We start from the raw sequence: 268,611 nt of genomic DNA on the forward strand, positions 1-268,611 counted from the left end.
AAATCGTCTGCTTTTCACTCTCAAATCTAGTACCAAACTACAGTCAGCATCTCAGACACCAATGATATTGTGTTCAATGGGATTCTCGTAATCTAGGAAGGGTCCCAGTACTTCATTTGATATTTAAATGTTACTAGTCTTCCGCCAGTAGGTTGTTGCTTCTTGTATATCAGGCTCATTCTGAAAACTGGCACAAATGGCAAACTGATCCGTGCAGGAGAGTATAACTCGGATCCCTAACGCAATATCCTGTAGGCGTTGTGCTTGTACCTGGATATGGAGAAGGTTTAATCTGCCTTGGTCCTCCGTTTAGTGGACGCAAACTGATACGCTTCGTTACTAGCGCCAAGGCCGCGGAAGGTAGAGGTTTGTTTCGTACCTTGCTGTCGGATATCAGATGAAGGAGAGAGGGCGTTATTCCTTCTAATCACGACAGAGGCGTTAACAGAAAGTCTAAAAATAGAAGGAGCCCTTGCTCGGAATTCTGGGATCAGTTTTCCGTTCCTTGATTGTTTGTGTATGTACGTACGTACAATACATTATATTTATTGAATGGAAAATCACACAGAGCCGGAGAGTTGACACAAATGTGATGAGTTGCAGTTTCTTCCGGCTGTCATACCATATAGTACGAGATCCACTATTTTCAGCGTAAAACCCTACAGCAAACAGCTTAGGATCTCAATGTGTACGCAACCAGTGTACTTCAACGTCTCGCCGCTTCTTCTGATGCCCATCCGTGGACGACAGTTTCCCGTTACTGTTGTGGATGTGCACATAACAGACTGATGTCTATACACACTTCGAAATCTGCCTAACTCCGTTGGCTAGACTCTTCACCCAGCTGCAAGGCAGCTCGACTGTCAGAGATCGTGCTACTGCCAACTGGCAGTCTCAGTGACCTTTCCCTCTCTTTCAATTTCCGGTAGGTCCTTTTGTACTACTCGGATGATGCAGGATCTTCACCCTTCAACTGTGACGTGAAGATTCTAATGATTTCCTAAGGGGTGAGGAATTTCTTTCTCATCTCTCTTGTAAGTAGTTCTCCGTGACCTGTGTCCGGTGACAATGTGACTATTCGCTCGTCGTACCTGTTCGTTACATTTTAGCTACAACCTTCTTATTATCTGCCATGAGTAAATGGTACTGGCAGCTGGTGAATACTGTCTGAGCTACCGATCGATGGAAATTCGTAGGTGTAGATATTCTGCATGATAAATGTTAATACATGTCTTTTTATGACATCGATTTACCTATATACGAAGCCACTATACCTGCATGTGACAAAAACCACAAAACACATCTTCTTCCTTAGTCTTACTTTTGGCCTCTGCACATAATAATAATATTCAGAGCTATGCCTAACTTCTCTTGTGAGTCATTTGCCATTTTCACTCGAAACTGTCTGTCTCCACTCGACTCCATCAGCGTTCCGACATCGTTTTTAAGTTCTGCAGACACGATTTTGACTCTACTTGACCACTTCCCTCATTAAATTAATATACTTATGACAAACGCCAATATTTAAAACAAGAAATGTTATAACCATCCTGTCACACTCAGATCATTCACAATAAATATAAACAAAGTTTTGTTTATAAGTTAATAAGCAAGCATTTTTGTGCAAGTACGTTCGCGTTAAATGACAGAAAATTTTGTTGTATACTGTTTAAACAATTATTTGTTTCTACTTGATAGAAGTGTCTTTTGGCACTGTTACCAATAGTGGTAACAGCTAACATATGCGACTGAACACATCTTAAAATTATCAGGGTTTCTTAATATAATTTGAAATAGGTTACTGGCAGAATAGCAAAATATTCATTAAATAGCTACCCAAATATAAAATGGGAAGAGAGGTGCTAGGTCCTCATGCTGCATTTAGTTGCTGTGTTATTGTGGAGGATACGATTTTCTGACAAACATTTGCATAAAGAAACAGAGATAAACGGTAATAAATCTACATCCACGTCTACATGGATACTCTGCAAATCACATTTAAGTGCCTGGCAGAGGGTTCATCGAAACACCTTCACAATTCTCTATTATTCCAATCCTTTTACAGCGACCGAAAAGCACGAACCCCTGCATCTTTCTGTACGAGCTCTGATTTCCGTTATTTAATCGTGGTGATCGTTTCTCCCTATGTAGGCCGGGGTCAACAAAATATTTTCACATTAAGAGCAGCCCAAATCATGTATCATTTCAGTGACACTCTCTCCCATATTTCGTGATAATACAAAATATGCTGCCCTTCTTTTAACTTTTTCCATCTACTTCATAAATCCTATCTGGTAAGGACCCCACACCACGCAGCTTATTCTAAGAGAGGGCGGACAAGCGAAGCATAGGCAGTCTCCTTAGTAAATCTGTTACATTTTCTAAGTGTCCTGCCAATAGAGCACAGTCTTTGGTTAGCCTTCCCCACAACACCAGATCGTTTATATAAATTAGGAACAGCAAAGGACGTACAACACTACCTTGGGGAACGCCAGAAATCACTTCTGTTTTACTCGATAACTTTCCGCGAGTTACTACGAACTGTGACCTCTCTGACAGGAAATCACAAATCGAGTCACATAACTGAGACTTTCCATAAGCGCGCAATTTCACTACAAGCCGCTTGTGTGTTACAGTGTCAAAAGCCTTCCGTAAATCCAGAAGTACGGAATCAATCTGAATCCCTTGTCAATTGCACTCAACACTCATGCGAATAGAGAGTTGGTTGTGTTTCACAAGAACAGTGTTTTCTAAATCCATGTTACTGTGTGTCAATAGACCGTTTTCTATACATAAATAAATTAGATACAGATGAGTGGTTTTCAGGGATGACAGCTATCGTGCAATGCTATCATCTGAGATATCGTTTGCTGAAATCGCACGAAGCGTTTAAAAGGTGTTAATTCAGAGGTTCATTGTGAAAGTATTTAGCCACTGTAAAATATAAACGTCTGTAGTTTTTGAGATATTGAAAATAATCCTATTTCACTGGATATGGTTCACTTTTCTGAAAGTGTTGAAGTATTCAGATTTTCTGTGTTATGTAACTGGCGACTTATTTTAGAATTTCTAAAAGTTGTAAGTAGCCATATTTCAGATCGGCTGACACTCCGACACTTCTGGTGGATCATCTATTCTTCAGCTAAGCGAGTAGCCGTTGTTCGCATTCCCTGCATTGGGGTTGTCACATTTACGGCCACACTGACCGCCTCCATATCTGTGCAGGGCCGCACAAGTCGCTTTGCTGGACCGTCCGTTGCGCACCATGGGCTCAGGGGCTGCTGGCTAGTGGTCAGCTGCACAAACAAATTCACCTCACCAATTCCAAACTGCCGAATAACACGCCTACGCGTGCGGAACGTTACAAGAGATATACCAAACTTCTCTTATGAGCTGTTTAGCAATTTCACATAATGTCCATTCCTACAGAGTAGTTTGTATTTATCTAGATGCAAAAATAGTTTACGTTTCGACATTGATTATATCGTTATTGGTAACAATGAGATTTTGTTTGTGAGACTTATGTGTTTCCAAGAGTAATTGTACCGTTACACAGTGTGAATAAAAGTACTCGTAATAGGGTCAAACGTGAAAAAATTGTTCCCGACAAGAGAAGAAACATAAATAACTTCTCCTCTGTCTCTCTCTCCCTCCCTCCCCCCCCCCCCTCTCTTTCTCTCTCTCTCTCTCTTAGCTTTTATTCCGTCGTATAGCGTCCGCTGTTTTGTGGTTATTTGGAAAATTTGTTTAATTTTGACTATGTGGCCGGGTGCCTTACTTAATGGAGACAGTCGTCACTTAACTTAATGTAGGGGCATTGTGTACGCTATCTGTCTGTAAGTCAAGTAAGCTTTGTTGTATGTTATATTGTATTTTATCTTCTTGGTATTGCTTTTTCTGAGGCGTAGTTGGTTACCAGCCTAGCATTGGCCTGAACGAGTGTGGACAACCGCCGGAAAAACCGCACTCACGCTAGTTGGAGTACCAGATCACTGTGTGGGCCGATCCAGATGTGGCTCACCTTCTTGTCTCGTCACTCAACGTGCTGTGTATTAAGCTATACGAGTGTATTCAGAATGATCAACGGATCACAACGTAGATGCTCAGCCAGTACAGCATTAATGAGGCCCACTTTGCAATAGATGTTCAAAGGGAGGAAAGGGCGAATAGTGCAGTTAACATCCCGTCGGCGGCTGTTTCATTAGAGACAGAGCACAAGCTCCGACTAGGGACGGATGGTGATGGAATCACTGGCATTCGCCTTCATCTGTATAGGGAAACCACGGAGAACCTAAAGTCTCGATGGCCAGAAAGGGGCTTCAACCGTCATCCTCAAAATGTCCTAACCACTGCGCGGACGTCGCTCGGAACAGATGTTGGAAATGAGTTCCATGAGAAGAAATGCTATGTCCGCCACTCACATGGCGATTTTATTTGTTCGAAATTTCGTCCTGAGCCAGCACTAGGAAATCATTCGCCACACACGTAACTTTTCTGCTGTCAATCATATACAAATCAAGGCGACCAAAGTTCAGAGTTGAAACTGGCCGTTATACGACCATCGACTCTCACCCATCTTTTGGTGATGATTATTTTCAGATCTTGGCATGTTATCATTTGGAAGTGAGTTAAAATTTTTTAATTATCTTGATCGCATTAAAACATAAAATTACAATTTGCTGTTAATTGGTTTCGGTTGGTTGAGAACAATTTCTAGATCTATAAAAATAAACAGAACCCTATCTTTCAGTTAATGTGAATTCAACAATCTTTGAAAAAAATACATTCCTTAAAAAAATTAAAACATAAAATTTTGAAAAGCATACCAAGCTTACTAAAGACTCAGGGACTATGTATAATGATGACCGCAACACCATCGTTACTAAGTGTAGCTCAGAGCTACGGTAATAAACGAAACGTTCTCTTTCGATTAATGTGAAAGTGTTGGAGGCCTTAAAACGTTCATTATTTATAAAAGTATTAAAATATAAAAGTATTAACAATCAAGACAAAACGTACGATGGTTGCTAAGGAATCTGTACCTAAGTGCAGTGTTGACCATATCATGATACTTAGGTACAGATTCCTAAGTGGGTGTGCTACGTTTTTATTGTTTTTTACTATCTTGCTGTTGAATACTTCTTTAAAGAATGAATTTTTAAGGCTTTTTAAGTTTTCAAATTAACTGAAATCAATTTTTCCGTTTATTTCTAGGTTTCGATATGAACTTGGTAACGATGCTGTTATGGCCAACAGTGTTCTTAGGTACTCGTTCTTTACTAAGCTTGCTACGTTTTTGGCTCCAACATTTTTCTCATTGAAGAGATACTGTTTGTTTTGATATTCTTGATAAATTCATGCGCTCTACGAACCATTCACATTCATTTTTCTGTATACAACACATTATGTTCACCTCAGTGTCTTAGACAAGAATAATCAGTGAGCCTCAAAACAACTGTATTGCTATGCATCATACGGAAATCATACATGACGAAATGTAACTTAATCTATTCCTGGTCCTATTAGGAGAGGACTCTTTTAACTTTTCCTCTAATTTTTTATTCATCTGTCATAAGATTATTCCGGTTGGTCAGTCTACTCTGCTGCTAAGCGATGTCCCAAGTACCTTGTAAGGATGCTTGCAGTTGCAGTATGATGCTAGCAATGAGTAGCCTAATAACAGGCAATACACTGCTATATGCAGCGCTTCAGAAATTCTCTGCAGGCTTTTTTAAAGAAGATGAGCTGCTCTGCTGTGCCATTACGGGAGCCCACCAAGGATTATATTGCATAGTGTTATTAAGGGTCGCCGGCCGGTGTGGCCGAGCGCTCCTAGGAGGCGCGACAGTCTGGCACCGCGTGACCTCTATAGTCGCAGGTTCGAATCCTGCCTCGGGCATGGATGTGATGTCCTTAGGTTAGCTAGGTTTAAGTAGTTCTAAGTTCTAGGGGACTGATGACCTCAGAAGTTAAGTCCCATAGTGCTCAGAGCCATTTGAACCATTTATTAAGGGTCCACCAAGAGAGCTACGATGCTAACCAATTGTGTCAGTCACGGCAACATGTCTGCCTTCGACTCAGCTGGCTCCGACCACAGATATATCATACGACTAAACTACTTTGTGACCGTATTTAGGATGAAATTTTTACCCGCGATGCTGAAGATACAATACAATTTCTTGCCAATGAATCCAGTGTGTGTGTGTGTATGTGTGTGTGTGTGTGTATGAGTGTTGAGATTGCCATTTTATAAAGTCTATTTCAATCCGGATATTAGAATTGCTTGACTGTTGTTTACCGTCTACTAAAGTCACTAGAAGATCAAAACGAATTACAAAGTGATTTAGGCTAGACATCTGCGTGGTACGAAAAGTAACAAATGAGTCTGAGCAATGCAGACTATGAGGTCATACATAACCAGTAAAAATTCCATTGATATTCGGTTACGCGATAAATAGCATGTATTTAAAGGTTGTAATTTCAATTAAATACTTAGGGATCATAACAAAAACTGCGCTGGAATCATTCCACAGAAAATGTTGTGAGGAAGGCGAACCGAAGGCTATGTTCAATTGGCAGAACACTCAGAAGAAGCAAAAAATCTACTTAATAGTCTGTCTACACTACGCTTGACCGTCCTCTTTCGGGGTATTGCTGCGCTGTGTGGGATGCTTACCAGTTATGTTTGACAGAGAACTTCCGGAAAAGTCAAAAGAAGGCCACCTCCTTCTGTACGAGGGTCATTCAAAAGTAACACTCAGCTTTTTTACAGCCGTTTTCTTCGGTGCTTCAACTTTGGTGATGCTTCTGCTCGAGTTTCGAACAATTCCGATGGATGGAAGAGCGTTAGTGAACTATGGAAATGGCGTCTACGCTAGACACTCGTTACACGCAAAGAGCTGTAATTGAATTGTTGATTGCGGAATAGAAACCGAGGTGAACACCCATAAACTTTTGCGTGCAGTGCACGGTAATGACGCAGTTGACAGGAGTGCTGTTGGACGTGCTGCCCCTCACACGCACTGCTGCTGACATCGCGAGCCGCGCCGATGTCATCACACGAGCGGAGCGGCGCATCACCACTCCACGATGTTCTCTATACTTATCGCTTAGCATTGGAAGTACGCGCGCAATGATTGGGACTTGCATATTCAAAGGTGCGATCAAGATGGGTTCCGCGAATGCTCACAACAAAACACAAGATTCAAAGAAAAGCCATTTCGTGTGCACTTCTGGAGCCAGTGGACTATCCTCTCTGTCACAGATCGTTTCAGGTGATGAAAGCTGGGTGCATCATTCTGAGTCGGAAAGAAACAGGCGGTCACTGGAGTGGCATCAGCATCAGTTATAGCAGCCACAAAAAAAAGACATTCAAGGCATCTCCCTCTGCTGCCAAAGTCACGATGGCAGTCTTTTGCGATGGTGATCGTGTTATTCTCGTGGACGTGTTCCCAAAAGAGTCAACTGTCAATTGAGTGGCGTATGTGGAACTCTGAACAAAGTCAAGAACGGCGGCCGCGGCGGCCGAGCGGTTCTAGGCGCTTCAGTTCGGAACCGCGTGACTGCTACGGTCGCAGGTTCGAATCCTGCCTCGGACATGGATGTGTGTGATGTCATTAGATTAGTTAGGTTTAAGTAGTTCTCAGTCTAGGGGACTGATGGCCTCAGATATTAAGTCCCATAGTGCTCAGAGCCATTTGAACCATTTGGAAGTCAAGAATCGTTTCCTACATGTTTTATCTGGTAGGAATCCAAAAGAAATCTTTCTCAAACATCACAGTGCACTCCCACACACAAGTCTCAGGACCCAGGAACACATCGCCGAACTGGTCTGCACTTCATTGCGACATTCGCCCCGTAGCCCAGACCCAGCGCCGTCATACTTCCCTCTGCTTGGGCCACTTAAGGATTTACTATGTGGTACACGCTTTGAAAATGATGTGAAAGTAAATGAAATAGTGAAAATATAACTTCGATCACAGATCGAGAGCCGTTACCAGAAGGGACCACATGCTCTTACCGCCGCCCGGGATTAGCCGAGCGGTCCAGGGCGCTGCAGTCATGGACTGTGCGTCTGATCCCGGTGGAGGTTCGAGTCCTCCCTCGGGGCATGGATGTGTGTGTTTGTCCTCAGGATAATTTAGGTTGAAGTAGTGTGTAAGCTTAGGGACTGATGACCTTAGCAGTTAAGTCCCATAAGATTTCACACACATTTGAACAGGCTCTTACCCAAGGTTGGCGTAAGGCCGTAAAACGTGATAAAGACTATGTAGAAAAGTATTACATGTAAAATAAATAGTGACTGATATTTTCACCAAATTTAACTCTTAGGGATAAATGCGTTCATAGAAAAAAACTGTGGAGTAATATTTATTAAACGACCCCTTTATTGCAGAAAAACGTGGGAGATAATGTCTTTCAAGCTTACAGCCTAGATATTCATGTGGATTAAGATCTCTGCTCTGCGATGGAAACGTGCAAATGTAGAGAGTATGGCACTATAACCATAGTCAAACAATGCCCACTGTATGCTCAGGGTCCATCTCTTTTTAAAAGTAGTGATCTGTGCCAAACTCATCCTAGAAACACTTCGCTATCAGTACGTAGTAGTAAATGATGGCACATTTTTGCTGTGGGGACGACTAAATACTGAGCTGGATCCCACATACACTCACTCCACAGCAAAACACGAAGGTGGAGGAATCATGGAATGGGGCTGAATGGCGACACCTGGTGTTGGGAAACCTGCTTTTGCTGAAGATAACATGAACAGATGTCAGTATTTAAATATCCAAATCTGCAAAAAAATATTGCTAGTATAGTTTTAAGCACAGACTACTACCTTCGGCAAGATATTAACCTAAGCACAGAGCGGAAATTGTTTGTCTGTGGTTGTTGTACCACACTCCACAAGTTTTCTCGTTTCTGTCACTGAGCAGAGATCATAATCCACTTGAAAAAATGGTCAGAAAGCATGAAATACGAAGTAAGACTGTTCTGAAACAATGTCTGTACCACGAAGGACGAAATATTACCTCAGAGATTGACAAAACAGGCACAGTCCATGCCAAAAGGGGACAACGGAAGTGATAAATACAAGAGGAATGAGTAAAGTGGTAACAATATCATAATATTTATTTTCTTTACATGTATGAATACTTTTTCCCCATTGTGTGACGCCAGCTGGTACACAACATTTAATTACTTGCTACAGAAGGCTATTTTAGTTAATCTCTTCATATGTACAGGTTACGAAGGAGTCCCCATACTGTTAGTTTCCAAACATCATCTGTGATTGTGATCTTTAGTTCTGATAAACAAAGTTATTCTACATGAACAACAGTGAATATTTTTTTCCGTGACTGCAGATATACAATGACGGGAAAAAATCGTAGCAGAAAAAATAATTAATGCAGAGTAATAAAATTTCAGGAATACATATGTCTCGGTAACATATTTCATTGATTAACACAGCAAGGCCACAGGTTAATGTAACCGCAAACATTGCAAATGTCAAATGCTGGTACATTAATAACCGGTGTAACCGACAGAATGTTCAGTGGAAGCCTGAAAACGTGCATGAATTGTGTTTTACAGGTACCGAATGTCAGTTTGTGGGATGGAGGCCCATGCGTGTTGCACTTGGTCGGTCGAACAGAGACGTTTAATGCTGTTTGTGGTTGACGCTAGAGTTGTCGTCCAATGGTGTCCAACACGTGCTCCATTGGAGACAGATCTGATGATCGATATGGCCAAAGCAACATGTCGACAGCCTGTAAAGTACGTTCGGTTACCACAGCGGAATGTGGGCGAGCATTATCCTGTCGGAAAATACACCCTGGGATACTGTTCACGAATGGCAGCACAACAGGTCGGACCACCAGTTGACGTACGGATTTGCAGTAGGGTGCGTGCGATAACCACGCTGGTGCTCCTGCTGTCATACGATATCGCATCCCAGACCATAACGCCAGGTGTAGGTCCAGTGTGTCTATTACGCAGACAGGTTGGTTGCAGCCCCTCAACTGGCCTCTTCCTAACCAACGCACGGCCGTCACTGGCACCGAGGCAGAACCAGATTTCATCAGAAAACACAACAGACTTCCACCCCGTCCTCCAATGAGGTCTCACTCGACACCACTGGAGTAGCAAATGGCGGTAGTTTGGGATCAGTGGAATGCGCACTACGGGGCTTCTGGCTCGGAGTTCTCCTCGAAGTGACCGATTTGTGACAGTTGGTTGTGTCACTGTGGTGCCAACTGCTGATCAAATTGCTGCTGTACATGCAGCGCGATGTGACGGAGCCATACTCCGAACACAATGGTCTTCCCTCTCGGTGGTGCCCAATGGTCGTCCGGAGCCCGGTCTTCTTGTGAACGTACATTCCCGTGACCACAGCTGCCAGTAGTCCTGTACAATGGCTCCATTCCCGTCAAGTCTTTCTGCGGTATTCCAGAAGGAATATCGAGCTTCTCGTAGCCCTATTACACCCCCTCGTTCAAACTCATTGATGTGTTGATAATGGCGTCTTTGTCGACTTAAAGGTATTCTTGACTAACGTCAGTTGACCACGTCCAGTGTCAAAGTAACTATCGCTCACGACCGTTACAGTGGGTATTTAAAGGAAATGTGATTTGCGTACTCTTAGTGGTGCTACTAGCGCCACACTTCAGCTGGCCGGAGTGGCCCAGCGGTTCTAAGCGCTTCAGTCTGCAACCGAGCGACTGCTACGGTGGCAGGTTCAAATCCTGCCTCGGACATGGATGTGTGTGATGTCCTTAGGTTAGTTATGTTTAAGTAGTTGTAAGTTCTGACTGATGACCGCATATGTTAAGTCCCAAAGTGCTCAGAGCCAGTTGAACCATTTCTGAGCCACTCTTCTGCGACTGGCATGAAATTTAAGTCATGTTTCAGATGTAGAAACATGCCTATCAACTTTCGTTTATGTCGCACAGCTCCTCGTTGGTTGCTTTTTTTGCCTCAGTGTAGAACTCTAACTGACCATTGTCGCATCTACGCCCCAGTTGCAGTGAATGTCATAGTGCTGAAAGCACGTTACAAGTTCCATGCAAAGAAAGAGGAACTTAATTTATCGAGATATGTATCATCAACACAAAACTGTGTTATTTCTAAATCATGCTAACATTTACTGTCAATAATTAACCCTGCGGTCAGGTATTGTTTGCTCTACCTCGTAGCCGACATCGCTAACTCTATACTGTTCGAGTCTGGTAGTGGAATACATTCGGATCAAGTTTTGGATCGCAACATGTAAGGGGGTGAAAGTAGATAGAGTGGAGGGGGTATCGGAGAAGAGATGATGCGTCCACTTTATGATCACCAAACTTTGCACCAGCGTCCTGGGACAAGTCCCAAGGCTGTTCACAGAATCTCGTGCAGAGAAGAATTATGTCACTGTTGATGGTGATGCGCCCGCCAGTTGAGGGCGTTGTTTTTGGCAGCCGCCTCAGAGCTATTCCAGAGCTGTGAACGACGTGCCGGCCTCGGTTTTCATGTGCTCCCGTTCCATCAACAACACCGGCATGCCGCGACACACTGCACGCACTCATTATAGCCCCCTGTGGTAACATAAGCTGACCGGACAAAAAACTAGTCACCCCTAAAGAAATCATTACAAGAACACCTCCACAAAACACAGAGGCGCCATGCAAAATAACTCGAGCTCCAAGACCATCCGCCATAGTAATCTCGACATCGTCGACGGCCTTGTAGACAGTCAGACGAGAAAAAAATGGCTCTGAGCACTATGGGACTCCACTGCTGTGGTCATTAGTCCCCTAGAACTTAGAACTACTTAAACCTAACTAACCTAAGGACATCACACACATCCATGCCCGAGGCAGGATTCGAACCTGCGACCGTAGCAGTCGCACGGTTCCGGGCTGCGCGCCTAGAACCGCGAGACCACCGCGGCCGGCTCAGACGAGAAAGTCTTCCTATAATGCGGCATCTTCTGTGTGGGAGACGCAGTGCTGTTGCACGAGCGGCTGCACAAAGAGTGAAGCTTTCTTACCAAATATACCTTATGTAGGAAAAACTGTTGCCTACTTGCCCCTGGTTCTCGATGTACGCTTGCGCGTCAGAATTTGCGGACTTAGGCAGTAGAGCGCTATCCTGTACGCGCGCTGAGTTATTACTAGCAACAAGCCTACCCGCTGGTCAGCCTATCTTACCTTTCAGATTGGGGAGGTATATAACAGAGATTTGGGTAAAACCTATTTTACATCTACAATGCCATTGATAGTTACGACTCGTAATCATTGTAAAATAAATGAACAGGAAGGGGTATGTATATGGATTAAGGGTGATCTTGTAAAAAAAAATTGAAATTGTTGGTGATGTAACACGTTATTATAGAAATTAAATAAAATATTCTAATTTCTCATAAATATACTACACATTGATATTGCCAAAAGCCGAGAAGCAATTGTTTTTGGTCTTCTAGGTCTCAGGGGCGCTCTGGGATGCTCTCTGTATGAGCTGTCGACTGTTGTGCAGGTACGTCGCATCCACGTTAAACCACTTGTTGAGAAATTCACAGAGCAGTTTCTCAAAACTGCGGGCATACTGATGTCAGCATTTTACCCGCTGTTTCAACTTGTCGCACAGATTTTCTACGGGGTTAAAGTCAGCTGATCTCGCAGGCCAATCGAGATGTAAGACGATGAGGGAATGACCAAAAAACCAGTCACATATTCTTTCAGCACAATGAACTCTACGGATCTATTCTTTAAGAAGTGGGGTATCAATAACATACTTGGTTCAAATGGCTCTGAGCACTATGGGACTTAACAGCTGAGGTCATCAGTCCCCTAGAACTTAGAACTACTTAAACCTAACTAACCTAAAGACATCACACACATCCATGCCCGAGGCAGAATTCGAACCTGCGACCGTAATGGTCGCGCGGTTCTAGACTGAAGTTCCTAGAACCGCTCGGCCACCTCGGCCGGCTCAATGACATACTCATCATGCAAATGTTCACTCAACAGCTAATCAGAATGTTAAAATAAACATGCTGGTCCACGTTAGTGGTCACCTCATTGAGCAGGCCCAATTCCTTTTAAAAAAGCACCCCCAAAACATCACAGACCCACCTCCGACCTGAACCTGAACTTGCACACATTCAAGAGGAAATGTTTCATTTGGTCTTCGGTACACGCTCTGACGTGCGTCATTTGAATATAGGGGAAAAAGTGACCCGTCAGACTACATTACGTTCCGCCAGTCAGCTACTGCACACGTTCGATGATTTCTATCCCTCTGAAGATGCGAAGCTTAATGTGCCTGTGTGAGCAACGGTTTCTTGTGAGGCGACGAACGTCAAACGTTCACCGCATGCATTTCCCAACGCAAATTTCTCTCACTAACAGGATGAACTCTGATTCATTGCCTGCAGCAATTCCCGTCGGGTTTGGAAGCGATTTTGATTCACAAGCCGTTAAACGCGTTTCCGGTCCCTCTCACTCAGGATCTTTTTCTGACCACAATTCTGACGTCGTGTTTCGTGGTCACGTGTGTTACACTTCTGTCTGTAGACGTGTGAACAGCCCGCCGCGAAACACCAAAAAATCCAGCTACTTCATATACTGTATGGCCTTGGGTATGGCCAAATACGATTGCCACTCTGTCATGTCCTTACATTTACCCATGTTTACGTACAATGTCTGCTTGAAACATAAATGTTTCACTGATTGCTGCCTCCTTTTGCTCTTGTAGAGGCAGTGCCCACGCCGTACAGCACGTCACCACTGTTGCGCCCCTTCTAGGGCTTAACGATTCATCTGTAAGTGCGCGCTGGGGTGACTAACGTTTAGTATGGCGAGCTTGGATAAACTTTAGATACCGCAGTTACACTACGCAGAGGAAAGGTCGCAATGTGCATGATGTATGAAAATCTTTCTTCAGTGGCTACTGCAGCTACAATTTGGGAGCTTCCAGCCAATTATGCTGGACGGCTTTACGTGTGGTTGGACGCTCTCTGCCAGTGACCACTTACATGGTCTTACATACATCAAAAAAAGTTCTGCATCAGTCGGAACCTGTACAGAAAACTGGAATAGAGATCAACATAAACATCTTTTCCGCCCCTCTTATTGCTCATGAAAACCTCACATTGCATTTTGTACCGCCATACAGCGAGACCTTCAGAGGTGGTGGCCCAGATTGCTGAACACACCGGTACCTCTAATACCCAATAGCACATCCTCTTGCATTGATGCTTGCCTGTCTTCGTCGTGGCATACTATCCACAGGTTCATCAGGGCACTGTTGGTCCAGATTGTCCCACTCCACAACGGCGATTCGACATAGATCCCTCAGAGTGGTTGGTGGGTCATGTCGTCCATAAACAGCCCTTTTCAATCTATCTCAGGCACGTTCAATAGGGCTCATGTCAGGAGAACATGCCGACCACTCCAGTCGAGCGGTGTCGTTATCCTGAAGGAAGTCATTCACAAGATGTGCACGATGGGGGCGCGAACTGTCGTCCATGAAGACGAATGCCTCTCCAATATGCTGCCGATATGGTTGCACTATCGGTCGTAGGACGGCATTCACGTATCGTACAGACGTTACGGCGCCTTCCATGGCCACCAGAGGTGTACGTTGGCACCATATAATGCCACCCCAAAACAGCAGGGAACCTCCACCTGGCTGCAGACGCTGTACAGTGTGTCTAAGGCGTTCAGTTTGACAGGGGTTGTCTCCAAACACGTCTCCGACGATTGGCTGGTTGAAGGCATATGGGACACTCATCGGTGAAGAGAACATGAGCGGTCCATTCGGCGTGTAGCTGGGCCCATCTGTACCGCACTGCATGGTGTCCTGGTTGCAAAGATGGACCTCACCATGGACGCCGGGAGTGAAGTTGCGCGTCATGCAGCCTAGTGCACCCAGTTTGAGTTGTAACATGGCGTCATGTGGCTGCACGGAAAGCATTATTCAACATGGTCGCGTTGCTGTCAGGGTTCCTCTAAGCCATAATCTGTACGTAGCGGTCATCCACTGCAGTAGTAGTCCGAACAACATCGCTTTGGTTCACTCCGAGACGCCTAGACACTTCCCTTGTCGAGAGCCCTTCCTGGCACAAAGTAACAATGCGGACGTTATCCAACCGCGGTAATGACCGTCTAGGCATGGTTGAACTACAGACAACACGATCGGTTTACCTCCTTTCTTGTGGAATGAATGAAACTGATCGGCTGTCGGACCCCCTCCGTCTAAAAGACGCTGCTCATGCATGGTTGTTTACATCTTTGGACGGATTTAGTGACATCTCTGAACAGTCAGATACAATATTCGCAGTCAGTGTCTATCTTAGGAGTTCTGGGAACTGGGGAGATGCGAAATTTTTTTGATGTTTATAGTTTCGAGTGGCCTCACTTGGAGGATGTATTGCGCGACCAGGTGGATTGCGCCTCACCTCAACTTCTCGTTGTCAGTACAAATTGTAAGTAGGTTGTTTAGGTTTTCTTATTGGTAACGCCGCTTAGCGCTCGGTATGAAAAATCACTGGCTGTACTGTGCGCAGTGTGTGTTTAGTTTGCATTGTTGTCTGCCATTGTAGTGTTCGGCAGTGGTAGCTGGATGCTAAAAGCGCTTAGCGTTGCGCAGTTGGAGGTGAGCCGCCAGCAGTGGTGGACGTACGGAGAGAGATGGCGGAGTTTTGAAATTTGTAAGAATTGGTGTCATGAAGTGATGTATATATTATGACTACTAAGGTAAATACATTGTATGTTCTCTATTAAAATCTTTCATTTGCTAACTATACCTATCTGTAGTTAGTGCCTTTCGTAGTTTGAATCTTTTATTTAGCTGGCAGTAGTGGCGCTCGCTGTATTGCAGTAGCTTGAGTAACGAAGATTTTTGTGAGGTAAGTGATTTGTGAAACGTATAGGTTAATGTTAGTCAGGGCCATTCTTTCGTAGGGATTTTTGAAAGTCAGATTGCGTTGCGCTAAAAACTATTGTGTGTCAGTTTAAGCACAGTCGTGTAATAATTTTTCAAAGGGGACGTTTCAAAATGAATTGCACTAAATAAAAATGTCGTGTGACAAGGGCCTCCCGTCGGGTAGGCCGCTTGCCTGGTGCAAGTCTTTCGATTTGACGCTACTTCGGTGACTCGCACGTCCATGGGGATGAAATGATGATGATCAGAACAACACAACACCCAGTCCCCGAGCGGAGAAAATCTCCGACCCAGCCGGGAATCGAACCCGGGCCCTTAGGACTGACAGTCCGTCGCGCTGGCCACTTTTTTTTTTTTTTTTTTTTGTTCGTTGATGATCGTTGTGTTTGGTCGTGGCGAACGTCACATGACATTCGGTCAACTTCGTTTGTTGATCCTTCTACTCAGTTTTTTTTATTACAGAGGCAAAACAGCTCTCTGAGCGAACACGCTGAGCTACCGTGCCGGCCACCACTCAGCTACCGGGGGCGGACTGTATAACACTGATTTTGTATCAGATACGTTACATGAAGTATGATAAACTAAAACTACCAATCTTTCTGCGTGCTAAAAAAAAGAAAAAAATCTCCTGTGAAAGCTCAAAAACGTTATTTCTATCTCAGACGGTTCCTGAGGAAAAGACTGACTCAGTCTAAACTCAGCATACCTCCAGAAATAAATGTCGAAAGTTCATATCGTCAACTGTACTAAATTGTGTGGATTTCTGAGACACAATTTCATTTTATGCCACGTTAAAAAAAGGATAATTGTTGTTACAAATATAAATACATTTTAGTTTTCTCTTAAAATCATTAATAGGTGCTACCTAGAGTTACTCTGTCGCATGGAGATCACGGGATTCTTACACTAAAAAATCGGAAAACATCCCTGATTAGATACGCACCGCCGTCCTGCCCACGGACGCGTCAATCGGAGCCGGCCGACCGCCGCGTCGTCCATTAGCCAATAGTGGCATATGGAATCGGTATGGAGAGGAGGGTGTCAGCACAACATGCTCGTGGGATAGCAACCTGGCGCCGCTACTACTCGGTTGAGTAGTTCCTAAGTTGGCATCTCGAGGCTGAGTGTACCCCGCTCCAGTCCTACCACTAAGGAAAAGTCTCTAGCAGTACCAGGAATCGAACCCGGCCCCTCCGTATGGCAGTCAGTAACGCTTACCACTCAGCTACTGCGGTGGACAAAACGTCCCTGAAGAGCCTCGAATATTTTGTCGGTGGAGGTCGGGTTCACAGCTGCATGACAATGAAACACTTCATTTCGCGCAGAACCCTTCCATTAACAGCGTAACAGAAAAACTTTGTTTTGTATCGTGAGTTTAGAAATGCGGAATTCCACTAAATATCCCAACAGTGGACACACCTGAGGTCATTTGTCAAGAGCGGCATTCTTGTGTTATGGGCCGGCCGGAGTGACCAAGAAGTTCTAGGCGCTACAGTCTGGAACCGCGCGACCGCTACGGTCGCAGGTTTGAATCCTGCCTCGGACATGGATGTGTGTGATGTCCTTAGGTTAGTTAGGTTTAAGTAGTTCTAAGTTCTAGGGGACTGATGACCTCAGAAGCTAAGTCCCATTTGAACCATTTTTCTGTTGTGGGTCGAGGAAGATCGGGAGACAAAAATTGGCTTCGACTGATGGCGGTATACTGTAGTTACAGTGAGGTGGCAAAAGTCAAGAGATAGCGATATGCCCATATACAGATGGCGGTAGTATCGCGTACCCGGGGTATAAGAGGGCAGGCATTTGTAATCAGGTGACCCAAGTGGAAAGGTCTCCGACATGATTCTGGCAGCACGACGGGAGTTAAATGAATTTCAACGCGGAATGATAGTTGGAGCTAGACGCTTAGGACATTCCGTTTCGGAAATCGTTAGGGGATTCAATATTTCGACAACCACAGGGTCAAGAATGTGCCGGGAGTACAAAATTTCAGGCATTACCTCTCGCCGCGCACAACGCAGTGGCCGACGACCTTCAATTGACGACCGAAAGTAGCGACATTTACGTAGAGAGGTCAGCGCTAACAGACAGGCAACACTGTGCAACGTACGACGAACGTACCCATTACGTCAGTGCGGTGAAATCTAGCGTTAATAGGATATGGCAGCAGACGACCGACGCGAGTGCCTTTGCTAACAGCAGACATCGCCTGCAGCGCATCTCCTGGGCTCGTGCCCTTATCGGTTGGACACTAGACGACTGGAATACCTTGGCCGGGTAAGATGAGTCCCGATTTCATTTGTTACGAGGAGGTGGTAGGGTTCGATTGTAGCGCAGACACCCCCAAGTCATGAACCCAAGTTGTCAACAAGGCACTGCTGTGGGCAGTGTTTACATGGAATGGACTGGGTCCTCTGGTCCAACTGAAACGATCATCTACATCTACATCTACATGGTTACTCTGAAATTCAAACTTGCAGAGGGTTCATCGAACCATTTTCCTACTACTTCTGTACCGCTCCACTCTCGAATGGCGCGTGGGAAAAAGGAACACCTAAATCTTTCCGTTCGAGTTCTGATTTCTCTTATTTTATTATGATGATCATTTCTCCCTACGTAGGTATGTGTCAACAAAATATTTTCGCATTCAGAAGAGAAAGTTGCCGATTGAAATTTCGTAAACATATCTCGCCCCAAAGAAAACTGCCTTTCAAACAAAATGGTTCAAATGGCTCTGAGCACTATGGGACTTAACATCTGTGGTCATCAGTCCCCTAGAACTTAGAACTACTTAAACCTAACTAAGGACATCACACACATCCATGCCCGAGGCAGGATTCGAACCTGCGACCGTAGCAGTCGCACGGTTCCGGACTGCGCGCCTAGAACCGCTAGACCACCGCGGCCGGCAAACCACCTTTGTTTCAGTGACCGCTACCCCAACTCGTGTATCATATCAGTGACACTCTCACCCCTATTGCGCGATAACACGAAACGGGCTGCCCTTCTTTGCACTGTTTCGATGCGCGGTGTGGGATCCTTACCAGGTGGGATTGACGGAGGACATCGAAAGGGTGCAAAAAAGGGCAGCTCGTTTTGTATTATCACGTTATAGGGGAGAGAGTGTGGCAGATATGATACGCGAGTTGGGATGGAAGTCATTAAAGCAAAGACGTTTTTCGTCGCGGCGAGATCTATTTACGAAATTTCAGTCACGAAGTTTCTTTTCAGAATGCGAAAATATTTTGTTGAGCCCAACCTACATAGGTAGGAATGATCATCAAAATAAAATAAGAGAAATCAGAGCTCGAACAGAAAGGTTTAGGTGTTAGTTTTTTCCCGCACGCTGTTCGGGAGTGGAACGGTAGAGAGATAGTATGATTGTGGTTCGATGAACCCTCTGCCAAGTACTTAAATGTGAGTTGCAGAGTAGTTATGTAGATGTAGATGTAGATGGACAGTTCCAGCGAATAATTTGGCTATCCAGAATGTCCGACATGAATCCCATCGCACATTTATGGGACATAATTGAGAGGTCAGTTCGTGCACAAAATCCAACACCGGCAACGCTTTCGCCATTATGGACGACGATAGAGGCAGCATGGCTTAATATTTGTGAAGGGGACTTAGAAAGACTTGTTGAGTGCATGTCACGTCTCATTGCTGTACTAAGTCGGGCACAATGAGGTCCGACACGATATTAAAAGGTATCCTACGATTTTTGTCAAAGTGTAAGTTGTTTTGCTATTTTTCGTTTTTGGTTTTGGAGATTTGAAGGTTTAGCATTGAGCCTTGGACCTGTTTCAGAACTATCGGAGCCGGAGTCGGACGTGCAACGTCGATCCAAAGTTTGGATCTTTTCGTGTCGGAGCGGAGGCTCCGTTACATGGGTAGTGAAGAGACGGCTGCTGTGAGAGCCAAGAGTGGACCCCGGCCGAGCACTCCCGGCCCGCTGTTTCCCGGGCCAGATAATGGAGCCGGCGCGCTAATTTTACAGTCAACGGAAATAGCGGCAGCCGAGATCGCGGGCGGCGCCGCTGCCGGCTGACGTGCGAGGCGGAAGGGGGCGGCGGCAGAACAGCGGCGGGGTTACGCAACACGGCGCGTCTGCAGGCTCTCCAGTCGCCGTCCACCTGGGCGCCGCGCGGGGTGCCTGCACACAGGGGACAGGGGAGGCCCCTTGCCAAACACTTGCGGATCGCGACGCACCGCCCTCGACGGCCACGTCGACAGCTGCGCCTCACAGTGGACGGATAATGAATCACGTCCGCCGCCCGCGGAACCGTGTGGCAATTCCCTTGAGCGACAAGTGACACCGGAATTTACCGCAGTTACCAATTCTATCGGACAGAAGTGAGACACAGTCCTTTATTCTGTTAATCGCACATACAGAGCCGAGTTAGTGTGCCGCGCTTGGAACTAATTGTCTTCCGTAGCAGCGCACACGACTAACATGAGCGAGGTGAGTCTTGGCGACGGAAGTAGTTTAGAAGTGGTCGTTTGTGAACTATGTTTCGCTCACCGTTCCTCATCGCTACATGTCAATCCGATTCTAAAAACTGTCTTTAACGCTGATGCATTTTGTGATGGCTATGTTAACACGAAGAGTAAATAATATTATAGGATATCCCATTTACATACACCAGTAATATTTCGAAGAGGACCTCACAAAGCATAGCTGAGGATACTGGGCAGGTTATTGTCTATTGCCACCGCCAGATGTGTTCAACAAGTGGAACCAATTTCGACAGTGTGAAACTCATGTGAGCACGTAGTACGATCAGTGTTTCTTCAGAATTAACTTACGTTCTTTAAAAAAAAAAAGCCAGAAAAACGTCATTTCTCTTTATCGCACATCTCGCTAAATTATAAACAATCTGTTGTTAAACGTGATAGTTTTACACAGATGTTCCGCCTACATGTAATAAATAACACTCTGAATAACTAATCAACAATATGCTGCAATCTAGTCTTTTAGATACAAAAAGTGCATAAATCAAAATCTTACAGCTTCTAAACACTTGCGCGTACTTTTGATTTTCTTAGACGAAGACCTCAGACTCGATGAAAAAGTGTTTTTTTCCTTCTTCGTAAGGAAGTTGCCGCATTACGCCCATTTCGCCAAACGTGCCAACAAGTTGATCATGTAACCAGTAAAGAAAAAGCATTCTTTAACTGAGCGGTGCTGCTCTTAACGCCTTCGGTATCTTCGACCTTGAAAAGCAAAGGAATATTCATCTGAGGTATATCTATACACTTCTGAAGAATTTTATGAGCGTTTAAAGCGGTATTCAGAACCATTTGCGGAGTCAGTCTGCGATCTTAGGGTGTGTTGTATGTGGCATTCCTCTACATGTATTCCCTCATGCGCTTTGTGGTTAATAATGTGGACACTTTCAAAAGGAACTGCAACATTCACTCAGTGAATACTATACAGACATAAGATTTGATTGCGATAACACTTTCTTCATTACTGTTAAAAAACTGGTGCAAAATTATTCTCGTTTCTTTTTCTGGAGACTAAAGGATACGTTCGAAGAAGAGCAGATTTTGTTTAAAAAATTAAGTTGAATAGGCTGTTCACGAAAATGTAATACTAACATTCATATGCCATGTTCAATCTCTTGTTTCTCGCACAATTTTTATCAATTTTCTGTGATCTATGTATGAATGACTCGTACTATAGCGAAGCACGTGACAGAAGAAATTATTCCAAAGACCAGGAAAAAAACCTTAATTTTATTTAGCGTAGCTCTTCCGCAAAATTAACTCTCAAAACTACAACAGAAAACGAAAACAAATGAAAAAAACTACGATGCAGTTCCTTACAATGAATGTCCTTTCTCTAAACATTTTTTTAATACGAAATAACAGTGAAAATTAAATTTCTAGCTTATATTTCCGTTTGAAAGGTATATTGAGAAAACAACACTGATTCCTCGTAAACGTCTTTCCCAGACTGATGTTCCAGTTCTACTTCTCTTCTTAATTTTAAAATTTTGTTCTATAAGTTGATCAGTTGGATTAAACACGATTTCTGCACATTATTAGAAATATCAGAATCGAAAGTGAACCTAGTCGTTTTTGAGTCATGGTGCTCTGTTGAATCTCTGAGTCTGCTTAATGTTGTTTTGCAAAAAGCATCCAAGGTGAAACAGATTATGAGTCATAGTTTCTTGCAAGATTTCAGTGAGTGAAGATTTTTTTTCATTTTTGTTTATTTATTTATTTTTGACGCATGGAAGCATGGACAACAACAACCAAGAAAATTATATCCTGTCAAGTCTTGAATTCCAATAAGTTGGTATTTATTTAATTACATCGAATCTGTGCGGCACTCAGGTGTTTGGGCTGTTAGTTAAATTATCTTTTATTCCTGGCCTTATCCCATGTGTCGTCAAGGGGAAGACGTGTTAATCTGCAATGTATTAGGAAAGGGTTACCAGATGCCCTCCTTCCTGTCGATACCACACCCCTCCCTCGCCCCGCCATCACTCCCCCGCCATGGGACAGAAATCGTGCGCTCCTTGTGTATGCGACTAGTGTTATCCACATGAAAGTGTTAGAACTTTTTTTCGAAAATAGGTGTTCCTACTTTCATCGCGCTATACGAGATTGGAATAATAGAAAATTGTGAAGGTGGTTCGATGGACCCTCTCCAGGTACTTAAAAGTGATTTGCAGAGTATCCATGTAGATGTAGATAGAAATGTTTGCGAATGGTGTAACTGAGGAGGGATGTGGATGCCAAACAGCTATTCATCTACTCACATGTGGGAAACCGCCTAAAAACCACGTTCAGGTTGGCTTGCACACCAGCCCTTGTCGTTAATCCGCCGGGTGGATTCTATCCGAGACCGATGCGTCTGCCCGAATTCCAGAAGCGACATGGTAACGCACGCGGCTTTTAAAGCAGATAAAAAGCAACTGTAGTACCATGAGAACAAGTGTTATCTTATCAGTTACTGAATACATATGCAGGGAGCTTTCAAAAAATTCCGAATAACTGTTAAAGTGGGCAGAAAGGTGACCTGGATAATTAATTTGACAGTCTCATTGCATAACAATTACGAATCTTAGAATTTCAGATCACAAAACTTCTTTAGTACGTGTAATTTTCTTCAGCAAATACATATCACAGACTTTAATGTTGCTGTAAACATCAACTAAATTTCTGCTCTCTAGCCGCATGGGGTAGCCGCGCTGTCTAAGGCGCCTTGTTACGGTCCGTGCGATTGCCCCCGTCGGAATTTCGAGTCGGTGTGTGTGTTGTCCATAGCGTAAGTTAAAGTAGTGTGTAGGCTTAGGGATCGATGACCTCAGCAGTTTGGTCCCACAAGACCTTATCACAAATTTCCAAATTTTCTGCTCTCTAGGTCTGGTAGTTTTGAATAACGTCCACTGTGAACTTCTTGTTATGTTGCAAGAGGTATTTATGCGCAAGAAAGAGGATACTGGAGATGAAATATTACGTATCAGAGAGCTCATTAAAATGAATTGAAATGATGGTATGGCGCTACTGGCCGGGAGACCCCGCCTGGCGTATTTCGGCCACCTAGTGCAAGTCTTTTTACCTGTCGCCACTTCGGTGACTTGCTTGTCGATGATACCGAAATGACGATGAGGGTAACACAACAGCCAGTTCCTGAGAGAAGAATATCTCCAATCCGGGCGGGAGGGCTAGAGGCATCAACATTACCCACACCACCAAATGTGGACAAAGAGTCCACTGAATTCATACAAAGAATTTAAACATACAAACTTCCATAGGCCACAGACAAACAGAAATACTGGGAGCATGTAGGCGATGAGTCCTGACCGTGGATAACAATACAAGTGAATCCAAATAACAGTGTAACGATCCAAATTTACGTTTTTCGTTGTTTTCCAAAATCACTCCACGTGAATGCCAGGTGATTACATACAAGGCCACGGTTGAATTCTTGTCTAATCCACGCTTTTGCTACGTGGCTAATAACTTCATCGTCAACGGAACGGAAAAATTCACACTTTATGAACTTTTTTAACCAGTTATATCAAGGTTCTTGAGCCTACGACTGCCTCATGCGGTGGCTTCATAAAGGCATAAAGTTAACATCACCTAACGGAACGGCAATTCACCGTTGTAAGATTCATTGGTTCATACCAAAGGTAACGCAGAGTAGCCTTACGTCACTCCCAGAGGCGCTATTTCTCAGATGATCTCATTCTTTTTTATCGAATAACTGAGCAGAACGAAGACTCCCTAAAAGTTACGCAATGGATTCTTGTCCGAAATTTTCATAGCGAAAAGAAAAGTGAGAAATGAACAATTGGAGTATCAAATTGACCTGTGAGAAATGTAGTACTTCAATCAGTGTAATTAAGAAAATAATAGAAAATATATTGATATTTAATTATATCGTATTTTTTAAAAAGAATTGAAAAAATGTGAAGGGATCAAATGTTTATGGAAATGAGCTGTATAAAAGTAAGAAATAAAATAGGGTATAGAAACATTTTACTCGCCTTTGAATGATGCGCAAAACTATGTGCAGCAAATATCATCTAGCACTCTTTACAGTTTTGTGTTAAACATTGAACTTTATATTCTCGTCTCATTTGCTGTACATGATTTCGAGCACCATTGAAACTAGAGTCAAATGTTTCTGTAATAGGATTCATTTCTTCTTTGTAGGCAAATCATTTCATAAACTATTTGACCTTTTTCATTTTTTTTTAATTTTGCAAACTTGTGTTTCATCCAGTGGAAAGGAAAAAAGAATCACTTCTAGTAGCTCATTCCACATGCTAAGCCGCTGTGTAAACGCGTGAACTTGAAGAGTCCTCGTCGCCTAGAGATGTGTGACGATATCTGCTTCTCAAAACGATCGTTGTCTGCGTTGGAAACAGTTGTGAAACTTCTGTAATATCCCAATTCGCAAATTGAGACACACATTTATTTACTTGTGAGTTACGTTATTCGTGTAAATCACAACAGCGGCTTTGTTGCGTTGTTCGATGTCGTAATCACAAAAAAAAAAAAAAAAGGTTCAAATGGCTCTGAGCACTATGGGACTTAACAGCTGTGGTTATCAGTCCCCTAGAACTTAGAACTTCTTAAACCTAACCAACCTAAGGACATCACACACATCCATGCCCGAGGCAGGATTCGAACCTGCGACCGTAGCAGTCGCACGGTTCCGAACTGCGCGCCTAGAACCGCGAGACCACCGCGGCCGGCTCGTAATCACAGTCGCGACCCATCACCAAAATACGTTGACGTTAAAAGAGCAAAATTCAGTTGCTGCCATTATCAAAGAATAATGAATATGAACGAAATCGAAACTGACAATATATGTAAAATTAAATCAGGTGCTTTTTGACTGATTATATTGCAGCACATGCAGGACTTAAATTCTCATCCTCAGGAGAAAAAAGAAACATAGACAAGAACGTAGTAATTCACAAATTTTGGAAGATGCCCCTGCATTTATAAACATTTAAAGACAGAAATTAAATTCCTAATTTTTTCAATAAATTTGTGATCAGACCATTTGGTTTAATTTCTGTGTAATGTAGAAATATAGGCAAATTTCCATTCCCACGTAGTGCGTTGCTTAATATTTCACCTCTTCTGGACCTTTTCGCGCATATAGTACTTGAATCGCTGCGACCCAGCGTGATACGCCAGATGAGATAACAGAGCCATAGAAAGTACTCGTATTAAGCGAGAAGTCCATTCTCGATCTTTCTCTCTTTCTCTCTGTTTCTACGGCCAATTCCTTGCCTGCCATTGACTTACTTCAGTTAGTGTTTCAACTCTTCTACTTCAATTTCAACGAACACGAAAAGATTCCACGTGATAGAAGACACTAAAGGTTCGGACTCCTTCAGCTAGCGTGTTTGTATTATAACAGTGTATTTGAAGAGTAAGACACATTAGATGTGCGCAGGCAAGTGAGTGTATGTCTGTATCGAGATAGAATGAGAGTGAAGTGATGGGCTTTAATCGAAGATATTATATCAATTTTTAAGTGTTAAACAGCTAAATCACATTCCTCTTGGAAAGTCTTAATATCGACTCTGATAACCACGATATTGCGTACTTTCTCAACCTGGTTTGGTATTTACTTATTTATTTTTTGGCCAGATGCACTTCCTATTGCCATATGGTCATACTAATCAGGAAAGGGCTGTGGGGAATGTAAAAATCGTTCACGCCACGATTCATCTAAATAAACTTATGCAGAAAGTTTAGTGTGGCAGCGTGCTGCAGACTTGTCGAAAAATTCACTGGAAATCTTCGAGTTGTCGTAAGACACAAAATGCGTCGATTTTTCTTTAAGTTGTTTAAAGAGAGGTAGGTCCTCCAATTTGAAAAGAAGGATAAAAAAATTTGAAAGTGAAATTAAAAAGTCGAACATCTTGAACAAAATTACAGAAACGTAGGTAATCAGAAATCTTTATTCTATTCCGTAAACTTGGTGGTGGTGGTGGTTAGTGTTTAACGTCCCGTCGACAACGAGGTCATTAGAGACGGAGCGCAAGCTCGGGTTAGGGAAGAATTGGGAAGGAAATCGGCCGTGCCCTTTCAAAGGAACCATCCCGACATTTGCCTGAAACGATTTAGGGAAATCACGGAAAACCTAAATCAGGATGGCCGGAGACGGGATTGAACCGTCGTCCTCCCGAATGCGAGTCCAGTGTGCTAACCACTGCTCCACCTCGCTCGGTATTTCCGTAAACTTGGTTGTTCGATGAGACTTGTGAGAAATACACTGAACAGCCAAAGAAACTAGTACACCTGCCTAATATCGTGTAGGACCCCCGCGAGCACACAGAAGTTCCGTAACACGACTTGGCATGGACTCGACTAATGTCTGAAGTGGTGCTGGAGGGAACTAACACCGTGAATCCCGTAGGGCGGTCCGTAAATCCGTAAGAGTACGACGGGGTGGGGATCTCTTCTGAACAGTACTTTGCAAGGTATCGCACATACAGGTATGCTCAATAATGTTCATATCTGGGGAGTTTGGCGGCCATCGGAAGTGTTTAAACTCTGAAGAGAGTTCCTGGAGCCACTCTGTAGCAATTATGGACGTGCGCTGTGTCGCATTGTCGTGCTGGAATTGCCCCACTCTCTCGAAATGCCCAATAAACATGAATGGATGCCTGCGATCAGACAGGATGCTTAAGTACGTGTCATCTGTCAGAATCGTATGTAGACGTATCGGGGGTCCCATATCACTCCAACTGTACACACCCCACACCATTACAGAGCCTCTACCATCTTGAACCGTTCCCTGCTGACGTGCAGGGTCCACGGATTCATGAGGTTGTCTCCACACCCGTACACATCCATCCACTCGATACAATTTGAAACGAGACTCGTCCGACCAGGCTACATGTTTGCAGTCATCAACAGTCCAATGTCGGTGTTGACGGACCCAGGGGGAGCGTAAGGCTTTGTGTCGTGCAGTCATCAAGGATACATGAGTGGGCCTTCGGCTCCGAAAGCCCATATCGGTGATGGTTCGTTGAACGGTTCGCACGCTGACACTTGCTGATGGTCCAGCATTGAAATCTGTAGAAATCTGTGGAAGGATTGAACTTTTGTCACGTTGAACGATTCTCTTTAGCTTTCATCGGGCCCGTTCTTGCAGGATCTTTTTCCGGCCGCACGGTGTCGGATACCTGATGTTTCACTGGATTCCTGATTTTCACGGTACACTCGTGAAATGGTCGTACAGGAAAATCCCACTTCATGGCTACCTCGGAGATGATCTGTCCCATCGCTCGAGTGCCGACTATAACACCACGTTCAAACTCACTTAAATCTCGATAACCTGCCATTGTAGTAGCAGTAACCGATCTAAATTCGCCATACACTTGTCGTTTTACATGGCCGTTGTCGACCGCAACGCCGTATTCTGCCTATTTATATGTCTCTGTATTTGAATACGCATGCCTATACCATTTTCTTTGGCGCTTCAGTGCATATTGTTAATTTTTGTCTCCAGAGATTCCGCAAACATTATTTTAAAAAATAAATTTGAAGATGACAATTAACAAAGAAAAATCACCTAAAATACTCTTACTACTTAGTCCCCACATTACTTCAAGTGACTGCATTAACTACACTTACCACCGAAGATATGCTGACAAAAACTTTTGTCATAAGAAATAGATACTAATTTCCATGGCGCTACATCTATGTAGAGCAACATAATCGCAGTTGTGAAATTTTTTTTTATCATGAAACTTGGTCGGAATGAAATCCAATAAATATTTAAATAACGTAGCCGTTCCACTCGACGAGCAGTCACAGGCAGCACCTGTCACGAGTCACGTTGTAGGAATATCGTGCAACAACAACGCTGATATCCGGGAGAATACCTGACACCTCAAGATATCCAAAAAATATGAATTCCAATTTTCTGATCACAAGTATCCGATCACTCCAATATAACGTGGAATTGACCTCTAGATGTATGAGAGGCGCACCCACAACTAGAAAAGGAGGTGGGGAGTACTATATTGTCAGTATGAGGCAGTAAATAGCAGAGACGATCGGTAAGGGTAGTTCAGTGACTTACAACGTTGACTGGTGATTAGATGTCAACTTACAGTTCCATCATTGATGTTTCAGCCTTTCTAAAGGTACTCAAGTCAGCTGTTGGTGATGTGACTGTGAAAACGCAAAGGAACAACGGCAGCTAAACCAGGGCCAGACAGACCTCAAATACTGACGGATAGGGACTGTCGAGCATCGCGGATGGTGGTTGTCAATAAGAGCATGAAATCAACGGAAAGAATCACACGATAGTTCCAAAGTGCTACCAGTGAGTGGAATGATGACTCACGCTATACTCTACGACAATCTGATGGAAGAGTTTGAGTCCGGCGAATGCCTAGAGAACGTTACACTACTGGCCATTTAAATTGCTACACCACGAAGATGACGTGCTACAGACGCGAAATTTAACCGACCGGAAAAAGATTCTCTGATATGCAAATGATTAGCTTTTCAGAGCATTCACAGAAGGTTGGCGCCGGTGACGACACCTACAGCGTGCCGACAAGAGGAAAGTTTCCAACCGATTTCTCATACACAAACAGCAGTTGACCGGCGCTGCCTGGTGAAACGTTGTTGTGATTCCCTCGTGTAAGGAGGAGAAATGCGTACCATCATGTTTCCGACTTTGATAAAGGTTGGATTGTAGCCCATCGCTATTGCGGTTTATCATATCGCGAGATTGCTGCTCGCGTTGGTCGAGATCCAATGACTGTTAACAGAATATGGAATCGGTGGGTTCAGGATGGTAATACGGAACGCCGTGCTGGATCCCAACGGCGTCGTATCACTAGCAGTCGAGATGAAAGGCATCTTATCCGCTTGGCTGATCGTGCAGCCACGTCTCGATCCTTGAGTCAACAGATAGGGACGTTTGCAAGACAACAACCATCTGCACGAACAGTTCGACGACGTTAGCAGCAGCATGGACTATCAGCTCGGAGACCATGGCTGCAGTTACCCTTGACGCTCCATCACAGACAGGAGCGCCTGCGATGGTGTACTCAACGACGTACCTGGGTGCACAAATAGCGAAACGTCATTTTTTCAAATGAATCTAGGTTCTGTTTACAGCATCATGATGGTCGCATCCGTGTTTGGCGACATCGCAGTGAACGCACATTGGAAGCGTGTATTCGTGATCGCCATACTGGCGTGTCACCCGGCGTGATGGTATGGAGTGCCATTGGTTACACGTCTCGGTCACCTCTTGTTCGCATTGACGGCACTTTGAACATTGGACGTTACATTTCAGATGTGTTACGACCCGTGGCTCTACCCTTCAGTCGATCCCTGCGAAACCCTACATTTCAGCAGGACAATGCACGGCCGCATGTTGCAGGTCCTGTACGGGCATTTCTGGATACAGAAAATGTTCAAATGCTGCTCTGGCCAGCACATTCTCCAGATCTCTCACCAATTGAAAACGTCTGGTCAATGGTGGCCGAGCAACTGGCTCGTCACAATACGCCAGTCACTACTCTTGATGAACAGTGGTATCGTGTTGAAGCTGCATGGGCAGCTGCACCTGTAAACGCCATCGAAGCTCTTTTTGACTCAATGGCCAGGCGTATCATGGCCGTTATTACGGCCAGAGGTGGCTGTTCTGGGTACTGATTTCTCAGGATCTGTTATTGTTGTTGTCTTCAGTCCTGAGACTGGTTTGATGCAGCTCTCCATGCTACTCTATCCTGTGCAAGCCTCTTCATCTCCCAGCACCTACTGCAACTTACATCCTTCTGAATCTGCTTAGTGTATTCATCTCTTGGTCTCCCTCTACGAGTTTTACCCTCCACGCTCTGCCCTGCAATACTAAATTTGTGATCCCTTGATGCCTCAGAACATGTCCCACCAACCGATCCCTTCTTCTAGTCAAGTTGTGCCACAAACTTCTCTTCTCCCCAATCCTATTCAGTACCTCCTCATTAGTTACGTGATCTACCCATCTAATCTTCAGCATTCTTCTGTAGCACCACATTTCGAAAGCTTCTATTCTCTTCTTGTCCAAACTAGTTATCGTGCATGTTTCACTTCCATACATGGCTACACTCCATACAAATACTTTCAGAAACGACTTCCTGATACATAAATCTATATTCGATGTAAACAAATTTCTATTCTTCATAAACGCTTTTCATCAGTTATTTTGCTCCCCAAATTGCAAAACTCCTTTACTACTTTAAGTGTCTCATTTCCTGATCTAATTCCCTCAGCATCACCCGATTTAATTTGACTACATTCCATTATCCTCGTTTTGCTTTTGTTGATGTTCATCTTATATCCTCCTTTCAAGACACTGTCCATTCCGTTCAACTGCTTTTCCAAGTCCTTTGCTGTCTCTGACAGAATTACAATGTCATCGGCGAACCTCAAAGTTTTTACTTCGTCTCCATGAATTTTAATTCCTACTACGAATTTTTCTTTTGTTTCCTTTACTGCTTGCTCAATATACAAATTGAATAACATCGGGGAGAGGCTACAACCCTGTCTCACTCCTTTCCCAACCACTGCATCCCTTTCATGCCTCTCGAATCTTATGACTGCCATCTGGTTTCTGTACAAATTGTAAATAGAATTTCGCTCCCTGTATTTTACCCCTGCCACCTTCAGAATTTCAAAGAGAGTATTCCAGTCAACATTGTCAATAGCTTTCACCAAGTCTACAAATGCTAGAAACGTAGGTTTGCCCTTCCTTAATCTATCTTCTAAGATAAGTCGTAGGGTCAGTATTGCCTCACGTGTTCCAACATTTCTACGGAATTAAAACTGATCCTCCCCGAGGTCCGCATCTACCAGTTTTTCCATTCGTCTGTAAAGATTTCGCGTTAGTATTTTGCAGCTGTGACTTATTAAACTGATAGTTCGGTAATTTTCACATCTGTCAGCACCTGCTTTCTTTGGGATTGGAATTATTATATTCTTCTTGAAGTCTGAGGGTATTTCACCTGTCTCATACATCTCGCTCACCAGATGGTAGAGTTTTCTCAGGACTGGCTCTCTCAAGGCCGTCAGTAGTTCTAATGGAATGTTGTCTACTCCGGGGGCCTTGTTTCGACTCAGGTCTTTCAGTGCTCTGTCAAACTCTTCACGCAGTATCGTATCTCCCATTTCATCTTCATCTACATCCTCTTCCATTTCCTTAATATTGCAATCAAATACATCGCCCTTGTATAAACCTTCTATATACTCCTTCCACCTTTCTGCCTTCCCTTCTTTGCTTAGAACTGGGTTGCCATCTGAGCTCTTGATATTCATACACGTGGTTCTCTTCTCTCCAAAGGTCTCTTTAATTTTCCTGTAGGCAGTATCTATCTTACCCCTAGTGAGATAATCTTCTACACCCTTACATTTGTCCTCTAGCCATCCCTGCTTAGCCATTTTGCACTTCCTGTCAATCTCATTTTTGAGACGTTTGTATTCCTTTTTGCCTGCTTCATTTACTGCATTTTTATATTTTCTCCTTTCATCAATTAAATTCAATATTTCTTTTGTTACCCAAGGATTTCTAGCAGCCTTCGTCTTTTTACCTACTTTATCCTCTGCTGCCTTCAGTACTTCATCCCTCAGAGCTACCCATTCTTCTTCTACTGTGTTTCTTTCCCCAATTCCTGTCAATTATTCCCTTATGCTCTCCTTGAAACTCTGTACAACCTCTGGTTCTTTCAGCTTATCCAGATCCCATGTCCTTAAATTCCCACCTTTTTGCAGTTTCTTCACTTTTAACCTACAGGTCATAACCAATAGATTGTGGTCACAGTCCACATCTGCCCCTGGAAATGTCCTACAATTTAAAACCTGAATCCTAAATCTCTGTTTTACCATTATATAATCTGTCTGATACCTTTTAGTATCTCCAGGATTCTTCCATGTATACAACCTTCTTTTATGATTCTTGAACCAAGTGTTAGCTATGATTAAGTTATGCTCTGTGCAAAATTCTACGAGACGGCTTCCTCTTTCATTTCTTAGCCCCAATCCATAATCACCTACTATGTTTCCTTCTCTCCCTTTTCCTACTGACGAATTCCTGTCACCCATGACTATTAAATTTTCGTCACCTTTCACTATCTGAATAATTTCTTTTATCTCATCATACATTTCATCAATTTCTTCATCATCTGCAGAGCTAGTTGTCATATAAACTTGTCTTACTGTAGTAGGCATGGGCTTCGTATCTATCTTGGCCACAATAATGCGTTCACTATGCTGTTTGTAGTAGCTTACCCGCATTCGTATTTTCCTATTCATTATTAAACCTACTCCTGCATTACCCCTATTTGATTATGTATTTATAACCCTGTAGTCACCTGACCAGAAGTCTTGTTCCTCCTGCCACCGAACTTCACTAATTCCCCCTATATCTAACTTTAACCTATCCATTTCCCTTTTTAAATTTTCTAACCGACCTGTCCGATTAAGGGATCTGACATTCCACGCTCCGATCCGTAGAACGCCAGTTTTCTTTCTCCTGATAACGACGTCCTCCTGAGTAGTCCCCTCCGGGAGATCCGAATGGGGGACTATTTTACCTCCGGAATATTTTACCCAAGAGGACGCCATCATCATTTAATCATACAGTAAAGCTGCATGGCCTCGGGAAAAATTACGGCTGTAGTTTCCCCTTGCTTTCAGCCGTTCGCAGTACCAGCACAGCAAGGCCGTTTTGGTTAATGGTGCAAGGCCAGATCAGTCAATCATCCAGACTGTTGCTCCTGCAACTACTGAAAAAGCTTCTGCCCCTCTTCAGGAACCACATGTTTGTCTGGCCTCTCAACAGATACCCCTCCGTTGTGGTTGCACCTACGGTACGGCCATCTGTATCGCTGAGGCACGCAAGCCTCCCCACCAACGGCAAGGTCCATGAATCTATGCACCCAAATTGTTGAAAATGTAATCTCATGTCAGTTCTAGTATAACATATTTGTCCAATGAATACCCGTTTATCGTTGCATTTCTTCTTGGTGTAGCAATTTTAATGGCCAGTAGTATATGTGTAATACCTACAGCGAAGTAAGAAAGAGGTTGGGTTACAATGTAGAGCTGCTTTTCGTGGTTAGGTTGCTATTCCCGTTATTGAGTTTAAGAAAACGCTAAATGCGGCAGGACATGAACAAATTTTGGAGCAATGTGTACTGTGAACGGTGCGAAAGCAGTTCTAAGACAATGATTTTTTGTATCAGTATGACAGTGCACCTTGTCACAAAGCAGCATCTGTGAGACTATTGTGAAATGGACTGTCTGCCGGGAGTCCGAGCTGAACGCAATGGAACGCTTTTAGTTCGACTTCGCTAGTGACCACAGCGTCCAACATCAGTATCTTCTCTGGTCTTGGTTCTGGTGGAAGAATGGCCGACCATTCCTCCACACACTTTCAGACACCTCTTTGAAATTGTGCTCACCAGAGTTCAATCCACCATAAAGGCGAAGAGTGGACACAACCTATATTAATATCTGCCAGTAGGCGACCGTATACTTTTGATCAAGTAGTGCATGTCATCTGCAGAGCTTACGAATTGCCCAGTCTGTCGGCAAGAAATGGTTATGCATCCAAAATAATCATAGCTTCTCATTCATGCGAAATATCCACGTCTACATCTGCACTCTGTGAATCACCGTGTAGTGTGTGGCAGACGGCATTTTTTATTGTGCCATATGTTAGGATCCCTTCTCGTTCCATTCACGTATGGAGAGTGGGAAGAATGACCGCTTGTACGCCTCTGTGCGAACAGTACGAGATACTTACTTCTGCCCTGAAAAACAACTCCTGAAGTCTTCTGAGCATGTTTTCAGGAGGTGTGTGGAGTTTTCCTTTGTGTGGTCACCTATTAAGATTCATTAATATTTATGTTAAAGTCTCTGGCCAAAGGACAGTGACCATAGTTTCTCCATACTTTGCATGCACTCGATGTTTCTTCTTGTCCAGTCTCATGTGGGTTCCATACACTTGAACAGCGCTCTAGTATGCGTCATAGAAGTGTTTCGTATGCGGTCTCTTTTCTATACATCTGGAGTTCCCCAGTATACTATCAATGAATCGCAGCTTGCCATTTGCAATATCTACAACTCAGCCTACAAGATCGTTCCTCTTCATATGTCCACACTTTGATACACTCGAACACGCGCCTTACAATGCAAGTGTAACACAAAGTGAGAGGGAGCAAAATAAACTCTTCGAGCTGAGAGGGTATGTGATGTTGTATCAGTGATTACAATATCGAGTCAAACTTTATAACACGACGGTATGACCCCAGTTATAAGTATGGATGCATGCACTGATTCGGTTGAGAAGGGTATTATGAAGCCATTTTACTCTCTCCAGACGCAAACTGGCCCAGAACTGTAGCAACTGGTTCTCGATATTCTGGTCGCTGACACTGGGACGGAACTGACGTTCGAGCTGGTCCCTGGTTCCATCAGGCACAGATCTAGGATCCTGTCCTCTATACGGTCGCAGGCTCGAATCCTGCCTCGGGCATGGATGTGTGTGATGTCCTTAGGTTAGTTAGGTTTAAGTAGTTCTAAGTTCTAGGGGACTAATGACCACAGCAGTTGAGTCCCATAGTGCTCAGAGCCATTTGAACCATTTTTGTCCTCTATAGATAGATAGATAGATATTCAGCGATCACAGGCCCTGCCTCCATTCCTTACTGTTTTGTGACCGGTTCCACCAGACGTCTTCAATTCCCAAGACTGCTAGGTCCTCCGCCAGGTCGTCCATCCAGCGCTGCCTTGGTCGTCCAATGGGGTGTTTGGTTTTTGGTTTCCTGGGGTGTTTGGTTTTTGGTTTCCCCGCTAGTGCCATCTTCACCTGTCTTCCATCTGGCATACGGGCTACGTGGGCCACCCATTGTATTCATTTGCTCTTTATCTTCTGTAGAATAGTTGGTTGTCGCATCAGAAGGTAGATTTCCTCGTTTTTCCTCCTCCTCCATTCTCCATTATCTAAAACTAGTCCCCATATCTTCCTCATTACTCTATTTCAAATATTAATAGTTTTTACCTTTCTCGCTTAGTCATGTTCCATGTTTCTGAACCGTACATTACTGCTGGGCATACCAGTGTGTTGTAGATTTTCATCTTCGTGTTCACTGACATCGATTTAGAGCCAAGCGTCTCTCTGAGGGTATGCATGCATTTCGTTGCCACTGCTATTCCTTTCTTGTTGTTCTTTTTTATGTTGTTGTCCGTGCTAAACCACGATCCCAAGTATTTGAATTGGTCTATTCTCGTGAACCTCTTGTCATCTGTCTCAAGAAATTCTATCTGCTCTTGTCTTCTTCCTAATTGCATGAGCTCTGTTTCGTCTCTATTCACTTTGAGCCCTACCCCTATAGGACTACCTCAAAATCATGCAGACAGTTTATGGGGACACATGTCAAGTGTGGAGTATTGCCCTGAATGGCACCACGATATTGTCGCATGAGAGGCAATACATAAGGAAGCAGGAAGTCTGTGACGTATCGTTGTTTTGTCAGAGTTTTCTCAGGTACTACCATTCCGTGATATGAAGTGATACCCAATGGCTCCCCAAGTCATGACGCCGGGAGAACACTGATGTGCCTGTCCAAAACGTTGGAAGAGTGAGACCTTTTGGAAGACTTGGGACTCTTCCCAAGTCGCCGTCATACTTGCCGAAGGTTGTAACATTATGTGATTGCCTTATCATTTTAAATCATTCACTAATCGAGCAGTCGGTCGGCAACAGCTACAGTTGGCAAATAATGTTGCAAGAATGTAAAAGGTGAACGTCCTATGACGTAACGTATTTATTGTCGAAGCGCCGTCAGAGATGCAGTGAGTTATTGACTTTGAAAACCGCGGCGCGAAAAACGGACAGAAGAAGAACACTTTTACACGTTCTTTTGATGTACGAGATATTCTCGATGAACAGTTACTCACTCATTTTCTCTTGTCTCTTGTAACTTGTGTCGGACGCGCATGTCTTGCCGCCGTATTATTATTGTTAAAACTAATATTATTTTAGTGTAAAGTAAAAGTGGAATACTAAAAATTGCAATACTGCATAGCAGTAGATTTATTGTGTAACGTGAATGTGAAAACGTCAAAGGAATTATTTTCATTACGAGAAGATAAGTGCCAGTCAAAACGGCATCCATGTTAAATCCTTCACTGCAGTGTAAGTTCATCTATTAATTGTCATAAATTCAGAGTTAAATGGAACTGCTGTATGGACTATTTATTTAGTATAGAATCTATGTCTCACTCCTTCATGAAGTTATTTAATTTTCTTTGTGTTTCTGGCAAATAGAGAGTTCACAGTCACAAATTCTTTCGTCGAAATCGGACGGAAGTTGCATGCGCCGAAATAATTTCTCCGCGCCATATTCTACTGCTAAATACATGATAAACTACGGTCCCGTAGGAAATTCGCTGACCTCTCCAAAAATAATTATATTTTGAATAGGCATTTACTCTCCTCTGCAATGCAACTTCCGACTGATCAGACGATCCAACAAGAAACAGCCGCACACGGTCGGCGTTCGCAAATATATTTCCACAGCTGATTATAGCTATATGTTACATCACAAAAGTAAACATATTGTTATAATTAGCGACTACGAACGGGGACATTTATAACTGTATGTTTATGTATACACATTACGTAAACATATCGTTATAAGGTGATCATCCGGGTAGAGCAGAACAGTGGTTCACCACTGAACCCAGTACGAAGCCATTCATCAGCAGTTCATGCTTACCGGTACGGCATCACTACAAAAACAGTCTTTTGTGTTGTGGTGTTAATGCAACATAAACATGGGATTGTAATTCCGTAATTGGCTTCCGCTGGTCTCCGACAAATGGTGCGGAATGACACAGAATGTTGCAGAGATTCCATTACATGTTCTCGGATGTCAGTAGCAGATCTGAAGGGGTTACAATGCCCTTGCTGCACATTACATTCCTGCCAATGGTGTATACACGTTGACGCCGACATCCGACCAAGTCTTCTGGTTGCTTCACTTTTCTTTTGCTGGTTCCCACTGGTCCAAGGTTAAAAATTATTCATAATGGTAAAAGCGGAACTGCAACTAATTAGCCTAGAAAATCTGAAACTTTTACAGGACATAATTTCGTCAGATATAGTTGTATAATTTTTGAAAAGCCTAAAACTGCAATTAATGCTATCTGCTGAGTCATTAGTGTATAACATGAACAGCAAAGACGCTGTTCACTTCCCTCGGGTACATAAGAAGTTTACTCCAACATACAGCCTCTCTCCTTCTCAGAAATAGTTGAATCTCCGAACACTTATCGAGTTCCACTGCAGGCGTGTAAGCAATTTCAGATGTCTTTCCACTGTGTGAGTAAAGTTTCTTGGCGTCTTCTAAGGGCAGCTGACTATACTGCCGTAAGCACGTAGAATTCTCATCACCTAATGGAGTACAAAAGAGAATCCTGAACACTTTACAGCAAAGTGAGGAAATAATAAAGAAAAGAAGTTGGCATTTGTGTGATAATCTTTCCTCTTCCTTTCATCGAAATCGCCCGTAACCATCAGAATTAAATGGCTTACGGTCTTGCACTGCCGGCCGTGGTGGCCGAGCGGTTCTAGGCACTACAGTCTGGAACCGCGCGACCGCTACGGTCGCAGGTTCGAATCCTGCATAGGGCATGGATGTGTGTGATGTCCTTAGGTTAGTTAGGTTTAAGTAGTTCTAAGTTCTAGGGGACTGATGACCTTAGAAGCTAAGTCCCATAGTGCTCAGAGGCTTTTGAACCATTTTTGGTTTTGCACGAAAAACAATGTACCACAAACTGTCATCGTGGAAAAGGTTAGTCGGTGTGAGTTGACTACTATCTACTGAAAGATCCTGAAGAGCACGAGACGAATCAGTTGCTTTCATCGTTCATTGAATAACTATACGCTATTCACATTCATATGCTTTATCTCTGTTGGCCAAACGATATTGTATGTTTACAGACGTTTTGCGTCTTGATGAAAATAATTGCTCTTAGTATCTTACTCGTTCACTTCTCTTCACGCCAGAATGTGTTATCCCCAACTCGTGTTACATATTTGTGAATTGCCTACTCACACAGAAAAAAACCGGCGTAAAAGCATGTGATAATATGTTATCGCATATCTCTGAGAACAACCAATAAATAAATTGTTCTTGTTTTGAACACGGTATGCACTGAAATTTCCAACTTATTTGCTTTGTCACTAGTGTGAAATCCGCTGTAGCAAGATGTCTCGTATATTCGAATTATTGATAACTTAAATATTATACCTGAACTGGAGAATGGATCGAATAATACCGACGGGCAACGCTCTAATTTAAATGGTGCCGAACATTGGCTTCGCTTCGTTGCCGATATCTTTCTTTACCCTTATAAGTTGTAGCAGTTCGTGATTTGTTCACTGGTTTGTTATTTAATAACACTAATAAAAATTAGTGATTAATTGGCGTTAATTTACTCTAATATAGGAAAAATAGGTTGTGACTCATACTATACAGTTGAGCCAACCGTAAAATACTACACGTCTATTATTTATTTCTTTTCAAGTGGGCCCGCAGCACACCTGAGGTTGAAGAACGACAAATTTTTATTTTTTGGTAGAGTCGCATTATTTATTTATTTCCTTGTAGTAATACAAGTTACAGACGAGCTCATTTTGCCGTTATAAAGCTTACTGTGAAGATTTTATAATAGGTAAAATATTTCTTCAAAGGTGTCATCTTGCTTTCAGCCGTCAGAATGTTATTTTACTGCTACAATTTCGGCATTAAGCAATTTTCAAGCATTTACAAAACACAATACAACATAATAAAACAATTTGCAGAGGGGTTAACAGTAGGTACAACCAATGTTACAGTTAGTCGATATCCATACACCCTGCTTGCAAGACTTTTACATACAGATTTACGTTAAAGAGGGATAACGACATAATATGCACATCAAAGAATGGTGAAACTCGTGTAAGGTATTAATTTCAATAGACAATATCTGAAGTACAAAGTGATTGCCAAATTTGTTTGTGTTCTGATAAATTCGAAATGTAGTGTTGCAAAACATGTTAAAAATCATGTAGTGAACGACTCTGGATAAAATGTGAAATACATGACAAATTTAAACATAAGCAAGAGTTCAATAGAAAACTGTATCTGGGCTATATGAGATTAGGAAGAGAAATTAGTCCGCTATGGTTCGACTCCGTTTATAAATTAATTCACGAATACAAACATATATTAGTAATGAAGTGGGGACAAGACACGCTGGTAAGCTGGACAAATTAAGGTACCTGCAGGCAAGTAACACTTTTGGATCTGATCACGCTGAATGCAATTTCAAATTTTTAAAGCCAAGCTAATACCGCTTTACGTACAGCTGAAATCAGTGTTTTAGATAATGGGTTAAAGTACAATACACCAGCCATGAATGAGAGTGCTGTAAAAAACATTATTACTAAAAGAAAAGTAGCTCTAGATACGGGCCAGTTACCGGTCCGTGAAGAAATCAGAATTACTAATACAGTTGCTAGTACTATTGCAGAACAAATAAAACACAAGTAAGAGAGGGTTACTAATAAGACCCAAGACAATTTTACCGCATGTGAAGTTAACAATAAATAAAGCTATTGTCCAGAAAGGCGATATGGACGCTCGTGTACTTATTATAATGAGGATGACTATGTTATTAAGGTACATAATTTTATTGTTACTAATAAAGTGAAGAAACTGAATAGAGATCCTACCAACAGATTTAATGCTTTAATCAGGAAGACTTTCAATAGTGTAATTTTATCCAAACAAAGTGGAAAGTCAATGAATGTTTGGTCATGAACCGACGAACAACCACACTCCGTGCTCAACCTAAGGTCCATAATACTAGATATCCCATATACCCTGTAGCGAATTTTACTGGTAGTCATGCATACAGAACTAGTAAGAAACTTAATACACTGATAAAAAATGTCACAATTTTGAAATTAACTACACAGTTAAAAATGCCATTGATGTAGCTACCCAAATTAAAGACATAGAAAAAAAGCACTCCGTCTCCAGGCCACGAGCGGCCTACCGGTACCATCCGACCACCGTGTCATCCTCAGTGGAGGATGCGGACAGGAGGGGCGTGGGGTCAGCACACCACTCCCCCGGTCGTTATGATGGTATTTTTGACTGAATCCGCTACTATTCGGTCGAATAGCTCCTCAATTGGCATCACGAGTCTGATTGAACGTCGAAATATGGCAACAGGGCATGGCGGCCTGGATGGTCACTCATCCAAGTGCCGACCACGTCTGACAGCGCTTAACTTCGCTGATCTCACGCGAACCGGTGTATCCACTGCGACAAGGTCGTTGCCAAATTAAAGACATACCCATACCTACAAAATCTATCCCATTTGATATAGTAAATCTATTTAATGATGTTCCATTAATAGAAATCATTGACATTACAAAAACAGAACCTGCTCAAACACAAAAAAAATTAGAGTAGCTGGAACAGATAATTATTGAGTTGCTACAGTTTGAAACGTCCCCTTAGAAAAATTATACAAGACTGTGCTTAAACTGAACCACAATATTTTTTAGTGCAACGCAATCTGACTTTCAAAAATCCATACAAAAGAATGGCCTGACTAACATTAACCTATACCTTTCACAAATCACTTACCTCACAAAAATCTTCGTTACTCGAACTATTGGTACAGCGAGCGCCATTACTGCCAGCTAAATAAAAGATTCAAACTACTGAAGGCACTAACAACTGATAGGAATAGTTAGCAAATGAAAGATTTTGATAGAGAACAAACAATGTATTTACCTTAATAGTGTTCAAAGGTCATGATATATATAGCATTTCATGACATCCAGTCTTACAAATTACAAAACTCCGCCATTTCCCTCCCCACATCCACCACTGCTGGCGGCTCACCTCCAACTGCGCAATGCTACGCCCTGTTAACAGCCAACAGCCCAACACTACAATAGCGAATATTACAACAATGCCACCCAGCCACAGACTGCACACAGCACAGCTAGTGATTTTCATACAGTGCGCTACGTGGCGTTACCAATAAACCTAAACAGCCTACTTACATAGCCCCAGCCTACTTACATAGCCCCAGCCTACTTACATAGCCCCCATGTTCCTCACAAAAAATTGTACAAATTGTTTTGGGCAGTGGCCAATACAGATTTGAAAAGAAAAATTCATAATCATAATTACAATAACAAAGAAATCATATGCACACACTTATTGATACAATGTTGGTGAAAAGCTAAAATTTTCTCACAGTCCATAAAGACAGTCCTGATCATTCATCATAATAGTAATTACACTTTTTTTCACAAAGTCTCATTAGTAAAAGAAATTGCACACAGAAGTAGTGGATTTCCAAGCAGTCTTGAAGAAGTAGTGTTGTCCTTCCAACGGAAAGAAAGTGCTGACTCTTGACATGCAGACAGGTAATGGGCCTCAACAGAGCAAACGCACAGCAGAGTCAGTCGAAGTTTTGAAGAATATTGGTATATAGGTCATCCCAGAGCAGACCCACTGTAGTCCTGGTAGCGATTATGATATTGGTGGGCCACCAAAGGTGCAGACCCACTGCAGTCCTTGTAGAAATAATGGTATTGGTGGGCCATCGAAGGTGCAGACTCATTTCAGTCCTTGTAGAGACTGCCAGCAGCCATCTGTTGGGACTGTGCAGGTGCACAATCACCATCGAAGAGTCTTGTACTATATAGCAAGTCCATAAACCACCACTTGTGCACCCACAAAGTTTTTGGAATTGTCCTTAGAACCAGCAATGCTGTTAACCAGTCACTTGCTGAATTATCAACGCGCATGCAAACACTAACAGTCCCAACTTCTCACATATTGTGCATATACTGTGACCAACAGAAACGTGTGCACTGAAATGAATGCTTACAAGTTGCTCAATTTGCTGAACTGGTGTCAATTACAATTTTATAACATGAGAATACAATTAAAAAGATACAGAAAACATCATAAAAAACATTAGAATACAGGTAACATTTGTAGTAATACAGGCTTTACAAAAGAATAGAAATAAACATATACATCAGTGTTACAGGAATTATAACATAAGTAAATATATAAAAAACGAGAATAGTTTCCAAACATTAATTTCACATATGAGCATTGAAGCAGAACAGAATAAATAATGTCTAAACATCTCTACAAAGTAAATAACATACACTCCTGGAAATGGAAAAAAGAACACATTGACACCGGTGTGTCAGACCCACCATACTTGCTCCGGACACTGCGAGAGGGCTGGACAAGCAATGATCACACGCACGGCACAGCGGACACACTAGGAACCGCGGTGTTGGCCGTCGAATGGCGCTAGCTGCGCAGCATTTGTGCACCGCCGCCGACAGTGTCAGCCAGTTTGCCGTGGCATACGGAGCTCCATCGCAGTCTTTAACACTGGTAGCATGCCGCGACAGCGTGGACGTGAACCGTATGTGCAGTTGACGGACTTTGAGCGAGGGCGTATAGTGGGCATGCGGGAAGCCGGGTGGACGTACCGCCGAATTGCTCAACACGTGGGGCGTGAGGTCTTCACAGTACATCGATGTTGTCGCCAGTGGTCGGCGGAAGGTGCACGTGCCCGTCGACCTGGGACCGGACCGCAGCGACGCACGGATGCACGCCAAGACCGTAGGATCCTACACAGTGCCGTAGGGGACCGCACCGCCACTTCCCAGCAAATTAGGGACACTGTTGCTCCTGGGGTATCGGCGAGGACCATTCGCAACCGTCTCCATGAAGCTGGGCTACGGTCCCGCACACCGTTAGGCCGTCTTCCGCTCACGCCCCAACATCGTGCTGCCCGCATCCAGTAGTGTCGCGACAGGCGTGAATGGAGGGACGAATAGAGACGTGTCGTCTTCAGCGATGAGAGTCGCTTCTGCCTTGGTGCCAATGATGGTCGTATGCGTGTTTGGCGCCGTGCAGGTGAGCGCCACAATCAGGACTGCATACGACCGAGGCACACAGGGCCAACACCCGGCATGTTTGGGACTGGATGAAGCGTCGTCTCACGCGGTCTGCACGTCCAGCACGAACGCTGGTCCAACTGAGGCGCCAGGTGGAAATGGCATGGCAAGCCGTTCCACAGGACTACATCCAGCATCTCTACGATCGTCTCCATGGGAGAATAGCAGCCTGCATTGCTGCGAAAGGTGGATATACACTGTACTAGTGCCGACATTGCGCATGCTCTGTTGCCTGTGTCTATGTGCCTGTGGTTCTGTCAGTGTGATCATTTGATGTATCTGACTCCAGGAATATGCCAATAAAGTTTCTCCTTCCTGGGACAATGAATTCACGGTGTTCTTATTTCAATTTCCAGGAGTGTATTATTAGAAAAATTCTACAACATAACTCTTATTAGTTAAACACATAAGGACAGGAAAAACACAAATACACAAGGGTACACAAACACATAGGGGGATAACACAAAGCAAAGGACAGGGTTCGTTTTTAGTGTAACATTTGGTACTGCAGTATTTTGCAAACAAAACATTTTTTTTTGGAGATCTCCCTTCGTTCATTATTATTCCCAAAAACTCCTATCTATACCTGCTATCTGTACTATTTTCGTATAACTTCTCAATGCATTTCTTCCAATTCATCGCAACTCATTCTCTGATGTAGTCTACCCCCTCTTATGGTAACTTAAATTTACTGAGCTCAGATGCATAAACTAAGGGACGAGGCAATGCAGCAACACATAACATATTAACACAAACAGCAATGACAAAAAATGCAAATTGGCAAAGCAAGCAGCAGGATATCTAAATTAGCAAATGCAAATGCAATATTACAACTAATATAAGGCAATGTGGAGCAACAAGAAAAATAAATCAGTAGTAAAACTGGCTTAACAGAGCAATACAAAGTGAAATTTAGTTGCACTATGCCTGGCAAACAGCAGCAGTAAATGGAAAAACTTGTATCTAAACATGACAAAGCTCAAGCAGAAAAAATGTTACACTAAAGATGCCCATGTCTAATACCTATGTCACATCTTAACACTAGAGTGATGCATCACCTTGATTTATCTACCAAACAAGTTACCCAGTCATTGACAAAAATTATCTGTGCAATTTCTGTGAAGGGAAATGTCTTTTTGTGCTCCCTGGTTTTTTTGGAAGTAGACCATAAAATTATTATTTACTGGATCTGTAGGCATAAAATATCTATATTAGTACATCTATTAAATTTTATTTTAACCAATGTTCCAGTGCACCTAGAAACTAGATATTAAACGAAATGAGCAAGTATATACCAAGCAATGTGTGAAACGTCATTCACTAGGCAAATGGCGTCTCCAAAGGCAGTAAAAAATCTCTCAACTAGAAAGACAAAGAGCTGCACAGTGTAATCATATGTTTTCAAGTTTGGGCGTGTCGTATTTGCGATGCTTTCTACAAATAAATGTCAATAGCGAGGATAATGGCCTCTTTTTTTCTCCATCTGTGCCTCTGAAAGGCACACACTAATGGCTTTTTTCCAGGCGACTGCCGCACAGCTGGGTGCTTACAGTGACCTACTTACCTTATTACACATATACATATTCGTCGACTCTTCAATATTTCAGCATAGTAAATACGTAGCATCATCAAATTCCTCATAGAGCATCAGCTTATTGATCATATACTTCAACAGCATAACACACATTGTCATCGTAATAATAACAACATAAAAACTCAGCCAAATCTCAAAAACGTCGTAGCTTTCTACAATAATTTCAAAACCTAAAAAAATTCTCTGCTCATTTCAATAGTGTCATCTACCTCAATCGTACTTTAAAAATCGTGATCCCATACCAAATATATCATTCAAAGCTCTCATAGTATAACAATGGTTCCGAAAAAAATATGAACAGTTCACAAAGTACAGACAAAATACAGTTTCATAAGTATGAAGTTATCCAACTGTGTAATTGCGTAAACATGTGTCACTGACCTAGTAAAAAAAAATGTTTGTTTCTCTGTTAAATAATCAGATTGCTGTGTAATTCTGTGCTAGAGAAATATGGTGCCGATGTGTAAAGTTGTATAAGCAAATACCATGGTACACAAAGTAAGTGTGTACCCCCCTGAGGATTAATGTAATTATACCCTCAAGTGTTACAGATTACAGCAATGGAATGAAATGTATCACGGAAAACATTTGTATCTTTGTAATTCAAAAATCTTTAAAAATAAATGTTTTAAGTACAAAATTAATCACTCAAATACGTATACTGTAGCGCTAAACTGTGCCTCTTGTTAGCTTATGATATTTTTCACAAGCCAAGCCGGCGCACATGCCTACCCGCAGTGCGAGTCATTGTCTATTTCTTTGTTGGCGCGCGTCGTTATTAGGATTAGGAGACCTAACTTCTACAAATTCACCTTGTCGCGAGGGCCCCGCCCTCCTTGAATCCCGACAGTTCTGATGCAATTCAGGTCTGTCGTTACGATGATATCGTCTGTCGTCATGTCGGTAGATTCCATAGTTTCTTTCTTGTCGGTCACGTGGTGAAGAATTTCTCCCTGAATCGTAATTGCGAGCTGAACCGTTGCGTCTAAAGTTATTCTGTCTCCCTTGATAAGAATTACTTGGGTTCCCATATTGTCTGTTTCTCTGATTGTCTCTGTGATAGTCACTACTGCGGAGAGGTGATCTTTCCCTGTAATTATTACTACTCTGCCAACGGTTGTCATACGGGTGGTGTCTGTTTTGGTCACGATTTGTGTTGTGAGAATAGCCTTGTCTTGTCCAGTTATTATTTCTTTCATCGTGGAATTGTGACGGATGAGACCTGTAATTGTTGTGTCAATTTCCGCGATTGTCAGTGTCAATTTCCAATTCTTGTAACATTCCCAGAAAAGCTTCAATGTCGTCTTTGCAACGTCCTGCCAAAATAATATGTCGTAAATGTTCAGGTAATTTGATTAAGCAAATGTGGATGAGTTCTGAGTGGCTGTATGGGTTTGACAGGTTCTGATTCTTGTTCAACATGTCTTCAAAATATTTCACAAGACTGGAAAATTCAGATTGTTCGAAATGTTTCATCATTATGATGATATGTTTTACTCGGTCTTGTGTAGCTTGAGACCAATATGTTGAGAGGAAGGCATGATGAAATTCTCCTTCACTGTGACAATCGTGAATGACCGATCGCATTCTTTCAGCTGGTTCATTCTCTAAGTAGCCACACATAAATTCTAATATGTGCTCTAATGACCAGTTGGAAGGAAAACAATGAGAAAATTGATGAAGCCATGCTTGTGGATGAATGTCGTTGCCAGAATTCTTAAATGTTTTGAACTTACGTGTAGTAATGAACAGCTTATAGTCAAAGTCATCGTGTCGGCGAGTCGCGTGTCGGTCATTGTTACGTCGTGTCGGCGGTTCCATCTCAAAATTCGGTGCACCTTGCCAATTTCTTTCATAATTTTCGAAATGCCCTGTGTTATTATTTTGTGCCTTTTCCGTATTTCTAAGTCCCTCTTCCCGTGTTGGAGCGCGAGTGTCCTCTGAAATATGTAATTTTTGTGTTACTTGTGACAACTGATCTTGTACTTCCCAGATTTCTCTTTTGTGTTGCGTATTAATTTGATTTGATTCTTGTGTCATTCAGATCATCATCTACCTTTGCAGATAAGTTAGTGAACTGATCCGAAAGTTCGGCTACTTTCTCCGATAGTGTACTTATTTCCTCAGTGTGTTTTTCTGAACCAAGTTTCAGAGTGTCCATTTGTGTTGAAATCGTATCTACTGTGTCCTTTAAGTTTTCCTGAGTTTTTGCAAGTTGCGTAACCGAATCGGTAGATGCAACCGAGTCAAATTTAGCCCACAAGGTCTCATGATTTTCATGAACAATTGTTTGCAGTTCTTTTACGGCTGCTTCGTTATTCTTTAATGCATTTTCATGCCGCGAAAAAATAGGTTGAAAATGCTCACAGATTTCTGTTTTTACGTCATTACAGACTTTTTGACATTTCGATTCAATGTTATGCAACTCAGTAGTTAAATCTTCACGTGTTTGTTCAGGTGTGGTGTCTAACTTTTGAAGCTTTTGCTGTGTTTGTCTCTGATTTTGTTCCATTGTGTATAACTGTTGCTGTGTTTGTGTCTGGTGTTGTTCCATTGTGTCTAACTTCGAAGATTTTGTTCCATTGTGTCTAACTTTTGAAGCTTTTGTCCCATTTGTTGCATTAATTGCACTGGTGTCTGAAACATGTTCCTCAGTGATATTCGGCAATGCATTTGAACCGGCAATATTCGCATTTTGAAAAGCAGAAAATGTGTCTTGACTTATTTGAGAAAACGGCGAGGACGCAAAACCTGAATCTACAGTATTTGCAATATTGTGTTCTGTCATTTCGGATTCCTGAGGCAAACTGTTGGCGCCCGATCGATCGATAATGCTTCCCTGTTCACTAATTGTTTCACTGCCTACACCATTGATTGCAGCCCGCTCCATTTCCCTATGCACAATTACCAAATTACTACTTTGAACAATAGTTAATTCATTACATGGTGGCGCTAACACACTGCTTTCGTCTTCACTGTCATTTCTCAGTTTACATAGGAGCCTAGTATTACGTTTTTCACACGCCATTATTGTCACAATTTTCCACACGACAACACAGAAAAGCACAATTTGAAGAACAAAATAAGAAAACACGTTAACATAGCATTGAAAATAATATCTTGTTAATTGCAAGCGCAGCTGCGAAATACTTTATGCAAATCTACATGCACGCCACAACTGTTTTATTGTACAAGAATGAAAAACTACAACTACAAAGGAAATTTTCTCTACAATTATGCGCTAGCAATAAACAAAGGCTGCATTAATTGCACAAACTACAAGAAAAAATCAGAAGATTCCAGTGGGGTATCCTCGACTAAGGGTCGACATATGAAACGTCCCCTTAGAAAAATTATACATGAGTGTGCTTAAACTGAACCACAATATTTTTTTAGCGCAACTCAATCTGACTTTCAAAAATCCATACAAAAGAATGGCCCTGAGTAACATTAACCTATACCTTTCACAAATCACTTACCTCACAAAAATCTTCTTTACTTGAACTACTGCAATACAGCGAGCGCCACTACTGCCAGCTAAATAAAAGATTCAAACTACTGAAGACACTAACTACTGATAAGCATAGTTAGCAAATGAAATATTTTGATAGAGAACAAACAATGTATTTGCCTTAATAGTGTTCAAAGGTCATAATATCTATAGCAGTTCACGACATCCAGTCGTACAAATTTCAAAACTCCGTCATTTCTCTCCCCACATCCACTACTGCTGGCGGCTCACTTCCAACTGTGCAACGCTACGCGCTGTTAACAGCCAACAGCCCAACACAACAATAGCGAATATTACAACTATGCCGCCCAGCCACAAACTGCACACAGCACAGCCAGTGATTTTCATACAGTGCGCTACGTGGCGTTACCAATATAAAAACCTAAACAGCCTACTTACAAGTAGATCTTATCTTTCAACTATTTTAAAGATGAGTATGTACTGATGGTGTTGCTATGGGCAGCTGTGTTGCTAGAACACTGGCAGATGTTTCTATAAATCATACAGAGAACCAGTTCTTTGAAAAGTTTATTGGTATGTATAGTAAGATTTTAGAACAAAAAGTATTTAGAGGATGCTCTTGTTCTCTTCAATGGCACATTTGCTGAAATCGAAAGTATGCTTTCACAATTTAACAGTGTACGTCCAAATACTCTTTTACTGTGAAGTTAGAAAAATCAACAGTCAATTAATTTCTGAATTTGATGATAAAGAATTGCAATGTTCCCACAAATTCGGAATATTTCGGAAACCAATCTGCTCTGACAGCATAATCTACAACATTTGGTGCCACCCAGAAATACATAAGAAAGCCTTTTTTCACTGCTTGACCAACAGGATCATTAACCTCCGATTACTACAGTACGAAATTACCGAAGAGTTGTGTATAATAAAACATTTAGCACCAAACAATGGCTACAGTGCTGATGAGGTAGATAAAAGTATACTACTAAATTGCATTACAAAAGCAACAATATCGATAAAGCAATAACATTAACAAGAGAAACAGAACCAGAAAAAACGAAATGCACAGATTTACTTTATTATGCTGCCATATCATACACAATAGTTTCGTAAATGTAGTGTACGAATCAGGTACTGCATGAATAGCAAAGTAGGGACAATAATAATCAGCCACAGAACCCATGAAACAAAGCCATTTAAACAATCAGGGAGTCATAAAACAAAATGTGACGAATGTGAAAATTTCTGCGTGGGGCAAACAGGTTCCGCCAGATTCAGAGTGTGCACAAACATAAGCGAAAATTACGTTGTTCTCTCTGTCCAACATAAACATATATGTCGAAATCTTGTAAATATATTATATGACTATCATCAAACTACAAAATTGGTTGTACCTACTGTTGATCCCGCTGAAAGTTGTTATCATTACGTTGTATTATGTTTTGTAAATGCTAGAAAATCTCTTAGTGACGAAATTATCACGAAACAAAAATTTGACAGCAGGAAACAAGATGACAACTTTTAAAAACTATATAAGTTGAGGACCCTCATTACAAAAAAGTAAGGTATAATATTGTTCCTTACGTCTATGTTAGTCTATGTGTATGTATAACACATTATGCTTACGTCTTTGCTGATTGATGTGGTCCATGTTGCATCCTGAAGCATAAAGAATATCAGCTGTCTTTTTATTATGTTATGATCACGTTATTTGTGTATACTTTTATTTGTGCGATCCAGATAAAATTATTTTTGACAGCCTTTTCGACATTTGCGAAAACAGCTTTGCGACATGTTTACAATGGAACTTTTGTTTCGTGGAAAGCCAGTGATTAAGTTCAATTTTTCAGAGATAGTGTTTTGTGGCTTTTGCATAAATGATATTTGTTTTGTTGTTTTGTGTTTATCATCGTGTAACTTGTATCACTACAAATAAATAAATATTTAGTGCAAGCATGTACTAAAAAATAAAAATATTTCTTTCCATTTACGTTTTGTTGGTCACTCTCATGTGCCGGCACTATTTGCGACTGTAGAACAAATTTAGAGGAAGTATTTCCAATGACTATCATACGAACGTATTTCTATTAAATTTACCTATTTCGTTACTGTGACGACATGATCTGTAACTGGGAATTACTCGTCTCGTGTCCTGTCTTGGATCTCATAGTATCAGATTTCCGTTTCCTTCGAGCGACTCGTGGAGCAACAACTCTAATTGGTTCAATAGGATGTCAGTAAGGGTTAACAGCAGCCGGGAGTACTGAAGGCAGAAAACAAGTTTCTCTTTCGTCACGACAAGAAACTGTGAAGTTGACTGTGAGAAGACTCAGTCTGTGACCAACATAATTATCATCGCTCATTTCTGTCCCGTAAGTAGACGCTGAAATAAACCGCGTTTGGAGGAACGGTCGCATGTCTGTCTGACGCATGGTAAAGTGTCATTGAAATTTTGAACAACTTGAAATGGCCGATGTAAATGTAACTTTTATCTTTAAAAATTAATAACTTCAAAATGTCTCTAGTATCGATAACAAATAAAGCGTCCACTGACAGACACTGGTCACCGCTATCGAAAGACGTAAAGAAAGTACAGTTTGAATCATCAGTCGAAATATTGATTCCTATTATTAAAAACCTGATCCGAGTGAAAAGTAATTTGAAACACATTGAGAATAACATTAGTATGGAACAATATATCTTATTACCAATCTATAAATGTGTAACTCATCGTAAATATACATAGTTAATTGAGAATGTTGCTAATTTTAACTGATTAATCATAATGGTATGCATATACAAGGCATACTGAGACGACACGCAGATCAGAGACGACACGCAAGATTCACATGTGAGTCGCAATGAAGCTGAGAGATTGCCACGTATCAGAGGTACTAGCCTGTAAGCAAGAGTTGCGTGACATATTTAAATGTGTAGCTTCTGATAGTAATATGTACAATAAATGCATATCGTGAGTTGTGCAGCCGCATGGAGCGGCCGCGTGGTTTTAGGAGCCATGTCACGGATTGCGCGGCCCCTATCGCTGGATGTGCGAGTTCTCCCTCGGGCATGGGTGTGTGTGTGTGTGTCGTTCTTAGCATAAGTTAGTTTAAGTGGCGAGTAAGTCTGGGGACCTGTGACCTCAGCAGTTTGGTCGTTAAGAAATTCACACACATTTGATGTTCGAGTCCTCTCTCGGGCATGGGTTTGTGTGTTGTTCTTAGCATAAGTTAGTTTAAGTAGCGAGTAAGTCTAGGGACCTATGACCTCAGCAGTTTAGTCCTTTAGAAATTCACACACATTTGAACATTTTGAGCTGTGCAACAGCAAATTCTTGGGTGTTTAAGGGCTGTAGTCATATTGGCCAGGTTCAGTCCGTTTTACGCACTCGTAGAAGCAAGATCTGCAAGGATGTGCGACAAAGCAGTCGCTTATAAAAGTGTTAGAAGGTTTTCGTAAGGATCTCCAAAATTTCTTTGTGTACTCATGGACTTAGAAAAGCTTACTACAGTTGATTTAACGGATTCTAACTCTGAACTGGAGCGTGATGTTGAGGACAGTAAACTCTAGAAAATTATCGTATATTCCTAAAATTTCCAGTATTGAGACTAAAAGACCTTTGATGATTTTCATGGAACACCACCAGTGAATAGAATTAGAAATTATTTTCACAAAATACCGCACTTATAAGTCGAACACTGAACAGCAGTTAAAATAGAAAGCAAATAAAGTTGTCGTTGCACGCACAGCAGTAAGGCACATGCACAATACCCATTTCGTTTAGTGCGCTGCAGCCAAGATTTGTTGATGATATTTATTTTCCCCTAGCCATATTCTGCGTGTAATTCAATCAACTACCAGGTAATATATGAATAGAAATAGGACGATGCGACGGGTTGTGGCCGCCCTCCCGGAAACACGAACATCATAGCTGGCCATACACTTTTATTAAGCCCTTGCACCCAAAGATTGAATTATATGGTGCCATTTCGTCTATGAATGCTTATATCATCATTCTCCAGTAACGTAAAAAATGTTGTTGGTAATGCATCGATAGCAAATGAGTAAAGGCAAACCTCCAACCATAGTAACTGTGGATAAAATGAGTATTCCTGATTGTGACAGAAAAAGCAAGCCTTGAGAGACTTTACCCTTCCTTCTAAAAATAAATACTTTCTTGATTGCATAACGTATCGTCGTTTTACCTTATTGTCACCTCCTGCCTGTCCGCCCCTGGTAGCTGAGTGGTCAGCGCCACGAAATGTCATACCTAACGGCCTGGGTTCATTCCCGGTTGGGCCGGAGATTTTCTCCACTCAGGGACTGGGTGTTGCTCTGTCCTTATCATCATCATTTCATCTCCATCGACACGCAAGTCTCCGAAGTGGCGTCAATTCTAAAGACATGGACCAGGTCTACCCGACGAGAGGCCCTAGCCACACGGGATTTCCACTTCCATTACCTCCTGCCTAGCAGAAAGCCATATAAGCCTTTTAGCGTTGCAGATGTAACAAACGACTTTGATATTCGCTTTAACAGAGTGCAACAGCAATACCAGTAGTCACTTCGGCAAGAACAAAACACTCGTAAGTTCCAAAGACTCTGTGCTATGTGCCATATCATTAAATGTAATAAATTTAAATATAGTGCACATCTTTCGCAAAAACCATCATATTGTGGAATCTTTAACGGGCTCTAACTGTATCGTAGAGATGTACACATCTCATAGTACTGAAATTTTTTTATGAGTATAAAGTCGCAACTTTTAGCAACGCCTCCAGGAACCTGAAACTGCCTTCGTTCTCTGACAGATCAGTATCCGCTTGGTAGGAAATTACTGGTTACTATCATACATGGCAGCCACACGTGATAGCGTAGTCGGTACTCCGCTATCTGAATTCAATAACCGTGGCGTAACTAGGTTGGGGCAACTAGGACCCTCGATAACGAAAGGCACCCAGGTGCCCAAAATAAAGAAAATTTTAAAAATAAAAAGGTAAAAATATAAAAATCTATTATGTTCTTTATCTATATGAAAGATCAGTCTGAATCAGGAATCAAAAGTCAGTGAACTGAATGTAGAGCACGAAAAGGTCGAAATGTGTGCAAATGTTAGGGGCAGGATTACAGCGGGGCATACGTCGTGAGTGCAGTACACAATGGCGTGAAAAAGATAAACAAGTCACAATTTAATTTATGACAATATCCTGATATTTTCAGCTGTGTTAGACGCGATATCCGAATATAAAAGCGGTTGTTATTCTTATTGCAGCAGTTTATTCTCCTAGATCGCTCAAAAATACTGAGTGATTACTACCTTCAGTGAAATTAATCTCCATCTTCAGATCATTTGTGCAGAAAAAATTTGACAGTGTCAGTCCACTTCTTCGATTGATCATATTAGTGGGTCACAACTCAGGCAGACGATAATCCTTAATACCGTTTCTCGTCGTACAGTAAGAGAATAGCTGTGCGAAAGGCGCTCGATAGCTACAAATAAAATACATGAGACGCGTATAAAATGTTTTCATGCTGTGTCCTTGTTAACATCTGATAGGTCCCACTCTATAAATGTTTTGGAGAGGTCCAGTGATGTTACTCGTGGCGTCATGGTGTGGGGAGCCATTTGGTATGATTTCAGGTCACGGCTTATAACCCTACCACTACTAATGTAATTTAGTATACTTTTACCAAAACAACAGAACACCTCTTGTTGTCACGTATACTACACTACTGGCCATTAAAATTGCTACACCAAGAAGAAATGCAGATGATAAACGCGTATTCATTGGACAAGTGTATTATACTAGAACTGACATGTGATTACATTTTCACGCCTTTTGGGTGCATAGTTCCTGAGAAATCAGTACCCAGAACAACCACCTCTGGCCGTAGTAACGGCCTTTATACGCCTGGGCATTGAGTCAAAAAGAGCTTGGATGGCGTGTACAGGTACAGCTGCCCATTCACCTTCAACACGATACCACAGTTCATCAACAGTAGTGACTGGCATATTGTGACGAGCCAGTTGCTCGGCCACCATTGACCAGCCGTTTTCAATGGTGAGAGATCTGGAGAATGTACTGGCCAGGGCAGCATTCGAACATTTTCTGTATCCAGAAAGGCCCGTACAGGACCTGCAACATGCGGCCGTGCATTGTCCTGCTGAAATTCGCAGAGATCGAATGTAGGGTACAGCCACGGGTCGTAACACATCTGAAGTGTAACGCCCACTGTTCAAAGTGCCGTCAATGCGAACAAGAGGTGACCGAGACGTGTAACCAATGGCACCCCATACCATCACGCCGGGTGACACGCCAGTATGGCGATCACGAATACACGCTTCCAATGTGCGTTCACCGCGATGTCGCCAAACACGGATGCGACCATCATGATGCTGTAAATAGAACCTGGATTCATCCGAAAAAATGACGTTTCGCTATTTGTGCACCCAGGCGCTCCTGTCTGTGATGTAGCGTCAAGTGTAACTGCAGCCATGGTCTCCGAGCTGATAGTCCATGCTGCTGCTAACGTCGTCGAACTGTTCGTGCAGCAGGTGGTTGTGTTGCAAACGTCCCCATCTGTTGACTCAGGGATCTAGACGTGGCTGCACGATCAGCCAAGCGGATAAGATGTCTTTCATCTCGACTGCTAGTGATACGAGGCTGTTGGGATCCAGCACGGCGTTCCGTATTACCATCCTGAACCCACCGGCTCCATATTCTGCTAACAGTCATTGGATCTCGACCAACGCGAGCAGCAGCAATGTCGCAGTACGATAAATCGTAATCGCGATAGGTTACAATCCGACCTTTATCAAAGTCGGAAACGTGATGGTATGCATTTGTCCTCCTTACACGAGGCATCACAACAACGTTTCACCAGGCAACCCCGGTCAACTGCTGTTTGTGTATGAGAAATCGGTTGGAAACTTTCCTCTTGTCGGCACGCTGTAGGTGTCGCCACCGACGCCAACCTTGTGTGAATGCTCTGAAAAGCTAATTATTTGTATATCACAGCATCTTCTTCCTGTCGGTTAAATTTCGCGTCTGTAGCACGTCATCTTCGTGGTGTAGCAATTTTAATGGCCGGTAGTGTATATCCCAACAGAACAAATAGTAGCGTTACGGGAAAAGCCAAGTATAACCCTCTTAGTAAATTTCAGTTTACTTTGCAAATAAAGTACACTATGGAACGATGGCCCTGTTAACAGGAAAAGCTAATCAATAGCGTTACCCTTTTAACAGGATTTTACCGTGTGTTCTGTCTAATGGATTAGTAAATCAGACTATTCAATTCTTTTCCTAAGATTTTACCCAGCGGTTAAATAGAAACGCAGCAGGAATAATATTATACTGAAGCTAGGACAACGTAGCTCCAACTTGATTTAGTGGTTTAAAACATTTACTAATGTTCGCCAGCCTATCGAGGCGATGAAACAGTGGAGTATTTGGAAAAGCAGACGTATGAATTTTGCCTACTCTCTTCCTACTGTTTAATTTGGTCCTTCAAATTAAATATTACTCCACGTAAACAATATTGGTGCAGACACTGGAATTTCTTTTTGACTGCTATTCCCTTTTACATTACATTTTTAAAAGCAAAAAATCCCAGTAGGTAGCTTCAAGAAAGTTTAATAAAATTGGGCCAGGGGGGATATATAGTAAAGAATTTTCTATAATAAAATACTTAAATACTAAAATATTTAGATACTGAAGTACACACTTTTTCTACTGATCATTTCACTTCATGAAAACCTTTTTCTTACTGGAATTTACTTTCAAAAGCTATTATTCTTTGAACTGACTCTATATAGTCATTTACCAGATTGTAGTAACTTAGCTACACTCTGAATGAATTTAACTTAAGCAAACTTTTACTATAACACATTGCAGTTGTTAAGAAAACACAAAAACAATTTAAATGGTGCCTCTTTATATTAACTTGGCACTTCATAAGTCTGTAAAATATGATACTCGGATTCATCAAACACCAGGAAAGAACCCTATATAGATGTATGATTATGATGAAATAACAGGGTGAAGCACTTTCTTTAAGTTCAAGAACGTTTATTGAAACACAGTTTAAATTAATGTACAAAAGTATATTTACTATAAAAAGTCTTATCTGGTGGCTGTACGATTGGGTGTGGCGAAGAATTATGGTGGCTACACCATCCACAGTATGGCCTGCAAATCTGTCGCCGTATGCCCTCAATTTGTCTTCTTGGCATTGGTCAAATCGACATACAGTAGCCGTTTGCAATCTCCATCCGCGGCACTTTTTGCGAATTTTCAGGCAAAGCTTCTCCTGCTCCACATAGGTGTTGCCTCAATCACTACTGCCTACAGACTGTGTGGCTTTCTTCCCGACTTGCTCTAGGTAGCGCGCCAATTTGCCCTTGCCACCTTTTCCACTCCCCATAGCCACTTTCGTTTTATAAACAAAATCACTCTGGCTTTTACACAACATCTATTTCTTATATTGTTGCTAAGCGTGATCATTTCTTAAATTCTCATGTTTACATCAATATGAACAATATATACATACAAATATTTTTAAATACGAAAGGTCATCAGAAAATTGTTTAACGGAATAAACAATTTACATAGTATTTCACATACATTACTCACTTACAGTGCAAAGAACTTCAATCTCCAGTGGGAACTAAATCGCCTGTGTCTTTCTCGGGAGGGGACTCTCCCAGCATTTGCCTTATGTGAACTAGGGAATCCACGGACAATGAATCTGGCTGCCCGAACGGGGATGTGAATCTCCGTCCTTCCGAAATTTAATCAGTGTGTTCACCACTGATCACTTCGTACGCTTTGTGGTACGCCCATGACGTCACATCTAAGCATGTTTCAACTCCTTGCTCCCAATTTCTACAGATTCTGTCAGTCTCCTCTGTTGCAGCCATTTTGCTTTTCCCTAACTTATCAAATGATTAACTATTGAAGGTCTGTAACATTATTTCACAAGAAGTGTATAAATAAGTGTGTTAGCTATAGGTCTGAGACACAACATAATAACTTCGAATACTTTTGCGGAAGTTTTGTGTGACAATTTATCTGCTGTAATCAACGAACCAGGTATAATAACAGATTCAACTGTTGTGGTGTAACACGTCATTTTAAGGAATATGGTGGGTCAGATTCTCTGTCCTAAATGACGAAAGTTGATCGTGATATTTAATACTTTTTTTGTTCATAGTGAAGTTTTGGGTAGCATATTGTGTGAGAAATGGTTTGATATTACCTGCAGGCAATACGAGGAACATGGGAGCAGCATGACTGCAAGACGGGACTACGAGTTTAGCATGTCCACCTGCTGAGAGCTGATCTCCGCAATATGGAAGGGTGTTGCTGCAATGGAAGAGCGGCGCTCACAATAACAATAGTAACGTCGTAGAAGCAAGACTAAAATGAAATTTGGTCTGTCAAAATCTACTCACGTCGTACAGACTGATCAGAGAAGGCGTCGGTAACCAATGGAGTAATTGTAATACGATTTTGTTATACATGCCTGATAGTAGTTACCTGTCTATGTATGAAGAAGCTTTATATATTGGTATTAAAAGAAGAAATTGCTTTGGTCGGTTCGTAGATCTGAGTAGGATTACAGCTCTCTTTCTGCCTCTGGGACTGAAGACACTGCAAAGGAAAAGACGTCCCCTAAGAAGAACAAAAACACGGGTATTCGGAATTGATTTGCAGGTCCGAATCCTAATTAATTTACATCATAGGCGACATCAGAAACTATATCACATTCCTTTTAATGCTTTCTAAGTAGAAAGATACCGTTCACGGTGTAAAACGATTTATTTTTAAAACTAGCAACGCTAACACATACACTGTCTCGCGTAAAATTATGTATTTCTTATGAAATTATATCTAAATTTTCTGCTTTGTGCCTGAAAAATACGACTTTCCTTTATAATTTCCATGATTCGTTAACAAGTGCCTGTGAAATAGGGATGGTTTCATAGAATTATTAGACATAAATTGGTTGCAAATGATGCAGAGGGAAAGAGGTGGATCACACATATTTGATACGAATCCAAATTCAGTGTAAGTATCTGTGTTTCACATTTTTCGGGCTTTTCGACTTGCTTGTAGATGGTTCAACTTCAACACCATTTTCGCTGTGTACCGTGTTGGAACATGCATTATCGTTAAAGAGACAGATTACAGAGAGAGGCTGCGACACGTTATTCAGCGCTGCCACGCCGTACTAATACTTGCCTTGTTTCGGGAAATTAATCTGCAGTTGTTTTGAAAGTTAGACAGTTCATGTAGAGTTTTGTAAGGTACACAGCTGCTGAGTTTCTTTTCGGAATCGTGCCTGCCGAGTGCTCAGAATATAAATGTTCGTACACATCTAGAAAGAACATTGGAGATTGGTGTAAATATTCTTACGTATCGTGTTCCGTAACTATGCTGTGTTTTGTGTCCAGTCATCTATTTATTTACTTGTGTAATAAAGCTTGTTTCATCCAAGTTCTTCTAAGCATATATTCCGACAATTTTGCGACGATGGAGAGGTTAACAAAGATGTACATACGCCGTAACATTTCCGAAACGTTAGGGGCATAAAATCGTAATTTTCTTTCTGACTGAAAACGGTATGGTCAATTACATCCTTTTTGTATGATTCAGTTTTTGACAGTTGCAATAAGCGTTATTCCAATAACTGTATTTGTTGCTTTCTGAAAACTAAATGATTTCATGTGATTTCGTAGACTTTCCCGGCGTAATAACTGCTGATATTCTTCACGGGTTTGCAGCCGGATCATTTCGTCCTCCAGACACAATATTTCGGCGGACCAGCTGGCCGCCATCCTCAGGTGAGTTAATGCTGGTGCACTGCCTGGCCGGAACTGAGTTCCAGCCACAACGACGGAAACCTTTATACACCACAAACCGTTCACCGCGCGTGCGCGAGAAGATAGCGCCTCCTGGCGGTAAGAAGACACGCAGCGCGCCGGTGGAAAAAGACGGCGGAAACGATAAATCGCATCAGGAAGGATCCAAAGATCGAAAAGAAGAACGTTTTTGTTTAATGTCCGACAACATCGGATTCCATATTTTGCTTAGAGTGCACCAGCATTAACTCACCTGAGGATGGCGGCCAGCTGGTCCGCCGAAATATTGTGTCTGGAGGACGAAATGATCCGGCTGCAAACCCGTGAAGAATGTCAACTAAATGATTTCACATTAGGAAGTATGGATTACAGGCAAAAAGGCTTTTAATTCCCTGTGGACATAAAGTTATTTGCTTTAAATTATAGTTTCAAATTATAATAGGAGCCTTTTTTACTCAAAGTACAAATTACTCTGTGAATCAATCTTGGTATGATTCAGCATTGCCAACCTTACGATCTGGATCGTGTTATACATGTACTTTAATATAAGATTGTGCACTAACATACGGTCCACCCTTCGGATCTCACGTATACTGTAAAATCTTATGAAACGCTTACTGTTGTTAAGATTACAGCTTTCTTATTATTTTAATTTATATGGTTTGTTTAACTTTTGACAATTTATGTCACAAATACGATTTGAGCAGCCTACATGCCAGTCTGTCCAGCTGCGCGATTCCCCAGTCTCATTACGTTGGAGTTGCATAAGTCAGCTTAAGTGATTCCCTGAGATGAAGCCCTTGGGGAACTCGCAGTATTGACTGCTTTGCATCACCCGCAGTGCTCATCCATAAGCGAAAACGATTACTGTTAACTTGTTGGGTCCGGTGAGGACAGTGAGCGATTTGTAATGTGTTAAACAGTGCAATACTGTGTCCATGGACAGAGAAGACAGTGATAGTGGCCCTAGTACTCCCAAGAAATGTACAACGGCCGCGTTTAAATGTAAAATATAGAAAAGTCTGGGAAACTAATCCTGAATTTAAAGAATGGTTGTGCGATGATAAATCAAACTCTGAAAGGGCTAGATACAGAATCTGTAACATATTTTTTGTGTCTGGATGAGGATGTGTTAATAAATGTTCTAAAAGTGAAAATCATTTCAAAAAAGTTAAGGAGGTGTCATCTAAAAGCCAGTCGATTTTAAGTAGATTTATGAAATCATCTGCAATTGAAGCGTGTTTAAATAATCAGGCTCACGTTGCTGAAGTTAAATTGGCAGGATTCGTGGCAGAACACAATCTTCCATTCTCTGCTGTAGATCACCTGGATTGCTTTCGTGTTTCTAAAATAACCGACGCTAACGTAAATGTTCCCAGATCGTAAAGAACGTGATAGGAGAGAGCCATAAAAACTGACTTGCATAAAACTGAGACATAACAAAATTCAGTGTTCTTAATGTTGAGTCAACAGACGTGTGTGCCGTGGTTAGATGTTTTGATAAAGACACAAATGAAACTGAAAGTAAATTTTGAAATCTTTGTGGAATTTTTCAGCAGAGTGAATATAATAAGGCAAACGAAGGTGCAACAAGTGAAAACCTTTATTCTAATCTAATGCTCTCATTTTTTGAGTGTAATGTTTCTGAAAACAATATTAAAGGATTTGCTTCTGCTATTTGTAATTCTATGATGGAGTCAAGAAACTCTGTTGCTAGGTTAAATGAAAAATGTCCTGGACTAATTATTCTCAAATGTAAATGTGACTTGATTCACGTATGTGCCAGTAAATCATGTAAATGTCTTCCCAGGCGTTGTGAAGACATTCATAACCATTTAAAAGCAGTGCTAGGACAGGCAAACTGCACGAACTAGAAAAGTTTTTAGATATCAAAATTCATAAATTGTTGCATCCATGGCAGACGGTATGACAATTTTTTTTTTTAAGGCAGTTGTAGTGAAAATATTAGAACAGTGGAATGTTTTCTGTCTCCATATTGATTCTAAATACTTTGAGGAGAGGCTGGTTGCAGCAAAATAAATTCACAGATCCTTCAATGACAATTTTTTAAAAATTATGTTATTTATTTTTTACGTACATTTTACCACAATTCACAGATTTAAAAAAGTATTTCGAGAATGGTTGTTATTCTTGACTTACGTGAAAAGATGGTAGAATGATACAAGGAAATGTTGCTTTGCTACATGGATCGACAGTATGTTGTAACCAACAAATTGATTGACACTGGCACCAACAACATGTCAAAATTTCTTCGTGAGAGCCAAATTTATTTAGAAGTTGAAGTTCTAAAGGCAATTCAGATATCACAAATACAGAAAGAACGGGATGCGATGAATGACTTTTACCGCATATGTAGGGATTTCATGCTGACAGGATGTTCTGAAATGAAGAAGAGATATAACTTTGTTGGTGATTTGTTGTCCCTGCTTGCAGCTTTGACACCTACAAGGACTCTTTCAATCAAAGAAAGAGAAAAAATTTCCTCTCTTATACCTCTCATGTCAAAATTATTATGAGTAGTCTCTCTAGATGATAATAAACTTGTATAACAAATATATGAAACTTGGAGAAAATTTCAAATCATAAAAATAGACGAAAATATTAAGAAATGTTCAAAAGTGAAAGTATTCTGAAGGAACATACACAAAAACTTCGTTTGCCGGGAGAGAATTCCCAGCCCTACCAGAATTTGCGCTCTCATATTTGACCGTTCCACATTCAAATGCTGACTCCGATAGATTTTTAGTAATGTGAATTTTATAAAAGTCAAAAATAAGAATAGGCTCGTTATTTCCAAATTTAATGAATGTTTGGTTGTTAGCCAGTGTATGAGGCGCAGCAGCTCATGCAAAAATTTTGTTGCTACTGAAAATATGCTCGTTAGCATGAAGAAAACGCAGTTGTATTTGCTGCCATCCATTTCCAGTTCTTCTATTCCTGACCCTCCAGAGGAGGAAGATAATGATGATGATGATGATGACGCATTCCATTTTAAGCCTTCTTCCAAGATAAGCAAATAACGAAGTAATTTTTTATATAATTTTGTGAACCATATTTAACTTTTATAAATTATTTCCTAACGAAAATTTAAAACTCAGTAGCGTTAAAATGTGGAGAAGTTAACGTGAAATAATTGCTATTTTTGTGTGGTACCAGTATAAAACCCCGATTTCTTCCCAATGCACTGCAACAATCATAATAGCGCTCTAATTCAAATGTTCAAATGTGTATGAAGTCTTAAGGGACCAAACTGCTGAGGTCATCGGGCCCTAGACTTACACACTACTTAAACTAACTTATGCTAAGAACAACACACACACCCATGGTCGAAGGAGGACTCTAACCTCCGGCGGGAGGGGTCCCGCAGTCCGTGACATGGCGCCTCAAACCGCGCGGCCACTCCGCGCAACGCGCTCTAATTCCGTTAATCCAGAGGATAAGCAAGTAAGTGAGAGAAGCTTAGAAAAGGATTAAAATTGTGGTTGAAGTCGGTAAGTGCTTTCATTACGAAATACTGGATGATGACAGCATAGATAATTTGCGCTCCATTTTAAGCAGAAGTGCGTTTATGGGGCATCTCATTATTTCTGACGTCATATCTCCTTATCTGTTGGTGTTATTATGTAGCAGGTGAATTCAGTGATACTACGTATATGCAAAATGGGTTGCGAATGCCATTAGTAGTAAAAAAAATGATAAATTAAAACGTCACGCCTGATGTTGGCGTTTCACTACACGCCAATGTAAGCAGAAGTTATATAGCTTTTGATACGTCTAAGTGTCTACCACGTCATATCCCCCTGAACTATGTACCGTACAGTGATATAATTTTGCCGATACATTCAGTAAGTTATGTATGTACTGTCAGCAAAGTGTGTTAGGAATAGGATTACTAGTAAAAAAGTAAAAGATTAAAACGGCATGGCAGGTGCTGAAGTTTGACCACAAGAACAGCGACAGTGTAGTAAGCGATAAACTTTTTTCCTTCCACCATTTTGTGGGGGCTGTCAGCGAGAAAAAGTTTCGTAAAGGTTTGAAGCTATAGCGAAGTTTGTTGGAAGTCGCTAAGCGGTACCTGTCGGGTAGTGAATGAACGAAGTTGGAATATTTGAGTGTCATCAACTTCAAGACAAATACTTAGTTTCTAATTTTAATACTACCTTACCATATTAAACTTAATCCTCTTAATGAGTAGATGATGCTAGCATATTAAATTTTTAAATTCGATTAATAACCACGCGAAATATTGAAAATGAACTTTTTGTTTCCCCTTAACGACGTTAGATAGGCCATCTGCAACAAAAAATCCAGGATAGACATCCAAAAACGGATTTAATATTATATAATATAGTTATGTTACGACCCATTGACGAAATGTACGCTAATTGCGATGCAATGATGCGATCCACTAACGCTGAAATGTTGGCAACACTGGTATGGTTTTATATATGGTTAGTCGTTTTCCAAAGTTCGAATCTACAACGAGTAGCTACACATTTTAAATTATGACCGATAATCATGTGGATAAGGTATAATGTGCAAAGTGTAAATTGATCTGCAACTAAATCTTAGAAATCTTAATGTAGGAGGGTAGTCATGTGGCTGAAGTGCGTAATTGGACGACCTCCCCCATTCCACCCCCTGCACCTCCTCCCTGAAATTTTGGTTGTGGAGAGACTGACCTGTAGGAAAGCCCAATGTTTACGTTAACCCCTTATCTAACTGCACTTTTCCCTATTTAAAGCGCTTTTCATCATAAAAAGGAAGGTAAATTCAGAAAACGAGTATTAGATAAAGCGCAAGTCTCCAAGTGTTTCGGTACAGTTATGTACATATATCATAAATAAACTACGAAAAATGTAAGGTGTGTCTGTTACGTAAATTTGCAAAGTTTGGCTCTATATGTAAGCAGAGTAATCTTATTCATGAGAATGACTATAATTTCAATAAACTTACGATCAGCCAATAACTTCATTGCATATTCGACTGCTTGCATGGTTCCAATACCTGTTGTGTGGAGCAGTGGCTCCTTGCTCAGTGCAAAACAGTTTTTGCTTTGAATGTGAAATTCATGATACGACAATCGAAATTAACGTAATCTTGCTATACAACGTTCGTCTCTGAAATGACTGTTATTCTTTGAAATTTTTGTGTAAGAAGGAGTGTACTACAACAGACGAAAATGGATCCTAAACTATATTTTACAGACCATATCTTTTACTTGTACATGCTCGGTCTGTGACCATCTGGGATTACAGGATTTAACTGAAAGCTGCTAACAGTGTCAAGATACGGCGTATATAAAGAGTTAGTGTGGCATACACAGAGAAAATATTGTTAATAAACTCTAACAGATGCAAATTCCGCAATTTTCTTACACACTATCACGTACTACGCCCCTTTATTTTGACTTCCGAAAGCCTGGTGGAGGCTTGTTCGATTTGCTTCACTCTGGTCCGGGTGTTGCCTCTCTATGGCACTCTATTTCTTTGACTGTCGCTCTTTTCACTGGCGGTGATTCAACACTATCGCCACCATCACTTGCTTTACTGACTTTGCGTCTTTCTCTTATAACGAATTTATCTATCTTCCAACATAAGTTGAAACATATATCTAGTACCACAATAATAAAATGGAACTCAAAGGTGATAATTTAAAAATCAGTTCACAAATAAAAAGATTGTGATGTGATACACTGAATTAAAAAAAAAAAAATGAATCGGCGCATAGCAGTCACGAAAATACAGGGTGTAACAAAAATGTACGGCACAAACTGCAGCATACTTTCCTCTCAAGTAGAAGAAAAAATCATGCTATATGAACATGGGTCTAGAAATGCTTTGTTTCCATATTATAACTCATTTTCTCCAACTCATCAATCATGGGAAACACACACGAACATAATGCACCAGCATACAACATGCAGCTGATGTTGAATATGTTCAGTCTGATCTCTTTGAAGCGTCGCCTGTGAACAGCATCGTTGCACTAAAATCAGCGTTGACTCTTCCTTGAATAAACGATTCGCAGAAGAGTACGCGTGCGTGCTGCTGATAGTACCTGCTCCCATTGTAAATGGTACCGATACAGCTGGTCCTCGTGTAACACTCGCCAGTCAGTCATGTGGTCAACATTACGTGTTGCAGCTACACGTCTTGTACTAACACTAGGATCGTCGTCAACAGCATGAAGAAGAGCCGTTTCCACTGCGATGTCCTCCTTCTAGGCCTCACCCGGTCTCGAGTATCCGGCTTCAATGCCTGTTGTCCCCGAAGCCGACGATCAATGTCTTGAAACGTTGTCCTGTCTGGGCACTTTTGTCCAGGAAACCTCTCCCGGCGAAAACGTTGAGCGTGAGCGCCGTTGCCGTTAGCTAACCGATACATGAGGTGGGCATCTACCATTTCTGTATACTGGCTTCTTGTTAAATAAATAAATACAACAACAAACGCAGATGTTAAAATTTAAACATGCAATACTTAATGTAGAAAATAAATCATTCATTTTCTGTCCGCATTAATTTTTTAATACAATAGAAAGGGCACAGAAAAAATAAAAGAAAGTTACTACTTCTTCTAGATCCAGCTATCCGAATACATCCACACACTGTTATACTTATTTCACACCGACATAATCTTGTTTTCTGATTGTACCATACGAGGGGTGTTCGTAAAATAAGGTTCCCAATTTTTTTTTCACAGTGTAAAACATGTTTATTTCATGACTGCGTGCATTTTTGGAAATTTCAGAATTTAACCTATTTTTCTACATAGTCGCCACTGAGGTCAATACATTTTTGCATGCGGTATACGAGCTTCTGAATGCCCGAGTCAAACAAATCTGCCACCAAGCCGCGCAGATACCTGAGAACCTCTTCTTCCAGCTCTTCTCTGTCGCCGAAATGCGTTCCACCCACGTGTTTCCTCATGCCAGGGAAGAGAATACTTGGGGCTAAGTCCGTGCGATGAGCTCGTTGGTGGCTTTAGCGGTGTGCGGTCGAGAGTTATCCTCATGCAAACGCACCCTTGGACAGCGTACCTCTCCTCTTGTTTTGAATTGCACGGCTCAATTTTTGCAGTGTCTCGCAGTACCCGGCTGCGTTGATTGTTGTACCGGTGGGCAAGAACTCGCACAACAATACCCCTTCCTGTCCCAAAACACTGTTGCCATCACTTTTCGTTTGTTTGGATTCTCGGGATCTCGGCGACTCTGGGTGCTTTCATTGTTTGGACTGTTCTTTGCTTTCGGGCGTGCGGTAGTGCTCCCAAGTCTCGTCTCCAGTGACGCCATGAGTTCCGCGATATTGAAGAAGTTCTTGGGCCGCTCAACGCGTTGACGTTTGTGGTCTTCGGTGAACATTCTTGGCACCCACCTTGCGCAAACCTTAGCATACCCTAGATGCTCCGTCAAAATCTTGTCAATAGAGGTTTTGCTGACATCGGGCATCATTTCGGAGAGCTCACGAACCGTCACTCTTCGATCAGAGAGCACCACTGCCTCCACTATTTCGATTATTTCGTCAGAAACAAATGGCCGTCCGGAACGTTCCTCATCATGGACGTCAGTACGTCCGTTCTTGAACTCTCTGCGCCATTAGCGCGCGTGTTGTACGCTCATACACTTGTCTCCATAGACTTCGCATAGCTGGGAATGGATTTCTGCCGGCGCAATGTTTTTGGCAGACAGGAAGAGGATCACCAAGTGCAGCTCACACCTGGCGGGCGAAGCGAGGGAGAGATTAATCACGTATGGCCCCGCAGACAGCTCGCTGGGGAAGGGATTTGGAGTGGGGGAACCAAGAAACACTACAGAATCGCGGGATCCACCGTAACAGCGCTTTTCAGGACTGTAGCGCCGTGGGAACCTTATTTTACGGACAGCCCTCGTACTTAGTCATACAACATCAGTGTCTTTGCACGTAAATGTCCGTCGAGATGGCACTAGTGCAGCGTATTTACATGTTGCACATATCACAGACATGCGACGCATAGTTATGGCATCAGACGTCCTCAACTGCACAATCCCTCCCTTCTTCCCCTGTGCACACATGTCTGTCGAGAAGTACAATAGCTTCAGACAGCGACCAGCAACTGTCGTTACTCTGAGGAGCGTCTAATAAGTAATGGTAAACATTTTTATCTCGGCCAACTTCGTTTGAAAAATACAAAAGTTGTTGTGGGACATAGTGGAATATGTCCCCTTGAGTCCCTATAGTTTCATTTAGTTCCGACAGCTGGGTGGAGGGGTGCGGGGCGGGGTATGCTATAAATAACCTTCAAAATGGGTGTAGCAAAGAATGTGCGTTCCAAGCCCAGAGCTGTCACTGAGTTTCTTTTGGTGAAAAACCGTAGCATGGCAGATACTCATAGGCGCTTGCAGAATGTTTACGGAGACCTGGAAATACTATTCGAGGTGAACTCCGGATTACAATTAAGCATCTCGCTGCTCAGCTAGACATCTTTATTGATAGTGCCTACATACTCGCCCACCAGCTGAGGTACTCAAAGGTGTGTGCCCATTCGATTCATCGCCGCCCAACGGAAGACAATAAAGATCGACGAAGGACCATCTGTGAGGAACTGCTTGTGCGTTAAGAGGATGATCGTGACATTCTTTTTGTCAAACATCGTTATAGGCGATGAGAAATGTGTTCATCAGTTCGAACCGGAAACAAAACAGCAATCCGTGGAGTGGCACTATCTAATCCGATGAAAAAGTTCAAAGCTGCACCACCCGAAGCGTATTGTGCAATCCTCAAGAAATTGAAGAAACGACTTCAGCGAGTTCGTCGTCACAAAAATGCAAACAGACTTCTCCTCCATGATAACGTAAGGCCACACACAAGTCTGCGCACCCAACAGCAGCCCACAAAACATCATTGGACTGTTTTTCCTCGTCCCAGTCTGACTCTCTCACCTTCCGATTTCCATCTGTTTGGCCCAATGAGGAATGCACTCCGCGGGAAGTAGTGCGTGTATGATGGGGAGATTATTGATGCAGGAAGAGGTTGGCTGTGAAGTCTACCAGAACAGTGGTATCATCTGGGCACACAGGCCCTCGCGGTAAGGTGGCGTAAGGCCGTCGCACTGAACGGAGATTAGGTTGAAAGATAGGGTTTGTAGCCAAAAGAGTGGGGAGTAATATAGTGTATTGGAATCCTGAATAAAACCAACCTGCTTTCACAAAAAGATGTGTGGCACTACTTATTGAACTCCCCTCGTGTAAAAGGCCATCACTTTGTGTAAGTCTTCTCTCAAGTGTTGCGGCGGGTATGAATCTCATGGGTTCCAGTTCCACCTAAAACGTGATTAGGTTCACCATACAAGCAGAACGGGTCGAGATTACGCGTCTCACATATTCACACGCACAGGGAGAAATCTACTGAAAGCACCTATTTTTACCTGCCTAGCTGGAGACGAAATTATTCATATGTTCTGTTTTCCTTTTGTACACTTAGTTGGACATGGAAAATAGTCAACTGATTAACAAACACACACCCAATTAGAACAAAACTTTATTTAATAATGATAAAACACTTGATTCTACAGCTCTCCTGTCTACTCAGACAGAAATTAACAAGTGTGAGATTGTATATATAGCTCTTGGTTGTCACTAGAACACAAAGAAGCAGCCGAAAAAACTGAGCTACAAGAGAAAGCAAATCTCTGAATATCCTAAGTGCATCTACTACTAACTCTTTTCCATAGGAAACAACTCAACAATAGCTAACACTTGGTTCAAGAATCATAAAAGAAGGTTGTATACATGGAAGAATCCTGGAGATACTAAAAGGTATCAGATAGATTATATAATGGTAAGACAGAGATTTAGGAATCAGGTTTTAAATTGTAGGACATTTCCAGGGGCAGATGTGGACTCAGACCACAATCTATTGGTTATGACCTGTAGATTAAAACTGAAGAAACTGCAAAAAGGTGGGAATTTAAGGACATGGGATCTGGATAAGCTGAAAGATCCAGAGGTTGTACAGAGTTTCAAGGAGAGCATAAGGGAACAATTGACAGGAATGGGGGAAAGAAACACAGTAGAAGATGAATGGGTAGCTCTGAGGGATGAAGTAGTGAAGGCAGCAGAGGATAAAGTAGATAAAAAGACGAGGGCTGCTAGAAATCCTTGGGTAACAGAAGAAATATTGGATTTAGTTGATGAAAGGAGAAAATATAAAAATGAAGTAAATGAAGCAGGCAAAAAGGAATACAAACGTCTCAAAAATGAGATCCACAGGAAGTGCAAAATGGCTAAGCAGGGATGGCTAGAGGACAAATGTAAGGATGTAGAAGCTTATCTCACTAGGGGTAAGATAGATACTGCCTACAGGAAAATTAAAGAGACCTTTGGAGAGAAGAGAACCACGTGTATGAATATCAAGAGCTCAGATGGCAACCCAGTTCTTAGCAAAGAAGGGAAGGCAGAAAGGTGGAAGGAGTATATAGAGGGTTTATACAAGGGCGATGTACTTGAGGACAATATTATGGAAATGGAAGAGGATGTAGATGAAGACGAAATGGGAGATAATGATACTGCGTGAAGAGTATGATAGAGCACTGAAAGACCTGAGTCGAAACAAGGCCCCATGAGTAGACAACATTCCATTAGAACTATCAGTTTAATAAGTCACAGCTGCAAAATACTAACGCGAATTCTTTACAGACGAATGGAAAAACTGGTAGATGCGGACCTCGGGGAGGATCAGTTTGGATTCCGTTGAAATGTTGGAACACGTGAGGCAATACTGACCTTACGACTTATCTTAGAGGAAAGATTAAGGAAAGGCAAACCTACGTTTATAGCATCTGTAGACTTGGAGAAAGCTTTTGACAATGCTGACTGGAATACTCTCTTTCAAATTCTGAAGGTGGCAGGGGTAAAATACAGGGAGGGAAGGACTATTTACAATTTGTACAGAAACCAGATGGCAGTTATAAGAGCCTAGGGACATGAAAGGGAAGCAGCGGTTGGGAAGGGAGTGAGACAGGGTGTAGCCTCTCCCCGATGCTATTCAATCTGTATATTGAGCAATCAGTAAAGGAAACAAAAGAAAAACTCGGAGTAGGTATTAAAATTCATACAGAAGAAGTAAAAACTTTGAGGTTCGCCGATGACATTGTAATTCTGTCAGAGACAGCAAAGGACCTGGAAGAGCAGTTGAACGGAATGGACAGTGTCTTGAAAGGATGATATAAGATGAACATCAACAAAAGCAAAACGAGGATAATGGAACGTAGTCAAATTAAATCGGGTGATGCTGAGGGAATTAGATTAGGAAATGAGACACTTAAAGTAGTAAAGGAGTTTTGCTATTTAGGAAGTAAAATAACTGATGATGGTCGAAGTAGAGAGGATATAAAATGTAGACTGGCAATGGCAAGGAAAGCGTTTCTGAAGAAGACAAATTTGTTATCATCGAGTATAGATTTAAGTGTCAGGAAGTCGTTTCTGAAAGTATTTGTATGGAGTGTAGCCATGTATAGAAATGAAACATGGACAATAAATAGTTTGGACAAGACGAGAATAGAAGCTTTCGAAATGTGGTGCTACAGAAGAATGTTGAAGATTAGGTGGATAGATCACGTAACTAATGAGGAGGTATTGAATAGGATTGGGGAGAAGAGAAGTTTGTGGCAGAACTTGACTAGAAGAAGGGATCGGTTGGTAGGACATGTTTTGAGGCATCAAGGGATCACAAATTTAGCATTGGACGGCAGCGTGGAGGGTAAAAATCGTAGAGGGAGACCAAGAGATGAATACACTAAGCAGATTCGGAAGGATGTAGGTTGCAGTAGGTACTGGGAGATGAAGAAGCTTGCACAGGACAGAGTAGCATGGAGAGCTGCATCAGACCAGTGTCGGGACTGAAGACCACAACAACAACAACAACTCGACACTCAGTATACCCCAGCCTGACGTAAGCTCGGCAGAGCGAGGATTCGACGACTCCACCCACTGGAACCCCTTGCTTTTCCCATGCGGCCGTATTCGAAAACCACTACGCAGCAGCGGCGCTTCGCGACTTTGGGACGTGCGGCTTAAGCCTCGTCCGGATCGGCGCCGCCCACGACGCTACATTGCCATGCAACATCTTTGCGGTGGTGGACTGCTAGCGTGAAGCTGGTCTATGAACGTTGACACCACAGCATACATATGTATGAAGACACTTTTACGGTTAAGGACAGCAGCAGGGGAAAAAATATAATTAATTAGTCTCTCTTTCTCGAAAGTTTCCAGTCACTTTTACTGCGTTCACAGGGGTAGAGCTGTTTAATTTCAAGTTATGTATACAAAGAAGAAAAAAGAATCAGTGGGTGGTGGGAATAGAAAAAAGAAAGATGATGGGAAAAGTTACCCTTAAAAAAATGCACGCACACACACTTACACACACACACACACACACACACACACACACACAATGTCTGTTACGAATGGCTGAGCCTACTCGCCACATTCCATTCGCTCATCAGCTTTGGCTAAGTGATGTTGTGTCCCTGACACGACCTCGTCAGGGTCCGAGGACCCACTTGAGGCTCCACCACTGCCGGCTATGCCGTCTATATGACTCAACTCCAAACTACCGCCTTCCAGACTTCCATGTGGTTCAATGGTTCAAATGGCTCTGAGCACTATGGGACTTGACTTCTAAGGTCATCAGTCCCCTAGAACGCAGAACTACTTAAACCTAACTAACCTAAAGACATCACACACATCCATGCCCGAGGCAGGATTCGAATCTGCGACCGTAGCGGTCGCACGGTCCCAGACTGTAGCGCCTAGAACCGCTCGGCCACCCCGGCCGGCTTCCATGTGGTACCCACCAAATCTCTTCGCCTCCACTCCCAGAGAGACATATCTCAAACACCACCTTCATTCTTGGCTTAGTGCTGGCTTGCCATCTGGAGTTTTCATTTTCATATACAATTTACACACATCAAAAAAAGTTTTGCATCCACCTCGGTTCCGAGAGTTCCGGAACCTGTACAGAAAATTGGAATGGAGATCAATATAAACAGCATTTCCGCCCTTTTTATTTCTCATGAAAAACACACATTGCGCGTTGTGCCACCATACAGCGACACCTTCAGAGGTGGTGGTTCAGACTGCTGTACACATAGGTACCTCTAATATCCAGCAGCATGTACTCCTGCATTGATGCGTGTCTGTATTCGACGTGGCATACTATCTACAAGTTCATCAAGGTACTGTTGGTCCAGATTGTCCCACTCCTCAACAGCGATTCGGCGTGGATCCCTCACGGTCGTTGGTGGGTCACGCCGTCCATAAACAGCCCTTTTCAATCTATCTTAGGCATGTTCAATAGGGCTCATGTCAGGAGAACATGCTGGCCACTCCAGTCGAGCGGTGTCGTTATCCTGAAGGAAGTCATTCACAAGATGTTTACGATAGGGTGCGAATTGTCCTCCACGAAGACGAATGACTCGCCAATATGCTGCCGATATGGTTCTGCTATCTGTCGACGGATGGCATTCACGTACAGTACAGCCGTTACAGCGCCTTCCATAACCACCAACGGCGTACGTCGACCCCACATAATGCCAACCTCAAAACAGAAGGGAACCTCCACCTTGCTGCACTCGCTGGACAGTGTGTCTAAGGCGTTCAGCCTGACCGGTTTGCCTCCAAACACGTCTCCCACGATTGTCTGGTTGAAGGTATATGCGACACTCATCGGTGAAGAGAAAGTGGTACCAATCCTGAGCGGTCCATTCGGCATGTTATTGGGCCCATCTGTACCGGGCTGCGTGGTGTCGTGGTTGCAAAGATGGACCTCGCCATGGACGTTGGGAGGGAAGTGGCGCATCATGCAGCCTATTGCGCACAGTTTGAGTCGTAACGCGACGTCCTGTAGCTGCACGAAAAGCATTATTCAGCATGGTGGCGTTGCTGTCAGGGTTCCTCCGCGCCATAATCCGTAGGTAGCGGTCATCCACTGCACAGCAGCCCTTGGGCGGCCTGAGCGAGGCATGTCATCGATTGTTCCTCTCTCTCTGTATCTCCTCCATCTCCGAACAACATCGCTGTGGTTCACTCCGAGACGCCTGGACACTTCCCTTGTTGAGAGCCCTTCCTGGCACAATGTAACAATGCGGACCTGATCGAACCGCGGTATTGACCGTCTGGGCATGGTTGGACTACAGACAACACGAGCCGTGTACGTCCTTCCTGGTGATATGACTGGAACTGATGGGCTGTCGGACTCCCTCCATCTAATAGCTGCTGTTCATGCATGGTTGTTTACATCTTTTTGGGGCGGTTTCAGTGATGTCTCTGAACAGTCAAAGGGACTGTGTCTGTGACACAATATCCACAATCAACGTCTATCTTCAGGAGTTCTGGGAACCGGCGTGATGCAAAACTTTATGGATGTGTGTATCTTTTTCTGTTTTCTGCAAAGATTTCTTCAATTTTCCTGTACGACACATTTATAGGTACTATAGTTATACGTGCTTTTACAGCTTTTTCTTCTATCCTAGCTATTTCCGCTTTGCCATCATAAGCTTTGTCTCAGTTTCATTTTTAGACGTTCGTATTCCCTTTTCCACGATTCATGTCCCCTATGTTTGTAATTTCAACGTAAGTAATGATTGCTTTGGTTCTTACATGTTCTGAATTCTCGTTATGTTCCTCATTAACATTGGACTCGCATTCGGGAGGACGACGGTTCAAACCCGCGTCCTGCCATCCTGGTCTAGGTTTTCCGTGATTTCCCTAAATCGCTTCAGGCAAATGTCAGGAGGGTTCCTTTGAAAGGGCACGACCAACTTCCTTCCTTATCCTTCGCTAATCCGATGGGACCATTGACCTCGCTGTTTGCTCCGCTTCCCCAAATCAACCAGCCAACCAACCTCATTATATACCAGGAAACGTCATACTGGTATATTTCAGTTCAACGACAATTATGTGGAATACATGTTCATTCCTGATGCTCTGGCCGCTTCTCTGCAGCAGCACACAGGAAACAGGATTTATACTAACATCTTATGTTTATAAATTCACCATTCCGTTGCTGTCATGTCATTCACATTGACATCAAAAGGAAGCTCATCGGTATTAAGCGTTTCATTCCTTCCAACAACAGATCCAAGCAAGGCATGGTGTGTAGTTGCCTTTACGAACTAGCAAGTAATATGTAGCTTTGTTACGAATATAACCGTTTGACAGGTATGAGCGCCCACATCGACAGTGACAGAAATTTATACATTTTGCAAGGATCATATGGAGAAAACTATTACTGACAATGGGCCAAAGCTTTTAAAATATACGAAAAAGTTTCGGATACAGGAACAAGTGAAAGAGATTCAGCTCATATTCCAAACATTAAAGCTGTGCATGATAATGTTGTTGTTTTTGATGATGATGGCGATGATGCTGTGTTAAGCCTAAGAGAATTTCCTTCAACATCTGAAGGTTCTGAAGAGTTGCAGCTGCCCAATAATGAAAGGTGCGCCACACACACACTTCATTTGACAGCGTAGAGAATATGGATAAGGCCAGATCACAAAGTAATTCATACATAAAACTTTATGATGCGACCATGTCAAAAAATCAAGCATTTTGGAATCTGTGCTCAGTGTCTCCTAAAGCTTGTGAAACCTATTTAGAATCAACTAGAAAATCCTCATCATATCATGTCCAGCACGATGGAATTTGTACTACAATTCTATTTAAGATCCACTCACAGTCAAAGATTCTGCAAATGAAACTTTGATGAAACTGGGATCAGCAGTTTTAAAAGAAACTAAAATACAGTTCTGAATGAATACAGAAGCTGTTCAAAACCTACTAGTGACAGCATCAGTAGTTTAGAAGGGGATAAAGATACCTACTATGGATGTCTTTTGCCAAAACTAATTGAGAATGCAAAGAAGTCTAAGCAGCTTGCAAATGAACAGCCCTACGCACTATGGTGTGCTGATAAAAGGTCTTAATAGGCGTTTTTAGACATTCTATAAATTAGGGGAACCACAGGCAAAGGAAGCATAGTAACATCCGTAGCTTATACTTTTTTCAAAGTGAAATGGGTGGCCAAAGGTGTAAGGGAATAGCTTAATAAACAGTTTACTTCATAAGTGCGGAAGACGAAAGAAGAAGAAGCAGCAGAAGAAGAAGAAGATCGGAAGAACTTGCAACATTTTGATAAAAAAAGGAAAGGTTGAATCTTATTATATGTTTGTTGAGGATCCTGATTCTGCTGTAGTCAGTGATAGTACCCATACGGCAACAGTTATTAACAGTAGTTTAGAATCCTTGAACAGATATTCAAGTGTAGAAAAACTTTTCCTGAAACATAATACTTGTTTACCAAGTTCTGCTCCTGCTGAATAACTATTTTCCTTTGGTGGAATGATGATGTTGCCACATAGGGTCCGCAGCCCGTGGTCGTGCGGTAGCGTTCTCGCTTCCCACGCCCGGGTTCCCGGATTCGAATCCCGGCGGGGTCAGGAATTTTCTCTGCCTCGTGATTACTGGGTGTTGTGTGATGTTCTTAGGTTAGTTCGGTTTAAGTAGGTCTAAGTTCTAGGGGACTGATGACCATAGATGTTAAGTCCCATACTGCTCAGAGCCATTTTTTTGCCACATAGGTGGAACATAAAAGATGAAATATTTGGACAGTTATTGTTGTTAAAGTCAGCGAAATAAATGGCGTGTAAAATGTTTACCAACTTCAGGTACTTTATTTGAAAAAAGGTGCTTCGAAAATACGCATTTTGCATTTTTTATTTAAATAATTTTATTTAAAACCATTTTGTAGTTACATCCGAAGTAGAGCAAATAACCAAACATTTGCATTTTGAATTTAAACATTTTTAATAAATAACTTGCACATCTCCGCCTACCATTTAATAAAAGTCTATTACCTGCTTCTCCTACGATTCAGCAACTGTAATCATTCCATCGCAAAACTCCACAAATTGCTACACGCGTCAGGTTTTTAGTGATTAATCATTTTAACTATTGTTTCTACGTGGTCTACGTGGAGAACAACTGTCATAGAGGGCCGCTAGCTATCAAAAGCCTCTCCCATTCGGCATTAATATCCCTTTACATGTCGGAAGAATCGCTCGAGTCTGTGTGTGCCCACATTCATGGGCTGCAGCCCAAACTTTGGTGTGTCGTAACTTAGATACTCCCAGGTGCCACTAGATGGTGCCAGTGTATAGGAAAGTGATGCATAAATATACCAGCACGTGGGCGGAACCGTGTCGGGTGATTGTAAACACAAAAACTGGACGACAATCAAATGCTTCGCCTTTCTGTTTACGAGTTTAAATTTGTCTAGACAATAGCAGAGGGAGCCAAGAACAATGAAAGAGTGGACCTCAAGCAGTGCATAAACCACGCCGCTGTAATTGATGACTTTTGTTTATAAATTCACCCACTCGAAGATTCTCGTATTTTAATTTGCTTAACAGTGTTTAAAGTGGGTTGCTGATGATCGGCAAAGAGCAGTGTATTTCAAAATTACCATTTTTTTTCGCTTACAAGACAGGTGAACCTTAGTGCGTCCGACGCAAAAGCACGGGAGAACAAACACTTTGTAACCACTGACGAAGAAGCAATAGGTACGGCGAAGGAGGTGGAGGGGAGAGAGGAACAAGTAACTTTATTGCTGCACGAGTGTTTTCTTGATATTTTCTAGGAATATTATTGATCTATGTGCAAGGCATCCCGACAGATTTGGCTACGAGCTAATGATTCCTCGATAGTGAGTTTCATCCATGTTAAGCGTTCTCCCTTGTCTATAACGCGCATACTTCCGTGTTGATTATCTTCCTTGGAAAGGAGACGACCTTTCAACGACATGATACACCCAGCAGCATAGTTAGAAATGTCCTAGATTGTTGGAGGAAACGACTGAGGCTTTAATATTCGCAAATTCTCCAGTTCTTAACTGAATTGTTCATGAGCAGGATCACCTTCATTTTTGTGCGTATTCTCCATCATGTCAAGTCGCATCCATCAGTAGATGCTGGAATCATCACTTCAGATTGTTATGGAGACCTATCAGTATTATGCTTCTTGTGTAGTACAACTGTTGTATGTGCAGTACACGGCCGTTACTCTGAACACTTACAATAATCGTAACAGTGTGTCGTGGTAGAGTATATGTGACCTTGGTAAGGAAGCATTAGGTCGAGTTGGTTAGACGCCAAGTTCACTATATTCGTTCATCATCAGGCGTTTATTCCAATACTCGATGAGAGCCTGTTCAAGACCACCTATTATTCCCCCCACGCAAGGCCTTCCCTTCACGTATTACTTGTCAGCTACTTGCCATTTTTTATTAGGTCGCCATCCAGGTCGTTCCTTACGTCTTCTTTTTTAATGACACTTTGGTGTTCTCACTTTTAGAATGTTTTACGTCCATGCTTCACTATCATAAGCTAAAACTGAAAGTACGTCTTTTTGAATAGCTGCATTCATATAGTCGATTTACATCTTAATGCAGGACTCATTTACCAAATGAGTTTCAAGTTCTTTTTGTTCTCCTTTTTATATCTTTGAATGTTCAAACTCTCGTCGTTTTCAGTTCCTCTGAGTACACGTTCGTCGTCTCATTCAATAACATTATTGAGTTTCATTATCTGCTTCTAGATTCAGTATCCAATCTTCCTTCGTGATCTTCTACAGTGGAAATAAAGAAATTAATGTCATTTATAAATAAATATATTGTAACAGCCTTTCATAGACTAGTCACCAAGTATTTAAGTTCTAATAGTAATATTAGGAATATTAGTTTACACGTTATCTGGGTCCTAGGTTAGCGTCGACTGTATCATTACATGATATTTTAAAATACCTGAAAGCACGTGAAAATCATAGTGTAGGTAATGTAATCGTTAAACGAAAAGCACAACTTTTGTTAAAGCCCTCCGTTACCCATGGAGCTTGGCGTCGTGTAATGGCTTGCTTGGGTCTGCTCTCATGTCACCGATGTTGTTCGCTTCGAATATGCTGCAGATGTTTCGTTGGGACGCCTTTTTTTTAAACATCTTCCACACAGCCCCGATCCCATCTTACGCGATTTCTATATTTGTGGAGCCCTGAAGAAAGACATTTTTGGATGTCGATTTCCTTCGGACGAAGAACGGGATGGGCTGCAATGTCAAAGGGTGCTTGGCAATTATAGGACGTGCTTGGATCAAGGAACAGTCGGAATTATAGTTGTAAATTGTTGTAGTTGCGCTGGAAAAGTCCCTGAGCTTCAAGCGCTAATAGAAAGCACAGAAGCTGATATCGTTATAGGTACAGAAAGCTGGCTGAAGCCTGAAATAAGTTCTGCAGAAATTTTTACGAAGTCTCAGACGGTGTTCAGGAAAGATAGATTAGGCGGAATTGGTGGTGGAGTGTTTGTGTCTGTCAGTAGTGGTTTATCTTGTAGTGAAGTCGAAGTAGATACTCCATGCGAATTGGTATGGGTGGAGGTTATACTTAACAGCCGAATTAAGTTAATAATTGGCTCCTTCTACCGACCCCCAGACTCCGATGATACAGTTGCGGAACAGTTCACAGAAAGTTTGAGTCTCGTAACAAATAAATACCCCTCTCATACGGTTATAGTTGCTGGGGACTTCAACCTACCCTCTGTATGTTGGCAAAAATACTTGTTCAAAACCGGTGGTAGGCAGAAAACGTCTTTCGAGATTGTCCTAAATGCTTTCTCCGAAAATTATTTCGAGCAGTTAGTCCACGAACCCACGCGAATTGTAAATGGTTGCGAAAACACACTTGATCTCTTAGCCACAAACAATCCAGAGCTGATAGAGAGCATCATGACTGATACAGGGATTAGTGATCACAAGGTCGTTGTAGCTAGGCTCAATACCATTTCTTCCAAATCCATCAGAAACGAACGCAAAATAATTTTATTTAAAAAAACGGATAATGTGTCACTAGAAGCCTTCCTAAAAGACAATTTTCATTCCTTCCGAACTGACTATGCGAATGTAGACGAGATGTGGCTCAAATTCAAAGATATAGTAGCAACAGCAATTGAGAGATTCATACCTCATAAATTGGTAAGAGATGGAACTGATCACCCGTGGTACACAAAGCAGGTCTGAACACTGTTGCAGAGGCAACGGAAAAAGCATGCGAAGTTCAGAAGAACGCAAAATCCTGAAGATTGGCTCAAATTTACAGATGCGCAAAATATGACACGGACTTCAATGCGAGATGTTTTAATAGGTTCCACAACGAAACATTGTCTCAAAATTTGGTAGAAAATCCGAAAAAGTTTTGGTCGTATGTAAAGTACACAAGCAGCCAGACACAGTCAATACCTTCGCTGCGCAGTGCCGATGGTACTGTTACCGACGACTGTACCGCTAAAACGGAGTTATCGAACGCAGTTTTCCGGAATTCCTTCACCAGGGAAGACGAATGGAATATTCCAGAAGTTGAAACACGAACAGCTGCTAGCATGAGTTTCTTAGAAGTATATACCTTAGGGGTTGCGAAGCAACTCAAATCGCTTGATACGGGCAAGTCTTCAGGTCCAGATTGTATACCAATTAGGTTCCTTTCAGATTACGCTGATACAATAGCTCCCTACTTAGCAATCATATACAACCGCTAGCTCACCGATAGATCTGTACCTACAGATTGGAAAATTGCGCAGGTCGCACCAGTGTTTAAGAAGGGTAGTAGGAGGAATCCATCGAACTACAGACCTATATCATTGACGTCGGTTCGCAGTAGAGTTTTGGAGCACATACTGTATTCAAACATTATGAATCACCTCGAAGGGAATGATCTATTGATATTAATCAGCATTGTTTCAGAAAATATCGCTCTTGTGCAACGCAGCTAGCTCTTTATTCGCACGAAGTAATGGCCGCTTGTGGGGCGGCGAAGAAGTTGTCGAATGAGTTGTTTGAATGTTCATTTCACGTAACAGACTATTGCCGATGCAACATATGTGGGACGGCGAAGAAGTCGTTGTTTAATGTTGAACGAAAGTTGAACATTGCCACCTTAAATCACGCGAGCCTGGCAACTAATTTGGTGGCCAGTCAGAAAGCGAAGGGAAACTTACTGACCTTAGTTCCCAGTCTGCACGGCCACATTCCTGTACAGCCCAGCTAAACGAAAAATATCCATAGTTCTTCACGGGATTAGGGCTGCTTCAATAAAATTTAAAGTTCCAAACAAGATTTTATTATCTTAAAGGCTCACACAAATTACTCGAAACTTCTGAAAATGCTAAAGACATTAAATATTGTTAATTCAGCCAATCGTTTAATAGTTCAGAGGCGACTTCTACAGCAAGTTCCTCCCGAATAGTTCATTACTCTAACTAACGGTGCTCTATTAATAGTTCGCAATAATGTTAAAAAAAAAGATTCATGCTCGCCTTAAAAGTGGAGTTAGTCACCACTTGCCACGCGGAATTATACTTCACACGGACGGCACAATAACAGTTTGTTACCGAAGTCTAAACGATCCAGGACGGTGTACAGTCCTCGCGATTTTCAATGTCCGTTTACATTGCTAAGTACGCGCATGTCACAGCCCGCTATGACGTCACCCGAGGCGAGGCGCGATCGGACGTTAAGCTCGCGTGGACTAGGCGTTGGTCTAATGCGGAGTGAGCTTACTACTGCCTCTGCCGCTCTTTTTATATAGCTCCGGCGCGTACCGCCAAGAGAGCATCTGTTCTTTCCGTTCCTTGGTAGATGCCTGCAGCTTCCAAATGATCGCTATCTCAGGCACATAATCTTAAATATCACATTTAATAATAGCTTTACAAACTTCTCAATTTTTGTATACATACATCTGAGCAGTACAGAAGCACGTAGAAAATCTCAGCCCGCTAAAATTAAAACTTTACTCTCTAGAATTTTTACAATGGAACTAACGGTAGATTGTTACCTCTGAACCATAGCTTTATCAAGACTTGTATCAGCTGTTAATTATGCTACAAGACTAAAACTTGGTGTAGCTTTGTTAATTGTCCTATCTGATCATTGGTCTTAAAGAATTTGTTTTATCATTAAAATTTAAAGTACTTAATCTATAATGCTTATGTACATTTTACTCACAAAAGTAGTTTTTACTAAATTACTAAAAAACTAGAAGAGGTAACTGATTGTGGTATTTCCATTATTATTATTAGGGTGAACTGAAGCATCCTACCAATTTTCAATATTGTAGCTCTATTATTTCGCGCCTCTGATTTTTCCGAAAAACGCGGATTCTGGAGTCAATTTTAGTTTTATGGTTTTGGAAACCAGCACCACTCATTAATGACTTCTTACTGCACCTTCTCACCAAATTTTGGCTTCCTAGCGTCATTATTTAGCGCCTCCTATTTTTCTTTCAAAACGTGAATTTTACGTAAACTACTAATTTTATAACATTAAGATTTGTTACCTGAAACATTATTACATAGAACTATACTTTAACAAAGTTTTACACACAAATCTTAATTTTTACTTTTATGTTAAATGCGGTGCAATACTATATGCAGGCGCGTTACGATGACGTGACGCTACTAGCAGTGAACTAGGGTAAGTCCCGTGCACTCGCTCGCCTCTGTATCTTATACATGATACAGCGCTTGCTTTGCTTCACGCTATCGACAGGGGATCTCAAATTGATTCCGTATTTCTAGATTTCCGGAAAGCTTTTGACACCGTTCCTCACAAGCGACTTCTAATCAAGCTGCGGAGCTATGGGGTATCGTCTCAGTTGTGCGACTGGATTCGTGATTTCCTGTCAGGAAGGTCGCAGTTCAGTAATAGACGGCAAATCATCGAGTAAAACTGAAGTGATATCAGGTGTTCCCCAGGGAAGCGTCCTGGGACCTCTACTGTTCCTGATCTATATAAATGACCTGGGTGACAATCTGAGCAGTTCTCTTAGATTGTTCGCAGATGATGCTGTAATTTACCGTCTAGTAAGGTCATCCGAAGACCAGTATCAGTTGCAAAGCGATTTAGAAAAGATTGCTGTATGGTGTGTCAGGTGGCAGTTGACGCTAAATAACGAAAAATGTGAGATGATCCACATCAGTTCCAAAAGAAATCCGTTGGAATTCGATTACTCGATAAATAGTACAATTCTCAAGGCTGTCAATTCAACTGAGTACCTGGGTGTTAAAATTACGAACAACTTCAGTTGGAAGGACCACATAGATAATATTGTCGGGAAGGCGAGCCAAAGGTTGCGTTTCATTGGCAGGACACTTAGAAGATGCAACAAGTCCACTAAAGAGACAGCTTACACTACACTCGTTCGTCCTCTGTTAGAATATTGCTGCGCGGTGTGGGATCCTTACCAGGTGGGATTGACGGAGGACATCGAAAGGGTGCAAAAAAGGGCAGCTCGTTTTGTATTATCACGTTATAGGGGAGAGAGTGTGGCAGATATGATACACGAGTTGGGATGGAAGTCATTACAGCATAGACGTTTTTCGTCGCGGCGAGACCTTTTTACGAAATTTCAGTCACCGACTTTCTCTTCCGAATGCGAAAATATTTTGTTGAGCCCAACCTACATAGGTAGGAATGATCATCAAAATAAAATAAGAGAAATCAGAGCTCGAACAGAAAGGTTTAGGTGTTCGTTTTTCCCGCTCGCTGTTCGGGAGTGGAATAGTAGAGAGATAGTATGATTGTGGTTCGATGAACCCTCTGCCAAGCACTTAAATGTGAATTGCAGAGTAGTCATGTAGATGTAGATGTAGAAGAGATGCACGCCTCAATACAACCATCGTCACGTCGCAACCGCAAATATTTTTGCATGAAGGCATTGACACAATGGGATAAGTGAACTAAGAGCTACGCCAATTCCTTTTGAAGTGATAGTTTGCTTTACGTTTTCCATCTGTCTCGTTTTCATTTGACTGCCCTTTGTACGATCGTTCGCGACAATTTACAAACGGTCGGTACACGAAAGGCGGCCAGTATCTGTGTAGTGTTAAAGACTGAGTGAAAAAAAATGACGCCTTCATTCAGTAAATTTGTGGCTGTGGTGTTCACTCTGAAGCGGATGTCCATTAGTGTCGTCTGCCACTGCCGATATCTCTCTTTTCACAAATAAAACAAGGAAGTGCACAGCAAGAATACAATGCTAACAAGGCAAGTGCTTGACCTCGAACGCTCAGACCCGTACGAAAATGTACTTAGAGTCGCTCATCCAAAAAAGAATGGTATGACACATCGCGTAATTAGTATGGCGTTTGATATTGGACAGTTTGGATGCAAAAGTGACGCTGAATGTGAAAAAGCGGCTGTAGTCAGATGTGTATATTGTTCTGTTCCGCTTTGCTTTGACCACTTCATTGAAATTCTACACTTGCTCTTTGAACAGTGAATAGCTGTGCAACACAATCAGAACCGTAGAATAAGTTTGTTATTCAGAAAGCGTAATTATTTTAACCAGAGAGAAATACAGCAGCACTTGAAGTCATTTGAAAACGTGTCCTGTTGCAACGACATTTTGTTACTTTGCGGTACCAAAGTTTCTCTCCCTTAAAGCTTGAACAGGGGACCATTCAAACACCTGTCGTTGTAATACGCACGGTATGGATAGGAATGGGTTATACTAATGTTTCTGAGATGAGCGATTTATATTTATCACATTTTCGTGCGGTTTCGAGCGTCCTAGGTCACGCATTCCCCTTAGAAACCAACAATAACCAATGTCATGTTCCACCTTGATCGATTACACAACGTTATCGCATATCAGCTTAAGCCATCACCAGAAATCTGCCAGATAAGAAAGAAATAAACGGAGCAGTTTTAAGAAAAAAATGCATTTTTCGTATAGACAAAATTATTGTTGAAATGGCGATGCCTGAGGCCGCAGTGCATTGAAGTTGTGTAGTCAGTAAAAATAAAAAGCGATCAAGATGAAACAATGTATTAACTGGTGCTTCTATGGTCATAGACTCGTATTACTATTTTGTGCTATATATTGACAATAACTTCTACAAAGACTTCAAGAGCTCTACATTAGAACAGCGAGGGACTCTATGTATGAATACATACGGGGTATGGACGAAAATCTGGACACCAGAAACAGAAAACTATACCAAGCCCAGTACCGTGTAGGACACCAGTTCGCATTCAAAACAGCTCCCAGTCGTCTCGGAACGAATAAACACAAGTCCTCTATGGTTTCCAAGGGATAATTACGCCATAACTCCTGAGAAATTGTGGCATGTTTAGTTAACGATGATGGAGATGGGTAGCCATGACGCACCCTTCTCTCCTAAGCAGATCACAAACCATCAATAATACTGAGGTCTCGTGACTAGTGGCCAGGTCAGACGTGACACTTCATTCTCGTGCTCACAAAACCAGTCCTGGAAGACGCAAAGTGTGTGAACAACGGCCCTGTCTTCTGATCAGCGAAAATGGTCACATTACCCTTGACAGTAAAGCGACCTTGCAGAGTAGTTATGGCGGCCATATTATATCACGATAAGACCAATCCCCGGCACTGTTTCACTCTTGGGATTTAAACTCGGCCAGAGGTTGTAAATAGCGTGAAGCAATACTCATCCGTTCAAATGACTTTCTTCCATTGCTCCATAGTCCAGGGTTTATGGTTTCGCCACCACGTTTTTCTGTTACGAGTATCTGCATCACTGGTAAATGGTTTTGGAATTCCAGTTCGTCATAGAACTCTCTCCTCATGGAAATTCCTTCGTCGTTGTTTTTTGTCACAATCCACTTCAATGACTGTCGGCCACGATAACTCAATGTACACTTTCGTCCATGTTGTGACTTAGAGAATAGTAACAATTTGTCCATTTTATTTGGGCTGTTGAACTCCGTGGCCGTGGATAATGATATTTCATTGTAAAAATACGACAACCAGCCACTTTTTAATGCGTTTTATTTACGCCAATATGCATTTCGGGTTTGCACCCATCTTCAGCTGGCAAATTACATGGATCTTCAGTTACTACAGTAGTATAATCTCGACAGCAGTTTGGATGCTGCAGGAGGCCTGTGCAAAAGCAACGATTCCAATCATTTACTTCAATTTCGAGAGTTTAAAGTCACACACTATCAGTTGTTCATTTTACTTACATTCTCCTCCCCTTGTTTTTTCTTGGCTTTTCTTCTTTTTTTTTTTTTTTTGCAACAACACAAACACTTTTTATCGCGTATTTTACACAGGCGCACTGCGTTATCAGCCATGTTGTTGACTGACAGTTTTTGTTCACATACAAATGGTGTATCTATGGACAGAGTTATATTTTTACGAAAGTTTTGAGGTTCTAAGATAAGCTACTGTTTTCTAAATATTAACATGGCTGATAGAAGTATTCTAAGTACGATGTATACAATTTTTTTGTAGTATTGAAAATAATAAACTAACATAACACATTGATACAAAGCAGTAATCCATACATTTACAACATAACAAAGATAGAATTAAGATTGTTATGTTTTATATTATTACATGCATTTGTTGGTTTATAATAGATTATGTTCTTTCTTGATTGTGCTTAGTAAGTCGTTTGATAAGTAGATAGTGGAAGTTTTTCAGAAATATTCGGTTTTGCAGCTCTGTTTGGTCGTTAAGTATGTCAGAAGGGGATGCATGTTTATGTGAATAAATTTCGATTTCTTCTAGGAGGGTTCATTCTTTTTCCTTTGTTGGCTAAGTGTAGAACTTGTAGGTTATGGGATATGTCAGTTACTTGATGTTCTTCTTCTGCTACATATTGCCGAATGTGGATTTATTTAAGTTTTTTAAACGAAGAGCATCCATGTGTTCTCGAAACTGTATGCTGAAGTTTCTCCCTGTTAGGCCTATGTATGTTTTTGGACATGAGTTACAGATAAGTTTGTATATTCCTGATTGATTGTACGGTTTGGTATTATTTTAATGTTATGGATAGCTTTGTCCTTTATTTTGTTATTTGTATAGTAGCTGATTTTGATATCTGTTCCTCGGAACAAGTTTGCTATTTTATATGATAGCTTTCCTACAAATGGCAAGCTTACATATTTTTCATTTGGCTGTGTTGTGGTATTCTTTAATGTAGTTTTGTTATTGTATTTGTTTATATGGGGATTTATCTTAGAGTTTAGTTCATCTATTAATTTTGGACTGTAACCATTATTGTAAGCAATTGCTTTGATGGTGTTTAATTCTTCTATTTGGTCAGCTGGTTCTAGTGGTATTTTGTGCATTCTGTTTAGCATTGCTCTATATGAAGCCGTCTTATGTTTATCCGGGTGGCAGGATGACTTATTAATTGTGTTATCTGTGTATGTTGGTTTCCTGTATACTTGAAATTTGTGTTTGTTGTTGGAGCTACTTATGCAGAGATCCAGAAAATTTAAACCTACTTCTGTTTGGTGTTCTACAGTGAAGATGATGTTCTGATGCATTTTATTCATTTCTTTTGCAAGGTTATCAATTTCTTCTGCTGTGCCATCAAATAAGACTATTATATCATCAACATACCTTTTGTAATAAATTATCTTGTTTACCATCTGGGGGTTTTCTTTAAAAAAATTACATTCTAAGTTATTGAATGGCCTGCTGCAGCATCCAAACTGCTGTCGAGATTGTACTATTGTAGTAACTGAAGATCCATGTAATTTGCCAGCTGAAGATGGGTGCAAACCCGAAATGCGTATTAGCGTAAATAAAACGCATTTAAAAGTGGCTGGTTGCCGTATTTTTACAGTGAAATATCATTATCCACGGCCACAGAGCTCAACAGTCCAAATAAAATGGACAAATTGTTATTGACACTACCTAGCCAGGTACTAAGAGCTTTAAATTACTTCAGAAAGTACAAAATGAAGTTAGAAAGGACAATTCTTAGTATCAAGTTCAATAAAAAGTGTTTAAGTGCAAATGTAACTCCAAAATATGTCAAAGTGAACATCAAAAGTCAAAGCAAAGCAGCGAAAATAGCTAAAGAAAGAAGTGAAATAATATGGCTCCAATCTGAAATCCGAATCCAACACAGAAAGAAGCAGTTTTTAAACTACCAGTTATATGGATTACATTTAGAGCTAGGTAAACAACTTACTCCCACACAATTCAAACATGCATTAGATTTTGTCAGTATAATAGCTATGAAAGAACAGCATAAAGTCAGATGTAGGCATAACAATAAGTTGAAAAAGCTTATATCACAAATTCCAAAGGTGAATGTCAAATTACCTTTCACTAAGCATAAATTCTCCACACGTCTAGTAAATTCAACTAACATCATCTTCAGTGATAAAGAAGTACATTTGCTGAATAAAGGGCTTCAACATAATATCACCCCATCTCTGACTGAAAATAATATTAAAGATTTAATAGTAGGCACCAAAATAGCCTGTGATACTGCAAAAGTAACTCATGATGATCAGATTGCCATAGGCCACAAAGTTAACAATTTTATCACCAAACAAATAGAGAAAGCAAATAATAATAATAGTATAAAGCACCATGACAGAACAATACTTAAAAGTGTTAATAAGAAACTAAGTGACAATAAAGCTTTAGTAGCAAAAGCAGATAAAAGCAATGCTATTGTTGTAATGTATGCAAGTGAATATGTAAGAAAAACCATTGAATTTTTCAGTAACAATAATATAGTAGAAATTTAGTCTGATCCCACTCTTAAGTTACAGAATAAGCTTAAAAATATGATGAAAAAAGTGATTTCCTCTTAAATGCAAAAGATATACATGAATGCACTGTTATGAACCCTTATGCACCACGTCTATGAGCACAACCTAAGACCCATAAAGTTAACTGTCCCATACATCCAATTGTTAATTCTCAGAGCAGCCCAACTTATAAAATCAGCAAGAAACTGAATGAGATCCTTAGCAACGCATTCAGATTTTAAGAGACATACTCAGTAAAAAACAGTTATGAACTTATTAATTGTCTAAAGGAAATTCAGATTCCTGATACTGATAGGTTTGCATCACTTGACATCACAAACCTCTACACAAACATACAGATCAAAGAAACAATAGAAATAATGAAAAACAATTTACTTAAACATGAAAATTTGGCATTACCAGAAATATATGAATTCATTGATCTATTAACACTAGTACTATCACACAACTATTTTTCTTTTAATAACAAAATGTACCAGCAGAAAGAGGGCCTGGCTATGGGTAGCTGCCTTGCCAGTTTGCTTGCAGATATTTTCATCAATAACTTAGAATGTAAATTTTTTAAAGAAAACCCCCAGATGGTAAACAAGATAATTTATTACAAAAGGTATGTTGATGATATAATAGTCTTATTTAAAGGCACAGCAGAAGAAATTGATAACCTTGCAAAAGAAATGAATAAAATGCATCAGAACATCATCTTCACTGCAGAACACCAAACAGAAGTAGGTTTAAATTTTCTGGATCTCTGCATAAGTAGCTCCAACAACAAACACAAATTTCAAGTATACAGGAAACCAACATACACAGATAACACAATTAATAAGTCATCCTGCCACCCAGATAAACATAAGACGGCTTCATATAGAGCAATGCTACACAGAATGCACAAAATACCACTAGAACCAGCTGACCAAATAGAAGAATTAAACACCATCAAAGCAATTGCTTACAATAATGGTTACAGTCCAAAATTAATAGATGAACTAAACTCTAAGATAAATCCCCATATAAACAAATACAATAACAAAACTACATTAAAGAATACCACAACACAGCCAAATGAAAAATATGTAAGCTTGCCATTTGTAGGAAAGCTATCATATAAAATAGCAAACTTGTTCTGAGGAACAGATATCAAAATCAGCTACTATACAAATAACAAAATAAAGGACAAAGCTATCCATAACATTAAAAATAATACCAAACCGCACAATCAATCAGGAATATACAAACTTATCTGTAACTCATGTCCAAAAACATACATAGGCCTAACAGGGAGAAACTTCAGCATTCAGTTTCGAGAACACATGGATGCTCTTCGTTTAAAGAACTTAAATAAATCCACATTCGGCAACATGTAGCAGAAGAAGAACATCAAGTAACTGACATATCCCATAACCTACAAGTTCTACACTTAGCCAACAAAGGAAAAAGAATGAACCCTCCTAGAAGAAATCGAAATTTATTCACATAAACATGCATCCCCTTCTGACATACTTAACGACCAAACAGAGCTGCAAAACCGAATATTTCTGAAAAACTTCCACTATCTACTTATCAAACGACTTACTAAGCACAATCAAGAAAGAACATAATCTATTATAAACCCAACAAATGCATGTAATAATATAAAACATAACAATCTTAATTCTATCTTTGTTATATTGTAAATGTATGAATTACTGCTTTGTATCAATGTGTTATGTTAGTTTATTAATTTCAATACTACAAAAAAATTGTATACATCGTACTTAGAATACTTCTACCAGCCATGTCAATATTTAGAAAACAGTAGCTTATTTTAGAACCTCAAAACTTTCGTAAAAATATAACTCTGTCCATAGATACACCATTTGTATGTGAACAAAAACTGTCAGTCGACAACATGGCGTATAACGCTGTGCGCCTGTGTAAAATACGCGATAAAAAAAAGAAGAAAAGCCAAGAAAAAACAAGGGGAGGAGAATGTAAGTAAAATGAACAACTGATAGTGTGTGACTTTAAACTCTCGAAATTGAAGTAAATGACTGGAATCGTTACTTTTGCACAGGCCTCCTGCAGCATCCAAACTGCTGTCGAGATTGTACTACTGTAGTAACTGAAGATCCATGTAACTTGCCAGCTGAAGATGGGTGCAAACCCGAAATGCTTACTGGCGTAAATAAAACGCATTAAAAAGTGGCTGGTTACCGTATTTTTACAGTGAAATATCATTACCCTCTTTCCAAGCATACGTCATAAATCTTCTTCGATGGGTGTCTCTTGAAACACCAAACACATCGGATCCCTAGGTTATGGGAGCACACACCAAACGAGCACCAAGAATTTGCCCACTCTCGAATTCACAAGCCCCCACGCAATGTACTCACAAATAATGAAAAACAGGTAGTTACTGCGTGCATTATATTTCAAAGTCAAACCTGTGCATATCAATTACGAGGAAGAGTGCCTGCCACTCGAAAAGTCGAGTTTTCTGATACTTTTTGGCACAGGTTACGAAGGGGGCCTTAATGGGATTATTTTCTAAAAATTCGCAAAACAGGGACGCATACCATGTTTCAAGAATTGTTCCTTCTTTACTACTAATGTCGTTAACAAGCGGACGCGACGCGAGTGCCTCGGAGAGAAACAATAGATATGTGCAGGCCCAACTTAGAGCTATACAGCACGCAGAGGGGCAAAAACTCCGCAATATTTTATTTAAAAAAAACTTATAATCATGATTTTCTTAAACAGCATTAACTTTTAATTAATACTATTGGACCAAAGCATCATTTACAATTTATTTTATATTTTTCTACTATTGCAAACATAAACGACCAAATACTGTTCCGAACATTCGGTAGTAAGATTGTGTCTTCGACACTCAAAACATTTTTATAAGCAGTAGATGACCGTTCTACATCAACTGAGGTAACTGGGCAGTATTTGAATTTGGGTGCTCTGTTGGCACTTATTGTTTCTGGTAAAAGTTCACCTGCACCATTAATAAAACTATCAATTAGGCATAAGGCTTCAAAGCCTGGGTTATTGTTTAAAATGTTTTAGAACTTCTCTTTACGTTTTCTTGGGAATACCTCCGGCAATGAGGAATTCACAAGAATAACTTTATTCATGAATTGAATAGATTCATTCAACGCTAAACCTTGAGTTTCAATATTTTTCATACACGCAGGTATATGGGAAAATCAGTGCTAATCACAGCAATGTCTTTTTTAATAGACGGACTATTAAATGCTTCCTTGCACTGGCAAACTGCCAAAGCCTCTGCACTATCGAAGTCGTTTACTACCCCTCCAATGACCACGAAATGTTCACAAAACAACTCAGCTTCGACCCACGTATCCCAACGAGTTACTACTGGTTCGAGAGGTAAAGGCACATTTCGTAGTTTTTCTTTGTAGGTCTCGATGTAAGTAGGAGCCTTTAGAAACACTTTTTTGCGGATGAAATCAGTTTGTTTACACTGACAAACGTGGAACGTACTTCTTCAACAAGGCGATGTACTCCCTGAGCAAAGCACGTCCCATGAATCAAATTGGGATAAAATATTCTGTTTTTTCTGCTTTGATCATAGAGGGAATAGCATCTGAAATAAACACAAACACCCCTTCATCTGCAGAAGATTCTGGAAATATTTTTCAAATACTCTAATTTACGAATCTGGCGACCTTAGAATGATTTACTTTTTCAAGTTCTTTGCTGGTGCTAAATAACAAGAAGAAGGCTCTTCATTTAAAGGACCGACAGTTAAATTTGCAATGTAACGGCCACAAGTGTTTGTAGTTTCGTCAAATGAAATCCAGATATTGCTGTCCTTGATTTCGTTGAGCAGTTCTTACAGAAGATTTACGTAAACTATCGGTATGTAATTTTTACGCAATGTTGATTCATCTGGTATATTTTGATATATGCAATATTTGCGCAGGAATCCTTTGAGGATAGGGTTCGTTAAGTCTTTGAAGAGGAATATTGATTGCAATGAATGCTTCACATAGATCCGTGTTAAATCGACTTTTTTTGGTTACCTTTGGACAAATCGCTGCTACTGCAACTTGCTGCCAGAAATTGTCGTTCTTTTTTCTGTATTCCTGTGATATGAGGACTTATCTTGAAACGCTGATCTATTTGAAACTTTTTTTTTTTTTTGCACGAAACGTTTTCCTCGCAAACCCGACAATATAAAACAATTCCGTCATATGTAAAAGTTCCAGAATGGTCAGCTATCCACGAAACGACATTTCTTTTTTCGAGGGGCATGGCGCACAACATGTTACACACTACACGCCGTAAACACGTTTTTTTAATTTTTTATAATATATCGCGAACGCGCGACTATACGGTTAGAAGGCACGGCGATTACCACTTTTTTTTCTAACCATTGGGCCACCTCACTTTTTTTAACGAAAATATTCACTCTTTTATTCAAAAGTACTCATTGTAGGCAATCAATTAAAATAAAACAAAAGAAGTCATTTCGACAAAAACAAAAGGGGTGAAGTCACAAAAGCGTATAGGAAGGAATGGGGCTTCAATTTTAACGTGCCCACACTTTCTTTCTTCCTTCACTTCTACATGGTGGAACATCTAAATCCATATAAGTGTCCACAAAAATAAAAAAATAAATTAAAAAAGGAGGGGGGTGGGCATGGCAACTCATCCAACGCATTGTCGTTGAAAAACAAGATACAAAATTTTAGAAAAAATTTCATGATAACGAGGCATCCTGAGCCGCGTCTAATGTGCGGTGGCCATATATTGGGAAAAGGCACACGGATCTGCGTCATATCAACTCACCGTCACGTGGTGGACATAATGACCAACAAGCCACATGGTGGTATTGTTCTTCGATCGAGGAGACGCACGAGAATCTCCCCCGAGATAGCCGCCTCCGACGTCCTGAGGAGAAAAGCAAGTTGTCGGCGAAGCCATTGCCAATGGTCATGACCGCAGGAAATCAACCGATGAGATAATGTATCAGCTTCATGGCAACCATTGGAGCGATCCGTTACACTGAGGCCAATACGAAAAAGTCGCACGTTGGTAGGTACAATATCATGAACAACTTGGTACCAAGAGGACGCCACTTCCATCGGGAATATCGGGAGGCTGATGTTAGACCAAACAATCTTCCAGTTCGTTTCTGACGACAGGGCTCCCACAGAGGGAATACTATGAGGAACTGGCCAGCGGCTTAACAGCATTTTTAGGGTGAGATTCGCTTGGGAAATGATATTTACTCCTAAATAACTGACCTCAAGAAAAAATCTACTGGAGGTGTTAAACTCGCCGGTCGGATGCAGTCATAAAGGCGAGCTGTAAGTTACTGGGGGACGCGTTGACGCGTTAACACGGTGCGACGGATGAATAAGGCAGAAGCCTTAACCCGAATGTCAGGGAGGCCCAAACCTCCCTGCAAACGGGGCCGCGCCATGACCCCATAATGCACGCGAAATACAGAGTGGCGCCAGATAAGCATGCCAGTTAAATTTTGAAACTTGCGGGACATCATCGCAGGAAGTGGAAAGATTTGTGCAAAAAAATAAACCTTACTTAACACATACGTTTTCATGGCCCGAACCTTATGAAGAAGTAAGAGGGAGCGACGCTCGTGTTCAATAATTGCACCTTGAATCTTATCCGTGACAGACTTCCAGTTTATCGTAGCCATCTTTAGCGGACAGCTGTCATTATTACACCCAACGATCGATATCGGGTGACCTTCGAAGCCCATGGAATTTCAACAGCGTCAAATCCTCGCAAACTGAGTAAACGACATTTCTCGTCATTAACCCGCGCTCCCGTAAGATGACAAAAGGCATCCAGAACTTCCTTCAGCAGTGGTATATCATCATGGGTACGGAGAAAAACCGTAACGTCATCAGCATATGCACGAACGGTAAACCTTTCTCCCAGCAGCGACCAGCCACTCAAACGAGCAGCTATAGTTCGCAATAATGGTTCCAGAAACAGTACGTAGAGCGGCATTGATAATGGACTCCCTTGAAGGACTCCCTGACATACCGCGATGGGGGAAGTAAGACGGCCATTAACGTCAATGGACGCCCGAATACTAGTGATGAGAGAGCTTAACAGCCGTCGTGCAGTATTGTTAAAGCCAACAGTCGTCACAAGGACTCCATGATTGATGCGGTAGAACACTTCGAGAAAATCAATGAAAAGAAAAGAGCTTGGCACGGGAATGGTGGAAGCAACCGAAATTAAATCTCGACATTCAGCAACGGGCGTCAGGAGAGTACGACCCGGAAAACAACTTTGATTACTCGTATGATGGTAGTCAACAATACCAATAGTCGGCTATTGACTGCTCGCGCCACTATTTTATAATCATAGTTGAAGAGGTTTATCGGGCGGACCTGATCCACACGGAAACGTCCCGGCTTTTTGGGAATCAGGACTATTTTAGCAACCTTAAAGCTGGGCGGGAGAAGGCCTCCGTGGAATACTTCGTTCACCATGGAAGTTATCCTAACTCCTATTAGGGGCCAAAATCGAATATAAAATTCTTTGGGAAGGCCATCGAGGCCAGGTGATTTATGGGAGGGAGAACGAGCCACAATATCAAGTATATCATAGCGATGGAATACAGAGAAAAACTCTTCCTGGAGAGCTGGTGTAACAACACGATCAAGGAGGGAGGTGAAATCAACAGATGGTGAACCTTCTGAACCCACTGCAGCATAAAACTCAGAGTAGTACTGGTAAAGTTCACGCATATCAGATTGGGAGAACCACTCAGGCCCACGAATGGTGGAAGGACACGTCCTTTGAGATCGCTTGTGAAGCCGGAGAAGATGATAGAGAGAGGTCAACTCATCCTGTACGATTGAACGCGCCTGGGAATGCAGTCGGACCCCATCCATTTGCCTACGTTGGATTTGGAGAAGTTTTTCCTTCTCACGGTGGACGTCGACAATCCTCAAGGGGGCCTCACGAGCATTATCGTAAAGATCGCGAAGGACTGCATAATAAAATTCCCTAGTGCGTCTTATTTCAGCCGCTTTTTCAGCGCTAAAGTGCTTAAGTGTATTTCGAATCCGGGGTTTAGCAAAGGTAAACCACTATTCGAGAAGTGAAGAATAACGCCTCTGGAACTGGGTTGTCCGCTGCCATATGTCTGCGATGTTGTCTTCCAGAGAGAGGTCCGTGAGATGGGGAGTGTTTAGCTTCCATAAAGAGCGCGAAAGATGGACCCGCTGCGCGACGTTCAACTGTGAACAAGTAAATAGAAAGCTAAACTGAATCAATGGACGTGCGACCAAAATCTTGCTTAGTTTAATTTAATTGTTGCCGACGCGTACGGTACGACAGCGGATGGGAAAAACGGGGATTTGGGGGCGAGATATATCGCACGCAGAGGGGCGAGCGCAGGATCATTGACTAAGTTTCCCTATTCCTATGGCCTCTCGGTTAGCTATTGCACGCAGTTCGAGATCGCGATTAATCTGTGAGACATCAAACTAAATCGAGATAAGGACCGACCGTTTAAATTTTTAAAATATTGTAACATAGAGCGAAAATATGCATCGTTACTAGTTTTTAGTTAAAATACGCAATAACCGGTGAAAAGGAGCCAAATATGAAAATGCATATGCAACATGCAAATGCATATAATCCGGTCTCTAATGAACTGATACAACGGCGCAACCTATCAGTTGTACTTACGTTCAAGCAAGCATTTCTCGCGATGTTTCCATATTTTTGTCCAACTTCTGTATGTATTCATTAATGCAGCAAGGCGTATTAAATGTCTTACAGGGGATTAAGTGAAAGTCAAAAAAAGAAACAAATTTTAGTTGGGGAACGTTGTTGGTAACAGTGTATTTCTTATTAGAGCAATAGCAGTATACCATAAGGTATTCTGCTGTATTGCACAAAACGAAACTCCATATCGCTGACGTCATTGTTGGTCGCAGATACCGCTCTCCTTATTTGCGGAGAAAAAGGGTGATGGTGTTGTGTGTGCAGGAAGAGGGCGGCGAGGAGCGGAGTGCGTGCGCGGTGTGCGGCGGGCCCGCGCAGGAGGCGTGCGCGCTGTGCGAGCAGACGTCGTACTGCGGGCCGCAGCACCAGAGGCAGCACTGGCCGCTGCACCGCGCGGCCTGCTCGCCGCTGCGCGTCGCCACGTCGCCGCAGCTCGGCAGGTCAGCCACCGGCGGCGCGCGCTGCGGCTCCAGCAGTAGCCGAGCTCTACTCGACTGCAAATAAAAGTCTAACAATCTAACAAGAGTAGGATCAAAGTAAGAGGAAGCCATAGGAAGGAGGCGAAGAAGATTATAGTGTACCGTCAATGTTGAGGTATTCATAGACTTAGAACAAGTTGGGATTGCCTGATGAAGGAGTGAAAATTGGCGGGGGACGTTTCAAAGTTACCATCGCGGCAGTAGATCTAAAGTTTTGATGAAACGCGGAAAATCTAAATCATGATGCTAGGGCTGAATCTAACGGATATAAATACTCTACTGCGCTAGCCTTCGCGCAGTGCACTTCGTCTGCCACTTTTGCTTTATTGTCTTTCGATATATTTAGGTGGAAACAATATATTGGATGAATCTTCTAGAAACGTATGCACAGCACCTCTCTGTATCGTCTGCCATGGGAGTTGGATGAGCAAATTACTAAACGAGTTTGTGAGGAGATGTCCGCGTCTTCTTTGAATCTTCTCTGTCTTGTCTATCACACTCCACCCGGTAAGGGTCTGCACCTGCGGAGCAGTACTCAAGTAGTGGTCGAAAGACAGTCTCATAAGGAACCTCCTTCGTAGCTGGACAAATATTTAGTGGATCTGATCGTTTCTACTGGGTCATCGGCAAGCGTGTTTTCGTAGGAAATAACCTATGCCTATTTACACACCAAACGTTATATTTGTATATGTCGACCGTTAACTACATTCATGGTCATAATTTAAGGATACTGCTGATACATGGTAATACCTTACCGCAGCCACTCGAACTGTTGTCACCAGACACACAGTCTACAGACCACTGAACAGACATGGTTTATTCACCCGGAAACATGAAAGGTGCATTCCACTGACCCCTGGTCACAGGGTCGCCTGCTGTCACGAAAACAGTACACGGTCGTTGCAACAGTGGTCCCAGGTTATGTTCTCGGACGAGTCCAGATACAGTCTGAACAGTGATTCTCGCCGGGTTTTCGTCTGGCATGAACCAGGAACCAGGTACCAACCCCTAACTGTCCTTGAAGGGGACCTGTATGGAGGTCGTGGTTTGACGGTGTGGGGTGGGATTATGATTGGTGCACGTACACCCCGGATTGGTGCACTTAACTTCTAAGGTCATCAGTCCCCTAGAACTTAGAAAGGACATCACACACATCCACACCCGACGTAGGATTCGAACCTGCGACCGTAGCGGTCACGTGGCTCAAGACTGTAGCGCCTAGAACCGCACGACCATCCGGCCGGCAAACTGTAAGAGGTCAGGTGTATCGGGACGTCCTTTTGCACCAGCATGTCCGCTTTTTCAGGCATGCAATGGGTCCCACCTTCCTCCTGATGGATGATAACTCACGGCCCCACCTAGCTGCCATCGCTGAGGAGTACCTTGAAACACAAGATATCAGGCGAATGGAGTGGCCCGCCTGTTCTCCAGACCCATCGCTGAGGAGTACCTTGAAACACAAGATATCAGGCGAATGGAGTGGCCCGCCTGTTCTCCAGACCTAAACCCCATCGAGCACGTCTGGGATGTTCTCGGTCGACGTATCACTGCACGTCTTCAAACCCCTACGACACTTCAGGAGCTCCGACAGGCACTGGTGCAAGAATGGGAGTCTATACCCCAGCAGCTGCTCGACCCCCTGCTCCACAGTATGCCAACCTGCTGTGCGGCCTGTGTATGTGTGCATGGTGATCATATCCCATACTGATGTCGGAGTACATGCACAGGAAACAGCGGGTTTTGTAGCACATGTGCTTCGGGACGGTTTTCTCAACTTATCACCAATACTGTGGACTTATATAACTGTGCCATGTGTGTTGCGTATGTGCCTATGGTATTAGTGCCAGTTTTGTGTAATGCTACGTTGTGTGGCACCACATTCTGCAATTATCCTTAATTTATGAGTATGAGTGTACTAATCCCAACACCAAGCGTAGATCGTCTGCAGGTCTCACTCCATTTTGCCACAATTTTCTAGCACTGAGACTTATCTGCACACAGCAGAATAATTTATCAACAGCGTCACGGAGCGTCATCTACTAGGTCATTTATATACGCTGTCTGACGAGAATGTGAAGCACCTACAAGACATGATAGGACGGCAAAGTAACTCTGTACTTGTACACACCATCGACGTGACCGTAAATGATTAGAACTGCAACGCTCCGTGATAGATAGGACGGCTACCAGAGTGTATTAATATCGTTCGAGTTTAATGTTGTTAATAGGGATGCTAGGATACATAAGCGGTGTGAACAGCATCAGATGTTGAATGACCATTGTGAAACGTAGATGCCGTGTACTCGTATAATACAGTGTAATCAGAACCTGAGGGAGCTTGAAACGGGTCTAATTGCTAGTCTCCGTTCGGCCGACTAGTCAAATAGTGCAGCATCCATATTTATAGATCATTCGGATGTTACACTGGCCCGAAGTTGGACTGCATGGGAACGTGAGGGCAGACATGCTCATCGACAAGGTTCCGGTCAACCATACCCGACCACCACAAGGGAGAACTGCCAAATTGTGCACCACCCACATCGGAACACGATCACATATGCGTCTTCCGCCCGAGTACAACTACAGTACTCCCTGCAACATACGGTGTCATCTTGCAGCGCTAGTCGGAGACTAGCATCGGTCAGGCTACGAAAACACCGTCCCATGCGAAAGCTGTCGTTTGTAGCAGTGCCATTAGTGGGAAGCATGCACTGCTCATGCTGCTCATGAATGGTGTCACATTGTGTTTAGCGGTGAATCGTAGTGTTGTACTACCCCGGATGCCCATCTTTGGCGAATATGACGGCAACCAGGGGGAGGTCACATTCTTATAATGCTTTGGAGAGGCGCAGAGGCATCGTGTTGTGGGAAGCCATCGCGTATGACTTCAGGTCACAGCTAGAAGTGACTAAGGGAACTCTGACGGTAAAATGGTATGCCACGGACACCCAGCATCCTCAGGTGTTCGCCCTCATCCGACAGTATTGTGGTGTTATTTTTCAACAGGATAACGCTCGTCCACACATCTCACGTATCTCTACGAACGGTCTGCGTGATAATGAGGCACTCTACTGGCTAGCAAGATCCCCTCATCTGTCCCAGAAAGAACGTATGTGGGACCAGCTCAGACATCAACACTATCCCAGCGCCGGTATCCGGCATATCAACGACCAGCTTCAACAGATGTGGGCCAGCTTCCCTCATGTGAGGGGACGATGGCTTTGTGACACTTTCCTCAACCTAATCAGTGCATACATTCAGTCCAGTGGGGTTCCAGCGTTATAGTGATAAGCGAGCTCATAGTGCAAAGTTCTTTGTAAATTTGACTCGCTTTTGTAATTACTGAAATAACATCACACGTCCTCCAAACTTATGAAGTTCCACTTCCCCTCTGGGTGCTTCACCTTTCTATTTTTTTCAATCATTTTATATCATGAACAATAAAGTTGTGGTCTGAGAATACAGCCACCAGTGTCAATGTGGATGAAACCGGGAACCGAAACCAGTACCTCTAACTGATACGGGTGGACTGACAGTAGAAACTCAAATGCTTTTTATGGTCTTCGCTAGTGCGAATTCATCTCTGTGACTGCCTGGCTGGGTCACCAGGTCGCTGTCGCTGGAGACAGCCATTACATTAAGACGATGGGTATCAACGGGCCATGTCGAGGTCTGCAGCGACACAGTTGTATCAGACTTGTTGTAAGTATGAGGTTGCCAGCTTCTCTCGCGTGAACTCGTAACCCAGCAGATTTCTAGGCTCGGGATCTGTGAGCAAAGACATTCAAGCAGGAGATCCCCACTCTGGTAAAGGGGAAGTGCCAACAGTCAGTCCCTCCACCAGCAAACGCCGCACAAGCGACAATTGTTAACATTATTTATACCAAAATAGACAAGGAACCCTAGCGCGTGTCGACACGCGAGGCGAAATGAGCACACTTGCCGGCCGGTGTGGCCGAGCGGTTCTAGGCGCTTCAGTCTGGAACCGCGCGACCACTACGGTCGCAGGTTCGAATCCTGCCTCGGGCATGGATGTGTGTGATGTCCTTAGGTTAGTTAGGTTTAAGTAGTTCTAAGTTCTAGGGGACTGATGGCCTCCGATGTTAAGTCCCATAGTGCTCAGAGCCATTTGAACCATTTTTTGAGCACACTTCGAATAGTTTCGTGGTTCTCTGGGAAATCAGTCACGAGGAAATGGCCCCCTGTTTCCAACTCATGGAACATGTAGATTAGACATCTTTGCCCATGAAAAGCCATGTTGTTTTGGTTTAGAAAAGAAAGCTTTCACTGCGTCATGGGTGCGCCGAATCTGTGACGCTCGATTGTCGACCAGTGGTGCGGAATTCTTCATTTTCGTATCTCGCTTCTCCGCTCTTAGCATTGGTAGCATTATACTTCTTGTAACACATGAGTTTTTTGCACAGCCTACGTACTTCTTGAATACATGCTTATGCTCAAAAGAAGAAAAGATAAAGCTATTGAACTTCAGTGTTGGTACACTGGAAGTATGAATTAAAAAACACCTTCAGTCACAACTTTTCGTGTCTTATTAAGTACACGATGCATTTCGGACCCTGTGGCTCCATCATCAGGTGTAATTTGTCTTAATACACTATTTTTTCTCGTGGATGAGGTGAAATACATACTCCGGTCATGAAAAGGTTTGGTGTTAGCTTATGAATTTCGTTAAGTCAAACGCAGAGAATATGTGCGAAATAGTGGGACAGATGAACAGAGTAAACTTATCACTTAATCCAAGAAAAGCCTTTTAACGTTTTAGCACAATCATGGGGAAAACGGTGCTAAAACGTTAAAAACGCTTTTCATGGATTGTGTAGTAAGTTTACTCTGTTCATCTTTTCCACTAATTCGCACTTACTTTCCGCGTTTGACTTAAGAAATACATAACCTAACAGCAAACCCTTTCATGACAGAAATATGCATTGCATTTCATTCAAGAGAATAAAATAAAGCATGTATTAAGAGACATTACACCTGATGATGGAACCACAGGGTCAGAAATACTCAATAAAACACGAAAAATTGTGACTGAAGGCGCTTTTCAATTTACACTTCAAGTGCACTGAATACAGTCACATTTGAAGCTGCAAAATATGAATAAAATAAATTCAGTCTTGGTTCCTTGAAATTTTCCTTTTTCCCAAGATTTCCTCAATTAGTGGAGTCCGATACAAGCATACCTACCATATGTTACACAGCCACCTTAGTTTTCAGCGAATACGTTAAAGCAGATAGGTGACGACAGAAGTGATACTGTGTGGTATGCCTGAAGTCACTTTTACGACTGAAGATTCCTCTCCTGTAAGACAGATATGGTGTGTTGCATTTGCCAAGAGGTCTTCACTCCAGTCACAAAGCTTGTCTGATATTGGGCACGTTCGTGTTTTGTTCACGTAGTGTTACAACGGAGCTGTATCGAACGTCTTTTCGAAGTCGAAATACACGGCATGGGCGTGGGCGCTGGTATCTGCTGCCTTGTAGGTCTCGTGGACAGACAGAGATGTGAGTTTCACAGGATTGTTTCTTTCGGAATCCACCTTGACACCGACAGAGGAAACTTCGAGTCTCCAGGAATCATAAAATGTATTCCAAAATTCTATAACAAGCTGACATCAGCGATATAGTCCTATAATTGTAGAAATGTGTTCGACAACGTTCTGATAATTGAAAGGATGTACCATAGTATGATCTTTCTCAGTGAAACAATGACGGAAAACGTAATTTCGTATTTCTTAAAAAAATTTCTCATGTCACAGATACAATATTACTTTCGAATTCGTTGATAGCTTAAAGCACGGCTACCCTTACGCTCATTTTGGTTTCGTTCGGTTTTTGTGTTCAACAAGGCTTTTGGTAAGATTAAATCAGTAGTGGTGTTCTCTTTCCATTCGGAGTAGTTTTCTAAAACGGTTGTTATAAAGAAAAGAAACGACGGCGATGCTTTCTCATCTCTCGCATCTTGGCTCGGCACATACTTATCAAAGACTCACCGTACAATATTCTTGAAATTTGTCTACTTATTCTCAACATTTTTACTACTCTTAGCCTGTCGTATTAAGGTTTGTTTGCTTTTAATAAAGTGAACAGTCTGATCTTGCTCCCTAACATATTCTGTTCGCTTTTAGAGACAGACGGTTTAGAATAATTCTACAATTCAGATTTTCACCAGATTAACATATTTCCTCCGTTGTCGTAACCGTCGTTCTTGAAAGTCTGCAATAAGGCGTAATTTATAGTTGTAGTTGTAGTTCGGAAACTTAATCCAAAACTCTTTAAATAAGAACTCACCGAAAATATTTTCTGTTTGTAAACAAAATCAGTAGTACTTATCCTTGAAATTTTATTTCGTATTATTTTTCTTTTGGCTTTGGAAGCAAATCGTAATTTACCGCGCCGGCAGTGACGATGCTACTTTTATAGGAATTGGCAAGGTCAGTAGAAGCCTACGTTCGCATATTCAGTATAACCTCGCTTCTGGGACCAGGGGATGATCGCGACGCTAAAAGGGTCGGATAATAAGAGAAAAACGAAACAAGGCATTTAAAGAACTCAAAATAATGTAACAAAATAAGATTAAGTATAAAATTACATTTCTAATAAAGAGAATGGAAAACAGGAAACTTAAGCACTCAACCAATTTCTTAAACCTTGACTTTGCGACTGCATCTGCCCCTTCTTTGCCCACAATATGTCCATAGATGGTAGCGTTGGCTGTTGCTGCAAGTATCTGTGGGCACCCTGGAATGCATCCTTCTCTCCAGACTGTCTGATCTTTTAGTCTTCTTCGTTTTATTTATCATCTGACTCCTCTTCCTCAGCACTATACTGTTGCAAAACAAGATCGATGATCTGATCGTCTTCAAGTTCTTCGTTGGTAACAGCAGCAACGTCACGTTCTGTTCAGGCTGGATATCACTCTGAAGAATTTGCAAATCCTGCAGTGTCTGGCTCAAGAGTTTCTCGAAGTTCTTCTCTTGGTTTAGACTTGGACAAAATTTCCTCCGTGATTTGTGTTGCCCGGTTTCGTTAAGTTGTTCCCAAGCTTGAGCAAGTGTGTAAATTGCATCTTTTATGTTGAGGCTTTTCGTTGCTTCAGTGAGATCGCAACCCTCTTCTGTTTTCGTCAACAAAGTGTATTCTTTGCCTCGCCGTTTTTGGTGCCACTGACAAACTTTTTCTTTTATGATGGATGCAAATAAAGACGACGTATTGAATGTGTAACTTGCTGAGGTGATTAGTGTCTCAGTCATTCAGGTTTCGATTCTCTGTCGTTATAAGTTTTTCTGGGTTTAACTGCACTTTCCTTTCGGGCGCAGGCGACGTTTTATTCATGTCGAAATTTCGAGCTACGCTGCCGCTTGGATTGTGCCAAAAAATGTGGTCGCCTCGATAAACAGATGGGTGATGTGGCTGATAGCGTCAATAGCATCGTGCCATATAAATCACAGTGCTGTTGAGTCCAGCTTTCGGTAATGACTGCTTCAATTAATTACTGAAGAAGGAATGCTTAAAATCGTCTATGATGTTGCAGAGCGATATCCTAGTCACAAAACTGATCACATTTTAAAATAAGATGGTGGTAAGCGACGACTTCATGAGGACTCTGAAGGATATGTTGAAACTGCCTCAGCTCTCCACCGTAAGATGAAACGTAATGACGTCCTGTTAGCAAATCTACGTACTTGCAGTGTTTGTATACAGTTATCAGGACTTCATCGCTTACAACAACTTAATATGTTGCAGGCCCTGCAGAATAATTTCGCGAAATATGAAAATCAGTCTTATTTAATTGAAAATTTAAAATCGCTAGCGAAGAGGCCCTTCCTAGCTGAGTGGTCAGCGCGTCTGTATGCCATGCGGAGGACTCTGATTTAATTCCTTGTACTGCCAAACTGAGGAAGCTATCTGAAGCAGAAAAAGCGGCTACGAGGTTTGGATAGGTGACAAAGGCTGAGGCCATGCTGCTCCATACAACATCAAAATGACATCATGTGGCAGAGGACGACATGACGCCAGATCGCCGTCATGGGGTCCTCCGGGACTTAGATTTAGCAAACAAGAGCATAGCGAGGATCATATTAGAGTAAGGAAGACAGGTGACTGTTGAAGTTTGATGTGGAATTGAAAACTTCACCTTCAGCACAGGGACAGGAAGGAAGGAAAATGAGAACTGAGCGGCTCGTCGACAACGTGGCGATTAGAGACAATGCACCTGATTAGTTGGCTAAGTTGGATAGATGGTGATGTAGGAGGCAATCGGCCGTTTTCCGTTTCACGGTAACCACAAAAAAGTTAAATCAGGATCCCGAGTGTGAAGCAACACAGGGCAGCAAAGGAAGAGCCTCGGTGCGAACTGGTGCTTACATAGCGAATAAAATCAGATACTTTTGGGCATAAATGGATGATGATGGAACTCTCCCACCTATCTCCTCCCCTCCCCCTTTCGCCCTCCCCCCCCTCCCCGCCTCCTTCTCTCCCTCTCTGGAATTTCTCCGCTCTTTGTGTTGCTTGTGTGCTTGCGTTGACGGACACCAGACCGAAAGGGCGAATAATGAGGTCAACACGATCCAGATGTCGACGGAACATAATGAATCCCGTCGCAAATAGCAATAGCCGTATATACACACACACTCACGTGCACGTAGACACACACACACACACACACACAGAGAGAGAGAGAGAGAGAGAGAGAGAGAGAGAGAGAGACAGACAGACAGAGAGAGAAAGAGAAAGAGAGAGAGAAGGGGAGAGAAGGGAGAACGCAGATAATTCTCCAAAGATGAAGGAATCAAGTTACTGCTGATATGTTAATTGTTAAGCTGATAACAAGTGAAAATATATGAAAACCGACATTTAATTTCGTAGTATGATCCATATGACAAGTATCTGCGTACTGCGACACCAGTCCATCTATGTGCAGTTTTAACATCCTAGTTTACTGTAGAAAATATCTTACACCTCGTTTTGACAATAGGGATATTTGCTCTTATGAGCCTAGACACTATTTTGAAATCAGTGTCGCTCCTGCTTTACGTGTTACGAAAGAATATGAAAACATCTAGCATCTTTTGGATTACAGACGGTATGTGACCACTGCTTTTGCACAGCAGTCAGTCGCTGCGCTGTTAGCAAGTGCATGGTTCAGCAGAACTTCTAGCAAATTCCAATTACGTTGTCCATAATGGTTGTACTGTTTCCTCGAGAGGCCGAACGTTGTTTGCATTTGCTGCCGAGAGTCGAGCCTCTACTACTGATGATCACATACTTGTGATACAAAGCATGTGCATACTAACAACATTTCCAAGCACATAATAATCGACGCTTCTTTTAAGTAACACTGTTTTTTGTATCAATATGTTTTACACTGTGAGCTAAAATCCAAGCATGAACTCGAAGGTTTATAAACATGTCCGTATACTGTCAAGACCAATGATGTTACGGGATAAAACTGTATTTTTCTGTGACTTTCTACGTCTACATCTACACTGATCAGTCAGAACTTTATGACTACCTACCCAATAGCCGGTATGTTCACCTCTGGCTCGGCTAACAGCCATGACGCGTAATGGCGTGGAAGCAATGATGTCTTGGTAGGTCACTGGAGGAAGCTGGTATCACATCTGCACACACAAGTCACCTAATTCCCAAAAATTCCGGGCAGGGGGAGATGATCTCTGACGCTATGTTCCGTCACATCCCAGATGTGTCCGATTGGGTTCAGATCTGGAGAGTTAGGGGAGCCAGACATCAATTGGAACTCAGCACTGTATCCTTCGAACCACTCCATCACATTCCTCACCTTGTGATATGGCGCATTATCTTGTCGAAAAATGCCACGGCCGTCTGGAAACATGATCCTCATGAAGGGGTGTACGTGGTCTGCAATCAGTGTACGATACTCCTTGTCCATCATGGTGCCTTGCACGAGCTCCACTGGAGCCACGGATGCCCACGTGAATGTTCCCGAGATCATAACGGAGCCGCTACCAGCTTGTCTCCGGCCTGCAGCACAGATATCAAGGAGCTGGTCCCCTGGAAAACGACGGATTCGCGCCCTCCCATCGGCATGGTGAACAAGATATCGGTATTCGTCAGACAATACAAGGCTCTGCCATTGAGCCAACGTCCAGTGCCGATGTCCCGTACCCATTTCAGTCGTAGCTGCCGATGTCGTGGTGTTAACATTGGCACACGCATGGGTTATCAGCTACGGAGGCCCATCGTTAGGAGTGTTTGATGTGCCGTGTGTTCACACTTTTACTCTGCCCAGCATTAAAGTCTGACGTTATTTCCACTACAGTTCACCGCCTATCCTCTTTTACCAGTCTGACTGGTCTACGACGTCCGACATCTCTAATGAGGGACGTGGTTTCACATTGGTTTCGTCACGTGTTGAAGACACTCACCACAGCCCTTCTCGAACACCTGTCAGGTCGTTCAGTTTCCGAAATGCTCGTCCCGAGCCTCCGGGCCATCACAGCCTCCACTATATCAAAATCAGACAGATCGCTCGCCTTTCCCGTTCTACACACAGACAGCAAGCTCACTGATACTATGTGCCACGTGCGTGTGTCTGACTAGCAGTCATTTATCAGCAGGGACGCTACTGCCGCCAGGGCGGGACTATATCGACAGTAGGTCGGTGGTCATAATGTTCTGGCTGATCAGTGTTCATCTACATGACTGCTATGCAATGCGAAATCAAGTGCCTAACAGAGGTTTCACCGAACACCTTCAAACTTTTTCTCTGTCCTTCGACTCTCTAACAACTCGCGGGAATAACGAACACATGAATCTTCCCGTGAGAGCTCTGATTTCTGTTATTCTGTTACAATACCTTGGCGGAACAGTAGATACCTTCCGCAACAATAACATTTCTATTTGCAGATTTCTTGGAAGATAAAAATGACAGTTATTAAAGCTTGATCGACCGTAAGCAGAGTCTGTTTTTATCGATACCACTTTGATCTCTTGCGCATATGAGCACATTGTGGTTTCAGTTTTACAGTCACGCCATATGTAATTTTTTGCTCTTTTATAATGGCCTGTGAGAAAATTGATGAAATCCTTTGCGCATGCTTTGCATGAATTCATAACTGCTCGTAAGCTCCTGATCTCGAATGTTATCATTAATATGCATGTATCGCAAGCAGGCGTTATCGGTTTTGTTATTATTTTATATCTTATCAGTATTTTGATTTCCCAGATTGAGACTGTGGATCGAGAATCGGAGGCAAGCTGCTAATTTTGGTACACTGTCACAGTTAAGGTCCATATCGATAAACTATTTTTCCTGGATCTCAGCTAAAACGCAGCCTGTACGATGAAAACTTCGTAATTCTTGACTTTTCTATAACCCTATAGTCTCAAGTTTTGTTTGCTCGTGATATATCGTTTACACTACCAACCGCAGACAGACACCCACCTATTAGCCTCGTTTAACAGAATGTTTACTGACGAAATTCTCCACGACACTGAGACTGATTCACCTCAAGGTAAAAACGAACTGCAACTCGACGGTTTTGCAGCTTGGTTTTGGCAATGATACAAAAAAGTGAGTGCGAATTTACTTAAGGAGCATCATTTTTCAATAATCAGTGGTATATTTCCTTTATTCTTGTTTCAGGTGATATACCTGTGAATATTTGGTGTATCTTTCTAGCAACTTCACTAAAACAGATTGCTTCTTCGGAGCGTATCATTTACATGTATCTCACATATTCCAATGGAGGCCACACAAACACTTTAAACCCAATTTCTTTCCCAGACCAACTTAATCTTATCAGTGAACTGACACTGACAGTTGTTTGTACTTCCGATAATGGCGACAGTTAAATACCAACCAGCCAGTCGGGTTTGGATTCCGTAACTCGCTTAAAAAAGGCTGATAAAGAACACGACTTGTCTCCTTTGCGAAAAGGAGTCTGTGCTTCTTCCTCTATGACCTTCTTGTCGACCGCACGTTGAACGCCAATCACCCGTCCATCCCTACACGTTTTTCTCCGCTGTTTCACTTCTGAATCGCACACATTTCGTCAGGTAATATTCCTTTATTAATACTGTTATGAATAGGAAAGTAGGACAGAGGGTGAGCTACTGGGAACAGTTCAGTGATAGCACTGTTCTCATCAGATTCGACAACAGACCAACGTAGACAACGATAGTTCAGGTACATATGGCAACGTCGTTAGCTCAGGATAAGGAGATAGAGAAAGTGTATGAGGATGTAGAACGGATAATTCAGTATATGAAGGGAGATGAAAATCTAATCATGGGGGATTAAATGCTGTTGTAGGGGAAGTAGGTGAAGAAAAGGTTACGGAAAGATTTGGGCCTGACAGTAGGAATGAGAGAGGAGAAAGACTAGTTGAACTCTGAAATAAATTTCAGATGATAGTGTAACAGCGAATATTCTGTTTAAGAATCAAGGGCGGGGGGATATACTCGGAAAAGGTCAGAAGACATGGGAACATCCCAGTTGGATTACATCATACTCAGACAGAGACTCCGAAATCAGTATTGGGTTGGAAGGCGTATCCAGGTGGAAATATAAACTCATTACAATTTAGCAACGATGTAGAGTGGACTGAAATTTAAGGGAATCGTCCGGAACAATCAGTGTGGTAGGAAGTGGGATACTGAAGTACTGAGGAATGGTGAGACGCTTGCAGAGTTCGCTAAGGATGTGGATGCTGCGATAAAGAATACCAAAGTAGGGAGTTCAGTTGGAGTTGAGTGGAGAGCTCTAAAAAAGGTCAGTCGCAGATATTTGGCGGACAAACATAAAAGCAAGGAATATAACTCCGAAGAAATATTGGGTAACAAACGACATACTTCAATGGATAGACGAAAGAAGAAGTACAAAACTGTTTAAAGGTGAGGAATGCAGCTATATAATAACTCAATTAGGAATGAAATAAATAGGAAGTGGAGGGCAGACAAGGCGAAATGGCTGCAGGAAAAATGTGAAAAAATCGAAAAAGAAATGACTGTAGGAAGGTTTAACTCAGCATATAGTAAACTCAAAACAATATTCGGTGAAATTAAAACCAAACCTTATGAGTCCAATGATAATTGCAGTGATAAACGCAGAAAATGGTGGGGATCGGTGTAAAGAGTACGCTGAGGGCCTCTATGAGGGGGTGGGGGACTTGCTGATGACGTGGTAGAAGACAAAATTTGAGTCGACATGGAAGACATAGGGATTTCAGTATTAGAATCAGAATTTGAATGACCTCTGGAAGACAGGAGATCAAATAAGTGAGTCGGGACAGATAACATTCCATCGGAATTTATAAAATCATTGCGGGAAGTGAAAATCAAGCAATTATTCAAGTTGGTGTGTAGAATCTATGAGCCTAGTGACGTACCATCAGACTCTCGGGAAAATATCACGCACACAGTTCCGAAGATAGTGAGAGCAGATAAGTGCTAGAATTTCCCCGAATTTAGCTTAATAGTATATGCATCAAAGCTACTGACAAGAATTATATACAGAAGAATGGAAAAGAAAATTGAGGATTTGTTATATGAGGATTAGTTTGGGTTTAGGAAAAGTAAAAGCACCAGAAAGGCAGTTATGACATTGTGCTTGAAAATGGAAGCAAGGTTAAAGAAATATCGTAGGATTTATCAGCCTATAAAACGCGTTCGACAATATAAAATTGTGAAGATGTTCGAACTCCTGAGAAAAATAGAAGTAAGCTTCCCTCAACGATAGTGAAGAAGAATTACAGAATCTGGTGAATAGATTAAACGGCCTAAAGAGTAAGAAAGAATAAGGACATCAGGTTTTTAGGGGAAGCTGTAAATGGTAAAAAACTGTAGAGGAAGACAGATGTTGAAATACATCCAACAAATAATTGAGGACAGAGGGTGCAAGTACTACTCTGAGATGAAGAGATTAGTACAGGAGAGGAATTCATAGCGGACCTCCTCAAACCAGTCAGAAGAAAAATGACAAAAAAATACTGTAGTGAATGCGGTGAAACTTTTCTACATTTTCCGTTTAATAAAGTTCAAAGAACAAAATCTTTCTACGTTCAGTGTATTTCTAATTTTCCGTTACTGAGCATTAGGAAATGTAGATAAAAAATACGTACAACATACCAAAACAAACGAGTAGAACAATGTGTTCCACTATTCTGTGTTCTAAGACACATACGTGAAACATACAGTAGTCACATGTCACATTAAACACGCAACGGCTCCTTTACACTGGTGACGTATTCTACTACAACACGCCGAGAGAAGCTTGGCTTGACGTAGTTAGCTGGGTACAAATGCAGGAATAAGCAGAATAACAGCAATTACTGTCGTTCTTCCACGCTCTATTTTACGCATTTGTTCCTGTATCATGGACACGACGCGTCTTCAGGCATTGGCTCCTTTAGAATCTATTACAGACCCTGCGCCTTTTTTCACGTTCTATGAGGGTAGTTTAGAAACTTAGAAAAATTCGCGAGTGCAACAGAGATGGTGAGAAATGCTAAAAATGGTTCAAATGGTTCTGAGCACTATAGGACTTAACAGCTGAGGTCATAAGTCCCCTAGAACTTAGAACTAATTAAACCTAACTAACGTAAGGACATCACACACACCCATGCCCGTGGCAGGATTCGAACCTGCGACCGTAGCGGTCGCGCGGTTCCAGGCTGAAGCGCCTAGAACCGCTCGGACACCACGGCCGGCCTGCGAAATGCTAAAAATAGTGGAAGTAACTTCGGCAACACACGGTAACGTGATCTGCAGAATATAGAAGGGTATAGAGCCAACTGCCAATTTTCAGCCATTCTAAAAACTCTGCTGGCGTCCCCATGCCCATTTTCTTTATGACTTTTAGACCCTTTCCTCTAGTATTCTAATGCCTCTTTTGTCACTTTCTCTGTTAGAACTAGTTTCAACTTGTTTAATACCATCATATTTCAAATATCTCTTCGACTTTCAAAGCCACGATCCACAAACGTACAGTTGACAAAGTTTTTATTTATCAGTTTGTTTATCTTTAGCCGTGGGAGGTACCGCACTGGTTTCATTTTCGTGAGGAGTGGGACTCGAAGTCTGTCCGGCCATTTTGTGGTGTCCCTAAATCTCTGCAGGCACGTATCGGGCTGTTTCCTCATCGATATTACGGATACTTTCTTCCATCATACCTTTCCAGATAGAAATACTAGACATCGACGAGCTGTTAAGCTGAAACTTCTTTCCCTGTTCGCGGTGTCCGTAGGGGCATGTTACGAGCTGTGCACTCTATGACTAGTCGAAGCGCTTGTCCTGCTTTGAGTAGGAAATAAAAGATGCAAAAAAATCTTCACAGGTTCAAATATCGAAGAACACTGCATGAACACGCAAGGAACTTGATATAGGTGTTATAGTAAATGTTATGCTGAAGGCAATACTTCATTAGCTATCACACTCGGCTTTGCCGTCCATAGTTTGAAATATCGATGCGTTTCAGTATTATTGCGAATCTTAAGGTAATTATCATGATTCGTGGAAATAAGTGCCAATTACAGATGTATTGTATGACGAAACATATGCACAGAAAAGTGGCTATTTATGTAGAAAGACTGGTTACTTAATAATGTCACACTGGCGTTAAATCGAACAGTATGTTCAAATTCACTTACCAATAGCGTAGTCAGTCAAGCAAAAGCCGAAAGCCAGAACCAATGGATTTGAAGAACGTGGATGAATACAGTCACAATCTCCGAACAAATGTATTGTAAGCATGGCTCTAGGTAACTAAATGTTTTGAGTTGGCGGCGTTCACAGTCATAGCTTCGATTTGTAACCATAGCACTTATCATTATCCCTTCCACATTTTGGTGCATACTACGACCTCCTCCTACACAAACTAGAAAATTTTATTTGAAGGGTTCTCGGATGTTCAGCCGGATATGACCGTCGTATGCAACGATATTTCGGCGAATTACCATTCCGCCATCATCAGGTGGTGCATCAGCATAAATTCCGGGAAAGCCTCAGATCACATATTACAAAATGTTAGTTTCTAAATCGCCGTAAATTATTGTTGGATTCAAATCATGTTCATTTGAAAGACATTATAATGATAATAATAATAATAATTGGTGTTTTACTATTTGAAGAGACATAATGGCGTAAACTAATTTTGCCCGCAATAGTAGTTGCTGCCGTGAGTGTATTCAACACACCGAAAGTATAAGATGCAACACCTTCAGTTTCAAATATCCCTTCTTCACTGTATCACACGAAACATTTCGGCCCTTGAAAGTCTATCGTCAGGTGTAATTAGATCCTTACATCAGTCCTCTCGTTCATGTTACGATAAAGTTTAGTGTTAAATTTTGAAAATCGCGAACAGAACAAAAAAAACAAATTAGCCTAAAAAGAGGTATCATGAGGAATTAACTGTAGAGGCAGGGAGAAACATTTCTTGATGGGGGATGCCATTTAGTATGGACACCTGCACTTCTCGATAGTTCAAGGCACACAAGTTGACGCATCCATCAAAACTATTCACGGATATGGTATACTAAGAGTTAACCCTCCTATGAAACTTCTAGTACCGTGTAGTTCTAGATTGGGGATCTGTAGATTTTCTCGTAACATGAACGAACATTTTTGAGGCGTCATCTCGCTTAAAACAAGAGATCGGATACATAGCAATCTGGTTAAACGCTAAGATAAGCCCAAAAGGGCCAAGATGCAGCGTGTAATATAAGAAAATACGATATTTGTGACAGAAGGTGTTGCTTATTATACACTCCTGGAAATTGAAAGAAGAACACCGTGAATTCATTGTCCCAGGAAGGGGAAACTTTATTGACACATTCCTGGGGTCAGATACATCACATGATCACACTGACAGAACCACAGGCACATAGACACAGGCAACAGAGCATGCACAATGTCGGCACTAGTACAGTGTATATCCACCTTTCGCAGCAATGCAGGCTGCTATTCTCCCATGGAGACGATCGTAGAGATGCTGGATGTAGTCCTGTGGAACGGCTTGCCATGCCATTTCCACCTGGCGCCTCAGTTGGACCAGCGTTCGTGCTGGACGTGCAGACCGCGTGAGACGACGCTTCATCCAGTCCCAAACATGCTCAATGGGGGACAGATCCGGAGATCTTGCTGGACAGGGTAGTTGACTTACACCTTCTAGAGCACGTTGGGTGGCACGGGATACATGCGGACGTGCATTGTCCTGTTGGAACAGCAAGTTCCCTTGCCGGTCTAGGAATGGTAGAACGATGGGTTCGATGACGGTTTGGATGTACAGTGCACTATTCAGTGTCCCCTCGACGATCACCAGAGGTGTACGGCCAGGGTAGGAGATCGCTCCCCACAGTATGATGCCGGGTGTTGGCCCTGTGTGCCTCGGTCGTATGCAGTCCTGATTGTGGCGCTCACCTGCACGGCGCCAAACACGCATACGACCATCATTGGCACCAAGGCAGAAGCGACTCTCATCGCTGAAGTCGACACGTCTCCATTCGTCCCTCCATTCACGCCTGTCGCGACACCACTGGAGACGGGCTGCACGATGTTGGGGCGTGAGCGGAAGACGGCCTAACGGTGTGCGGGACCGTAGCCCAGCTTCATGGAGACGGTTGCGAATGGTCCTCGCCGATACCCCAGGAGCAACAGTGTCCCTAATTTGCTGGGAAGTGGCGGTGCGGTCCCCTACGGCACTGCGTAGGATCCTACGGTCTTGGCGTGCATCCGTGCGTCGCTGCGGTCCGGTCCCAGGTCGACGGACACGTGCACCTTCCGCCGACCACTGGCGACAACATCGATGTACTGTGGAGACCTCACGCCCCACGTGTTGAGCAATTCGGCGGTACGTCCACCCGGCCTCCCGCATGCCCACTATACGCCCTCGCTCAAAGTCCGTCAACTGCACATACGGTTCACGTCCACGCTGTCGTGGCATGCTACCAGTGTTAAAGACTGCGATGGAGCTCCGTATGCCACGGCAAACTGGCTGACACTGACGGCGGCGGTGCACAAATGCTGCGCAGCTAGCGCCATTCGACGGCCAACACCGCGGTTCCTGGTGTGTCCGCTGTGCCGTGCGTGTGATCATTGCTTGTACAGCTCTCTCGCAGTGTCCGGAGCAAGTATGGTGTCAATGTGTTCTTTTTTCTATTTCCAGGAGTGTACTTCCCTTGTAATGACATAGCTCCTCTCCACTTGAATGTCACCAAATTATTTTTCATTTTGAACTTAACGTTGCGGAAAATGAACGGGCAATACATGTGTTGGCGATACAGGCAAGCATCCCATCTCTGTTGGTCATGAGGTGACCATTGTATGGTCATCAGAGGCCACTACACTTTGCTGTCTTCAATTTGTTTTCACCTTACTATCCGAGCATGAGAACTCCGGAGTGTGTGCAAATTGTGATTTCCAGTGAGACGAGATATTAGTAAACATTCAGTCTATCTTCGAGACTTCGGCCAAGAGCGTTAATAGGGACGCAAAAGAAGTGACCTTTTCCTTCTTGCATTTTTTTATTTTAAAAAGATATCTAGACGAATGTTCCATGAACAAATCTAAACGAAGGGCTGCCGTCTTCCTATTCAAAACAGCGTCAAATGGCTCTAAGCACTATGGGACTTAAACTCTGAGGTCATCAGTCCCCTAGACTTAGAACTACTTAAACCTAACTAACCTAAGGGTAGCGAGGTTCCAGACTGAAGCGCCTAGAACCGCTCGGCCACAGCGGCTGCCAAAACAGTGTCAAAGTTCACAATAAATCGTCTCTCGGATTGTTTCGTTGGCAAACAGCTGGACCACCTCGTGCTCCAGCAAAGCCTCCCTCTCGCCGGATGACTGTTGCGCAGCCGACACGATACCCCGAGTGCACTTGTTGATGTCACTTCTGATCATCACATCACAGTTTCCATAGATAGGCGCACCCCTTCGGTCTAAAACATAACAGATACTCAGACGAGCATCAGGCCTTCATATTATTTCTGGGTGTCCGAGGCAAAACGGCCAAATATCAAACACTTATACTGAACACAGTTTTGTTAGCTAGTAGAGTGTCTGTGGAATTTTGTTATTGATAATTTGTATCGTGTTCGTTTTTATTTTTATTAATTTTTTTTATTTTAGAAGCTGAAAAGGGAAGAAATTGAAAGATTTTCAAACAACTGAAAATGACAACGAATGCTGAAAAAGTGGGACTGGGGATCATTAATGCAACTCAACGACGTTTCCGTGCAGAACTCCACAGAAACTGTCCCGATACCAAGAGAAAAATGCGAGGAAAACAACGTTTCCAGAGGCAGAATCTGTTGCTAGAAGACGTGGTGGTACATCAGAGGAGACTGTTAGTCACACTTCAGATACCTTAGTAAGAAGTCCGTTCGTATGGCGTCATATGAGTTCGATGACACAGTATCACCATCCACGAAGTGCTTCACGAGTGCACAAAGCTGCCCTAATATGGGTTAGCGGGGTTAGCGAACATCATTACGACATCATTCAGCATCAACGAGACAGTCAAAAGGACAAGCATTTGATGTGGCCAGGAGGATGAAATTATTAGACCTTTTCTCTTTGCACACGCAACTATCATTGGTCGTTCGTATCATGATCTGTCAGTTAATTTGCCGGCCGCAGTGGCCGAGCGGTTCTAGGCGCTTCAGTTCGGAACCGCGCGACTGCTACGGGCGCAGGTTCCTATCCTGCCTCGGGCATGGATGTGTGTGATGTCCTTAGGTTAGTTAGGTTTAAATAGTTCTAAGTCTAGGGGACTGATGGCCTCAGATGTTAAGTCCCAGCCGGCTGATGCGGCCGTGCGGTTCTAGACGCTTCAGTATGGAACCGCGTGACCGCTACAGTCGCAGGTTCGAATCCTGCCTCGGGCATGGACGTGTGTGATGTCCTTAGGCTAGTTACGTTTAATTAGTTCTAAGTTCTAGGTGACTGATGACCTCAGAAGTTGAGTCCCATAGTGCTGAGACCCATTTGAGTCATTTTTGAACAGACGTTTCAAACTAGGGCGTTTCGTCTCCGACACCCTGCATTATTTCAAAAAACCCACAGATAACTGCAATATCCAGTTCCGACTAAGGTTAGGGACTCTCATTTCTACCGAAAATGAAACTGTGAATCATATCTCAAATATTTCCAACTGGGATCTCCCTTGTCCCACCACCAAACCAACTGGTATTTGACTCAAAAGAAGTCAGCTTCACAACGAGTCGGAACACGGGCAGCTCGCTCTAGCCCTCAGACTAGAGGATGAAAAGCACTGCAGCTCATCACCACACCGTAAGCACCAAACAGGCTGATTGCCGGCAGGTACCTGGTGGCGACGCGCGACCTCAAGGCGGGTGAGCTGCTGCTGAAGGAGCAGCCGGTGGCGGTGGGCCCCCGCGCCGGGGGCGGCGGCTCGCCGCTGTGCCTGGGCTGCTGGAGGCGGCTTCCCACGCCGCCCCCCACCTGCCCGCGGTGCTCGGCCGCGCCGCTCTGCCCCGGCGGCACCTGCCAGCACGATGACTCCGAGGTGAGTGCTCCAACATGAGGGCAAGGATACATCTTCCCCTTTGACCACTAAGGCAAACATCTGAAAATGTAGAGCCGAATTACTTCACGTCAAAAAACCGTCTGTACGCACTCCTGTGCACGCTTACGCTTCTCGTTTGGTTCTACACAAATACACTACCTAATCAAAAGTATCCGGAGACCTATTAGCAGGTATTAATATGGGGCGTGTCTACCCTTCGCCTTTATAAGGGAATGAACTCTGCTGGGGAAACTTTCAGTGAAGTACGTGAATGTCTGTGGAGGAATGACAACCCCTCCTTCCTCAAGAGCAGCAGCAGTAGCGAGGCTGGACGGTGGCGTCTGGAGCCAAGTCGACGTTCTCACTTACGCCAAAGATGTTCGGCTGGATTCAGGTCGGGACTCTGGACAAACGCTCCACTTCAGGAGTGTTGTCCACAAACCATTGCCTCCCAACATGCTGCTTTGTGACAGGGCGCATCGTCATGCTGATACAAACAATCATTGTCTTCGAACTATTCCTCTATTGTACGCTGTTCAGAACGCTGTAGAATGTTTTCATATCATTCCCTATTTATCTTCTTAAGCGTAATAATGAGATCACACCCTAACCGTGAAAAAACACCCCATACTGTAACATTACCTCCTCTGTATTTCACCGTGTGCACTACACACCATGGCAACTTTCTGCGGGCATTCGCCAAACCGTAATACTTGAATCGGATGGCCACGGTTAACAGCGTGATTCATCCCTCCAAATTACCCGTTTCCTGTCATATACTGTCCAGTGGCGTCGGTCTTTACAACATTTCAAGTATCTTTTAGCAGTGAGTACAGAACTGTGTGGCTAATGAGGAGCTCCTCGACAATTGTACCCCATTCCTTATAACTCCATGTGTTACAAATACTACATTCAAACTGCAAAATTCAACTTAATTCTCGTCATTTGCTAAATGTATCTCCACACAAAAACTTTATTTACCCTTTTTTTAGTTCATGTAACTTCATGGTACTATTGTAATGTTTTCCTAGACAAACACTTTGTCGTTTTTGTAGTTTCTCTATAAATAGTATCTGTGTAAGTCGCGTATCATGTTTATCTGTGTTTGCGTGGTGGGGAGGCTTGCGTGCCTCAGCGATACAGACAGCCGTCCCGTAGGTGCAACCACAACGGAGGGGTATCTGTTGAGAGGCCAGACAAACGTGTGGTTCCTGAAGAGGGGCAGCAGCCTTTTCAGTAGTTGCAGGGGTGACAGTCTGGATGATTGACTGATCTGGCCTCGTAACACTAACCAAAACGGCCTTGCTGTGCTGGTACTGCGAACGGCTGAAATGGGTTAAATAGTACCCCATTCGGATCTCCGGCCGGGGACTACTCAGGAGGATGTTGTTATCGGGAGAAAGAAAACTGGTGTTCTACGGGGCGGAGCGTGGAATGTCAGATCCCTTAATTGGGCAGGTAGGTTAGAAAATTTAAAAAGGGAAATGGATAGGTTAAAGTTAGATATCGTGGGAATTAGTGAAGTTCGGTGGCAGGAGGAACAAGACTTCCGGTCAGGTGAACACAGGGTTATAAATACAAAGTCAAATAGGGTTAATGCAGGAGTAGGTTTAATAGTGAAGAGGAAAATAGGAGTGCGGGTAAGCTACTACAAACAGCATAGTTAACGCATTCTTGTGGCCAAGGTAGATATGAAGCCCACACCTACTACAGTAGTACAAGTTTATATGATATCTAGCTCCGCAGCTGAAAAATAGGAGGAGATAAAAGAAATTATTCAGATAGTGAAGGGAGACGAAAATTTAATGGTCATAGCTGACTGGAATTCGATTGTAGGAAAAGGGACAGAAGGAAATGTAGTAGGTGAATATGGATTTGGGGTAAGGAATGAAAGAGGAAGCCGCCTGGTAGAATTTTGCACATAGCATAACTTAATCATAGCTAATACTTGGTATCAGATAGATTATACACTCCTGGAAATTTAAATAAGAACACCGTGAATTCATTGTCCCAGGAAGGGGAAACTTTATTGACACATTCCTGGGGTCAGATACATCACATGATCACACTGACAGAACCACAGGCACATAGACACAGGCAACAGAGCATGCACAATGTCGGCACTAGTACAGTGTATATCCACCTTTCGCAGCAATGCAGGCTGCTATTCTCCCATGGAGACGATCGTAGAGATGCTGGATGTAGTCCTGTGGAACGGCTTGCCATGCCATTTCCACCTGGCGCCTCAGCTGGACCAGCGTTCGTGCTGGAAGTGCAGACCGCGTGAGACGACGCTTCATCCAGTCCCAAACATGCTCAATGGGGGAGAGATCCGGAGATCTTGCTGGCCAGGGTAGTTGACTTACACCTTCTAGAGCACGTTGGGTGGCACGGGATACATGCGGACGTGCATTGTCCTGTTGGAACAGCAAGTTCCCTTGCCGGTCTAGGAATGGTAGAACGATGGGTTCGATGACGGTTTGGATGTACCATGCACTATTCAGTGTCCCCTCGACGATCACCAGAGGTGTACGGCCAGTGTAGGAGATCGCTCCCCACACCATGATGCCGGGTGTTGGCCCTGTGTGCCTCGGTCGTATGCAGTCCTGATTGTGGCGCTCACCTGCAGGGCGCCAAACACGCATACGACCATCATTGGCACCAAGGCAGAAGCGACTCTCATCGCTGAAGACGACACGTCTCCATTAGTCCCTCCATTCACGCCTGTCGCGACACCACTGGAGGCGGGCTGCACGATGTTCGGGCGTGAGCGGAAGACGGCCTAACGGTGTGCGGGACCGTAGCCCAGCTTCATGGAGACGGTTGCGAATGGTCCTCGCCGATACCCCAGGAGCAACAGTGTCCCTAATTTGCTGGGAAGTGGCGGTGCGGTCCCCTACGGCACTGCGTAGGATCCCACGGTCTTGGCGTGCATCCGTGCGTCGCTGCGGTCCGGTCCCAGGTCGACGGGCACGTGCACCTTCCGCCGACCACTGGCGACAACATCGATGTACTGTGGAGACCACACGCCCCACGTGTTGAGCAATTCGGCGGTACGTCCACCCGGCCTCCCGCATGCCCACTATACGCCCTCGCTCAAAGTCCGTCAACTGCAAATACGGTTCACGTCCACGCTGTTGCGGCATGCTACCAGTGTTAAAGACTGCGATGGAGCTCCGTATGCCACGGCAACCTGGCTGACACTGACGGCGGCGGTGCACAAATGCTGCGCAGCTAGCGCCATTCGACGGCCAACACCGCGGTTCCTGGTGTGTCCGCTGTGCCGTGCGTGTGATCATTGCTTGTACAGCCCTCTCGGAGTGTCCGGAGCAAGTATGGTGGGTCTGACACACCGGTGTCAATGTGTTCTTTTTTCCATTTCCAGGAGTGTATAATGGTAAGACAGAGATTTAGGAACCAGGTTTTAAATTGTAAGACATTTCCAGGGGCAGATGTGGACTCTGACCACAATCTATTGGTTATGAACAGTAGATTAAAACTAAAGAAACTGCAAAAGGTGGGAATTTAAGGAGATGGGACCTGGATAAACTGACAGAACCAGAGGTTGTAGAGAGTTTCAGGGAGAGCAGTAGGGAACGATTGACAAGAATGGGGGAAAGAAATACAGTAGAAGAAGAATGGGTAGCTCCGAAAGATGAAATAGTGAAGGCAGCAGAGGATCAAGTAGGTAAAAAGCGAGGGCTAATATAAATCCTTGGGTAACAGAAGAGATATTGAATCTAATTGATGAAAGGAAAAAATACAAAAATGCAGTAATTGCAGCAGGCAAAAAGGAATACAAACGTCTCATAAATGAGATCGACAGGAAGCGTAAAATGGCTAAGCAGGGATGGCTAGAGGACAAATGTAAGAATGTAGAGGCGTATATCACTAGGAGTAAGATAGATACTGCCTACAGAAAAATTAAAGAGACCTTTGGAGAAAAGAGAACCACTTGCATGAATATCAAGAGCTCAGATGGAAACCCAGTTCTAATCAAAGAAGGGAAAGAAGAAAGGTGGGAGGAGTATAGAGGATCTATACAAGGGCGATGTTCTTGAGGACAATATTAGGGACATGGAAGAGGAGGTAGATGAAGATGAAATGGGAGATATGACACTGCGTGAAGAGTTTGACAGAGCACTGAAAGACCTAAGTCGAAACAAGGCCCCGGCAGTAGACAACATACCATTAGAACTACTGATACCCTTGGGAGAGACAGCCCTGACAAAACTCTACCATCTGGTGAGCAGGATGTATGAGACAGGAGACTTCAAGAAAAATATAATAATTCCAACCCCAAAGAAATCAGGTGTTGACAGATGTGAAAATTACCGAACTATCAGTTCAATAAGCCACGGCTGCAAAATACTAACGCGAATGGGAAAACTGGTAGTAGCCAAGATCAGCTTGGATTCCGTAGAAATGTTGGAACACTTGAGGCAATACTGACCCTAAGACTTATCTTAGAAAATAAATTAAGAAATCGCAAACCAAAGTTTCTAGCATTCAAATTCTGAAGATGGCAGGGGTAAAATACATGGAGCGAAATGCTATTTACAATTTGTACAGAAACCAGATGGCAGTTATCAGAGTCGAGGAGCATGAGAGGGAGGCAGTGGTTGGGAAGGGAGTGAGACAGGGTGTAGCCTCTCCCCGATGTTATTCAATCTGTATATTGAGCAAGCAGTAAAGGAAACAAAAGAAAATTTCGGAGTAGGTATGAAAGTCCATGGAGAAGAAATAAAAACTTTGAGGTTCACCGAAGACATTGTAATTTTGTCAAAGACATCAAAGGACTTGGAAGAGCAGTTGAATGGAATGGACAGTGTCTTTAAAGGAGGATATAAGATGAATATCAACAAAAGCAAAACGAGGATAATGGAATGTAGTCGAATTAAGTCGGGTGATGCTGAGGGAATTAGATTAGGAAATGAGACACTTAAAGTAGTAAAGTAGTTTTGCTATTTGGGGAGCAAAATAACTGATGATGGTCGTAGTAGAGAGGATATAAAATGTAGACTGGCAATGGCAAGGAAAGCGTTTCTGAAGAAGAAAAAATTGTTAACATCAAGTATAGATTTAAGTGTCAGGAAGTCGTTTCTGAAAGTATTTGTATGGAGTGTAGCCATGTATGGAAGTGAAACATGGATAATAAATAGTTTGGACAAGAAGAGAATAGAAGCTTTCGAAATTGGTGCTACAGAAGAATGTTGAAGATTAGGTGGGTAGATCACGTAACTAATGAGGAGGTATTGAATACGATTGCGGAGAAGAGAAATTTGTGACACAACTTCCCTAGAAGAAGGGATCAATTGGTAGACATATACTGAGGCCTCAAGGGATCACCACTTTAGTATTGGACGGCAGTGTAGACGGTAAATATCGTGGAGGGAGACCAAGAGATGAGTACACTAAACAGATTCAGAAGGGAATAGGTTGCACTAGGTAGTGGGAGATGAATAAGCTTGCACGGGATAGATTAGCATGGAGAGCTGCATCAAAGCAGCATCTGGACTGAAGACCACAACAACAACATTAGGAATTTTTTTCCTTTTTAATATAATGCGCAATAATACATAAAAATGCTGGTTGTTGTGTGTCTTAAAGTAGTAAAAGTAAACCTCAACTCTCAGTGTAGTTCAGCACAGGGCGGTTTTTCACAATAGTGAACGGCCCAGTACGGCTTGTGCACATAAGGGTTCTCAGTACAGGACGTTGCCGCTGCACTGGTGTACACCACAATGATGTCATTCGAACACGCAGTCGCTATTGTGGGACATACAGAACGGCATATAGGCTTTATAACTCTTGTTAGCAGCCGACACCAGCTTATGACCGTAAACTACAGAATACGGCTCATAATGCCCCGGAAAGAATGCATCTGAATTGCGTGGTACTTTTTGAATGCAACTGGGTTGTGTTGACCAAGACACGCAATACAAACACCAGCGCCGTTGTATAGGTGAGCGAGAGAACGCAGGGAATGGAACCGGGATCACTGGAGTCTGGTTCTCTTTGTTGTCGAGTACAGGATTCATCTGACGCTTGATGATCATCATAGTAGAGTTTGGAGGTGATCAGGCACCAATGCAAGTCCCAGGCATGCAGTCCTACGGACTCAGTAAGGAGGTGGCTCAGTCCCGTTTTGGGTCGATATGTAGGCCACATCTCATCACAATGAAGGGCTACTTGAGATCCGAGTAATATCAGAAATGAATCCTTCAACCTCTTGCCCAACCCTACAGAAACATGTGCAGATAATATTTTAGTGGCAGTGAAGTTCGTAATAAAGTCGTATAACGGCAAATGCAATTTTATTTCAGGTCAAACGCATTACTTGCGATGTAGGTTACGTCATTAAATGAAATGTATTAGCAACTATACATCTACTGCAGTAAGATGAAATTATGTGAGATGGGCTGAACAGGTTGGGCTTAGGGCAAGCTTGAGGGTTTCTAACAGAAGTTTAGTTTCTCAGCTGGACTCTAACACTGTGGCTTTAGTGCGAGTGATTAGCAGGGACTTGACTGTGGCTCCATGGAGATAGCCGGTCGGAACAGCTTTTCAGAAACTGTCAATCCCTTGATGGAAGTTGCAGCCACAGTTTAGTTTCTCACAGGAAAGTGATTCGTCAATACACAGTACTTACACTATGTAATCAAAAGTATCGGGTCACCTCGCTGAAAATGACCGACAAGTTCGTGGCGCCCTCCATCGGTAATGCTAGAATTCAATATGATGTTGGCCCACCCTCAGCCTTGATGACGGCTCCCATTCTCGCAGGCATGCGTTCAATCAGGTGGTGGAAGGTTTCTTGGGGAATGGCAGCCCATTCTTCACGGAATGCTGCACTAACGAGAGGTATCGATATCGCTCGATGGGGCCTGGCACGAAGTTGGCGTTCCAAAACATCCCAAAGGTGTTCTATAAGATTAAGGTCAGGACTCTGTGCAGGCCAGTTCATTAAAGGGCTGTTATTGTCGTGTAACGACTCCGCCACAGGCCGTGCATTATGAACAGGTGTTCTATCGTGTTGAAAGATGCAATAGCCATCCCCGAAGTGCTCTTCAACAGTGGGAAGCAACAAGGTCCTTAAAACATCAATTTTGGCCTGTGATGTGATAGTGCCACGCAAAACAACAAGGGGTACAAGCCTCCCCCATGAAAAACACGACCACACCATAACACCACTGCCTCCGAATTTTACTGTTGGCACTACACACGCTGGCAGATGACGTTCAGTGGGTATTAGCCATACCCACACCCTGCCATAGGATCACCACACTGTGTACTATGATTCGTCACTCCACACAACGTTTTTTCACTGTTCAGTCGTCCAATGTTTACGCTCCTTACACGAAGCGAAGCGTCGTTTGGCATTTAACGGCGGGATGTGTGGTTTATGAGCAGCCGCTCGATCATGAAATCCAAATTTTCTCACCTCCCGTATAACTGTCATAGTACTGATGCAGTTTGGAATTCTTGTGTGATGGTCTAGATAAATGTCTGCTTATTACACATTACAACCCTCTTCAACTGTAACCGGTAGGACAGTATAGCGAAATGTGCCATTAACTGGCTGTGGCACCAGACGACCGCCACGAGTTCCTTTATTAACATCAGGATGTCGCCTGCAGCTGCTGTCGTGGGTTCGTAACCATTCTGGTTGGACCTAGACGATTGAAAAACAGGTGCCGATTTCAGTTGCTAAGAGCCGGTGTTAGGGTTCGAGTGTGGCGCAGACGCCACGAAGCCATGGACCCAAGCTGTCAACAAGACGCAGCGCAAGCTGGTGGTGACTCCAAGCAGTGGACAGGATCCTATGGTCCAGTTGAACCGATAATTGACTGGAAATGGCTATGTTTGGCTGCTTGGAGACCATTTGCAGCCATTCGTCGACTTGACGTTCCCAAAGAACGAGGGCATTATTGTCGATAACAGTGCGCCATGTTACCGTCCACAACTGTTCGTGACTGGCTTCAACAATATTCTGGACATTTCGAACGAATGATTTGGGCACTCAAATCGCCCGACATGAATCCCATCGGACATTTGTAGAACATAATCGGGATGTTAGTTCGTGTACAAAACCATGCACCGACAACACTTTAGCAATTATGGACAGCTGTAGAGGTGGCATGGCTGACTATTTATGAGTGTGACTTCCATGCGACATCTACTTGCTGCACTACGCCGGCCAAGTGGAGGTCCGACTCGATACTAGGAGATACCCCACGACTTGTGTCGAAAAACCAATTTTTAGATTACTGCGGCAGTATGGACGCTTGGTAATAGTATCTACCTTGCAGCTTTCATTTTCGTTGCCTGTCAGCCACATGATGAAGCATTTTCCTGTACCTATTTTAATGGTGCATGTGACGCAATTTAATTAATGTAGCTGTCAACGAATGACTGCTTGCAGCTTCTGATAAAAATTAAAAACATAGCGCTTGTGGTAATATGACTTTGGAAGATTTTCTGCTATTTCCCAGAGATTTAGCTGACTTACTGGTGCGGCCAAACAGATACGCTTACCGAGCGAGGTGGGGCAGTGGTTAGCACACTGGACTCGCATTCGGGAGGACGACGGTTCAATCCCGCGTCCGGCCATCCTGATTTAGGTTTTCCGTGATTCCCCTAAATCGCTCCAGGCGAATGCCGGGATGGTTCCTTTGAAAGGGCACGGCCGACTTCCTTTCCCATCCTTCCCTAATCCGATGAGACAGATGACGTCGCTGTTTGGTCTCTTCCCCCTAAACAACCCAACCCAACCCAGATACGATTATGAGACCGCAGCCACATTCTGCAAAAGTAAAGAAGTAAAGTCGCAGGTTATTCTTGTCTGGGAGACCCCAAAGGACCGGTTCAAGCACCTAATTGAAAAGACATTCTATCTTTAGACGACAATAGCACCTTTCGTTCGCGAAGTGAGAGAGTTGAATGTTTGAGTGTTATGTGATAAGTATAGATGACTGTATTTGGTGTGTGTAGTGTGGTGTCATGTTTATTGTGACCGATGAAAGGAGAAGCGGAGGGTGAAACCTGGTGCCAGCACATTGCCTGCTACTCTCAAATGGAATGAAGGGGGCCACCGAGCTTGACGTTCCTGTCCAATGGGCGGATCACCATCGACAGAATAACATGTCATCACTTCGTGAGACGGTGCTGAGAGGTTTGCAATATAATCCACGACATCGGCACAAAGTCTGGTGATCAGTTCAGAAGTGATAGCTTAGCATCACGCAGATCAGTGCGCCATTACTTCCTCGTGCTGCCAGGGCGCTGTATGTGGTGTGGTGTGGTGGTTGCGTGCAGTGCTGCGCGCTGCGGGAGGCCGGCGAGGCGGGGGCGCGGCTGCTGCGTGCGGGGGTGGAGGCGGTGCTGCCGCTGCGCTGCCTGCTGCTGGCGGCCGCCCGGCCAGAGAACTGGCGCCAGCTGCTGCAGCTCGAGGCGCACGCCGAGCGCCGCGGGCCCGGCACCGCCGTCTGGAGCCACAACGACGCCACCGTCGTGCAGGTCAGCAACTGCCGTCTACGTAACCAATGTTGCGGTTGTTACTGTGGTCTTCCGTCCGAAGACTGTGTACGGAAGCAGCCTACTCACGCCATATAAAATTCATATGCTTCCCATTGTATGCCAGCTCAGTCCGCTGTAACTCGCTATGACGTCACGAATGTTGCTCGATACCTTGAAAATAAAATAAATAATCTGAAAAGTAACTTTAACAGTTTTCGAAATTTGAACATTTTACGTAAAAATCATCGGCGCAACAGGAAGGAGCTAGAAACTTCGGATTCCTTTTTCACTGTAATTTAATGGAAACAGCATGCTGGATCTCACAAAGTAATATTTTGGTTGAAATTCATGATTTTCTGTTTTTGTGTCCTAAAAGTTCGAAAGTAAGATAGATTAAGTAAGTGATTAGATAAAGCTACGATGTTTAGATTTAGTTAGAATGGAGATACACTATAACACCAAAGATGTGAGAAGTTTCAAAAAGGTAGCTAAAAAATATACCTGTAGCGTCTCTCCAAAGGGCAAGTTCAGAGCTCATCTATTGCGTGTAGTACAACTAAAATAATTCTCTCGCCAAAAGTATTTAACGTAGCCACATCAGATTTTTATTACAGATACTTACCTGTGTGCTGATTGCACAATTAAATCGAGATCTTCATTGTCCCTCAGCGAATGAAGCAATGATTTGCTAGCCCAGCGACTGGTCAGCAGCTGCTCCTTCCCAGGCCCACACCGCGGCTATATAAATAAGAGCATGCGAGCTAGAGTAAGGCCCTGATGATTCTTAAACCCAACAAACCGCCATCCGCTGTCGCCTCCTACGGTTGCTTAAGGTCAATCCTTCCAAAACCCAGGCGATCATTGTAGGCAAAACCACCCCTTCCTTCCGCCTCCTCGACTTCTATGTCACCGTCTATGGCCGTCCTATCGCCCTCACACCCACCTTTAAGTACCTTGGCGACACCCTTGACCGTCGCCTCTCCTGGACCCCCCACCTCCAGACAATCCAAGCCAAGGCATGCTCCCGACTCAGTCGCCTCAAGCTCCTTTCTGGCCGTACATGGGGTCTGGACCCCTCCACCAACCTCCACACCTATAAATCCCTCATCCGTCCTACCCTCTGCTACGCCTACCCTGCCTGGATTTACACTCCTCCTACCTTTTACAAATCCCTTCAGATCCTTGAACGCCATGCTCCTCGTCTCGCCTATGCATCCGTCTCCCCTCCCCCATGCAGATCCTGCACGACCTTATTCCATTCCCCCACCACCTCCTTTTCCTCGAACGGATACGGATCCTCTACAAGTCCCGTAAACTCGAACCTCCTCACCTGCTTTTCTCTCCCATCCTCTCACCTGTATCTCCACATCCCACCTGCACTCCATCTCTCCACCGCTTACTCTCTCCCAAGGTGGCTTCCGCCAGCTTCCCCTCCCTGATGATGCCCTCCTCCCCTCCATTTACCCCTCCTACCAACTTTGATATTCTCCTCCCACTTCCTGTGTTTGTTCCTCTGGACACCCTCTCTCCCTTCTCTCTCCCTCCCATCCCTCCTCCTTTTCTCCCCCCTCCTCCCCTGGGCTTCCCCTACCCCCATACCTTCCTTCCTCCCACCATCACCTCTGCCATTGGCATCTTTGCTCTCCCCTCTCCCTCCCCCACCATCTTTTCCCCTCTTGGCAGATCCCTGGACTCGCACACGTTAAGTGGACATTGGCGCGCCGGAGATCATCGCCATCAGTTTCTCGTGCGTGTGGCATCGTGTTTGTGATTTAGTGTTTTTCGCCGCCACGCTCCTTTGTTCTCTTGTACCGTCTAAATCATCAGTGTTCGTGCGCAGTGCCGACAGTTCATAGTGGTTTTTCTTTTCGTCGAGTGTGAAAGGCTACATGTTTTTAATTATTGTATCTCTGTTTTTTAACCACCAATCTGTTACTTTTCTGTCTTCATTTTCTCTTTTATTGTAATGCTTGTGGCTGAAGAGCGGAGTAGATTTATCCGCTGCCAGCCCACCTTTGTATGAGGTGAAAAATAACAATAAAGAAAAAAAAACTAGAGTAAGGCCCCAGTTCTCTTCCATGCCTCGGGCATGGATGTGTGTGATGTCCATAGGGTGTATGTTGTATGTTGTGTGTTAACCGGAGACCTAGAAACGACGGAGAGGCTCCGTACCCTCCGCAGCCGCAGTGGTCCACAACCCCACGACGACTACCGCAGTCCACTTCACCCCTCCGCCGCCCCACACCGAAGCCAAGGTTATTATGCGGTTCGGCCCCCGGTGGACCCCTCCAGGGAACGTCTCACACCCGACTGCTACGGTCGCGGGTTCGAATCCTGCCTCGGGCATGGATGTGTGTGATGTCCTTAGGTTAGTTAGGTTTAAGTAGTTCTAAGTTCTAGGGGACTAATGACCACAGCAGTTGAGTCCCATAGTGCTCAGAGCCATTTGAACCATTTGAACGTCTCACACCAGACGAGTGTAACCTGTATGTTTGCTTGGTAGAGTTGTAAGGTGTCACGACATGGGCACTTACACGTTACCTTACCAACATTAATATTAATAATAAAGTGACTGGCAAGGACATCAAATCATGACTCTATTGAACTGTGATAAATATGAGGCACTCTCGAGCAGTATTCCATGCATGTCTGCATGATTGAGCCACTAACTTAAAGCCTTGGTGAAAAGTGTCGGAAGTTGAGAATTGTGGAATACAAAGTCCGCAGATGGCCGTAGCTCGCCGGGCCGCCGTGGGCGGCAGGTAGCAGTCACCGGAAAAGGGGGACAATACGTCGCTTTTGGGGATAGCCCGGCATCCGGAGCCAACTGTGCTGGGCAACACGTGGCGAAAACGGGAATTTCGTTTGGGGCGTTATGACCTACTCGATCATTGGGTAGATCTCAGAAATGCCGTTGGAAGGATTTCGGCGATGATACAGTATTCGATATTGGCCGAAACTGAGTATTCTTCCGCTGCGTTTTCGTACGCGTGGAGACGGGAGAATTGTGGAGAGAGATGCCTTCGCCTTCAGCCACCGAGCGGTACGGACTTGGAGACGGTGTCTTGGCCATCATCTTCGAAGGGAGATACACGGTCTTAATCGCAGCACTGCACCAACGCATGGTTCGCGCAGAGTTCTGCGGTTAGAGCTCTCTGTGTGCTCAGAAGCGAGATTTTCAAAAACGCTTAACCGCTTCCAACAACTTACCTAATATTCTTGATCTGGTAATTATCCTTGCGAGGTGCCGAATATTTATCAACGTAGCTGCCGGTAATAGGGGCGCGTAATTGCAAATTGTTAATGTGCCATTCTCAGGAGTGTATGGGTGGACAAAGAAATTCACATTTTTTTGTAAATTTTGTCAGTTGTGGGGAATATCAAATTAAAATGCCAGTATTAAAATCGAATTATCGACTTCATTGTAGCTAGCATTTACCCTGTCCCAGTAAGCTTTACATGCACTCTAGTCATTGCACAGTTTCCCCAGACGGGAAGGACAAAAGGTTTGCGGTCTTCTATGTCAGCGATGGATAAATAAGCTTACAGAGTAATGGTGGTGTACGCATACGTGGAGAACTTGTCTGTGCAGCAATCGCCAACATAGTGTAGCTGAGACGGAAAAAGGGGAACCAGCCTGCATTCGCCGAGGCAGATGGGAAACCGCCTAAAAACCGTCCACGGACTGGCCGGCTCACCGGACATCGACACAAGTCCGCCGCGCGGATTCGTGCCGAGGACGAGGCTCACCTTCCCGCTCCGGAAAGCCGCGCGGTAGACCGCTCGGCTAGCCGGGCGGGCTTGTCCTTAGGTTGGTTAGGTTTAAGTAGTTCTAAGTCTAGGGGACTGATGACCTCAGGTGTTAAGTCCCATAGTGCTCAGAGCTATTTTTGACATGCTGAGTTTCAAGGAATGGGAGCAAAGCACACGTGTGTTTGCTGGCGCCGGCAGCCGCTGAAGGAGGCGGGGCTGCTGCGCGAGAGCGAGGAGACGTGCCAGCGCGTGTGCGGCGTTCTGGACGTGAACAGCTTCGAGGTGCGCGCGGCCCACGGCGGCCGCGACCAGCTGCGCGCCGTGTACGCGCGCGCCGCGCTCATGGCGCACGACTGCGTCGCCAACACGCACCTCGCCGTCGACGACAACTTCGTCATGACGGTGCACGCCGCGCTGCCCATCCCCAAGGGCGCCGCCGTCTGCTTCAACTACACCAACGTCCTGCAGGTCGGTCTCGCGCACTCGTCCCAGTTCTCTTCTCGATAATGCACAAAATTAGTCTCCCCTAGGAGACTACGCTTTAGTACCGTATGAAACCTCTACAGCTACATACGTACACCGCAAGTCACCATACACTGCATGGCGGAGGGTAGCTTGTCCACTACTGGCCATTCCCTTTCCTGTTCCACTTGCAGATGGAGCGAGGGAAAGCCACTGTCTATTCACCTTCGTAAGAGCAGTTATTCCGCTTATTTTGTCTTCGTAGTCCCTATGCAGAATGTACAGTCGTGGACAAAACGAGCGAGACCCCTCACCTTTTCGTTGTACTGATCCGCACAGCATAGAGTCTGATACACAGCATAACAGGCAAGGTTGGTTGGTTGGTTGGTTTGGGGAAGGAGACCAGACATCGTGGTCATCGGTCTCATCGGAATAGAGAAGGATGGGGAAGGAAGTCGGCGGTGCCCTTTCAGAGGAACCATCCCGGCATTTGCCTGGAGTGATCTAGGGAAATCACGGAAAACCTAAACCAGAATGGCCGGACGCGGGATTGAACCGTCGTCCTCCCGAATGCGAGTCCAGTGTCTAACCACTGCGCCACCTCGCTCGGTACAGGCAAGGCGACGAAGTGCTACCAACATACTATACACAGGCGTGTAATTGAAAAACTATCCGCACTTTGTCAGACTGTTTTCAGTCATGTGTAAGACTATATTGACACTGAATACTGTGTTAAACACAACACGTAAATATAAAATATAAATGAAAGAAGAAACACTAACTAGTGAACTGTACTAATAAATCTAATTCCATCTTATCGAGATAACATAACTGTTTTAGTAAGACAAAGTACCCACACATCGTTACGAATTACCAAAGTATTACGCGCATTCGGCCACGAAACGGTCTATGTCATCGTTCAGACCAGTCACACTGGATTACCGTTGCTGGCCTACCATGAAAGTGTGCAATTTTAGCAATGCGTGAACAATCATAACAAAATTCCGTTAATGGTGAAAAGGGTTTCAGCGGCTGTGGTGGCCGAGCGGTTCTAGGCGCTTCAGTCACCAACAGCGCGGCTTCTTCAGTCACAGGTGGGAATCCTACCTCGGGCATGGATGTGTGTGAGACCCTTAGCTTCGGTAGGTTTAAGTAGTTCTAGGTCTAGGGGACTGATGAGCTAAGCAGTTTGGTCGCATAGATCTTAGAGCCATTTTTTGACCTTTCGCGTAAATTTTCTTTACATAATCGGCCGTATCTTTAGATTGCGTTGACATAGAAGCTCACTTTTTTACACCACCAAGGGACCGTATACCGCAGGAAGTGCGGCACATTTCCGGTTATTATGTCTACCCGTACTCGAGGTAAACGGGTTTCAAGGGTTGGGTAGACAGAGAGGCGGTCAACAAAGTGAGACTAGTAGGGTTCCCTTTTTACCGATTTAGGTGACGAAATTCTAACAACGAATCAATAATTCACCCTACCCTTTATTCGAAATGTTATAGTTGCAGTCGACTCATCGGCATATTAATCGGAGCTACGCTTTCGATCCAAATCGCGTTTACAGGAATGCAAATAAAATCCGTTTGCCTATACACGTGGTAATTCAGGTACCGCAAAGGCGAGGGGTCTCGCTCGTTTTGTCCACGACAGTACGTTGGTGACAGCTGAATCTTTCTGCAGTCAACTGCAAATGGCGGTTCTCTAAACTTACTCAATAGCATTTCGCGAGAAGAATGCGTTTTCCCACCAGGGATTCCCATTACAGATCACGGAGCATCTTCGCAATGTTCGTGTGTTGATCGAACCTACCGATAAGAAATCTACCTGCACGCGTATGAATTGGTTCGGGGTCTGACCTTAAACCAATCTAGTGGTGATCCCAAACAATGGAGCAGTACTCAAGAACAGGTCACCTTAATAGAGCAACTACACTGTCCCAGAATTCTCGCAATAAATAGCTTCCTTACTATCGATCTCTCGAGTTTGTTCCATTTTATACTGATTTCCAACGTTCCGCCTGGATATGCAGCCGACATGAATGTATCGAGCATCACATTACTAACACTGTATTCAAACGTTTCGGGATTAATCATCAGGTGGTGTTGCAGTCCTTCTTCTTATGTCTGTGCTTTCTATGAAAATAGGACGAGGAATACCGCCGTATGCAAGACACCTTTTCACTTTTGTTTAACCCATACATGTTACAGCACTTTTTGTGCTATCTTCAGGTGAAGTTATTTTTTATTTTCTTGCTGTAAAATTATTGCTACATATCAACATTTAGCGGAAATTTGATACATAATGTTTACGATTGTGAATGAATAATTGTTGTAAAATTTTTGCAAATTTGTTGTGAAATTGTTCACAGTACATAACTGAGATATGTATTAACGACCTGATGCGCTGTGTGTTGTTTACAACATTATGTCTAAAGTTCTAGTTATAGCTTAACTGGCAAAAGCGTGGATGTATGCATTAATTTACATACCTTACATGATGCTCTTGCATATTTATGTTGGCAGCTAGTCTGCTACACAATCTACAATTTCTCATCTGCAAACAGGAAAACCTAATTTTTATTTTTCTGTTTATTATGCATTTACAAACGGAAATGAGTATGTATGACATTTTTTTGTGTGTAACTTGCGGTTTTGGTGTTGTAGTGTATTCTCATATGTTGTTGGCGAGGTGAATAAGCTGATTTCATGACCTATGGTCGCTTGACAACGCACTTTTTCCAATTTTTCAAAATGTTGGCAGAGTTTTCGCCGCCATTACGTGTCGTTGTCGCTGTTTAGTATTTATTTGTTTTGCAGCATGTTTGGTTGGACGAGGCGCGCAAGTTTGAAGTGTATTTGGCGTTTGTGGTGTTTGATTTGCGCGCGCGCGTGTGTGTGTGTGTGTGTGTGTATGTGTGTTCAGGACTGGGGCAGATGTTATTTATATAGTTCTTCAATTGTAGCAAAGAGGGTATTATTGCACAGTGATGTGTATTCATTTAGTACTTTCTTTCCTTGGGCTATTGATACTTTGGATTCGATAGTTTTCTCCCATAGTTAATTTTTAGTATTAGCTGCTACTAGTTTTAAGGATGTGTAAGTCAGTTTCTATGTTTGTTGGGTGGTGATTGTGTGCGTTTCTGGATTTTTTTCTTTCCCATCTGTATTGACTTACATTCCTCTACATTTAAAATAAGCTCCATTTCTCACACCAAACAGAAATTCTACCCAAGTCGTCCTGTCTCCTCCTATAGTCACTCACCGACGACACTTTCGTGTGCACCACGGCGTCATCAGTAAACAGTCGCAGACTTCTGCTCATTCTGTCCGTCCAGCCTTGATGATAGCCTCTCTTAGCTAGGAAGAGAGACCTCTTCTCCCCTTCCCCCTCCTAACAGTTTCATCAGGTACGCCAAGTCCATCTGAAGCAACTAATTGATGATTAACTCCTGTAGGGCTACCAACATGCGGGAATGATTATTGCTATTTTCACCCAGTGTTGAAAATAGTCCCAAACATTTTCGATGGGATTAAGGTCGGGTGTTTTAGTGGGGCGGACGAGATGCAATAAGGGTCCTGAGTGTTCAACATACGAGGAATGTACGCGTGTTCCTCTCTGAACATTTCATCTAGGAACACAAGGGGTGTCCACAGCATACTCGTGACAAAGATATAGACGGAAGAGCAACACTTGACCACCAGTAGTGTTGAAATAAACACCCTAGTTCAGGTATGTTGTTGTTGTGGTCTTCAGTCCTGAGACTGGTTTGATGCAGCTCTCCATGCTACTCTATCCTGTGCAAGCTTCTTCATCTCCCAGTACCTACTGCAACCTACATCCTTCTGAATCTGCTTAGTGTATTCATCTCTTGGTCTCCCTCTACGATTTTTACTCTGCACGCTGCCCTCCAATACTAAATTGGTGATCCCTTGATGCCTCAGAACATGTCCTACAAACCGATCCCTTCTTCTGGTCAAGTTGTGCCACAAACTTCTCTTCTCCCCAATCCTTGTCAATACTTCCTCATTAGTTATGCGATCTACCCGTCTGATCTTCAGCATTCTTCTGTAGCACCACATTTCGAAAGCTTCTATTCTCTTCTTGTCTAAACTATTTATCGTCCATGTTTCACTTCCATACATGGCTACACTCCATACAAATACTTTCAGAAATGACTTCCTCACACTTAAATCAATACTCGATGTTAACAAATTTCTCTTCTTCAGAAACGCTTTTCTTGCCATTGCCAGTCTACATTTTATATCCTCTCTACTTCGACCATCATCAGTTATTTTGCTCCCCAAATAGCAAAACTCCTTTACTACTTTAAGTGTCTCATTTCCTAATCTAATTCCCTCAGCATCACCCGACTTAATTCGACTACATTCCATTATCCCCGTTTTGCTTTTGTTGATGTTCATCTTATATCCTCCTTTTAAGACACTGTCCATTCCATTCAACTGCTCTTCCAAGTCCTTTGCTGTCTCTGACAGAATTACAATGTCATCGGCGAACCTCAAAGTTTTTATTTCTTCTCCATGGACTTTAATACCTACTCCGAAATTTTCTTTTGTTTCCTTTACTGCTTGCTCAACATACAGATTGAATAACATCGGGGATAGGCTACAACCCTGTCTCACTCCCTTCCCAACCACTGCCTCCCTTTGATGCCCCTCGACTCTTGTAACTGCCATCTGGTTTCTGTACAAATTGTAAATAGCCTGTCGCTCCCTGTATTTCACCCCTGCCACCTTTAGAATTTAAAAGAGAGTATTCCAGTCAACATTGTCAAAAGCTTTCTCTTAGTCTACAAATGCTAGAAACGTAGGTTTGCCTTTCCTTAATCTTTCTTCTAAGATAAGTCGTAAGGTCAGTATTGCCTCACGTGTTCCAGTATTTCTACGGAATCCAAACTGATCTTCCCCGAGGTCGGCTTCTACTAGTTCTTCCATTCGTTCAGGTATAATCAGACTGAATTGTAGGAGCCCGCCAGATACGGAATCCTACGTGACTGTAGGATAGTCGAGCTGAGGGATGGTGATGGAGTCCTCTAGAATGCCACGGTACTAATGTGACATCATTCAATTAATAGTCATTCATTTCCAAGAGTAATTACAATTACTGTCTTCTTCCCAGTGCGGCCAGGTGGCGCCCCTGCTGTGCCCGGGTTGAACGGACGTGCAGATTAGCATATCGTTGCCCAGTGAGGAATCTGCTGATGCAGGCCCCTGGCGTTGTCTCAGGTCAGTACTGCAGCCCTATTGTAGTAGGATACGGTGGCTGGAGCGTCGCTGCAGCTTGGCGTGGCTGTGGGCATCTCTCAGAGCCTCAGCGATGTCACTGAATGAAGCTGCGCTCATGCTCAGCCCCAGAAATATGCATAACCCTGTTGTCGCTTGTCGAGATGGTGTGTAGGCGTAGACCAAACAGAGACATGAAGGACAACCCATAAGACAGTACTTGCACTGCTCAAGAGCGGTGGCACTGGCGTCTGGCTCCCAAGCTGAACAGCTCGTCGATGAGCAGATTGGTTCTTCATCTACAGAAGGTCAACCCTCCCTCGTCTTCGGATGGTCACAGATGTGGCCAGCAGGAATGAAGCTTGCAAAGTTGAAGCGCCCTCCATAGCCAGTTGGCTCTGGACTTCTAGCAGTGGATCCGAAGCTGGCAGTGGCTGGGAACAGGCGGACTTATTCACCAGGTCATCGTGCAGCTAGTAGAGCTGACCTCGTATCAGTTTCCGTAAAACAGGTAGAGTGGTCAGGCTCTGAGAGGAAGGCTAGGGTTTTATTGCTGTCAATGACGTGATTCTCCCCGTGTAGGCGCTCTTGTTTTCCAATCCTGTGAGCTCTCTTGGCTAGTCTACTGTTTAACTTCGGAGCATAACAACCACGACCAAAGTTGCCTCGAGCATTCTACTTTGAAACATCTTAACTATAACTGACTGAGTCTAAGAATGGTTTCTTCTCAAGAGGTGGAAGCCAACACGTGTAGAATAAAATGGCGACAACTCCCGTACTACTACTAATAAAGAAGTGAAGTCGACCAAGAATTGTAACGGCATAGGGCTCGAAGATCGTCTCTCCAGATGCAGTACAGTAATGCTGACAGAGAATGGTTCCATAGGCAACCTGACTGGGGCAGAAGTAAAAACGGTTCTTGTTTGGTTTCAACCGATTGGGCACCTCGGCCTTCTGGTGCTCACACTGAGGAACCTGCAGAGGCGCCGATTCTCCGAACGCGGGCAGAACTGCTGTCCCTATGTTTCGGTACGACTGCAGCTTGAATTTGAAAGTAATAAACCCGACTTCTACAGATTCTCGCTGTATTGTGAAATTTCTGAATTTATTGATGGGTGAATTTGAAAATTACTCCACCTCTCCACCATTTGATGGTCCTTTACTCAGGTGAGCCATCGATGATTTCAGTTGTACAAGGAAAATTACTTTTAATGAATTGATTAACTGGGTGATTGCACAGACTTTTTAATTAATTGATTTATAGGCTCCTGACTACTATCGATGAACTCCTGAGTATTAAGCAGCCTGATTCGGATCGGAAACATGCTTTTAATTTAATTCAGTTCTCTTTCTTTATAAGGAAACTGGACTGGACAGCTGCCGAGGCTTCTCCACCTGTTTACAAGTCCCGTGAAAGTCTACAGGTTATACTCTACTGGGGGTAATTAAATTTTGTCTGATATTCTTATAATCTCTCTGCAGTGGCGATGATGATTCTTTCAACAACACTTGGCTCCAGTGGCGACATTTATTCCAACAGCGGCGTCTAGTGAACAATTTCGACTCATGCTAACTCCTCGTTGTCTCGTGTTCAAGTGTATAACATGTACGATCTCGTGAGAGCAAAACTTTCTGGCGTCTGAATTGTGTGGACCACAGCAGCAGCTCACCTTGAGCTCCGGTGCCTCCGTGCTCGTCCGCCGGCTGTCGCTCCACGCCGTCTACCTGTACCACTGTCCTCCCGATTGCGAGTCCAGTGGGCTAACCACTAAGCCACTTCGCTCAGTTATGTTGGACGGGGCGGTAGCAGCCTGCTTTGTAAATCCGTCCACTGGGTTGACTGTCGGTAAGCACAAACTAATTCTATGCAACAATATGATCCGGGTGATTTGTTTCTATGTTCTGACATGCCTGCCACGCAGTAAAACTCCGCTACAACGTACATTACGGATCTAAACTTGGAGAAATCCTCTATCTACCGGTATGCGTTATTTTTCTGTACGTTTTGCAGTTTTTGCCTATCCTTCTTCTAAAACTCCAGAGGTACTTATACATCGACCTGTATTATTATTCATTTGTCTGTACGGGCTCACCTCTGGAACGTGGTGGCGACCTTTGTCAAAGATGGGAGAGAGAGGTGCCAGAAGGGATGTCTGTTTGAAACGAAAGAGAGAAATTTGTTGAACTTGGGATCTATATTCTCTACATGAGGGGCTGACCCTGGGGAGCGGACATTACAGGATGGCTGCCAGTCCCGGGTTTGGGCATAACTGCAGGCAGCGGGAGAGCTGGCGGTTCACGTCCATGCAGCTGGTGGGCAGTCCAGGTGAGCAGGGACAGAAGCGGACGGTACTATTCCGCCCGCTCTGAAGTCTGGTAACTATGAGAAACGTCTGCTCTGTCTGAAGTCTGGGACAGTATTCTGCGCTCCAGTACCCCAAACGACCACACATGTGATCTGCGTCCCATGCACGCTACTGGCTAAACCGACGGCATCAATTCGCCAGCAAATTCAGCAGAGGGCTAGAGGCCTCTCTTGACAGTGGCTTTAACCAGACAGAACCGCATCGGTTCTGAATGGCAGGCAGCTCACGTGACGTAGGCATCGCTGAAATTAAACTGAGAGAAAATTTGTAAAGACTAGACTATGGCCCTTAATCGAAATTTTTAAGCTAAATCCCTTGACTGGCTGGCTCTGTGTACACGTCGTTACTCAGGACGAGATTGAAATACACTCTAATACAAAAAAAGAAAAAAATTCGCCACGAAGGAATTATTCGAATGGGATGGAAATCGGTACATGTGATATACATGCACAAACAAATGACTACAAGAATGAGATTTTCACTCTGCAGCGGAGTGTGCGCTGTTATGAAACTTCCTGTCAGATTAAAACTGTGTGCGGGACCGCGTCTCCTTTCTTCCAGGAGTGCTATTTCTGCAAGGTTCGTAGGAGAGCTTCTGTGAAATTTGGAAAGTAGGAGACGAGGTACTGGCGGAAGTAAAACTGTGAGGACGGGTCGTGGGTCGTGCTTGGGTACCTCACATGGTAGAGCACTTGCCCGCGAAAGGCAAAGGTCCCGAGTTCGAGTCTCGGTCAGGCACACAGTTTTAATCTGCCAGGAAGTTTAAAGTGACTACAACTTCATAAAATTTTGATGATTTATTCAAGAGAAGGAGCTTCATAAATTGAACAAGTCAATAATGTGTTGGTCCACCTCTGGTCGTTATGCCAGCAGTTATTCGGCTTGTCATCCTGAGGGATATCGTGTCAAATTGTGCTCAGTTGCCGCGTATGATCGTCAAAATTCCAAGATGGTTGGAGAGCCCTACCTATAATGCTCCAAGCGTTCTTAATTGGGGAGAGACCAGGAGACCTTGCGGGCCATGGTAAGTTTTTGTATGTACGAAGCCAAGCAGTAGAAACTCTCGCATTGTGCGGGCAGGCATTATCTTACTGAAATGTAAGCCCAGGATGGCTTGCATGAAGGGGGCGGATGACAACCAAATGAGTCCTACTACGAATAGAAATGGTGCCCCAGACCATTATCCCTGGCAGTCAGCCGTACAGCGGGCGACAGTCAGGTTCGTATTCCATCGCTGTCTGGGGCCAAGTATTCGCTGATCGTCGTGGCTAACTTCGAAGCGGGACTAATCACTGAAGACAATGAGACTCCAGGCCGAGTGTGCCCGATTCCACTGCAAACGGGAGTGTTGGTGTACAGTGTGTAAGGTGCCTCTTACGTGAGGAAGACAGTTTTACCAGTTTTAATAAATTACTATCTCTCATTGATGTATTCACGATAGTTAGGAAGTGCTTTAATTCGTAGCCGGCCATGAATCGGAGAGCGTTCCCCACGCTGGCTGGCTAGGTGACGAAACGACCATATGTCGCGCGTAATGGGGTGGGGCTCGGCGCTGGACCGTAGCACCAAGCGTCAGCCTGGGAAATATACATGACGGGAAGTACCGCCATCTTGGCGCCAAAGTTACCGATTTTGTTTAGTTATATTTAATAATTAAAGTCATTTATGACAACAAGAATACTAGGAGGAGCCTCTGGATGTTTAAAACTATTTATCATAATTTTGCCTCGTTAAAATTCACATCTGTTCATTAACAAATGCAGATAATAGTAAGTACGAACTTGATCGGAAATCCACGAACTGTGACGAAACTAGTAAGAGATACGGACTACGCGCCAAAGTCGGCAGCCGGCGTTAAGAGCTCTTCCAGTCTTGTTCGATCGTAGCCATGCTCTCGGTTACCAGTAGTTTGTGACATGAGTGGTTCATTATTGATCTAATAGGAATAAAAGTGATATTACGGCATTCTGAATGTTAATTTCGAGTAAATAGATACCCCCAAGTTGAATTTCAGAAATTAGCTTCCACCGACAGAGACATCCAATGCGCCAATGCAGAATCTGCACGGGACGACATTTTCAAGAGCTGCAACGCGCACAGGTAGGAGGAAATCCGACGACACGACCCACCAAGGCGGATCAAGGAAGGTCCCACTTACATTCGCAAATTCCGGGTGGAAATGCTGACCAGTTATACTGTACGTCACATATACCACCCTCTAGGGACTCGCGGCTAAGCTGAGTAATAACAGTATCAGTTTAGAAGCGAGGGGATCTTGCAAGTGGACAGTGGTAACTCTTGCAAGGGGCGCCGCGAGCTCTGCTCCCTTCCTGTGAGCCGCCTGTTAATGGCCCTTGTGGTCAATGAAGCAGCAACTGCACGTCGGATCGATGATAATGATGATTCCGGGGCTCTGACTGCCTCTCTGACGTTTTTTCTGTACCCAGAATCCGTCGTTTCCCCAGGTAGACTGTTTTCTTGTTGACGCTGTGTTGCTTCATGTTCATACATTCCTGCCAATATCGTCGAACAGGGGCATCGCTCCTACTCAGATGCCAAGCATTCACTGATTACTTCAAACTGCCTCTTTGAGCCCAGCTACAAATTGTCTCTCAAATGCTGACAGCTTTAAATATTGTTCAGGCTCCTGTCTGTGAGACATAATTGCTGTCCAGCTAGTAACACGGAATGAAATTCTCGAAGACTTTATGCCTTGCCAGCTGCTCAGTGAAATTGCGTTACAGCGTCACACATTCACCCATCGGCCACCAAAGTGTACAATTTTGTATTTTCCGTAGATACCTGTGTGATCAATTTGCATAACTCCTACGTGATGCAACGCTTCTCTTTGTCTTAGAGTGTATTTTGAGAGTTACACTGAACAGACCATTGCTTACAGAAGATTTCTTTGGGAGTGTGTTTATTGTTTGCGTAGCCACGTCACAAACTGTGTACCATGTCACACTTTTTTGTGGCGCGGTGCAGGGCACGGCGGAGCGGCGCGAGCACCTGCTGGAGGGCAAGTACTTCGAGTGCGGCTGCGCGCGCTGCCGAGACCCCACCGAGCTGGGCACCCACCTCAGCTCGCTGCGCTGCCCGCGCTGCCGGAAGGGACTCGTCTGCGCCCTGCAGGACCAGCCGTGAGTGCGCGCGGCGGCCGGCCACAAGCTACTCACACTCCAGCTGCTGACTTTACAATGCTCTGCCAAATACTACCGTCTCGGAATTTCATTTCCCACTTCCTTGCACTTAATATCTTAGCTGATGTTCTCAGAGAAACACAGTCTAGCCCTTCCAATAGCCAATCATCCCGACAAATATTACTTATACGCTTGGTTAATTTTCCTTAATTCAGGGGCTTGACGCACTTGACAATCACAACAATTACTCGTGGTTTTAACTTGAAATGTATTTTCTGGCTCTCTTAACAAACTACAGACTTTTGTATTTGTTAAGCCTTTTTTACACGGCATGTGTGAGCTTGCAAGATTACCCATGACGCACCGGTTCCGACGGCCTCTGCTGTGTAGACGGGGTCACCTGCACAAGATTCACGCATACGGTCACTGTTCGGTGGAATAGGATGCATCCGATTCTCACGCGTATAAAAGTGCTTCGCTCATCCGCAGACGACCGAGTAACGGAACTGACAAACAGCGCGAAGTTCTTTGTGAACTGTCCCTCCAGCTCAGCGGAACGTTGTAGTTCGTTCATCTCATGGACAGTTAACGGACAGAACATCTGCTATAAACATTCCCTGCAATTTAAACGACGAGGAAGTGAATGTAAATCAGTGATCCGTATATATCTGGAACTGTTCTTCAAAAATATGTTCTTGTTCACTCGCGCATGAGCCTTAATACACTATGTGATCAAAAGTATCCGGACACCCCCAAAAACCAGTTTCTCATACTAGGTGCGTTGTGCTGCCATCTACTGTCAGGTACTTCATATCAGCGACCTCAGTAGCCATTAGACATTATGAGAGAGCAGATTGGGGCGCTCCGTGGAACGCACGGACTTCGAACGTGCTCAGATGATTGGGTGTCACTTCTGTCATACGTCTGTATACGAGATTTCCAAACACCTAAATATCCCTAGGTCCACTGTTTCCGATGTGACAGTGAAGTGGCAACGTGAAGGGACACGTACAGCACAAAACCGTACAGGTAGACCTCGTCTGTTACTGACAGAGACCGCCAACAGTTGAAGAGGGTTGTAATGTGTAATAGGCAGACAACTATAGACACCACCACACAGGAATTCCAAACTAGATCAGGATAGACTGCAAGTACTACGACAGTTAGACGGGAGGTGAGAAAACTTGAATTTCATGGTCGAGGGGCTGCTCATAAGCCACACACCACACCGGTAAATGCCAAGCGACGCTTCGCTTGGTGTAAGGAGCGTAAACATTGGATAATTCAACAGAGGAAAAATGTTGTGTGGAGTGACGAATCACGGTACACAATGTAGCGATCGGATGGCGGGGTGTGGGTATGACGAATGCCCGGTGAACGTCATCCGCCAGCGTGTGTAGTGCCAACAGTAAAATTCGGAGGCGGTGGTGATATGGCGTGGTCGTGTTTTCCATGAAGGGGTCTTGCACCCCTTGTCGTTTTGCGACGCACTATCACATCACAGGCCTACATTGATGTTTTAAGGACCTTCTTGCCACTATTGAAGAGCAATTCGGGGATAGATGATGCATATTTCAACACGATAGTGCACCTATTCATAATGCACGGCCTGTGGCGGAGTCGTTACACGACAATAACATTCCTAATGGGCTAGCCTGCACAGAGCCCTGACCTGATTCCTATGGAACACCTTTGGGATGTTTTGGAACGCCGACTTAGTGTCAGGCCTCAGCGACCGACATCGATACCTCTCCTCAGTGCAGCACTGCGTGAAGAATGGGCTGTCATTCCCGAAGAAACCTTCCAGCACCTGACTGAACGTATGTCTATGAGAGTGGAAGCTCCCATCAAGGCTAACGGTGGGCCAAGGCCATACTGAAATCCAGCGTTACCGATGGAGGGCGCCACGAACTTGTAAGGCATTCTCAGCCAAGTGTCCGGATACTTTTGATCACATAGTGCATGTCTTCCAGTCAGGGAAAAACATGAGTTAATCTAGCAAATTAACATTCGCAACAGAAAATCAACATTTCTTTTGGTTTGTCCATGGTTTCTAGTTTTTATAGAGAGGTCATTAACACATGTAAGTGACTTAGTTTCACATAAACAACACGAAAACAACTAAATACAGCGTCACGGTGTCCGTCAGAAATACAGTTAATTACAGTAATCATTACAAAAGGACATACGTGATAGTCACGAAACGAATTTAAAACGTCGGTTCACTTGCTGGAAGTTGAGAACAAAAGCACTAAACACCTACAGCAGACGAGTAGACATGCACGTACCGTGTAAACGCTTTTTTGTAGTGAACCGCCTGTCACGCGTAGAGCTGTAGTTAACGATGACTTTCTTGTTCGTGTCGCATTTCCCGTGTAAAATGGGCTTTAGTTTTCTCCATTCTGCCTCCCTCTGCCGCGCGGTATTAGCCGAGCGGTCTAGGGCGCTGCAAAAATGATTCAAATGGCTCTGAGCACTATGGGACTTCACATCTGAGGTCATCAGTCCCCTAGAACTTAGAACTACTTGAACCTAGCTATCCTAAGGACATCACACACATCCATGCCCGAGGCAGGATTCCAACCTGCGACCGTAGCAGCCGCGCGGTTCTGGACTGAAGCGCCTAGAACGAAGCGGCCACCAGCGGTCGGCAAGGCGCTGCAGTCATGGACTGTGCGGCTGGTCGCGGCGGAGGTTCGAGTCCTCCCTCGGGCATGGGTGTGTGTGTGTTTGTCCTTAGGATAATTTATGTTAAGTAGTGTGTAAGCTACTAAAGTGTGTAAGATACTAAAAGGTATCAGATAGATTATATAATGGTAAGACAGAGATTTAGGAATCAGGTTTTAAATTGTAAGACATTTCCAGAGGCAGATGCGGACTCTGACCGCAATCTATTGGTTATGAACTGTAGATTAAAACTGAAGAAACTGCAAAAAGGAGGGAATTTAAGGAGATGGGACCTGGATAAACTTAAAGAACCAGGGGTTGTAGAGAGTTTCAGGGAGAGCATAAGGGAACAATTGACAGGAATGGAGGAAAGAAATACAGTAGAAGAAGAATGGGTAGCTCTGAGGGATGAAGTAGTGAAGGCAGCAGAAGATAAAGTAGGTAAAAAGACGAGGGCTAATAGAAATCCGTGGGTAACAGAAGAAATATGGAATTTATTTGATGAAAGGAGAAAATATAAAAATGCAGTACATGAAGCAGGAAAAAAGGAATAGAAACGTCTCAAAAGTGAGATCGACAGGAAGTGCAAAATGGCTAAGCAGGGATGGCTAGAGGACAAATGTAAGGATGTAGAAGCTTATCTCACTAGGGGTAAGATAGATACTGCCTACAGGAAAATTAGAGAGACCTTTGGAGATAAGAGAATCACGTGTATCAATATCAAGAGCTCAGATGGCAACCCAGTTCTAAGCAAAGAAGGGAAGGCAGAAAGGTGGAAGGAGTATATAGAAGGTTTATACAAGTGCGATGTACTTGAGGACAATATTATGGAAATCGAAGAGGATGTAGACGAAGACGAAATGGGAGATACGATACTGTGTGAAGAGTTTGACAGAGCACTGAAAGACCTGAGTCGAAACAAGGCCCCGGGAGTAGACAACATTCAATTAGAACTACTGACGGCCTTGGGAGAGCCAGTCATGACAAAACTCTACCATCTGGTGAGCAAGATTTATGAGACAGGCGAAATACCCTCAGACTTCAAGAAGAATATAATAATTCCAATCTGAAAGAATGCAGGTGTTGACAGATGTGAAAATTACCGAACTATCAGTTTAATAAGTCACAGCTGCAAAATACTAACACGAATTCCTTACAGACGAATGGAAAAACTGGTTGAAGCGGACCTTGCGGAAGATCAGTTTGGATTCCGCAGAAATGTTGGAACACGTGAGGCAATACTAACCTTACGACTTATCTTAGAAGAAAGATTAAGAAAAGGCAAACCTACGTTTCTAGCATTTGTAGACTTAGAGAAAGCTTTTGACAATGTTGACTGGAATACTCTCTTTCAAATTCTAAAGGTGGCAGGGGTAGAATACAGGGAGCGAAAGGCTATTTACAATTTGTACAGAAACCAGATGGCAGTTATAAGAGTCGAGGGACATGAAAGGGAAGCAGTGGTTGGGAAGGGAGTGAGACAGGGTTGTAGCCTCTCCCCGATGTTATTCAATCTGTATATTGAGCAAGCAGTAAAGGAAACAAAAGAAAAATTTGGAGTAGGTATTAAAATTCACGGAGAAGAAATAAAAATTTTGAGGTTCGCCGATGACATTATAATTTCGTCAGAGACAGCAAAGGACTTGGAAGAGCAGTTGAACGGAATGGACAGTGTCTTAAAAGGAGGATATAAGATGAACATCAACAAAAGCAAAACGAGGATAATGGAATGTAGTCAAATTAAATCGGGTGATGCTGAGGGAATTAGATTAGGAAATGAGACACTTAAAGTAGTAAAGGAGTTTTGCTATTTAGGGAGTAAAATAACTGATGATGGTCGAAGTAGAGAGGATATAAAATGTAGACTGGCAATGGCAAGGAAAGTATTTCTGTAGAAGAGAAATTTGTTAACATCGAATATAGATTTAATCGTCAGGAAGGCGTTCCTGATAGTATTTGTATGGAGTGTAGCCATGTATGGAAGTGAAACATGGACAATAACTAGTTTGGACAAGAAGAGAATAGAAGCTTTCGAAATGTGGTGCTACAGAAGAATGCTGAAGAATAGATGGGTAGATCACATAACTAATGAGGAGGTATTGAATAGAATTGGGGAGAAGAGGAGTTTGTGACACAACTTGACCAGAAGAAGGGACCGGTTGGTAGGACATGTTTTGAGGCATCAAGGGATCACAAATTTAGCATTGGAGGGCAGCGTGGAGGGTAAAAATCGTAGAGGGAGACCAAGAGATGAATACACTAAGCAGATTCAGAAGGATGTAGGTTGCAGCAAGTACTGGGAGATGAAGAAGCTTGCACAGGATAGAGTAGCATGGAGAGCTGCATCAAACCAGTCTCAGGACTGAAGACCACAACAACAACAGTGTGTAAGCTTAGGGACAGATGACCTTAGCAGTTAAGTCCCATAAGATTTCACATACATTTGCCTCCATCTGAGGGAAAGAAGCTGGCAGTGCGGTCTGTGCAGGAACGTATGGCGCTGCTCCGACTGCGGGCGGTCGTTCTGCGGCGGCATGGCTCGCTGCGCGCTGTGGTGCGCGCGCGACGCCGTGGAGGCGGCGCTGGAGGCGGCGGAGGCGGAGGACGAGAGCGGCGGCGCGCGCGTGCTGGAGGCGGCGCTCCACCGGCTGGGCCACAGCCTGGCGCCGGACCACGCGCTCCTGCTGCAGCTGCGGCACCACCTGGCCGGCCGCTACCGTGCCGCCGCCATCGCCGCCTCCGCCACCGGCGCGCAGCTGCCGCGCAAGCTGCTCGCCCGCCAGGTGCAGCTGTGCCGCGGGCTGCTGCCCCTGCTCGCCATCGTCGAGCCCGGCATCTCCAGGCTCAGGGGTGAGCTACACTCTGATGAATATAATTTTTTTTTCACTTTTCATTCCCTTCTCTCATGGAGGAGGGAGGGCTGTTCGAGGGCTTGTTGTATACCCTGTCACCCATTGGGTGTTACATTTTATTTCTAGTTTACATTTATTTACACTACTGCCCATTAAAACTGATACACCGAGAAGAAATGCAGATGATAAACGGGTATTCATTGGAAAAATATATTATACTAGAACTGAGATGTGATTACATTTTCACGCAATTTGAGTGCATAGATTCTGAGAAATCAGTACCCAGAGCAAACCACCTCTGGCCGTAATAACGACCTTGATACTCCTGGGCACTGAGTGAAATAGAGCTTGGATGGCGTGTACAGGTACAGCTGCCCATGCAGCTTCAACACGATACCACAGTTCATCAATAGTAGTAACTGGCGTATTGTGACGAGCCAGTTGCTCGGCCACCATTGACCAGACGGTTTCAATTGGTGAGAGATATGGAGAATGTGCTCGCTAGGGCAGCAGTCGAACATTTTCTGTATCCAGAAAGGCCCATACAGGACCTGCAACATGCGGTCATGCATTATCCTGCTGAAATGTAGGGTTTCGCAGGGATCGAATGAAGGGTAGAGCCACAGCTCGTAACACATCTGAAATGTAACGTCCACTATTCAAAGTTGTGACCGACACGTGTAACCAAAGGCACCCCATACCATCACGCCGGGTGATACGCCAGTATGGCGATGACGAATAGACGCTTCCAATGTGCGTTCACCGGGACGTGGCCAAACACGGATGCGACCATCATTATGCTGTAAACAGAACCTGGATTCATCCGAAGAAATGACGTTTTGCCATTCGTGCACCTAGGTTCGTCGTTGAGTACACCACCGCTGGCGTTCCTGTCTGTGATGCAGCGTCAGGGGTAAACGCAGCCATGGTCTCCGAGCTGATAGTTCATGCTGCTGCAAATGTCGTCGAACTGTTCGTGCAGATGATTGTCGTCTTGAAAACGTCCCCATCTGTTGACCCAGGGATCGGGACGTGGCTGCACGATCCGTTACAGCCATGCGGATAAGATGCCTGTAATCTCGACTGCTAGTGATACGAGGCCGTTAGGATGCACCACGGCGTACCGTATTACCCTCCTGAACCCACAGATTCCATATTCTGCTAACAGTCATTGGATCTCGACCAACGCGAGCAGCAATGTCACCATACGATAAACCGCAATGGTGATAGGCTACAATCCGACCTTTATCAAAGTCGGAAACGTGATGGTACGCATTTCTCCTCCTTACACGAGGCATCACCACAACATCTTACCAGGCAACGCTGGTCAACTGCTGTTTGTGTATGAGAAGTCGGTTGGAAACTTTCCTCATGTCAGCACGTTGTAGGTGTCGCCACCGGCGCCAACCTTGTGTGAATGCTCTGAAAATCTAATCATTTGTATATCACAGCATCTTCTTCCTGTCGGTCAAATTTCGCATCTGTAGCACTTCATCTTCGTGGTGAAGCAATTTTAATGTCCAGTAGTGTATTTAGTGCAATGCACGGCACATTTCATGTTGACAATAAATTTGAATCTTTCATTTTGGTATTACAACTTGCAGCATTCATTGTGAAACTTGTGCATTGACACTGTTCTGTCATGACAATTTTGCATCGTACAATAATATTACTTAGAAATATTTTTGCCCTTTTAATGTTATCATTTTCTACAATTTAAATATGATAATTCATACATAATGTATGGAAAGGTGGGAGAGCGACAGGAGCGGGGTAGTTTGGGCTCAACTTATTCCTAGTGTGGGGTGGATAGTACTGGTTGATATGTAGGTTGTTATTTACTGTTTACAATTTTTTACAATTTTTTATTTATGATATTCAGTTTGTTAGAGCTGGAAATAGCTCCTTGAGAGTTCTTGGTCGTGTGTTTGTTCTAGTGTTGCATATGTTGCAAATGTGTGTTCATGCGTGTGCGTCCATGTGTGTGTGTGTGTGTGTGTGTGTGTGTGTGTGTGTGTGTGTGTGTGTGTGTGTGTGTGTGTGTGTGGCCTGGTGCGAGTATATGCATGTTTGTATGTGCTTCAGTTGTCGAGTTGGCTGTGAGTGGTTTCAGGACTGGGGCTAGGTATTGGTATGTGTTTGCAGTGTTCAGGGCTATTGCGCTGGAAGAGGTGATGTATTTATTTTAGTTTTCGTCAGGTTCTATGGTTGGTGGAGATGAGGTCTTCCATCTCAGGCCTTTTGTTCAGTATGTTCTGCCTTCCGCGCTCGACGCTTGGCCAGCCTGGTTCGGAGACGTTCTGTCTTGGTTGTTTCGTAGACCCCATTGCTAGGTGTGATGCTGGGCAGTTTGGCGACATTGCTCAGGGATCTCTTGTCTGTGCTGCATGGTCTGTTTGCTATTTCGGCATGTATGCCTCCCAGGGGGCTGCCGCATACTCCAGAACGAGGCTAACGTAATTTTTGTAGGTGTGGACTGCGGTTTCTGTGTTAACTCTTTAGACTAACGTACCATAGTGGATATTTTGGAACATCATGACTGTACCTTTATTGGGTGTAAATACAAATAACTTTGTGACTAGTTACTTACGAAATGTTTGTTTATTCCCATTAACAAGTATTAAAACATTTTCAGGCTCGTCTTCAGATAAGGCATGCAGCAGTTACACGATGATGTTTTTGTATCATGCTGGGTACTGGCAGCTGCCTCTCTGTCACAAGAAGATGCAAACACTTTAATACAAGGTCGGCTACGAAGTGCCAGACCGCACGCGAACCCGATGTCTGGGCCACGTGCGGCCGACGCTCGGCCTGTCTCGGCTTTTCCTGGTCCTTCTCAGAAGTACCCAGTACAGCGCTGCAAAATTTGCAATATTGCGGTGCAGCTTTTTTTCAGTCGATACTACTCTCTTCAGTCTGCCAGAATAGTGGTGTCAGCACTGTTAACCATTCACCGTTTTTTCACAGGTTCCGTCAGAAGCCTTTAAAAATGAATGGAAACGACAGAAGAGAGGTATGAGAACTCTCAGTGTCTATTATGCAACTACATACTGGAAATTTGTTATGATGCGACATTACAATACCAAGCAAAAAGAATTCAAAGATTTACACTGAAGCACCAAAGAAGCTGGTATAGGTATGCATAATCAAACGCAGAGATATGCAAACAGGCAGACTACGTCGCTGCGGTCGGCAAATCCTATATTAGACAACAAGTGTATGGCGCAGTTGTTAGATCGGTCACTGCTGCGGTCACTGATAGGACATGATTTACTATAGACAAGTTAAACAACTGAAATAAATCGAATCCAAACAAGTTCACTGCAGAAGAAGAACAAAGGACGTAAAATGGCACAAGTTTTGTTTGTCCTTTGTATGTTCCAAGAAGGCTGCACTGTCCTAACACAGGGATCTTTTGACCTGAATAGCTAGTTAATTCAACATTTGCGGCACGCTACGGAGGTGTGCCCAGCAGTTTGTAAGTGTCTTGATTGATCAGTGAAACTGCAGCTGCGGTATCGAGCTGGAATGGTATCACTTTGCCGTTAACGTCCAAGCCTACAAAAAGTTTATTGTCCTGCTGACGACAAGAGCGGCTGTCTCGTGCAACGTGAACTCACACTGGTACCGAATCACTTGCGACTTGACGGGAGTTCCAGCGATGTCGACGCACACTATTTTTGGGACGAACACAGTCACTGTTAGAGAGAGTGGCACTGGGCGGAGTGGAATGAACTACACGAATTTCCATGGGCGAAGTTTCGAGGGCCTGAGTATCCTTGGTTCGATTCTGATTCCGGCGCGAAGCAAAGGGCCTGGAACGAGTTTGAGCTTCCGATCGAAGCTTTTTCTGGCAAACACTCTGAACGTGTCCTCTTTTATTACAATAAAAGCAAATAGCTTGGCGTGACGGGCAATTCTCACGCGAATGTTTAGTAGCACACCGCGGGCATGATTTGATCACTGCATTTGCTTGCCGGCGCGGCACACGTGGCTGAGAGCCTGGCGACAGCGGCGCGGTCGGGCGCGAGAGCTGTTTACTGCTCCGTGCAGCACGCCCGGCGGGCCGGTTAACCTGACACACAGCTGGCGAAGTATCAAATGATTCCTGAGCAAAGTTAAGTGTGTCCTGCCGATCCAGTATGTCCATCACTTGTTGAAGGTTTCAAAATCTGTTCCCTTATACGAAACGTTCTGTGCAATTGCATTACATACCATAGTATCTGAATAAGGCAGTACACATTGACACTCAAAAGCACAATCCCTAGTAAGGCCTTGCAAGGTTGCAGCCCACTCCCGATTAGTCTGACCTGCCGTACGTTTTGTACGAAATATGCATCTGATTCTTTGAAATATGCATCTAATGCAGACAAAATTTCTTTGTAGGACAGAATTGCTACGTCGCGTCGGGGAAATAATTTGACTATCACACGGTACGTTTGGACGCCAACCGAAGACAACAAAAATGGCTGCCGCTCGTTACCTTGAATTCTGTAGGCGGCGAGATGGAATCCAAATTGGCGTGACCACTCCGTCCAGCTTTCAAGTGCAGCATCAAAAGGTCGAAAAGTTGGTGCAACAGCGTGTTGTGGCTGCGTTAGCTGTGAAGCGGCTGCTGCCGCATCGTTTTGCATCGCACATTGACACTGGACGAGCTGTCCAAGGGCATCCAGTAAGGCCTGCGTCTGCTGATTCTGTAAGCGATAAAATTCGGACAGTACATCTGGAGATTGTGGCGAAGCCATTACACAAGTAAATCAGGGCAATATAGATAACAACGCGGTTGTGCCTCGTCGCCAATTTTGTGGTTGGCATGAGAACCAACACCATGTTACTAGAGGAGGCCGAAAGGCACGCGTTTTCGCTCACGCAGGCTGGCGTGATGTCTGGAACAGGACAAGGAAATTAGAATTTTCGAAAAACGGACGTAGCTGGTGGAATACTTAACTTTAATCCATTAATGACGAACGTCGCTCTTGACGGTACATGAGTCACAATATCAATAGTAACTGAATATGGCGCCTTGCTAGGTCGTAGCAAATGACGTAGCGGAAGGCTATGCTAAACTATCGTCTCGGCAAATGAGAGCGTATTTTGTCAGTGAACCATCGCTAGCAAAGTCGGTTGTACAATTGGGCAAGTGCTAAGAAGTCTCTCTAGACCTGCCGTGTGGCGGTGCTCGGTCTGCAATCATTGATAGTGGCGACACCCGGCTCCGACGTATACTACCGGACCGCGGCCGATTTAAAGGCTACCACCTAGCAAGTGTGGTGTCTGGCGGTGACACCACAGTATCGAGCGGATGGAATGAGACAACGTCATGAATCCATGGTCTCAGCAGGGGACTGTTCAAGCTGGTGGAGGCTTTGTAATGGCATAAGGCGTATGTACCTGGAGTGATATGGGACCGCTGATGTGGGTAGGTACGACTCTGACAGGTGACACATACGTAAGCAACCTGCCTGATCACCTGCATCGGTTCATGTCCATTGTGGATTCCGGTGGACTTGGTCAATTCCAGCAGGATAATGTGACACCCCGCTCGTCCAGATTTGCTACAGGGTAGCTCCAGGCACACTCTTCTGAGTTTAAACGACTCTGACAGGTGACACATACGTAAGCAACCTGCCTGATCACCTGCATCGATTCATGTCCATTGTGGATTCCGGTGGACTTGTCAATTCCAGCAGGATAATGCGACAGCCCGCTCGTCCAGAATTGCTACAGGGTATCTCCAGGCACACTCTTCTGAGTTTAAACGACTCTGACAGGTGACACATACGTAAGCAACCTGCCTGATCACCTGCATCGATTCATGTCCATTGTGGATTCCGGTGGACTTGGTCAATTCCAGCAGGATAATGCGACACCCCGCTCGTCCAGAATTGCTACAGGGTAGCTCCAGGCACACTTTTCTGAGTTTAAACGCTTCCGCTGGTCACCAGGCTTCCCAGACAAGAACATTATTGAGCATATCTGGGATGCCCTCCGCCCCCTCGTACTCTTACTAATTTATGAACATCCCTGCAGGATTCGTGGTGTCAGTTCCCTCCAGAACTACTTCAGACATTCGTCGAGTCCATGCGATGCCGTGTTGCGGCACTTCCGAGTGCTCGCGGGGGACCTACACGATATTTGGCAGGTGTATCAGTTTCTTCGGCTCTGCAACGTTGTTGACAATGAAAGAGCAAAGAATTACAATGGTCAACAGACAGTATTCATTGTTCTGTACATCAAATAGCACTTTGTGTTTAAGTTTCAGGTGCTTGAAGTAATTAGTCGCACGAATGATAAAATTTCTGAAGTCGCATGAGTTAGTACCCTGTCAGCTGCAACAATTTTCGATGAAATTGAACGAAGACTGTGGAGACTTCATACATTACTGCAAAGTACGTTGGTTAAGTCAAGGGCGATGGCTGGAACGATTTTTCTATTTAAAACCCTCTGCTGTTGAATTTATGAAGGCAAAGGACGACTGGTACGAAAATTAGAACATCCGGGATTGATTGCGGACGTCACATTTTAGATAGAGTTGACTGTAAACGTCCCACAGTAAGACTTTGCAAGTAAGGAACAACTTGTTTCTGTTTTGATAGGGACGCATTTAAGAAGAAAATCGTATTGTAGAAGTGAAAAACTCTGACAAAAAAACACAGTCCAGTTCCTTAACCTCACTGGCGTTAAAGAAAGAGGGAGTTTTGAAGCATGCATTGGGATATTGAAAGAAATACACGGGTAGTTCTCTAAACGTTTTAAGGAGACTGCTAAACATCTGTTTTCGAGACTGTTTGCGTTTCAGTTGAAAGCACACATGTGCCTGTGCAGATGGAATTGACTGTTCTGCAGTGTAATTCCCATTTTAAAGACAAATGCTTCTACGCTAGAACTGTCCAGGATGTCTACATTGTTTTCCTCAGGAAGAGCTTCCACGTTTCCATACTGAGTTAGCAAATGTGATAAAATATTTCGATCAACGTATGTTCCTAAAGAGCCGTTTTTCGATTATGAAACTAAATAATTCACGATTACGTGGCAGCCTGAGTACGAAACTCTGTGAAACTGTCTGCATTTGTCAGTATGCTGACAGTTTGTACCAGATAGAAATTGCATTATGTTTTCAGCGAGCCAAAGATAATTAAGTTATACTGAAAATTTGTTTCGTTTGTAACCGGTGTTGTTGATAGACACGAAATATGAAACCAAGTCGTACGCATTGCAACTGCATTGTCATCTAAATGTAGCGTGATCGCAGTTTGCTCCTCTCCCCCCTCCTCACACTCAGGCAGTGTGGCGTGGCGATGGGAGAAGTTTGCCGTGAGCACCGTGGTTCGTGAGCCAGGGACAGCTCACGGGCCGAATTCTTGGACGCTGCTGTTTTAGGTATCGCCTTATGTATTTACTATATATCTTGAGAAACGAATTTCTTTACTCGCTACGGCAGTGTGCGGAACACTAGTGTCAATTTCCACATGGAACCTTCCATTTTCATTGTCTATCAGCCAAAGAATTAACCATTATTCAATTTAAAAGCAGAGTGTCACCAGAAATCCGCCAGCATCCACCATGGGCTGTACTGCTGATATATACTACAAACTCGAAATATATTTCGCTTGAAAGAGTTCATGACTTTGTGTACATAAAACAATTGTTGTATCGTTAGGTATCTTGATCTAGACTAGAATCCCTTCATTTCAGGATAGCAATTAAGCCCAGTGTAGTCAGTTTTCTGTTGTGTTTATTCGTCTCTGTCTTCTCCTACAGTTTTCGCTTGCTACAACTCACTCTGTTAGCATATAAACTATTTTCTCAAGGCTTAAAACATGCCGAGTCATCATGCCTCTTTTCCTAAGCCAATGTTTGCCATATATTTTTCTCGTCGCTGTTTCTTCAGTTGTAATCAGGAGCTCACCCTACGAAAAACACTATTGACACCGAAATAAGTTCAACGATCTTACAAAGCAATATGAGGACCCAATAACATCCTCTACCGCTATTTCGGCAATATTAGATGGTGATGAACAAAATTCTATACTACTTCTTGCAAGGTACAGCTGTCAATACTTCAGATGCTCTAACCATGTAACAGACATGTTCAGTACTGCAGGGAAAAACCTTTTATATCAGTTAATTTTACACTCTAGGTTTCGATCTGAGAAATGACTTCACGTACTTGAAGAATGCTGCGAGAGGCCGCCACAGAGTGGCTAAGTGAGATCATAGCAACCACTTCTGTCCACGGAAGAGGAATCCCGTTGAATCAGTTCCTCTAAGGAGACAAAAAATCAAATAAATGCATTATATGGAAAATATCGCAAAACTAAGGAGGATGAGCAGTGAAGGTAATAGTCATTGCGGCATTTCTATCTAAGAATGTGTACACGGTGACTTATTCCAGGTATGTGATACTGTTCAATGGCAATTAGAGGGCTAGTTGCAGACTGAGAAACTTTCGGCCATAGGAACGGATTTGTGTCTATGGGATGTAAAGTATTTGTTTCTGTGGTATTGCTCGACTCTCCTTTTTGTAACTAATTATCCCGGGATTTTTTTTTTATGCTACGAGCGTATTGTAAGGAACAAGACGGGAAGATGAGTCGAGATTTATGCCGATACATATTTTGTTCCACTAGCGACATTAGGCACTCCGACTGAGCGGATAATTACAGATCTCAGATCAAAGATGTAGCAGTGACGAAGAATTAACCTTATCTTACAGTCAAACTGGAATACAATTTAGTGTACAGGTTGTTACGGGTATAAGGGCAGATATTTTTACTAGTGACTGAGAACACAGTTTACTGAACAACATTACATCAGTATTTACCTCATTTGCAGACTAATAATTATAGCTATTAAGAGTAGTATGGTAGTACCTCAAAGTGCATGTAGCAAGAGCAGCCATTAATTCTTATTTTCCTAGGGCAGCAGGCCAGGGTTTAAGTGTGGATGTATGGATACAAAACTGTTAATCTGTATTGACAGGCGTAGTCCACTTAGTGGTGCAGCTGCTATCATGCAGAAAACGTCAGGTAGTAAATTACGTTACGTGTTTCTAGGAAGACAGACGAGGATAAAAAAACAAGTAAGACACTGAAGTGGGTACATATTGCGTTGCCAGTGATCACAGTATCTTCACTTAGACCCGACAAACCCTGTATATGGGAGCGTAGGTGGTTGATCTTGGTCAGATATTAAAAAGATGCTTTTTGTCAGCATGATGTAAATGTCGTGCAGTAAATTTGCGTGCATATAGAATGAACCACGTGTACAATAGGAGCCAACATTATTTAAACTTTACAGAAGGAGGAAGGAGTACGACAACAACACATTCAACTCTAGTGACTGTGCAGCCATCCACACGCACAGTGAACCCACATTCTATATTTCCACTCATATAAGTGGACGTATTATGACTGACTCTCGACTGAAAACAACGCCAATGCTACTAGATCAATATAGTCACCTAAAATGGATTTATGGTCCACACCAGTGACTTCCACATACACTGAAACACCAAAACTTTATGACCATCTACTCTCCAGAGTATTAGCCCACCTTTGGAATGCAATATACCGGACATGATTCTACGTGGCATGGATTCTACAAGTCGCTGGTGAGTGATAGGTCTTAGGAAGCATGTGGCTCCAGATGTCTACGCATAGGTCACACAACTCCCTTAAATTACTGCTCAGTGGTCTGTGAGAGGGCCAACGGCAGCGGTAACCAGTTCACGTTAGATCACCGAAGTTAAGAGCTGTCGGACTGGGCTAGCACTTGGATGGGTGACCATTCGGTCTGACGAGCGCTGTTGGCAAGCGGGGTGCACTCAGCCCTTGGGAGGGAAACTGAAGAGCTACTTGGTTGAGAAGTAGAGGCTCCGATCTCGTAAATTGACAAACGACCGGGAGAGCCATGTGCTGACCACATGCCCCTCCATATCCGTATCCAGTGATGTCTGGGGGCTGAGTATGACACGATCGGTAACGTTGGGCATTCATGGTCTGTTCGGGCTGAGTTTAGCTTTTAGCGCTCTGTGGGAGGGTACTGGCGCCTGTTAACTACCTAGATAAGTTCCAACCGGCTGATTTGGTGTCCAATGCATCAGGGTGACTTCGCTGTCATGTTCCTCAAATCAGTATAGCACGGTTCTGGTCTTGTGATACGAACCGTTATCCTGCTGGAAGATTACATCACTGTCGGGAGAAACATCAAACACGAAAGAGTGCATGTAGCCCGCAATAAAGTTCAGGCAGTCAACGACTGGACTGGTGCCTTCGTTTCTCTACTTGATGTCCCACGAAAGTCCTGGTGAACGTCCCCCACTGCATAAGCATTTTCTGAAAATTATTTCGAGCAGTTAGTTAATGAGCTCACGAGAATAGTAGACGGTTGTGAAAACACACTTGACCTCTTCGCAACAAATAATCCTCAGTTAATAACGAGCATCAAAACCGATACAGGGATTAATGAACACAGGGTTGTCGTAGAGAGAATGAATAATGTGATCCCCAAATCGTCCAAAAATAAACGAAAAATATACATATTCAAAAAAGCAGATAAAAGTTCACTTGACGCCTTCCTGAGAGACAATCTCCACTCATTCCAAATTAATAATGTAAGTGTAGACCAGATGTGGCTTGAATTCAAATAAATAGTATCGGCAGCAAATAAATCAACAATCGACGGAGCTGATCCTCCTTGCTATACAAAACGGGTTACAACACTATTGCAGAAACAACGAAACAAACATGCCAAATTTAAACAGACGCAAAACAGGCGCTTCAGTCCGGAACCGCGCAGCTGCTACGGTCGCAGGTTCGAATCGTGCCTTGGGCATGGATATGTGTGATGTCCTTAGGTTAGTTAGGTTTAAGTAGTTCTAAGTCTAGGGGACTGATGACCTCAGATGTTAAGTCCCATAGTGCTTAGAGCCATTTAAACCATTTATCAAGGAGATACTGGTGCCTAATAAAACACCCAGAGATTCTGCAGTACAAGGAAAAACAAAAGGCAACATTAAAGTTTTACTGATAATTCAGAAAACAACCACCTCTATAGCAACGAGTCACAAGAACATCCTTTTGATTTGTTGAACCCCGATTTATAGACGACACAGTCTATCGAGGTATGCTGAAGGTCTCCATGCTTTCAAAAAAGTAAAAAGTCTGTCTTCATGTATGCATTGTCCAATGCGTTCCTGTAAAGCCAGGTGTCTGGAGCTGTTTTGAGAAGAACATTTCTATCTCTTCAGTAGTAAGACTCCGATGAATAAGTTTAGCAAGTCAGAAACGTAATGCACTGCTTTTGGCGAATAATCTGCTGTCTGTGTCCGTGTGAAGTTAGGAATTATGAAGAGTAACTAGTGGCAAGTTAGAATCGTTTTGTGAAGCAGGCTCGGATAGTGTAAGTGGTAGTGGATCGGCTACAAAAAGCTGGGATCCACGTTGCAGTATAGATTTCTCATACAGTATTAACTTGGCACAAATGTTGAATGTGTCTTAATTTAATGTGTGTTAGTGAGCAACGCCTCAACTAGGTTATTGGTATTTTTTATCTTTTGTTCCATCATGGTAGGATCAATCTTCATTCAAGATTTAGCAATTATTTTCATTGTTACTCAGCGTACAGCGACCTTTCCTATCGCCTTTTCACTAAGAAAGGAATGGCATATGCACTACCTGTCTGTGAATAACGTAAACTTTATTATATACGAGTATATTACATCATTTTAACCATGTGTGGAGTGTTTCTGAGATGGGAATGGGCCACTAGCACAAGTGTGCGATAACCTTCTAGAAACTGTTCTCAGACTTCTCTAAGTGCTGCATCACCATCCACTGATGCATCAAGCAGATCCGATGCACGTCTGCCTCACTATCCTCCTTTCCTAGCTAGCACACAGGGCATTAAGCCATAAAAGTCTTGCCAGCTATTAAATATCCAGACTATTAGTGGACACTAATATGGGGTGTTTTCACCCTTCGTCTATGTGACGGCTTGTATTGTGTTGTGGACAGCTTCAGTATGGTTACTGAATATTTGTGGAAAAATGGCAACTCCTTTCTCCGTCAAGAATGTAAATCAAAGTAGGTAATGATGTAGGAGGCTGGTGTGTGGAGGGAAACCGACTGTCTCATGCAGTAAATGTGCCATTTGGTTGAGGTCTTGACTCTGGGCAGACAAGTCCGTTTTAGGAATGTCATTGTCTCCAAACAATTGTCTGACAGATTCTAGTTTATGACAGAGAGCATTCTCATGCTCATACAATCAATCATCATCTCTGGACTGTTCGTCTAACGTATACAACACATAATGCTGAAAAATATGCTCACATCCCTTCGCATTTATCATTTTCTTAAGCACAGTCATGGAACCACACCTTACCCACGAAAAACATCCACATACATAACACCACCTCCTCTTTATTTCACTGTAGGCACTCCAGATGATGCCAGGTAACATTCTCCAGGCATTCGCCAAACCCAGACCCCTTCAATGGATTGCCACGCGTTATACCGTGATTCATGACTCCAAACCGCCAGTTTCCAGTCATCCACTGTCCAGTGGAGTCACCCATTACACCACTTGAAGCGTCACTTAGATATATAAGGAGCTGATCGACCATTGTACGCATTCTTTTTAAAACCCCATGTACAGTCGTTGTGCTAACTGGAATGCTAGTAGCACTTTGGAACTCGTGAGTGATTCTTCTGCTGATTTCATGCAATTCTTCACAACCACCCTCTACAACACCTGACAGACCCTGTCCGTCAGTACTTGCGATCGATCTAGTATTGCTTTAGTTGTGGTTGTTACCTAACCTTTCCACTTCAGTCACATCACCAGCAATAAACTTGGGCAGCTTTTGAAGGATTAAAATGTACCTAATGGACTTATTAGCCAGGTTATATCCAACATTTGAAGTCACTGAGCTCTTCTAGCCGATCCATTGAGCTGTTACTGCTTCTCTACCGCCTACTCAACACTCTCTCGTGACGTCTAGTAGTCAGTTTCGCATTATATGGGGGTGTCTGGGATATTTTTGATCAGATAGAGAATTTGGTGAGAAGGTCATTTCACTCACCTTCCAACATCACTTGGGGTTTTTTTGGGGAAATTGGATGGAAATTAGTTGTAGAGTAATTGCTCTTCCAGTGGTAGCTCGATTTTTGGAAACAGCTGTGCTGAGTGGCGTGCTCGATATTGCAGGCATCGCACTGTACGAGCTGCAGGGACCTCTGGCGGAGCTGGCTCGGCGCGAGCACGCAGCCGGGGAGTTGAACCTGCAGCAGCTGGTGGAGCGGCTGGAGGAGGCGGAGGCCGCGCTCAAGGAGGCGCTGGCGGCGCTGCTGTTTGAGCCCGCGCTCTCCCCAGAGGGCCGGCTGGCGCGCGCCGCCATGCTGGAGCTGCGCGACTTGCGCCAAGAGATCCACGACTTCAGGAGGGAGGCGCAGCCGCGGCCGAAGCACCCGCAGCGCAAAGACAGGCTCCGCCACAAGTAGCTGCCGCTCAATGCGCAGCATCGGGCTGCCTACCGCCGCCATACTGATAAGTTTTTGTGGGAAGACTTTGTTGCTTAAATTAGGTGAATGCCAACTCCACTAGCAAACTTGCAGATTCCTGCCAAATTAAAAGAGCGTACCAGAGGGGAGGGCTCAGTTCTCCGTATTAGTCTTTCATTACAAAGATCATGTGTCAGGAAGTTTCATTAAAATGCACACTCTGTTGAAAAGTGCAGCTGTTACTTGTACGAAGCTCTCAGAAAGCGGCAAAGCCATTATTTTCAGATAAATCTCCTGTAGGAGAATTTTAAGAGGTAACTGAAAGAGCAGTGCAGAGATACTTCCAGATTAGATCCTCTAGATGGGCTTAGCATATTTCGATTGTTCATATGTCCCCCAAAAGGCCAAGGTACCAGGTTGAATCTCCAACTGGAACTCGGTTTTTTTCCACAGTAAAATTTCATTCCAGCAAATACTTCACTTCAGAGTGGAAAATTCATTATGACAACTTGTAACATTAGTCTCAATGGCGGTTTTGACACATTGTACCATACTCCTCAAGACACTAATTATACTGGAGATTCAACTTGATCTGCAACTGCCAACAGCTGCCCACAACTCATGCAGACTGGTCAGAGCTGAGTCCAACAGGATCACATATCGCTTGATGGAGCCAATATTGTGCTCAACAAGATTCAGCCTTAATGATCTGAAGGGGGCCGTACAAACACTCTCATAGCTGTGGAGTGTTTCTGAAACCCTTCTGCTGAAGATAATATTTCATGCCAGATTAAGAATATAAAGAAAAAGATGCATGTAACCTGACAGTATGGTACGCTGATGAGACGTCGGCAAACAATGAATGTAGCCCATAAATTAGCTGACCTCTGTTATCAAGAAATTGATGTCTAAGGTAGTCGACTCTAGTGGCCTCAGTTTTCCTTCGTTCAAGCATCACAAGATACATTCTTGACAAAGTAATGGGTGAAAAGACAGTGCTTGCATAACTTTGTAGATGGAATATTCCACGCCATTTGCATTTAGCGTTATATGAGTGTGATTTATTGATGGAGGCAGGGAATGGAGGATGACAATGAAAATTTGTGTATCTGATGACGACTGAATAGGCTGCTCCTTCCCCTTTTACTTCTGATGTCTTTTCTGTGGGAAAGATCATAATCGTCAGAATGCAATACACATGTATACCACACAAACAATTCGACATTTACTGCAAAGATGTTATGAACAGAAGAAATGTGTACGATTAGAGTTCAGCAATAGCGGAGCTATTAGAGTATGGGGACGAAGACCTCCATCGTTCTTCTTAAGTAAACAAACTGGTCAGTTGCCCTAGCTTTCTTATGTAGACAAACTGCTCACTTGAACCCTAGTTTTGTTTATTTAGGTCTTACTTAATGGGCAATAACTGTCATAATTATCATTACAATTTTCATAATTTGTAGCCAACGTGGCAGTTGAATAGTGTACTTGTGCTCATGCTTACCCAGGTATCCAAAAGTTGTAACTGTCGTCATAAAGATGGTAATGCATGATTTAAAAATGTCACCTCCCTTCCTCCACTTACGCACTGTGCTCCCATTGGTCTAGCACCCACCGCTGCTGCCCTTAGTGTCCCCAGAATCCTGAGAGGGGGCTTGGCATTCTTGGTCTATAAATTGCTGAAGCAACAGCACCACTTTGAAGCCTCAGACATCGTCCTCCATTTACAAGGAGAACAAGTCGAAGAAAAATGTTTCATTCAAATGTAATTATTAATTATTCCATCTCTCTCTCTCTCTCTCTCTCTCTCTCTCTCTCTCTCTCTCTCTCTCTATCTCATTATTACATTAGTATTATTGCTATTATTATTTGTCATTTGGTAATATTTTAGTAATTTTTATTTGTCCTGTGTTGGAGTAGACTCCCAATGATAATGCACTCGAGAAGCTCGGCTTATGGCAGCTATTCGATTTTCCACAGCACTTACCAGATTTGTCGAGCTTCAGGGCTCCACCACCTGTTTCATTCAACTTCGAGGCTCCAGCACAGCAGCAACGACAGTAGCTGTAACAGCAGCAATGGTCTGCAAGCAACACATTGCAGGGCGATATAAGAGAACATCTTCTCTGACCATGTTTTAATTAACACCATCGTTGATGTAGACATCACCACATGTGCAGTTACAATGGCACACAGCGCATATAAAGTGTTTCTACTCGCAGTTATGTGTAGTCTAAATGTGAGTGGCAGTAAACATGTAGTTGGGCACGTCCTCTGGTCATGAGTTCAGTACTCAATTTAGTGGTAAGAGTGTTAGGCCTTCATCAAATGTGGTAGTTTGTGAGAATTTCTCACAGGCAGCTTCTCTGTTCAATAATCAAACTGCATTCCCTGTCTTATTGGGCTGTCACACAGTGTTTGTCAGTGACTATCCAAAATAATTAAAATTTACAATGATGAGGATAGGTTAACTTAGTGTGTGCTGGTTCTGCCATCCAGTGTTCAATGAATGATCGTGTCTGGTGGTGAAATTATGTGTACAGATTTTTTTAGCAATGTTTGATGTGCACTTTCAAAGCAGACTAATGAGAACACTTCTGGAATATGTTCACAAAAAACATTGAAACATGTTGTGATGCTGTATGCAGCATATATTGTGCATCACTGCTACCTGATGTGGGCAAAGAATGTGACTATACTTATCTTCGCATTCTCCAGAAAGTTATCTGAAATGAAAAGATAAAATAATTGACCTGTACTTTATTTCAGGTAAATATGCAGTGCCTTTGTATTTCAACCAATAGCTTACTTGCACTAAGACAAATAAATGGGTGCCTCCATTCCCAACTGACTCTAAGCTACATAACGGCTATGCAATTTTATGTGCATTTTGACTAGCCAGTAAATGTGATACATTTTTGTAGATAAAAAGATCAAGAGAAAATTATATGTATTTGATAATTTCAACTTTATTCAATAGATATGTAGTAATTCTTTTGTTCAGAGATATATAGCACTGGCTGTAAATTACAAAGATATATTTTGTTTTATTTTATGTTTTCATGACTAGATACTAATGATTAGAAAAAAACATTACACAGTCCATTTCACAGACATTAATGACTAGAAACTTTCTTCTCACTACTACCACATTTCCCACGCTGGTCGAAAATAAATGTCATTTTTTCTGATCTAATATTGGAGAAAATCTTTTTGAGATAGGTGAGTAGTATAAGATGTTCTTTTTGGTACACACTGAGGTGAAAAAAGTTATGGGCTATCTCCTAATATCGTGTTGAAGCGTGTTTTGACCAGCATAATGCAGCATATCGACGTGATATGGACTCAACAAGTCGTTGGCAATCTGCTGCAGAAATATTGAACCATGCTGCCTCTACAGCCATCCACAACCGCGAAACTGTTACCAGAGCAAGATTTTGTGCACGAACTGATCACTTGATTATGTTTCGTAAAAGTTTGATGGGATTCATGTCAGGCGATCTGAGGGGCCAAATCATTCGCTTGAAATGTCGAAAATGTACTTTAAACCAGTTGCGAACAGTTGTGACATGGCACATTGTCATCCATAACGATTCCAGCGTTGTTTGGGAACATCAACTCGATTAATGGCTGCAAATGGTCTCCAAGGAGCTGAACATAACCATTTCCAGCCAATGATCGGTTCAGTAAGACCAGAGAACCCAGTCCATTTCATGTAAATACACCTCACACAATTAGGGAGCCACCACCTTGCACAGTGCCTTGTTGACAACTTGGGTCCATGGCTTTATGGGGTCTACCCCACACTCAAACCATACCATCAGCTCTAAGCAACTAAAATTGAGACTTATCTGAGCAGGCCACGTTTTTCCAGTCGTCTATGGACCAACTGGTATGGCCCCGAGCCCAGGAGCGGCGATGTTGCCCTGTTAGCACAGGGATTCGCGTCGATTGTCTGCTGCTATACAACATTAATGCCAAATTTCACCGTTCTGTCCTAATGGGTACATTCATTGTAATCCCACATTGATTTCTGGGATCATTGCATGCATTGTTCCTTGTCTGTTAGCACTGATTATGCATACGTCACTGTTCTCGGTCATTAAGTGAAAGCCTGGAATGTGGTTCTCTCAACACACACTTGACACTGTGGATCTCAGAATATTGAATTCCCTTAAAGTTTCTGAAATCGAATGTCCCACATGTCTATCTCTAACTACAACTCCGCATACACAATCTGTTAATTCCTGTCATGCAGCCATAATCACGTTGGAAACTTTTTCACATAAATCACCTAAGTAAAAATGACGGCTCTGTCAATGCATTGTATTTTATATTTTGTGTTTGCAATGCTAACACTGTCTGTATAAGTGTCTGTGTCTATCCCATGACTTTCCTCACCTCAGTGTATATGTTTTAATGTAGTTATCAGTTTCTTCATCTATGACAACAGACTTAGTATTTTCAAATGGGAGATGAATAGAAAAATACACTCCTGGAAATTGAAATAAGAACACCGTGAATTCATTGTCCCAGGAAGGGGAAACTTTATTGACACATTCCTGGGGTCAGATACATCACATGATCACACTGACAGAACCACAGGCACATAGACACAGGCAACAGAGCATGCACAATGTCGGCACTAATACAGTGTATATCCACCTTTCGCAGCAATGCAGGCTGCTATTCTCCCATGGAGACGATCGTAGAGATGCTGGATATAGTCCTGTGGAACGGCTTGCCATGCCATTTCCACCTGGCGCCTCAGTTGGACCAGCGTTCGTGCTGGACGTGCAGACCGCGTGAGACGACGCTTCATCCAGTCCCAAACATGCTCAATGGGGGACAGATCCGGAGATCTTGCTGGCCAGGGTAGTTGACTTACACCTTCTAGAGCACGTTGGGTGGCACGGGATACTTGCGGACGTGCATTGTCCTGTTGGAACAGCAAGTTCCCTTGCCAGTCTACGAATGGTAGAACGATGGGTTCGATGACGGTTTGGATGTACCGTGCACTATTCAGTGTCCCCTCGACGATCACCAGAGGTGTACGGCCAGTGTAGGAGATCGCTCCCCACACCATGATGCCGGGTGTTGGCCCTGTGTGCCTCGGTCGTATGCAGTCCTGATTGTGGGGCTCACCTGCACGGCGCCAAACACGCATACGACCATCATTGGCACCAAGGCAGAAGCGACTCTCATCGCCGAAGACGACACGTCTCCATTCGTCCCTCCATTCACGCCTGTCGCGACACCACTGGAGGCAGGCTGCACGATGTTGGGGCGTGAGCGGAAGACGGCCTAACGGTGTGCGGGACCGTAGCCCAGCTTCATGGAGACGGTTGCGAATGGTCCTCGCCGATACCCCAGGAGCAACAGTGTCCCTAATTTGCTGGGAAGTGGCGGTGCGATCCCCTACGGCACTGCGTAGGATCCTACGGTCTTGGCGTGCATCCGTGCGTCGCTGCGGTCCGGTCCCAGATCGACGGGCACGTGCACCTTCCACCGACCACTGGCAACAACATCGATGTACTGTGGAGACCTCACGCCCCACGTGTTGAGCAATTCGGCGGTACGTCCACCCGGCCTCCCGCATGCCCACTATACGCCCTCGCTCAAAGTCCGTCAACTGCACATACGGTTTACGTCCACGCTGTTGCGGCATGCTACCAGTGTTAAAGACTGCGATGGAGCTCCGTATGCCACGGCAAACTGGCTGACACTGACGGCGGCGGTGCACAAATTCTGCGCAGCTAGCGCCATTCGACGGCCAACACCGCGGTTCCTGGTGTGTCCGCTGTGCCGTGCGTGTGATCATTGCTTGTACAGCCCTCTCGCAGTGTCCGGAGCAAGTATGGTGGGTCTGACACACCAGTGTCAATGTGTTCTTTTTTCCATTTCCAGGAGTGTATATACATTTCTACATTAATAATTCTGGGACAGCTAGCAAAAGGGAATAAAATAAACTACACACACTAGTCACATTAATGTGAGCATCGCCTATGTTCGACGTCAACGAACAATAAATAGTCACAGACAGCAGGTGGCAGCACTAGCAGTGGGGGGGGGGGGGGGGTATACAAGGCATGATGAGGAGATGCAGAAAACAGCGCAGTCGCTGTCACAGTGTGGAAACAAAGTGATTTATCTGACGTCCACAACGGCACGATCATTGACTTTGAGGCCAAGGCTGGAAGCATTTCCGGAATCGTGATTAAAATATACCATGCAAGGCAAAATGGTGTTATCCAAAGTCAGCGCTGAGACATCTGTGGTGCACCAAAGGCCATAGATGATAGGGATGAATGATGTGCAAGTGACCGCCCACATGAACCAAGGGACTACCAACAATGTCTCCTCAATGACAGTTGACCGAATGTTGTCATGTAAAGTGCAACACAGCGTGTGTCTGGTTCATGAAAGTATGCTGCCTGCTGAGCATCACCGATGAAAGTTGTAATTTGGACGCCAGTACCGCAGCTAGACGTCCACTGAATGGTGGCAGGTGATGTTTCCAGATGAATCACAGTTTATGTTCCATTGGATAGATAGCCATTGGTGTGCACAGCATTAAACTTCTGAAAGTGGACATCATGCAACAACCGTTGGAAGGATTCATGTTGGATGGCATTCCCTGGGTTATCTGTCAGCAGGACAACACAGTGTATCACACAACTCAGAGTGTATGTGCATGGTTTGAAGAGCACCAGGATGAGTTTACCCTTCTCCTCTGGCCGCCAAACTCCCCAGATCTAAACCCAATCAAGAACTGTGGGACAAACTGAGTTGGCTGTTCATGCCTTGTATTCTCAACTGAGAATCATAGTATAACTGTCAATAGCACTGGAGATGGCATGGCTCCAGACCCTGTTGGTGTCTTCCAGAACTTCACTAACTCTCTTCGTGCCCATCTCAAAGCAGTTTGTGCTGCAAAAGTTGGTTATTGAGCATTTAGACAGGTAGCCACATAAATGTCACTCAACAGCCATTATACAACACATACATAGACATATACACTCACATACTCAAATATATGCATAGTATACAGATATTATATACAATTTATATGCATGGTGTACAGCCAACCCCATACATGCAGGCATATAATATACATATTTATATACTATGACAAGTGATTGATTCAAGTATTCCACATTCACTCACACACACACACACACACACACACACACACACACACACACACACACACACACACACACACACACACAACATCCATTATTTACAAATAAATACCCATTCACACACTCAAGCGAATAGTATGAGTATGGGAGAGTCTCAATCCCTGCTGCAGACATGAATTTTTACCATCATGATGTGTCAGACTGATTTTAAGTTGCAAAAAAGTTTACATCATATAAACCTCTAGGTCTCACAATCGAATGCTCATTTCGTGCACCGTATGTAGAGAAGAAGAAGAATCATCACCAGGTAGCATTCACTTCAAGTAATCATTAATTGAGAGAGCCAGTGAGACTGTGTGACACATCCGTAGCCTGCCTTCGGGTGGCACCTGTTTCTGTAAGGTACACATACATTTTGGATGTAAGATCCACAAACTCCACCGTCTCCAAACCACTCGCCTTGTCTTTATCAGGCCAATAACCTACTGATTTTGAGGTGTAATATTATAAGGCTTATTGGCCACATATCAAGACAGGTCGAACTCTTCTGGACTGTACCTAATTACTTCATATGAATCAATGTCTTTCACCCGGTAGATGAAACACTCTGCATCCATAAAAAGTAAATATGAACCAGAATCATAGAGAAATCGGTGCATGTGGAGTTTGGAAAGGTCCAATACATACATACCAACCTAACAGGTTTCGTGAACTTTATCAAAACCTTAGCCATCAATATATTCCTTCTACCAGAGTGACTGCTTGAAGGAGATGCTGCAGGTGAATGTAATTAGTTGCACTTCCAAGCTGAGACACTGCTGGAAGTTTCTACAGTTCATATAGTACTTCTGTTTTCCTGCAGCATCATCATCGTCAGGCTCGAGATAGAACCGCTGCATGGGAGTAGGCACTCCAGACGTAGTGGCAAGTCGCTGTGCACATCGTGAAGACTAGCAGGATGTGCCAGGTCTACCTCCACCACACTCGAGAATCGGCTGCCACACCCATGAAATCATTGGATCTGTGGATGCCTCCACTGGATAGCCATCAAGTCTCTCCAGCTGGCAGATATTGTTGGTTGGTGTACTTGTATAAGCTGTTAAGACGAAGCTACACGATGTAAGTCTCGTCCCCAGATGCTTTGAACTGTCCATCCATTCATGGGTTACTCATGTTAACACACATATGGACACATTATCAAAGACTCCTATGAACCTCACGTTCGGAAAACAGTAGCATGTCAACAGCAGTTAATAATTCAATGTCGACTCATAACCTTTTCAACACTGCATTCCATCAAAGCCCTGGCACATTGCAATAGAATGTAGGATTCAGAGTTTACGTCATCATGCATACTTTTGGAATTTCTCAAATATATCTGCATATATTCGTACATTGATGTCCATATATAGCTTTGCATACTCCAATAAATCATAGATGTTGCATTCCTGCCCAACATTCACCACATGCTCATATTCTGCATCCGTTATGGCATTGCCTGTAAGGTTATTGGTGAGTGCAGTTATGTTGGATAATGTGGTTTTGTTGAGTCTCTCTATTGAATCCAGGTACTGATAAGGAAAGACCCCCCCCCCCCCCCCTTATTCATCATAAGCTGAAACTTTGCATCACCAGGAAATACAACTCTAGCAAGATATGTGTTCTCCTGAAGTACTGTCTAAGCAAGCTTCTGGAGTGGTGCTTACAAAAATCTAGATGAGTCCACGAACCGTAAGTTAATGTTTGGCGTTGTCTCATTGAAGAACGAAATGTATTTCTCAATGCTCTCAGACAGAACGCTAAGCTGATCGTTGCACAAACTGAATCACCTAAGTGCTCAGTGGTGAAATGAGCGTCATATCCATTCAAATTGTGGAGGAAGACAGCTACATGTCGTGGCACTTGGTAGTTTAAGTTGCATGTATTGTGTGCTTCTCTACCGAAACTCCCCATTAGAGGACAGTAGTTTCTGCTTTTCTGTCTAACAGCAGGCCAAAAATACGACTTTTGACAGCTTTCTCGTATTAGACATCATTCTCTCGTGACTTGGTCATGGGAATGTTGGTGTTGTAAATGTGATGAACATGCCATGCAAGTCTTTCGAGCTCAGTGAGCAACCAGCTTGCAGGATATTCCCCAACATATCATCTGAAATGACTGTGACTTGATTCATATTAGCACATTCAGTATGCTGCCACGTATAGTATATGTCACTCTGTGGAAGTACTTAAACTTCAGATACTTGTTTCATGAGTCAGAATTTCCGCACATGCTAATTCCTGGATGGAGCAATAAATTAGGTGCTTTTCTAGACCCTCAGTCATAGCGAAAGGGTTGAGGTCTCTGGAGTAATAACTTATATCTTTTTTTTTCAGTCTGTTGTGCAGAAAGTAAGTATGATATGTTCTTAACCTGTATGTATTGTTATTTCTCACCCTTGGAGAATAACAGCAACCTACATACGTCTCACGCTGACTGGCTGTTGTGGAAAGGTAGAGGGGACATATAACTTAATGCTTCGCATCTTTCTTTCCCTGCACGTTGTGCTCTTCTGGGTTGCTGTCTTTCCTCGCGCTATAAACATGATCTAATTGACGCAGTTTCTGCCTCTCAAATTTTGTATATCCTGAATTTTAATGGGGAATGAGATATCATCAGAGTTAAGAAACGAGCAAATATTTTCTGTCTGCTATGCCGCTGGATACTCGAGATGCTCAATATCATTTCTTTCACAAGCCAGTACTGACTAAGCAGAATTCGTCTTTGCGATTATGGACAGTAATACATGCCTGTTTAGCAGCGGTATCCCTCAGAAGTTTGATGTATCTAGACGCCTCTTCCCCCCCCCCCCCCCCCCGCCCCCCATTTAATGGTTCAATGGTTCAAAAATGGGTATAGATGTCCAAGACACATATTTTGTTGAGTGTCTTACAAGACCCTCTTTCCTGTATTTGTGAAAACTGTCCCAGTATGGCACTCGAAATGAAATGACACAACCACCCCATGATTTAGTCGCCCCACAATATCATGCCAGTCTCCCCCCAAATATAGGTGGTGCCTTTCTCCTCCACACTGCCTTCTTGTAGGGGGAAGGGAGTACATTAGTTCACAGCATAGTACTGCACTGTATTCAATGTTGGGATACTATGAATCTCATAGATTTTAGGAAGTTGCCTTTCTAGAACGTGTAAACATGCCTTAATGGAGAGGCCATGGTCTATGTAGCCCTCAGTAGAGTTATCTATGTGAGTATACAAGACCCTCTCCCTAAATGCACGTGCAGTTATATTAATCAAAGGGTAGTGTAATGCTGTTGTGTGACTGACCTTATCCAGTCCTAGTCAGAGGGAAGCGGCTGTTGCTAGTGTAGACTGTGTCATAATGGAGACTATAAACATGACGGTACTGGGCGAGGTGGTGGTGGTGGTGGTTAGTGTTTAACGTCCCGTCGACAACGAGGTCATTAAAGACGGAGCGCAAGCTCGGGTTAGGGGAGGATTGGGAAGGAAATCGGCCGTGCTCTTTCAAAGGAACCATCCCGGCATTTGCCTGAAATGATTTAGGGAAATCACGGTAAACCTAAATCAGGATGGCTGCAGACGGGATTGAACCGTCGTCCTCCCGAATGCGAGTCCAGTGTGCTAACCACTGCGCCACCTCGCTCGGTACTGAGCGAGGTGACAGCACCATAGATGGAGTCATAGATGGTGAGTGCACATCTATGATTGCCTAGCACACATGAACTGCAACCATGTTGGTTCTGTACTGGGGAGTGCGTCCATGACACTCCCAGTAGAGGTGAATTCGCCATAGGCGAGCCTTCATTTAGGGAGTTCTGCATCCATAATGGATCTAGATAGAGAGAGTTCATCTATGAGAGTCCTGGACGTGGTGACCAGACACCTCACCAGTGGGTTAGGGGACAGTGTTCATGCTGACTCATGTCCATCTCTGGGTGGCTGCCTCAAATATTCCGCAAGAATTAAGACAATGATAAGTATCTTGTATGTGCAGCTATTTCAGGAACAAAAAATCATAGATCAATAATAATGATTTCTAGTACTTACTCATACACTCATCTGTGTCGAATATGGCCCTTGTATCAGCATCACGTATTATTTAGCACCTCATAGCAGCATTTTAAGATCATCATCATTATTACACCTCACCCCATTATTGTTATTAAGTACACTTACAGAAACAAAGAAACCTTTCATAAGGATTGCATATCAGAGTGAAAATGTATTGTAGAAGCTGAAGAACCACTTGTCTATGATGGGGTAGATCCATCCCTGAACTCATTGAGGACAGTAAGGTCATGGACTGAGACAGAATGTTTTGCCCAGTCTCCACCGCTGCATCCTCTACCCATTCCTCCATAGCCACATTGTTATCAGTAGCGCCTACAAACAAAAACAACACCCCATAAGCAATACATATTAATAAAAAAAGCTTGAATTATTATTATTGTAGAATCAGAATGAATTACTGCTGCACACAAATGCATTAATCTATTTTGGGTGCCCATCCTGCGAGGCAGTGGATAAAAATGGCTTCATGGACTGGGATGTATCATTCTGAGTATTAACAGGCTCTAGAAAGAAATAGAAGCACTCATAAGTAACGCATCCATTTGCAGAAGTAATAATCACTACACATGTAAGCGCTCATTGGTAGGCTGAGTCCAGTCCTGGGAACTCAGTGCTGGGAATGGTTCCACAACGTGATCTACATGGGGTATAAAGATGGATCGTATAAGTGCCATTCATAAGAAAAATTCAAACACAGAAGAACAGAAAAGACAGGGGAGCTGGCAGATTGCCGACACCCCAGGCATCAGTTTTCACGGTGACCATGAGCTGGGAGTGCATAACCAGATGAAGCTTGAGCTCAACTTGAGCTGTATTTGCTCCAGCAATATCACTGAAAAAATCTACAAAGAAGAAGAAGAAATATGTCAGATAATTGTAGTAATATTCACATACAAAAAATATAAATATAATAATGTGCACTTCCTAACAAAAAAATAACCTATTTGCGATTCTGGAGCTACAGGTCCAAACTAGCTTTCTCCCCTCCAAGGAGAGTCAGATAACAGGAAATTGAGCATGTCAATTGCCATTATCACATTCAACACAGCTATCGAGACTTCGATTGCTTAGCTGAACTAGCGTTTATCTACAAAATTTAAAGAATAATTACACATTAGTCAAGCATCTTAAAGGCACACATCTAGCATCATTTCAAAGCTCATACTTCATAGATTAGGAGATATGCTTGCTTATAGTGTATATATGTTCACATCGATACTGGTGTATTAGCGTTGCCAAAAACATGAAACAACCCAGCCCCAGAAAAAGTTTTACAATTACTTACAAAGATTAGAAGCAAAATTAAAAACAGAAAGATAAATTCACAAGTGCATATTTATTTCATATTTTTTGACTAAAAACGATTAAATGTAATTTATAGGTGATTTGCTTCCAAACAGTAGCCTTGAAAACTTTGTGGGACACAAAGTCCAACATTGCAGTTTTCGTACCACCATGTACTTCTTTCCCTTATCAACATGCCAATCTCTTTCTTTCCTTGCCAAAGCAAGCTTTACAATAGCGTGTGGCGATACTTTGTTGGCAGTGGTAATACTTTATCTGTCAAATGGCGACCAAAATTTCTATCTAGGCTACTGGTTGGTGTTGATTCCAATGAGCAAATTTCTCCTCCTGCAGCTACCACGTTCTTGCTAACTATTTTATACACCATGCTAGATATGTGTTTTGCTTGGTGACATTCTTGTACAAAAACATTCACGGAATACATTAGGTAAATGCGAAGGAAAAGTGTTTTTCATCACTTCATTATTTTTCTTGCAAATTAATAGTAGCTGTAAAGGTGATTGGCATGATCTACACCAGTCTTGTTCACGTTATAACCTTCAGCAATGTTTGGCTTTATTATTTTCGTAAACCCTCCTTTTGAATGTATACAAACCTCTTTGGCGAATGCCTGATGTTTTGTGGACAGAAAATATACATCACATTCCCTTCCTCAAAAAAACATGTTCCCTGCCTAAAAAAATACATTAGGCATTAGCCTAATTGAAGCTTGTTGGTAGGCCCTTTCTGTTCTTCATGACAGCTCTTACAGCTAGTGTCTGATGTTCCTACAACTTGTTCAGTAAAAATACACTCGTAAATCGACTCTTGTTGCAACTAGTGGACCAAATATCAACTACTTCAGAGATATCCTACAGCCGGCTGCCGTATAGCATACGAAAAACAACATTTCAATGAATCGAGAAGCTGCACCCATATAGGATACGGGCATCGTCCACATGTCTGATACATGTGCGCCTGTGAAGCATACAGATGTGTTAATGGCGACAGTACTCTACTACCATCTACAACAAGAGAAAAATATAATCATAATTATAATCATAATTAGATTTCAAACAAACAGAAATGAACAAGCACATGGACACACACAAGGTTCTTAATGCATGTCACTATCAAAGCATGCTCACTTGCCTGCCTCGCCATCAGAGGAAGAACAAGTAGGCTACTGACGCAACACCACTCGAAGTGGTTCTGCTATATGTCTGATCAGGATTGAGGTGCGGCCCCACAGTGTCGCTTGTTAGTAGTGAATTGGATGGGGGAAATCAGCATCTGTGGTGAGTTCATATCTAACAAACAGAATTCCCCCACTACCATATTTTAACCGGTCAGAGCAGAGGATGCTAACACTATAATTCTTGATCAATCAGAGCAGAGGACGCTGTCACCATATTTTTTCAAACAGTCTAGATGGGGGATACCAATGTTTATGTAGGCTGAAAAAGGAATTTTTGCTTCACAGGCATTGTACTGTATGGTGATCTAATACAGATCAGACACATGCACAAGACATCTGCAAGCATAGACCTGCTTTTACAGAGTAGATAGTTTGCCATATAATGAATTTATGTGCCAGACAAATATGTGTGGGGAGCGGACGTATCTGGCCCTGGTACAGCGAGTACTGTGCGTAGTATTTAATAAATTTTATAACAAACAACGTCCAGCAGAACAGTCGCTCCTCCACAGTTAATTCCTGTGCACTGAATGCTTGCTCCAGTCACATTAATGTGCGCACCACCTACTATCAACGTCACGTGTAGTAACTACTCACAGATGGAGTGTGGCAGCACTAGCAGTGGAGGATGTATAAATCGTATTGAGAAGCTATGCAAAACAACGCAGTCATTGTCGTAAAACAGAAATGGATCAATTTATCTGTCGCCCGAAAAGGAATGATCATTGACTTCAGACCAAGGGTGGAACCATTTCTGAAATGACTAAATTTGTAGACTGTTCGAGTGATGCCATGGTTGAAGTATAACATGCATGGCAAAATGCTGCTGTCCAAAACCAGCGCCAAGACAGCTGTGGTGCGCCTTGAGCCACAGATGATAGAGCTTAATGACGACTGCGGAGATTATTTTTCCTTGGCAGAATGGCGTCTACTATCAGGACAATGCAATGTGTCATACAGCTTTCAGTGTGTGTACATGGTTTGAAGAGCACCAGAATAAGTTTACCGTACTCCCTTGACCACCAAACTCATTGAATTTAAACCCAATAGAGAATCTGTGTGACTACCTCTATCAGGCTGTTTTTGCCATGGGTCCTCAAGCGAGAAACCCAACGCAGCTGGCCACAGCGCTGGAGTCAGCAAGGCTCCATATTCCCATCGGTATCCTCCGGAACTGCACTGACTCTCTTCCTGCCCATCTTGCAGCAACCAGAGCTGCAAAAGGTGGTTATTCAGGCTTTCGACAGTTGTGGGTGGTCATATCAATGTGACTAAACAGTGTAATAATTTTTTGTACCAGACAAATACCATCTGCTGGAATCAGATGTAGCTGACACTGATACACCCACAGTAGGATAGTATGCGCTGTATGATAAAACATTTATACCACACAACATCTACCCGAGCAGGTGCTGCTCCACAGTAAACCAACAGCAGAATATTGTGCTGTACATATAGTAAATTTTGTCGCTGACGTCTACCAGAGCTCTTTATACGGAGAGTGCAGGGTACTATGTGCTGTATAATAAATGTTTGTATCAGATACACACACAAACAGATCAACCAGAGCAGATGATGCTCCATAAAGAACACCAGTTGGGTCTCTCATATTTATACATGCACCTTGGCACTGTAGGATGCAACAAGTTCTTAAGGCAGGTACTGTCATATTTTTACATTCAACTGGCCCTTCGTAAACGCTTCGCTGAGTTAGTAATCTTAACAAATACACTAGTTATATTTACACTTGTCTCTGCTAGAGGTGATAAATTCAGTGCATGTGCTGCTGTTACTCAGAGGTTCTGGGTATGGTAATGTCAGCAGAATGCATATCTCCTTATAGAAACTCAGATGCTGTGAAACGTGAAGGCCGTACACAGAGCTGCCTCATACTGCTTGCGGCACACCAACAGCCTGTACACGTATAATAAACAGAACGCCCTAAAAACATACACGGCTGCCCAGTGCAGTGTGCTGCCAACGGAAAGACAGGGGTCGCGAACTAGACAAGGAGCAATGCTAGCAATGGACATGGATCAGCAACATGTTCCATTTGTGGATGAATGTAATACAATTGATCAAATGATTGCTTGGTCATATGCTTACCAGCAGGTCATGTCAGAATGTGGGACGTAATGTACTTGACCGACACGGCTTCGAAAAATGTATTCAAAAACTGACATTCTGTCTCCAGTTCTGGAACGAAACCATAGGGAGCGTATGTGGTTGAGGTTACATACTCATCGTTGAACTCTATTGGTGTACGAGAGGTAAGAGAATAAATCAAACACGTTATTTAGTTTTAAAAAAAATCATTTGTTTGTCACCTAACTCAAAAGTATTTTCACATTATCTGCAGCAGAAATAACGGCATTGGGTTTCCTTCACCTTCTCCTTCGTACCTCTTCTTGAATTGGCAGACTGCTGTGCAGTCATATGACTTGAGATCATGGTTTGAAGTGCACTTGAATGTTTCCGTCATCCAACATGTCTCCTCATGCCTTTGACGTAAACGACACTATCGATGTGATCAAAATTTCGAAACGTCGTCAACACATGTTCGAGAGGCAAGCCACGTGCGTCCCAGTTCTTTGAATGGTGATTTTGCGCCAGCCAAAATATAGTCCTTCAAGTTTTAATATATTTAATGGTTCTGAATGGTTTAGGAGCCTCAAGACTCACAGAAGATGTCGTTAATAAACGTCCAGCGTTCGTAGAAGTGAGAAATGTCGCATCCTTGAACATGAACTGTCTGGATTCGTGGTGAAAGCCTTGAGTATCAGCAATAACGTTGCACTCTGTGGTCTCATCGTAAAATATGGTAGATATGATGCATCACTCATTAATCTATACTGCTCGTTACACTATTCCAGTCAGTGGACAATAGCTTACCACTCGATCATACAGCAACAATGATTACACAGCAGGTTCTTTAGGAAAATTATTTGATTGCTTAAATTCTATACAAATATCAATTTATGTGATATTCTTTAAATCTCTATGTGTTAAATACGCATCCACATTTATCATCTTCCCCACGGTAGGAGGGACGAAACTTGGAATACATGTCGTACAATAAGCAGTACATTGTATTATTCCAGTTCAGCTGTAAGTTATCAGTTGGGTAGAACTACCATTTAAAAACACTTTAACACTTGTTAGCTTACATTTGTCGAATAGGCTTGAATCTTTCTTTAAGTTTCCTTTTATTTTGGTCTACGGCGTCAGTATAACAAACCTAATTGAACAGCTGTTTTTGCAGTCCAGCTCAGTCTCAATGTGGTTAGGAGAGCTGTATATTCGAGCAGTTTAAATTAATGTAAATAAAGATTGTGGGAGCAGAACAGAGGAATTCAATACCTTCACTAGTCGTAATCGCAGGTGCTCTGCATCCAATACTTAACCGTGCTGCATCTTCCAGACGACCTACTCCAGCACTGTTTTTTTTTTCCTCTTCAGGATGAGGTTCTCTCTGATCGTATGAGTTATTGTCTATCGCACTTCCCACTAAAATAAATTCTTGTTTTGAGTTCATGAGTACTTGTCGCATCTTGAAAGAATCCCATAGGCATCACAAGTGTTAAACATACGCTAAACTGGTCATATTCATTTGTCAACCTGTCTATGAACCATATTGCATTCTTCGTTTATCCATAATTGAAACGGACGACTTAGGACGTCAGCTAGTATAACATATGTAAAAAATGACGAAATTCCTACAGCTGTATTAAGGTGTTACAACATCGAAACTAGTTGCCAATAAAACCAACACCTTAATACAGCTGGAAGAATTTCGTCATTTTTAACATATATTGCATTCTGTATACGATTCACATCAGAAATAGATGCGCAAATGTACGTTTTGAGGTTGGTGTGGTTTCCACATTGCAATTGCAGTTGATTTCGATGGCGTTTAGTTCATATCTTATTTCTTGAAATAGGAAGACGTTACACGTGAATCACGAAGTCAGTGTAGGATCTCCAGGCTTCTTTAAAAATGTAGGATCTCTATCCTTCTTTAAAAACTGCCCTTCTGGATAAAGAAAACTCTTACTTGGAACTGTCAGTGCATCCTGGTGTTGAATCGGAATTCGGATTTCATCATTATTACTGAACATCGCTGAATGGAGAGGCTTGTGAGAAATATCTTCCTGACGGACGATTTGTTGATCAGATTGAACTGGAGCTGTTATACTGAGCAATTTCAGTGCGTCGCTTCAAGTCTATGGCTTAGAGAAACTTGTAGATGTAGATGTAGATGTAGATGTAGATGTAGATGTAGATGTAGAGATGTAGATGTAAATGTCTGATGGTACTGAAGTGTGCTGGCAATGCGAAGTAGTGCACTGACGACTGTGTCAGTTAGCTTTATATTTCACGCTCATATTGCTTCAGGTGGAGACATATAACTATCCACTCACCACGAAAATCGATTTAATTTATGTCCGTATCCAGAATACTGATGTGAGATAGTCTGATGTCTGGACATCCACAGGAAGATATATGGGGTTATGTTGCACCTGAACAATCTTATATACTGGTCCTACTGTAGGGGTAGAACTTGTAGATAATGTGTATTAGCTGGACACGCAGGTATGAATCCATCATAGTGTTACACTCAACATAGGTTTGCATACCGATAATAAATCCACAGGTTTTGCCGATTCAGAAAACTGTTCGGTATTATTAACCGGAACTTGACTCCTCGAGAAAGCAAGTAGTGGTCCTATTGAACCTTTCCAGATAAACTCTATTGTCTGTTCCTTCGTTTTTACCTCTCTTTTAAGCATGGTAATATTTGCACGTAACTGAAAATCTTTTACAAAAAGTTTTACAATAGCATTTACGCCGTCGGTCTCATACGAGCCAGAACTTTACCGCTTCGTAGATGTAGTGTATTGTTTGCCCCAGTGATATCCAGAAAGTTGTTGTACGTTTCGAGATCGATCAAAGCAATGCTTCATTCTCCAGTACTTAGGTCATTGGTTGGAAGTAATTCACATTTAATAATAAGGAACGTTGTTTCAAAGTTAAAATGTTCAACAGCACACCTACACATCAACTGAAGCACTGATGTGCATGCTGTTTATTACTATGCGGTCGTCAGGAGAAACTTTACAAAGAAATTCCCACAGAGATATGAATCAAAGTCTTGGTTGCCTCGAAAATTGAAGAACACATGCTTGTTGTCAGTAATGTAATGGTGCAATTCTTCTGGTGGACGTAACTTAGCGTATGAGTTGAAGTAGTACACATTATTCTCGATCTTTTTAACATATGCAACCCAATGACTCCCAGATACACCTGCAACATTCAGGATTCAGGATTCAGGATTCAAAATACTACATTATTTACACCTCTCTTTCGGGACTGCAACGTTATTTCTTTCTGCTTCAGAACCTGTCTAAAATTTATCATCGCACCCAATTTAAGTTAGGCATGAATCGCTTTATTAACTGCAAATGTCGCAATATGTTGGCCAATGCCTGTGTACCTTTTTCGCGCGTGTGTGTGTGTGTGTGTGTGTGTGTGTGTGTGTGTGTGTGTGTGTGTGTGTGTGTGTGTGTGTGTATGTATATATATATACAGGATGACTCACCTAACTCTGCAACCTCAAATATCTCTGGAACAACAATAGATATTCAAAACCGGTTTTCACCAGTTCACCAGTATGAATGCACAGCAGGGGCTTAGGAAACCAAATACTATGCGAAATTTTTAAACGTAAACAAATACTATTTTCAACACAAACTTTTGTATTTTTAAATGGACACCCCCTATTATTTCGTATGCAATCAACAGAATGAAAAATCACAAAAATAATGGCGTTGGTTGCATCGCAATACGTCAATTACATTCCGAGAAATTGCGAAGTGAAGTTGATGCTGCAAATAAATGAAGCACACAGCTAGCGCACCTCCTGAGACCCAGACATGCACCACACGCTGCCGGTAATGGTTCAAATGGTTCAAATGGCTCTGAGCACTATGCGACTTAACTTCTGAGGTCATCAGTCGCCTAGAACTTAAAACTAACTAAACCTAACTAACCTAAGGACATCACACACATCCATGCCCGAGGCAGGATTCGAACCTGCGACCGTAACGGCCACTCGGTTCCAGACTGTAGCGCCTAGAACCGCAGGGCCACTCCGGCCGGCGCTGCCGGTAATCGTGACGTGACTGTCGTACTACGTCAGTGGAGTGCTTATGTATGGTGTCATATTGTATGACAACACATCATTGGCCCATATTTCATCGACGGCTCTCCTAAAGAGGGACAGTTTGGCCCCTTCTTGAGCTGTACCTTACTTGAACCGGTCCACCTCTTACAATGTGTCAAATAATGCGGTATCAGAATGATGGATGTCCGGCGCATAATGATTGTTGTTGTGAAATTACAAGTAGGGGTACAGTTAGTGGTAACACACTTGGTTTCACGTTTCTAAAACTCATAAGTTCTGAAATATGTGGCTTATAAAGGATAGGAACGGTGTCACAGTTCCTGACGTAATGCATAGCATGTAGTACTGTGCTCAGAGCAGCGGTTGCCTGCACTGGCGCCTGTATTCTGCCGTAAACATAACAATATCACCTCGGCACGCTCTACCTTCAGTGTACAAGTGTCCCCTAATCTGGTCTGCTGAGCTGCTCTCATACTGTAACGTAATTCACATACATTGACACATTGAAATCTGTTTTCTGGTGGCTTTTTACATTTACCGTCATCTAGTCGATATGTCAGCCATCAGTAATGAAGAAAAACTGGATAATTTTAATTTATGGCGAATGTCACAGAAATTCAAACGCAGCTGTGACACTATATGCTGAACGCTACACAGATCCGCGGTCCGTCACGTGGAACCATTGGAAACATCTGCAAGACACTCATGGTAACAGGAAGCTGGCTCCCACAAAACGTCGACGTACAACGCCAGCGACTGACAATTGAAACGAAATTGCTGTTCTGGCTGCTGTAGCGCACATTCCTTAAGTGGGTGTACGAGAAATTGTACGAGATGTACGAATAAGCCACAGTAGCGTATGCACAATTTTGAATCGGCATCGGTTTCATCCGTTCCGTATCTCACGGCACCAAGAACTGTACGGGAATGACTTTGAAATCCGCCCGTGTGGCCGAGTGGTTCTAGGCGCTTCAGTCCGGATCCGCTGCTGCTAGGGTCGCAGGTTCGAATCCTGCCTCAGGCATGGATGTGTGTGATGTCCTTAGGTTAGTTAGGATTAAGTAGTTCTAAGTCCAGGGGACTGATGAACACAGATGTTAAGTCCCATAGTGCTCAGACCCATTTCAACCATTTTAAACATTTGACTTTGAACCCCGCATTGTAACTTCAGCAGTTGCATTCCTAAGCAGTGCGTCATTTACGGACAAGGCTTCATTTACAAATCATGGTAATGTGAATCTGCGGAACGTGCTCTGCTGGTCCGTGCACAATCCGCACTGAATTCGTACCGCCGTTACGGCGCCTTCCGTGACCACTAGCGGCGTATGTCGGCCCCACATAATTCCACGCCAGAACAGCAGGGAACCTCCACTTGGCTGGGCACCTGGACAGTGTGTCTAAGGCGTTCAGCCTAACCAGGTTGCCTCCAAACACGTCTCCGACGATTGTCTGGTTGTAGGCATATGCGAACACTGATCGGTGAAGAGCTGTCCATTCGGCATATTGTTGGGCCCATCTGTACCGCGCTGCATGGTTTTGTGGTTGCAAAGATGGACCTCGCCATGGACTGCGGGAGTGAAGTTGCGCATCATGCAGCCTATTGCGCACAGTTTGAGTCGTAACACGACGTCCTGTGGCTCCACAAAAAGCATTATTCAAAATGTTGGCGCTGCTGTCAGGGATCCTCTGAGCCATAATCCATAGGTAGCGGTCATCCACTGCAGTAGCAGCTCTTGGTCGGCTTTAGCGAGTCGTGTCTTAGACAGTTCCTGTGTCTCTGTATCTCCTCCATGTCCAAACAAGATCGCTTTGTTTCACTCCGAGATGGTTGGACACTTTCCTTGTTGAGAGCCCTTCCTGGCACAAAGTAACAATGCGGACGTAATCGAACTGCGGTATTGACCGTCTAGGCATGGTTGAACTGCAGACAACACGAGCCGTGTATCTCCTTTCTGGTGGAATGACTGGAAATGATTGGCCGACGGACCCCCTCCGTCTAATAGGCGCTATTCATCCATGGTTGTTTACATCTTTGGGAGGATTTATTGACATCTCTGAACAGTCAAAGGGACTGTGTCTGTGACACAATATCGATAGTCAAAGTCTATCTTCAGAAGTTCTGGAAACTGGGGTGATGCAAAACTTTTTTGATGTGTTTATTTTTGTTAACGTTTTAAAATTTCGTATAGTATTTGGTTTCCTAAGCCCCTGCCGTACGGTCATTCTGGTGAAAACCGTTTTTCAATATCTTTCGTTGTTCCAGAGATATTTGAGGTGATGTTTCTTGTGTAGAGGATGTATCAGTACTGTGCACCATTCTTTCGGTATCTCTTATGTTTCCCATATCTGTTTCATAATGTTGTGTACGTGTTCTGTGAGACCCAGGTCCTGCAGCTTCCAGAATTCCGCGACGAATCCATCATCTCCTGGTGCTCTATTGTTCTTGAGGTTCTTGATGATTTCTCTTACTTCTTCCATCAATGGCGGTTCGATATCTGGGTTTGGTGCGGGTTTCTCTGTGTCCAGTTTGTCTGTTGGTGATTCTGCGGTTAGAAGTTTCTTGAAGTACTTCACTAGGAGGTGAAATGAAATGATCGTATGGCATTGTTGGCTGGGAGACCCCATTCCGGGGAGTTCGGCCGCCGTATTGCAAGTCCTCTTTAGTTGACGTCACTTCGGCGACTTGCGAGTCAATGATGATGAAAATAATGTTGGACACACAACACACAGTCCCCTGCCGGGAATCGAACCCAGGCCTCCTGCGTGGTAGACGGTAACGCTATCGCTACGCTAAGTAGGCGGACACTAGTAGGTTACAGTTGTTCTTGGTATTGGTCTCTAGTGTCTCCTAAATCAGAGTTTCGGTGTTTGATATTTCATCATGTTTCCTCTGAACGTCCTGTAGAAATTACTCGTGTTATTCCTTGTGAAGTCTGCTTGTATCTCTTCTAGTTTCTGTTTCTCTTTTCTTTACGGATAATTTAACTTGTCTGTTTCTATGTTTTGAGAAATTCTTGCCAGTTTTGTAGTTTCTTGTTGCCCACTGAACTTCTTCCATGTGTTGATACGTCTTTCGATTGCTAGGTCACATGTGTGGTTCCACCAGCGATGTTTCCTGGTTCTCGGTGCTATTGCTAATTTCACATCTTCCTGAAGCTTTCCTGATAGCTGTTCGCAGTTTTGAGTTGTTCCTATCTTAATTTTCAACAGTATTTTCTCTTGGTTGAGTGTAAGATATTCTGGGTCTGGTCTAATGATCTTCGTTTTCTGTTGTTTCCTCTTAGGGATTGGCCGTGTCTTTATCTGTAGCAGGTGGTGATCCGAGTCAAAGAAGCCCTTTCGTGTGTTTTGGTATTTTAAACTGCCATTAAAAAACGTAAAACACACACACACACACACGCGCGCGCGCGCGCATGCACACACATGTCTCTCTCTCTCTATCTCTCTCTCTCTCTCTCTCTCTCTCTCTCTCTCTCTCTGTGTGTGTGTGTGTGTGTGTGTGTGTGTGTGTGTGTGTGTGTGTGTGTAAGAAAAGGCACGGAAAGAGCTCCACATTGAGTTCATTACATGATGCAATGCACAAGACCACAATCTGAAAGAAAAAAGGTGATGGAACTAGTCATTAATTTACACAAAGGTGACGAGTGTACACCGCAAGCTGTCGGCACCGAAGCACCTTTTAACACTCTAAAGTCCACAATTAAGATGCTATTAACGGAGAACAACGATTGCACGACATTGGTATTTTCAGGGAATCTGTTTAGTCCAGCCATTCTAAATACTCTGAAGCAAATTATGATGATGTTGCAACTAGAGGATTATGGAATAGATATAATTATGTGTAATATGATTTTTGAAATTTACGAAAAGCTGATGTGAGAGTCTACTATCATTTTAGAGTACTTTATTGCCTAGATCACAAGTTCTGCTACATACAAAACCAGTTTCATTCAGTTCAAATTAACACTCCCAGAAATTGCAGCGTATTAGACATTATATAGAGCACTAAGCACTCTCACACTGGCAGTTTGCCTTTTTCTGTCAGTGGAGTAACTTCAACCGTCATGCAGGATGGCATGTTATATTGCTTGTGGTTATTATCTCATAAAGTGCAAGATCATCATACACATGAGATTCTTGAGCTGTGTGAGAGTGCCTAGTACTCTATACAATGTCTAATATGTTGGAAACTTTGAGATTATGAGTCTGAAGACGGTCATTGAACAGGCTAAAACTGGTTATCTATGTAACAAAACTTGTGATCTAGCAATAAAGTGCTCTAAAAGAATACTAGACTCTCAAATGTAGAAGATCGCCTTCTGTTTCCACTAACGATATCAGGTAATCATAAAATTTATGGGTGGGTGCTATTATTTGAATACAATAGATTACTATTTCAATCCTAAGGAATTTCTGATTGCTTTCTGTAATATTACTTTAATTTGGCAAGCTAACAACAGTGTTCCAGAGTGATAAGTTTTTTTCTGAGTATGAAGATTATGACAAGCATTTTCAGTAGTATAGAGTTGGTGGGGTTGATAGTCCCCATCCTATTAAACTGCACTGTGGAGGTTGTAAGAAAATGGACTGAATAAAATAAATTGTTTTTGGTTCGTCTTCTTTTTCCCATATAAAATGTGTGAGCAGTTTAGCTCAGCCAGCTGGTAATGGGAGCCATTCCATTTTTTGTTTTGTTTTCGAGTACCATACTGAGTGTGCCAGACCAACACCATATCTTTAAGCACTATGGATTACATACATATCATGCAGAGAAAGAACTGTAGCATCCTACTATGAGAGTGTGAGCTGATGGGTCTGTGTGTTTGCTCAGGTGTCTGAAGAGGAGGGTAGGAGTGTATGTGGAGACTGGCAGTGGTCTGCCCTGCCCACATTGGGCTCACTCCAGTAGCTGCCGCCACAAGGCTGTCCCTCGCCACCACCCTCATGGCCCCCACTCAAGGGCAGTGCCGTTGTATGCGAAAGATATATAATAAAGTGCATAGCTAACCTACACCAGTGATACTTACCATAGTCTTACAGTATCAAAGTAGCAAGAGTGTATTTTCAGTGCAGTGTGACAATAATCTGTCAAACACTCTTACATGTGATTGCATGTTATGCACTGTGGCATTAGTTGACAGGTCTTGTATTCTTGTGCAGAGACATTGTTTACTTTAATATTGGAGTGACAAAGTGGCAGGTGCTTATTTTTTGTGCACTGTGGCGTAAAGTTCCATATTTACATCTTTAGCCCTTAAAAAAATCGTTAAATAGCATTAGAGTGCATTATTGTGCTGGAAATTGCAGATGTTTCATGGTGTTGCTAAAGTAAGGTACAAACTAAGAATGGTAAATCCCATCTCAGGAGTCTGGAAACATTGGTGGTTGGAAAGGGGTGGGGGGGGGGGGGAGGAGGATGAGCGCTGGACCAATAGGAGCACATTGCAGAAGTGAGGGAGGGATGTTTCTGTTTCCTGGGTCTTAAATTACCATCTTCATGATTTAATTATCACTCTTAGGCTAAAATCAACTGAACAATTGAGTAAACATGAGCATAAATGTGCTAATCGGCCTCCATATTGACTATAAATAGTAGGTAACTGGCCAGTTTGTTTACTTAAAGAGAATAATGGGGTCTTTGTTCTATATCAAATAGCTCTATTATTTTCGACCCCTGTTGATTGTGAGAACGTTAGGCTGAAGAACTAGTTCCTGTGCAGTCAATTATATTTATTAACAATATATTTTTGAGATGCTCCAGTGATCTGCCTTTATATTATATTTTATATGTACAATATATTATAACTCTGAAATCGATAACATACTGTACACACCAACAGTAGAAATATAAATAGTTAAGTGGAACATGTCAAGAATATATTGTTAAAAAGCCATATTGGTTAACAGATAAAAAATCCAGATTTGTAAATATTTGTTTGTGGCATAGAAAAGATTTATCTTTCTGAATAGCTTTGTGCAAGGTTTCTGAACGTTTAACCTTCGTATAAGGTACAATTTATGATAGAGCAACTGCTTATTCTTTCTTTATAATTGTGGATTCATTTTTTCAACGTAGCCAGTTGTCACTCAATCACGAAAACTCGTGAGCATTAGCTTACTGTTTTAAGATCTTCCAAATTGACGATTTATTGTTTTATGCATTCTACTTCATGTTTTTATAGTTTTTCATGTTTGTAATTCATAGAATTCTAAAGAAGCTTTCTAGATAAATCTAAATATTTAGTGTCAGATTTCCTTCAATGTATGTCGTTTTCGTTGTTTTCTATCAATATTTAATTATTTCCATTTCAGGAACTTTTTCTAGAAATAATGGTCCCATGAAGGAACATTTTCAACAAATTTGCTAAGGCCAGTGATTCATTTAATATAACGTAACGCTGTACCTTCTAATTTAATTTCCTCATTAACTATACTTTTTCTTTGGTGCATTATACATAATTCAGGGTCTCATTTTGATAGAATTGTATAATTTCCTAGGTGTACTGCATAGTAATCCAGTGTCTGAACAAACTGGATCGTGAAACTAGTATGCAAATGATATTAACGCTATACTACTCAAACCAGTATATTAATTAATTTTAAATGATTTAATGAGCATCGTTAATACAAGTGTGCAGCGAATTAGATGCAAACAACTCTGTTCTCATAATGACAGCCAAAAATTTGTATTTTTTCATATCTGAATATGTTCTCCCAGCTCGAACAAATTATTCCACGCAAAACACTTAAAAGTAATTCTGAGTTGTGCATACCACATAATAACAGGTTGCACGAGGGCAACATATTTGGAAAATCTGTACTAAGTAACAGGTACTTCTGCTCCAAGAATGCGATGGACAACACATGAATACGACGAGAAGTTCAAGCAGACGTTTGATGAAAGACATGTTACTTACAGAACAGAGAACGAATTCAGTGTTCCATAATTACTAGAATCAGGGACGACTCTCATGTTACAGCTGGCATATAACCTCCAAGCTAGTGCCCATTTAAATCAATGAGCGCACTGACGGTAATCTGTCATGCAAGATCTCGAGAATGCTAAATCGCCTGTGGTGAAGTCCAACCTTGCAAAATGAGTCCTGAAGGATGAGGACGGCATCCTTTTGAATGTCCAAGACAAGCATATTTTACAACATCTTTTCTGAATGTTGTCGGGACTAAAACATGAGGAATTTGTACAACATCCTTTGTGAATTTAATCAGGTCTAATACGTAAGCTTTATTTTACGCCATTATTTGTACATGTAACCAGGTCCAAGAAAAGCATATTTTATGACAGCCTCTGTGAATGTGTCAAGCTCGAAACACGAAGCATATTGTTCAACAATCTTTGTGAATGTGATGAGGTCCGAAACATAAAACATATTGTACAACATCTTTTGTGAATACAATCAGATCCAAAACATGACGCATAATATATGACATTCTTTGTGACTGCGGACACGTCAAAATTTGAAGCATGTTGTATGTCATTTGTAAATGCTATAAGCTCCATGTATAAATCATATTTTATGACATTCATTGCACGTACACCACATGAACTATGTTTTACAGTGCCCTGCATCTCCCTTCGAATGTTCACTTCAACATCTTTGGGAGTAATATATATGTGCCAATAATGTAGCTCAGCGTTGAGCCGAAAACTTGCAAAAAGCTCATGATACCCAGAGATAAAAGAGAAGAAGCCATCTACAGTTCTTTAAATGCGAAATACCTGGCCATATATTTATTCACACAATAGAAAATACATTATAATACTGAACTTCAGGTGATGAAATTGAGAACTTTTTACAGTGCCATTTAAAAAAATTATTGCCATACTTATAACTTTTCGAAAACGGAATATTTTGCATAGGGGGAGACATTGCAGCTGCCACGTTATTCAATATTTTGTCTAGTGTGGTATTCCACTGGATTACACTTTCTGCGATTAACAGCAGGTGAAAACAAGTCTCGAATTTTGCCTATGTGTTGGTTCATACTAGCTAGACTAAAATAGCAGAAAACTTTTTTCTAGCGTCGTCACATTCCCCGGCAATAAATTGTAGCAAAACTAATGCATGTTGAGATATCTGTAATACATTGTTTCACCAAAGCAGTCTACATTCATAGCTCGCATGTTAAACACTTACATCTCAACACTTCTGCTTCTCAAAGATGTAGCCCAGCATCTGCTCAATTTTCTTCAGTAAGCTTCGATCACAGATGTGCTGAAGTCAATAATCCAATGGAAGGTTCATTATCTTTGAAATGTCTGGCCTTGTGATCTAGTGATAAAGCGCGTGGCAGGAAACCGAAAGGTCGCGAGATGCAAGGTCGGTCGAACCACGAAATATGCACTGTGCCTTTAACCTTGCTCTAGCCTATCAGTGCAGTGAAGACTCTCCAAGCACGACATGTGGTTCGGGTTCTAAGTTAAGCTGTAGGTTCCCTTTACTCAGTTAGATTAAGGACAAGCATGTATCCGAAGTGGCATCCAGTTAAAAGACTTGCACCAGACCATTGAGCAACACGGAACTGTTATCATTAAAATAACTAGCATCAAAAGGAGCTGTGTCTATGATAACTGATATCGCCCATCTCAACGACACAATAGCAAACTGATGTGCTTAGTCAAACAATGGCCAGCTTACACGCCAATAATGCCCGGATCCGAATTTTCACGCAAAACATATGTTTTAGAATTCTTGATACATCAATCCATCATTATATTTTCCATTTATTCATTTAAAACGAAGTAAATTACTTGTGTTATAAAATGAAGACGCTTCGTATAATTTTCAGTGCATAATGTGACAGAAATTGACATCTGAGTCGATATTAACATTCTAGGTTTGAGTTATTCTCAATATAAAGATAACTGGTTATTCGATAAATACTTGCGTAAGTCAGACATAATATGAGAATGAAATCAAAAGTGAAAAAAGAGCAAAGTAAAACCAGCTTAGGATTGAGGGATTGAAAGCAGTAATGCTTCACATGCACATGCAAAAAGTGATTGCTACTGGAGAGAGAGAGCATCCACGTTAGCGCCACCTACGTTTGCGTGTCAGAAGATCCGTGAGAAGTCAGTCTCAACTGAATGAAGTGGAAACGTGGGGAAAAAAAGTGACCGGTTGTCTCACCGTCATCAAACATTGGTGTAACGGCGTGTAAATGAGTTCGAAATGGGCAGAAGTAAGTTGGCATGGCGTGATGTTTCGGTTCATCTAGACTATACTGCTATGACACTGTAGTTTGTGAGAGACCGATGGCCTGAATACCGTGCTAAGCAGCGAATACAGCATGTGAGCACAACATGGGATGACTGCCATCTTGTCTGCATGCCTGTACTGAAACATACAGTAATGTCTACAGAACTAGCCGATGCTTGAGCAGTGCAACGTACAACGTAGACCAGTCTGCGTCGACCGTCAACGCTGTCTGCTACAGGTTGGTCTTCCAACACTCTTGTCATCTCGACGACTTAATTGCATAGATTCTTGTTGATACCGTGTTGGCGGAAATCAGGCCGCCTCCACTGTTGGTTGTAATAGCGCATTGGATGAAAGGAGATTCCCATATAAAGAAAATTTCCATTCCTCTTCTTTTGTTTTGTTGCGATTCTCGCTAATTTTGGAAGTTCAGATCACTGTCCCGCGTCGGGTCTTTGATGGCTTGCAACACACTCTTTGATTCCGATACTATAAGCAGGTTCTGCAACCTCCCATGACGCCAAATCTGAGGATCTTCGGTATCGCTAAGACTTTAGAAGAAAAAAATTGAACAATAAATAGGGAACGTAGAAGATGTACCGAATAGTGCCATACATGAAAGTACAAAGCTTACCCCGTATGAGATTATATTGGGTTGGGAACCTCCGAGAAATATGAAATAAATTACGTCCTTTTCTCCAAGGACAGTTATGAAGTTAGAAATTAATTGGAACTGCATGTGAAGGAAGGAATTATTCTGGTTAAGCAGTCGCATTCTAACTAAGTACTGTACATATTCGTACTGTGAAGATCAGATCGCCCACTACTTCACACAGTACCCAGATCAGTTACATACGATTCATACCAATGAATCAGTAAATAGTCCTTAATCACTCACAAATCAATCGAAATTTTCTGCCTATCTAAACGTGGCAGACGAGGTAAACCACAAGAGTCATCCAGCGATATCTACATAAACTGGACGTAGAACCTCAGCTGACCAAGATCCTCGCACTTCGTTTCTTTCATAACTATAATACTGCGACCTCGAAGGGTTACCTTAACGCAAAATACATTACTTTCCGATTCTGCGCCGACGTGAATCTATCGCATCGGATGTTCCAGATTTCTGATGAAGAAGAAAATGAAGTGTTTCAAAACTAGTGCCAAAAATGCCGACATTCAAATCCCAAGCGTGATCCGAATAACCAAAAGAACGAAAAACCAGTCCAGCTTGCAAATGTTTTATTTTTCATTCGATAACTAGTTTTGGGCCGACACCCAAAATTTCACATCAACGTAAGAAATTCGAAAATGGCATTTCCGAAGATGTCAAAAAATGTACTATATGTGTTACTTATGTGCAATTTAAATGTAATTACACATTTGTTGACATCTTCGGAATGGCCATTTTCGACTTTGTTATGTTGATTTGAAAATGGGGACTCGTCCCGAAACTAGTCATAGAATAAAAAATAAAATATTTGCGACTTGGACTGGTTTTTCGTTCTATTGATTGACAGAAGTTGCTGACCAAAGTTATTCCAGCGCGCTGGAAGGTCGTAGGCTGATCATAAGATTAAAATATTTCTGTTACTGATAAATCAGATATATGTACAGTATTTAACAATCATTTTCTGAGCATTGCTGGTGAATTAAATAAAAATTTAGTTTCTACAGGGAATCATATAACTCTCTTGGCAAATATCTTTACGAGACTGATGTCTGAAATACTCCTCTGTGATACAGACAAGAGGGATATCGAGTCAATAATTAAATCACTGAAGACTAAGGACTCTCATGAATATGATGAAGTGCCTAGCAGAATATAAAAAAAACTGAGCTGAAAACGTTATGTCTGAATTTAACCATATATGTAATTTTTACTGTAGGAATGGTCAGTTTCCTGAAGCACTAAAGTACTCCGTAGTAAAACCACTTTATTAAAAGGCAGACTGGGATAATGTGGACCATTTTAGACCTATTTCTATGCCATCAGTGTTCGCTAAAGTTATTGAAAAGGCTGTGTGTGTAAGGATAATTCATCATTTCATATCACATGATATTGCTATCAAACGTACAGTTCACCTTTAGAAGTCGTTTAACAACTGAAAATGCTATATTCTCTTTCCTCTGTGAAGTATAGGATGGATTAAACAAAAGGTTTCGAACGCTACGCATATTTTTTTGATTTAATTAAGGCACTTGATTGTGCTGATCACCAAAAATTGCTCCAGAAGTTGGACCATTAGGGAATATGGGCAGTAGCTCATAATTGGTTCACCTCTTACTTTGGCAACAGACAGCAAAAGGTCATTTATTCACAGTGGTGAGAATGGCTGTGATCTTTGATGTGGGGTCTGAGTGAGGTACAGTCAAGTGGGGAGGGGGGGGGGGGTGAGGGGGGGGGGATGCTCCAGGGATCAGTGTTGGGGCCACTCCTGTTCCTATTTTATAACAATGATCACACTCTAGTATTACGGGTAACTAAAACATTTGTTTGCTGAAGACACTAGCTTGGAAGTCAAAGATGTTGTGTGCAACATTGGCTCAGTTTCAAATAGTGCAGTTCATGACATAAGTTCATGGCTTGTAGAAAATAAACTAACAGTAAATCACAGTAATACTCGGTTTTCACAGTTTCTAACACACAATTCAACAAAACCCGACGTTTTAATTTCACAGAATGGCATATGATTAGTGAAACTGAGCAGTTCAAATTTCCAGTTGTTCAGATAGATAGTAAACTGTCGTGGGAAGCCCACATTCAGGATCTTGTTCAAAGACTTAATGCTGTCATTTTTACTATCCGAACGGTAACTGAAGTGAGTGATCATTCGACACAAAAATTAGTCTGCTTTGCTTATTTTTATTCGCTTATGTCGTATGGTATAATATTTTGGGGTAATTATTCCCATTCTAAAAGGATATTTTTGGCTCAGAAACGGTCGGTTCAGGCAATAAGTGGTGTAAGTTCACAAACCTCTTGTCGACCCCTGTTCACGAGTCTGGGTATTTTGACACTGGCCTCTCAATATATATATTCCTTACTGTCATTTCTTGTTAACAATATTAGCTTGTTCCCAAGAATAAGCAGCTTTCACTCTGTTAATACTCGGCGGAAATCAAACCTGCATTTGGATCGGACTTCCTTAACACTTATGTAGAAAGGCGTGGAGTATACTGCTGCATCCAATTTCAATAAGCCACCAATAGAATTAAAAAATCTTAGCAGGAACTGAAAAGTTTCCTCATGGGTCACTCCTTCTATTCTGTCGAGGAGTTCCTTGAATCATGCTGATTCTTGTTGTATTGTTGATTGCGTTTACTTAAACTTATGGATTGACTTCTTTCGGGTTCATAAACATTTTATTTTTATCTGTTATTACTTTTATGTCGTAATTTCATGTACTGACACGTTCCATGACCTTGGAAATTTGCTCCTCAGTTTGGTCCTACAGAACTTGACGTGTAAATAAAAAGAAAGTTAATTCCACTTTATCGTACATTCGGTTGTCGTGCAAAAAAGTCAAGAGATACAGCATAAATAGATAAATAAGGTAGGGGAGAGTGTTGTACCTTGGAACAATTTCCACAGTTTCATCTCTAGCCAGCTTTATAATAAACGTTTAATATGTTTTCCTATTCCATTTTTAAATGACAGCTTTCAGTTTTTGTGTGCTGCAGTCTTTTTCCGAAATTATAAAAATTAGTCCTCAAACCTATGAATTTTCCAAATTTGAAAAAATTTTTCCAGAGTACAGATTGGTCATGTACCTAGGAACAATGTTCCATAGAAATTTAAAAGTGTTGCAATCAAAAAAGTCGTCTCAGTACTGTATTTAATAGTATATCTACTGCCTACTTACTCTACCACATATCAATAATCAGTTAGTGAAAAACATTAAGTAAAAGTTACAAGTTACAAGTTAAATACATTTCGAAATAGAACCTACTGGTAACTAACCAAATTTCCATTTTCAGGACAGGTAAAATTCTTAAGACATTACAGCTACTCAGTTCATTTGTAGGTACCACAAGTTCCATGGTATAAGACCCTACGTTTCAATGTACTATCATACCCATAAGTATCTGAACGACCTGAACTGCGTTTCGTCTGATTTGCATGCAGCACATATAACGTAGCTGTCTTGCAGGTCCTGTAACCGCTTTGCAGTACAGTCGTTTGACAATACAAAATGGATACCACAAGAGATCACTAGAGAACACTGTTCTTTTAGGTAATCAGTCCAGATGTAATCCGACACCACGATATTTCAAATACTAGAAAACGCGCCATTAGGATGAGACAGTCTTTTAACGCTTGTAAATTTAACTTTATTACAGTAAAGGGCATGTCAAAATCACTATCACACTCGTTAATTTAACAAAAGTCATACCAACAATCTTTACGCAAAATGAAATTTGTTTATGAACAAGAGATTTTGAGACAATATGTGCACTCCTAAAGTTTTATGACAATTGGAAGTATTTTTGCTCTTTAGAAGATTTTCCAACACCTGTGAAACGCCGTTCCTGAAACGAGTGGTTTGTTGTAAAATGGATTTTGAATCAACCATGAGTGAGCAATTATTTGTGCACATGTTAGAACTTTAAACTATGTGACGAACTTTTTTGTTTTGGATGCGTGTTGAAACCAAGAACCTATAGCCACTGTAACGAAGCAAACCTTTCGTGCCTAAGCAAGACTCGGATCTCAGCAACGTTCGTCATTGATGACTGGGTGAAATATCAATCTTTTCACGAGTATCGGTTAGCAAATCTGAACTTAAAAATTTTTGTGCTCTGCCCGGAATTCTATCAAGACCCTTATCTCCCTAGTAAGTAAGCACGAAAAACGTTTAATATAATTTCAAGTAACAATTTTCGCACGTGTTTAAAACAAATTGCCATGATGTAAATTTTTGAGACGGAGTCACGAACCCAGCACGTAACCAGATTTTTAACTAGGTTCAAACAGATGTCCCACATCGAATTTTTTCACCCGCAAGGTAACATTTGAATTGCAATAGACTATTAAGCTTTTTGCCTGGTCGGGAATCGAACAGGGAACTTACCGCCATTGTTTTTTAACTACGAATTGTTTGCTCACCAGTAGTGAGATGCGTCCATGTTTGACTAGAAATAACGGCACCTATCATTATTGTTGACATCTCATGAAGAGACATTAAAAATGAACATTATTTTATCACTAGTAGTTCGATGTGCGTGTGCCAGGGCTTGAAACGAAACCATGAACATTTTTGTGCTGGACCACGATTCGAACCCACATATGTGCCTTTCATGGTGACCCAGAGATATCTGCAATAGTGGAGAAAACAACGAAATGCTCGAACCATATCGTTCCATATCGTTCCGTATCGTTCCGTATCGTATCAGATACAGAGAAAGAGGAGATCCGAATTCGAGTCCCAGTCTTGTAGCAAATTGTTCATAATCTGAAGTTAAAATAAATAAAGAGCCCTATTACCTTCTCCTTCGCTACCTTCGTGATTGTGGCTTAGTGTAGGATGCGCTCAGCTTACAAGTTAGACACGCTACTGCTATTAACTTCTTCACTCTGCTCCTGCTACACGCGTGCTCGAAGGAACCATTTAATGTTAGTGGTCATTTTTCGAATCAGTTGCCAAAAAACGGGTAAATATTTAGTTCGCAGCAAATGATTGCGGTGTGCTTTGGTGACTGGACCGTAACAAGCACTTATTTAGTTCTTTCCATGTCCAGCGAATGTTTTCCAAGCTAATATCGGACATCTCTAATTATTCGTAAATTACATTAAAACTACAGCAACTGATGAAGACGTTATTTCATAACAAAACCTGCGTCGCATTACTTCGTCTACTTGCGCTTAACAACGACACTCGTAAATTGCTAAAACTGGCGGTAAACGCCTCTTTCAAAGTCCGAGGATGTTAATATATTTTTTTTTAAATGTCATGATCATTCTCTTCAGATGACTTGGTTGACATCACCCATTTCAAGTGGTACGAGGAAGATAGTATTGAAGAAGATCAATTGTTTTCCGTTGTAATAAACTGATTCTCAGTAGTCCAGGATTACATACTTGGGGACTTACTCTAATTGTAGTATCCACTTCAACAATGTAGAAAAATATTTCGACTTAGCAAAACTCACATCCGCCTCAGAGGCTTTACACTTAATCGCCAATCAGAAATTCTGTGGAACAACAGTATCAGTAAATTGATGTAGAGAAGACTGTTTACCACTGCTCTTTCTCACCGGAAAATACGCAACTGACTTGCTGAGCTCTGTAACTATACTACAACGGTAATTTCGTGTGCAAGGAATGCCTACGAATTGCAGTATTTAATACTGCCGTGGCTTCCAGTTCTGAATTTTCCTGAGCTACCCTGACTCGTACTACCACCTGCATAGTTTGTTTAACTTGATTTTGTAATCACTGAAATAAATGTCACATGACCTCGCAACGTGAGAGGTTCCGTTCCGTTCCTCATTTCCTCCTGGGAGATTAGTTTTCTGGTCAGTAAGCGTCTTCCCTTTTAACTAGCGAAATGCGCCAGAATACGGCCAGTAATAGCTTCACAAGCCGCTATTTAGTGCTGTTCAGAAAATTCCTCTTAACGTTGCCGTAGGTGCAAGAATTTAGTTTAATCTTAAGACATCTTAAGCGCCAATGCTCACAAAATTAACCGAGAAAGAGAAACTTATTGAAGCGCCAAAGAAACTGGTAAAGGCATGCTTATTCAAATGCAGAGATACATAAACACGCAGAATACCGCGCTGCAGTCGATAACACCTATGTAAGACAACAACTGTCTGGCGTCGTGTTGGATCTCTTACTGCTTCTACAATGGTAGGTTATCAAGATTTAAGTGAGTGGTGTTATAGTCAGCGCACGAGTGATGGGGCACAACATCTCCGAGGTATCGGTGAAGTGGGGATTCTCCTTACGACCATTTCACGAGTGTACCGTGAATATCAGGAATCTGGTAAAACATCAAATCTCTGACATCGCTGCAGCTGCAAAAAGATTCTGCAAGAACGGGACCAACGATGACTGAAGAGAATCGTTCAACGTGACAGAAGTGCAACCCTTCCGCACACTGCTGCAAATTTCAATGCTCGGTCATCAACAAGTGCCCCGTGCGAACCATTCAACGAAACATCATCAATATAGACTTTCGGAGCCGAAGGCTCACTCGTGTACTCTTGATGTCTGCGCGACACAAAGATTTACGCCTCGCATGGGCCCGTCAACACCGACATTGAACTGTTGACGCCTGGAAACATGTTGCCTGGTCGGAGGAGTATCGGTTCAGATTGTATCTAGCGGATGAACGTGTGCGGGTGTACAGACATCCTCATGAATCCAGGGATCCTGCATGTCAGCAGGAGACTCTTCAAGCTGGTGGAGGCGCGTGCAGTTGGAGTAATGTGGGACCCCTGATACGTTTAGCTACGTCTCTGACAGGTGACACGTACGTAGGTATCCTGTCTGATCATATGCATCCATTCATGTCCATTGTGCATTGCGACGGACTTGGGCAATTCCGCAAGGTCAATGTGACACCCCACATGTCCAGAATTGCTACAGAGTGGCTCGAGGAACACTCTGCTGAGTTTGAACACTTCCGCTAGCTACCAAACTCCCCAGACATGAACATTACTGAGCATACCTGGTGTGCCTTGCAACATGTTGTTCAGAAGAGATACTCACCCCCTCGTACTCATGCGATTTATGGACAGCCCTGCTGGATTCATGGCTTCAGTTCCCTCCAGCACTACTTCAGACATTAGTCGAGTCCATGCCACGTCGCGTTGCGGCAGTTCAGCGAACTCGCGGGGGCTCTATACGATCTTAGGTAGGTTACCAGTTTCTTTGGCTCTTCAGTGTAGTTTGCCTAAGAGGTATCAGACGTTGTGTTCCTGTACCTGTGGAAATCATTAGTTGAAACCCACTTTAACATCTGAAGGTATGATATTGCCAAAAATACAAAATGATTAACAAACGAAGGCCGAGTTCATCCTCAAACAACAATTCAACTGCTGTATGAAGAGCTGTTACAGACTCCTGTGCTGTACGTAATAGCACAGTTGACTAAAATACGATTAGATGGAACAACATGATCTGCGCCACAACCTGAATCTAAGTTTTACCTTTAATCTCTAAAAACGGTGTCATTATTATTACTACGTATGATGTTTAGAGACAAAATACATTTACACGATACTCTAAACTATACTCAAAAAGAACTAATTTATTAAATCTTCTTTCAAAACATGTAATCGGGAATGAGTTTGACTTCTGAGGCGAAGGAAGTGCTCGCCACCTTGTACTTCGTTTCTCCCTGACTTGTTTGTAGGTTTTTACTTGCGAAAGTCACAGCACAAGGAAGTTGATAAAGGTAGCATTCTTGGGATTTATGAAGATGGATACTGTATCAGCGCCATTCCCATACCCTAGGATACAGCAAATCTACGATACATCTCTGGGAGAAGAGAGTGGCGGAGGAAGGTCACGTCAACAGTCGTCTTCGTCCTGGACTTCCACGGACTATCACGAAGAATCAAGACAATAGTACACTCCATTACCGTGAAGAAGACCCTTTCAGGACTAGCATGGAAATTAGGAGCATCCTTCACCTAAGTGTGAGTAGATCGGCCATTCGTTGTCACCCCAACGAAGTACGGACGAATGTCGGTGGTTAAGGAAATGTTGCAAAAGCAACAAAAGGCTGCAGGGTTAAACTTCGCACAGGCGTACGGAAGGAATTATTAGATATATCCAACATTAAGGTAGAAAACATTCGCTAGAAATGGGAAGAACCAAATAACTCCTTATTACGGCCCAGTACGCTTTCGTACTGGGAGCGAGCTATATTTACGGTCAAGGTGTTTTCTACTCCACCAAATGCTTCAGCCCATGATTATCTACCTAGTGAATCAAAATTCGACAGCAAATGTGACCATCAGAGACAAAGATGTGGTCGTCACAGTTTGTGGGTGGATATCAGCAAGTGGTTGCGGCGTTCTGTGGCAAGTGGACCGTCCATTTTCTAGTCATTACTGCTGCGAAATACTGGATAACGAAATGCTTCCTTCTGTTTGTCAGAAATTTTCTGGCGGCTGGATAATCTACCAGCATGGCTGTTCTCCGGTCCACACTGCGAAATGTGTATAACACTGATTTTCAATTAGCAAAGGCGATGAGCTACTCGACTGGCCTCCCAAAGATGCTGACCACAGTCCCATAGACCACGTGTGGGCAGAGATGGAGAAAATTATTGGGTGTAGAAGACCAGTATCGACATCCAAGCCAGAGCTGTCTGAAGCAGTTCATGACGCATGGAAAGAGTTTTCACAGAATAATAGATTCATCTGGAAACTTGCTGCCTCTATTCTCCAGCGGTTGTAGAGTAGGGCACAAACTAGACACGATACTTAATTATTCTGTTGTTAGGGGAAAATTTTATTTATAATAAACGACGTTTTGTTTTCCGTCGAAAAAGAGAAAAATATGTCTGTCTTTTTTTTTTTTAATTAGAGGAGCAGATTATGTATAAAAACTAGGCTGTCATTTCACTCATTTCAGTCGTTCAATAGACTCTTGATTTTAAATTAGTTTACGACCATTGACCAAAAAGACTGACACAAACACGAAACTAATTTTTTTTCATCACATGGCGCATGGCGTCAAGGGCGATGAAGGCATCGAAGAGAAAGTGTTTAGTTTCTTTACGACAAGAGAAGGGATTATATGGATTTGAGTTCTCCTTACTTAAATGCAGGCAGAATGCCAATACCGCCGAAAGCACAAAGGATATATCATATCTGTAGAGTCTTGTTCCTCAAGGAAGCAAGGGAGAGCATGTTGTGATGGGTGGCCGGCATCCTCTTTCTACAACACAAATGCGCAGTTCGATTAATGTTGTTCTTTATTTACACGAACAATCAGCTCCTACTTAACTTGAAAAGTGTCCATGTTTGTGATAAAAGCTCATCAACAATAGTCGTGCTATAGTCACTAATCTGGGCGCTATGTACTGTCGTAGCCTGCGATGAACTAAACCCGCACGGTGAATAAACTGACAACAAACTGGATGGAATATGGGTATCTTGTAAAACAAAAAGAAAACTGTATCTGTCAATCCGAAAGAAGTTCTGATGTTGATGCTATAGCACTTTACAAGAAATACTGCAAAATATTAAAGACTGTAATACGGACACCAAGCAAATATATTACAAGGAGAAGATAGTCATATCAGATAACAAAATAAAGACAATATGGGATATAGTGAAGGAGGAGACGGGTAGAACCAGACATGAAGAGGGACAAATAGCATTAAAAGTAAATGGTACATTGGTGACAGATGTGTGTAGTGTGACAGAACTTTTTAACAAACATTTTATAACTGTTACTGAAAATATGGGGTTGTCAGGTTCTGTAGATGCTGCTGTGGAATACCTCAGACCAGACATTTCAAGTAATTTCTATAATATGAATTTGATCCTCACTACCCCAGCAGAAACAATGTCCATCACAAAATCTTTAAAATGGAAAACATCTAATGGGTATGATGAAATATCAACGAAGTTAATGAAAGAATGTGATTCTGAGTTAAGCAACATATTAAGCTATCTGTGCAACCAGTCGTTTATCAGTGGAATATTTCCTGAATTGTTGAAATATGCTGAAGTTAAGCTACTGTTTAAGAAGGACGATAAAGAAATAGCATCAAATTTTCGCCCAATTTCACTTTTGCCAGAATTCTCAAAAATTTTAGAAAAAGCAATGTATAATTGGCTTTATAACCATCTTATCTCAAACAACATACTGTCAAAGTCGCAGATAGCATTTCTAAAGAGTTCAGATATTGAGAAGGCTATATACACTTACAGTGAAAATGTGCTTAATTCATTAGACAAAAAATTGCAGGCAACTGGTATATTTTGTGATCTGCCAAAGGCATTTGGCTGTGTAAAACATAATATCCTTTAAATAAATTAGAGTATTATGGTGTAACAGGAAATGCTGCAAAATGGTTCAAATCTTATATCTCTGGCAGGAAACAAAGGGTGTTATTCGTTTTGTTTGCCGATGATACAAACATTGCAATAAATAGCAAATCAAGTGTAGTCTTAGAAGGATCGGCTAATAAAATATTTATGGACATTACTCACTAGTTCCCAGCCAATTCTTTGTCACTAAACTTTGAAAAAACACACTACATGCAGTTCAGAACTTGTGAGGGGTGTCCCACGAGTATATACCTAACATAAGATGACAAACAGATAGAAGAAGTGGGAACTGTTAAATTCTTGGGATTACAGCTTGATAATAAATTCAACTGGGAGGAGCACACCACAGAACTACTGAAGTGTCTTAACAAATCTCTATTTGCAATGCGAATTGTGTCAGACATAGGGAATATAAAAATGAAAAAGCTGGCATACTATACTTACTTTCATTCCATAATGCCATATGGGATTATTTTTTGGTGCAATTCATCAAGCCAAGGTAAAGTTTTGCAGGCACAAAGACGTGCAGTACGAGTTATATGTGGTGTGAACTTAAGAACATCCTGCAGGAGCCTACTTAGAGAACTAGGGATACTAACTACTGCTTCTCAATATATTTATTCCGTAATGAAATTTGTCATTAAAAATATATCATCTTCAAACCAACAGCTTAATTCATGGAATCAATACTAGAAATAAGAATAATCTTCACATGGATTTAAAGTCACTCACTCTTGTACAAAAAAGTGTGCATTATTCAGGAACACACATTTTCAATAACTCGACAGCAGCTTTTTAAAAGCTTAGCAACAAATGAAATTCAGTTTAAGAGAAACCTAAAGAATTTATTGGTGGCCAACTCCTTCTATTCCATTGACAGATTTCTCAGTAAAACCAACTGATGTGTGTGTATATGTGTGTGCGTGTGTGTGTGTGTGTGTGTGTGTGTGTGTGTGTGTACACAGGGTGGTCAGAAAATATCTGAAACGCTTGTCGTGATGTTGTAGGGCAGATTGTACTGAGACATAAATTTTAAGAAAAAAACGCGATACGTTGCGCCATTTCCGAGTTATTTAGCATAGAATTTAGCCAATCGGGGCGTCGCGCGCTCACATTCAAGCGGCCTGCCAGGGGCGGTGTTGCCCAACGAGTGCTTTGTCTCGTTAGCTGATATACACTCCTGGAAATTGAAATAAGAACACCGTGAATTCATTGTCCCAGGAAGGGAAAACTTTATTGACACATTCCTGGGGTCAGATACATCACATGATCACACTGACAGAACCACAGGCACATAGACACAGGCAACAGAGCATGCACAATGTCGGCACTAGTACAGTGTATATCCACCTTTCGCAGCAATGCAGGCTGCTATTCTCCCATGGAGACGATCGTAGAGATGCTGGATGTAGTCCTGTGGAACGGCTTGCCATGCCATTTCCACCTGGCGCCTCAGTTGGACCAGCGTTCGTGCTGGACGTGCAGACCGCGTGAGACGACGCTTCATCCAGTCCCAAACATGCTCAAGGGGGGAGAGATCCGGAGATCTTGCTGGCCAGGGTAGTTGACTTACACCTTCTAGAGCACGTTGGGTGGCACGGGATACATGCGGACGTGCATTGTCCTGTTGGAACAGCAAGTTCCCTTGCCGGTCTAGGAATGGTAGAACGATGGGTTCGATGACGGTTTCGATGTACCGTGCACTATTCAGTGTCCCCTCGAAGATCACCAGAGGTGTACGGCCAGTGTAGGAGATCGCTCCCCACACCATGATGCCGGGTGTTGGCCCTGTGTGCCTCGGTCGTATGCAGTCCTGATTGTGGCGCTCACCTGCACGGCGCCAAACACGCATACGACCATCATTGGCACCAAGGCAGAAGTGACTCTCATCGCTGAAGACGACACGTTTCCATTCGTCCCTCCATTCACGCCTGTCGCGACACCACTGGAGGCGGGCTGCACGATGTTGGGGCGTGAGCGGAAGACGGCCTAATGGCGTGCGGGACCGTAGCCCAGCTTCATGGAGACGGTTGCGAATGGTCCTCGCCGATACCCCAGGAGCAACAGTGTCCCTAATTTGCTGGGAAGTGGCGGTGCGGTCCCCTACGGCACTGCGTAGGATCCTACGGTCTTGGCGTGCATCCGTGAGTCGCTGCGGTCCGGTCCCAGGTCGACGGGCACGTGCACCTTCCGCCGACCACTGGCAACAACATCGATGTACTGTGGAGACCTCTCGCCCCACGTGTTGAGCAATTCGGCGGTACGTCCACCCGGCCTCCCGCATGCCCACTATACGCCCTCGCTCAAAGTCCGTCAACTGCACATACGGTTCACGTCCACGCTGTCGCGGCATGCTACCAGTGTTAAAGACTGCGATGGAGCTCCGTATGCCACGGCAAACTGGCTGACACTGACGGCGGCGGTGCACAAATGCTGCGCAGCTAGCGCCATTCGACGGCCAACACCGCGGTTCCTGGTGTGTCCGCTGTGCCGTGCGTGTGATCATTGCTTGTACAGCCCTCTCGCAGTGTCCGGAGCAAGTATGGTGGGTCTGACAAACCGGTGTCAATGTGTTCTTTTTTCCATTTCCAGGAGTGTATATATAACTTCTGCACCATTTCAGTGCAGTAATGTGTTCATTGTAAATAAGTATTATAGTAGTTCTATTACATTTTTATTACCTTATAAATAAATAAAATTATTTTAAATTCGAGGCACTAGTGTTTGTAAAATGATTCTTTCATATAGTGTTCATTAAAGAAAAATGATCATTCCACTTGGGACCTGTGGAATGGTACAGTAGCTTATTTGTTGGAGTTATCAATATTTGTCTTGTATTATTGTTTTTCTAACATCTTCTACATCCTGGAGGACCTCCTCACTACAGATCAATTGGAATGAAGGTAAATCTAATCTAATCTAAAAGTGTGTGAGTGAGTGAGTGAGCGTTTGAGCGAGTAAGGTCCTCTGGTCAGTGGCGGTGGCCTAAATACGTGCTGTCGAGAGGCAGTTGGCGGCATGATGCTTCTGGGTGTGTCTCTGGCCTCTCTCCTAATAGGCTTGCTTGATCCAGTGTCTACTAATCGATCTTCGCCCTTCATCTTTGCCGACTAGTGTGCTGGCGACAGATTCTTTTAATGCCATGCAGAAATAACAACACATGAAAACGAGAAGTGTAGCGGTAGAGTCGAGAGTTCGATTCCATAACATCCTCAGTTATATACTTATGAATACTTTAAGATTATGAATACTTGATGTTTCTGATTGTCATCCTAAACTAATAGCTGTCAACATGATTTAAATTTATTGAAGTGACAGGATTCCAACCCCCCACCTGCAGATTAGAAACTGACCGCCTTAACAACTATGCCATTCTACCAGTCACATATGCTGCACTTCCGAAATGTGATGTCACACCTGTTCCATGAAAAATAAAAGATATGCCAAGTGAAAGCAACGCAATGCATCTTCGACGGAAATGCAGACATGAATTCCATGAATGCAATTGTGAAGAACATAATATAATTGAAAGTGACGAAATAGATATTTTACTAGGTTTTATCACATCTGCTTGTTTTGCAGATGCCATATGTGGCAAAGTGTGAGAATTTAATAGCTGCTAATGCAAGTATCATAAAATTTGAACAAAGTGATGGCAAAGTTACTCATGTGGAAGTTGCTCATGTGAAAATGGCTTTACAATCTTCGAAGCATGTATTCTACCACTATGATTGAAATGTATCAGTAATTGCAGATTAATTATATATAGGCGGGAGTGGGGTTGTAAGGACACTTTTAATATCAAATTGATATGCACATTAATTAAATTGATCAATTAATCACGGCTGCCACCACTAACATGCACCAATGCACCCACCACTGACCACACCCACCCCTACCCCCGGATTACGTCACATGTGTTTCTCAGCCTGCACATGTAACCCAGATCCCTTCCCCCTCTCCACCCTCCTCATCACCCAACCACTCTTGGTGGTGCTTTGACATCTAACAGCCGCGTCACTTCGCAGGAGATGTGGCGCACGTTGAATGCGTGTCGTATTATTTTGTGAGAGGGCCTGTAGGCCGTACTATGCGCTACTTGGAAAGTTAACAAGTTGATTTTATGTCTGTACATCTGGGTACTGCATTATTTCGGAACAGTTTACAGGTCTGTACTGAAATTATTTTAGAAAACTCGGAGTTGTTTGCGTGTCTGCAGGTTGTGCATTGTGACCTCAAGCACATCAGGGCTACTGTTTCTGTCAGTGTGATAAATATACTCATTCCCTAAAAAAACTGTTTCAAAATAAATAGAATGCACTCCTTCCTTACTCCATACAGCAGCCCAACGCCAGCTCAGTCATTATCGCGGCCTTTTCCCCCTACAGGCCACCATCTGAGATTTGGTCACAGGAGGGATGCCAGTACCGTCTGGTGGCAGTAATGTGTAGTAGGTCAGTTGGAGTCTAGATCTCGTGGTGCAGACATTGCTTGAAAAATAATAAAGACTCATGTCCATCATAGGCAGAGTTGTTTTCCCACCATTTCGCCCCAGCATCTTGGATGATGTCATGCGCTTTGCATGTTAGTATACTATTTTACGCTTGGCAACAACAAGCTATAACTCAAGAGGACGTAGCTGTTTAGTACACTATGACAGGTCCCCTTTTACTAATGTGGAGCCATATCATACTAGCGTTTACGAAAAAGATAGAGCCTCTCTCACCCTGTGTAGGTGAGAGACTGAAATTTTGTTAAAAAATAACGCCGCAGCGAAAGAAAAAAACACCTGTCAATAATCATTCCATTATGCCCTAGCCATCTCCTCCATCCACCAGCTGTCACATCATTGATCTTAATTAGCTAGGCTAAGTAATTAAATTGATAATAACAGTCAGTTTGCATGGCAAGTAATTTTTGTTTTCAGTAGTTGGATTTCACTCACCAGGTAGGTCAAATGGGAATCCATGGACGAAAGACGATCTTCTTTTCGCGGAACCCTATTTGGAAATAACATCTGAAAGTCTCAACAGAGGAATTCTACAGCACACGACATACATTTCACGTAAGGAGCGTGCCATTACAAACACGATCATAATACCTGTGTTACCATCACCTTCCATAAAAAAAAAGCAGTCTTGAGTCTACAGGCACACATGAGCCGCTGATAGTGTTACGCTCTCTGGTAGAAATTCTGTCTGCGATTTGGAATCAAGTCTATCCATTCATTAACATATTTGCGTTGGCTCTGTAGAGACTTCTTTAATGATTGCAGCCACTCATGAACAATATTCGCGTCACTCTCGTATCTCAAAAATAGTCACCTTTTTTCGAACGTATCTGGTAATGATTCCATATGCCAAGAACTCAAGCGCTGTTTTTTAGACAGTCCCTCTGCATCTTGTAACTGCTCCTAAGTCTCTGCCCCGTCCTCCCTGCAGCTTAGTCCATGTGATCGTCGCAATTTAAGTCGGACTTGAACGGAAGTCGGAGAGCGCTCTATCTAAGACTTCTGCAACCTGTGGGGAAACACGACGAGCTGAGTTAATGCGACACGAGCGCGTTTTGACCACGCGGTGGAAACGGGAACATGTTGTAGCTCTGCCAATCGTGTACAGTGTGTAAGGCCAGCACCAAACGAAGCTTTCCCCTGCAACACGAGGTAGTAGAAGAGATAGTACGAGCAGTTATGGTGGTGTTTCTTGTTGGAAAAATTAGGAAGACTCCACATCATACATGGCATGGAGGAAGCACGAAGATTTTGCTACTGCATTGACTGGAATACACTCTTTCAAATTCTAAAGGTGGCAGAGGTAAAATACAGGGAGCGAAAGGCTATTTGCAATTTGTACAGAAACCAGATGGCAGTTATAAGAGTCGAGGGGCATGAAAGGGAGACAGTGGTTGGGAAGGGAGGGAGACAGGGTTGTAGCCTATCCCCGATGTTATTCAGTCTGTATATTGAGCAAGCACTAAAAGAAACAAAAGAAAATTTCGGAGTAGGTATTAAAATCCATGGAGAAGAAATAAAAACTTTGAGGTTCGCCGATGACATTATAATTCCGTCAGAGACAGCAAAGGACTTGGAAGAGCAGTTGAATGGAATGGACAGTGTCTTGAAAGGAGGATATAAGATGAACATCAACAAAAGCAAAACGAGGATAATGGAATGTAGTCGAATTAAGTCGGGTGATGCTGAGGGAATTAGATTGGGAAATGAGACACTTAAAGTAGTAAAGGAGTTTTGCTATTTGGGGAGCTAAATAACTGATGATGGTCGAAGTAGAGAGGATATAAAATGTAGACTGGCAATGGCAAGGAAAGCGTTTCTGAAGAAGAGAAATTTGTTAACATCGAGTACTGATTTAAGTGTCAGGAACTCATTTCTGAAAGTATTTGTATAGAGTATATGGAAGTGAAACATGGACGATAAATAGTTTGGACAAGAAGAGAATAGAAGCTTTCGAAATGTGGTGTTACAGAAGAATGCTGAAGATTAGATGGGTAGAGCACATAACTAATGAGGAAGTATTGAATAGGATTGGGGAGAAGAGGAGTTTGTGGCACAACTTGACCAGAAGAAGGGATCGGTTGGTAGGACATGTTCCGAGGCATCAAGGGATCACCAATTTAATATTGGAGGGCAGCGTGGAGGGTAAAAATCGTAGAGGGAGACCAAGAGATGAATACATTAAGCAGATTCAGAAGGATGTAGGTTGCAGTAGGTACTGGGAGATGAAGAAGCTTGCACAGGATAGAGTAGCATGGAGAGCTGCATCAAACCAGTCTCAGGACTGAAGACCACAATAACAACATTGCGACATCTCCAAACTGCATAAAGGTATTGCAGTGCAAAGGAGATCTGTATCTCTCAAAGTGCTTTCTTGTCTATCACCCAAACATATTTGCGGATCCTATCAAATATACAGATATTGGTTCATTGGAGCAGGTGTTCGTGCTCGAAATCACTTCAACAGACCGATGTAAAATTTTATCACCTGTACTGTAGGGTGACCATATCCAACAGACTTTCAATCACACGACAGGGTTCCTGTATTGTTCCTCCATAATCAATTTAATACAGTGTTTTTCCGGTTGTTTAACACAATCAGTGTACACCGCCATACACTTGGTTTTTTTCTATCATGACTTAGAGATCCGTGTCAGCTGCTTCTAAACTGATATTAACATGTTTCGATCCTCTGGCTCTCACAGAAAGCTGAACATCGCATGGCATAAACTCTACAGCTACCAAAACACAAACTGGTAGAATTAAAACACAGATGCGATGTTTCTCATTGACAAAAATGTAGAATACATCGCAACATATAGAAACTGGAGGAGTTTTCGGTATTGTAGAGCGCTTTCAACATCTATTCAAAGGTGATGGATGACCTGTACAGTTAATCTCATCTTCCCCACTGACGGGGTAGCGGATGTCTCGGTGTTCCATTTCGAAAGGCATTGTTCCTTCATATTGCTGTCATGTTCATGATTACTGTTTTGGTGTTGACTATCGCTGGAAGGTGCTGTTCACAACACGCGTGTTGTAGTACAAATAAAAAGAGGTAATGTCACCTTAAGAGTGAAAAAAAAAAAAACATGTGAAGGGCATCGCAACATATGGAAATAGGACTAGTCTGTAGCATTGAGTAACGTTACCAAACAACTGTATGGAAGTTATGGCCTCTACATTTAATCCCTTGCTCCACAGCGACAAGTAGCAGATATCCAGTTGTTCCACCAAGGCTCCCTCCAACCCAATCTGAGTGGTGTCTGTCAATCATTATGCGGTAATCATCAGCGTACCCTGTGGAGAGTCGAGGTGGGAAAGACACCGCTGATGTGGAACGATGCTCTGCAATTCACACAGCAGTTGACAACGGGATTAATTTTACCCAGAAGTAGAAGAGAACTGCATCTACCACGTTATGCAACCCATGTAGAAACAGAGTGAGTTGAGTTAATGCTATAGGACAGTGTTTTGACCACTGGGTGGAAATGTGAACACGTTGCCAGAGCTCCGCCACCCATGTACGATGTGTAAGGTCACTGCCAAACGAAGCCTGTCTCTGCAACACGACGTAAAATAAAAGACATTATGAACAGTTAGAGTGGGGCACAGACACAGACATACAGAAAATAGAGCAAACGTGCTGCAACTCAATAAAATGCGGTTGGGGGTGACTAGTTGCATTCGAGTACAGTGCTATACTATGCCGCCCGACCAGAATATAGTGCATTGTGCTAGGTGTTGGCAGCTGTACTACATGCACAAACAATTTTAGAACACGAAACGAGAAGTGATGTGATCGCATGGATAGAAGAGACATAAAAACGATAAAATGAGGGAAAATAAGTATAAATTGAGGGCAAATAGCCGAAATGCGGGGATATTGGGGGAGTATTCTGTGTATCGTGTGTGACTGCGGAGGGCCTGGTGAGGTCTGCGGCCATAGAGCGCTCAGCAGAAAAACAGCAAAGCGTGGATCGTGGCCTGCTCGTGCCACGATGCGGCTGGCGGAGCAGCTAGCCTATGTGTCTAGGTGTCTCCACGAAGATGGATGGATGGAAGAAGAGGGTTTCGGTTTTCGGCTGTTTGTGATTGTGCATTGAGGAGGAAGTACGTTCAACTACCACCACTTTTGCAGTCTTTTAAGACGATGATTTTCCTCAGTACATGTGCTGCATTATAACCCATTAATTAAGACTACTGGTTTCTACAAAACAATTTCGAAGTGTAATTAGAAATGCGATGCATTTTTTTCCATCAGTTGTGGTAGCATGTATCGGCATCGATTACCTGGGCTGCAGGATCGTTTTTGATCAGGCGTCTGTAGCGAATTCTGTAGTTAAACAGCGATAGATAACGTATGCTTACAGGTAATATACTTTTTAAACTACTCTGTCCAACACCATCATCTTGTCAGTTAAACGTATTTCCCACCAAAAAGAATAAAGACAGTACCTTACATCCCTGCCCTTTTCCTACCCCAGCTTGTAGGTGAAGAGTTGAGTTGGAGTGTGTCTGTCACTATTTTATAGTGATATTGAGAAATTTTTTCGCAGCAGGATCACCTGAGGTGTGTGGTGTCGCCAATTTTTGAGTTGTGTTGCTCTTTTCATGCCGTCCTTGTGAAGCGCTATTCATACAGTTGTGTAATTAGGTCCGAGCTTTGTGATTGATTACGTAATTAGGATCGATCTTTGTGTCAGTTTCCCGGTATAGCACCACCATTTTTAGTGTCTCGGGTGGTTTAGCTGTGTTAGGAGAGTGGAGAGGAGGGAGGGGTCTGGTGCACACGTCCAGACTGAGAAAAACAGGTGACATCATCCAGGTGTTGGGGTGGCGGGGCAGGCGGCGGTAGGCGGGGGTCTACGGCCTATTATTATTGGTGATTATTTGATAAATTAAATTAATTTGTTTATCAATTTGATATCGAAAGTGTCCTTATAACCCCAACTCCCTACTACTATTATACACTTATCTATCTTATGACGAAAGTTTTATGTAATTAAAGAAAACTGTTCATTTCAGTCACAGTTGTGAAGTGATTCAAGTACACTAAAACGCGAAAGAAACTGGTATAGGCATGCATATTCAATGACAGAAATACGTAAACCCGCAAGAGACAGCACTGCGGTCGATAACGCCTTTAGAAGACAAGTGTCTGGCGCAGTTTTTAGATCGAATACTGCTGCTACAATTCAAATCAAATAGCTCTGAGCACTATGGGACTTAACATCTGAGTTCATCAGTGCCCTAGACTTAGAACTACTTAAACCTAACTAACCTAAGGACACCATACACATCCATGTCAGAGGCAGGATTCGAACCTGCGACCGTAGCAACAGCGCGGTTCCGGACTGAAGCGCCTACAACCGCTCAGACACAGCGGCCGGCGCTGCTACAATGGCAGGTTATCAAGACTGAAGTGAGTTTGAATGCGGTGTTACAATCGGCACACGAGCAATAGGATACAGCATCTCCGAGGTACTGATGAAATGGGGATTTTCTCGCCCGACCATTTCACGAGTGTACTGTGAGTATCAGGAATCTGGCAAAACTTCAGATCTTTGATAGTGCCTCAGCTGGAAAAAGATCCTGCAAGAACAGGACCAACGACGACTGAAGAGAATTGTTCAACGTGACAGAAGTGCAACCCTTCTGCAAATTGTCGTAGATTTCAATTCTGGGCCATCAGCAAGTGTCAGCGTGCCAACCATTAAACCAAACATCATTGATGTGGGCTTTTAGAGCTTAAGGCCCACTTGTGTACGCTTGATGACTGTACGATACAGAGTTTTACGCTGCGCCTAGGCCTGTCAACACAGATGTTGGACTGCCCATGACTGTAAACTTGCTGCCTGGTCTGACGAGTCTTGCTTCGAATTGTATCAAGCTGTTGGACGGGTACAGAGATGGAGCAACCTCATTAATCTATGTACTCTTGTTGTCAGCAGGGGGAGTTCAAGCTGGTGGAGGCTCTGCAATGACGTGGGGCGCGTGCAGTTCGAGTGATATGGGACCCCTGATACTCCTAGATACGATTCTGAGAGGTGACACGTACTTAAGTAGCCTGTCTGATCACCTCCATCCATTCACGTCCGTTGTGTCCGTCCCCGGTAGCTGAGTGGTCAGCGAGACAGAATATCAATCTTGAGGGCCCAGGTTCGATTCCCCGCTGGGTAGGATTTTTTCTCCGCTCAGCAACTGGTTGTTGTGTTGTCCTATTCACCCTCATTTCATCCCCATCGACGCACAAGTTGCCGAAGTGGGGTCAAATCGAGACTTGCACCTAGCAAACAGTCTACCCGAAGGAAAGCGCTAGTCACGGACATGTCCATTGTGTATTCCAACGGACTTGGGCAATTCCAGCAGGACAATGCGACAGTCCACACGTCCAGAATTCCTACAGAATGGCTCCAGTAACACACTTCTGAGTTTAAACACTTCTGCTGGCCACCAAACTCCCCACACATGAACATTATTGAGCACATCTGGGATGGCTTACAACGTGCTGTTCAGAAGAGATCTCCACCCCCTCTTACTCTTACGGATTTTAGGACAGCCCTGAAGGATTCATCGTATCAGTTCCCTCCAGCTCTAATTCAGGCATTAGTCGAGTCCACGCCACGTCGTGTTGCGGCATTTCTGCATGCTTTCGGGAGCCCTATACCGTATTAGGCAGATGTACCAGTTGCTTTGGCTCTTCAGAGTATATCACACAGTAATCAAAATGAATATTGACAAAGAAAACGTCTGTCTTTTGATGCATATACAAAAAGAAATGTGTGAAAAAGTTTGCAGATCTACTATTCAATACGTTTGTCACCCCCAGATAGACCTCAGTATGTTCATTGCTTCCGTCATGTTTGTAGGAGATGATGATTCCCAAAATGACAAACAATATACAAATCACTGTCATTAATGGTCCCTTGGAGCCTTTTCTGAGCGTTTCTGGTGTAGTAACTCAGTATTTCCAAGGCAGACGCTTCTGCTCACTCCTGCAGTGTACTGAATAGAGGCTCAGAGATGCCTCATAATGTAGAGCTGGTCTTATGATTCAGTGACTGAATTTTGCTCTGCCCGTTTGCAGATCGAATAAGGAAAACTAGAAAAGATCTTAGAAACCGCAGTGTTTCTCCAGCGAGATCCGAACCACCTTGCATATCAATTAGCGCATTGGAAATCAAGCGTGGCACTGCTAAGTTAACATGAAACTGTTTCCTGATGTAGATTACTCGGAACGTGACATTAGGGAGCAGTCGTAGCTTAGGCGCCAAATGTCACATCTGTGTTCAAGCTATGATTTTTACTTACACAGTGTCACAGCTTAAACGGAAGACATTCAGAATATTTCATCGAGATGACGTGAAAATACAATATTGGAGACGAAGTCCAAGTCGTTCACTTAGGGCGGCCAGGATTCCCGGCCTCCACTAACAATTGTTAAGTCCGGTCATATGCACGATTTCGCAACACTGTACGAGGAGGAAGTGTATGGAAGAAAGTTTTTCAGTCTTCTCGAGCTGTTATGGAAGTGTATCTGCTGGTATGGTGCCCTGACATCAGTGTTGACGCTTTCGCCGGCATGGTAGCTCAGCGTATTCGGTCAGAGGGTTTGCTAAGTAATAAAAAAAACTGAGTGAACGGATCGACGATGACCTTCAACGGGTGTTACGGAACGTCCGCTTGAACAAATGCAACAAATAGAAATGAACAAAATGTGATCAACAAAAAGAAGTGTGATAAACTTTGTGCTCTGAAAACGAAACTTCATGCGTTCGAGTCCATTCCATTTTCTAGTTTCCTCAAATCGCAAGTCGGATATCTGCTTAAGTTATCAGTCTGATGGAAACTCAAACGTAGTCAGAAGTCTCCGACCAGGTGAATGTGGCGTGGAGCTCTGAATATATTTACAAATGGAGATTTTCTTATTTGAAGATCTTACTATATGATTTAGATTTTGCGTGCCTGAAACTTATGAACGTTGTCGAAAAGTGTTAAAATATAGCGGCAAGTGGAAAAACACCTAACATTTGTACATATTGTTCGCTTTAGGTTTAGTAGAGGAGTGAAGGCAGCAGAGGCAGCCTTCATAGATTACTCTATCTCTGGAGTGAGCATTGCGTTCTGCGCATGTTGTCAACATTAAACCATGATTGTCACGTGTTTTCGGGACTACGCCGTGCGTGTGTGCTTTCCGCAGCGTTTGAAGTTTATAATATCAAGAGTTTTTGCTGTTTCACCGTTTGTTGATAGTGTAATAGCGATGGTGAATTACTGTTGTTGCTACAGATGCAAAGAAAAATATGTGAAAGCAGGGATAGTAACTTTTCATGGGTACATACCATGTAGCTCTAATTATAGTTATCATATTAGTAAGAGACACTGTATATGTTTAAAAATTTCGAGACGCGTTATAATTAAGGCTTGATTCTGTAGACCTATTTTTGTACGATTTTATGACTATTACGGCTCGTACAAAAGCTTACAAACAATCGCTTCTTCTCGTAAATTTACTAGTGAAACATGAAAAGGAATGGTTAGTTGTTTCAGCAAATACTATCCTCCATGAATTTACCAGTGACTTGTCGATTATGTATATAGATTACTCAGTCTACTATTTATTTAATAAACTGGGAGTAAGTACGTAAAATGCGCTAAATAAATACTTTAAAGTGTCACCAGTAAAAAAAATGTGCTTTAGGTCGCAAAAACGAGAAAATAAATGTGCAGAAATAGAAAAAAGGACGAATTAGTAGGGATATAATCACTAATGTGTGGCAAATTCGGTGTTTTTAGGACACCTGCAAAAGTACTGGCGTACTGTCAAGTCGTTTTGCAAGCTATCACTGCAAAAATGTACGTCAGGCTCTGTAATACTATAAAGTAACGATCCTACCAAAAATAGAGTGCATCTGAACTGTGACACCTGTCGCAAAGAAGCAGAATGCAATATCACTTACCCTTAAAAGTTACGTAGCTGGTTTATTCCCGGTATCAAATGGACACTGTTAAAATGTCTGCGCAACATATATAAATAATCCACGACACATACGAAAAGAATCCGTCTGTACTAGGGATGTAGTGACATTCTAAATATACGGACAAACACACGACCTCCCGAGAACACGTGACTAGGCCGGCAATGTATGTTGACAACACAAAATCTGTTCTGCGCATGTGAATGCTCACTCCAGAGATATTTACTCTATGGCAGCCCTAAACGTTTCTATTTGTGTTGGACGAGTGCTTTTGGGCAAAACATGTGAAAAAAAGATTTTTGCTTCAAGTAAGATCGTTCTGGCACGAATGATTTTGCACATTCAGGAAGCCTCGCTAACAGACATACGTGATGAAACGCGACCATTTGAGTGTCTTGCGACATTTTCATTCAATGGACAAGGTTCAGAAGTCGGGAGCAGTAGTACTGTATGCTCTAATTTAAACCAACAAAAATCAGTGGGATGTTGACTATTCATTCATTTTTGTTGATCGTCATCAGTTGGCTCAAGACTTCTAGTGCAGTATTCCTATTGGTGACTAGTTATGCTGTCTTCATATTAACTTCTTAAAAAGAATTAATGACTGAGCCTTAACAAAAGATATTATACTCGTGCAAAGGGCAGTGTGAACATAATGTTTTGCCTCTGGTGGCTCAAAAGGGTGTTGTACATTACAAAGAACTCCTCAGCGGAGACTATACTGCAGCTGTTAGTTTTTGCCAAAAATTAAGATACGTATCGGACACAGTGTAAGAAAAACGACCTACAAAACCTCATCACATCTTGATAATACACGATAACGCAATCTACCGTTTTCACTAACAACTCTCCAGGAGTTTGCAAAGTCATACCTCACGCCCTTATCCTTCTGACCCCATGCCCTCAAATGTTTACCTTTCAAGCTCCTTGTCGAAAAACAATCAAGAAAATTCATCTCTGGATGAAAATGCACTTCCCACCTGGTCTGACGACATCTTCAACTCAGATCCAGTAGATTTCTTCAGTCGTGAAATCGGTAAACTACCTGAGCGTTGCCAGGCTGTTTTACATAATGCAAGAGAACATACTGTTGATAATTCATTTCTCTCTGACGTTTACTGTTATTTTCAAAAGAACAACGGACAACGCTGTTAAAATATGAACTGTACTAATTCAAATGAAATTCAGAATACCGCGATAGTCTATTTTAATAAAGTATATAGTAGTTGTAACAGGAATGTGCCTGTATCAACATGAATTTGTAAGATAGTACTGTTTCTGGACTTCGCAACGGCCTGCATTTACTTGCTGTCCTGTGTCAAATGAAGTATTACGGAAATGTGGTGTTTCATAAATAAAATTTACTTATTGGTTTTCGATCTGATTGCTTATAGCTCTGTCATGAAACAGTTAAAAATGTATCCTTTAGCGAAACCGGAACCAGGAACCAAAGCAGGCCTCATTTTACAGACAACTTCATTACCTTACAGATAGCGGAAAAGAGCAGCATCATGTTCTCCTTCCTTGCTCGAGTGCTAACCGGAATAGATAAGCTCACAACGTAAAAGACGAAATTAATTGCAATTTACACGTCATATGACTTTCCTGGATTCAAAACCATAAACTGATAACTTTATATCGCACTGTGTGTGCAAATCACTCAGCTTCTTTAATGGAAATAATACGAATATATCAAGTAAACATCATAGGCTAATTCCATGTCATCCAGGAGGTAACTCGTCAGTCACAAGGTTACTAAAAACCCCCTGCATTGGTGCCAAATTTCAGTTACACTCCTAGAAGGAAGAATACCAGCCTTGAGCGGTCTAGGAAATAACTACAGTTCATGCCTCAAAGATGTGTCAGCCAAGCGCCGAAATACCCAAGTATGTGTCAATGATTCTTATTTGCGTTTCTGTAACTGAGTTTAGGGACTAGAGAGTCATCACTAATAATTCTCAGATGCGCCAACTGAGAACTAAACAAAAAAAATCATTAACTGTCACAAATATTTGTACGTTCCTGTCATAAGAGAACTGAAATGAAAAAGCTCATCGCCAGACATGTTTATTGTAATAGACGAGGAAAATATTTTTCTTGGGATCGATGTCAATGGCACTATCCAATAAATATAGGCACACAAAAGAAGAGACAACACAATATCGATTGCAAAACTTAACATACACAGGGAGACTTCGTAAGCTACGAATAACATGAAGTTCCAGATCGAGAACGGCTATTATGCAGGAAACATAAGAAATGACAGAAAACACTGGCTTAAAATTCTGTTGAAAATTTAACTAGCGAATGTATGCTGCGCAACTTCGATTCCAGCTTCTGCTAGCGTGAAAGAAGAAGCAATTGTTATCAGAAAATGGAACAAGGAACATAAAGCTCTAGATAACTTCTGTAGGCCAAACTTTCTGAGTTGGTATGGTTCTTTCGTCTAAATATTGGTCTACACTTGAATTTCGTGATAGATGCGAAGTGGTCTGAATCTAAACAGGCGCTCTTGGCAACTCGTTAACACATAGTGCCTCCACCGCAGAGTGTCTACTTATAGCAACGTGATCGAGTTATTTTTCACCTCAAATTGGCTTTGGTGACACCTATGAAGTTTGTTTTCTAGGAAGAGTTTTGAAGAATGTACATTTTAGTGCTATGTTATGCTGCCTGCATAGGCTCAAGAATCTTTTTCATTTGCATTGGTTCATTTATGTGCAGGGAATTTTCTTACTATTGATTTGCACTTAACGTTATTTGTCAGTTTGTGCGTTAAAGTCTCCAAGTAGTAATACTGTGTTGTTGGATGGAATGTGATCTAGGGTGTTTGACATATTTTGCCAAACATTTCTTATTTGCTCTTTCTGCATGCTATTTTTCTCTTTTTTTGGTGCAAGTGTATTTAAACTAGTGAAAAATTTGTTTGATGATTTACATGTTAGTGTGGAAAGTCTTTCATTAATCGATTTAAATTCCATTATTGAGTTTAATATATTTTTGTTTACAATTAGAAGTCTCCCATAACTCGATTTCCTGCTTTTCGTTTGAATACCCTGAATCCTTCCCAATTGAAAGGATGTTCATCAATAAATATTGTTTCTTGTAGTGGTGTTATAATTACACTTTTTTCCTTTTTTGATGCTGTTTTCAATAGTGAGTTTATATTAAAAGTGGCTAAGTAATTTATGTTACTGTGTTTGATGTTTAAGGTAGGTTTCAGATTGCTCCGACTCCTTCTTTGCATGATGTCGTAGGCACCCAGAATCCGAAAGCCTACTTCTCATTTCGTTGGAAATGGGAGACTGGGTGCTCCCTGAGATAAAATCTCTATCAAAGTGCATCTGCACTGTTGATTGCTTCTTGAGTTAGGGAAACAAATCCCCTAAAGATTAGGCGAATAACCGTATGAAATACTGAAAACAAAATATTTGTTGCCTCCTGAAGCAGTCAAATAAGCTATCTGCAACTGGAACCGAGCACCATGATCAGTGAAAAGCGTTAGTCATTTAGTAATATTTATTTTACAAATATTTTAGTTTTTGTACAGTAATTTGGTTTCTATTTTGTTTGCAACTTAGCTATTTCACGCCACGCTTCGTATTGGATAGACTACTTTTATATATGATTAATAGCTAGCATGTGCTACGATGACAACTCACAGCAAATTAAATGTCTACTTGTTCACGAATCGATGAGAAATAAAACAATACAGCAATTGCGACCAGAGAAATTAACAGTAGCCCTCCAAACGACCTCACCAATTAGCCAAAGTCTGTACTACTTACAGTGGTGCCGCCTTCCATGTTTTCAAATTACATGCAGATATGTATGTTTGTGTGAGAGCGAGAGAGAGAAAGAGAAAACCTACCGAAAATTAATGTGCCTATCAACGTCCTTCAGTTTTCAGGCTCATGCCCTATGAACACACACGTGCCCTCCACCAGAGATCACTGATACACAGATCACTGTGTGATGTGGTGTGGCCAGGAGCAATTCCAAAGATTTTTTTCAGGAAGGGAAAACAAATGACAACATCAGCACTTTTGTTATAAACCAGGAAGTAATCTCTGAAAATGGAGTGTTTATACTACCGTTTTCCTATTATTAAGGCCAACAATTGTACCTCTGTCGGCAAGGACGACATGTTTCCAATTTATTGTTCTGTTCTACATAAACTGTGAGATATACGTATTCGTCTTTCGACAATATTTGTTTGTTGGGCCTGGATTACGTTGCCTGGAAACCTATTCTTCTGCTATTCACACACTGCTTCCGCAAACTTAGACGTGAATGCGGGGCAGATACACGATGAATCGTGGGAATGGCGAGCCTCAGACCGTCACTGGACGTCACGACACCAGGTAATTCCATGTTTCAATACTATTGTTTGGTAATCATTACCACGAGCAGCATCGCGGAAGTAGCGGTCAACATTATGCCCCATACAACTCCTCGTACTTTATATGATTGATTTGTGAGATATGGACTTTTTAGAACTATTTAATGCTGTCCTGTCTGTATATGAATCGGTTACTGCAAAAAGGCAGCTAGCCTGAAATTTAAAAATTTTCGGTTTTTGACGACTACGGCTCCGAATGGATCAGTGCATTTTTTCTCTCTATAAGAAAACCTATTTCCGTGATAACAAGTTTTGCGTTGTACAAATGAAGGTGGATTCTTTTATCGACTACAGTTGCTCGTGTCCTACATTCTGTAAAAGAACATATCCGAGTGATGATTTGCATGGTAAAGTCGCTCCCAGACACTTACACGCGATTCTCATTATTTCAAAATACCATGAGATGACCTTCTCGGCTGAAAATCCGCATATTATTACGTGGAACATGAATATTGCTGGTTTGATGGTGGGTACTTTTAGGCTGAGAAAAGCTTAGGATAACATTTAGAACTCCCTTCAAAGAAAGCCTACACATCTATACTGCATATAACTAACAACATTTGGATGACATCAAGAAATCTTTGATCCGAATCCGTAAAAACAAGACGCAGTTTTGGGATTAAGTCACATCATGGGTGACAACATTATCTCGTGATGTAGATGAAGATAAGTGAGTAATGCAACCATGCAAAACGTCAACCGTTATTCAGAGATATCTTACAAACATTGCTTATTACATAAAATACGCTTGTATGTTCAGCTCTATTTCAAAACAAGTAACTTAACCCTAAAATTAATTTGAAAGTCCCGTGTACTGCAGAAATCGAATATATCCAACACCAGCAAAGTCGTCGCCTCATTCTCTTCAGTCTTACTTGACTTTCACATGTACGTAAAAACCAAATATACCGACATCAAGAAACCAGAAATGCATATCACGAGATAAATTGCGTTAAGCCCGTTTTATTCAGTTTTTGTCTCTGCTGTAAAAGTTTGTTGTAAGCGAATCGTATGTAGCTAATGGCACAACACAGACACCAGAATTTTCCGACTTTATTATATTGTTGATAACTATCTTAAACCCGTTCTGGTTCACTTGTTTTCAACGTAACGATTTTATCTCGGTCAGGAATTTAAAAGCTGCTGTAACGTTAAGTTCATAAGCTTGTGCAGCTCATATGGAAGATCGCCCTCTGATTCAGACACGGTCGCATCTTCTTCATTTGCAAAAAGAATCTAACTAGAACACTGTCACGAAATTTAAAACGTTTAGGTAGCATAATCGGAAATTATTTAATGAAAGAGTGTTCATGCCCACGTTTGTCTTGAGTCTCCTGTTATAGGGTATCATTCTGATGTCGAACGTATTATACATTCCTGCTTGCACACTTTGCATATCCCTTACCAAACGTTGCACGTGCGTTCGCCAAGACTTTGCTCTGATTGTCTTTTCAAAGTTCTTTCATAATCCGTGAAAGCAATAGAATATCAAACGCATAATGGCTTTGAGAAGTTTTAACATTGCAGCGCGTCAGCATTCGTGGATAATTTAATGATTATAAAGAATCCGCCTCGACTGCAAATAGAAACCGGATGTCGACCTAGGTTTCGGTGCGGATAACCACGCCTTCTTCGGAACAAACTAAAACTACAAACTGCTTAGTGATAGTATGTGATGACTACGCTAGGATAAGCGTGTAAAGTAACTATATTAAACTCTAACTGCTATTGACGATAAAGATCAAATTAGTATGACAGGCTTAATGTAATTGCGTGAAAGGACGTACAACGTCGCCTTCATCGCCCTTAATATCTAATGACCGACAGAGGTCATTTTGAATAGTACTATCGGATATGTTACGAAAATAATGGAAAAAGAACATAACGCTGAACTAGTTTCTTAAAATCAGGTACTTGAACCATGAAGCTTAATCAAGTGAGGTCTGTGAACGCATATAGCGTGGAATACTATCACCGACCCCAAGTAATTGAAAAATGGGTTATTCACCCCCATCGTATGTAGCTAATGGCACAACACAGACACCAGAATTTTCCGACTTTATTATATTGTTGATAACTATCTTAAACCCGTTCTGGTTCACTTGTTTTCAACGTAACGATTTTATCTCGGTTTTTTTAGCATATTTTTAGCATGCTTCTAGCTCATGGCATTTAGACTGTCCTGCGTGCATGCGTTTCGACCATCTGTGGAATTTGCGATACCACATATATAGTTTCAGCCTATCCACGTTCTATAATTCTATAAAATCGTTCTCGAGCTAGGACATTATACATACACACGCATTAAATTCCTGCGTCTTTGACCCGGTCATCGAATCAATTTCGTAACACACTATGCCAGTCACATGGAAGAAGACGATTTCTCAATTTGCGCACGCGCGTTCCTTTCTGACATTCTCACAGCATAGCTGCCGGCACTACCTCTACGTGAGAGCTCGCGGTCCACCGAACGTTGGCTGAGGTGAGGAAGACGCTTCTGACGTTTGAGCTAAGTACAGCTATTGACATGGTACACACGTACCGTTTATTTTACATTTTATGCGAGTCTTTTGCACTTTTGGGCGTTCTGTATTAATGTTGGACCATGCCTCTTTAGGCAGGTTGCAGTTTTACTTTAAACCTAGGTCAACATCCTGTTTCTATTTGCAATCGAGGCGGATTCATTATAATCAACGTAATGTCTTTCGTAGACATATCTTCTCAGAACAATTTATGTAATAGCCCTGCACAGACAAAGGATGCAAATGGTTTCTTCCCTCTGTTGTGCTAATTTCAAGCGGTAGACACAATATGATATAAACCTTAAGTATTTGCTGAATTCAGCGTCTTTCAATCTTTGTAATGGATCTGCAAGATGTGAATTACTTACTCGTGCACAATATTATGGCTGACGCTATCACCTTAGTAATCTATATAGAAGTAGTCTACTCTGTCTCCATTTGTTAGCAGCAAGTCTGCTAAGAACAGTTCAAATATTAAGCAGTTGGCTGAAAATTTATGCAGACGTGATTACGAGTTACACGAATAACAATATCAAGACATATCAGAGACATTTTACCGATTTTATCCGTTATGAACGTGAAACACTGCGATAGGGATGAATAAATATTTATTAGAAATGACTGCCACAAGGCGACTTATAGAAATAATTACTGTAATTTTTATAGCAAACTGGGGACAAATGGATTTGTGGGTATGTTTTTGTTTATGTACTGTTGTTCTGTGTATTATAGTCTGATGCATCAACAGTGAGATCAGTTTTTTATAGGATCTGGTTATGGTCACTGGTCATAAATATAAAAATTGGAAGCAGTCTTGACTGTTACTATGTAAGCGGTGTAACTTGCTATCTTACGTACCTGTGCCTTCCTGTTAGTTGCGAAATGGTGAATATTCAGTCAGTCGGTGTTTCATACAATACATACTAATCGCTGTTCCGCTGTAGATAACGACTATTGATGTAGAAATGTTAGTTACTTTGCATCTGACACCCGCAGGGGCATCCCTTGAGATACAAATTATCTGTCACCAAAGGAAGTTGTATATTTTTTAACGCACCGTTTTGTAACAGCACGACTGTGGTTTAGACAATTCAAACACAATATTTGGAATTTTATCATCTTCCAACCTGTAGCTTGTCAGATGGAAAATGTTATTGACGAAACGGCATGCATTGATTAGTGTGCGTGTGTAAGGTAGTACCATGATGTTTCCTTGCGTAGTCACATACACACATATCGTAATGGCGCCATGTATAGTAAAAATGTTTTTTTTCTCCTAATTTTGGCCCATGGATAGTGGCTATAAATGTACACCTATTACATACCTCCTACCGTTTCCAAATAGATATTTCGAATAGTCTTGATTTTATAGTTTTAATATTAAATATTTGTTGCTGACAGTACCTCGTAACCTCAGTGGCTGCATTCTTAAGCCTCGTTTAGATCGGAGCAAATGTAAGCGAACACAAGCTCATGTGCATTCGCAGACATCCGCTTGTACCTACGAACAAGAGTATTCACTGGAGACGATGGAGAACGGTACGAGATGATGATCATAGCGTGCCCGTCCTAAGAACGCTGCGTTATTTTTATTTTTTTATTGCCGAGTCAACTCACGGTGCCAGCTTTGGCACCAACAGTGTTCGTTCAATCTGTGGATCGATGAAATGGAACTGGAACCAACGTCTGCCCCAGTATGGGTACGACACGGTTGCTTGTCGATATTTCGTACAAACATCAAAGAACGTTGGCCCAGTATCTATACGCCGACCACACATTGTCGCCAGCGTCGTTTGTTTTCTGTTTTTTCCGTTTCGAAACAGAGTTTGTTTGTTCGTTCGTTCGTTCGTCCTATTTATTTCCAAGTAGAGTTTTTTCGAAATGTCTCAGGAACAGTGGAGCAATGTTATTCACGATAAAAAGCGCGAATGCACCGGCCGGATCAAAACTGCAATTGCACCAGCCGCGATCTGTGTGCCAGACATTTACGTTGGCTCTATACGAATTCAACTGAATGTTGGCTCCAGTTGGTGGACGCTGTCCCATAAATATTGGTCAATATTGGTATCTGCATTGGCAACGAGAGTTAATAAGCACCACATAGGATCATCTTACATAACATAGTCACGAAGTATAGAATATGGCTAGGAAAGGAAGTATGTTTAGGTGTCTGAATTTATACGCAAGCATAAAAGGCGTGGAAACAGTGCATGTAACACTGAATATAAGTTCCAGCCTTTTTTTAGCATTACTGAAAACTTTGCTCATAAGCCAGTTGATGCCTTTCGCTGGCTCCACACTACTATGGAAGGGGAAATTTAGCATTATAACACTGATTACCGACGAGCAACCTATCCCGAAAAAAGCCTAGTATTTACACTCCGGTTATTAGACATTTACTTGTTGGAGACACTTACTTTAGTAAATGGTTCGCATTTCAATAATTCCTATATCTAAGATAGTTCTAGATATCTGCAGTGACAAATGCAAAGAACCTCAAGAATGTTATCAAACTAGCCTACACTAAGGAAGATCATTTCAGTAAAGTATGGTTTTGAACTGGGAAATTTAGATAAAACCTGTCACAGGCTGCTTGATAAAAACTGCTATACAGTGGATTAGAGGGGAGATACTGATCGCGAAAAGAAATTTTTAAATATTCGGTTTTTACATCAAAAAACTCGAAAATAGCAGTGACACCTCAACGATTAATTAATTACAGCCAACAAGAATGTAAGCACGGAGGATAATAGTGTTGTGTATATTTTTCATTGTAATCGGCAAAATAGATTCGTATTCGTATATGTTTACTTTTCAAGGAAATTCATTGTGCTCTTCCTTTTCAGTAAAGTACATACAAAGTCTGGTCCCTTCAATCCCACAAACCAACCAACGAAAGTACATACAAAGTTTGTGCTTAATCACCCCGTTCCCGCCTGATGAGTTTATCTTCTCTTCCACATTCCCAGCTTAACTTTTGAAAGCTTCGGCTATTTTGTAACAATCATATTTCATTTTGTTCGGATTTGCATGCAGTCCATCGCTTGCATCCAGTGGCGGACACAGAAAAACCTCAAGGAGGGGGCGCTAAAAATATCTTGAGCTACCTTTACTTTTAGCGTAATAACAAATAATCAAGTCACATCCAAAGTTTAAGAAAGTTTTATTTAAACAGATTATACACATGTACAAGACAATACAGTCTTATGATATGAAAAAGTTACAGTTGTGGTTCTCTTCCTTAAATGATGAATTCTATGTGTAAGACAGAAACGTATAAAATACGATGACCCGGTCGCGAGTGCTACATAGAAAAGTACAACGACTCGATAACTCGATTCAATCGAGTCTACTGACTAAAGAAACGAACGAATAGCGTACGGGCTGACTGGCGGGGGCGGCCCCGCAAGGAAGGGGTGCACGACCCCACATGTAACCACCATCCCACAAGCGTATCTGACAGGGTGATTCAGAATTCCTGTTACACAGTTACAGGTCTTGTAGAGGGTAATCAGGACAGAAATATTTGGTTATAAACTCATATCCAAAAATAAGCTGATTGTAAGATGAACGACGGAAGGCAGTATACAGTGACGATGATAGGATCTCGTGTCACGTAATGTCTTGTGTAGAGTGATGTCAGGTGTACTCAAGGAACAATCCTATACATTGGAGTGCAAGTACATCAGTTGTCCCTTAGTGATCGAGAAAGACGGTACACAAACGCTCTCGAGCAAGGTGACTCGGTCTGGCCTGTCACTGCCACAAGCGCTCACGAGCGACAAGACGCCCTCTGGCCCTTCTCGGGCACAACCACTCACGAGCGAGACGACTCGACCTGGCCCATCTCAGGCACAAGAGCGAGAGACTCGTTCTGACCCATCTCGGCCACAAGCACACGCAAGCGAGACGACGCGGACAGACCCATCTCGGCCACAAATGATCACGAGCTAAACGACGCCGTCTGGCCCTTCTCGGGCACAACCACTCACGATCGAAACGACTCGGTCTGCCCCGTCTCGGCCACAAGCGCTCACGAGTGAGATGACTCGGTCAGGTCTGTCACAACCATAGCTCTCACAAGCAAGACGACTCGGTCTAGCTGTCTCAGGCCCAAGTGCTCACGAGTGAGACAACTCGGTTTGACCCGTATCAGTCTCAAGCACTCACAAGCGAGAGGACTCAGTCTGGCCCACCTCAAGCACAAGTGCTCATGAGCAAGACAACTCAGTCTGGCCCGTCTAGGCCACAAGTGCTCTCGAGTGAGATACTCAGTCTGGCCTGTCTCGGCCACAAGTGCTCACGAGCGAGACAATGCGGTCTGGCCCATCTCAGGCACAAGCACTCACGAGTGAGATGACTCAGTCTGGCCCATCTCAGCCACAAGCACTCATGGTCGAGATGACTCAGTCTGGCCCGTCTCGGCCACAAGCACTCATGAGCGAGACACTTGGGTTTGGCCTATCTCAGGCACAATCGCTCACGAGTGAGATGACTCAGTCTGGCCTATCTTGGCCACAAGCACTCACGAGTGAGACGATTTGGTCTGACCCATCTTGGCCACAAGCACTCATGAGCAAGACGATTCGGTCTGGCCCACCTTGGCCACATACACTTACAAGTGAGACCACTCGGTCTGGCCCGTCTCAGGCGCAGGCGCTCATTAGGAAGACGACTCGGTCTGGCCCATCTCAGGCACAAGTGCTCATGGACGAGGCGGCTCGGTCCAGCCATCTAGGGCACAAGCACTCACGCGCTAGACAACTCAGTCTGGCCCATCTTGGGCACAAGCGCTCACAAGCAAGACAACTTGGTCTGGTCCATTTCGGGCATGAGTGAGACGACTTGTTCTGGGCTGTCTCGGTCACAAGCCCTCACTAGTGAGACAACTTGGTCTGGCCCATCTTGGGCACAAGCGCTCACAAGCAAGACAACTTGGTCTGGTCCATTTCAGGCACAAGCGCTCATGAGTGAGACGACTTGTTCTGGGCTGTCTCGGTTACAAGCGCTCACTAGTGAGACAACTTGGTCTGGCCCGTTTCAAACACAAGCGCTCATGATCGAGAGACTCGATTTGACCCGCCTCGGACAGAAGTGCTCACGAATGAGACGACTTTTCTGGCTAGTCTCGGTCACATGCACTCACTAGCGAGGCAACTTGGTCTGGCCCATCTCAAACACAAGCACACCGAGCGAGGTGGCGCAGTGGTTAGCACACTGGACTCGCATTCGGGAGGACGACGGTTCAATCCCGCCTCCGGCCATCCTGCTTTAGGTTTTCCGTGATTTCCCTAAATCGCTTCAGGCAAATGCCGGGATGGTTCCTTTGAAAGGGCACGGCCGATTTCCTTCCCCATCCTTCCCTAATCCGAGCTTGCGCTCCGTCTCTACTGACCTCGTTGTCGACGGGACGTTAAACACTAATCTCCAAACACAAGCGCTCATGAGCGAGACGACTTGTCTGGCCCATCTCAGCCACAAACGCTCACGGGTGAGACGACTCGGTCATACAACGGAAGTGAAATTGTCCAAGTGTGGTAATCAAAGGCATGCAATGAAAACTGCGTGTACAATATAACGCATTTAAGATCATTACTGAATATTATTTTGATGTTTGTGTTTTCACGCAGTCTTGTTTAGAAACATCCTAGAAGCAGGAAATAGTCAAATGATTTGTCTATTGAGCAGGTGCCAAGAAAAAAACTTTTTCTCGCTACAATGAAACTCAATTTATGAAGTCATTTCGTTGCGGAAATAACCTTCTTTATACATAAATGAAAAACTAGTGTAAAATTAGTAGTGTAATTACTGATCAATGGAATCAGTTAATGAAGTAGAGGCTGAAGATAACATAACATGATACGTGACACCTACGTGTCTTCAATACAAAAATCTGTTGGTAACAGAAACTACTAAATATAAACCTGTATACCGCATTTATATTATACAAGTGGAGGCTATTTTATCTGTGTTCCATCTCATATGATATTATTGTCTTCATAAAACAATTTCCTTGTGCTTCTTATTGTTATGAATCACCATAATGTCATTGATACATTCTGGATCGAACAGCAGCGCTTCTCTGATACAATTAAGGACTTCCTGCTAACGTTTCTTTTGCTTGCAGCGCTATCAGTGGGAATGTAGAGGGTTTCTTCGCCATTTGAAAGAGCTTGGGGAAGGCCCAGGTATTTTCCTTCGACCACTACACAACGTTCGTAAAGTATAACCTGGGATGCCCATGTTCAGATATTTCTCAAGTTCATCTTGGCATTTAGAAGTTGATGAACACGAGCCTGGGAACTTCTTTACTGGAAGTGGAATGGGATCTTCTTTCTATTCTTTCACGACTATACAATTTAGCTTCTGACGAATAGTTTGATTAATATTTTCTTTCTTTCTTCAGTCAGTACTGAGAGTTCCTTGAAATATGGATGAAACTGCAACAATGTAATCAGAATCCTGTAGTTCGTTAACGACTTTCTCTTTTAGGTAGCTTTCTGTACCTCCTTTCAGCGATTTAACTCCTGCATTGCCCCTTCACTTTGGCAAGTATCTAGTAAAATAAATGCCCACGGCACCACAAAAGGCAGGGTCGGTTTTATTTCACCCTCCAGGTTATTTGAGATCTCTTTAAAAGGTTCAAGGAATTTAATTACGTCTTGCATTATATCAGGTTAATATGAAGATATCATTTCCTGCCTTTTCCAACAGCAAATTAACAATTTCATTTTTTGTGAATGAAACGAATCCAACATCATGTAGATGCTATTCCATCTCGTTCCAACTTCTTGATGTAACGCTGTTTATGAATTGTACTGCGCATGGCAGACGTTTGTGAAGAGTCTTCTTTATGTTGGGCCCTTGATCTATCACAAATGTCACTTTGTTTAGTTCCAGAGAAGCTCTATCTATTTTAGACAATTTTCCATGTAACACTGTAAGAATATTTTCACTCGTTTTTGAAACGTCGGGAAATTTCATTGTCAGAAGAGCATTGTGCCTCAGTTCAAATCTGTGCTCAGAGTCTACAGCAATACTAAATGTGACAGTCAGATAATGTATTTTGCAATAATTGTCTGTCCAGAGATCACAAGTCATGAAAAACTCGTTCTGGTCAATAGCTTTCTTCACTTAGGCAATATCTTGTACATATCACGAGACAGTTCTCGGAGAAGGCAAGATTTCTTGAACTCTCACTGTCTCGTACTTGACACCAATATCGATTAATACTTGCGAAAGACTAATAATGTTGAACAGCCTTAGATCCAACAAACATATTTGCACACACTTGTCTCTAGTCATTTCTTTATCGCTGTACTAAACTGTTGTAGGTATCGAATGTGTGGTGCTCTTGCACGTATGTCTTTTCATGCTCGTGCCGCTTCCCTTGTATACGAGCGATGCTTTGCCAGCCTTTCTTCGGCACTAAACGTAAACCGCATGATCACAAATATGCCTTCCAGTAATTATCTGGATTTAAAAATAGAAATAATAAACATCTGTTCTCAGAATGAAATTTTCACTCTGCAGTGGTGTGCGCTGATATGAAACTCCGTGCAGATTAAAACTGTGCGCCGGACCGCGACTCGAACTCCGGACCTTTGTCTTTCTCCGGGCCATGCTCTACCGACTGAGCTGCACAACCACGACTCTTGACACATCCTCACAGCTTTAATTCTGCCAGTACCTCTTCTCCTACCTTCCAAACTTCGCAGAACCTCTCCTGCGATCATTGAAGAACTAGCATACTTAACATCTGTTCTGTCGAATTCAGCTTCTGGTTTTTTTCCCCCTCGATCACTTTAACACATTGAAGCAATTTTTTCGGAAACTATAAGGCAACAAAAAGTAAAGCGTAAAATATTATGATTATTATTCTCACAACATCACAAGTTGAAATCTAGTGGACAGTCCCCCTTCAGTACGCTATAAATATCATTCAAATCTCTATGTAGTAGAAGGTACACATTGAAACGTCCCCTTAGAAAAATTTATACAAGACTGGTCTATGTGAAACGTCCTCTTTGAACAATTATACACGAATGTGCTTAAACTGACACACAATATTTTTAGCACAACGCAATCTGACTTTAAAAAATCCCTACGAAAGAATGGCCCTGACTAACATTAACCTATACGTTTCACAAATCACTTACCTCACAAAAATCTTCGTTACTCAAGCTACTGCAATACAGCGAGCGCCACTACTGCCAGCTAAATAAAAGATTCAAACTACTGAAGGCACTAACTACTGATAGGCATAGTTAGCAAATGAAAGATTTTAATAGAGAACAAACAATGTATTTACCTCACTAGTCATAATATATATAGCAGTTCATGACACCAATTCTTACAAATTTCAAAACTCCGCCATCTCTCTCCCCACGTCCACCACTGCTCGTGGCTCACCTCCAACTGCGCAACGCTACGCGCTGTTAACATCCAGCTGCCGCTGCCCAACGCTACAATGGCGAGTATTACAACAATGCCAACCAGCCACAGACTGCACACGGCACAGCCAGTGATTTTCATACAGAGCGCTACGTGGCGGCGGCGTTACCAATAAAAAAACCTAAACAGCCTACTTACAACATTCTCTAATTCCGTTCGCAAAAGTATTGTCGATTTTATTTTATTTCATTTTATTTTTATCAGCCTACTTCGTTCGGGACTGAGCTTTTCAACTTTATGTGGAACTGAGTTAACTTAAATTGGACCATGGGCGAAAGAAATGCATCTGATTTTATAGTTTGTAATGTGCACGTAGGCCTATAACGTTCTGGCTATTTGGTGTTGATCGTGGTTTCTAAAGCTTTCTATTAAATGTAAATAAACTTGTCATCAGATTATTAAAACAACAGCACGGGTTCTAAATTATGACGTGTTATCGTGTTAAAAACACACCAGATAAAGAATAAAACGTTACACTAAACACTACAACCTTATTCCTCCAGTAGAGCAGAAGGCACTTTAAGAAATGTAGGCTTAATGGCTAGAGGCTCTTTGACAAACTTTCAGTCAGTGGAGCTGAAGGCTCTCTTTAAAGAGTATTTTGTGAGTAAAAGTGAGCAACAATTAACGAAATTTTCATTTTGTGATTTTTTTTAGGGTGTGGTAAAAGACATTTTCGGGTTCTGTACCCTACTTACACATCTGTATCTCTATAGAAAGTGTGTTGTTGATATAAGCCAGTAGCAATTAACATATTTTGGTATTTTCATTTTTTATTGTAGGCATAAAGTAACTCCTTTCGTAATGCACGTTATGGAAAACGCTGTCGTGTTGCTATTGAGTTGCCTAAATAATCTCAGACTGGGCGTAGAGACTGCAAATGCGCTTGCACATTTCGACCATATTGGCCAGCACACGAAGGTAGGCAAGAGAGCGGCAGTAAATCATACTCAATTTGTGACTCAAAGACTAAAATGGTTTTCAACTGATTAACCGCCTGAAATTCGAGTAGGAAAGGGAGGCCAGCGTCTTCTACACCTACCTCTACATATTCACTTTACAAATCACATATAAGTAGCTGCCAGTGTTTCATCGAACCACTTTTACACTAATTCTCTATTTTTCCACTCTACAACAGCGCGCAGAAAAAAAGAACGCTTATCTTTCCATGCGAGCTCATATTTCCCTTATTTTATTATGATTGTCATTTTTCCCTATTTCTACAAAATATTTTCGGAGGATAAGTTGATGACTGAAATTTCGTGAGAAGATCCTGCCACAACGATAAACGCCTTTGTTTTAGTGATTTCCACCCCAAATCCTGTATCACGTCCGTGACACTCTCTCCCCTATTTTTCATAATAAAAAACATACTGCTCTTCTTTGAACTTTCTCGGTGTACTCGTTAATCCTATATGGTAAGGATCCCAGACCGCGCAGCAGTACTAAAGAGATGACGGACAAGCGGAATGTAGGCAGTCTCTTTAGTAGATCTGTCGCATCTGCTGAGTGTTCTGTCAATCATACGCCGTATTTGGTTCGCCTTAACCACGTTTTCTTTGTGTTCTTTCCAACTTAAGTTCTTTGTAATTGTAATTTGAAGGTTTTTATTTGAATTTACGGCCTATAGATTTGACTGATTTATCGTATAACCGAAGTTTAACGTGTTCTTTTTAGCACTCATGTGGATAACTTCGCATTTTTCATTATGTTTAATGCCAATTTTCGCTCCATACAGATATCTGATGTAAGTCATTTTACAGTTGGTTTTGATCTTCTGATGACTTTACTAGACGATAGACGACAGCACCATCTGCAAACAACCTAAGACGGTTGCTCAATTTGTCTCCTAATAACAGCAGAGGGCCGATGACGTTACCTTGGGGAATGCAAGAAATAATTTCTGTTTTACTCGATGACTTTCCGTCAGTTATCACGAACTGTGACCTCGCTGACAGGAAATCACGAGTACAGTTGATAACTGGGACTGTATTCCTCAAGCACATAATTTGATTTCAAGCCGCTTGTGAGGTAAGGTGTCAAAAGGTTTCTGGAAATCTAGAAGTACCGAATTCATTTGAAATCCCTTGTCGATAGCACTCAACACTTCATGAGAGTAAAGAGCTAGTTGTGTTTCACAAGAATGGTGTTTTCTAAATCCGTACTGACTTTGTGTCAATAGGCCGTTCTGTTGGAGGTAATTCATAATGTTCGAGCAGTTGCAAAATCCTGCTGCATATCGAAGTTAATGATGTGGACCTGTAATTTAGTGTATCACTCCTATTGCCTTTCTTGATTATTGGTGTGACCTCTGCAACTATCTAGCCTTCGGGCACGGATCATTTGTCGAGCGAGCGGCTGTAGATGATTGTTAAGTATGGAGCTATTGCATCAGCATACTCAGAAAGGAACCTCACAGGTATGCAATCTGCACCTGAAGGAAATTGGAAATTTGTGGTAAGGTCTTATGGGACCAAACTGCTGAGGTCATCTGTCCCTAAGCTTACACACTACTTAATCTAACTTAAAACTATCTTACGCTATTGACAACACACACACACACAACCCATGTCCGAGTGGACCGGAAGACTTGTTTTTATTAAGTTATGTAAGTTGCGTCACTACTCCTAGGATATCTACTTCTAAGTTGCTCACTTTGGCAGCTGTTCTTCATTCAAATCCCGTAATATTTACTTTGTCTTCTTTGGTGAAGGAATTTCGGTGGGCTGTGTTTAGTAATTCTGCTTTAGCAGATCTGTCACCGAAAGTATTTCCATTGCTGTCGCGCACAAGGTTTTGATTGTGGCTTTCCGCTAGCATCTTTTACATACGACCAAAATCTCTAAGGATTTCCTGCCACGTTTCGAGACAAAGTTGCGTCGTGGAAGCTATTATAAGCATCTCGCATTGAAGTCCGCTCTGAATTTCGAGCTTCTGTAAAAGATGGCCAATTTTGGGGATTCTGCATTCGCTTAAATTTGGCATTCTTTTTTCGTTGTTTCTGCAACAGTGTTCTGATCTGTTTTGTGTACCATGGGCGATCAGCTCCGTCGTTCGTTAATGTATTTGTCACAAGTCTCTCAATTGCTGTCGGTATTATTTCTCTGAATTTAAACCACATCTGGTCTATACTACGTTATTAATTGGGAAGCAGTGGAGATAGTCTATCAGGGAGGCTTCAAGCGAATTTTTATCTGCTTTTTTTGAATCCAATATCGCCACCATGATAATCCTGTGCTCACTAATCCCAGTATCCGTTTTGATGCTCGTTATTGTAAGACGATATCTTACTGATTGGCACTCACTACAATTAGTAATCTGCCAATCCATCTTTCGCAACATCGAAACACACAGAGCTCAAGTGTTCCTTGTCGGAAACGCTCTGCAGATAGCCACTTTTCTTCGAGATTTCGACTCTTACAGAAAGTCTCTTTTCTTCCAGATTTAGACTTCTGCACTTCTTCGCTTCACTTCCAGATCTCGTCTTCCAAACTCCTACTCGTCTGGGACGAGAGGCTCTCTTCTGGATCAGTTAAACTTACATGCAGAAAGAGAGGATTTGTTGATACTGATCGTAAGTCAATCACTGATTTCGCAGCCATTTCAGGCGCAACTCGCAAATTGTAAGCATGATGAAACGCAGTCACGACAGCGAAGTGAACTGTGGGTAAAGACAAAGTTTTCGTAACAATGTTCAGTAATTCCAACCATAATTTCGAAGATTTATTTGCAGTTAGTTCAACATGGTTTCAACTCCGGCGGTGGATACACATGTATATCGTTCTATAGTATTTTCTATCTTAATGTCCTAATCTACAGCATCACAGTACAACCTCTGCAGGTTTCCCTGAAGTACGCTTTAATTTTGAATTATCATTCCAGGTCCTTTGTTCAAGTTTGCCAGGTCATTAGTTTGTTTTCAGTTATTATTAAATTCGTTCCTTGTGAAATTTGTTTACTTACGAGTAATAAATTGAGTTCACTGGGACATAGTTTGATTAGCAGTCAGATACATTTCTTAATAATCAATTTCGTGAGTACAGTTGAATCCCTCTAATCCGACCTTGGATGGTCCGTCACTCCGGTTAGTCCGACCATGCTGAGCCTGTGCCTACTCGTCACTGACTGGACGCCTGTAGGGCCATTCTTGCGGTGTCTATCGTTGTGCATTTTGTTATACTGTACGTTATTGTGCTGTTTTATCCTTTGTTGGGATTAAAAAGCTTCGTTGTTTGCTTTATTCCGTGTTCTCTACCGTACGTATTACTGTAGATTCACTGCGTGTACAGTCGTCTGTTTTTCAACATGTCTGGATTCAAACGTAAACACGTAACTCTTTCACTAAATGAAAAATTAGCAGTGCTACAAAGATTGGACGAAGGAGAGTCGCTCCAAAAAATTGCAAAGGAACTGAATGTAGGTGTTACGAAATTGGATTGGAAGAAAAATCGGAAGGACATTGAATCCTATACAGTTACGACTGATGGTGAAAACACTCTGAAGAATCGCAAAACATTAAAGAAGCTTAAACTTGAACTGCTTGATAACGCATTGTGGATATGGTTTTGTCAAGAAAGAAGGAAAGGAACTCCAATATCTGGGCCAATCCTCGAAGAAAAAGCGATAGTTTTGCACAAAGAACTGGAAGCCGAAAGTAAATTTGCTGCCAGTGAAGGCTGGATTCATCGTTGGAAAACTCGTCATGGTGTCCGATATGTATCTATTTCCGGTGAAAAACTATCTGCCGTTGCCGCAGCTGCTAAGGAGTTTTCTGTTAAGTTTCACGAAATTGTAGAAGAAATGAACTGTTACCCTGCCAAGCGTATAACATCGACGAGACAGGGCTGAACTTTCAAATTTTGCCAACAAAAGCGCTCGCAGCTTCAAATGAATCCGTGGTAGGAACGAAATTTACAAAAGATAGAATAACAGTCACTCCTTGTGGCAACACAGATGGTACCCACAAGCTCCCCTTGTTCGTCATTGGCAAATCTAAGAAGCCAAGGGCATTCAAAAATATAAACTTATCTTGAAACTTCTTCGCAGATTAAAACTGTGTGCCCGACCGAGACTCGAACTCGGAAGAGCTTCTGTAAAGTTTGGAAGGTAGGAGACGAGATACTGCCAGAAGTAAAGCTGTGAGAACCGGGCGTGAGTCGTGCTTCGGTAGCTCAGATGGTAGAGCACTTGCCCGCGAAAGGCAAAGGTCCCGAATTCGAGTCCCGGTCGGGCACACAGTTTTAATCTGCCAGGAAGTTTCATATCAGCGCACACTCCGCTGCAGAGTGAAAATCTCATTCTGGAAACATCCCCCAGGCTGTGGCTAAGCCATGTCTCCGCAGTATCTTTTCTTTCAGGAGTGCTAGTTCTGTAAGGTTCGCAGAAGAGCTTCTGTAAAGTTTGGAAGGTAGGAGACGAGATACTGGCAGAAGTACAGCTGTGAGTACCGGGCGTGAGTCGTGCTTCGGTAGCTCAGATGGTAGAGCACTTGCCCGAGTTCGAGTCTCGGTCTGGCACACAGTTTTAATCTGCCAGAAAGTTTCATATCAGCGCACACTCCGCTGCAGAGTGAAAATCTCATTCTGGATAAACTTATCTTCCTTGCCGGTTTATTACTGCAATCAAAAATCTGCTTGGATGGACTGCAACCTTTTTAAAGCCTGGTTTTTCGACGAGTTTGTGCCATCGGTCGAAAAAGACGTGAAGCAAAAAAAATCAGCCTGTTCGTGCTCTACTGCTGTTGGATAACGCACCATCACATCCATCTGAGGAATATTTGGTGAAAGAGGACATAAAAGCTCTCTTTCTGCCTCCTAATGTGATTTCACTCAACCAACCATTGGATCAGGGCGTTATCGAATGGTTAAAAAGGCGATGTCGCAGGAAGTATATCAGCTCACTCTTGGAAAAATCTGAAGGAGGCCATAACGTATTTGAGGCAATGAAATTCCTGAACATCAAAGATGCTATCTACACAGTCGCTGCAGCATAGGATGAACTGAAACCGGACACACTACGGAAATCGTGGGGTAAACTTTGGCCACAAGTTATGACTGAAAATGAGCATACCGAAGATGAGAAAACCAACAACGCACTGGAAATCGTTAAAGATCTACAAATCTGGAGCCGAACGTCCCTGCCAATGAAGTGAATAGTGGATCAATAACTGTGACACTTAAGCTCAATGACTACCAGACTGTTGCCGCTGTTAGCCAGGAAACTGTGAATGAGGACTCGGACGGCGAAGACGAACTCCACCCGGATTTCACACAACGATGCAAAAAACGCTTTTAACATCGCCCTTCAATACATCGAGCACAATCCAACTTCAACTCCAATGGACGTTCTGTGGATAAAAATGGAGGGACACTACAGCTAAATCTAGAATAACATCTGCTAAACAAAAATGTATCACTGACTTTTTTTCTAAGTACTTTATTTTCGTTTTCACTGTATAAACAATGCATACAGTATAATCATTTCTTAGTTTATTTCTTTGTAAAAATTTTAATTTTTTAGTATATATCGTTTGTACATTATTAAGTACACTACGGTATTGTAATTTGTTTGTCGTTTTTCTCTTAAAACCAATACATATTATAGTGTGTGTAGATGTCTTTTAGTCAATATATTGTTTAACACTGTGTAAAAAACATATTTTTATATTACTGTAGACGTCTTTTAGTTCTTAAATCGTTTATTTTTTGTACTATATGTCTTTTTATATTTTTTGCAATAAATATTACATTTTTCGGGTAATCCGACCATTTTTTCGCTCCGACCATGTCCGGTCCCGAAGGTGACGGATAAGAGGGGTTCTACTGTAATTATTTACTTGTATCAAATATTACAGGCTCAAATAAACTCCTTAATTAAAGTATCCAATTAAAGAACTCCACCGACTCGATACACACGTCACATTTGCAATACGAACACCCGAAATTGATCACATTGGGGCTAAATGAGACTTCTTATGTAGGTAAATCTCTACAACAAAAGTGTAAGAACGTTTTAGGACGAGTTTCAGTGGGGGAATTAAAATACAGAGCTGGTGCTAAAGGTGGATTTGCAGCTTCCCGTAAACGCGCGTGTATATATTTCGAATAGTTACTGTACTAAACAATACAGCTAAGGCTAGCCTGGATGAAACACGCATTGCTGAAAGTAGCGATGGGAGCAGAATACCAATTCGTTCATCTTTTACCACAAAGAAGCAGAAAGCTATCGAAGACAGTTTAATTGACGAACTAAAGGAGAGTATCGCTATGAGGGACGAGCGTGAAAGAAACCAAGAATCTGACTTGGATCGACTATTTCTGCTTTCGTTACTAGAAGATATTAAACAGATTCCAAAACATCGTGGGCTTACTACAAACGCAGAGGTACCTGGCGTAAAAAAAAAAAGGCTCAGATGCTATCACCAAAGCTATTCTGTTTACCTGCCAGTAACACCAGTCACTACGTCATATAGCAGTAGGTATGAACTAGAAGCCTAGATGATGATGACGATGTTTGATTTGTGGGGCGCTGAACTGCGCGGTTATCAGCGCCCGTACAAATTCCGAACTTTGCTCAGTTCAATCTCGCCACATTCATAAATGATGAGGACAACATAGACACCCACTCATCTCGAGGCAGGTGAAAATCCCTAACCCTGCCGGGAATCGAACCCGGACCCGTGCTCGGGAAGCGAGAACGCGACCGCGAGACCACGAGTTGCGGACTAGAAGCCTAGAGAGTAGACAGCAATTTCGGCATGGACTCTCAACAGCCTCGTGGTGGGCAGTGATCATGGTGCTTCGGTTCGTCAATGTATACGACATGGTGAATAACGTTTGGTTCATGGGGACGTATGATGTCAGCACGTCATGCAACAGTCGCCGTGAATTAGTGATATGATTGACCTGGAAGGAATCAGTGGCAGACATTTTAGCCAGTGTTGCACATAACGCGAACATAGGCTATGCCTTACCGTATCCTAATGATTCAATGAGAAGCACCCCAATTTGGCAACATGTCTAAGGCAGAGGTCGTCGAACATTTTTGCTCATGAGCCAATAGTGACAGTGTGGGGCCCCGACTACGGCCACATGTGTAGGCCTTACTGATCTTATTATTGAAAGGGAACCTAAATAAATTAGTATGTTATGAGTCCACAATAGACTAGCTATACTAAGGGAGCGATAGGCCTGCCGCTGACCTCCAAATATTAATCATTAAAAGACGACACCATTGTATTTATATTTAAATGCACTATGCAAAATGAGAGACGATCCCAAATACATGAACATTTTGAGGCGAAAGGAATGGAAAGGAAACTGCCTGTCAAAAGGATAAAAAGGAAATATGACTTCCAGCCACATGGGGCATTGTGGCAATGCCACGGCGAGAGCTGAAAATTTGTGCTGTAACAGGACTCGAACCTGGATGCTCCGCTTCTTCATAACGGTTACCTCAACAGCGCATACCCATCCAGACACATTTACCGTGTGCCCCAACTCCCAGCTTCCTGCTGTCTGCACCGCAACGACACCGCCCGGATTTCTGATTCCTGTAGGAGTTCAGAAGTTGTTTGCGCACCCACACTGAAGCTTTGTCATCAAACAGACGTCTCACCTGTATAATTCTAGATATGAGTGCTGTCTGACATGTCCATGCTACAAACATAAACTGATTTGAAGCTGGCCGTCTCTACATTGCACATTCACGAGTCCATCTACATCCGTGTCAAAATTTATACCACATGGTTCATTCTTGTGTAAACGTGTGAAGCAAGCAGGTGATCATGACACGGAGATGCATTCGTGCTTCCTACAGGCTACGGAGCGAGACTCAAAGGAATCAAATTGTGGCCTCCCGAGTGGTGGGATGGTCCTTTCAGAGAATTACCACCAAGTTGGACTTGCTGCGTCAGTTGGGCAACGATACTGGCATCAGTGGTGACATGAGCATTCCACACCAGTAGACGAGATTCTGAATGTCCACGCAACACAGACGCCCGCCAGGATCGTCGTACTGTAAGGGCAGCAGTGGCAGATCGTACAGCTATCACAGCACCGATAAGAGGGCTTGTGAGCCCAGACCTGTCAACACGAACTGTTGCGAACCGTTTATTAGCAGTGGGACTATGGGCATGCACATCTCTAGCCCGTCTTCCACTCACGCTACATCGTCGTGCACGTCTCAATACTGGTGCGATGAGAGGATCACTTGGAAGATGGAATGGCGCGCCGTGGTCTTTAACGATGAAAGAAGATTCTACCTGCACGCAAATGATGGGCGTTTGTGCTTACAATGTAGACCTGGTGAGCGCTGTCTCGTAGACTAAATTCGTCCAGGACACGCTAGCCCCACCCCGGGTCTTACGGTGAGGGATGGGTTAAGCTGCAACTCTCGTTCATCTTTGGTTTTTATGGAGGGGTCACTAACCAGCACTCAGTGCGTGCAGAAAATTGTTAGACCCATTCTTTTGCCATTGTTGCAATAGAAAGGTGATGTGTTGTTTCAACAGGATAATGCTCGCCCACATACTGGCTGTGAAACTCAACGTAATTTGCGAGACGTGCAGCAACTTTCCGTACCAGTACTACCTCTGGAACTTTTCTCCAATTGAGCACATGTGGGTTATGTTGGGACGAGAAGAGACTCATGGGACTCGTCAATCAGCAACTCTTGCAGAACTGCATGAACAGGGCGATCAGACGTGACATAGCGTATTCCACAAAAATAGTCGCCATGTGTATGATCTATTGGGTGCCAGAGTCAGCGTCTTCATTGCCACACCTGAAGGCTATACCATACAGTAATATCAGTGTTTCAGCATGGTCGATACCTCAGAACTGCTTGTGCTATGGTCTGTGAATGTAATCATTTCATATACTCTATATGCACTGTTTGCAACAATAAAGCGAATTGGAAACTTCTAAAAGGATGTACTCATTTTTTTCTGCCCAGCAGTGTATATATTTCGTGGAAATTGGCTGAACTACGACGAATTAAATTCAGCCACTGCTGTGAAAACGATGGCTTTGCCATGTAGCGCCACAGTCGCCATGACTCCAGACAGCAGTGAAGCTCGAGCAGAATCCGAGTTGGGCCTGGTGGGCTAGCTTGTGTCTGACAACCAAAAGGTTGTGGGCTCGAATTCTGGTCAGACCACGGACTTCTGTCACTATTGTTAACCTAACAAACATCTCTCAAATGGTTCTAATGGCTCTGAGTGCTATGTGACTTAACATCTGACGTCATCAGTCCTCTAGAACTTATAACGACTTAAACCTAACTGAGCTAAGGACATCACACACACCCATGCCCGAGGCAGGTTTCGAACCTGTGACCGTAGCGATCGCGGGGTTCCAGACTGTAGCGCCTAGAACCGCTCGGCCACCCCGGCCGACAAACATCTCTCAATTATGGTCGAGATTCGCCAGAAACGAAACTTATTTCAGATGCCACGTTCAGCTGTAGGTCCCCTTTTCTTTCATTGGGTAACTGGTTAGGGAGACCCAAGTGGCTGAAGTGATAGAGAGTTTCACCATGACATTGAGCCACACGAAATTATTGTTATTGTCAAAATCTGTACATATATACATTCATTCTCCTTCTATACATATTACAAATTAAAGACGCCCCGCCGCATTTGTATGTCTTTATGTGTTTTGATTCAGCTTCTCGTTGCTATATGCGTCTCATCTCTGGTATATATATTAAAATTGACGTTCCCTTCTTGCTTCTGTCTCTATGAACAGCCTAATCTCAGGAACTACTGTAGGGATTATATGAACGAGTAGTGTCTTTTCTTTTGGACATGTCCAGAAGAAAGGACATCACACATTCATGTAATTGCTTCGCCTAGATGGGCAATGGATCGACAATCTTCAGTGCGGAAACACATTTCGTTCGACCTCAGCGGGAACCTAAAAATTTTCGAGCATGGCCACAAGCGGGGACTGCGAATAGGTGGCGCTAGGCGGAAATGTGAGTCTGCTGGGGAGGATGCATTGGCGACAAACGCTGTGTCCGGATGGCGAAGCATCACTTCTTAGTAAGCAGGAGATCCCGGGTTAAAGTCCCGGCCTGGCAAACATTTTCGTTAGTCGGCGCTGATTCCGCATAAAGTCCCGATGCAGCTGATGTCAACAGTTCCTTTGCTTCCCTTTTCTTTCCCTTGTCCCCACCACTTTCAATTTACATAATAGTGTAGTGATGTTGCTCGTGGCGGACTGGCGCGACCGCCCCGACAAGTGAGTGGACACAGAGGCGCGGCACCTTTGATGCACGGCTCGCATTGTTAGCTGGTAGCGGCACTATTAGGCGCTGAAGTTCGCCGACAAGGGGCGTTTGTTGCTTAAGATGTTTAATTTATATGAAAGTCGTTACATTCAGTTACCCTATGTTCTTCTCCTATTTTTAGTCGTGGCTCTACACAGTGCCCTGCAAACAAAATTACCGCTGTGACAGACAAGTCTTTGACAGTGGACTTTTACTGCTACCCGTGGGAAGCGGGGGTGAATCACTAGTGTTAGTATAAAGTACGGCTGTGAACCGCGTACTGCACGAATACTTGATTCGGGCCACATGCAACCCGCGGGCTTCAGTTTGACGACCTCTGGTCTAAGGCATCAAACTTCATTAAACAGCTGTCCTAATAAATTCACTGAAGAGCCAAAGAAACTGGTACACTTGCCTAACGTCGTGTAGGGGACCCGCGAGCACGCGTAAGTGTCGCAACACGACGTGGCATGGACTCGACTAATGTCCTAAGTAGTGCTGGAGGGAACTGCCATGAGTCCTGCAGGACTGTTCATAAATCCGTAAGAGCACGACGGGATGGAGATCTCTTCTGAACAGCCCGTTGCAGGGCATCCCATATACGGTCAATAATGTTCATGTCTGGTGAGTTTGGTGGCTTTGCTTCGGATTTTATGGAGAGGGTTTTAATGTGCTGCTGGGTGACTGGCTCACCCAGGTTTTAGGTAAGAGGTCCGCCAGTCTCGATTACCTACTTCTTTCACTTCAATTTCTGTTCTCTTTACCTTGTGTTTCCTTTCCTTTTTAGTGCATTTCTTTTCCTCTTGTTTTGCCTCTGTATGTGAGGATTTGGAACTGCGTCAGGTCCGTGTCTTTTAGCCGTTCTCCTTGTTCGCTGTCCGTCTTCGTCCCTTCACCGCACGTGTTCCTGTTTCTATGCGTTTGGGCGCTGATGACCATGCTGTTTAGCGCCCGAAAACCTCAAACCACACACACATACACACACAGACACACACACACACACACACACACACACACACACACACGGAACAATTTTAACGCAGAAGAGTGTTCCTTGAGCCAATCTGTAGCAATTTTGGACGTGTGGGGTGTCGCACAGTCCTGCTGAAATTGCCCAAGTCCGTGGGAATGCACAATGGACATGAATGGATGCAGTTGATTAGACAGGATGCTTACGCACGTGTCACCTGTCAGAGAGTATCTAGACGTATCAGAGGTTCCTTATCACTCCAACTGGATACACCCCACACCATTACAGAGCCTCCACCAGCTTGAGCAGTCCTCTGCTGACATGCAGGGTCCATGGATTCATGAGGTTGTTTCCATACCCGTACACGTCCATCCACTCGATACAATTTCAATTGAGACTCGTTCGGCCAGGCAACATGTTTCCAGTCATCAACCGTCCTATGTCGGTGTTGACGGGCCCAGGCGAGGCGTAAAGCATTGTGTCGTGCAGTCATCAAGAGAACCCATATCGATGATGTTTCGTTGAATGGTTCGCACGCTGACACTTGATGGCCCAGCGTTGAAATCTGGAGCAATTTGCGGAAGAGTAGCACTTCAGTCACGTTGAACGATACTCTTCAGTTGTCGTTGGTTCCGTTCTTGCAGGATCTTTTTCTGGCAGCAGCGCTGTCGGAGATTTGATGTTCTGCCGGATTCCTGATATTCACGGCACACTCGTGAAATGGTCGGACGGGAAAATCCTCACTTCATCGGTATCTCGAAGATGCTGTATTCCATCGCTCAAGCGCTGACTATAATACCACGTTCGAACTCATTTAAATCTTGATAACTTGCTGTTGCAGGAGAAGTACACGATCTAAAAACTGCGCCAGACAGTTGTCAAGTGTAGGCGTTTCCGAACGCAGCGTCCTATTCTGCGCGTTTACATATCTCTGTATTTGAATACGCATGCCAATACCAGTTTCTTTCTCAGTGTAAATGATAACAATGGTTGAGCTGAAAGACTACACGATTCATTAAAAAAAGTTACCACAGTGTCCCAGTTTAGAATGGATCTGATAAGGAACCACCATGTAGAGAGATTTAACCAGTGCCCTGGTGCGAAATCATGTTTATTTTAACATAATCTGCAATATGTAACTTTGAGAAATGTTTTTGAAGTTTGATTTTAGAAAAAAAATATGGAAAATGTTAGTAAACAATGGACAGGCCTTAACAAAGAAAGCGGAAGAATTGTGTTCCACGTCATAGAACGGAAGGGGGATGGGGGGTAGGCGTAAGAAGCGTAGCGAAGCTTGCTTTCTGAAAGGAGAAGATACCTCGAACAGAGAAGAGCAGGTCAGGTGGCCGCAGATGGCATTACCATCATCTGACTTCAATACCAACAGGTCTATAGCCTGTTGCAGTGGATATAACATATGATACTCACAAATTCCTATAAAAATATATCCATCCTAAATAAAATAAGAAATCAAACTCAAAAAACTATTGCATAAGAAATGAGGAATTTCCATCGACATGTATACTTACACTAGAGTAAGGAATTTTCAATTTTGTACCCTACCCTACTGTTCCAAAATATTTCACAACCCTACAGAATTTTTAGAATTTTGGCTCAGAACTTCTTAAACCCCATTCATCGTTGAAATTTCAAATATGTATTGAAGAAAGGTAGTCTACAAGTCTGAAGGAACATAGTAATGATGGACAAGTTTGGTTCTAATATTTTATTTTAATTCAACGAAATATGTCAACAGTACGTACATATCTGTACAATGACATGTCATGTCACTGATGATACCTAAGTTAAATATTAAATATTTTGATGAAATTTCAATTTAATTTGGTAATAGCGCAAAATATTGTGTATCCCAAGTGCATTATTCAGCAGTCATACTTTAAATGATTTAGTATTTTGTTGGACCCCCCCCCCCCCCCCCTCTTGGTCCTTACAACAGCCTTCACTCTGAAGTCGATTATTTTTCTGATGGTACTGATGTAAATTTCACGATGCCAGTTTCACAATCACCTCCGACAGCTCACGTTATGTTGCAGGATTTTTCTTATGAACCCCTTTCCCATCTATTCACACACAAATTCTCAGTGGATTAAGACCGGCGAATTTCCCGGCCACGGAAGTTCTCTGGTATCCAGTTCAGTCATGACAGAACGAATCTAAAATGATAGATTTCGACGATATGTAACAGTAGTAACCTTGTAAATTCTATTACAAAGATAAAATAACGAAAATTCACCTTTTTATGTTTGGCATGGAGCCAGATCCTGTTGGGAAATTCATAGCGCAGCCTAGAAAGCATCATGTGCAAGATTTGGACGATATGTAACAGTAGTAACCTTGTAAATTCTATTACAAAGATAAAATATTTCACCTTTTAATATTTGGCATGGAGCCAGATCCTGTTGGGAAATTCATAACGCAACCTAGAAAGCATCATGTGCAGTGAACATCAGATGGCACCAAATCACAACATCGTATTGATTATCTTTCATTGTTTCGTGAACAAGGCAGTAAGGATCCTCCAGTTATTGGGTTCACAAATTACGAGCTGTGGTCTGTCACTCATCATGGAAAATTAGCTTTAGTCTCAAAGTACCACAATTCTCAGCTGCTCCTTTGTCCAGTTTACGCGCAATGTGGCCCATGCCAGGTCTTTTTCCTCATTGCAGTAGTTAAAAATCACTTCTTCTTGGTAACTCTTGCTTTTATGCCCATTGCAGTGAGTGTTTTCCTAACAACTGGTGAGCTGGAATCTACTCGTATTGCCTCTTTGCATGCTTTTGCCACCTCAGCTTAAGTAGCATCCCTGTTTTTCCTACATCGTCGACGAATTATTCTGTCCTCCCAGGATGAAGAAATGTATAGGTGCCTGTTTTGTGGTAAATTTTCCATGTTTACTTTGGCCATCAGCTTCTGCATATTTCGATTCACAGTTGCTAAAGAACACTTTAATTTCTACGCAATCACAGTGCTGTTTAGGTCTTCGTTGTGTAAAACCTCGGAGCACTTTTCCTTACTAGAGGCTAATTCATGAATTTTCACCGTGACAGTAAATGGACACACGAACATAGGAAGAAAATTTTAAAAAATCCAGCAATACTTTCAGACCAGAGCTAGCGAACGCCTAAGCTCAGATAACACAGAACACTTTCTGAGGCAATATGAGATCACTTGTTGCTAGGTATTGTCACTAGCGCCTCCTGCCTTCCTCCCCCCCCCCCCCCCCCGACACACACACACACACACACACACACACACACACACAAAATAAATGCGTATACATTTCAGCTTGGTGATTGTGTAACTAACAAAAGAACACCATTGGAATCGAGGACATGTAATACTTCATAACAGTAGTGTAAATATTTTTATTTTTGAAATGAATATAACTGACATATCTATCAAAATGAATAAAATACACATTTTACCTCTTTACAGTTAAACTTTTGAATCTTCTTTTATAATTTTAAGACTTTCATATCATATGGACAGTTTTATAATAACAGTAGAATCATTGAACTGTTGTGCAGTTGATTACTTGTGACGTCTCAAGTTCTGTGGATGAGTAACAGTAGTACTGCATATTTAACACGGGCTTTACACGAACCGGAACAAACCCGGGAATTTTTTCATCCGGTAGAAAACCGGAAAAAACCCGGGAATTTTTTAGATTTCTTTGAATTTTTCATTGTTTTAGTTTTCAGTTAAATTTTTGTAACTATGACTGGTAAGAACCAATATTCTAACAAAGGATATTACTGTATCTCGCTACTGCAGAATAACACTGTAGCAATAAAACATGAACGAGAGAAAAAAGACGAAAAGGAAATGCGCCATATACAACAACAAAACACAGTGCTCATACAAGCGTCTGCCAACAGTAAAATGTTTCAAAGGCCTTAGGAAGACTATATAATGCTTCATAACAACAAATTGCCCCCCCCCCCTCCCCGATGAGCGTGACGTCACAACTGCTTACATCAGGTTCGTTTGAGTAGGTGTGAGCGATCTCATGCGCATGCGCAGTTGAGTCATGTACGAGAAGTACATTCTCCCACAGAGAAGCTGTGTAAGCAATAGCAGCAGGCAGCCAGATGATAACCAGAAATTTTACTGGCGCGGCTAAGCTACCAGACTCAACGCTTGCGCAACAGGCCCGGATCTTTGGGGCGGGGGACAAACCGGGGTATCTGCCCCGGGCGGCAATTTCAGGGAGGGGGGGGGGGGGGAGCGCCAAATTAATGTTCTTAAGGAAAATAACCTTGTTTCACAAAGCGCCTAGCATCCAGCCCACGTTTGTCTATCGATTACTCATATGATTTTGAAACGCTTCCCTCCAGGTTTTTGAACAAATTTTAAGTTGATTTCTGAATGAATCATACGTTGATGTTTGATGTGTACATAGCGTGCGTGCTGTCTCTGGCAGGGGAATCTCCTTTGCATCTAGAAATAAACTTTCCTGCAGACAAAAGGGGACGAAGCTACACGAGCTGAGCGGAATAAAGGCGAATGGGTGAATGCCAATCGCTGTTTATGTGGTTGACTGGGTTTGCGAATGATCAGCGTTGTTATACTTACTTACTAGCGAAATCCATAGATTCAGACTACCAGAGTGGAAATAAACGAATATCAGGAATAAACAGGTAAAAAAGATTACGTATTATATTCTCGGTGTATCCAAGAAAATGAAATGTTGACAGAAAATTTTTGGCCAAACCGCTACACTAGTAAGGGCCAGTTGTACAGTTCCAGGCTAACAGCCAAAGCTCTGTGTACAGAGCAGCAGAGCTTTAGCTAGCAGCCGCTAAAGTTGTATTCTGGAAGCAGCGCGGAAAACACGTTGTACGAACGCACATAATAAACGCGGGATAACTAAACCGGTGATTGTGGCAAGGTTAGTGAAATTAACCGGAGAAAAAATTTTGACACTGGTTGGAATAGTTACAGAATTAGTGATGACAATATTGTTTGTTAGAATTTGGAAGGAGAAGAAACGGGGATATCAAACAAGTTACTTGCAAGAATATGTCGATTCCAAATTTATATAAAAATTTCATACTACTACTTTTCGATCTCATGTATCAGAAGCCATTATCTAGTATTGTCACGGTTCGGAAATACCGTAGATCCGGGGCTGATGCACAGAGCAGTCTTGAGTTGTGGGGAGGTGAGTAGTCTCCACGTGAGCCGTGTTTATGTTTAGTGATTTTGCTGTTTCCTATGCGTTTATTTCTCTTACGTCAAATGAAAACAAAACGGCGGGAGCTATCAAGTGAACTAAAACATATTCACATAATTATGGAAGGCTAAAATATGTTTTTAGTTTCAAACTTTATTTTATTTCCACCTTTCTGACAGTCAAGCATTAATCGCCTTGCAGAACAATGAAATTATTTTTGTCAGTTTGCTAAAGAAATTTGGCTTTTATTAATTTTTTCCGCTCAGGCAGTCAACTTATTCGAAACGAAATTTTTAATTCCACACTATTGGCTACTTTCAACTGTTCGTTACATTTCAAGTGCGTGTTTTCATCTTCTAGCACGTATGGCATTATGCCATAATAAAGAACCAAACATGAGATATTGCACTACTGGTACTCCTAGAAAATTTATATCCAAATCTGGACATACGAATGTGCACTTTAATCCGAATTATGCATTATATGGTTCACGAAATTACGATGCTCTTGGAGTATCTTTCAATGTGGTTTCTTTTATGATATAATTAAGATGTTTTAATGTTTTACACGTAACGAACATACGGGCTTCCTGCGTCATCGTAGCTGCGCAAGCGCGGTGACGCCTGTTGTCTGGCACTCTCTGGCAACTAACAGGTCCTGGGAATATATTACGAAAGGTTGTTTGAAAAGCGTTACTTTCAAAGTAAATTACCTTTTAGGCAAGATGAACTATGTGCGAGAATGTACTATGAATTTCTTAAATCACAGAGCGTTTGACGCTCATTTAAAAAAAATGGTTCAAATGGATCTGAGCACTATGCGACTTAACTTCTGAGGTCATCGGTCGCCTAGAACTTAGAACTAATTAAACCTAACTAACCTAAGGACATCACACACATCCATGCCCGAGGCAGGATTCGAACCTGAGACCGGAGCGGTCGCTCGGCTCCAGACTGTAGCGCCTAGAACCGCACGGCCACTCCGGCCGGCCGCTCATTTAATAATAAACTCTTTGATGACGACCATTTAGAATAATTTCGTGCCCAGAAGATCAGACGTTTATGTCGCTGTTAAAAATTTTACTGGCATATTTGTGTGATGTACTTACAGTGTAACATGCGCAAAAAAGATCTACATTATATGTGAAAGCTTAGTTTCTCTTGCAGCTTATTAATCTTAGAGACCAATATTATATGTGAAAGCTTTTCGCTTCTTGTAGCAAAACTATGTATATTAATTTAAACCAGTAACTTTTCCTATTCGTGTGCTGGTGCTACTTAACAGTGATGTTGCTATGGCTGACTGCATAACGTGTCCTATGTTCTGAATATCTGCTGTCATCCGCTGACGAGATCATGATATGAGCTACGACTGGTTTACAAAAAATCGCATCGCAAGCTCGATTTCAATGCTTCGGAAAGTAACATGCAATCTTCGGAAAGTAACATGCAATGTTTGGTGGAATTCGAATTTACACTTTCGTAATACGAAAATGTGCAGTGTACATCAGACATCTTTCCATAATGTGTTTTCTTCCCTGACTTTCGTTTTCTAAAGTTCTACGCTGGTGTATAACACCATAACCATTCAAAGGGATGACAAGTTTTACATTTCTGAGGAAAAGTATACTGTCACTTAACACGGAAAAAAGTGTGTTTTCACCGGGAGAAAGTGTATTTTTAACCTGGAAATCCAGGGAAATCTGGGAATTTTTTTCTTTGTACACAAATACACACTTTATACATCATGGAGAAAACAAAAAAATTGACAAGAATAGGGAACTCCAATGAGGTAAAAACTGAGTAAGGCAGCAATGCTAATTTGTTATCTTCAACATCAAAAGGAAAAGCGTTTTTATGACAGAACAAGTCCACTGGTAGCATTTCCCAAGCATGAAAATCCCATCGTGAAATGTTATTTCTAAAAGTGTGCTGAAAAGGCGGTTTCCAACAAGAATATTTAATAAAATCGTAGCTTCAGCTTAATTACCGAGAAAAAACTAAAGGCACTATGTTGTGTTCTAGGTCAGACATTTGACAGAAACAAATTTTTGTTTAATATTTTATTTTGATGCGTGATTGGTGAATACGTCAAAACCCAGACTATTGCTAATGTGCTCTCTCTATAAAAGAGCAATTGTCATTCTGATGTACTGGCCTAATGGAATGGAATACAGTATGATGGAACGTTTCTAACCTTTACACATTTTTAACAGACGGGATTTGTTACAGATTCTATAGATTTTCTCGTTTTAAGCGTAAGAAGTATGACTTCCTTTTCGGCACATTATGATGGATAACACAGAGCGACTGCCCCAACCATGTGCCCATGAGTCTGGCACGTGTGTGTGTGTGTGTGTGTGTGTGTGTGTGTGTGTGTGTGTGTGTGTGTGTCTGTGTGTGTGTGTGTGTATGTGTGTGTTTTGTTTGTTTGTTTGCGTGAGCTCGCGTAATTGAAATCGTTTTGGTACTTCAAGTCGTTTGGATACTTCTGCACAAAATACCAAAGTTAGTATAAATTTGAAAACTTAATAAACCACGGAATAATGTAGATGTGTTGTTGTTGTTGTGGTCTTCAGTCCTGAGACTGGTTTGATGCAGCTCTCCATGCTACTCTATCCTGTGCAAGCTTCTTCATCTCCCAGTACCTACTGCAACCTACATCCTTCTGAATCTGCTTAGTGTACTCATCTCTCGGTCTCCCTCTACGATTTTTACGCTCCACGCTGCCCTCCAATGCTAAATTTGTGATCCCTTGATGCCTCAAAACATGTCCTACCAACCAATCCCTTCTTCTAGTCAAGTTGTGCCACAAACTTCTCTTCTCCCCAATCCTATTCAATACCTCCTCATTAGTTACGTGATCTATCCACCTTATCTTCAGTATTCTTCTGTAGCACCACATCTCGAAAGCTTCTATTCTCTTCTTGTCCAAACTATTTATCGTCCATGTTTTACTTCCATACATGGCTACACTCCAAACAAATACTTTCAGAAACGACTTCCTGATACATAAATCTATGTTCGATGTTAACAAATTTCTCTTCTTCAGAAACGCTTTCCTTGCCATTGCCAGTCTACATTTTATATCCTCTCTACTTCGACCATCATCAGTTATTTTACTTCCTAAATAGCAAAACTCCTTTACTACTTTAAGTGTCTCATTTCCTAATCTAATTCCCTCAGCATCACCCGATTTAATTTGACTACATTCCATTATCCTCGTTTTGCTTTTGTTAATGTTCATCTTATATCCTCCTTTCAAGACACTGTCCATTCCGTTCAACTGCTCTTCCAAGTCCGTTGCCGTCTCTGACAGAATTACAATGTCATCGGCGAACCTCAAAGTTTTTACTTCGTCTCCATGAATTTTAATACCTACTCCAAATTTTTCTTTTGTTTCCTTTACTGCTTGCTCAATATACAGATTGAATAACATCGGGGAGAGGCTACAACCCTGTCTCACTCCTTTCCCAACCACTGCTTCCCTTTCATGCCCCTCGACTCTTATTACTGCCATCTGGTTTCTGTACAAATTATAAATAGCCTTTCGCTCCCTGTATTTTACCCCTGCCACCTTTAGAATTTGAAAAAGAGTATTCCAGTCAACATTGTCAAAAGCTTTCTGTAAGTCTACAAATGCTAGAAACGTAGGTTTGCCTTTTCTTAATCTTTCTTCTAAGATAAGTCGTAAGGTCAGTATTGCCTCACGTGTTCCAACATTTCGACGGAATCCAAACTGATCCTCCCCGAGGTCTGCATCTACCAGTTTTTCCATTCGTCTGTAAAGAATTCGCGTTAGTATTTTGCAGCCGTGGCTTATTAAACTGATAGTTCGGTAATTTTCACATCTGTCAGCACCTGCTTTCTTTGGGATTGGAATTATTATATTCTTCTTGAAGTCTGAGGGTATTTCGCCTGTCTCATACATCTTGCTCACCAGCTGGTAGAGTTTTGCCAGGACTGGTTCTCCCAAGGCCGTCAGTAGTTCTAATGGAATGTTGTCTACTCCGGGGGCCTTGTTTCGACTCAGGTCTTTCAGTGCTCTGTCAAACTCTTCACGCAGTATCGTATCTCCCATTTCGTCTTCATCTACATCCTCTTCCATTTCCATAATATTGTCCTCAAGTACATCGCCCTTGTATAAACCTTCTATATACTCCTTCCACCTTTCTGCCTTCCCTTCTTTGCTTAGAACTGGGAAGCCATCTGAGCTCTTGATATTAATACACATGGTTCTCTTCTCTCCAAAGGTCTCTTTAATTCTCCTGTAGGCAGTATCTATCTTACCCCTAGTGAGATAAGCTTCTACATCCTTACATTTGTCCTCTAGCCATCCGTGTTTAGCCATTTTGCACTTCCTGTCGGTCTCATTTTTGAGACGTTTGTATTCCTTTTTGCCTGCTTCATTTACTGCATTTTTATATTTTCTCCTTTCATCAATTAAATTCAATATTTCTTCTGTTACCCAAGGATTTCTAGCAGGATTTGTACCTACTTTATCCTCTGCTGCTTTCACTACTTCATCCCTCAGAGCTACCCATTCTTCTTCTACTGTATTTCTTTCTCCTATTCCTGTCAATTGTCCCCTTATGCTCTCCCTGAAACTCTGTACAACCTCTGGTTCTTTCAGTTTATCCAGGTCCCATCTCCTTAATTTCCCACATTTTTGCAGTTTCTTCAGTTTTAATCTACAGGTCATAACCAATAGATTGTGGTCAGAGTCCACATCTGCCCCTGGAAATGTCTTACAACTTAAAACCTGGTTCCTAAATCTCTGTCTTACCATTATATAATCTATCTGATACCTTTTAGTATCTCCAGGGTTCTTCCACGTATACAACCTTCTTTCATGATTCTTAAACCAAGTGTTAGCTATGATTAAGTTGTGCTCTGTGCAAAATTCTACTAGGCGGCTTCCTCTTTCATTTCTTAGCCCCAATCCATATTCACCTACTATGTTTCCTTCTCTCCCTTTTCCTACACTCGAATTCCAGTCACCCATGACTATTAAATTTTCGTCTCCCTTCACTATCTGAATAATTTCTTTTATTTCATCGTACATTTCTTCAATTTCTTCATCATCTGCAGAGCTAGTTGGCATATAAACTTGTACTACTGTAGTAGGTGTGGGCTTCGTATCTATCTTGGCTACAATAATGCGTTCACTATGCTGTTTGTAGTAGCTTACCCGCATTCCTATTTTCCTATTCATTATTAAACCTACTCCTGCATTACCCCTATTTGATTTTGTGTTTATAACCCTGTAGTCACCTGACCAGAAGTCTTGTTCCTCCTGCCACCGAACTTCACTAATTCCCACTATATCTAACTTTAACCTATCCATTTCCCTTTTTAAATTTTCTAACCTACCTGCCCGATTAAGGGATCTGACATTCCACGCTCCGATCCGTAGAACGCCAGTTTTCTTTCTCCTGATAACGACATCCTCCTGAGTAGTCCCCGCCCGGAAATCCGAATGGGGGACTATTTTACCTCCGGAATATTTTACCCAAGAGGATGCCATCATCATTTAATCATACAGTAAAGCTGCATGTCCTCGGGAAAAATTACGGCTGTAGTTTCCCCTTGCTTTCAGCCGTTCGCAGTACCAGCACAGCAAGGCCATTTTGGTTAATGTTGCAAGGCCAGATCAGTCAATCATCCAGACTGTTGCCCCTGCAACTACTAAAAAGGCTGCTGCCCCTCTTCAGGAACCACACGTTTGTCTGGCCTCTCAACAGCACTGAAGCTGCCGGAAGAGAGAGATGCTGATGGTAGTAGTATACGCAAACACAATGTCATCTGAGTGAACCAAGATCACGGTTGTGAACTCCAGATCGCGTCTCATAGGCAGCGCGGCGAGCAAGATGAATACATCGTGCAGCATCTGTGTGACGATGCTGGAGGGGGAGGGGGGGATGCAAAGTCGGCCACGCATAGGGGTCTATGTTGTTATGGCGCAGACTTCTTGTTGGGAAAAGAAGTACAAATCAAATGTCTCTGAGCACTATAGGACTTAACATCTCAGGTCATCACTCCCGTAGACTTAGAACAACTTAAACCTAACTAACCTAAGGGCATCACACACATCCATGCCCGAGGCAGGATTCGAACCTGTGACCGTAGCAGCATCGCGGTTCCGGACTGAAGCGCCTAGAACCGCTCGGCCACAACGGCCGACGGAAAAGAAGTACAAACTTTTGTACTTTCTCTGGTTGGAGAAGCGCTCACCTCTCCCATTGACTATCAGAAATGTAGTCTGTCCAGGGAACTCTTTTGCGCTAGTTTATAGAGCAACTAACCTCACACCCATCTAACAGATCTAACAGTCATTGTCTAAACTGGCTAGGGTAGTCTCTAGTACAATATCAATGCCAATTACCCTCCCACAATTAGCAGCCAGAGGGAAACAACAATTATTAAAGTTAGCTTTTCTCTCAATACTCACATGATGGATGTCTTGCACCAAGGAGTGTTGAGAGCTCACAGCAGGAGGGTATGTTAACATTTTGCCACCACACAATGCACCACCATGTAGCTCTTACTGCCTTTTTTCACGCAATTCACATGTTTTGATATATATTTCCACTGTTTTATAGCTCTGAAAACAACACATTTCCATCAGGGGCTTGTCCAGTGTATCTAGCAAAGAAAATCATTCTCACGTTTTCTAGAGAATTGAAAAGTATGTCACTGGCTAAATACCCGGTGGTTATAATTATAGTGCAGCTACTCAAAGAGGGCCATGGTGGGCTTTAATTATCATACGGCAGTGAAACTTAGAGATGTGGTGCACATTAATGTGGAACCGATTTACACTGGAAAAAATCAGTTCCAGTTTTGGCCAGCTCGTGTAATCTGGCGCTATACACAGTTTGTATGAGGGTATGACATCCACATTGTTATTTGATAAGTCAAAACGTGAGTGAACGGTATGAGAATCTAGAAGAGAAACCCTTTGCTGTAAGTGAAACTGTATTATGTGAGCAACAGCAGTTACAGTGCTGCATTGCGAGATAATCACCAGCTGAAAGATTTGACGAGAGGCCCTATTTCATTAAATGGTTCAAAGAAGAATGCCAGCCGGTGTGGCCGAGCGGTTCTAGGCGCTAGTCTGGAACCGCGCGACCGCTACGGTCGCAGGTTCGAATCCTGCCTCGGGCATGGATGTGTGTGATGTCCTTAGGTTAGTTATGTTTAAGTAGTTCTAAGTTCTAGAGGACTGATGACCTCAAGCAGTCAAGTCCAATAGCCCTCAGAGCCATTTGAACCATTTGAAAGAAGAATGATAATGAAATTTGGAAACATTGGTGAGCTTGGCGTAGCAGCTCGAAGAGGAAGGCATCCTGTTTCATTGGAAGTTATTGACGAAGTAGCTGTTGCTGTAACTGGCCAATGAAGCACGTGCCATAGCTAGTGTTAGTGGTCATGCCGTGTCATGAGAATTGCCTATCCTATGGTCAAAAGCATGGAAAGTTTTACAGTATGTTTTCCACTAGTACACATTTAAGATGCAAAGGTGCGTTAACTGACGTATCGAAATTGGTGACATATGGTCGGACAATATTCAGTGGAGTGACGAGGCACATTTTACGCTACAGGGTGCAGTGTACACACAGAGCTGCCGAGATTGGGGTACTATTAAACTGCGTGCTGTGCACAAAGACCTAGTGCACTCGCCGTAATCAAACTGTGTACTGTGGATTCACAACCAGCGTTATTCTTCTTCTAAGACAGTACATACAGATGGCCTGTCAGGTGTATTGTGACGTCTGCACGTTATCAAGACCTCTTTGTACAGTATGTGATTCAATCTTTGGAAGAGAGCAACTGTGTGGAAACCACTGTTTTCACATAGTTGCTCTCTTCCAAAGAAGTAATCACGTACTGTACAAGGAGATCATCTGTGAAATCATCTGATATGAATCCCTGTGACTTTTGGCTCTGGCGTTATCTAAAACAACAAGTATACCAAGGATATGTTCGATTTCTACCCGATCTGAAAGCCAGTATACAGAACACTTTGTTCATATTCCACCAGAACTGGTGCGAGCAGTTGTTGATAGCGTGTTATGGATGTAGCATGTCTACAGATGCAGCATCTCCTCGACGACTCTAGTGCATGTATTAAACAAATTGTATATGTGGCAGTTAATAATAAATCCAACATTATGCCTTTCTCACTTCTTTGACATTTACTGCCCACGTCCTGTTCCTAATATATTGCGTATGGAAACACTTCTGCACATCTTTCTCACATTCACAGCGCCAGATTTGCACCTGGTGGCCAAAATTTGGATTAATTTTTTTTCCATTTTAAATCTGTTTCACATTAACCCATCACCACATCTACCAAGTTTCGCTGCCACACATTAATTACTGCCCACACTTGACCTCCGTAAGTAGCTGCACTTTAATTATTACCACCTAGTAGATAAATATAATGTACGTGTGAGATTAAGTAGGGTGGCGTAATTTTGCTCGAATTGTTCGATGTCTGTAACCTCCAGTAAGCCTGCATCATTTCACATGAGGGTGTATTGTGACTTACATAAAGAGTAGGCCCAGTTAAATACATTCAGAGAGCCTGCTTGGATACTTGTAAGACGCATTTTCCTCGGGTTATAAGCCTTTTCAGGATAGTTTTCAACTGTAAGCGTTAATATCTATAAGCATCTTCGGTCGTCTAAAGAGTGTATTTAAGCAAAGCATATCACTCTGTTGTTTAAGCGACATATTGCAATAAAAAACCTTCTCCCTTCCTAAAATTGAATACCTTGCTTCCTCCCTCCATAATATGGTGTTTATCGTACAATTTTTATCAGGTGATAATTTTACTCAATAGTTGAGTAAAATAAATACAGTCTCTAAATCTTCTAGAGAGCCTTGGTGTCCCTGTTGTGATTGCAGACATTGTGGAGAGTTCAAATAACTTCCGGGAATTCAGCCTGGTAACACTTTCAGCGACCGCCGATATTTCGATGGGAGAACACCCCGCCATTTCAAGGCAAACTGCAACGGACAGGTTTTTTTATAGGATGGGGCCCCTCCACGCCCGCACCAACGTGGTGACCAAACCAAAAGTTCTACTGTCACCTCCGTATAACATGTTAGTTTTTAGAATCAGGAGTCACAGGATGCAGGCTGTGATGTTATCCATGCGTCTGGGTAAGATTACTCATTTACATGGTCCATCAGGAGATAGAAGTGGTCGAAAGCGATTGAAGGGTAGCGGTTTTTAAGGGCAGAGGGAAAAAAGTGCCAAGGCAAGCGCCAAGGGAAAAAAACCTCTGCGATAGTAGGACGGGTAGTAAGGGCAGTAGCGGATTACTAGCTGCGACAGCGCATGCAAGGTGTGGTTATGTTAGTGCGAGGTATCGTGCATCGTTACCGTTGTCGTTGCTGGCGCTCGATCCAGGATCTGCTGCTGCTGCGTCCCTGAAACATGACATTGTCACCATATATTAGTGGGCGATCGGTCATAGATCAGCTCACAGTGTGGGGGGTGTGTGTGGCTGGTTTGCGTGCTGTGTGCAGTACGGTTTCCCTGCGATTGCCGGTATTTCGGCGGGTTAAGCATCTGGGGTTGCCAGTAGTAGCTGAGTTGCAGGGGCTCGCCAGTACTGTCATGTTAGCGTGCTATGGACCATAGATGTTTAGTTTCGTGCTAATAGTGTTTTTGGTCTATTATGTTTCCATCTATGGTTGTGGTCGTAGTTACCCAGAGAAAGAATAAACGGGTTACGCGACTGTCTCGTGTTTCTGTATAGTCGTGTGGAGAGTTTTTGGAATACCTGCAAGATGGTATCTAGCCGATATTCCCGGTGAAGGTCCGCGGTGCGCGTGTAGCGCGGAGCGTTGCTTATGATTCTGAGTACTTTGTTCTGTATGAGCTGCAGACGGCGCACACGTGTGGGCGCAGCGTATCCCCAGACGGGAGCTGCATACGTCATCAGAGGTCTGATAAGTGTGGTGTACATGGACCTGGACACCCTCCTATTCAGTGTGCTACGCCTGTTAAGCATAGGGTAGAGTTGTTTGAGCCTCGCGTTTGCTTTGTTGGTCACGTGTTGGATGTGGTCCCCCCAGAGTAGTTTCCGGTCCAGCCAGACACCGAGGTATTTGACCTTCTCTCGGAAACGTATTGGGCGTGCGTGTAGTGTTATTTGATTGCAGTGTTGATGTTTGCGCAGTTGTTTCGGTCTTCTGGTGAACAGAACGGCTTCGCACTTGTCGACGTTTACTCTAACACGCCACTTCACCAACCAGGGCTCTGCCGTTCTGAGTGCGGTCTGTAGTCGTGAGTTAATGTTAGACGGCTTCCAATCTTGCGCTAGGATGGCAGTGTCATCCGCGTAGATTGCCATCGTCGTGTTATGTGTATCTGGGAGGTCGTTAATGTAGAGGTTAAACAGTAAGGGCCCTAGGATGCTTCCTTGGGGTACCCCTGCCTGTATACCGTGTCGTGTTGATTGTTTGCCCTGCACGTCAGTGTTGAAACTCCTGCCCGTGAGATATGAGTGTATGAGACGTACGAGCCCGTCGGGGAACCCTGCGTCGTTTAGTTTGCGTATGAGGCCGTTGTGCCATAGACGATCGAAAGCCTTCTCGATGTCCAGGAACACCGCACCAGTTGCTTTGTTCATGTTGTATCCGTGTGTGATGTATTCGACGACGCGGAGGAGTTGTTGTGTTGTCGAGTGGTGATTCCTGAAGCCGAATTGCTCCGGCCTCAGGGTGTCATTTGTGATGCAGTGCCTAGTGAGTCGTTTTAGTATTACCTTCTCAACAATCTTGCTGAGCGCGCTCAGCAGGCTGATGGGTCGGTAATTTTGTGGGAGGGAGTGGTCTTTCCCCGGCTTCCTGAACATCAGGACCTTGGCCGTCTTCCAAAAGGCGGGGAAGTGTTGGTGTTTGAGTATGGCATTCGTGATGTGCGTGAGATAGTCTATTGCTTTATCCGTGAACTCCTGGAGGACACGGTTTTGAATGCCATCGTGACCAGGGGCCTTCCTAGCAGTGGTATGCATGATGGCCCATTTCACTTCAGCTGTGCTAGCCTGGCGGATGTTGTTGCGCGCTGGTTGGGCCAGGATGCGAGTGACCTCCTGGTCTGTTGCAAGTGTGAACACTGGATCTGACGGATCCATGTTCGGTGTGAATGACGCTGCAAGTGTGAGGGCCATCAGTTCAGCTTTTTCTTCCGCAGAATATGCCGGTCCGTCAGGCCCTTGTAGTGTGGGTGTGTAGTGTTTCTCCCTGGTGAAGTGTCGGGCCATCTGCCACACGCCAGGTCGCGTGGTGTCTAGCCCTGCGAGTTTTTGGTCCCACTGTTGTGTTTTAAATGTTTGTATTTTGTCCCGGATTATTCCCTGGAGCCTGTTAATGTGCCGTTTGAAGTGCTGGCGCCTGGTACGCTGCCAATACCTCCTGAGGCGGTTCCTCATTGAGATAAGGCCCAGGATCTCCTGGGGCAGGGCAGCACTGTAATGTTGTGGTGTGCGGATTGGTATGGTGCCGGCTATTGCGTCTTGGACGGCGTTTGTAAGGGTTTCAACAGCTTCATCTATTTGGGCTGTCTCATTAATTGCGTGGGTAGGTGGGATGTGACTGTCGAGCGTTTCCTTGAACGATGTCCAATTCGCGCGCTTGTAGTCGAGCATCCTGCGTTGGTCAATGTGCTGCAGTGTTTCTTCAATGTATAGCATAACAGGTTGGTGATTTGAGGGCAGATCGTTTTCAACAGCAACGTTGAGTGTCGTTGTTATGCCCTTGATGAGGGCCATGTCTAATACGTCTGGCCTGTGTCCCCTCCGGTAGGGAATGTGCGTCGGTTCGGTCGGCGCTAGTGTAATGTAGTTTCGTCCTAGCGCGTGTTCATATAGTTTTTTGCCGTTGGAGTTTCGTATACGTGAATTCCAGTCTGGGTGTTTCGCGTTAAGATCTCCAGCGGCTATTACGCGCGGTGATATGTTGAGTATAGTGCTGATGTCGCGTGTCACTATGTTCTTAGGACTGTTGTATACTGACACCAGTGTGGTATAGGCTCCGTTGAACTTGACCCTGACGGCGGTTGCCTCTAATTTTTCAAGTTCAGGGAGCACTATGTTTGTGTGTTCAATGTCTTTGTGTACAATGATGGCTGTTCCACCAAAACCAGAGCCGTCCGGTCGGTCGGTACGATAGACGCAGTAGCCGGTAAAGTTTAGGTGGTTGTGCGGTTTGAGTTTAGTTTCGCTCAGTAGTGCGATAAGGATGCCCTTACGCTCCATGAACGCGGCAAGTTCCGCCCTTTTGTTGTTGATCCCGTCTGCATTCCAGAACAGGATCTGTGATAGTGTCTGGTTGTTTGCGAAGGGGGCCGGGTGTGGCGTATTATCCATGTAGGGATGTGAACAGTGTGGTGAGAGCTGTTTGTATGGCAGTCCAGTACTGCCCGGGTGGGGCATCCAAGAGCTGTGAGATCAGTGTGGTGACGGCCGAGAGGATCCTGAGAAGGATCTCTCTGGTCGTATGCTGGGGGAATAGTGTTTCCATTATTCCCCCTTGTGTTGTGTTTGTGTTGTGCGTGTCGGCCTGTGGCTTGTTTGTGGTGTTAGCGGCCGCTGGTGCGGGTGTTGGCGTTGTGTGTGGGCTGGCGCTTGTGTTGCTGCTGTGTGCTGCAGTCTGTGGTGCCTGTGTTACAGGTGTGGTGATGGGTGGAGTAGTGTGTATGCTGGTGTCACTGGCTTGCTGACTGTGTGTCTGCGTTTCCGTGTTCTGTTGTTGTCGAGTGGTTTGTTGTGGCGATCTTGTGTACCCGTTCCTGTTCCCTTGAGGTCGCCTACGCCTTCTCTGGGTTTTCGGTTCTGGGGGTCCTTGTGTGGGTGCGTCTTCCTGTGCGGTCTGCGTGGTTTCGCATGCCGTGGCCTCAGGGAGTGGGGTCGTGTTGTTTTGGGGAGGTGGTGTTGGAACCGGTGTGGTCGACGTGTTTTTTGTTGGCTGAGACGGTAGTATTGTTGTCGCAGCGGTTGTGTTTTGTGCGTGTGATGGGCGCGGAGGTTCCGCCGCCCGCACCGCTCCTCCAGGGCTCGTAGCCATGGCGAACGTTACACCGTTCCTGACAGGGTTTGGTGCGGGCCTTGGACGTGGTATGGCGCTGAGTCCTCTGGATTGTTGTATTTTACGCCTCTGCGCCTCTCTGTATACGTCGCAGCCCCTGTAGTTGGCCGCATGGCCTTGACCACAGTTGGCGCAACGGCGTGCGTTTGGTTGTGCTTGTGTACAAGCGTTGGATGCGTGTTTGCCAGCGCATCCGCGGCAACGGGGTGCCAGGCGACAGCGAAGGGCCGAATGACCGAATCGCTGGCAGTTGTTGCATTGTTGGGGGACGAGTGGTGGTTCATATAATTCTACCCTTACGTCCATCCGCAGAAGGCTTTTTATCTGCAGAAGGCCGCGGGAGGCAGCCGTATCGGCCATCTCGACCAGGTAGTGTGGTAGGCGGGTGTGTGTGCGGAAGCCCGTCATCCGGTTAGCACTTCGGCAGTCGTAACCAAGGAAGTTGAGCGCCGCTTGAACTGTTTTGTTTGGTGTGCTGGGGTCCACTCCCTTCACCACGTACAGCTGTGTCCGCTCTTCAGCCGTTCTGTACGTGTAGTGCTCGATCCCCTGTTCTTTGAGGAAGAACAGGAGATCTTTGTACTCTGTGTTAGTAGCCACGTACAGTGAGGCCCTATCCCCAGAGTATTTAGTGTGGAGCGTGCAAGGTGTGTGCCTCGCTTCGAATGTGGTGTTGAGGACGCTAAGGTCCCCATAGTTCTGTATTACGACTGGGGGAAAACCAGTCTTTTGTTGTGCGGGCGTAGCTGCGGTTTGTGTATTTGAGTTATTACTGACCGCAGGTCGGTTCGTGTTGGCTATAGTGTCTGTGTTCCTAGCCGGAAGTGTTTGTTTCGGTGTAGGCAGCAACGCCTTTCGGCTGCCTAGCGAGTTTGGTTGCTCGCATGTACCTCTTGTGTTTCTGCGTTTGTGTGATGGGCCCTCCACCTGCCAGGGCCCGGTGTAGTGTTGTTCTGTGTCCTCGTCCGCCGCCGCTGATTCCGCCACTGGAGTCAGCAGCGACAGCGGGACGGTCGTGCAGGAGTCACCAGTAGCAGGCGAGTGAAGCGTGATGTGAAGCGTGGTGCGCTTCGGTGTGTCGTTTGCGCCGCAAAGGTCGGTTATCAGCCGACGTTGGTCCAGCAGTTCCTGCGCTTGCTGCGCGATCTGCCGATCCTTGTCGGCCAATACCTCCCCCACGGCGGCAAGCGGGACGCTGGCGTCGACGGGGTCAGTCGACCCGAGCGCCTCTTTCGCTGCAGCTTTGCTGCGGGTTATGGCAGGAGAAACACCGGCGGAATCTGCCATCTTGGTGTTCTGGGAGGGACGAGAAAGGGGAACGACAATTTTGCTCTTTCTGAGAAGAAAAAGCCCTAACTGTTTTACCCTACGGAAGTGGGGGGAGTGCCCTACGGCCTAGCGTGCGCCGTTAGTGCAGTGGCGCGGCACCTAAAGGAGGTGCGGAAGAAGAGAATCGGCCTACAGTACGCGGGGTGATCCGACGTGAACGGGCCCCTGGCACTGATTAACCCTACAAAGAACGAGATAGCCTCGCTGGGGAGTTTGTAACAAACGTTACGGGGTTGCTGTGAGTCTAGGACTCTTCGCGACAATTCTGCTTTCCGCAACTACGCGGTTTCTCGACGAAAGGGAGCAAGCTCAACCCTCCGCCGATCCACCGGGCGCTACTGTCGCGCTTCGGAAGAACACTCTCTGTAGAGCAGAGCGGTCAGCGAGGCTTAAGCCCCAATAGCTACCGATGCACCGGCCATCACCGGCTGAGAGCTCCTTCCGCCACGACGGCCAGAGCGCGTCTCAGACGGACAGGTGGCGTACATGCAAATTTAAAACCTCGGTTCTCGGACTGAAGCAGGAAAGATAACACACACACTGAACACTAGTGCCACCAAAGATGACCAAAGTCAGAACTATCGATAGTGAGACTATGAATTCGCAGGTGAGGTAGCATTGACTCTGTCTCTCTGTTTTTTGACAAGGGAGAGAGCCGGATTCCAAACAGAGGTTAAACAGAAACCTCCATCCCTGTTAACGAGGTTGCTCACTAATTTAATCTCAACTGCCTCCCTAATAACAATGTCCCAATAGCTGGACGTGCATGCCAATTTCTCGGTTTTATTAGATAAAATGGGGTGAGCAGTATCCAAGCAATGTTCGGCAATAGCAGATCTACTTGGGTGCTGTAATCATGTGTGCCGTTTATGATCAGTACATCGGTCCTCCACGGTCCTGATAGTTTGACCAATATATGCCATGCCGCAGCTACAAGGAATACGATATACACCCGCCTTACGCAGTACAAGATCATCCTTAACGGAACTCAAAAGTGCTCTCATTTTAGATGGAGGTCGGAAAACACATTGTACATCGTATTTCCACTATAGGTTTTAAGACTCTTGACAGTGTCCTGCGACAAACCACTTTTCTTCAGGAGGCTGTTGATCTTTGTCTCAACACTTTTTGTGGGGTCAGCATCGATTCTGCGATACGCTGAATCAGAGAGTAAACGTTGCATCTTTTGTACATAATCATGTTTATTTAAAACTGGTGGCAATGCCCTTGTCCGCAGGTAAAATAACAATACTAGCATCAACTTTGAGAGAGCGTAAAGCAACCCTGTCTGCTGCTGTTACATTACTCTTAGGTGGACGAGCCCTAGTCGAAACAGAATTGAATCGTTTTCATTTAATGGTGCATGTGAAGTGTCTGATTTCACTTGGGATTGGTTGGACAGTGCCTCATGCTGACTGGGAATACCATTCCGTCACTGCCCGGCATTTGGCAAAGTTTGAAAGTTGAAATTTATATCTCGACGTTCTGTGATAAATCTCACAGAGAAATCTTTTGACGACGCAACCTCATCCGTGCTAGGGAATTGTTTAAATTTTGCACCCACCCCGAAGAGTTTGCCGGTAGTTGATTTTATTAGTTCAATCGAACAGGCAGTTTGCAAACTATCTCCTGACGCTGCAGAGGAGGTTAGGAGGGAGGTATGCCGTGTTTTGACTAGGGCTCGTCCATCCAAGAGTAATGTAACAGCAGCAGAGAGGGCTGCTTTACGCTCTCTCAAAGTTGATGCTAGTATTGTTATTTTACCTGCGGACAAGGGCAATGCCACCATTGTTTTAAATAAACATGATTATGTACAAAAGATGCAACGTTTACTCTCTGATTCAGCGACTCGCAGAATCGATGCTGACCCCACAAAAAGTGTTGAGACAAAGATCAACAGCCTCCTGAAGAAAAGTGGTTTGTCACAGGACACTGTCAAGAGTCTTAAAACCTATAGTGCTCTTCCCCTTAGGTTATATGACCTTCCAAAGGTTCATAGGGAAGTGGTTCCTTTCCATCCTATAGTGAGTAACATTGGCGCTCCGACATATCGTGTAGCCAAGCATCTTGCTTCTCTGTTGAGTCCACAAGTAGATCGGTGTGAACATCATGTCAGGAACTCAGCTGATTTTTTACGTCGTTTGGAGGGGCTGAGGTTGATTGACTGATATTTTAATGAGTTTCGATGTGGTCTCCCTTTTCACTCGTGTTCCTCTGTCTGATTCGTTGTGGTTAATTGAGGCCAGGTTTGGTGCGGAATTAACTAATCTCTTTCGGCATGTGTTGTCATCCACTTACTTTTTATTTAATGGCCAGTATTACGAGAAGATAGATGGAGTTACGATGGGTAGTCCGTTGTCTCCTGTGATCGCAAATTTGCTTATGGAAGACTTCGAGGAACATGCATTGGAGTCGGCGCCTTTGAAACCCACCTGTTTCTTTAGATACGTTGACGATACCTTCGTTGTTTGGCCTAATGGTAGGGAGAATTTGAATGTCTTTCTAGAACATCTAAACTCAATCCACCCCAACATTCGCTTTACGATGGAGGTGGAAGAGGGTGGTTGCCTTCCCTTTCTTGACGTGTTGGTTAGGAGGAAGGATGATGGATCATTGGGACATGCAATCTACAGGAAAGGTACTCACACTGACTTGTACTTACAGGCTAATACTTGTCACCATCCGACTCAGCGTGAAGGCGTACTTCGTACCCTGGTACACAGGGCGCATGTCGTTTCTGGCGCCGAGACTTTGCCAGCTGAGCTATCCCATCTTGAAGTTACATTTCGTCAAAATGGTTGTAGTGATAGACAAATTGAACGTGTGTTGCGCTATCGACCAACTGTACATCGGGGGATTGATGATAATTCTGAGTCAACACCTAACTGTACTGCCGTTTTGCCTTACGTAGGAAACACGTCCAACAAGATCGGTCAAGAGCACTTTTGAGTTCCATTAAGGATGATCTTGTACTGCGTAAGGCGGGTGTATATCGTATTCCTTGTAGCTGTGGCATGACATATATTGGTCAAACTATCAGGACCGTGGAGGACCGATGTACTGAGCATAAACAGCACACATGATTACAGCAGCCAAGTAGATCTGCTATTGCCGAACATTGCTTGGATACTGCTCACCCATGTTATATAATAACACCGAGATATTGGCATGCACGTCCAGCTATTGGGACATTGTTATTAGGGAGGCAGTTGAGATTAAATTAGCGAGCAACCTCGTTAACAGGGATGGAGGTTTTTGTTTAACCTCTGTTTGGAATCCGGACAGAGTCAATGCTACCTCACCTGCGAATTCATAGTCTCACTATCGATAGCTCTGACTTTGTTCATCTTTGATGGCACGAGTGTTCAGTGTGTGTGTTATCTTTCCTGCTTCAGTTCGTGAACTGAGGTTTTAAATTTGCATGTACGCCGCCTGTCTGTTGCAGTTTGCCTTGGAAATGGCGGGGTGTTCTCCCATCGAAATATCGGCGGTCGCTGAAAGTGTTACGTGGCTGAATTCCCAGAAGTTATTTGAAAGTTGTATACGCCAGGAGAAACTCAGGTCTCACATTGTGTAGAGTTGTTATTGCATAACCTTCAGTAGGCCGGAGTCATTGAATTTGAGGGTGTATTGTGAGTTATCAAGAATAGTCCTAATTAAATACATTCAGACTTTCAATCTGTTTATGTGCTTGCCTGCCTAGCTTAGCATTTTTTAGCAAAGACGTATTTCGTGCCATATATAATAATAATTAAAGATGAGCGTATACTTACTGACAGATATTGCAACTCATTGTGTGTGCAGGGATCAAAATTCGTTTCTATCTTTGCATTTTACACATCGTCTTGGCGTGTTGGAGCCTGCAGTGTCAATGTGTTACCTCACTCAGCAGACTGCTCTGGTAGTAGTGGTGTATCAGTTCATAACTGTCGAGGTGTTTTTGAAAATACACTATTCGTTACACATTTTAGGTGGTGTATTTACACATGTCATACATCATTTTTACGCATTTGTACATCGTCACAGTGTGTTCGCAAAATAATAATACACTGCTCATCTAGCATTCTACAGGTATGCTACCTATAACACTTGCATACATATACATTGTAAAAGAAAAGGTAGTAGTCCAATAATGTCTTTTTTATAAATAATTCAGAGAACATTGCCTGAGACATGAGGGTCCTCGAATGGAAGGCGACAGCGTATGATTTATGAATAATACAGGTGCTTTTAAGCACTGAATTAATTATAGGTCTCAGCAGTACATGATGGCAATCAACGTAATGATACACTTGGGTGACATTGCCTTAGTGCTGGCATATACGCCAGTGCGATGCTGTCAGATCGTTCAGGTACTTTTGGACAGAGGTCCTCCCACTAGATTTGGTGCCACTAGAATAACATTTTCCCAGACTATGCTGTGATGTTATTATTGTATGCTGCGTGTTTCTCATAACATGCGCTTGTTAACTTTTCCTGATATGTGGAATGTGGTATCATCTGAAAAAACAAATTTGGTAAAGATAATTTTTGTTGGTGCCAATCTGTCACCCACAAAAGTTGCTCAACAAATTCTGTCATTTGAATCTTACATGTAGAATTCTTCGTACTGTGGCGCTAGGATTTCCTAATTCATGAGATGCATGTTGGGTAGATTTGGAAGGTCTTCTGTTGTGCAGATCTGACACCTCATTTACTGACTGAAGGCTTCCCTATTCACAGAACATCCAACATACTGCTGGCCTGTTTAAACTTCTGGTACCATGCAATAATAATAGTGCTCCTCTTCCTTATTGTCTTGTAATACCACAAAACACACTGTGCCTTCTCCTCACATGACGCCATTTTATAACAGCGATTGTAATGCACTCCACGTATCCTTAGAGCATTAGCAATTTCACAAACCTTTTTATGCCGATCTTTTAAAATCATATCATGCATTTTGTCGGTGGTTTCTGGTGTGCCTGCACTTTCTGGATGTTGGTTCAAATGGCTCTGAGCACTATGGGACTTAACATCTATGGTCATCAGTCCCCTAGAACTTAGAACTACTTAAACCTAACTAACCTAAGGACATCACACAACACCCAGCCATCACGAGGCAGAGAAAATCCCTGATCCCGCCGGGAATCAAACCCGGGAACCCGGGCGTGGGAAGCGAGAACGCTACCGCACAACCACGAGATGCGGGCTGGACGTTGTTATATCCGTTTTGATGCTCGTTATTAACTCTTGATTATTTGTTGCTAAGAGGTCATGTGTGTTTTCATAACAGCCTACTATTCATGAGGACTCATGAACTAAATTCTGGAATTTATTTTCAGAGAATGCATTTAGCACAATTTTGGAAGGTGTTTTATGCATACCTGCAGACGTAAACATGTATTTTCGCCAATATATCGAGGGAAAAATGGAAGTCATCACCAACTATAATTGTGTGTGTCAGGAACATGTTTGAAATTAGAATCATGTTTTATTTTATTTATTTATTTACACATCAAGTTCCCTAGGACCAAACTGAGGAACAAATCTCCAAGGTCATGGAACGTGTCAGTACATAAAATTACAACATGAAGTAATAACAGATAAAAAAATGTTTATGAAACTTTCAGAAATTCTATCATCTGAGTTGGGAGGTCGGTAAATGGTTCCAATAGTATTTTATTCTGGCCGCCAAAAATGACCTCTACCCATATTAACTCACAGGAACTATATTCATCAATTTCGCTACAAGATAAACTACTTCTAAAAGCAGCAAACACGCCCCTGCCAGCTGTATATCTGAATACCATTAGGTCCTTCACAAAAAATTTCAGCTGAACTTATCTGTGGCTTTAACCACCTTCCAGTGTCGACAACAGTTTGAGCATCGGTGCTTTCTGTTAACTCTAGTACTTTCCCAAAACTGCTATGACAATTTACAACTACAATGCTGATTGTTACCATGTGTATACGAATGGTTCCTACATCTACGTTCTTCCTGTGTTCGACCTGCCCCCTTTGAGACTGAAGCCTTTTTTTGTGTTTTCTCTAAGCCCTCTAATCTAAAAAAACCTCCCAGTCCATGCCACACAGCCCCCACTACCCATGTAGCCACCTCCTGCATGAAGTGGACTCTCGACCTATTTATCAAAACCTGAAAACCCATCACCCTATGACGCATGTCGAGGAATCCACAGCCTACACAGTTACAGGACTGTCTGAGCCTCTGATTCAGACCCTCCACTCTGGCTCTATACAAGAGGTCCACAATTGGTCCTGTCGATTGCTGCAAATCGTGAGCTCTGCTTTCATCTCACAAGCTAAACTGGCAGCCTTTACCACTTCTGATAGCCACCTGAAACAAGAGAGAATCTCTTCTGGTCCAAAGCAACATCATCATTGATACCATCATGAGCCATCAACTTGCAGTTGGCTGTACCTTGTGCTCTTAATGGCAACCAGAAGGACCCCATTCCACGTTTGGAATGAATCCATCTGGTATGCACATGGAGTGACCATTGGCTTTCTTCCCTTCCTTAGCAGCCATATCCCACCCTCTGTAACTGCCTGTACCTTGCAGACTCAAGAGGTTTCCTCTGAAACAGGACAAGTGACTGCATCTGTCTAAGGGACAGTGTCAGCCATAGACAGCATCTGGAACCTGTTTGCCAGACAAAATGGAGAGCCCTTATGATCGGTCCCCAGAAAGTTTTTCATCACCTGCCACACCCCGAGACGACCTCCCACTTGACCATGGGTGAGTGGTCAACCTCAGTGCAAGCAGTGACTGAACTGACCACTAGTACAGACCAATTGGCAGACTCGTAGGTCGTGCTGGACGTCCTTTGGGTCACCATGGCCAGCCTGCAACACTTATCCCCATCCACTGCAGCCTCAAGCTGTAGCCTGGAGCTGAGAGTGAAATGCCACCAATTCGGCTTGCATCTGCACACAGCAGTCTCCCGCCTACAGCCTTTGTCTCCCTATAGTTTCATAGGCCTAAGCTGATTGAGGTCTACACACTGTGAATAATGTAAATAATTACAAAAATGAAAGGGAACCCATCTCTTTTCAAGCAAGTCATCACTACCAGTTGCCCTGGAGATGTGATGAGTGTACCAAAGGGTTGTGTGTGAATTTAGAATTGAGTAAGTGCCGATGCCATTTAAAAATTGCAACTGAGCAGCCACATTCTTGCCCACCTGACGAAAGTTTTAACAGCGACCGAATTTCATTTGTGGCTCCTAAATTTGTATGGCGGCCACAGTCCTTCTCCAGGAGAGTCATGTGAAATTGTTATGCAGCATGTCAGAAGTGATGCTGAGAATAGCTTCTTTTACGAAGATTTAATCACTGCACAATACTCGATTTTTTTTTCTATTTTCGACATCACGTGTACGAAACTGCTTCAAAGACACTCTACAGTC

At 42.9% G+C, this 268,611-nt stretch overlaps 1 protein-coding gene across 2 annotated transcripts; it reads left to right on the forward strand.

Moving 5' to 3' along the window:
- Nucleotides 1-20,049: 20,049 nt before the first annotated feature.
- On the forward strand, nt 20,050-163,435 carry LOC126329223 (SET domain-containing protein SmydA-8-like). 2 transcript variants are annotated; one of them, XR_007562187.1, is made up of 9 exons: nt 20,050-20,389; nt 96,073-96,248; nt 116,613-116,817; nt 126,136-126,336; nt 130,288-130,557; nt 141,146-141,300; nt 146,456-146,817; nt 160,029-160,404; nt 162,302-163,435. XR_007562187.1 is itself a non-coding variant. In XM_049996135.1 (8 exons), the coding sequence occupies exons 1-8, from the start codon at nt 20,381-20,383 to the stop codon at nt 160,319-160,321; spliced, it is 1,671 nt and encodes a 556-aa protein (XP_049852092.1). In that variant the 5' UTR covers nt 20,050-20,380; the 3' UTR covers nt 160,322-163,435. The 2 variants fall into 2 exon arrangements, 1 of the variants encoding a protein (XP_049852092.1); XM_049996135.1 differs by having other exon boundaries at nt 160,029-163,435.
- The last annotated feature ends 105,176 nt before the right edge of the window (nt 163,436-268,611 follow it).

Source organism: Schistocerca gregaria, chromosome 2, assembly GCF_023897955.1.
Source record: "Schistocerca gregaria isolate iqSchGreg1 chromosome 2, iqSchGreg1.2, whole genome shotgun sequence".
Classification (NCBI taxonomy): domain Eukaryota; kingdom Metazoa; phylum Arthropoda; class Insecta; order Orthoptera; family Acrididae; genus Schistocerca; species Schistocerca gregaria.

Bases quoted from the DNA above. Each gene is read 5' to 3' on its own strand.
- LOC126329223 (XM_049996135.1), top strand. The intron at 116,818-126,135 runs GTGAGTGCTCCA...GGTTGCGTGCAG, and splicing joins GCCAGCACGATGACTCCGAG to TGCTGCGCGCTGCGGGAGGC. The intron at 146,818-160,028 runs GTGAGCTACACT...TCGATATTGCAG, and splicing joins CGGCATCTCCAGGCTCAGGG to GCATCGCACTGTACGAGCTG.